This window comes from Podarcis pityusensis (genome assembly GCF_964106645.2).
Source record: "Podarcis pityusensis genome assembly, chromosome: 9".
In the NCBI taxonomy this organism is placed as follows: domain Eukaryota; kingdom Metazoa; phylum Chordata; class Lepidosauria; order Squamata; family Lacertidae; genus Podarcis; species Podarcis pityusensis.
Window position 1 is genome coordinate 55,824,857 of NC_138034.1, and position 248,337 is coordinate 56,073,193.

Consider the following 248,337-nt stretch of genomic DNA (forward strand, 5'->3'; position numbering starts at 1 on the left):
ATAAGCAGCATAAAAATAACTAAAATAAAATAAAAGCCTGGACAACTTCAGCCGCTAAAGGTATATTTGAAAAGCCCTGAAAGCACAGGAAAACAACCTGTTGTTCCTTGTGTCTTTTATGCCAGATTTGTCAGTACGGGGACCATTTTGGAATGTGAGGAAAAAGACTGGGATTTCACTATGAACGTCAACGTTCGCAGTATGTATCTGATGATCAAAACATTCCTGCCTAAGGTAAGGCCAGCATGTTGTTCTCTTATCCTTTAGAGGTGTAGTTCACTGTGTGCTCAGTAAAGGGCTGGTAAAAGTGGTGTAGGAGGAGGATGAGCCAGGCTGAGATAATATTTGCAACTTACAATTCTCATAGTGGTTTCACAATCCATCTCTCTTCCCAGGGAACTCTGGGAATTGTAGCACTTGGGAGGGGGATATGAGTCTCCTAACAACTCTCAGAGCCTTTAGCAAACAATACTTCCCAAGATTTATTGGGGAAAGCCATGACTGTTTAACCTGGTATGATTCTGCTTTAAATATATAGTGCAGATGGGGCCTTAGTCTAACCTCCTCCTAATAATTTAATAATTTTTTTTAGTTATTTACTGTACCATAAAAGGTAAAGGTAAAGGGACCCCTGACCATTAGGTCCAGTCATGACCGACTCTGGGGTTGTGGCACTCATCTTGCTTTATTGGCCGAGGGAGCCGGCGTACAGCTTCCGGGTCATGTGGCCAGCATGACTAAGCTGCTTCTGGCGAACCAGAGCCGCGCACAGAAACGCCATTTACCTTCCCGCCAGAGCGGTACCTATTTATCTACTTGCACTTTGATGTGCTTTCAAACTGCTAGGTACCCACTAACAATTTTTCTGAAGCATTTCTTCTGGGGGCCCTCCACACTAGTGTTTTATCGCAGGTGTGTTCTGCAACATGGTTTTGACCATTGTTCATTACTGGTGGATTAATTCTGCTTTGGTGTGTGTTGTGATCCTCCCCCAATGCTATCACATTATTGTTGTCCAGAGAGACTATAGTGCAACCAAGGTGGGAAATGCCCCCCCACGCCCCCCCAATCCCTCAGGACATTTGTGACATAAAAAGTGAGAGAATTTCAGCAGGAAGTTGCAGGATATGCACTGATGGGAAATGAAGCAATGTGGCCGTCCCAAAACTTTTGCGGGTGCAAAGAGCATTAAACAGAATCACATAGGACCATCGTGAGCAATGTATGTGCAAATGAAAGGATGTTGGGGGGAGGGCCTTAAAGAATTATCCTGTCATGGGACAGCTTATCATGCCATCAGTTTTAATGAAATAAGGTGAGAGCAGAGAACCTCACTACGTATTCCATCGCTGGCCACGAGACTCGTGGCATGAGACCAAGAGCATATAGATCTTTCGTTTGCCCATCAAATATGTGTTAATCCTTCTATGATCTTTGTGTGTGAAGTTTTAAAGCATCTGACAAAAACTTTCTTTTTCAGTTCAATTGCACCTTTTAAAAAAAGAAAAGATAAACTACTTTTGTGAACCCAAAGTTCAATTTAATTGTTTAAAATGACACAGTATTACATGAATGTCTTGCTTACGGGCTTCCCATAGGCTTCCTGTTGGCCACTGTGAGAACGGGATGCTGACCTAGACTGGCCTTTCTTTCCCCTGATCCAGCAAAGCTTTTCTCATCGTCATTTGCTTGGTGTTCTTGTGGCGTCAAAACATTTTGTGTTTGCATTTTTCAAATAGATGCTGGCGGAAAAATCTGGTAACATCATCAACATGTCTTCTGTGGTATCTAGTATCAAAGGTCAGTAGCTTCGCAGTTTAAGCACAGCAAGGTTCATGTCATCCTTACCTTATTTTACACATATTTTAAAATGGACTGGTGCCTGTGATATAGGATATTTGGGGGCTATGTCCTTCTGGTGTTCTGTTGGTCTAATACCAATCTAAGGGTCATTTCACATGAATATCTGTATTCATCTTGTCTGGTGGGGACTATGTATTCTTAGATGCAAGTGACGGGTACCCAGTGCAAAAAAAGCCCCACATTTTATGAAGGTTTATTACTGCAGGAACTACTTGCTGTCTTTTAGCATGTTAAAGATTTGTTTCAAAATGTTCCTATGTATTTTGATTATTGTGAGTTGCCATGGGCTTCCTTGGAATGGGGAAGCAGGTTATAAATTTGACATGACAAAACAAAGTTTTCAGTATGCAGGACATGGCATGCCGTTTCTTATTTTATTATATTATTGACCTATCATAAACGTATGTAGAAACTAAAATGTTAACCACACAAACAATAACAGAACCATACACAGAGCATATTCAGTATATAAAAAAAACACAAATTACAGAGATGTTGTTGCATATAGCCAAGTTTTTAAGATGAGTCTATATAGCCCAGCCACAATGAGGAGTGCCATTTCTGACCTTTTATAAAGGAAGCTGTTGTCAGCTTTAGGGCAGCTCCATGAATACTTGGTGTGCCACATCCATTACATTTTGATGGCTAGAGTGGCTTCTTAGAGCCAAGGCTGCACTCTGGAAACATCTGCCTCTGCTTAACACTTGTACCATGGCAAGCATCACTAGGTGTGTCCAAGATGGTGTTGATAATAATATATAATAATTATTATTTATTATTTATACCCCACCCATCTGGCTGGGTTTCCCCAGCCACTCTGGGCAGCTTCCAACAGAATATTAAAATACAATAGTCTAGTAAACATTAAAAGTTTCCCTAAACAGGGCTGCCTTCAGATGTCTTCTAAAAGTCTGGTAGTTGTTTTTCTCTTTGACATCTGGTGGGAGGGCATTCCACAGGGCGGGTGCCACTACCGAGAAGGCCCTCTGCCTGGTTCCCTGTAACTTCTCTTCTCGCAGCGAGGGAACCACCAGAAGGCCCTCAGCACTGGACCTCAGTGTCTGGGTAGAACGATGGGGGTGGAGATGCTCCTTCAGGTATACTGGACCGAGGCCGTTTAGGGCTTTAAAGGTCAGCACCAACACTTTGAATTGTGCTCGGAAACGTACTGGGAGCCAGTGTAGGTCTTTCAAGACCAGTGTTATGTGGTCTTGGCGGCCGCTCCCAGTCACCAGTCTAGCTGCCGCATTCTGGGTTAGTTGTAGTTTCCAGGTCACTCCAGCTTCCATTGTCTCTGCCCATCATCCAAGCTGGCTGGGGCTGATGGGGGTTGTGGTCCAACCACATGTGGAGGGCCACAGGTATCTTACAGCCTTGCTTTTATGGGTTGACCAGAGAGAGGCAAAACTGGGGTGACCTCCCAACATCTGCGAGTAATAGAAACCTTGGGTAGAAATGGAACAGCTGGAGAAATGGGGTCTAAATAGTGCATGGCAATATTCTCAGGGGCACAGAATGCAAACACACACACACACACACACACACACACACACACGCTTTCTTCTATAGAAATCGATCTTTGTGCAATATGTTTTTAGAAGAGAACAGGGAATAGAAGTTCAGCTCATCACAAGACTATTTAGAGACAGCCAATGAGAAGGCAGAATGAAGGCTATATAGAAATGCAAAATGAGCTTTTGCATTCTTTGGTATGATTTGATTTCCTGATTCCCACCCTGATCTCTTTCTTAGGAGCTGTTAAGAGGTGTGTCTATGGTACCTCAAAGGCAGCAGTTATTGGACTTACCAAATCCATAGCTTCTGACTTCATTGGGGAAGGAATCAGATGCAACTGTGTTTGTCCTGGTAAGAAGCATCCCACCATCTTTGTTCTGTTTGCAAGTTCGTGCAAAGGCATCTAAAGTTTACATTTCAAGGGTGAATCCCTCTGGGCTATTTATTAAAGTAACTAATATTTTCAGACAGAGGAGTTACCATTTAAATACATGATGCCATTTAATTAATACATGAGAGCCAGTGTGGTGTAGTGGTTAAGAGCAGTAGTCTCGTAATCTGGGGAACTGGGTTTGCGTCTCCGCTCCTCCACATGGAGCTGCTGGGTGACCTTGGGCCAGTCACACTTCTTTGAAGTCTCTCAGCCCCACTCACCTCACAGAGTGTTTGTTGTGGGGGAGGAAGGGAAAGGAGAATGTTAGCCGCTTTGAGACTTCTTAAAGGGAGTGAAAGGCGGGATATCAAATCCAAACTCTTCTTCTTCTTAATGTTTGGGTATTTTCTTAGGCACTATTGACACTCCTTCTCTGCAGGAGAGAATCCAGGGCAGCCCTGATCCAGAACAGGTGGGCAATACAATTTCATTTTTTGCATTATGACACACAATCCGGCAGTGATAAGCTATTTAAAGCACCTTTGTTCTCCACAGGCTGCTTCAAAACATTCATTTTTCACCATTTTGTACCCAGGATTTATAACAAGTCAATAGAGTAAAAAGTAGAGTAAACTGTAAAAAGTAAGCAGATCCTCCTCACCTCTGAATGTAGGTAACTTATTCACCGCAAGCCTTTTTTGCAGAATGTATTAATTGGCTTTGTTTAGCCATCATAGTAACCTATGGTTTATTCATAAACAGTACCGTAGTTGGTTGTAATGGGAATGAGCCTAGCCTACATGAAGGCTTACATTCCCCCCTCCTCTTGTTTCCAGGTTGCATTAACTATAGTTAAGCACTAATAAACCATAATGATTTTACTATGATTTGTTTGCAACAAGCCAACTTCAAACCATGGTTTGTGAAGATGGCTTGTTGCAAGCGAACCATCGTTAATATTAGCCTGTTTTGTCAGATAACACAACTGGCTGTGGTTATTCAAAAGCAGAAAAGAAAGCTTTTGTCTATAAGAGGATTATAAGGGAAGTTCGTGAGTCTGTGGCAGAGCTAGGCTTGCCTAAATGCAGCAACTGAGCTCACAACCCTATCGTTTAGAAGGGGCAGAATGCTCTTCTGCCTGTTGGCAGCTGTTGAAGTGCAGCCTCCTTTATAAATAATGATATCTCTTGACCCCATGTACAGGTTACCTTGGCAGTTAGATGTCTCAATTTGCCTTGGCTTTCCCCTCTATTTTCTTTGAACAGTATCTTGGGAACAACATTCGCGTGGAAGTTTGATACACTTCCAAACTATTCTAAACGATCTGGGTGTGGATTTGAAGTATCGCATGATGAAAAATAACGCCAGGGGAAAGTCCTGTGTTTGAGAACCACGTCTAGGCTTATTGATGCAGCGAATGCTTTTTATCTCTAGGCACTGAAAGACTTTATGGCCAGGCAAAGGATAGGTAGGTTTGGGACAGCTGAAGAAGTAGCCCACCTGTTTGTATACCTGGCTTCCGACGAAGTAAGTACAATGGTTGTCTGAAATAGTACTTCTTTAACAGCTAGTGCCAACAGGCTTCTGTTTGCTGACACCTGAGATAATGTGTTTCCAGGACCCACCTTATTCCCTTGACTGTAATCGGTTTTAGCTGTTTCTAATTCTGAAATTTAAATTATTGCAACCCACCCTGGGAATTGCTGGTGAAGGACAAGCAGTAGTAACAACAACAACAATATAGAACTGGGTGGGGGGCAGAACAAGCCACAGGCCCCATTGCTCACCAGTCCTTGTTTGAGTGCTTTTGACTGGCTGGAATGGTAGAGAGGGGTGTTTGTATAGCAAACTCATGGCACCAAGATAAAGTGTTCGTTTGTTGTTCCAGCCACTCAGAACCTTTAATTTGAAGCAAGTAATGTTAGCGAGGTGGGGTTTTGAATCCCAAACTGTGTCAGCGAGTCGGAGGGGTGGGCAGAGGAGGCTGGTGGGACAGTATGGTCCAGGCAAAGGGGTCAGCGATTTGTGGGGTTGTGCCACCCGTGAGGAAGGAGCCAGAGGAAAGAGCCTGGGCAGTCAGGGACCGGAGAAGAGGAGGTTGGGGGAGAGTTGCAGGAAGCCGAAGAGGGGGAAGAGGCAGCCCCAGAGAGAGATGGACCATTAGAAGTTCCTCCATCTCCTCCCTCAATGACTCCAAGGACAAGGAAGGGTTTGCTGTGACGGAAGCAGCTGGAGCTGCCACAGGAGCTGCCAGTTGCTTACGTGCACCATGTCAGATGTGGGTGTATGTGGTTGTGTTGTTGCATCCCTGGTGTGTCTCTTCCTTGCACCTTAGGAACAGATGTAATCAAAGTGCTTTGCCAGTAAAGAACTATGCTTTCCATTGTTTGTCCCCACCCGGGCTGGGTGTGCTCGGGACAAACTGTAGTTGCAATCCCTACTATTTAAGACCCTTGCACAATTGTCTCAAACTCTTCCTCCCTCTGCTGCCTTGCCCCATCCAGTGAGAGCCAAACTAAGCACAACAGAATCAATGCAATGAGCAATGCACTGATGTTAATGGAAGCTGGTGTCGTGACTGGGCCCAGTGCTATCAAGTGAAGGCAGTGGAGCCTGCTCATAATCTAGCGGATCCTGGGTCGTCTCAGTCCCATCTGCACAAGGCCCCATTTTGGGGATTTTCACAGGCTAAGGTAAAGGGACTCCTGACTATTAGGTCCAGTCGTGACCGACTCTGGGGTTGCAGCGCTCATCTCGCTCTATAGGCCGAGGGAGCCGGCGTACAGCTTCCGGGTCATGTGGCCAGCATGACTAAGCCGCTTCTGGCAAACCAGAGCAGCTCACGGAAATGCCATTTACCTTCCCGCCAGAGCGGTACCTATTTATCTACTTGCACTTTGACGTGCTTTCAAACTGCTAGGTTGGCTGGAGCAGGGACCAAGCAACGGGAGCTCACCCCGTCGCGGGGATTCGAACCGCTGACCTTCTGATCGGCAAGTCCTAGGCTCTGTGGTTTAACCCACAGCGCCACCCGCATCCCTACTGCTGGCAATCTACCTCCACTTCCAGCCCCGCCCAAACAGGATTCAGATTGCGGCCTTAATCCTTTTACAATTGTCATTTAGTCATATGGAGTTCAATCAGCTTCTGAAACATTTCATGTTGGTTGGGACCACTACATTTATAGTACTGTATTTATTGAGGACACAATGACTTGAATTATGCTATATGCTCAAACTTTGTCCTTGCTTTCTTCAGTCAGCATTCATGACTGGCCGGGAGTACATCATTGATGGAGGCTGGAGCATGTGACCTGGTACCTGGAGATTTCTGTTTGCAAATGCTGAACGCCAGAACTCGCAACGGTTTTAATGCCTAAAATGAACAATTTAATCAACCGTCTAATAGGTGCTAATCCAGTCTTTCTCTACGCAATGGATTTGTTTTACATTTTGTTTCTCGTTTATCATGACATCTTCACTCCAGCTTTTGTGTCCACTTCAGTCAGATGCATGTAATCCTAAATTGCTAGGTGTGTGCACTCATGCATGCACATAGTGGGATGGGGGAGGATCCAGAAGAGTGAGGTCAGAGGCAAATAAGGAGCATAAAGAACAAACGCTGCCAACTGCATAAAGCAAAAAGTGTTAGTGATGGCAACAGAAGCATCCTGGCATTAATAAAATGATTAATACAAGAGATGGAATCAAAAACTCTGATCTCACTTCTAAGTCATAGAATTTGATTTTCGAATCTATTGTAATTCAACATTTTTATGCTGCAGCGTCCTTTGATGAACTATGTGGCCCTTTCAGTTCCACAATTACGTGGTGTGCCTTTGTTCCAGAATAGCTACATGCTATTACAAGTGCCTAATAAAGTTAATTCCACTACCAGTTAAATGTAGTTCTTTTCAGTTCCATGCATGTGCGGGTACAACCCTGCTTCCTCTTGTAGAACACGGAGAGCCATCGGAATTAAGGAAGGCTGTGGAAAGTGATGGCTAAAAACAGGCTTTTAATAATTGCTGGTTGGAAATAAAAAGGAAGGCTTAAGCTGCTTGCAGTGCCTCTCTTTTCGCTTTTCCTCAAAAAATATAACAGCTTACCATGTACTCAAACTGTTTTTCCCGTCTCACTGTGCAGAGTTTGCTAAGCTTGTGCCAGACTTGTGTCTGGGATTGGTGCAGGGTAAAAGAACTGGGTGGTGCTGGAGGAGACTTGAGAGTCCCATGGACTGCAAGAAGATCAAACCTATCCATTCTTAAGGAAATCAGCCCTGAGTGCTCACTGGAAGGACAGATCCTGAAGCTGAGGCTCCAATACTTTGGCCACCTTATGAGAAGAGAAGACTCCCTGGAAAAGACCCTGATGTTGGGAAAGATTGAGGGCACAAGGAGAAGGGGATGACAGAGGACGAGATGCATGGATAGTGTTCTCGTAGCTACCAGCATGAGTTTGACCAAACTGCGGGAAGCAGTGGAAGACAGAAGTGCCTGGCGTGCTCTGGTCCATGGGGTCATGAAGAGTCAGACTAAACAACAACAAAAGAACTGGGTACATCTGAAAAACAGCCGCCTTGCTTTAGTAGCAGACCTTATAATTCAGAGAGGGGAGTGTCTTTTTACACAGGGCCACATGCCCGTATCTGGCAGAGGCAACAGTGGGCACAGCAGTGATTGTAAATTTCGCCTTTGTATAGAAAGGTAGTTTCCACAAGCACACAAACACACCTTTCCATCAAAGGAAGCAAGAGGCATCATCAGTGCTGCAGGACACATTCCACCCAGGCAAAAATGCATGAAGCAAGGCCAGTAGCAGGGGTGGCCTGGGGAGAATCTCACAGGCTAGAGAAGCTTGGAAAGGGGCTGCATTTGAACCCTGGGCCAGAGGCTTCCCACCCATGGAATAATGATTACACAAGAGCAGTCAGTAGGAGACAATATTTACCTAAGTGGACCAATGGCCCATGTTGGTGGAAGGCCACTTCAGGTATTGATTTGTTCAACATCTCATAACATGAAGCTGTGGGAAGAGGTCCATCCCATTGCTACTCTGTGAAGGAGCTTTCGTTTCCATACTAATCCTTTTCACAGAGCTTGCCAACATTTCTTAACTGGCTTTTTACAAGCCAATCTGTACCACGTGTTTGTCAAATCATTGCAGCAATACCTTTTCAGGCCTGCTTTGGGGGGGGGGGGGTGGAATGCCACTGCAGCATCAGTGTGGACAGACAAAGGATTTCAGAGCTCCTCTGAAGTAAATTAATGTGATACATTAAGGCTGCAGTGGAGGGGATGCTTGCTGTTTTATTAAAGGACCGGTATGTGTAAGAACAAATAAACATGAAAACAAATGCGTCTTCCCTAGCAAACAAAGCAAACCCTAATACTCTAGGGTGAAAGGTTCTAACTTAATTTGCCTAATGGTCATCTGGTCCAGCAACCTGTTCTCAGAGGCCAACCATATGCCACAAGCAAGACATAAATGCAATAGCACCACCCACATAATTCCCAGCCAGTTGCTTCCTGCAAACAGATGTCCGCTTCCCTTTTATCTGCCAGCACTTTCCAAGGTGCGGGGTATCTTCCGCCACGCTGCCGCTTTGCTATTACAGTACATCTGATCCCTGCAAGCGGAGCTTGGCAGCCCGCTCCCTCCAAATGGGTAAAAGGGAGGGCCCCTTATAAGGGCGGGCGCCATCAGCGTTGGGAGGGAGGCTTGGCAAAGGAACCCAGGCGAAATAGGCGTCTCCAAGCCGGCTCTGCCCGCGCGTCTTGTTGCAGCGTTTTGGACGGCTTGGCGAGCTCGCCTTCTCGGCCCCCACCGCTAGCAGCGGCAGAAAGCCGGCAGCCTGCGGGTCAGCAGCCACCCTCGTCGCCTTCCTGCAATCTCTAGAAGGCCTGAGGCTCTTCCTTTCCTAGGTAGGCACGATTATTCCGCGCGTCCTCCTCTTTCAACCCCCCAGGAGCTGAACTGGAAGCAGGTCTGTGCGCAAAAGCGCACGCACCGCGGAACCGGCCGACTTATTTCCCACGATTCTATTCTATTCTATTTACAGAACCGCTAAAACATAGAAAAAGCGATCATTTAAAAGCATTTAAACCTTGATCAATATAATACTGTCTGCACATATGTAACGAAATCGAGGCAAAGAAAGCTTTCCATCAGACGCATGGTATTAGCGGCAATCTAGGCGTGATGACGCCCTTCTTTCCGCTAAGAGGAAGGGGAAGGAGCACCCGACGACCAGATTTCCCTGCGCGGGGGAAGGGCGTGTGCGCTCAGATGCGCCTTACATTATCCTTTGGGTTGTTTTTTTAGGTAGGCAGGGGATTGGCTCCTCCAGGCGTGCCATCCTCCCTTGGCAACTCTAAGAATCAGTTGCTCTGACTTGTTGGGAAAAGCAATCCTTTCGTTTCTATCTGGTTGCAGAAAGCAGAACCCAGAGAGTTGGCAGTAACCAGCTTGGCATTCTGGAGAATGAGCACATGTTCTTGTGGCTTGGCAGGCGCTGGCTCCCATCAGTCTTATTTGACAAACACTCTCCAGTTAGCAAAGGAACAGAGTGACCCCCAGTCACTTACAGTTCATCAGGCAGTTAAGTACAGAATGTATGCATGTGGCTGGTCAACACTGCATTGGTGCACCCAGGGTAGTTTTCAACTAAGGTTTACTCAGACCCATTAGAATTAATCAACATTACTTAGTCATTCTCATTCATGTCAGTGAGTGTACCCTGAGTAACACATTATATAGCTGCATATCACCCCAATTTCAAATAATCCAGCAGCAGCAGCCCTGCAAGGTTGTGTAAACTGACAGTTTGGGCTATGGTGTGCGTTCAGATGCTCACCATCAAGGCATCTGAATGCTATAAGCAACATAGCAGGCCTGCTAGGGTCAACCTAGACTTTACTTGCATAGCTAGCAATGACACCAGGATTTTTTAAATTTAATACTAGGTGCAGGGAAGGGGGCAATTCTATTCAGGACTGCAGCACGCATTTAATCCTTTCCTCTCCAGGCATGATCCTGATTTTTAAAAATCCCCCTGCTTAGAGCAACAATTAACCTGGGTGGGGGAGCTGCCATTGAATTATGGGAATATGAAATATAATTTAGAGACCCCTCGGTCTTCATTACTTTATCGCATTTGGTGCTTAGAAAAGCTTGTTTTTGCCCACTGAAAGAGCATTAGTGTGCTGGGAGTGTGTAGTCCTTGCACAACTTTGAAAGGTCTTACTAATTTGGGTTTATTGCGGCTTGCTTTTGTATTTGTATGTCACTGTTTTTCCAATGAAGTGACTCAAAAATTTCCCGGATACAAAACTGGTGACATCCTTCCATGCCTCAGATGGAATAGTTTGGTGTATACCTTCCCTGTGATCAGGATTGGGGGGAACCTGTCCCCCCTCCAGATGATCTTGGACTCCAATTCCCTTTAGCCCCGGCCAGCCAGCATGACCAATGGTCAGGGATGGTGGAGATATAGTCTAGCAACATATGGAAGACCACAGGTTCACCAATCCTGGTTTAGTGCAGACAACCACTGATGAAGCTCAAGCATGAAAGGGCAATTTTCTTTCTTTCTTTCTTTCTTTCTTTCTTTCTTTCTTTCAAAAAGATGAATAGCAGAAAGTCATAATGCTGATAAAAAAAAATCTGGAACCTGTAGGATTTATTACACCTGAAAGTTCTATTTGTTGATTGATAGGTAACTCTACTTTTTGTTGTTGTTGCTGTTGTTTTATCTTAGGTTGGTCAAAATGCCAGAGGACCTGGTGGCAGAGAGTGAGGAAACACTACCTGCTGCAAATGCAAGCTCAAATGTTATTCCCATGCATCTAGTAACTCAGGTACTGCTGGTTCAGATCTTTTACAACTATGGATGACCTGAATAGAAGAACGTAAGAAGAAGAGCCTGCTGGATAGGGACAATGGCCCACCTGATCCATGATCCTGTTCTCACAGTGGCCAGCCAGATGTCTATGGGAACCTTGAAAGCAGGACCGGAGTACAGCAACACACTCCCCAGTGGAGTGGATGCAAAACGTAGATATTGTGGCTAGAAGCCATTGATAGACTTCTCTTCCATCGGTTTGTTTAATTCTCTTTTGAAGCCATCCAAGTTGGTGACAATCACTACACCCTGCAGTTGTGAATTCCATAGTTTAAGTAATGTACTGTGTGAATAAACACTTAATTTGGCTGTCCTGAATCTTCAAGCATTCTGCATCATTGGATGTCTGCAAGTTCTCAACCTGCTGTACCAGAGGCACAGCAAGATACCTGTCTTTTCAGTCCTGGGGTCTTCTTCTCAACCCAATTGTGTTCTCGCTAAGGGGCAGGCTCTAGGTTATGTTATTCATGCTTATTAAAAATCATACTTAAGCAAGCCACTTATATTTTTGAAGAAAAATCTGCCATGCCGGAACATGGCTGTTAGCTCAGTTGGTTACAGCGTGATGCTGATAACGCCAAGGTCGCTGGTTTGATCCCCATATGGGCCAGCTGCATATTCCTGCATTGCAGAGGGTTGTACTAGATCAGGCATCCCCAACCTGTGGCCTTCCAGATGTTTTGGCCTACAACTCCCATGATCCCTAGCTAACAGGGCCAGTGGTCAGGGATGATGTGGCTGGGGAAACCCAGCCAGATGGGTGGGATATAAATAAATAAATAAATTATTATTATTATTATTATTATTATTATTATTATCCAAAACATCTGGAGTTGGGGTGCCTGTACTAGATGACCCTTGGGTCCCTTCCAACTCACATCTGATCTAGATGGGTTCCTGCTGAAAATCCGACCGTTGACACTCAAGAACCTCTGACATTGAAAAAGGAGTTGGCCCAGATGACCTCCAATATCCCCTTCAGCTCTAAAATTCTGAGTCTTCTTCAGAGAAATGCACAGCCCACCCTAAATGCATTTACTCAGAAGTAAACCCCATCAATTTCAGCAGCACTTGTTTCCTTGTAAATATGCCAAGGACTCCAGCCTTGGCAGTTTGGTACTTTGGTGAAAGTCTACAAATTATGGTTGTTATCGTTGATAGCATTTCCTCGTTTTAATTCAGGAAGCCAGTATTTTGGACTCCAAAGCTGTTGATGGTCATACGCAAACTGAAGAGACTGCTCTGCTGAACAGCTGTGAGCATCAAACACAAGAGCCTGTGGTTGAGTCAAAGACATCAGGGAAACTGAGGCGAATATGTGCCTGTCCTCCACAAGGCATAATTGCCAGAATCGTGACAAATGGTATGTAAAAAGAAAGGGAAGAGGCAGGAATGTGTGAAGTTATTTTAGTAACATATCCACAAATGCTAAGAAATATATTCATGCCTCTCCAACTTTATTTCTTCTTCCAGTGGCAGCTATGGTGCTGGTCTGGGCTGTGGCCTGGTCCATTACAGGCCAAGAGTGCCTTCCTGGTGGGAACCTCTTCGGAATTTTGTTCCTCTTCTTTTCTGCTGTAATTGGTGGTAAATTTATGGGCATCATTAAACTTCCCGGCCTACCTCCATTCCCTCCACTTCTTGGTAAGTTGTCAATGAGCCTGCCATCAACTTGCTGTTACATAGGTTTGATCTGTGGACATGACAGGGCAGAGATTACAGGGAGGTTTATCTGCAGTCAGATTATATAACCTGTTGGTGTTAAGTTTAATTGTTAGATTAATCAACTGTAGCTTTAATTGATTAGAGAGGAACAGTTTTGTTTGGTGATGGCAAATTTTAATTGCTTGGGCATGGGTGGGCTTTTTTCTTGGGGGGGGGGTAGGCTAAATTATTCCTGGAGAACTTCTTTAATATGGAGTTAAAAAGAAAGGAAATGGTCTTCTGTAAAAATTAATAAGCAAAAATAATTGACAGAATCTCAAGAAGCCATTTGCACTGTTAAATTGAATTGATTAATCAGCTAAAGGACAAGTGATTACTCACTTAAAGATCAGCTTTAATCAGTTGACAACCTTGATGTGAATCCATTCTGTTAACAGTGCAGGTATCCTCTAGGCTACTTAAATCTTTCACAGAGATTTTTTTGGTGCTGAAGAAACTCTTGGAGTGAGGAGGTATTATTTTTAGTTAAATTGAAGCATGTTGTTTAATTTTTTAAAATCTCTGCAACATCTTGAGAAGGTAGGTAGATTCTATCAGGTCATGGTCCTATGAGTAAGTGACTTGGTAGTTCTACATATGATAACTTTCCCAATCTACAGAATATCAACTTTAAGTTCCATTGACAATGTGACTTTTACAGATCAGGTACACTGTCTTTTTGCTTAACCTGTCCCATAGGATTGTTGTGAAACTACAGTATTTTTCGTCCCATAGGACGCTCCGTCCCATAGGACACACCTAGTTTTTTGGGGGGGAAATAAAGGGAAAAATTTTTTCCTTTATTTCCCCCCCCAAACCAGGTCGGGGAACAGCGGTATGGCGGCGCTCCGCCTCCCCGCTGTCCCCCGAGCTTGTGGGGCTGGCCGATGTCTGCCCGGCGCGAGGGGCGCTCTGCTTCAGGGCGCCTCATGCGCCGGGCGGCAGGCTGCTGCAGGGCTCCCCACGCTGCGGATGTCTGCGTGGCGCGAGGGGCGCTCTGCTTCAGGGCACCCCGTGCGCCGGGCGGCAGGCTGCTATTCGCAGCCTGGGGAGCCCTGCAGCAGCCTGCCGCCCTTCATTTTTGGAGGGGAAAAAGTGCGTCCTATAGGGCGAAAAATACGGTAATACAGGGGAACCTGTTGTATGCCTAAACTGAGTTCCTAAGAGGAAGGGTGGAATACAAATATGAAAAATTATATGCTGGGAAGCATATTTGACTGAATGCCAGGAGTATGGAAATGGGATTTTCCATTAGATCTGCAAATTCAGGAATTTGCATTAATCTACCCCCCTGTGTTGTAACCACTGGCTCATATTCTTCCTCTCGAGCTTTTGGTACAGGCTGTATTTCTGTGAGGACAGAATGCTTAACCTGCGAAGGCATCTAATCTTATTCAGAATTTTTTCAGGCAGTGTGTTTTCCCGTTCTCTGTTCCTTTTAGGAATGCTGCTTGTTGGATTTCTCCTCAGAAATGTCCCACTGATCAGTGACATAGTCCGGATCAAAGTGAAATGGGCAGTTGCCCTGAAAAATATCGCCCTCTCCATTATCTTGGCTCGTGCTGGCCTTGGCCTTGACCCAAAGGTAGAGCATTAAATGGTACTGTTGAATATCTCTTACTGGTGTTTAGTTAGAATCTCCTTTCTTGTAACTTGAATCCATTGGTTCAGGTCTTAGCCTCGAGAGCAGGAGAAAACAAGCTTGCTGCATCTTCCATGTAACAGCCCTTTAGATATTTGAAGATGGCTATCATATCTCTTCTCAGTCTCCATTTTACCAGGCTAAACATATCCAATCCCCTAAACCGTTCCTCATGTAAGGCCTGGTTTAAGCTTAAGTTCTTGTAAATTTTGCATGAGGAAAACAGTTGTTCTGTGTGGGGAAGCCTGTTACCCCCATGCAGAACTGATTGTTCACTTTATGGCCTTTTTGAACCTATAACTAATTTCCATCTATTTCTAAGCCATGTTCAGATGGCAGAATTTAATAAGCTATGAGTTGTGTTTGGATGCAAGAATGAGACACTCTCACACGCATCCCTCACGTGTCCTCTTCTGGTGTGGTTGTGAGGCAGAAATTGGGAGATTCTGTTTTTTATTAACCACAGTTCAACCTATTGTTCAAATCTTGGATTATGGTTAGTCTTAACTATGGTTTGTCGCAACAAACCAGCTTCATGAACTGTGGCTTGAAGTTAGCTTGTTTCAGCCACAGTTTCTCCAGGTTTGGACGACACAGCAAGCAGTGGTTAATATAAAATGAAGGCTTCTCCACTTCTTGTGGCTGTGTCACATAAGCTCACTGTGGCTCCATGGTTTAGAATGGCTTCTGGACAAGGTCATTGTAAGCTCAGCTCACAGGGGGAAGTACTCTTCCCCATCACCAATTCCAACTCCACATGCTCGCTTGATAATATCTTGATCTCTTCTCTCCATCCCTGTTTGCTCTTGCAGTGAGAACCTCTGTTGATCCCAGAAAGAGATGAACTTCACACCCCTTACCTCCAAGCACCCTTCTTCTGTCCTATATTATGAAAGTTGAGCAGAGCAAAACTCAATGGGGTTTCTTCTGCACTGATGCTGCTGATGTGTTAATATGCTTGTCTTTCAGGCTCTGAAAAAACTGAAGGCTGTCTGCTTAAGATTAAGCGTGGGGCCCTGCATGGTGGAAGCATGTGCGGCAGCTGTCTTGTCTCACTTCCTCATGCACCTGCCTTGGCAGTGGGGATTTATGTTAGGGTGAGCCGCTTTTTACAGCTTTTTGGGGGGGGTGGGACCCCTGACCATTAGGTCCAGTCGTGACCGACTCTGGGGTTGCGGCGCTCATCTCGCTTTATTGGCCGAGGGAGCTGGCGTACAGCTTCCAGGTCATGTGGCCAGCATGACTAAGCCGCTTCTGGCGAACCAGAGCAGCACACGGAAACGCCGTTTACCTTCCTGCCGGAGTGGTACCTATTTATCTACTTGCACTTTGACGCGCTTTTGAACTGCTAGGTTGGCAGGAGCAGGGACTGAGCAATGGGAACTCACCCCGTCGCGGGGATTCAAACCGCCGACCTTCCAATCGGCAAGTCCTAGGCTCTGTGGTTTAACCCACAACGCCACCCGCATCCCATTTCCAGCTTAGAAATGATGTATTTCTTTTTCTTGAACTGAAACTACCTTACATGAAAAACATTGATTGAAAGTGCACCTGCCACTTATATTTTGGTTTTCTTTAATTTCTGCGTTGTAAAATAGTACAGTGGTACCTTGGGTTACAGACGCTTCAGGTTACAGACTCCGCTAACCCAGAAATAGTACCTCAGGTTAAGAACTTTGCTTCAGGATGAGAACAGAAATTGTGTGGCGGCGGCGGCAGCATGGCAGCAGCAGGAGGCCCCATTAGCTAAAGTGGTACCTCAGGTTAAGAACAGTTTCAGGTTAAGAATGGACCTCCAAAATGAATTAAGTTCTTAACCCGAGGTACCACTGTATCCGTGCTCTCTTCTAGCAGTTCTAGGAAGCATAGGAAGCTGCCTTAGACTGAGGCTTTGTACGCATTATTGGCTTGAAACGCAGCTAGGTCATTCTTCCTCTCTGTTTGGATGGAAGCCAGTTTGTGGGAAAACACATTGAAAATCAGTACAGTGGTACCTCGGGTTACATTACCTTCGGGCAAACGCGGCAAACCCAGAAGTGTATATTTTTTAGGGTAAGTATGAACCCCTGGGACGAATTAAGTTCGTATCCAGAAGGTCCACTTTTGTATTTCATAAGAGGAAGTGGAGGAAATGTGCCCACAAACAGGCATGAAGGGTTGATAGTGTGTTTTTGTTCAGATTTGTTTTAGGTGCTGTGTCCCCTGCTGTAGTTGTTCCCTCGATGCTGATTTTACAAGCGGGAGGCTATGGTGTTGACAAGGGCGTCCCCACCTTGCTCATGGCTGCTGGGAGCTTTGATGACATCCTGGCTATTACGGGCTTCAATACCTGCTTAGGGATGGCCTTCTCATCAGGTATCCATGCTACTTCATAGAATCGATGAGCGCTTGAATATGCCTTTCTTATTGATGCGATCATTTGCTACATACAGGTGATGAATTACATGGGTGCTTTGCATGGAATAAGAAAACCACAATGCACCCCACTTGCAATCTGAAGTGGCACTCGCCTTTGCTTGTGAAACCTGGTGCCTTAGGGTGGAAGCTGGTGGGAGGCTGATTCTGTTGCCATAAGGCCGGAGTCGGCAATCAATTTTGAGGCTGGCCTGGAGTAAAAAATGGATGCAACGAAGCCTTTCCTCTTTCTTCCACTCTCCTCCTTTCCTCTCCCTCCTCTCTCTCTCTTACTAACACCTCCTTTTCCACCTTGCCCTCCTTGCTACCTGCATGAAATGTGGCTGAGGGCAACAGATTGCCCACTCCTGCCATAAAGCGTTATATTAGAATGCCTGTGGCTTTCTTCCATAGTCCTACCTTTTGTATAAAGCTAATCACCACTTTGGATATTTCCTCTGGTAGTTCCTTAGCAACAGGGCTGTCTTAAGCATATGTGGTGCCGATGCAAAGATCCACCCGGTGCCCCCTCCCCCAGGTTGCCCAGTCCCAGACGCGCAGGAGGGCGGAGCTGGCAGGCTGCCTCAGCATCTCGCTGACTCGGTCGCCCCCAAACTCACAGCGCAGAGCCGCCTGCAGCAGAAGAGCCCGCCATGGTGCTCTGACTGACGGGTGGGCTCTTCCCCGGACTCGGGGTGTCCGGGTCTCGGGCCCTGGACACTCGGCCTGGCACCCCTGAAAGCCTGGCGCCCAGGTGCCCCACACCCCTAGCGCCTATGCGTAAGATGGCCCTGTTTAGCAAGGAGATTGTTCAAAAATCCATTTGAGCCACCTTCTTCCGCTTTGCCAAAACAGGCTCCATCCTTGAAAATATATTTCGTGGTGTGCTGGAAGTTGCTGTCGGTATAGTAGCTGGTGGCCTTTTGGGAGTTTTCGTTTGCTACTTCCCAAGCAAGGATCAGGTAAAGAGGAAAAACATTTTGGAGACTCTGTTTTGGAGCATGAGAAGCAGGGAATGGTTAAAAAGAACTCTCTATGCTTTAGCTGAAAATATTTAAAAGTGATTAATAATAATAATAATATAGATTTTTCACTCATGCAGATCTATTAATATTTTATTCTCTTCAAGCTTTCTTCTCATCTGTAGCATGACATTTTTCTCTGCTGTCTTCCATTTTTTATCTCCTGATCCTAGGCATCCCTTGTACGCAAGAGAGCATTCTTTGTGGTGGGTCTATCTGTGTTTGCTGTTTTTGGCAGCACGTATTTTGGCTTCCCTGGATCCGGTGGGCTCTGCACAATTGTCTTGGCATTTCTGGCTGGTATGGTGTGGTCTGATGAGAAGGTGAGCGTTCAGTTAACACACTGTCCAAAAATCATGCAGATTCCAAAATATGAGAGTTGTGAAATAGATCTAATGCCATTAAGATTTCCTTACAGTAGCTGGTTATTATTAACTTAGGCACTGAAAACAATTGTCCTGGCCAGCAAAGGAGATTAGTGCACAAAGATGGGCTTTCTCCTCTTGATGCAGATACAAATCCCATTGAACTGACTGGGTCTATCTTTCAATGGGAATGGGCATCTCTGTCCCACTATTTGTTGCAAATGTCTAGAGCAAGATCAGGGCCAGTGAATCCTAGAGACTGAAAGTCAGGAAAATAGACAATTAAAAGCAGGGGCTGCAGCAAAATGTTGCAATAGGAAATGCAGCAGCTCAGGGTGGTACTTTTGCAAACCTTGGCGTTGCCCTGAGGCTGCAGCTGGTGCAGTTTTCTGGCTACATAAAGCAGTGGCCTCTAAACTTTGGAAATAGAGGGAATGGTATGCTGGAACAAGCTGTTGAACAAATAGGCTTAAATACCGTCACACAAAAAATGTCAATTCAGCTAGGATTTATTCTAAAAGGTGTGTCTTGCATAATCTAAGTTGTCTTATCAAGTCAGCTCTGCGTTTAAAAACAAGCCTTGGCAACCAGGAATTCCACACAGGTGAGAGTACAAGCAAAGGAGGAACAGAACTTGCTGCCTGCAAAAGGTTTTCCAGCCTGTTTTTTGCCCATAAGACAAGCGCCTCTTATGAGTAAAAACCAGGAAATTATTTATTTATCTTTTTAATAAAATGTATGTACCACTCGATTGCAAAAAACCCCCAAAACCCTCAAAGTGGTTTACAAAAAAGTTAAAACAATAAAACGAAGAGAAACTTAGAACCATACTTTAAACCAGGGGTTGGCAACCTAAGGCCCAAGGGGCCACAATCGGCCCATGGGGGTTGTTTAACCTGCCCATGGACCCCCACCGCCTGCCTGGTCGGCTCCCATGCGCCGCGCTAAACCAGTGCGGAGCAGAGTGAGGATCACCTTCTGCGACGCTGGCTGGCTTCCCATTGGCTACAGGAAGCTCCTGCAGCCAATGGGAAGCTGTGCACGCCATAGCGTTTGCCCATGCGTGCGCACGCACTCCAGCCCACCGCATCGTCTGTGGGACTGTGAACCGGCCCAAGCCACAAAAACTTTGCCAACCCCTACTTTAAACCATACTAAAAAGAGTTTACGATTGCCTCAACTTTCTAAGCATCTGGGTTAAAGGTAAAGGTAAAGTTACCCCTGCCCATACGGGCCAGTCTTGACAGACTCTAGGGTTGTGCGCTCATCTCACTCTAGAGGCCGGGAGCCAGCACTGTCCGCAGACACTTCCGGGTCACGTGGCCAGCGTGACAAGCTGCATCTGGCGAGCCAGCGCAGCACACAGAACGCCGTTTACCTTCCTGCTGGTAAGCGGTCCCTATTTATCTACTTGCACCCGGGGGTGCTTTTGAACTGCTAGGTTGGCAGGCGCTGGGACCGAACGACGGGAGCGCACCTCGCCGCGGGGATTCGAACCGCCGACCTTTCGATCGGCAAGTCCTAGGCACTGAGGCTTTTACCCACAGCGCCACCCGGGTCCCTAAGCATCTGGGTTAGGCTTGCCTAAACAGGAATGTTTTAGCAGGTGCAAGTAAACATTTTTGCAGGCCACTTTAGGGGGCTGGGTAGCCTCGTTATCAGAATAGTTCCTCCAGGACATATTTGAAAGTCAATTAATACTGTTTTATAAATAAAAATAGAATCAAACTTGCACGGTTTGAACAGCTTTTAAAATTCACGCTTGATATGATTATTGAAGGGGTAATTTTACATGTGTCTCCAGCCCCCAGGCCAATACTGGTGTGGGAAGCAATGCTGTCTGTCTTTCAATGCTGCCTGTCTTTGCTCTCCCCCTGCAGAGGAAAGTTGAAAAGATCGTTGCGGTTGCCTGGCAAATCTTTGAACCCTTCCTGTTTGGTTTAATTGGAGCTGAAATATCTATTTCATCTCTCGGACTTGAAACAGTTGGTAGGTCTCCTAAAGAAAGCACTGACATTCTGTGAACTTACTAGCTCACCTTTTGAGGGGTATTATTATTATTATTATTATTATTATTTCTATACTGCCCTATACCGGGAGGTCTCAGGGCAGTTCAGAGTCCTTCTTCCAAAGCTAGGAAAACTTGGAAGCTTTTCATAAGAAAATGTGAAAAATCTTACATTATTATGTTCTTGTAACCTTTATATCTACCCTGCGTGGTAGGTTCGTTTATTTATCTGAAATCCAACCATTTGGTACAATGATGCCCAAGATGGTTTAGAATTGATTTCAATGCAGGCGTACACACACACACACAAACATAATCTCAAATGCACACAACCCAGCCTAGTTGATGGATTGGGATTCCAGGGTGTTTGTTGCAGTTTTGTTCTTTCTGGCAGGAAAAGGGGCGGTGAAGCGAGCTCCCTTCACCTGTTCCTTTTCTATCATATGGGTGGAGACCATGGAGTAATGATCTTCTTTCCTGAGTCCAGTTTGTCGGTGGCAGTTATTGCTATATTATAGTTGGGAAACTGAGGTTGGGAGAGACCAACTCCCTAACAGGTCATCCAAGGAGTTTATAGCAGGTGCAAGATTCAAACTGGGGACTTCCCAATTCATAGCTTAGAGACTAAGCCACTATTTGACACCAGCACTTGCCAGCCTTGAAGTTGAACTCACTTGTTCCTGACTTCCCAGCTACTAGCAACTAATAATGTCCTAATCAATTTAGTTAATTGCTCCAATGTTTCAATAATTATTTTAAGTAAAATATAAATTTGGGCCCAGAGTTCTCAGGATATTCAGTCTTGTTTTGCTCTGCATTGCAAAACTGCTTAATCTTATTTCCGTGTTTGTCTTGTCTGATCTGGAAGCGATCTACAGCCTTCAATCAATGCACATAGATTTCCATTTTCTGTTTTCTTACAAAGTTGAAATCTGGCAGAGGTGATGAAAATGCATCCATTTAACTCTTGGTGTTTTAGGTTATTAATTAGCTATTATGAACAAACGCATCTACCTTGAGTTCTTATTTTGAAGGTAGACAGGATGCCAACAGATTAGTAAAAATAGTGTTGCTGTTGACGGCTGTGTTTGCAAAAACAATTGCAAAGGTTTTCTAGCTGTTGCTGCTTCATCTGAATAATATCTGCCTGTCTCTGTTGACCCATGCCTTTGCTTGTTCTTACTAATAAGATGAAGGCCAGGCTAATGAGTCATATTTCTCTGTTGCAGGGCTTTGTGTGGCTACACTGGGAGTTGCACTGATAGTCCGAATTGTGACAACATTCCTGTTGATGTTTTGTGCTGGCTTTGACCTCAAGGAGAAAATATTTATTTCACTGGCATGGATCCCCAAAGCAACCATCCAGGTGCAGTATACAGTAACAGACCTGTACCTTCTACAAACAAGGGGGTTAGTGTATTACTTAAAGGTATTTTTGCTGTGGAACACTATGGTATACTACTACAAATAGGTATTTTCAGCCCATCTAATAAACTGTCAAGAGCGAGTCCTGGGCAGCAACTAATTGGTAATGGGTCATATTTTGAAGGAGTCAGCAATACAAACCCACAACACACCATGGCTACCAAAGGGAATCAGAGCTTTAGCATAGCCTTTCTGCTATGGGCTTGCTCCCATTTGGTTGTGTCTTGGCACCTGCTCAGGAGTCAGCAGCATGAAGAACATAAGATGAGCATTCTGCCCCAGTTCTTGGTGCTTTTTTCTTTGTCCCTCGATTAAAAGAAAGCAACCGAGTTGCATAATAAAGGTGGGCACATCGCTAGAGGTGGATTGGGCCCCTGCGCCACCAAATGTAGTCAAGATTAATCCATCTGAACTTTAGAAGCATAGATGGATCATTTGAATTGTCCTCCTAAGGCTCTTGAAAGCCAGCGATGATCCCGAACGATTGCTTTGATAATGAACTTCTCAGGAGGCAAGTTGGTGCATTCTGCATCAATCATAGCAATTGATCATGAGAGGGACCTTTGAAGACCGGTCTGTTACGTAATCAAGCTTTGAAAATACTGCAAGAAAGGACCTGTTGGATCCCCACATGAGACTCTTTTTCACACTTTTGTCCCTATAACTCCAAGATCGGGAGACACTGAACCGGAAGGTGGGTTTTTAAAAAACAGTTTCCTTGAATGCTTTAGCTGAGATTCCTGTATAGCTGAGGGTTCAACTAGATGGCTCTTGCGATCCCTTCCAACTCTACAATTCTATGAGTCTTCACAATGATGGTTTTGTTGTTCTGTCTCCTGCCAGGCTGCAATTGGTTCTGTTGCCTTAGATACAGCCCGAAGTCAAGGTGAAAAGGACACAGAGATGAAATACGGCATGGATGTCTTGACGGTGGCTTTCCTGGGAATCCTGATCACAGCTCCAATTGGAGCACTGATCATTGGCCTGGCAGGGCCCCGACTTCTACACAAGGCTACTGAAACGAACAGTGATGGTCATGGACATGAAGGAAGAGAAGAAATGGAAACATCTGGAGCAGTGTAAGGGTCAGGGAATGGCCCCAGAATCATATAAATCAGTACTCTGCACTGTCTAGATATCACAGTCTCCCGTAGTGGCTTGCAGAAGTCTGAAAGTCCATGGAATACATTGCAATCAGAGGTCTAATGGATAATATAGGATTGAATTTAATCAACCTCCTCAGCCTTGACTTGGAAGTTCTTGAGAGCTATCACAAGCAGTGTACATCCTTTGGACATGCCACTTTACTGCTGAAATATGATCAGTCTGATTTGGGAATATGAGTGCCAACAAAAGGAAACTTTTGAGGTGGTTCCTGAGAATTAGTAAAGTTCTGGAGCAGGAAGGTATACAGGATTGATAATGTAAACAAATAACCAAAAGTGAGATCTTGGATTTTTCAAACAGCTGAGAAAGGCACTCCATTGCTCATTGATTTTCAGTAGACAGTATGTTCCCAGTCTTTGGAATAAACTTTCACCACCTGATATTTAGTTTCCTTTTTTATATCCTAAAATATTAAAGTGTTTTAAATTGACGTTTCGCCCAAATAACAGAATATTGCAGTGCAATTGGACACACATGTACTCTGATGTAAGCTCCGCAGAGCTTTAATGGCAGGTAAGTCTATATATGATTCAAGCTTTAATTAATCTATTTGATTACTTGAAAAACTGCACAAATGTTCTCAAGAAAAGCCTATGTACTTTGTTTTTTAGGTGGTGCAGTGCGTGTGCTGCAGTAGGCATCAGAACAGGTATTCCCCATTCTCACACAAGACCGAATGCCACTTCTTGGTACACTTTCAATCTATAATAAATGTAAGCATTAGTACCAGCAAAAATATGTGGGGCAAAGTATGGAAGGTAATGCTCTAAGTCAGAGCTTTACAAACCCTGTGCCACAACACATTAGTGTGTCGGCTGCAGTGTGTAGGTGTATCATGTGAATGCTCTCCAGTCTCCTCCCAGGACTGGAAAGGGGTTAGTTTAACCTCTGATTTGCTAGTAAAACTGAATTATTGTGCCACAAAATGTCTAAAAAGTGTGTCGCCAAAATGAAAAGTTTGGAAACCTCTGTTCTAAGTATTAAAAAACTGATTGATAGGATTACAAGTCATGTAAGGGCAGTGTGGAAGAAAAATCAAGTCTTGATGAGGGCAAAGTCCGCTCAAGACCCTGTTTGTTAAGACAAGGCAGTTGCGATGGAGAAGACCTCATCACCAGCCCGACTCTCCTCTGAGCTGATCAGTGGGGTGTTCTGCTGACGTACAGAGCTTAACAGCTTTTATTGGGGTGGCAACGTTCTCACAACCTGATTAATGAGAGACCACAAGTTAGCTTTGAAAGGAACAGCATAGGAAAACTGCATTTGTGGGTCAAATCCCCTCAATCATTCCATCCTGCTCCCTGCCTTGCAGACCTTTTCCCACTTGGCCTGGGAGGGCAGCGCACTGACTCCATCTACAAAAGCTAATGCAGCTGAAGAGGCCAGAGACCATATTGATTGTCTCTTAGTGCAGACCCAGGTCACTGAACCTGAGCTTCCACAGCCACTGCCTGCTATGAACCACTGTTGGCTGCATCAGCAGCAGGTATATCTGTGCTTCTGAGAATATTTTATTCTCTTGCTAATAATTCTGTTCTAAATGGGGATTTTATATTTGGCTTCCTTTAGTGATGTTTTCTTTTGAAATGTTTAAGATGTATTTTTCTTAACTTTGCTACATTGAATGTGCATTCTGTAGTTGACCTCTTTAGCAATGTTTTATTTTGAAATCTTTAAGATAATAGTTTAGTTTCTTGTTTTTTTGTGTTGCTTTGAATTAATACTTTATATCTGACTTACTTCAGTAATGTTTTATTCTGGCTTGTTTTATTCAGTCTTTTAATGTAGGTTGTAAACCACTTTGAGATTCCGCCCCCCTAAAAATATAAAGCGGTATAGAAATGAAATGAGTAATAATAATAAACATAATAATAATAATAATGTTCCTTTCACATTTTAATATTTTAAGCCCCTCACCTTCCTTCATGCTGACACTTTTTTTACACTCTAGGGAGACATGGCCTTAAGATACAAACAGTCTCAAACCTTGCAGACCCCAGACCCATACATTCATCAAGGACTAATGAAATAAATGGTGTTCTGTGAGATAGATAGATAGATAGATAGATAGATAGATAGAGATAGATAGATAGAGATAGATATTTGTAAAGATTTGCAATTTGGAAAAGATTACTGTTCCAGAGGAAAAATAATTTGCAACAATATAATTTTTACCCTTATGTCTATGTGTATTTGGTATAATATTTTTATAACAACTTTTTATTTGAAGAAGATATGTTTCACATTTTACAAATTCTGTATTTTATAAACAAAACAAATACCCCACCCCCAAAAAAACCTATGCATTCAGTAATGTAAGAAAATTCAAAAATACAAAATTACCCAAAATTATCCCTTTTCTACACCTTGACAATTTTGTTCTCTGTTGTAGTAGTTGATGGGACCTGAAGTCCAACAACACCTGGAGTACCTACCCCACATTGACTACCTGTCCCAAATCACTGGGCAGCTCATCTGGAGCCCTCCAGCATTCCCAGGTGAAAATAAGGATGTTCTCTTCTACATCAGTATCACAGCTAGTGAGTTGTATTTATTGATTTAGGGTTTTCCCCCCCCCCAGGCTTCCCTGAATGCAGTACATAAATTCAAAGATTTCTGTGCTTAAATTACTGCCGTTTTGTATGTGTGCCCTCTAATAACTTTTGTACTTGACCTGGAAGAAATCTGCAAGCAATGATATTGATGTAGAACAGAATGTCCCTATTTTCACCTGAGGAATGTTGGAGGGTATGCACGGGGGGGGGGGAGGAACCCACCACTTCTTTCTACACATTTGTGCCCTCACATTGCTGGGCCGAATCCCTGAAGAGGTTTCTTGTGCATACCCTTAAGCTCCCACCTAGCACAGTTTTGAGAAGGAAGAGAAATATTGGCTGGTGCAAGAAACGAAAGCTGTAATTTCAGTTGTTGACTACTGGAATGCACGTTTTCAGGAACACACACACAGACAGTGCTTTTTTCTTAAATTTTTTTTTAGGGGTACTCTATTTTCCTACTCATATTGAAATACTGCCCCTCAATGAGGCCAAACTTATATTCACAAAATGTTTAGGAGTATGCTTACCCCTGCGTCCCCCCAGAAAAAAGCACTGTATACACACACACACACACACACACACACGCGTGTGTGTGTGTGTGTGTGTGTGTGTGTGTGTCCAATTATATTCTAAGTTTTCACGTTCTTGTTGCCGTTAAGCACTTCAATCGTTAATGACGGCTGGCCTATTTTAGATATGATGTGTAAAACATGCAAATAATTATAGAATATATAGCTTTAAAGCTGGAAAAAAGGGAAGCAGAAACTCAATGTATTGCTGCGTGAAAGTGGCTTCAGATAATCTTCAGTGCCCCTTTGTGGGTGCAGCAGTCCAAGCCACCTGCTTGTTGGTTGCCTGAGAAGTTTCCTTGGTAAACAACAAAAAAGCGAATTCCTGCCATGCTCTCCACACAAACAGCTGCCTTTCTCCAGGCTCTCCTTCCTTCCGGAAGGTCAGGAGCGACCGTTAATCAAGCGGAATGTTGGAGAGGATGGGATTTAATCCACGCCATCTTGGTTTCCATGGCTTGACAGAGGGTTGGGGAAGTCCCTGGAGAGAAATGGTCGCCCCAGAGCTGGCCTGGCGATTTGCCACTGAACCCTAGCTTGAGGGACGGAGGTTGACTCTTCAAGGCTGCCCTCCTGCCCTGGCCACTGGAAGGTGCAAATTGGCCTCAGCCGCCTCAGTGGTCAGCTATTCTGGGCCCTCTGTCTCCTCTTGCCCTCCATGGGTGAGCAGCGGCTTCTGTGTGACTTTCTGAAGACAGGTAGGGATTTATCTCTCAGAGGGCCGGCATGTGCGCTTACACTGATCCACCATTGAACCGGCCCACATTTGTTCAGCCGAGCTGCTTGAGATGGAAAACGTATTGCAGCTTGGCCCAGTTAATGGTTTCTTAAACCCTATTGGGTTCACTGGAAGTTACTCCCATGTAAGTCAGTGCAGAGGTGACTGAGCGCTACAGCCAGTGCTTTTTTCTGGGGGTATGCCAGGGGTACACATACCCCTAAACATTTTGTGAATCTAAGTTTGGCCTCATTGAGGGGCAGTATTTCAATATGAGTAGGAAAATGAGAATATCCCTAAACATTTTTTTAGAAAAAAAGCACTGGCTACAGCCCAATCCCAAGCATGTTTACTTGGAAGTAAGGCCCATTGATTTACACACCCTAATAAGTGTCTAAAGGGTTGTTGCAGCCTTAGTCTTGGTGAGCAAGTGTTTAGGAGGTGATCTTGATATGAAGCTTTTGAAAAGCTGTTTACAATTTTTATCCCCTCTTACCCAGGGTTCATGTTTCCTTTGGAAATGAGGCAGAGCGGAGACTGGTGTCTTTATGATATATGGTTCTCTCTCTCTCTCTCTCTCTCTCTCTCTCTCTCTTTCACACACACACACACACACACACAACCTGAGCCTACGATAGAGAGGTTCAAAACATTGCCCTCCAGGAGCATCCCTTCTCTCCCATTGCTGCAGCCTCTGATTCAAAACAGGCAACTCACATTGTACCCTGGGCCCCTTTTCCAGCTGGCTAAGTTTAACAGACTGACACCTTTTTCACATCGATCACAACACAGCCAACTGAAAGCCTAGAATGTCATCCTAACAAAAACTCTAGCACTGTCTTCTAATGCTTTCATAGCTCAGGGAGAGGCTCCTTGCATTTGGTGGCTGGCACAGAATCTTTGCTGATAACCCATGTCCCCTTGTTCTCTGCAATTGGCCCATCTTTTAGGCAATCTTTTGAACACGGGGAGCTGAGTCCAGTTATTAAGGGTCTGGCTTCCAGTTTAACTCTCCAAGAATTGATTAAATTCTAACACTTACTAAATACAGGAATTGTGGGTGTCTTGCATCCACAAACCCTGACACCCACAAACTCATAACAATATCAGGGTTGCCATATTTCAAAAAGTGAAAAGCTGGACAGAAAAGTTGTTGAGCTTGCAGCTTCAATATTCCAGATATGTCCAGGAAATTTCGGGTGTATGGCATCCCTAAACAATACACAAATGGGCTGCTAGAGATGTTCTCATTCTTGCCATAGTTCTAAACAAAGCAAAAACATTTGGCCCCTCCACCTTGCCAAACCACAACTATAACTTTTCATTGATTTTAGCACCCTAAGGTCATCATTGCTGCTCAAGCTTTAACAGCTAAATGGAACAGCGCCACTTTGCCAAACCATGGTGTTCCCATTTGAAGTCAGTTTCTTTTACATGTCGGCAGCCCCTACCAAGGATTTGTACACACTATAGGGATGCGGGTGGCGCTGTGGTCTAAATCACTGAACCTCTTGGGCTTGCCAATCAGAAGGTTGGTGGTTTGAATCCGCACAACGGGGTGAGCTCCTGTTGCTCTGTCCCAGCTCCTGCCAACCTAGGAGTTCGAAAGCATGCCAGTGCAAATAGATAAACAGGTACCACTGTGGTGGGAAGGTAAACAGTGTTTCCATGCGCTCTGGTTTCCATTGCACCAGAAGTGGTTTAGTCATGCTGGTCACATGACCCGGAAAGCTGTCTGTGGACAAACGCTGGCTCTCTTGGCCTGAAAGCAAGATCAGCACCACACCCCATAGTCACCTTTGACTGGACTTAACCATCCAGAGGTCCTTTACCTTTTACCTTTGTACACACTATAATTTTAAAACTCATTCAAAGCACATTCTTTCCCTCAAAGAATTATGGGCACTGCGGTTTACACCTCAGAGTGTTACAGCACCTCTTAAACTACAGTACCCAGAGTTCTTTGAGGGAAGGAATGTGGTTTAAAGGTATGGTGTACACAGCCTAGAAACTGTATTGGCATGCTGACTGTGGAGGCTTCCCTCCTCTGCAGCCAGCATGGCAGCACAGACTACTAATCTTTTACTAGGTCAGAAAAAAACAAATACTGTACACAGTTTAGTAAATGTTGTGAGTTGATCTGCAAGATTTTGCTAGAGCACTGCACTAGAAAAAAAGAAACCCAAATCCAAAGATGTTCTTTCACTCAGTACAAGAGTTCATGCAACTTCAAACACATACTTGATGCTCAGGCAGAAACTGGAGCATTGCTGTGTAACCTGCCTATTGTAGCACTGTATGAACTTGCACAGACATTTGCAAAAGAGCATTGACTGTTTTTCCTTCTACCCTTGGATCATTGGATCGAAATCCACTGTAATTTAGCAAGTAACCCTGTGGTTGGGAAGCTGAATGTTTAAATATTAATAGAAAGAAATCCCAATGCTGTTGGGAGTGGGAGGAAACCCATTTAAATCAGGTAGAATATATGGCACCTGAAATACATTTTGTTTAAATCATAGGTTGGTCAGCATGTCGGAGGATGTTGTGAAGAACAGCAAGGATGGGGGGATACTTTGCAAAGACCAATAAGGTTGATTCCGAGCCCGAAATAGCTCAGGTATTTGTCAATTACGTATTTTATAAATATATTGACGGTTTGGGTCAAAAATGACCCCCCCCCATGAAGTATTTACCTATTTTTTAGTCAAATCGCCAAAAAACAAACCCTGGACATTTTAGCCGCTATCTGACAATTCTGCCAGGATGCCATAGCGAATCTCGGCTATGTCCAGGAAATTCCAGACATACGGCAGCCCTAACTAGTGGAGGCTCTTAATGTGTTTTCGAGTTTCTTTTTGAATATACAGGCTGAGCATAGGTGGATATGCACAGCTTAAGTATGCCCAATAGGGCAGTTCATAAAAAACATTTTTTTGAAAATGCCTGCTCCAAAGGTTTTATCTTACTGCACTAGGGATTATATAACTATATCCGAAATTTCATGCCTATCAGTTAATATCTTGACCCTGCTCCACTGAATTGAAATTTCAGCCCTCACGGCATAGGAAAACGGCCAAGTAAACAGCTATTTTCATGGAGGAGGGTCAAGATATTAACTGATATGCAAGGAATTTCAGATATAGCTATATAATCCCTAGTGTAGTAAGATAAGACCTTTGGAGCAGGCATTTTCAAAAAAAAATTTTTTTATGAACCACCCTATTGCCCAAGAGAGACGGAAGTCTACTGCCCTACACCTCTCTAGCTCTCTCTTGCCCCTCTCCAGAAAACCTGTCTGCCTCATTTGGCTCATACACTGCACACCAAGATTATGTCAGCTGGAACGGGGAAAGGTCTTCCTTTGCCCCATTCAAAAGAACTTTAAGAAGACCCAGTTAGTGGGTGAAATCTCACTAACAAAAGATAGCTGTGCCTGGTAACTTTACAAAGGACAATTAAGGAGTGGTCCTTTTGACGTTATTCACCTTGTGATTTCGAAATCCCCAGTCTTGTCACTGTATATCCTCAGAAGTAAGTCCCATTGAGTTGAGTAGCACTTGCTTATTAAGAAAAATGTGTGGGACTCAGGTATTATTTGGTACGTCAATTGTTGATAATGTGTCATCCCCCGCTCTCCCCGTTTTAAATCAGGAGGAGATTCTTCCTGTAGAAAATGAAGAGGCAGCGTCACTGAAGGATTTTGAACCGCAAGTGGAGGAGGAGCCACCAGGAAAACTGCGGCAAATATGTATTTTCCCACCACAAGGCATATTTGCTGAAATAGTAACAAATGGTATGCAAAGGGAATACAAAAGGGGAAGAGAATACAGCCTCCCTTTTCTATTGGCTATAATTGTCTTGGTTTCTTTTTTTTAACCTAATCTTAAGGTCCAGGGTTTTATATTTAAAAAGGTATAATATCAGCTGATCAGTGGTAACTCCCTTTTGGCAAGGGTGGAGAACTCCAGCATGTAACTAATCCCAGTGGAGACTGAAGTCACCGACAATCAGCTGATCCCTTAATTACTGGCTTTTATTCAGACATCACTCTGCTGGCCTATGGAACTGTGAATTCTGCACAGTGTCACAGCTAACAGTACTGGGATTGTTTTCATGGTCTCTGATTTGTGCTGGGATGTTGACCTTCTACAAGGCAGAAGCAAACCAGAGGTTTAAGGAAGTTGCAAGGCTAATTATCCCAGGATAATTAATTGTGGGACGTCAAGCACCCTTCAGAGGTGAATTGGCAAGAAACATGTAACATATTCTAACATTTTCATGTGTAGTTCTTCAGCAGGTTTGGCTCAGTTAACCTGCCTGGATATGTTTAGTCATTCGGAGCTCTTTGGAGGAAAATCAGAGTGTGATAAATCAAGTGAAACCTTCAGGAGCCTTAACCAAAACCTTCAGAACTCCACTGAAATTCTTTTGTCTGCTAAACAGACAAGATAACTGATACCCCTTCCATTTTGATCCATCAGCTCTGCAGTTTATTCCTAACTGTTATTGTTTTAATCATTATTGTAAGCTTTTAAGCCTGGTCTTAATGTTCTCTCTTGTAAGTGAACTCCCAAAAGTCTATAATCCTCACTACATTTATGCAGATTTATCTTGAAAGTGGGTCATGACCAAGCACACAAAGAGACATTTTCTCCTGTAATGTGTACAGAATATGACCCAAATAATTTGATCTGCAGAAAACATTACGATTCATGCCTTGCCGCTGAGTGAAATCTCTAAAGATCCTAGATGAAATGGTCACTTAGGGGAAAGTTTTACTATTTATTAATCCGTTTATATTATTTGCAATGGTTATTTATTGCTTTTGATTTTTGTTGGAGATAGTATTCATTGCCCAGGAACAAAGAAAGAAGGATAAATATGGAAGCTCCTTTGTTCCATTGGCTCCCTGTAACTTCCGTTTTCATTTGCCAGAGCTGTGTAGGAAGTGGTTCTAAAATTGCATCTTCACTTTCCAGTGCTCCCATTCTGGTGCAGCGGGAAAGAACAGGAGGGGCTGCCAAGAAAAATCGTACAAATAACAGTAACTGGGAGGAGATCTGAAATATCTCTAAAATCTATTTAGATTGCAGAACAACAATAAAAAAGCAATCACGCTCATCTGTGGCCTGGGTTGCATGGTAGCACATTTAGCACCATAGCTGATTAGCAACAGCCCATCATTGTTGACTGCATGACAACAAGCATTTGACAGTAGCTTTAAATAAAGAATCAAATTAAAAGAACATTTTAAAAAACGGCACAGAAAAGTGCATTACTAGCGCAACTTTTGTTTCTTTCATTACTTTAACCAAAAATCAGTTTTCATGAAGCTCTGAAGAACGTAACATGATTTCTGAAGGATGCTAAAGCATTTCTTCCCCTGTTTTCCAGTAGCAGCAGCAGCGCTGATCTGGGCTGTTTTCTGGGCTGTTATAGGCAAGGAATGTCTTCCTGGTGGAAATGTCTTTGGACTTTTGTTCCTCTTCTTTTGTTCTTTACTTGGTGGTAAAGTTATGGAGTCCATTAGAATACCTGGCTTCCCTCCACTCCCTCGTCTTTTTGGTAAGTATTGCTTTATCAGGTACCGTGCATCATCTTATTTTTACATAGACCTGTTTTTTTCAATATGACAGCAGAGTTGTCCAAATGTCAATTTAGGCTCCCATTTTATTTATGCATCATTTCAAGGGGTTTCCATTGGAGATCAGTCATAGGCTTATTTTCTTCAGGTAACCGAAATGTTTCAAAGGGTATTTCTAGTTTTAAAGAGTTTCTTTAATAATAATAATAATAATAATAATAATAATAATAATAATAATTTTTTATTTATACCCCGCCCTCCCCAGCCAAGGCCGGGCTCAGAGCGGCTTACAAGCAATAATAAAAACAAGATGAATGATTACAACTTAAAAACAAAAATAAAATACAACATTAAAATAATGGAACATTAAAATACTAAAATGCAGCCTCATCACAAGAGGAGATAGGAAAAAGAAAAAAGAAAGAGAGGGAGGGAGGGAATCAAATTGGCTCCAAGCCAAAGGCCAGGTGGAACAACTCTGTCTTACAGGCCCTGTGGAAAGAAATCAGATCCTGCAGGGCCCTGATCTCATGAGGCAGAGCGTTCCACCAGGCTGGGGGCAGAGTTGAAAAGGCCCTGGCTCTGGTTGAAGCTAATCTAACTTCCTTAGGGCCCGGGACCACTAGGGTGTTGTTATTTATGGACCTTGAGGCTCTCCGTGGGGCATTTCCCCCCTCCAGCCAGTGAGTAATAGAGGACTCTCAAGTGTAAGCAAGATATACAGCATATTTGCATCACCCTACATATGATCCCATCCAGCCAAAAGAGGAAAAGGTGTCAGTCTTCTTAAATCCATGAGCTGGACTTGGGTCCCTTGTGTTTTGGGCAGGAGAGTGACAAAAGACAAGGAGCTGTTTGTTTAAGAAAAGCTGGTTTCTTAATATGCATATGTAAGTTGCTGTTAGGATCTTTCTTTGTATGTTGATGGTCATATACAGTACCTGTTTCATCAAGTATGTAAGTGTATTAGGGGAGTTTGAATTCCAACTGATGCACAGTAGCATCAGTCCCAGGGATCTCTGTGTCTTGTCAAATAGAAAAAGGAAGAATGGCATCTACCAGTCACTGTCAGTTTAAGATGAAAGGCTGTTTTCCTTCTCCATCTGAGACAGCACAGAGTGGTTGGGGCAGAGAGAATCGTATCTGCATGTCGGCGTCTTCTTCTTCTGCGATCACTCGTAGCTGAGTAAAATTGTCTTCTATAAACACAATTTTCACTGTGAGTCCGCAAGTGACTGTGGAGGCCAATTCTGGATCCCCACGTCCTTCCATAGTGGGGACATAGGTTTCCAGGCAGGAGTTAATCACAGTAGTGAGGGTTTGCCAAGCGTGCCTTCCTCCTAGCACAGTTCTCCCTTTCGTCCTGAGTTTGAGCGTCTTCAATTGGAGCACTCGCAGGCCAGTGTTTCCCAGTTGTGAGTGAGATCTCCATGTAAATTAGATAAGTAGATACTGGTTTTTCAGACTTATAAGCAGCCACAGAAAAGGGCTTGAACAGGATCTGGGCTGCAGTTCTGGAGAAGGGATCTTTTCACCTTTGCCCATAAAACTGTTTCCTTGACTTAAATTCGTGCCACAGTTGTTACTTGGTACAGATTGGAGAAAAGGCATTCACATGCTGCTCTCTTCCCCAGCTGCCTGCAACTGTTACTGGTTTCCAGCAGATTTAAATTGTGAAAGGGTGGAGGGGAAAGGATTCAACCCCTCTCCCCCAGTGATATAGCCCAATCCCAGCCCCATTCCATATTGTTATTCTGGCACACGATTTAACACTGCAGCCACTTCGTCCCATGCTTTCCAAATGTTGCTTGCCGCCTGTGATGTCAACAATGAGTGACATGCCTTTCTCTGTTCCATTTAGGGATGCTGCTCGCTGGGTTTCTCATCAGGAATGTCCCGTACACTAGTAAACTTGTCCAGATCAATGTGAAATGGGGAGCTACCATGCGAAACATTGCCCTCTCAATTATCTTGGCTCTTGCTGGTCTTGGCCTCGACCCACAGGTGAAGTATCAAATGGTCCTTAACACATGCAAAATCTTTATGGACACTGAGATGTGTGGCAAAGAGCTTTCCTGGCGACCACACAAAAGCAAAATAAAAGAATGTTGCCCGCAGAAAGATGGTTTATTCTTTAAACTCTTCCCAGCTCCAAATATTCACTAGATAATATGCTAGATATAATTTCTCTATCCCACCACTCTCTAAACATCAGAGACATTTGCAGAACCCAGAAAACAGAGTTGTTACCTAGATGCCAAACCCACAGCTCTTGGAGTCAAGCACCATTCTATTTAAATTTTCCATTCCTGAGGAAGAATGAAAACAGATACAGTATTTTTTATTGCACTTGTAGTGGTATGATTTCATACAAAAGTACCTTTTTTGCTTTGGAGCAAGCTCTGGAAAATATTTTGGAACAAGTTTCTCGCAATGCCAATGTACACTGGGGAAAATGCATCTGTGAAGGGCAACCAATTGGCTAGCACCAATCCAACACACTTCTACCCCTAATCTCTGTCACTGTTTTTACATAAGTTTCTGAATTTTTTAAGGTGAAGGCTGAGCATCTTACTGAATACAATGGTACCTCGGGTTAAGAACTTAATTCGTTCCGCTATAGTTAATGGGGCCTCCCGCTGCCGCTGCACGATTTCTGTTCTCATCCTGAAGCAAAGTTCTTAACCCGAGGTACTATTTCTGGGTTAGCAGAGTCTGTAACCTGAAGCATCTGTAACCCGAGGTACCACTGTATTTTGTTACAGCTCCTGATCCACAGACCCTTTTTTTAAAATTAATTACTGTTTTATGTTTTATGAATTACTTCCACTTACGCTCTGCTTGTATATTTGTAAATGAAGGGCATTGCAAGTCTCTAATTCTCTCTCACCCAAAGGGAATTAAAATTAGATAGTGTTGCTTGTGCATGCATTGCTTAAAAAAAGAGTGTGGGGGAAACTTACAAGCCCCCTAATTCTTGAAATTAAGGGTGAGACTTACTGCCAACCCAGTATGCAGTTTTCTGGAATGCATATCTGTAATGCACTTTGATGACCTGGGTTCACACTGCAGGAGACGAACTGAAAAGTGTACGTCTATCTTCATCCTAAACAGCTTGAATCCATTTCCAATCTCCTATTATAATGCATTGTATTGTCCCATACAATCAAAGCTGAGTACAGCAGAGCAAATCTCAACCGATTTTACGTAACAGTAAAAAAGAATTTGACAACAGTTGTTTTTTAAAAAAATGTGTTTTGTCTTTCAGGCTCTGAATAAGTTGAAAGCAATCTGTTTTAGACTAAGCTTTGGTCCTTGCCTCACGGAAGCCTGTGCAGCAGCTGTCCTGTCTCACTATATCATGAACCTGCCATGGGAATGGGGGTTTATGTTAGGGTAAGAGATAACTTTGCTTTCTCTTGCTTGCAAGTGGTACATATCTTCTAGCAATACCTATAACTGCAATCTTAAACACAGTGCGCAAAGTCCCGAGCCCTGAGGGGATGCATCGTTTGGGTTCTTTAGTGTTATTAATAAGAATATGCAAGCATGGAATCTCTCCCTTCTCCTGCAATCCATTACCAGTCTGGATAATGAAGGTGCTTGGAGCGTTTCATAGAGTGGCAACACTGAGAAACACAGAGAAGACACACTGTTTAGGTTTGATGAGGCCCTAAGCTACTGAAGGTAACAGGGCCCTTTATATGTCCAGCTGTCCTTTGTCAACAACAAATTGTCACTGTTTTTTTGTGTTGAATATATGCTATGTGGTAATTTATGGACCTAATAGCAGGCATCCCCAACCTTCGGCCCTCCAGATGTTTTGGACTACAATTCCCATCATCCCTGACCACTGGTCCTGTTAGTTAGGGATCATGGGAGTTGTAGGCCAAAACATCTGGAAGGCCACAGGTTGGGGAAGCCTGACTTAATAGTCAGTTGCATATTTTGCCATGCAACCAGTCCATGCAGCGTGTAGGCACCCTATACAGTGGTACCTTGGGTTAAGTACTTAATTCGTTCTGGGGGTCCGTTCTTAACCTGAAACTGTTCTTAACCTGAGGTACCACTTTAGCTAATGGGGCCTCCCACTGCTGCCACACCGCCGCCACACGATTTCTGTTCTTATCCTGAAGCAAAGTTCTTAACCCGAGGTACTATTTCTGGGTTAGTGGAGTCTGTAACCTGAAGCGTCTGTAACCCGAGGTACCACTATATATAGAAATGAGTAAACCACTGATATTTTAGGGAGCAGACTAGCAGGTGGGGCCCATTACTTACATCATAGGAGCCTACACAACACAAAACACTGTTGCTGTATGTAGGTTTTATTTTATTTGTTTTTTATCTTACATTTTGGAAATGTACATCCAGGTTTTTTTCCCCTTTAACTTTTTTTTGGGGACCCCCAAGAGAGTGGGGCCCTAAGCTATAGCTTGTTTAGCTTATACGTAAATCCGGCACTGCACACAGCTGTGTCTTGTTTTCCCTTTTTTACAACACGGAGTGCATTGTTGTGCTTATAGAGAGAAGGGCAGAGGAGAGAAATTTATTTCCAGAAATTTCTGATACATCCTCTTCTGTAAAGTTTTATCTGAAGGAAGCAATGTAATGTTCCCTTCTTTCGCCAAGAGCTAATTTTGTGCCCTTTCAGGTTTGTTCTAGGTGCTGTGTCTCCTGCTATCGTCGTCCTTTCATTGCTGATGTTGCAGTCCAGAGGATATGGTGTTGATAAAGGCATTCCTACCTTGGTAATAGCTGCTGCCAGCCTGGATGATATCGTGGCCATTACAGGATTCAACACCTTCTTGGGCATGGCCTTTTCCAAAGGTACTGGAGCTACTCCCTAGGAATGAAAAGCCACTGCATGGACCCATTAGAAAAAAAAACATAGGCAGAATTGGGAGGCTGAAAGCGGTGCTATTTCTCTTGAGGATGGGAGAAAGCTGACTTCCTTCAGGAAGGCTTCATTGTGATGTGACCTCTTCTCTAACAGAGAATATATGTTGTCAAACAGCTGGGATTGGGAGAAGGGGAATTCCATTCCATTCACGTTAAAGGGGAAATTACTTAATTTGCACTTTCTGAAATGACACACAGACAGCAACTCGGCCATCCTTCAAACTTCACACAGCTTGTGTGGCGGTTATATAGCGTCTGCTGTTTATTAAGCACTCATTTTTATCTCTTCCTGCAGAGGTTATACAATAGCCACTGCTGAGTGAGCACTCATCCTAATTTGTTTGCACAGAGATTATACGACTTCCCATCAACTGATTGTTATCCCAGACTTTTTAGTGTGCTTTCCCATCACTTTGCTTACTACAAAAAGTCTGCTTTAAAAAAAGAAAAAGTTGGTTTGTTATGTGAAAACCTAAATTTGCAGGTATGAAGTTGAATACATCCCACAGTATAGTGACAATCTGGAGGGAACCCAGCATTCTGGTTCTGAGCTGAGTTACACCAGCTTTGTCTTTCCTCCTATATTCATCTTTGCACTTTAGAAACTGTAGAACGATCACAGCAGGTGAGCGCCATTTCTTTTTTTCTTTTACTTCTGCTGTGGTACAATGGCTGCCACCTGCTGGACAAAGAACCAATTGCAACTCCTGTATAGAATCATCGAATCTTAGAGTTGGAAGGGACCCTAAGGGTCATCTAGTCCAGCCCCAGCAATGCAGGAACCCATCCATGACAGATGGCCAACCAACCTCTGTTTAAAAACCTCCAAGGAAAGAGAGTCCGCCACCTCTCGTGGGAGTCTGCACAAAGCCTCTCAATTCAGTAGTTGCGTTTTAAAACAAAAACAAAGATCCCTGGAAGACATACTCTTAACTCTGTCTGCTTTCTATCTTGAAAATACTCTTCAGGACATTTATTCTCTCTGCGCTCATTTCTCCTCTGGTAACTACTGTGAATGCATGACCTGCTGTCTGTCTGCAGACACTGCAGTCGTCTGCAAGGGATTCCACACGACAGGACTGATGTTGCCAGCCTTCATGTCTCATTTGCAGACATCTTTATAGTGCAGAGTTGGTCCACCAGCAGGCCTGGTGCCTGAAACCAGCTCCCCGAAAAGCACATCCTTGGGGATCCTGCCATCTTCCATGGCCACCTTCCAAGCAAGGTGTAGAGCCATGGGTAGGCAAACTAAGGCCTGGATCCGGCCCAATTGCCTTCTAAATCCAGCCCACAGACAGTCTGGGAGTCAGCATGATTTTACATGAGTAGAATGTGCCCTTTTATTTAAAGTGCATCTCTGGGTTATTTGTGGGGCATAGGAATTAGTTCATTTCCCCCCCACCTTCAAAATATAGTCCGGCCCCCCACAAGGTCTGAGGGACAGTGGACCGGCCCCCTGCTGAAAAAGTTTCCTGACCCCTGGTGTAGACACTGTTGTGACAGAAGCGTGAACATGCTGGGAATGTGGGCTTGAAGTGAATTAAAGCTCTGTTGCCGTAGCACAACAACTTCACTTTTTTGAAGGACTTTAGGAATGTGAGGGGGGCGGGAAAGGCACCAAAAAGTGTGGGATGAACTAATGATTAATGGGAATAATATAACCACTGCTCAAGCAAATAAGGATTAATGTTCATTGCCGTATAACCACAAACAAATTAGAACTCATGCTCAGTAAAGGCCAGACATAATCTATCCTCTGCATAAACTTTATGCAAGCAAAGCAGGAAAATGAAAATCTGTGTTTACACCCTTTTCTTCTGTTGTGTCCAAAAAGGCTCTGTCTTCAAGAGTATCCTCCGTGGTTTAATAGAAGTTGTAATTGGCGCAGGAGCTGGTGGCCTTCTGGGAATTTTCATTTGGTACTTTCCAAGCAAGGATCAGGTAAGAAAGGAAGCTGCTGGAAAGTTTCAGCCTTGCATCTCATCAAGGGGAAGTGGTAAGGGAATGATGCAAAAGACACTATCCATATCCTAGTTTATAACTGTTGAGAATGTGATCCAGAGATTGTCAGCGTTACAAAATCACTCTTTCCCAAGGATGTGAATCCAGTGTATTTTATTGGCATTCTTTTTCCTGGAGCCAGTAGTGTGTAACTTATGTAGATATCAGATTTTTCACTGTGGCATAGACTGCACAGTGCCTGCGTGGTTGCCAAGAGGCAGAGATGAGTCCAGCTGGTGAAGAGGCAAGGGTGTCCTGCCCCTCCTGCTGTGACAAGCTCTCCTCCCCTAGGGGAGGCATGAAGAGGGCAGAGGAGAACTTAGCTTCACTCAGGCATAGTCTCAGATTGCTTGGGGAAACTCTGGAGAGGAGGGGACCTAGGCAGGGATCTTCAGTCTCAGCAACTGCTTCATGGGGGCAAGACCCACCAGAGATGAGTTGCTGTGCTCATTAGGCCTGACTATTGTGAAGGTCCTGTTTTTGCTAATAAAGAGTTAATTCCAACTTGCTCAGTGTGATTTACTGCTGCCTCACTCCTGTCACCACGTTTTAATGGATGCCAGGATGGGATACCCTCTCTCCCTCCCTTCTGTTTTAAACAGAGCAGCAGTGAATGATGAAAGTGTATTTTCCCATCATTGATGGGGCAGTGTGCCCATGGCGTTTTGTGGTCTTATCTCTTTTCCTGTTCTTTTGGGTGTGGCAGCCATTTTGTGTTATGCCACGCCCCCATTCGAGCCTTTTGCGACTGGTGCCCCTGGTACTTTCTCAAAATCCCAAAGATGCCCACCGACTCTAAACGTTTGGTGGGCCCAGACTGGGGTCATTTGTTCCCCTTCAGATTTAAACCTGCTCTACATGCAGGAGAAGTTTTGACCTTCGTGGCTCTGTTAGGGGGATGAGGATATTTCTGCCATTGCTGATCTTGTCCTAAACAGAGGACTCATTTGTAGATTTTAAATATACTTTCTATTTTCTTCCCTGGTCTTAGGCATATGTTGTGTGGAAGAGAGCATTCTTTCTGTTGGGTCTCTCTGCGTTTACTCTTTTGAGCTGCAAGCATTTTGGCTTTCCTGGATCTGGAGGCCTCTGCACAATTGTCTTGTCATTTCTGGCTGGACTGAGATGGTCTGTGGAGAAAGTGAGCATTCTGCAAACATAATGTTGTTGTTTAGTTGTTTAGTTGTGCCCGACTCTTCGTGACCCCATGGACCAGAGCACACCAAGCACTCCTGTTTTCGCAAACATGATAATAATAATAATATGTTTTTATTTTTACCCCGCCCATCTGGCTGGGTTTCCCCAGCCACTCTGGGCGGTTTCCAACAAAGACCAAAAATACATTAAAATATCACACATTAAAAGCTTCCCTGAACAGGGCTGCCTTCAGATGTCTTCTGAATGTCAGGTAGTTGTTTATCTCTTTGACATCTGATGGGAGGACGTTCCATAGGGCAGGCACCACTACCGAGAAGGCCCTCTGCCTGGTTCCCTGTAGCTTTGCTTCTCACAATGAGGGAACCGCCAGAAGGCCCTTGGCGCTGGACCTCAGCGTCCGGGCAGAACGATGGGATGGAGACGCTCCTTCAGGTATACTGGACCGAGGTCGTTTAAAGCCGAGAACTCAGGAACAGATTTATGTGAAGGAGAGAACTCAAGTTGGACTGCTTTACAGTAGCACCCTGGGCTCCTTTAGCATCAAGGGCAAGAGAGAAATGTAATACTATGAATGACAACAACTACAACTACACAATAAGCTAGTTATTCATAGCTTCAACTGAATAGAAGTTTAAAAATTTTAGAAGTTTGGGGAAAATGGATACAAATTGAAAAGTGGTCTCTTAAACAAAATTAATGTTGGGCACATTGATCAATTACACGGCTAGTTTGTGGAGGAAAGAATTCCAGAGTCCACAGCTGGTCAGCACCTGCATTGATCAGGACCAGCCAACATGCTGCAGAATAATATATTATGCTATGTAATTGCTTGTTACATTAAAAATTGTTATATTTTAAAAATCTAATAAAAAAGAATAATACTAGTTCTTGTAACACTTTGTGTTCACTCTTCGTTTTGCAGAAAGCAGTGGAAGAGATTGTTAGAATTGCCTGGCAATTTTTCCAACCCTTTCTGTTTGGTTTAATCGGAGCTGAAATATCCGTTGTCTCTCTCGGACCAAAAATGGTTGGTAAGTCTGCTAACCTGTGGTGGCAGGGGTGCCAACTTGAATAAGACATTGCGGGAGGAGGGGCACGTAAGCCCCGTCCTGCATAATCGATCACATGATGCGACACACACACACACCATTTGAATGACAATGCCCATCAAGTTGTGGGGGGCCCGGCCCCCTCAAATATTTTATTAGGGCCTCAGCCTCTAGGAGTTGGCTCCTATGCACTGATGAGTGGGGCTATATTTCCTTAGAAAGGTAAAGGACCCCTGACACTTAAGTCCAGTCACAGACGACTCTGGGGTTGTGGCGCTCATCTCGCTTTACTGGCTGAGGGAGCTGGCTTTTGTCCGCAGACAGTTTTTCCGGGTCATGTGGCCAGCATGACTAAGCTGCTTCTGGCGAAACCAGAGCAGTGCACGGAAACACCATTTACCTTCCCGCCGGAGCGGTACCTATTTATCTACTTGCACTCTGACATGCTTTTGTACTGCTAGGTTGGCAGGAGCAGGGACAGAGCAACGAGAGCTCACCCCGTCGCGGGGATTTGAACCACCGACCCAATCGGCAAGCCCAAGAGGCTCAGTGGTTTAGACCACAGCGCCACCTGCGTCCCTTAGAGGACAGCTAATGGAGCATCTCCTCCAAAGCTGAACAAGCATGCATTTCCATAAGTGAATGGGCAGAGAAATGCCCTGGAGAGAACAGAGCAGAGGGTCAACTGCTGCATCCCAGCCCCTGCTGCTTGTGTGAGCCACAGCAGAAGGTGGCAGGCTGTAGAGGCTTCTTGCCCATTTTTCACTGTGGCAGCTTGAAATATACTTGGGAGTCCTGTAGTGATTTCATGCTCTTTATTGCAGCTTGTGAAACAGTGATTGAATTGCCTCCCAAACCTCAAGCTTTTATATACATTATTTATACAATGAGTCCCATCTGATTGGCTGATTCTGCTTCCCTCCTGGAGCCTGATTGGTCTTTTCCTGCAGGCCAATCAGTTGTTGCATTCTACCATCCTACTAGCCTAATAGGCCGATTAACTTCCTCCTGGAGCCTGATTGGTCTTTTCCTGCAAGCCAATCAGCTGTTGCATTCTAGGATACTACTTGCCTGTTGTTCTGGGATCCAAGCTTAGTACATAACACAGCTCCAGGCTGGTGCAACACAACTGCAGCGTTCTCCAATACGATGTGCAGAAGCTGAACCACACAAGCAGCTGAACCTTCTTTTAGCACTGGTGACAGGTCAGTGTCCCTCCAGGGTGTGAGAGCCCCTGGCTAGCTTAGGGGATACGCGCAAGTCCAAATGGCCCACACAGTTCTATTCCCTAACATCTTGCAACTGCTCCCCATCGTCTCAGTTGGCCACCTCACTCTCACTTAATGTTAGGGCTTCGTCCTGCTGACGCATCACGACTGCTTTTGCCTTTTGTTCCTAATAAGATGAGGATGGGGGCTGATTTCCCCCCGAGAGGAATAATGAAGTATATATCCCTCTGCCTACAGGGTTTTGTATGATCACAATGTGTTTGGCTCTCATGATACGGGTTACTGCTACGTTCCTGTTGGTGAGTTTCGCTGGCTTGAACTTCAAAGAGAAAACATTTATCGCGCTGGCATGGATCCCCAAAGCAACTGTCCAGGTAGAGTACGCCTATATAGGAGACCCTGTTTCTTCTGCAGAAAAGATGCTAAATCACCCGCCATGGTGCACTACTCCAGGTGGGAAAGATGTATTGCTTTTGACTCTTGCAAGCAACCTGATAATCAGCTTCCTTACTCCATAGGTTAATTTCTTCCTCTGTCTGAAGTGTTTTCTGTCACAGCTCTCTTAAGAGATCACTTTCCCCATGCATGCAGATTTGCCCTCAAAATTGATCTCACTAACAGAAGCCCCTTTTAACTGAAAAATGCATTCCCTTCTGTGGACCCCAAAATCATTGTTTTAGCTTGGGGAGATGCCATTTTGCTTCCTAATACACAAATTCAGCAACCCAGTGAATTATAATGGTGACAATACTGATAACTTGACCCATACAGCATCGACAGCCCAGGCCTCCCATTTTGCAAGTCAGAAGCTGGTTATCATTTCACCACAAGCTGGATTGAGCCCCAGGGTCTCCAAATTTAAGAAGGGCCACAGTGAACTGTGATTGTAAGGCTATTCAAATCAGGCTCCTGTAAGTCCTGAACTGGCCAAATGAAAGAATCCTGCTTGGACTCTAATATTAGTTGATGAAGTTCATGGAGCGAAAGGGGTTTCCTTTCCCTCGCAACTGCAGCAGCACTGTCTGTTCAGGAAGGCCCCCTCTAATTCTCCAGAAAGGCTTCTTTATGGGGTGCAGGTAGCTTCAGAGAGGGGGACACACGGACAGGAAACTTTCCTTCTGTGAATATAACATGTGATCCAATTCAATGTCCTTTCCACCCCTCCTTCCCTGCAGGCTGCAATTGGTTCTGTTGGTTTAGATACAGCCCGAGAGCTGAAGGACCCAGTCCTAGAACATTATGGCCTGACCATCTTGACAATAGCTTTCCTGGCAATCCTGTTCACAGCTCCAACTGGGGCTCTGATCATTGGCCTGGCAGGACCCAAACTCCTTCACAAGACTGACATGGGCGATGAAGAAGATGGTGGGAAAGCATCTTCGCCAATATAGGGAAGTGTCAGGGAATACCTAAATCCAGGCTTCCAAGAAATTACGGTGCCCTATAGTGGCATGCAGTTGTCTGAAATCCCATGTGGAATGCATTGTAGGTTCTTCTAAAACAGCAACCCAAGTAGAGGAGGACATTAAATCAGCATCCAGGTGTTCCTTCATCCTTCACATAGGAATTTTGGATGACTGCAGCCACAGGTGGAGTAGATCAGTGGCCTGGTTCAAAGAGACAAATGCCAGCAGGGCATGAGAAAGCATTTAGGGTGGCTCCATGAAGTGTCGCTGGGAGTTTATACGGTGGTTTCAGCAGAAAGACATGCCAGAAGCACCAATCCCAGCAGTAAATAATCAAGAGAACGTTCATAGACTTTACAACTGATGGTCATAGCTCCCAACGGCTTTTCCAGTAGCCAAAGGCAGTTATGTTCTGGCAATAGATATGCAGTCTTTGGGACCATCCAGGGAGAGTGATGTTTCTTTTCCTATCCTGAATGCTTGAAACAGTGAGGAAAGGGCCCAAAACACAAATATTGTAATGGTGCAGTGGACAGTTTTGCACATGGAACAAAGAAAGTTCATCAAAGTTTGTCCATGTATTAGATACTAATCTGACTGGTCTGGCATTGCAAAGATTCATATCGTCCGCCATCGATTCCCCATCAACACGTTATAATGTTAAAACAGCAACAACAACCCAGCGAAAGTAGTAGCTTCAGAGCTGCCTGCAGCAATACATCAGCCTCTTTGACCTAATGGGTTGAACTGCATCCAGGAAGAACTGTTGGAGTCTTTTTGGCTTCTTATGAATATACTTGCAGAGGAGAGGAGAATGAGGAGGGCAGCAGGAAATGACTGCTATTGGATGAAGGATGTGTGATCTTGCTGGGATGAATACAGAGTATTTTTTTACAGCTTTTACAGTTGCTGGCAATCACACATATATGTGTGTTCTGTAAAACGAACGGGTTGCTGAAGTTCCAGAGGATACATGGGTTTTAGGACTCAAAAAACTAGATACTAGCAAAACTTGAGTCAAGAGCTGCACGTGAACCTTAGAATGCTGTCTCCAATTTCACAAGTATGGGGAGTGTATTACTTTAAAGATTATGCAGATCCACACATATGTCATTTAGGAAAACTTTTTTTTCCATACTCTGTTTCTCCATACCCATGAATATTGCATGGGGTTTTTTTGTGTTTTTTTAAAGAGCAATGTTGGGCATGGGTTAGAAAGAAATTGGGGTTTTCCCCAACCCTTGAGACCCAGTGGTGATGAAGTCACTGCTTCATAAGATGCTGCAATTCCTTTGAAAACTATTGAGGGCATTGTACTACCTAAACAAAACTGCTCACAATTCCTCCAGTACACCCAGTTTGTTTGTTTGTTAAAAAAATGGGTGCTGGTTTGTAATGCTCGCAGTTTTTTTGCTGACTGCTTTGTAAAAACAAAACACCAGAGGATTTTTAATGCGGATCAGGTGAGTGTGGAAAGCTGTATTATCTGCATTTTTATCGCTTGTGGCAAAAGCAGTGCTTTTAAAACTGTTGTATGGAGGAGTGCAGGAGTGTCAAATAGCATAAGAGAGCCCCCTGCATCACATTGCTAATCGTATGATTTTAAAGGGAGAGTTTTAAAATGGAACTTTCCCTTATCCCTAGCTTTGATTTCCACTACAAAAACTCAAGGGTAATAATATTGGCATAGTGTACTTAGAGCTGCCATCTGTTGGGAAAGAGAAACAGAATGCTAAAAAATATGCACTTTATAGCTTTACTGCAATGTTTCACCAGAGGGAGCAAAAGGCTCAGACATGCATTGTTTTCCTCCATTTTGGTCTTGGAAGATTGAAGAGTCAGAGTCTGAGTCTTCCCTGCGCACTCAGATCTGATTTCTACAATAAGTCTTTTAATGTTCCTTGGGTAGACATAAGAGTTATTTTTTACAACAAAGACAAACGTCCAGTAGTCATTTTCTAAAACCAGAGCCGAAAGCCACCATCTGGCAACCTTTAACTCTGGAAAGGTGTGAAAAGTACTGTGGAATCAGATTGCTGCATCTGGCTGAGGTTCTGCTGTCAGTCATACAGAAGGCACCATGTCTCTACAGCAAGCTGAACTCAAGTCCCTTACTTGAAGTGCCTTCCAGGTGCAACTTCCTGAAATGGCAAATTTGCACCCTTTGCTCAACAGCAGCAGCAGTTACAACTGGATTTGCTTTCTTTCTAGTGCATGACCACTTTGATACTGGGAAATGTAAAAAAAGAAAAGAAATAAATGTCAATGACTTTATAGAGTAGTGTTCTTGTTTCTATTAAAGTCAAGGGTCTATTGCTTAGGTAACCCTTTTTACTAATTACATATATGCTTGCATCATGCATGATCACTTCCAGATCTCTTTATAGAGCATTCACCCTGCGTTGCTTGCAGAAAGTTTATGGGAAGGTGTGCTACTTATAGAGCATTCATTGTGATTTATTTGTGGGGAGGCAATATGATGTTGCATCGAACAATTGCACTTTCCAGGACATTTCCCCATCACCTTCTCTACTAAAAAAAAGTATCAAGGAGGGATATATTTGTGCAAGAGCGCAAAATCCACTTTAATTGCAGAACTTGAGTTTGCCAGTATGCAGTTAAAATCTCTCACCCAACACAAAATATTCCGGAAGTGGCCTGTGTATGTGTGCGCGCATGTAGATCTATATTTTGAGTTTGAGGGTACCAGTAAGTGTTAGAAGTTAATCAAGGCTTGGAGTGTTAAACTGGGTGCCAGACACTGAACCCCTGGGTTCAGTAAGTGTTAAAATATAAGCCAGGCTAGGGTCCTGATGGGGTAATTGCTTGGGGTGATGAGTCATTAAGAAAGCAAGGAGAGGGGGCTCTGTGCCAGAGAAGACAAAGTTTGAAGTTGAATTTTGGGGCTGTGATGTAACCTAGAGAGATGAGGTTGCAGGCTGGGAAAGGAGCACATACAGAGAGTCTGCCATGGTTGATTTCTGCTAGTATGCAAGGTTATGGGAGAAACAAGACCCCTTTGGGGTGTTAGTGCTGTGACCCCCTCCATCATAGGCTCAGGATGTATATATGTGTAAATAAGCCATATATCATACAGACACCCTGGTTTCCGCTGTGCCACATTCCCAAAAGGAAACACGAGCCCTGAGTAAGTGTCTGGAACCTTGCATTGCTTGGAGATTGGGGTGGCGTGCAAATATACGGTTCTGCTCTGCAAGTAAAAGCAAATAGCCAGATGTGTAGTAAGATAATACCCTGTGCAGCTGTTGCTTGGCAGAGAAAAGAAAAGGAGGGGGACACATTGGGGTGAGACCAGGAACAACTCATGTATAGTGCAGCTTAACAGAAATCCTGGAATTGGCTAGATCTGTATAACTGCACACCTAGTATTTGGCAGAAGCACCATTAGTCAGGCTAACTTTTGTCCTCAGTGTTACATGCAAACTTTCACAAGAGGATGTTTGAGGAGAGGGAAGATACTGTGGGCCATGTTTGTTTTGCAAAGGCTCCCTGCTGTCAGCTACTGCACATGATCCTAAAACAAAAGATTTAAGTAGATCCAAAGGCCCAGAAACAAAAGCTGTAATTAATATCCCAAGCATATGCAAGGAACCATTGCAGACCTTGAAGCTGAGCAGTGCATGGTTCAGGGAAGAGCAATGTAAGGCACAGGGTGAAAAGACTGGGGTTTTTTCTTGCTCTTTCAAGCTTTCTGTCCAGAGGCTTCAGAACCATTGGCTTGGATCCTAACTTATTGTGTGAGTGGAACAGAATTTATGTTCATGGCGTGGTGCAAGATATAGCATGGCCAGGGGGCTGGGTTGGGAGCTGGGGGTGGAAGAATTCACAGAAATAATCCTTCCCCTTAGCATAGGATATTATTGTAGGCGTAATGGTGCAACCCTATAACAGAAGTACAGTCTTCAATAATGAACTGGGATATTTTGAAATGTTCAAGATGGAATTGTCTAACCTGATCTTTGTTGCCTTTTAGCCTAGCATCCACAATGGGATCCACTAGCACCTAGGAACACGCCCCCCATTCTCTTTAAACATGTAACAAAACATTATTGCTATGACTTTCTTCGTTCAGGCTATGTCCTAATTGTGAGCCATGGTGTATCAAGCTGGAGACATGCAAAATTCACAAAGGTGTGATGTAGAATGAATATTTTATTGGTAGTAACAGAATTACATATGTAACTTCCTCCATGGTGTAACTTTCCAGGTCTGTCTCTTGCACACACACACACACACACAATGTTGGTTGTGCACCATAACATCCTTTGAATTGTCTGTAGCAATTACCGTGAAATTAAAACCCAACCCAACAAAAGTTTAGACACAATTCCAAATCGGCAAGCTGCCTGAAATATATATCAAAAGGATCAGGCAAGGTATGTAGGTGAGATGCTAGGCACTTCACAAGAAATCTTAAACTGAAATCGGAGCCTGCACCTCAGGCTAGCAGCGTTTCATCCACAGGAAAGGAGAGGCCTGTTCTAGTTTTCTCCAGTTCAGATTTCAAAAACAACACAAGTTAGCACTGAGCTGCTTCATTCTGGTGGTAGTGAGGAAAATTATCTCCAAGTGTGGTGGGAATCTATTTTATCTCCCTGTTTGCTTATGGAAGGTTCAGAGGATCACAGAATTGTAGAATTGGATAGGATCCTCAGCATCATCTCGTCCAACTCCCTGCAATGCAGGAATCTTCTGCCCAACATGGGGTTCAAACCCATGACCCTGAGGTCAGGAGTCCGGTGCTCTACTAACTGAGCTATCTCAACTAGATCATGGTTCAAATCCATGATTTATCACATCAAACAATAAATAACAGCAGATGAAAGTTAATCCAGAGCCCCATCTTAGGAGGATGCATGCAGAGATTCACTTAAAAGGGAGGGGGGGTCACGGTGCTTTTTGTTCCTATGTAGGGAGTCTGGCTTTCCTTGTTTTTGCAATTCTCTTGGCAGATATACAGTGGTACCTCAGGTTACAAACTCCACTAACCCACAAGTAGTACCTCGGGTTGAGAACTTTGCCCCAGGATGCGAATGGAAATCGCGCGGTGGCAGCGGGAGGCCCCATTAGCAAAAGCGCACCTCAGGTTAAGAACGGTTCGGGTTTAGAATGGACTTCTGGAACGAATTAAGTTCGTAACCAGAGGTACCACTGTATTTAAAAGAAAATTGCTTATTGTCTGTCTTTCTCCTCCCCACCACCCAAACACTTTGGGGAGGGGGAGTGGCAGTGTTGCTTACTTGTTTACCCCATTCAATCTATTTGGCACCTTATTTTTTTTGCTCACTTTTCTGTTTTTCATGGAACACACTCAGTTTTAGCGCACAGTAGAACTGCTCCGAGAGGAGTTCGTGACATCATATCGAGAGCCAGGGTGGCGTAGAGGTTAATGTGTTGGGATTGGGACCTGGGAGACAGGGGTTCAAATCACCACTGAGCCAGGAAGCTCATTGGGTAACCTCGGGCCGGTTATTGTCTCTCAGTCTAAACTACTTCACAGGCTTGCTGTGAGGGTAAAATGAGGAATTTGTGTATGCCACCTTGAATTCCTTAAGAGAAAATGGGGACGACACATGTAATCATAAAGTAATAGAAACCCAGCTAATTGGCACAGGGCACAGTTAGCTTCTCTCCCCAGACCTTCAGAGGCTGCGCCCAACCTGAGTTCAATCTTAGGAAGAAGACTTCACCATGGCATGTGTAGTTCTATGGGAGCTCCACCAGTCAGATATGTATATTGGGATGCATACATGAATTGGCATCCTACTTCCAGATCAGGCACAGGGGTCCAGTCCAAGCATAAGAGGACAAGTAATCCCCTAGTGCTAGATCTGAAGGTGCTGCAAGCTGCTATGGTCCCTGAGCCTCTCCCCACACCCATGCGTTGCCCAGCTCTGGCAGAGTTGTTTTCTGCTGAAAAAGGAAGAAAACAAACTGAAACCAGAAGTTGAGAAATGCAATAGCTTTTTCCTCGTCTGCATAATGTGAGCCTGACCTGTGTTATCTGGAGTGGGAAGTGTGGTAGGCAGGGACTCCCCCCTTCCCCCAATCCAACAAACATTAGCTGTAATTAAAGGCTCGTTTGCATAATCATCTGGCCAAAGTTTCTCCCCGCGGTGGAGAAAGTGTAGGTCTGTGTGCGCACCTTCCTCATATATGCATGCATGTACATCACTAGAAAGAACTTTGGCCTCCATGACTGAAAGTAATATGGAAAAATCCATAAATTACTTACCTAAAACCAGGTTGGTCACAATGAAGAATATACCACTGTGTTGTTGTTGTTGTTGTTTAAAAAAACTAGCAATTTGTTTGATTTCTTCCAAAAGTAAGCTGACAAACCATGCTACATTTCCAAGAGCAGTTGTCTTGTAATAATTCAGAGTAATGCAGAAGAAAATACGGGAGGACTTTTGGCACTAATGGGAGGACTAGGGCACAGTCAGTTTCACAAACCAACCTATTTACTAGATAAGTAACAAGCAAAACAGAGGGGTTCAATAGAAATCTACTTTCTGTCCACAGTGGGAATATCTGGGAGCAAGTTGGTGGCAGAGGTGAATTTACTTTGCCATTTATTTTCTCATAGGCAATATGTTAGCCAAGGATGCTTCTATCACAGCCTTATTGTCATAAACAGTTTGTATCTAACTAGGTCCAGAAAGCCACTACTAATTGCTAATACTGCTTTGGCATTGGGGCAGTAGATGTTTTCCACAGCATGAACAGAGCATAAAACCTAATATTGTTTGGAACTCAGATCATGACTGACTATATTATATGGTTGTGCATGGAATTAGGAATTAAGTGTGTGTTGAGATGTACAGGGAGATCAGAACAACATGAGTCTCTTTGGGAAAATGATTTTTGAGTGTAGGATAGATGGGACTATTCAAACTTAAATAAGCATATAAGGCACTCCTCTTGTTTCAGACAAATTGGGTTTTTGTTTGTTGTGAGCAGAAGCCTTAGTCGTTGTTGCTTATGTAGGAAAAAATGCCACCTTTCGTCCAATATCAGCCATAAAATGGACTGTGACAGCAATTACATTGTTCTTAGATTTAATTATTTTCAACTGGGCTTATTAACCATTGCCATACTCCTCAAATCAGGTATGCCATAGGCAAGGCTGTCTTCACTTGCGGAAGGACCACAGTAGTAAAAAAAACGACGCTGAAACAAATACAAAATGTCAACAGGATCAAGATAAAACTTCCGTTCCCAGAATTCTTTTGTGGAAGTCACAACAGTTAAGCTAGTTTCAGACACATTTAAATCTGTAGTGTAGATGTGCTTATTTTAAGCAGAGAAAGGGTACATATATGGCTCTTTAAGAATCACATTAACATTTTATTACTGGTTAAATTGAAACTCTGGGGGTGATCATTTTGTTACGGGAGTAAAAACACATGTACAAAGGGACCATTCTTCGTTAAGTTGGACATGGCTTTTGAGACCATACAAAAAATATCATCACATGTCTATCACAGTCTATAAAACTAAGGTAACCTAAAGAGATATCAAAGCTCAAGTCTACTGTAACTATTAGACTGAAAGCACTACCACGTGGGTATCAAGTGGACTTTCCGTCAGTCGTGGCTTAGTTGGGGAGGCTTGCTAGACTTCTTTCTTCTTGAGTATTAATGGGCCCACATTATCTCCTGTCGACTCATTGTGCTTCTTGTGGGAGCCATCACAGACAGGGAACTGAAAAAAAGGCGAGAGAGAAGCAGCTGAATATCTGCACTGATTGTAGGGTGGTAATTATGATTCAGAGAAGCTTTTTGCACAGGAGCCCGGGTCACTCCTAACTAGAACAGAGTCCATTCGGCATAGATAAAATGGGATGGCAACCCACAAGCTTAAGTACAGGGACAGAAAAAGATCCAGGCTGAGGGACAGTAGTCTAGGCCCAATACCCCAAAATGAAACAATGAATGCCTTAAAATGGTCTCTGTACTTGCTCCATCCTTGACACTGGTTATGAACAATCTAATATTGGTATAGCCAGCCAGTTGCTGCAGGCTACACCTCCCATCATCTCTGGCCAAACATCCTGATGCTGATGGGAGGGCACAACGCGGCCTACTCCAGCCACTTGTAGCTCAAGCTCATACAAACCTGGAACTCCTGGATCCTTCTGCACTTTACAGAGATTTGGTTCCCACAAAATCAGGGTGGGTTGGTTGAGGTTTAAAAGCTGCCAGTGTTGGTTGAGGTTTAAAAGCTGCCAGTGTTTATCTCTTTGACATCTGATAGGAGGGCGTTCCACAGGGCGGGCACCACCACCGAGAAGGCCCTCTGCCTGGTTCCCTGTAGCTTTGCTTTTTGCAGTGAGGGAACCGCCAGAAGGCCCTCGGTGCTGGACCTCAATGTCCGGGCAGAACGATGGGGCTGAAGACGCTCCTTCAGGTATATACCAGAAATCACAGTAACCTTGATGCCACATCTCAAAGCAATAAAATGACTCACCGTTTTTGAGCGCCAGCACCTGCAATACACTGCCTTCGTGAGACAAAGGTCCTCAATGTTGATTTCGTTCACTACTTTGGGGTTCTCCTTCTGGATCTTGAGATTGATCAAGCTATCCTTCTGCTGCTTCTTCTTGGGGAGGAATGGGCGAATAGCAAGGTATCCGAGCAGAGCAAGGACACCCAGGAAAGGCAATAACCGCAGCCATTCTGAAACTAAACACATACCACACACATGAATGTTATAGAAGGGTGCTCACCAGCATCAAGTTCCAGCATCAACTGCTATCAACACAGTGCTTTATTATAGAGTGCTTACATTCTAAGAACTTACACATATCATGCAGAAACTGCTGGAAGCAGCCTCTGCATTTTGACTTGACCCCATGGCAGCCACAACACATAGTGTAAGACATTGCTGCATTCTGGTTGCAAGGGCAACAGCAGTAGCATGAAAACTCTTAAGAATGTAAGAAGATCCTGCTGCATCAGATAAATAACCCATCTAATCTAGCATCCTGTTCTCACAGTGGTCAGCCAGATGCCTATGTAAAGCTATAATAGCAACTCTCCATGCGATGTGTTAGGACACTGGTATGTCATAAGGCCATGGTGAGGGTAGATAATTATTTGGAGGCACCTCTGTGTGACATTAGTCAACGTGTTCTCACTCCCTTCATTTCAATGCTGGCAACATTCTACGCCGCCAGCAGTGACAGTATGTGACTGTCCTTGCCTGACTTCCCAAAACTGATGGTTGATATGTTATACTTTCTGTCTTTATGTTTCTGAGTACAATTCAAAGTGTTGGTGCTGACCTTTAAAGCCCTAAACTGCCTCGACCCAGTATACCTGAAGGAGCATCTCCACCCCCATCGTTCAGTCCGGACACTGAGGTCCAGCGCCGAGGGCCTTCTGACGGTTCCCTCACTGCAAGAGGTGAGGTTACAGGGAACCAGGCAGAAGGCCTTTTTGGTAGTGGTGCCCGCCCTGTGGAACGCCCTCCCATCAGATGTCAAGGAAATAAACAACTACATGACTTTTAGAAAACATCTGAAAGCAGCCCTGTTTAGGGAAGTTTTTAATGTTTGATCGTGTTTTTAATATTCTATTGGGAGCCACCCAGAGTGGCTGGGGAAATCCAGCCAGATGGGCAGGGTAATAATAATAACAACAACAACAACAACAACAACAACAACAACAACTGCAATCCCACCAAATCATATTAGACAGTATTGCCTGTCCTCACAATGAGGAATATCCATAGCATCAACACAGGGAAGAGCAGATGAAATTATGAGGTAGTTAAAGTTTGCTTTGGATTAATTATCCATCTCATGGCCAGCTTTCCTTGCCCATTGACTTCTGACTACTATACAGCAGAATTAGTGAAATAATTCAAAGGCACTTAAAAAAAATTAAGCTCACAGGAGCACACTCTTGTCCCCATGCACAAAAAAGGGGATTAAATTGAGGCAGATATAAATGAGTCAGTGTACAATTAAAAACATAGGACACAATTCCCCAGCTTCACTGAAATAAATGGAAGAGGTTCAGCAGGATTTAGGCAAAAGATGCTGATAAAGTATTGGGGCTTATGCGTATTTTTACCTAGACAGCAATAATATTACTATTGTACTTCTTTATAAGAAGCTGCCTTACACAAAGTCAGACCTTTGGTCAGCCGAACTCAGTACTGTTGACACTGACTCCAAATTCTCCAGTGTTTCAAGACAGGAAATTATCCCAGGCATACCTGGAGGTGCTGGGAATTTAACCTGGGGCATTCTCCAATCCAAACATGTGCTCCGTCACTCAGCTATGGCCCACCGAATTATGTCCCTTAGGGTGGATATATTTGCAAAAGGTTGTGTGATCCTGCCGAATCGAGCTCCCCAAGGATTTTCAGCTCTGCAAATTTTCTTGCGTTATACATTTAAAGCGCTATCATGCTCCTTTAAACCAGACAGAGGGCCTTCTCAGTAGTGGCGCCCGCCCTGTGGAACGCCCTCCCTTCAGATGTGAAAGAAATAAGCAGCTATCTTATCTTTAAAAGACATCTGAAGGCAGCCCTCTTTAGGGAAGTTTTTAATATTTAATGCTGTATTGTTTTTAACACTCGATTGGGAGCCGCCCAGAGTGGCTGGGGAAACTCAGCCAGATGGGCGGGGTATAAATAATAAACTATTATAATCATGGCTTCCCCCAGAAGAATTGTGGGAAATGCAGTTTGCTAAGTATGCTGGGAGCTCATAGGAGACACTAGTCCCCTGCCAGTGCCACAATTTTCCAGAGTGGTTTAACAATAAATCCATTTTCACAGGGCACTCTGTGCTGCTTTAAATACATAGTGCAGATGGGAGCCTACTTGAGGGTATGAAATATTCACTTCCTGGGTGGGTGGAACGGGATTCCTTACCTAACTAAATCTTTAATAAGAAAGGCAAGACACAAATGCAAAGCTCTTAGCACTACGCAGGGTAACAACAGGCAGTCCAAATGGCAAGTCAAGCTGACCTGAACAAGGACAGAGACAACCTGCGGTTCCCATAGAAGCGTATTCAAATACAGGAAAATCAGAGTTACACTGAGCCACGAAGCACTGCCTATGAGTGGGGGCAAGCCCGCTTTGACCCAGGTAGGCCTCCGCCTACCCAATACCCAATTTCTTTAGGCCATTTATACAGCATTTAATCTCAGTTGTCCCTATGTCGGTAGATCCCAAGCTTTTTAAGGCCACAGCCCCCACCCCACCCCCGGTTCCGTGAACCCATCCCCGCTTCCCCCTCCCCGATAAAAAGCATTGTTCAGAATAGCAGATTGCATGGCCCACCATGGAATATAAAAAAGTCAGAACACTAATAATTAATGGCAAAACCCAATCAAAACAATTTAGTTCAATTAATTCAACCAAACTGGTGAACTGGATCTGGCCCCTTGCCTTTTTAACACACACAGACAGAGAGAGAGAGAGATTATCCAGCTGCTCCCAGGGAGCAGAACAGCCCAATTTGCAAACCCTACGTTGATCTGATTGTTCACATGCCTAGGAGAGAAAGGAAGACTCCCCTGCCAGCTCAAGGGGTTCCAAACAGCTGCTTTCCTGACTAAGCAATGCTTCTGACAAACTGGAGAGAAGCCATAGAAAACAACTGTCAAGTGCACCAGGGCCTCTGAATGTTACATTCTTTGAACAGGCTACCTGCACCAAGCATGCTTCCCAAGAGCTTATGAAGATGCTACACAGACCAGAAAACCACCAGGCTTTTCATACTGAACTTTGCACGCAGCAGCCGGCCCTAGCATTTTCCTCAGGTGGCAGATTACAGGGAGAGGGCAGCAGGGGTGAAGTGCAAGAAAACAGAGTAGTGTGTGCTACACAGCTTGCCCTGCAGTCCCTGAGCAACTCTAGTATGGTGGAGAACCTTGTCCTGTCACCAGTGGTGAAGTACAGTGGTACCTCTGGATGCGAACGGGATCCGTTCTGGAGCCCCGTTCGCATCCTGAAGCAAACGCAACCTGCGTCTGCGTGTGCACGGGTCGCGATTCGCCGCTTCCGCACATGCGCGGGACGTCATTTTGAGCATCTGTGCATGCACGAGCGGCGAAACCCGAAAATAACGCGTTCCATTACTTCTGGGTTACCGCGGAGCACAACCCAAAAGCGCTCAACCTGAAGCAACTTCAACCTGAGGTATGACTGTAAAATGGTAACTGGAAATTTGTAGACGGCGAGAGAGATTTGTCATTTGCTCCAGGCAGCAAAATGTATTGGGCTAGCCCTGCTCCATGCTTTCCTAATTTTTATTTCAGCCATGGGAAGGACTTGCAAAAGCACACACATTCGCTGACCCACAGCATCTCATATGTGCACAGAAATTAGAAGCACTTCTGATGTATTGAGCTTGAGAATGCAGAATAGTAAGCAGCTAAAGTTAATTCTGCATGGCTATTTATACTATGAAACTTTATCTTTCACACCCATGTTTCCTGTTTATACACCTTTTTTGAAAGATAGCATTTGCACCGATATACCCATATAAAAGAAAACACAGGTGACAATTTTTACATGAGCAAATTCGCTCAGGCAGCAACCCTGGACACACATACCTGAAAAGGTGCAATTGAACTAAATGAGGCTTACTTCAGAGTAAGCATGCATAGGACTGCACTGTAGGGTACATAAGATGACTACAAAGCTCAAACTTAGTATGTATTTGCCTGGTACAAAGATACATATTGACCCATTTCATCTTACTTTGCCTTTCAACAAAATCCCCCTTTAAACTGCCTTTAGACCAAAATGGGGGAGGAAAAAATAAAAGGATCTTGCTTTGTTTTATAGTGAAAGACAAAAACAGAAAGGGTAATGTGATATAGCAGAAAGGAAATGGTAGGGTTTGGTGTTGTATTTAAAAAAAATAAAAATAAAAATCCTGGATAGCTGAACAGCAGAGTCAAACATGGAGACAAACTTTTTTCAACTTCACTTTATAACATACAACTTGCTCTTGAAATGCGGCGCGAGAGCATAAATCATCACGAAAGTTTTGCCTAATGACAGATTTATTTGCTTGCTACTCTTTTATTGGCCTCTGTATTGAAAGACTTGCCTCAATGCATTCTGCCTTGTAATATAACAAAAATAATTTTTAAAAGAATACTAGGGCAAGTCCAGCTAAGTCCCCCTCCCCAAATAAAATGACGAGTGTGGGGGAATCTGATGGCCTCCAGATGTCATGGGAGATCCAACCAGTATTTCCAAGGGCCAAAGAAGATTGCAATTCTGCTCCAGCAACATGAGGGTAGATGGGGAGGAGACACAGCTTTCTCTTCTCTGCCTTAAATGTTTCCCTTCCAATACTCCTGTATCAAGGAGAAAACAAAAACCCTGAGTTTCCTCACAGGAAGATGTAGCAGTTTATGGTCAGCAACACTATGCCAGACATTTTGAAAGTCCATTGTGGACCCCACTTGTAATACATCCGTACCTTGGAAGTCGAACAGAATCCGAAGCATTCCAAAACGTTCGAAAACCAAATTGCAGCTTCTGATTGGCTGCAGGAAGCTCCTGCAGCCAATCAGAAGCCGTAGAACCCCATCAGACATTTGGGTTCCAAAAGAACGTCCACAAACTGGAACACTCACTTCTGGGTTTGCAGCATTCGGGAGCCAAAATGTCAAAGTTCCAAGGCGTTCGGGATCCAAGATACACCTGTACATTCTAAGAATGAGGTGTGCTTTGTTCTGGGCCGAGCTGCACTTCCTGGAACAGGTTTGTAGTCTTGGGATGTTCTGGATTCAAACCTGTCACTGGAGTCCCTAGACCAGGGTTTCTAAACAGTCTCTAGCTGTTTTTGGACTACAGTTTCCATCATTCCTGACCACTGGGCCTGCTAGCTTGGGGAGTTCCTATGGCATCTCCCAGCCAGGCACTGAGCAAGGCAATACCTGCATCAAATCACATGCCCTGTTCGACCCTAAAAACTGCAGAACAGGGAATAACTTAGTTGCCCTGAACATATCATGTCCTATGTAATTTTCTCCTCCTTGGTTAAATAGCCTAAGAGAGGCTAGATAAAGCAGGCAGCTGGACTGGGGAGACCCCCTTTGATCCTAGCCAGGCTGCATTGTTAGCTCAGGCTCTGGGTTAACAAGGGATTCAGATTTTTACCTTGGGCCACTGCAAACATTAACCATCCTGATTGCTTTGTGGTAATAAGCAGGCTCTTGGAACATGAACAAATCTGAGCGAAAAAGGTAAAGAAATAGGTATCTCTGAAAACTGCTTTTTTGCAGAAAAAAGTGAAATAAAAAATTGGCATCTAGAGCACAGCTATTAACCGGGCAGATGAGAGCATTCCATTTCCATCCCTGCACAGCATCATATACCCCCCCGCCCCCCCAAAAAACAAAACAGGACAATTGGAAACTAGTTAAGTGATCAGAATTTCATGTCGACAACACCTGCACAGAATGATAATGGATGCAATCAGACAAAGACGGACTCCAAGGAAAGATCAGAACTGAGCCACAAGGCATTTAAGTGGGAAGACTGTCGAACAATGGTTAGCGTGGAAACTTCCAAGTTAAGAGCACATTAATAAAATGGAGAGGATACAGCAAACAAAGGGCACCATTATCTAGCAACTGTATAGTTGCAGACTAGTACTTTCTGGCTAGGTTCACAGAAGCAAATGAGCATTATGTGCCTAGGACAGACTTAGAAAGCAATCCAATATGCACGTCCAGGTTTTATGCAGATTCAAAAGCTACTGCCTGAACTCTGAGGCTGGTGCCGAGTACTATCTTACAAAGCACTTCATTGCAACAATCCGATGGACCTGGTGACGTTGCTACAAAATGATATGCACTTTGCAACCTCCCAAAATAGGATGGCAGGGAATGATGAAACATTATATTTCATCTTGCTACAGGTAGGTAGCCGTGCTGATCTGCTGTAGTCGAAACAAAATAAAATAAATAAAACAAAATAAAATAATAATAAAATTCCTTCCAGTAGCACCTTAGAGACCAACTAGGTTAGTTATTTGTATGAGCTTTCATGTGCATGCCAAGAAAAAAATTAAGAGGATCTTACACATATACATCCCACATGCTTTTAATAGGCCTATGAAAACTGCAATGATGGTACCCTACCAAAGGTACCTGACTATGTTTTTGGGGATTACCAGTGGACCCCCATCACGTAATTTCGTTACCAAGTTTTGCTTGGCTGGCTAGCATGGGAGTCAGAGACCGAATATTGAATTAGCAGTGCAATCCTACATCTCTCTATTTGGTCAAAAGTAAGTCCCATATAGGCTATAGTAAGTGCAATATAGGATTATAGCCTCAGCCAGAGTGGTCCAACATGCATCCTGAGGGCCGCATATGGCCCTCAATGCCTTTTTTGGTGACCCTTGGCAACATTTGACACTTTGGCCCCTTCAGCCCTTACCCTGTTAAGCCTAGTTAGCAAGGTGCTGCGCTTTGGGAAGGAAGCGTGAAGGCTCTGACAGGGCCCTAGAGTCCTCTATCCTCTTTCCCAAAGCCTAGTTAGTGCTTTTCCAGCTATGGGAAGAAAGTAGGTCTCTAGGACCCTGGCCAGAGCCTCCCACCTCCTTCCCAAACCCCAGCAACTCACTTATCTGGCTCTCTCCCCCATGACAAGGCAGTGTGCAGCCCACAGGTTCCATGTCAAAGTACTCTTGCAGCCCACTTGGTATGAAAAGTTGGACCATGAACCTTTTGCCTGGCCTAGCAAGTCAATTAGCAACTTAAGGCAAATACAGACAAGAAAGTGGAAGGACTGTGGTTTTAATGCTCTGTCTGCAAAGTGTCAGAACTTTGCACAACATCTTCACAGGGAGTCAGATCTAAGTTTTCCTGACTCCAGTCGCAGACACACTGCAGAGAACAGATAAACTCTCTAGCTGTAATGCCACCAGTTTAATCAATTATACTGGCCTTAAAAAGCACAGTCATCATGAGGCTGAAGTGTATGTTACAGCAGAATTACTGGGGATAACAGGAACTGAAAGAAGGAAGACATCTCAACTGGAATGCAATGCAATGCTGAATTACTGGCAAATTCTTTACTTAGTGCTGCTTCACCAATTTTGTGAAATATTTAGGGGAAATTATTATCTCTTGGGGATGTCTGAAAGTTCCTTCTGTTGAAACCGAGCACCAATTTCCAAGGGTTAAAAAAGAAAAAAATGTACTATGGAACCGGATCATGATTAAAACTGAGATTCTCATGCAAAGAGAACCCAAGTTTGTGCCGCATAATTTCTCTGATACGTTGCTGTGTAAGCCTCATGAGACATGATGTGAGCCACGGGGAAAGCACTCACCTGTGAAAGGGCACCGTGTGCCTGCTGTCCTGTTTAAACATGCTTTTCCTATATGGAGGGCTACACTCGTGCAACGTTAGTATGCCAATGGCGTATCTAATGAAATGCAGAAACGAAATGCCGCTTGAATATGACCAGCACATATAATAGGCATATTTAAAAAGAGATGTAAGCCACACAGAACTCTTACATTTACCTGTAAGTGCATCCAGTTGGATCACAGGCCACAAAAGCTTATGCCATGATAAACGTGTTGTTCTTTAAAAGTGCCACAAGACTCTTTGATGGATTCTGCTGCAAGTGACTCATGTGGGTACCGCCTTGGAAATTGCTTTTCCTGCAGCTCACATCATCTCTAAATCAAGCTATGGTCATGGTAGGGCAGTCTTGTATTTTCAAACTACTGTACTTCTGCTCCAGTCAATCTCCGCATCACCATGTTCAACCCAACAATCCTTAAGGCAGGGACATCTCTGGACAAAGCATGGAGTTACTATTCACTGTCTTGCTCTACTGAGATGAGGATTGAGGGACAGCTATCGAGCTATTGCTCTTGGAAAAGAGAGTGAAACTGGAATAATTTGGAGCCAAAGCACATAGTTACGCTGACCACAGGGGCACTGGCAATAATGAGTTATGAGAAGTGTGATTAGAGGCACCTCAATATAGTTAACTGAGACTAGGCATTCTGATTGTATTACGCCATTAGCTGCAATGGCTGCCAGTCTGCATGTGGGCCCAATTTAAAGTGCTCATCTTGACCTTTAAATCCCTTAAAGCAGGCATGTCAAACAGGTAGATCGTGACCTACTGGTAGATCACTGGACGTCTGTGGTAGATCAGTGGTAAATCACTGGCTCCCCCCAAAGAAGTTCAGCAACTTTGGCTCCCCTAAAAAAAGTTCAACATTTTTGCCCTGCGCCCCCCAAAAATGTGGCTTTCCTCCTCCCTAAAAGAAGTTCAACAGCTTTGACCTCAACCCCCCAAAAGGGGGTAGATCATTGCCAGTTTTTAACTCTATGAGTAGATCACAATTTCTTGGGAGTTGGCCACCCCTGCCTTAAAGCTTTGCCTGAAAGATCACCTACTTTCAAGTTGACCTGCCCGAACCTTATGAGATTCTGTCCCATGCGTTCCTGCAAACTGAAGTGAAGAGAGTGTCCATTAGGAAGAGGGTCTTCTCTGTGGGAGATTTGCAGTCAAACCTAACAATGCTAGTTAGCATTTGAAGGGGTTAAGGACCACTGAGTTCTAAATTAGTAGAGTGGGCTCAGTGATGTCACATCCGCTCTTCTCCAAAGAGGAAGCAGGGCTTGTTTCCTGTTCCTTACTCTCTCACACACTGCATGGGATGGAGGCAGATGTGCCTTAACTTAGCTCTCTGTAGCTGCCTTGTTGTTGTTATCTAAGAGCATTTACTTGCAGTTTATCATTGCTACTGTCGCTGTCCCCATAGCCAACAGGGTCATCTCACTATGCTGGCACCCTAGCTGCAAGCACTCTAGCTGGGTTGGTTCTTCAGCAGGCCAGGCATCCCAGTCAGTGACAGGCCCTGTTGCTTGTAACTGAGCTTCAGCAGATATCCAAGGAGGCCAACCAAGAACTGAATGGTGCTCAGAAACAGCCAGACTGGTGTACAGTGGTACCTCTAGTTACAAACTTAATTCGTTCCTGAGGTCCGTTCTTAACCTGAAACTGTTCTTAACTAGAGGTGTGCTTTTGCTAATGGAGCCTCTTGCTGCCACTGTGCTCCTGGCACACAATTTCCGTTCTCATCCTGGGGCAAAGTTCTCAACTCGAGGTAACTCTTCCAGGTTAGTGGAGTTTGTAACCTGAGGCGTTTGTAACTCGAGGTACCACTGTAGTGGCTAGAGTGCTGGACTAGGACCTGGGAGACCAGGGTTCAAATCCTCATTTGGTCATGAAGCTCACTGGGTGACCTTTGGCCAGTCACAACCTCTCAAGCTAACCTACCTCACAGGGCTGTAATGAGAATAAAATGGAGAGGAGGAGGAAAATCATGTACACCACACCATGAAAGTTGGGGTAGAAATGTAGTAGAAACGTAGTAGTAGCAATAACAATACAGTGGACGCTTGGGTTGTGAATGTGATCCATGCGGGATGCGCATTCGCAACCCACAGCGGTGCGTCTGCACACGCGCAGGTTGCGACTCAGCGCTTCTGCGCATGTGCGACCGCCAAAACCCAGAAGTAACCCGTTCTGGTACTTCTGGGTTTCAGCAGGTGCGTAACCCAAAAAACGCAACCTGAAGTGGCTGTAACCCGAGGTATGACTGTAATTAGTAGCAGTTGTAGTAGATAGAGAGGAACAAATGGAGCAATACAGAAAAAATGATGGCTCTGACGATGCTCCACTGAATTTGCAAATTCATTCATATGATACCGGACAGCTTACAACAAAAAATTGAAAACGGAAGATCTAATAATGGTTTTAAAATGACAAAAGTAAAAAAAAGGGCAGTCAGAATCTCCACACACAACAAGTACATGGTGTTTTACGAAGAAGAGGCAATGTAAAAGTCCCTCAAGCGTTCCAAACTGACGAATGATACAGAGGAGTGACTCTGTAGCTCAAGTCAGGATGGGCATACAAAACAACATTCCCTGTTTACTCAAGGCCTTCCACCCACCCTGCAGCCTTTGAGTTGTGCCCAGCCCGATGAACTGGTTTTAACCCCATTAGCCATGTACAGCCTCTACAGCTGCTCTATTCATGCAACCTGAAGCCTATTTATTTTCCAGAACCTTTAGATTTATTAGCTAGTTCAACCTGCAAATTGTTCATAGCCGGAGGGGAGATGTAAAAACATCGGAGATAACAGGGAAACTGCTGTACGTCGACTTAGAAAAATTCCTCTGACTTACAAAGGCTCCAACTTTGTGGGGAGGTTTTAGTGAGCAAAATAAGAGGATTAAAAAATATATATCACGCAATTTTAGGTGGCCAAATTCACATTTCTGTGGTTGCATCTGTAAAATAGGTTTGGGGAGCCAGGTGTAGGGATTAGCTTCTCTGGTGACAAGGAGCAGATGTAGCAACAGAGAGAGGATAAGGCATTTGCTCTCCTCTCCAAAGGGAGAAATACAGTAACAACTTTCACTGGGGTGATTGTCTGAAATTGTTGCAAGCTCTAAGCACCTGCTGGATCAGGCCAATGGCCCATCTAGTCCAGTATCCTGTTCTCACAGTGGCCAAACAGATGTCTGTGGGAAGGTTGCAGGAAGGACCTGAGCGCAACAGCACTCTCCCCACTTCTGATTCCCAGAAACTGGCGTTCAGAGGCATACAACAAAACACCACCACCACAAACTGGCTTATAAGTATAAAACCAAATTTACTAGAATAATAGCTAGAATAGAGATAGACTTGTAACTATTTAAACAACAAACATACTAAGGTGCCATGTGCAAGACAAAGCCTGGAGATACTGTAAACATGGATAAATGTACACCTGTATCTTAACAAGTTACATGTGCAGTAAACATTATACAGACTGGATAAATGAACCGTTCAACAAGTAGCGTAAGTCCAATCACAGAACGGCAACCCCGTGCCACCACAATGGCAAAGGTAGCATATTTTCTTTATCCTGAGCAAACCGTTTTGTATGACTGGCTTTTCGGACTGATGAAGCATGTAGCGAAACCTGTAATATATCCAGAGAACAGGTCTCCTTTTGCCCACTTGCGTTATTCTCACCAGGGTGGTGGCTTTGATTTGCCTTCCCGTGATTGATCTATCCATACGGCTTTGTGTTTCCAACTCAAGACCCATTGAAGAACATCTCATCCAGTTCAATCTTTGAAAAACATTTTCATATTCTCCAGTGTGCTAGCCTTGCCATTGTGGCGGCACAGGGTTGCCATTCTGTGATTGGACTTACGCTACTTGTTGAACGGTTCATTTATCCAGTCTGTATAACGTTTACTGCACATGTAACTTGTTAAGATACAGTTGTAGATTTATCTCCTCCATGTTTACAGTATCTCCAGGCTTTGTCTTGCACATGGCACCTTAGTATGTTTGTTGTTTGAATGGTTACAAGTCTATCTCTATTCTAGCTATTATTCTAGTAAATTTGGTTTTATACTTATAAGCCAGTTTGTGGTGGTGTTGTTTTGTTGCATTATTATTATATTCACCACATTTGATACTTTGTGTATGTACTATACTGTTCAGAGGCATACTCTATCTCCTCTTCTCAAAGCACAGGCCTCTGAAGGTGAGAGACAAGAGAGAAAGCACTGTCACATGACATTGAAAGCTTGCCCTATACTGAACCATGTGCAGAGGAGGGTGACTAAGATGATTAAGGGTCTGGAAACCCAGACTTAGGAGGAACCGTTGAGGAAGCTGGGCATGTTTAGCCTGGAGAAGAGGAGACAGGGAGGAGATATAATAGCCATCTCCAAACATTTGAAGGAAGGGCTGTCACGCGGAAGACTTGTTTCTGCTGCTCCTGAGGGTAGGACCCGAACCAGTGGATTCAAACTAAAAGAAAGGCAATTCCGACTAAACATGAGGAATAACTTTCTGATGGCAAGAGCTCTTTAACAGTGGAACAGACTACCTCGGAAGGTGGTGAACTCTCTCTCATTGGAGGTACTTAAACAAAGTTGGGATGGCCATCTGTCAGACACTGTTTAGCTGTGAATCCTGCATTGCAGGGAGAGGGACTAGGTGACGCTCATGTGCCCATTCCAACTCCACAATTCTAAACAAACCATTGATCTCTTGGTTCCGCAACTGGATATTGCAGCTCCACAATCTGGCTGGTAGCAGTGCTCCAAAGCTGATGAGGCCTTCCGAAGTCTGCTTTCTGAAATCCTTCACTAGAGAAGTCACACACGAAGCTTACACTCTACTACTAAGTTATCTCTACCACTAAGTGATGACCCTTACAGATGGGCCGATTAAAACTATAATTTTATCCTCTTCCAGAGGAGCAGTCATGTTAAGCTTTTGTAGTGAGAACGACAGAGTCCTCTGGCACACCAGCAGATTTATTGTGGCATAAGTTTTCACGGACTATTGTGTTATTTATTTATCTAGACAATTTATAAACCGCTTGTTCAAAAATAAAGTTATCCAAGTGGTGTAGAAGTCCAATGATAAAACATGAGTAAAATACACAGACCATGTTAAAAACAAATATAATTTTTAAACATCCTTTTAAAAACACACAAAATATAAACTTAATAAAATGCTTTAAACAAATGTAACTAAATCATGTGTCTGGATTAGGCTTGCCAAAACAGAAGTTTTCAGTATGTGTTAAAAACAGTATAGTGAAGGTGCCTGCCTTCTAATATCACTAAGCAGGGAGTTCCAGAGTACAGGTGCTGCCACACTAATACTCCTTGCATACTATAGGCCACTTCATCCAATAAAGCTTATGCCACAATGAAGTTGTCAGGCATTAAGGTGTTGGCTCTGCTGTTACAAGCCAACTCCATTAGGCCTCCTCTGCCGTCAACTGTCATCTGGGGCACAGCCATTAGATTTCCTCAGTAGGAGAGATAGGAAGCAGAGCTCATTTCATCAGCTTTGCTGGAGCCCCAACTCCATCAGGCACCTATTGCCCCTGGACATTAAGAGGACAACTGTTTAGAAATTGGTGCCTGAGTTTTTCTATTTTCCTCTTCCCTCCCTGTCCCTTTTCCCTTGCGTGTTGTTGTTCTCAGATTATAAGTCTGCAGGTAGGGATTGTCTTGTTTTGGCTGAAGAACAGGGTACTAATACTCTAAATAATAATCATGTGAAGCAACTGTACTGCATATTAATTTAGAAATATTCCTACATGCATACATAACTGCTTTCATGTTTTCAGCTACTCAGATTTGTTGCGTTAAGACACACATGTTGGAAAAAGTTTTTAAAAAACACCCACTGATTTTTTTTACCACCATGACTAGGAACACAAAAGGATAATGTGTTTCAAGGAGTTACTGTTTTGAATTAAACAATATTGTATGTACACAATAAGGGCATTTTCATACAGAATATAATATGACACATATGTACTGCACAGTCCTAAACGGAGTTAAGTGAGCCTAGGCCCACCGAAAGAATTTGGCTTTGGTGCGCCTAACTTTGCACAGATTGCAGCCTTACTTCGGAGCAAGTTCCATTGGCCAGAACTTTTATGTAAACAGACCTCTCTCTCTCTCTCTCTCTCTCTCTCTCTCTCTCTCTCTGTGTGTGTATGTGCATACCCTGTATCACTATATTAAGTAAACTAACATGAATTAGAGACAGGTCTCCTCTTCTGGGGAGTTTTCTATTCCTCCTGACCACCATTCAAACATGCATACAAACAGCAGAGAGTGAAAGAACCCACCCCTTAAGTCAAAAAGCCTCTGAAGTCCTAAAGGAGAGCAAAAGGCGGGACAGGGACTATAGGACCAGCCCAAGACATTTTGCTGCCTGAGGGGAAGGCAAGATGGCCGTGCAATTTGATGCACAAAAGCCCACCAGAATGGAAGCGGAATCTTCAACATTCTCTGCATTGGAGAGCAGCCAGCAAACTCCTCTATCCTACAACACCTCACCACCACAACCACCAATTCCCTCAAAAGCACTTGCTGTCTGAGGCAAGTAACACCACTCTAGCTCAGGGCCAGACCATTTTGGCACCTGAGGTGAACCCCAAAATGGTGCAAGAGAAGGAAGAGCTACACCAGGAGCAAGCGGGGAAGGAAGATTAACATTGGAATCTGCTGTCCCTGTGGATCCTGTCATCTGAGGTGGTTGCCTTTCCTGGCCTCAGAACTACAGAATCGCAGAGCTGGAAGGGACCCCGAGGGTCATCTAGTCCAACCCCCTGCAATGCAAGAATCTCAACATGGCATGGGTGGGCAAGCCTTGCTCTTGCCTCAGGAAAGGGCCGGTCTTGGAAAGCATGATTTGAAAAAAGGGAACTGAAGAGCCTATAGGGGACTAGGGCGCATTTGAGGCAGGACGATCAGAGGGGAAGGATGAATGGGGGGAAAGGCGCACGTGCAGTTAACAGCGCAGTCCTACCGAACTTAACGCGGAAGTAAGCTCCATTATGCTCAGTGGGGCTTACTCCCAGGTAAGCCTGCAAGGGACTGCGCTTTAAAAGAAAGGCTTATTCTGAAGCATTGAGATCTGCAGTTGGGAGAAAGTTGAAACCAAAACACACGCCTGCGCGGGGAGCGGGGGATTACGAGTTTTGCAGCGCGATCCAGAACGCGTCTACTCAGAAGTAAGTCCCGGGGCGTTTGGCGGGGCTCAGTTCCTAGCCTTTCCCTTTCCACCTTCCAGGGGAAAATATTGAAGTCAACTCGAGTGTTTCGTTCCTACGCCTCCACCGCCCGCTTCCCAGGAAGATGAGCAAAGACTCGCACGGAAGTTCGACGAGCAGAAGGCGCAGATCCCGACCCTCCGGCTCTCCCCACCGCCGCCCCCCTATCCTACCCAAGATCCCTGCCCCCCGAACCTGTCAGCCTGAGGAAGCCGCCGACGCTCTCGGGCAGCGGGAGGCGCTTCAGGTAGGCGGGCAGCTGCACTTTAATGATGCGAGCCAAGCTGTCCAACACCATGGCGCTGCAGGGCTGGGGCGGCGCGCGGTGCGCCGTCGAGGGCGAGCGAGCGAAGGAGAGGCGGGCTGCGCTGGGGCCGCTGCTGGGCTACCTGCCGCTCCCGCGGTTAACTTTGCATGCCCGCCTCGACTTTGCCCTCCTGCTGCTCCTCCTCCTCCGGCTGCTGCCGTCGCAAGTGGCCCCCTTCTCGCCGACGGAGCATGCGCGCACGCGGCCGTGCCGGCGACGAACCCAGCGCGGACCGGAAAAAGAGGGAGCGGGGAGAAGGAGGAGGAGATGGAGGGGGCTGGCTTGAGCCGGGTCTCTCCGGCGGCCTCGCTGCCCTGGAGGGGGCGGTGCGCTGGGCAGGCGCGCGGAGCCAGGGCGGAGCAGACGGGGCTGCCTCTCCGGCACCGCCTTGCAATACGATGCAAGCCCTGAATCCCGGAGGCGGAGGGGGATTCAATATTTGTTATGCAAGGGGTTGGGGCGTTGAAGGAAAAAGCCCCGCCCGGATCTGAAGAGGTTAGGGACGCCCTTGTCCGACGTTGCTGGTGCGCGGGCGGACGCATGATTAGACTCTCCCACCGGGTGTCCAGAACTTCGAAACTGCAAATCGGTGACCTGGGAATACAAGCTGTAGCTTTTCAACACCAGGCGACCCTCCCCACGACACATGGGCGTAGCCAAAGGGGGGCAGGGAGGGGCAGCTGCCCCCCCAATCAATAAAAATACATAGCAAATTGAGGTTCGCTTCCCCCCGTAACAAAAGGCCTGCACCACCCCCCCCCCCACAACAAAAATCCTGGCTATGCCCGCGTTTCAAATAGTTTTAGCCCCCGTTTAAACAGAATCATAGCGCCGTGGAGTTGGAAGGGACAAAATAAATGGTGTTGCCAGTGTGACAATCCGTGGAAGCTGGTCCATTGGGGGCAAAGTGTTGGACTAGGACCTGGGAGGGCAGGGTTTGAAACCCCACTCAGCCAACTGCGAAGGTCACAGGTTGACCTTGGGTAAGTCAGAATCTCTCCGACTAGCCTACCTCACAGGGTTGTTGTATGGATGAAATGGGGAAGAGGCGAGCCATGTCCTTCAGCTTGAGATTCTTGGAAGGTAAAGGTGGTATGTGATGATGATGATGATGATCTATTGCTGTATTGTATTGCTGAAGGAGTGCCTCCACCCCCATCGTTCAGCCCCGTCACTGAGATCCAGCACCGAGGGCCTTCTGGCGGTTCCCTCATTGCGAGAAGTGAGGTTACAGGGAACCAGACAGAGGGCCTTCTCGGTAGTGGCGCCCGTCCTGTGGAACGCCCTCCCTTCAGATGTGAAGGAAATAAGCAGCTATCTTCTCTTTAAAAGACATCTGAAGGCAGCCCTGTTTAGGGAAGTTTTTAATATTTAATGCTGTGTTGTTTTTAACACTTGATTGGAAGCCACCCAGAGTGGCTGGGGAAACTCAGCCAGATGAGCGGGGTACAAATAATAAATTATTATTGTTATTGTTATTGTTATTGTTACTGTTATTAACACTCAATTGGAAGCCGTCCAGAGTGGCTCAGCCAGATGGGCAGGGTATAAATAAATTATTATTATTATTATTATTATTATTATTATTATATCAGCTATGCTCTACCTCCTACAGTTGGAGGCAGACATGCCGCTAGATACCAGTTGCTGGAAACCACAGGAGGGAAGAGTGCTCTTGTGTTCAAATCCTGCACTGTGTGCACAGGTTGCTGAACTACATGGACCGCTGGCCTGATCCAGCAGGCTCTTCTTGTGTTCTTAACCTCATTCTGCCTTCAGCTATCCAGCCCACACCAGCCTGCCTTTGTTCTTACAAGCAGTCTTGGTGGCGGCTGCACTGCCTGTCAGCTTCCTCCTCTTCTTTTTCAGTGTTGCCTTTGTAGAACTCAGCAGGGAAGAGGAGGAAGACAAAACTGGAATTTGTTGGCTGTGTGTGTCATTCTTGTGGGATATTGCAGCCAAAGATGCTAGTTAGTGCATGACCCAAGAACTCTGTTCCTAGAGTCAGTTAGGTCATGCCCCCTCACCTCCAGTGCGGGAGGAAGTGAAGCTTCTTCTCTTCCTTTCCTCACTCCCTCTTCACTCTATGTAACCAACCAGGTAGGATGTTTGAAACTATATTTCTGTATTTTGTACCCAAGGGTATTCTACCTGTGTTCTCCTTGCTGCTGCATGGAATAACGCATGAATGAGACCTTGGATTTTATAAGTAAAGCATTTTAAATTTGGTTAATGGTGTGTGGTATGTTCATTGCCGTAGGGGTAGAAAGAGGGGTAAGAGCTGTAAGCATACTAAATGGGATACGGAAAGGGGTCTAACAACCTATATTCCCACGCTATACCTCTGCTTAACTCAGTGACTATTTAGAACTTTGTTGGGCGCTCCCCAAGTATGCAACCAATTATTTTCTTAATTACCCACATATGGGTCATGGATCTGATTTTCCTCCCACAGTTCTGTTAGTGGCTCTGGCTCCACATTAGACGACCTTCACCAGTTCCAATGCAGGTTGCATAGCAAACTATTAAAAAAAGTTTTATAAGTTGTGTGTCTTTGTTTCTCAATTTGATCCCTTCACATAGTTTTGTATGTATTGTGATATTTTATGCATTGTGACTTGCAGTTATTTTTATTGATCATAGTTTTTTTAATATTTATTGTAATTGTTAAGAGTGAATTTCTGTTTAATTATTATTTGCTGATGTTCTGAGAGTTAATTTTATTGTGTACTATTATATTCTAATAGATTATTGAATATGACTTTATTTGATATAAGTTGTTCCATTTTAAAGTTATGTTTTATTATGTCTTTCTGTGTTGGATCAGATTATTATTAGGTGCGTGTTCTTTGCTGTATATTTTGTTGCTGTAACCACCTTTTGTGTAGCAATATAGAAAGGTGGTAAACAAATCAAAAGTGAAATGAAAAAAAATGAAATGAAACACACACAAAAAGCTTCCCCCACTTGCTGTCCTTCAATATTTGCCACCTGAGGCACCTGCCTCACTATCTAACTCATGGTAGGGTCGGCCCTGATTGCTGCTTAACGTGTTTTGAGTTTCAACCTGGAATGCTATCCTCCAGCAGTTCAAGCAGATCCATTGTTACATGATAACACATTCCATTCATCATTGACTGTTACAGTACAAAACATATTGGGCAGAATACCTTTCAGAAAGCTCAGCAGCTCCAAACACATCGGATACATTTCGAAAGATAAATCTATTTTTTTCACAGTGTCTCTGGATTTTTGCCTCCAGTTTCTTCAGGCAAGGACAGTGTATTGCAGAGTAAATGAATGATACACAGAGCAAGCAGAAAAGAGCTTCCAGGTTTGTGTAACAGATATGAATGGTGCAGTTTAGGAACAGAAAGTGAGGCTCCCATTCACATCAATGCTATCCTGTGTCCATGCTTTCCATTTTCCCTTGTTTCTTGCCTCTTCTTAATTCTGCCCATGACTGAAAGCACTGGAAATGAATCTCTGAAGCTTCCGAATCTTGCTAAGCCGCCTTTGATCTGGGCTGCTTTTCTGCACAGCGACAGATGCACAGAACCTGCTGAGCAGAGCAGAAGACTTTTTATTGCTTTCCCATTCGCTACATAAACATCATTAGATGCCAGTGATGAAATCCTGGCCTTTATTGAACGAAAGGGATTGCTGAAGAAAGGAAACGGAAGAAAGTGAATGGATGGTTAGAGCAGAATTTTTAAAAATGAAACCCAAAGTGCAGGGGGCTGAGATATTGAGGAGAGATGCTATATTCCTGTTGGGTCACCATGACCCTTCTGAGACTTCTGAGTTACTTTAAGCCAATCCTTACTGCTGTCCTTATGTATTACAAACTTGGTATCATGCCAAGCCAGCAAGCCCTGACCCAAAGTCCTTGGAGGATGAACCAGACACCCCACAGCTGGAGGAGCTCAGAAGAGGAGGCCGAGTCCCCTAGAATGAGTCCTGAAGATCCCATTGAGGAACCCTCTGGATGAAGAGCCCTTGGATATGTCAGAGGAGAATGGGGCAGAGAGGCCACCACCCCAGCCCTTGAGAACACTGGTGTCAAATAGTCCAGGTCCAAGCCGAAGACAGACAACAGCATGTGTCTATGTGTGCATCCTCTTGAGGGGACTTGATGTGCCATTGACCTGATTCCTCAGGCTCTTCTCATGTCATTGATCTCTAGCAGCAAAATATCTTGGGCTGGTCCATCCAGCCAAGTATCCTGTCTCTGATGACTACCAGGAACTCTGCAACAGTTCCTGAACTAACTCCCATTACTCAAGGCCTTTTTCACTCAGCTAGGAAAGTGTTTTTACCTGTTGTTTGGATGCTCATGCCAAATTTGTTAACAACGTGTTAGTAAAGAACTGCCAGCAGGTGGTGCGATTAGAGATATAACTTGCTACCCACCAGTTGTAATGATGCATGTCACGGCTTCCTTTTAAAACCACCACCATGAAAAGTAACTTTCAATCAACTGTAATGCTAAATTAAGGATATAATTTGAAAACATGAAGACATGTTTGGAGAACTTTCAAAGAATATAGATTTAAATCACAAACAAATACAAACAACAACCACCAGGTTTTGCCCTTTTCAGCATTTTCATCCAACTCTTATATCCTTTTTCGCCTCGTTCCTAAACAACACTTACCTGGAAATGTGTCTCATTGGTTTTATTTCCTGCTAAGGGGCTGCAACCTTAAGCTTGGAAATCAAGGGCCCAATCCAACGGGTTGTTATGAATTGCTTCCCATGAGGCATCTCAAATTTACAGAGTAATAAAAACAGTTTTAAATTTGTTTTATATGTATAAAATCAATGTTCTTCTGTGGAATGTGGTGCATTATGCCCCAAATGTTTTAGAGGAGGGGTGGCTGATCTGTAGCCCACATCTGCTTCCTCCAAGAGGGTTTTTGTGGCTCTTAAGAACTGAGCATTTGATTTAAAAAATAGTAATAAGTTATATATATATATGTACTGCTCCTATTGATACCCTGCCATGATGCCATAAAGCCATTTCCCTTTTTTCCATTCATTTTCCTTTTACTCACTGTTCCCATACATGCCTATACAGATTGCTGTAGCTGTCAAGGCCCCTAAATGTGTCCCTTGAAAATATTATCATGTATCTATCTGACCACCTTATGTGTCCCTTGGTATGATTTCAAAGGATTTTTGTGACACCCCCACCGTCTTTTAATTAAAACAAAACAAAACTAGCTATGTCCACTTTCACACTTTGGTCACACCTTCTTTAATATGTGCCCCCCCCCGGAGGGTTGTCCAAGAGACAACCCAACCTTCAGCCCTAAAAAAGTTAGTCATTCGTGTATAGATTTTACAAAAACACCCGTACAGTTGTCTTTTTTAAAAAAAGATATTCAAGGAAATATTACTTGTGATTTAGTTTAAAAGGTAATTAACACTGGCAAGTCATCTTTATTATGTTTGTTCCCTATTATATCAAAGATGAATTGTTCACCTGTTTAAGTTGTTTTATTGTTTCTAGAGTTTGTAGGAATGGTTTTTATTATTTTTAGAACTTGTATTTTTTATCTTGTTTTACAGCAACTTCGATGGCTTCAGTATGTGAGGCAATTAATAATAATAATACCCCACCCATCTGGCTGGGTTTTCCCAGCCACTCTGGGCAGCTTCCAGCAGAATATAAAAACATAATAAAAATTGTGCCCTGAATTCTCAACCCCAGATAAATCTTGAAGTCCTGAACTCGGTATCAGGAAACCAAAGATAGTTCTTATTTTTTATTATTTAGAGATTTATACAGTAGTACCTCAGGTTACAGACGCTTCGGGTTACAGACACTTCAGGTTACAGACTCCGCTAACCCAGAAATAGTACCTCAGGTTAAGAACTTTGCTTCAGGATGAGAACAGAAATTGTGCGGCGGTGGCAGCGGGAGGCCCCATTAGCTAAAGTGGTGCTTCAGGTTAAGAGCAGTTTCAGGTTAAGAACAGACCTCCAGAACGAATTAAGTTCTTAACCTGAGGTACCACTGTATATAAAAAAAGAACCCCAGCTGTAGAGACTAATCCTATGGTCAAGGTGTAAGAGCTGATGTTGGGCCAGGATTTAACCATGATCTTACGTTCTGCAAGGAGCAAAGTCAAAGCTCAGTAGCAGTAAGGGAGAAAACAAAGAAGACCAAACATAGCAACAACACCCACAGAGTCCCTGGCAACTATACTACCAGTCACCAATCACAATGTCACTCTCCCACATATCAGCCATGCCTGGAAGGCGCCAATCATTATGTGACAAAGGTGGAAAGATTGTGATGTGACACATCATGCAAACCTGCCCAAATCCTCCCCCAGATGCAATTCACAAGCGGGCTGTCAGGAGCATCCCACAGCATATTTACTATTACAGACTTCCGCAGCTCATTGGCTTGAATGTAGAGCCTACTGGTAACAGGCTTCCCCAGGATGTGAGTTTGATCATCAAACTGCACTGCTTGTATTGGAGCTTGTGAGACCCGAGAATTCATGGACAGGGAACCAGGGATGCTGCAAAAGTAAAGGCGCAACGGACAATCCTATTATGTGGCTGGTAGCTCAGTGGGAAACAAGAAGTGTTGGTTTCATACCTGCTCATTTGTGGGAAGTGCAGCCTTCTACAGAACAGGCAAATTTCTCAGTTTCTGGGCCTGGGAAATGTCAGAGCAAGTAACAAATGAGGTATAAAAAGGAGCCTTCCTGGATGCCAAGGTCCAAGTTTGGGGCAAGTACTCTATGGTTAGATTTAAAATCACAAAATATGCAGCAAAGTGAAGCATGTAAACATACGCTATTAAGCCTTTAAAATATGACCTTGTGAGTTCCAAATCTTCCCTCTTCCCCCAGCATAGGAAAAGGCTGCACATTTCGCAAATTAAAAAATGGTTTACTGACATGCTTTTCAAAGGTCTGATTCATGTGCTTTTGCATACAGCATTGAGGGAAAAGTTGCATAGGCAGTAAAAGCTGGCTTAGTTACAGTGGTGAGAGTTCCTAAATTATTGGTATAGGAACTAAAGAGTGGCTTGTGAGAGCCATGCAGCTAAGCTGGAACAACCAGCTTAGCCTCTTCACATGCTCAGCTTCTGGGGTATACTGAAGGGGAACAAATGCTTGATTACCTAGTCCAGTGGTGGCCAAACTCGGCCCTCCAGCTTTTTTTGGGACTACATTTCCCATCATCCCTGACGACTGGTCCTGTTAGCTAGGGATGATGGGAGTTGTAGTCCCAAAACAGGTGGAGGGCTGAGTTTGGCCACCACCGACCTAGTCCCTATCAATGTGAGCTAAGCCTGTCAGGCAGGTTACTCTGTGGTTTTAACCCTTCATGCATCAATTAGACTTAAGCACAATGGTTATATAAGGCTGGTTATCCCACAGGAACTGCCCACACATAGGACTTATGTCTTGGCAGGATTTGGCTTCAGCATATTGGCCCTCATCTATCCTATCACTGCATGGCGACAGTGTATTAGGGTTTGCGCAGCCACACTTGATTCCTGATGTAACAGAAATAAAACTCTGTATCATCAGCATAGTGATGACACAGTGCTCTAAATCCCCTAATTCCTGCTTCAAGTGGTTTCGTATAGCGGCAGCTTAGACCACAACTCTCAGGGAACCAACATATAGCCATGTAGTCACAATCTCTGAAACTGGGCCTGTAGATAGGAGCAGAACCACTGGCTCTGACTCGCAGGGCTGGTTGATGGTATCAAACGCCGCTAAGCGGAAGTCAAGTGGCAGGGCCACAATCCTTCTCTCAATAAGGTCCACTCATCAGAATAACCAAGGCTGAGTCAGCCCCCAACCAATGCCTGAACCCAGTGTGGAAGGGGCCAAATAATTTGTTTGCTCCAAGTGTGCTTGCAGTTGAGCCACTCTCAACCCTCTCAAACACTAGGTGATATATATATATATCTGGGCCCAAGACGATCCCCCCCACACCTCTTTTGAGATGAAAAGTTCCACGTCCTCATGCAGTGATGCATTCATCACACCCTGGACCCGCCTGATTGCAGCTAGCCTGAATTGACCTCAGCTAGCAAAGATTAGGAGGAGGGCATGCGGTCAGCACAACTGCTACAAGCGCCTTGTCTGCACCCTCGGGGCTCGTAAGCTGAAACAGATCCCAGAAAGCAAGACTAGACAGTTCATCAGATGCATCATCAGGACTTTTCACAACTATGGCATCTCAGTTGTTGCAGAGGTGGCGGGAGTTTATCCTCCAACTGCCTAGCAAATCTGTCAGCTTCCAAGGGCTATAATAATCCCGTTCATTGGGCTAGATGTTAATAAACCTCACATCACTTGGAATAACTCTGCTGTACACTAGTATTAGAGTGGATTGCATAAATAGATCATAAGTAAAATGCCTGACACAGCTGGAGAAAGTAAGACACATTCTCCTTTGAGGAGCTGCAGGTTGCTCATTTTGGAATACTGGCTGTTCTTTTAGAATTGTCATCTTCCCAGGCTTTTGACCCTCCCTTTCTTCTCAGATAGCAGGTACATTCTGTTCTCTACTGCTGTAGCTGGGCATAGAACTAAAACAGGCACAATTGATGAAAAATAGAAGTGTTGAAGAATGATAGTTTTATCAGAAGAACAGAGTAAAGGTGGCATCATGGGGATTCTGCTGCCGAAAGAACACTAAACAGCAAGGATACTGTCTGAGCAGCCTGAACGATCTAGTTTCATCAGTTAATGATATAACAAATTTTGGTGATGATGTAGGGAAATAGACAAGAAAAAGAAATTCTGGTGCATCAAAGATGCACCACATCACTATATATTGATATGTATCTTTACTAAATTTAGGACATTTTTCTCAAAAAAATAAAATAAATCTCTACTGCCACCAAGTTTAACAAAGATGTACTGTATGTACACCATTGACTTCAAATTCAATCAACAAAAGTTAAAATTCAAGTGTACGAAAACGTTCAGAGTTGGAAAAAAAGTCAGATTATGAAACAGTGACTAATTGGTGCAGATTCCTAAACCTAACACATAGGGTAATTACATTAAGACGTGAGATAACCAAAATACGGCAAAGTGGCGAATTTGTTGCCAGGAGATTCATTAGACCCATTTTACCAAAAATGTATCAGAGGTTTGTTTTGTATCTTCAGAGTATCCCTTGTGATTACAGTATTAACCAAACTTCTATGCAATGTTGGTAGGTGGTAGTCAAGCACTAAAGAAAATGAACCACATTCCTGGAAGGTGACATGTGAAAAAATGAGGCTCTACATCATCACAAATCACAAGAGAAGAAGAGCTCCCTCAAGTACTTCATGAATGAATGTGACTACTTGATTCATATGGTGGGCATGTCCAGGGCATGTCCAGGCCTTGTGCATCATGTGGTGATAGCTGATGTGCATTAATCATGCCAGATGCAGAGCGATCTTAGACTGCCAACACAACTGTCTCTATTGACTTGCAATCATCTGCTATGACACTGCTGAATTATGATTAAAATTATAGTCTTTGGGTGTATCCTGTCATCTGCAGTCACTCATTCTATGCAGCACAACATAGCACAGTTTTGAATAGTTAGCATCTAACATTTAGATTGTTACCTTCAGTGGATGTTCTTGGCTGCTAGCAGTGAGATTCTTGATTACAGGATGGTAAAGTATTTATTAAACACTCATATTAGCCACTGGGTGGAGATTACTCAGTATAGGAAGATTGTTTTATTGTGGCATCGCAATATTAAGTGCGGTATTTCCCCCCAACCTATTTTCATGTGGGCTAGAAAATTCCAATGCTTCAAAAAATACTATGGCCAAGTGGTCTCGGATATTTACTCTGAGATGTTTATTTAACTCATGTTGCCATTGTGAACATGCCGTTTCACTTTTCAAACAGATATGCTCCTATTTCCTGCAAATAAATGCTAACAAGTGTCCCTAGTACCTGATCCCTCTTCCACTCCACACAACTCTGATCTGAATTTGTATAATTTGCAGTAGAACCAAAACACATTTCGACTGGACATAGCACATGTTGGTTTGCGATGTTATAAGACAGTCACAGAGGGATCTTATACTCAGGTTATGGTGGCAGAGAGGAAATAGCTCTGCTACATCAATGGGATGCCATATATGACACTACAAAGACATTCTGGGACAACGTTTTGCCAATGCAACCATTCCACCATGAAGATAAGGCAGTAGGATGGTGGGACAATACTGAGAGGAGGGTGGTGGAAGCACACCCAGGGCAGGTCCAAGACATTTTGGCACCTGAGGTGAATTACAAAATGGCATCCCCCTCTCCACCAGGGAAGAAGGGGAGAGTGAAAATCTACATCAGGAATAGGGGTGGGGTGACGGACTAAGATCTACATCGTGATCTGCTGCCTCTGTGGATCCTGCTGCCCCGCCTCACCTTGCCTCATGGGTGGGCCGGTCCTGCTTATGCGATATATTCCATACAACATGATACCATATCCATACCACAACCACATTCTCAGCAATGGTGCAAGTTCACAGCAGCCCTGGACCCCGTGTAAGGAATTTCCTCCCTTGATTTCAAGGGGGGGGTATATTAAAAATAGACACATCAACAGGACAACTCATAGGATGTAATGCAGCTCAGCACACAATCACAGCAAGCCACCACCTGTTTACAACCCCACAGGGAAATCATAACTTAAGTGATAAAGGCATGTGACATGGGGCTATGTTTATCTGGCCTCGGGTGGTACCCACTCGGTGAAATTCAAGACCTGTTTCCTGGGGGAGTTGAACCAGGTGAAAATGGTTCAGATATGCACCTGCCTGCAGAGTGACTGCACTGCTGTGGACTTGCCTCTTCTGCCCACCAGGCTACTCCAGGGCTGGGGAGCTAGCCCAAGGGTGGATCCTGAGATGCCCTGATGCTGTCACTCAATCCAGGCTGACACAGGTATCTCCCTGCCCACGTCCCTCTCCCAAGCTGGTGTGCACAACAGGACTGTGCATGCAACAGTGCCCCCACCACTCTTGTTATGCCCTGCTGGACAGTTACCAGGGTTACAACTGCACCCTTAGAGCTTGTGAGGGATCTTCTGCACAAACAGCAGTGAGATCCTGTAACATTGCTGACACTTCTCTGCCTATAACCCTAACAGGTACATCACCTCCTTCACTGGTGCTGTGCAATGCCAGGTCTATAGGCAACAAAACCGCTACCCTGCGAGATTTCTTCACCTCGCAGGGGGTCGACCTGGCTTGTGTGACGGAGACCTGGGTGCGCGAAGGGGTAACTGTTACCTTACGAGAGATGGCGCCCCCGGGTTTCTCCGTCCTCCACCAGTCACGGACTGTGGGCCGGGGGGGAGGGGTGGCAGTATTAATCCGGGAAGATTGTTCTTTCAGGGCTCTACCTTCGCCATCGATCCCCGGCATTGAATGTGTTGGCCTAGTGTGGGGCTCCGAGGAGAGCTTGGCTGTCTGGCTGGTGTACCGGCCACCTAGCGCACCATCAGCCACCCTGTCAGGCCTGCTGGAGGCAGTGGCCGGCTGGGCCTTGGAGTTCCCTAACCTATTGGTATTGGGAGACTTCAACTTCCACGCTGATGCCACTCCCTCCTCACAGGCTCTGGACCTGGTGTCTTCCATGGCGACACTAGGGCTCTCCCAGTTTGTTTCGGGCCCCACACCTCAAGCAGGCCACACGCTGGATTTGATCTTTGGTGCCGGTATAGATGTGATCATGTCTCCTTCGATGAAGGTGCCATGGTCTGATCACTACGCTCTGAAAGCCAGGATTGACTTTCCACCCCCACCCTGCTTAGGTGGCGAGCCGATTTGGGCTCGCCCGCAGAGGCTGATGGACCCTGATAGATTCCGTCAAGCCTTGCGGGACCTTGCTCCCCCTGGCGACTCATTGACTGAGCTTGTTGAGGGCTGGAATACCCAGCTCCTGGCAGCCATCGATGAGATCGCACCTAAGCGCCCTCTGCGACCCCGCAGAAACCGGGCTCCCTGGTTTACCGAGGAGCTTCGGAAAATGAAGCGGGACCTCAGACGGCTAGAGCGAGTATGGCGGGGTGCCCGTGACGGAGCCTCAAGAACATCTTATAGGGTTTTTATGAAAACCTATGAGATGGCAGTGAAGGCCGCTAAGAAGTCTTACTTCTCGGCCTCCATTGCATCCGCTAGCTCTCGCCCGGCGCAATTATTTAGTATAATTCGGTCTTTAACGTCCCTTGAAGGACAGCCAAATTTAAATAACAATCTGACACACAGCTGTGAGGCATTTGCGAGCTTTTTTGCGGAAAAGGTCCTGTTGCTCCGCCATGACCTCCCTGCCAATTTGGACACAATAAAGGAACTGGAGGCCCCTCGACTGTCCTCGGGTCCAGTATTGGACCACTTTGACCGGATATCTCCAGCCGATGTGGACAGATTCCTCCAAGCTGGAAAGCCCACCACCTGTCCTCTTGACCCGTGCCCGTCATGGCTGATTAGAGCGTGTCCAGACGAGGTGCGGGCCCCCCTGGGGGATATTATCAATTTGTCCCTTGGCACCGGGACATTCCCAGGGGAACTGAAGGAGGCAGTGGTGCGTCCGCTCTTAAAGAAAACATCATTAGATCCCTCAGATCTATCCAATTACCGCCCGGTCTCGAATCTTCCATTCCTGGGTAAGGTGATTGAGAGAGCGGTTGCTGAACAGCTTGGTAGGTTTCTGGATGAAACATCTGCTTTGGATCCATTCCAGTCCGGCTTCCGCGCTGGTCATGGGACCGAGACGGCTCTGGTCACCCTAACAGATGATCTCCGCAGGCAGCTGGATCGAGGTGGGTCGGGGCTGCTGATTCTTCTAGATCTGTCAGCAGCCTTTGACATGGTCGATCACGAACTCCTGGACCACCGCCTTGCCGACGTGGGGATCCAGGGCACAGTCCTTCAATGGCTGCGCTCGTTTCTCTCTGGTCGGGGACAGAGGGTGGCGCTTGGGGGGGAATTGTCATCGCGCCACTCCTTGCTGTGTGGAGTGCCTCAGGGTGCGATTCTCTCTCCGATGCTTTTTAACATCTTTATGCGCCCCCTCGCCCAGCTTGTCCGGAGTTTTGGGCTGGGTTGCCATCAGTATGCTGATGACACCCAACTCTATCTGTTGATGGATGGCCATCCTGACTCGGCCCCAGACACACTGACCAGATGTCTGGAAGCTGTGGCTGGATGGTTACGTGGGAGCCGGTTGAAGTTAAATCCTTCGAAGACAGAGGTCCTCTGGCTGGGTCGGGACGATATGGGATTGAGGGGGCAACTCCCATCTCTTGCGGGGGTGCAATTAGTGCCAGCACCGTCCGTTAAGAGTTTGGGTGTAATCTTCGATACCTCCCTTTCTATGGAGGCGCAGATTACAGCTATAACAAAGGCGGCATTTTTTCATCTCCGCCAAGCTAAGCAGTTGGCCCCTTATCTCTCTCGCCCTGACCTAGCCACTGTGATCCATGCGACGGTCACCTCCAGACTGGATTATTGTAACTCGCTCTACGTGGGGCTGCCCTTGAGACTGACCCAGAAACTCCAGCGGGTGCAGAATGCCGCGGCGAGACTCCTTATGGGGTCTTCGCTGCGAGATCACATTCATCCGGTACTATACCAGCTGCACTGGCTCCCGGTGGAGTACAGGATCAGGTTTAAGGTGCTGGTTTTAACCTTTAAAGCCCTATACGGCCTAGGACCCTCGTACCTACGGGACCGCCTCTCCTGGTATGCCCCACAGAGAAACCTACGGTCTGCAAATAATAACATCCTCAAGGTCCCAGGCCTCAGAGAGGTTAGGCTGGCCTCAACTAGAGCCAGGGCCTTCTCGGCTGCGGCTCCAATCTGGTGGAATGCTCTGTCACAAGAGACTAGGGCCCTGCGGGACTTGACATCTTTCCGCAGGGCCTGCAAGACAGAGTTGTTCCGCCAGGCCTTTGATCAGGGCGCAGCCTGACTCCCTCCTCTGGCAACCTGCACAGAACTTTGCTTAATTGGTTGCCATCAATTTGATTTAATTAATTTTTATAATGAAATATTTTTAGACTGTGTGATTATTTGATTTTTTGATTTTTTGATTGTTGTTAGCCGCCCTGAGCCCGGCTTCGGCTGGGGAGGGCGGGATATAAATAAAAATTTATTATTATTATTATTATCATACAGGGACGCCAGACACAAACAGCCAACAGCAACCACCACACTACTTCCACAGCTAGGAGTGCCAGGACAAAGCACACCACACGGGTAAGTTAAGTACTACTAACAATAATGTCTGTCTCCCATGCCTTCCTTCATCCTACCCCTTTCCCCACATGTGAATACTGTAACTTTTCTGAACTGTACTGTATTGTTATAATGCTTTTTGTCACTGACAGGTAGGGGGAGTACAGAGTGATGGAGCTGCCGTGGAAACAGATTTCCCACCTTTTGTTCAAACATGCACATTTATCCACAGCACTGAGCTCAGATGAAAACAGTTTTGCATGTTTGCAACAGATGCTAAAAATGCAGTGCTGGTTGGCGGCATTTGTCCTTTTCACCAAATTATGTGTTCTACAAAACACATTTCTACTGAGTAAGCCATACTGTTAAATGTGACCTGAAATTAACAGTAAAGTGTATCATCTGAACATGAGTCTTAGAAATGAGACAGAAGTGTTAATCTAGTCTCATGATTAGCCTCTTTAAATGAGACATGCAAACCACTTAAGCCTGAATATTTGCTTTGGAATCTGTTACATCTCACTAATTCTAATCTGGGCAAGTGTTGTTTTTTCCCTCTTATGTGTTTCAGTCCTTCCCACTGACACTGTCCAAAGTGGGAAACAATGGCTTAAAAATAATAATCTTAAAATAAGATAATGGAAATGATATTAGTACATCAATGTGGATCCTGATGCTTTCCATTGTCCTTTATTGTCCAGTATTGTTCCCAGAAAACAGGTATGCTGGCTGTTATGGATGTGTGAAGAAAGGAAATGACTCATACTTGTATCTTCCCACACGTACTAGACAATAACCAAAGCAAAATGTGTGTTTCTCTACACATGGAAATTGCACATCTCAGCATGGTGGGAAATTCATTTAGTTCCTCTGCAGGCATTACAAAAGACATGCATGGAACAGAAATCACAGGTCGCTTCCTCTTCTTGTAACTGAACATCAAAAACAATAGAATCCTAGAGTTCGAAATGGCCTTTTTGTTTGATGGAGGAAATCCAGGGCCAGCACTACCATTAGACAGAGTGAAGCAGCAGCCTTAGGTGGAAGATGCTGGGATGAGGTGCGGCCAGTTGTTGCACAACTTACTGCTGTCAGGTGTGATAGATGCTGTTCTGTCACCAGTGATTAAGGAAGATCAATTAATAATAATAATAATAATTTTATTATTTACACCCTGACCATCTGGCTGGGTTTCCCCAGCCACTCTGGGCAGTTTACAGTATATATACTAAAAGATACATTAAAGCATTAAAAACTTCCCGATACAGGGCTGCCTTCAGATGTCTTCTAAGTTTGTAGTTCTTTAGCTCCTTGACATCTCAAGGGAGGGTGTTCCACCAGACCAATCGGTTTCAATACATTAAATGGTGGTTGTGAAGAAGCATATTGTGCCATCACCTAAGGCAGCTAAATGTCTTGGGCAGGCCCTGAGGAAATGCAAATGTGGTCAAGTCAGGGTCAGGTTTAAAACCTTTTAAGAAAAACAACTGAACTTAGTTTTTGGATCCTGCACTTGTCCTTCATTTTGGACAAATGAAGTTATGTCCCAGAAACTAGGCGACTGACTTGCGAGTAACAAAAAGGGCAGAACTGGGCTGTAAATGTGCTTAAAAGGTTACCATCCTGAGCTTGTGAGTTCTTTGCTTTTTTTCTCCAAACGAGGAAAATGAAACTGGCTAAGTATAGTGGGACTCAGGCCCAAGTTCATGTGCTTAGGTCAGGGCTACAGAAACCATTTCCTGTTTTTAGAAGGCCGCCTTGATCCTGGCCAGGCTTCCTATCCTGAACACACAAGGAAGAAACGCGTCCCGGGGGGTTTTCTCCCAAGGAAACATGCTTGACGGTTCATCACCATCAACCATTTATTATTACCCGCCCTTCGCTTTAAGGCTCTCGTTGAAGCGCTGCCCCTCATATTGCCCATACAGGATAACTGTTGTGGGTTTATTTATGTTTGGGGGGGGGGGGAGCAAGAAAGAGAAGGCGAGATACCAACAACCTCCTTCTCCTTCCCTCCCTGCCAGCTGTGCGGAGGGATACGTGGGGGCCTCGCTCTCTTGATAAAAAAAAAAGATCCGGTCGCGACGGCCATTTGGCGAATGCGCGATCCCTAAAGTGGATATAAATAAATAAAGAGATAGCTAAATAAATAAATAAATAAATATTTATGGCTCGCGCTATATCCGGGATTCGAACTGCGGCACAGTCAAGCGCTGTACTGTAAGGGCCTATCGTGCTATCGACCCTTCTTGTTGAGCCGCGGGAGGGTATTTCACAAAAATATTTTTTAAAAAATTAAAAAAGAGACTAGGATTCCAGCGCGCGCGCTTTTCATCGCCTCCTGACAGGAGCCGAACGCGAATTTTTTATATTATTATTGAGGGCCTCGGACACGCGCTTCTCATCTCGCGAGACGTCGACTCGCGACATTTCGTTTTTGCCCTTCTCGCTTAACTGTGGAGGAGGGGACGGAGAAACAAACACCCGGCAGCACGCATGCGCCGAGCCTCACGGCTTTCGCTCTCCCTTTCCTCTTCTCCTCCCCCCCCCCCGCACTGCCTGCCATTTTCCTCCCCGAATGCGCGCGCTGCCACCCTCCCTACGGCGGCAGTTAAGCGTTGCCGGCGTCATCCAATCGGGATCGCCCTAGGGGGCGTGGCCTCACGCGGCTTTTCGCCGTGAGCCCGCCTTCGCCCCCAGGAGGGAGGGCGGCGGCGGCGAAAGAGGGGGAGGAGGCGGGGCCTATATCTAGTCCCGCCCCTTTCCTTGGCCTCGCCATCGGCGGCGGTGGCGCCTGAGCTCCACTGTCGCTCTCCTCCCCACTCTCTTCCCGGCCAGGTCGCTCGCAGCACCTTCGGTTTCCTTCTGGCCTGACGAGGAATCCGCCGCAGCGAGAGGAGGAGGCGGCTCGGCCGGTGACGTCGCGGCTGGTGTTCGGTGCGGGCGGGCGCCCCCGGCTGTTTCCGGAGGAAGGAGAAGCGCAGGCAGCGAGTGAGCGAGAGGCTCCATCCCCCACCCGCAGGGAGGGAGTGCGGCAGCGGCGGCGGCGGCGCAGACAGGGCCCGGCGACGACGACGACGACGAGGCGGCGGCGGCGTAGGAGGAGGAGGAGCAGCTAGAGCAACCCCCGGCCGCGGCGGCCACCACCACCACCACCACAGCGACACTCGCCCCCACAGCGCAGGAGAAAGGATGGCGCTGAAACGCATCAACAAGGTGAGCGGGGGGCGCCCAGGCGGGGTCTGCCGCGGCCGGCCTCCAGAAAGCCCTCAGCGGCGGGGACGGGTGGGACAGGCTGCGGGTGGTGGGAAACGGGTCTCGCGTCCCCGCCGCTCCCCTTCCCCGCCGGGCTCTGGCTCTTCCCCGAGGCCTCCGGGGGTCCGCGAGGGGCTCGACCCCGCTCGCTCCGTGTCAGCTTCGGCCCCTCGCTGCCTGGAAGCTCCGGACCGGGGAGGCATTGTCATGACAAAGCCCAATTTGCCCATCCGGCTTCGGGCGGAGAAAAGAAAAGGGGGCAGAAACGATTCCCTTTCAGTACCACCACCACCGTGTGTGTGTATTTGTGTGTGTGTGTGTGTGTGTCTACATCTGTGTGAAATCCGCCTCCCCGTCAGCCAGCTCCTCTGTTCTGGCCGGGAACTTCTTTCCCGCATTGTAAGATGGCGGCGGCGGCGGGTTTGCCTAGTTCAGGCGCTTCCCTGGGATCTCTTTCTCTCTCTCTCGCCAGCTTTCGGCAATAACATGACTGACACACGCACATCCACATTCTCGGCCGCTGCAGCTGCCGACCGAGCGTGTCCTCTTCGGAGTCCCCGTCTGCCCGCCCCCTCCCATTTTTCTTCGAATTTTTCCCTTTCTCTCTTCTATGGGGGGTGTTAAATGCGGAATACACGGCTTTTGCCTGCGCTCTTGACAAGGGGCGGAAGTATGTGGCGGCGGCTGTGTGATGCATCGAGAATTTCGTTCTTGCACAATCTAGAAGGAGGGTGGAGTAACGAGCTAATTTGAAACGAGTGTCGCGGTGGAGGAAGTCAGCCCGTATTCCGAGGGGAAGAAGGTTCGCTGGTGGTGGCAGCAGCAGCAGAGGGTGCGGCTTAGGTAACGTCGTCACCCGCCTGGTTTCACTGATGACGTTTTTGGGTTTCTTTTCTCTCTCTTTGCAAACCGACGGGGGGTCCGCTGTGAAGGAAGTCCTACAAACTCCTTGGGTCTTGGGATCGCGTTGGGAGAGGTTTTCGATCCCCCCCCCCCGTTGGTTATGAATTAAGAAGCTGAGCCATTTATATTAACAGTGTGAGGCTCCTTTTTTGCCAGCAGTGTATTTGCTGACGTCGTCGCTGCTACACAAAAGCACAGCCCCACATCTTGCCCTCTGCGCTCACTGTGTTTGGACAGAATTAGTATTAAATAAAATCTTAATAACAGCTTCTGGTAAGCTTGCTCTCGAACTTGTTTCCCCTGCAGTAGAGAATAACAACTCTTAAGGGAGTCGCCCAGCTTTAATTAGTTTTGTCAACAACATATAGAGGCAAAACGTTTAGCAGCCCGACTCTCAAGTGCTTATTAGTAATGTGTGTGTAAATGCCTTAGAATCCAAAGAATTAGACAGGAAGTGGACTCGCTAGAAAGTCCATGGCAAAATGGATATTGAATTTATGGTATTCTCTTACCTGTTTTTCTGAAGGCATGTTAAAGTATCACATTGAGTGGCAGGTTAGCTTTTGAAATTCAGGTTCTCTGGATAAGAATGCTCTCAGGAGCCAAAGTCTATACTCTAGAGTTGGGACACTGAGCACTTCAATAGAAATAACACTGATAATTTAACCTTGCCCAATGTTGGCTGAAATCAATGCACATGTACTGTTCTAGAACTCCTTATGAATCACTCATGAAAATTGATGTCCCTTTTTCACCTAGTCCTCCTAGGGTGTGATTGAATAAATATGCATTTTGATTATTTGACATAACATCATGTTTATCATGTCATGTAACTACACAAAATTACCTAGACAAAACACATGCTCGAGATAAGTATTGTAGACCAAGCAAAAAATGTTAATGATCTTAAAGGAGACCTTAAATTAGACAGTGGCCACTGAATTTACAGGTCTGTTGTAGCTTCAAGTAGTAACTTTGCATAACATTTTCAATTTTAGTCTACCTAAAGGCCCCTTACGAGTCCTACAATTTGAAGTACACATTTTCTGCTGTTTTCCTTAACTGTTCTGGTGCAGCCATAATATGCAATGAAAGTATTGTAGGACAGCTTTCATATTTGCCTAAAGAGCCATGAATTCATGTAGACTTACATTTAATTGGCATATCTTCATCTTGAACTACAATATCTTTTGCCAAGATGCTTGTTTACTCATTGCTAGCTTTATATGTTTATTAAATGGATTCAATTCTAGAGGCAAGCTACACATTGGTAGGCTAAGGCTTTATAAAATTTACTAAATGTAAATCTACATCTTTAAGAGAATCCTTAAAATAACTCATTCTGTTTCAATTAATGCAACTATAAATATTGAAGCTTCAGTGTGGAAAGAGATTCGATTTTTTAAAAGCACTGTTCATGAAGTACATTTGGGAATTTGCTCATGTTCTTCTTAACCCAGTTTAAGGACTTGAGTTTGGCACGATTATGGGAGCTTTTTTATGCACTAGATTTCCCCCCCTCGTGTTGTTTGACCTCTCAAAAAGTTGTGTTGTGGAGGAAAATATTGTTTAAATAATCAGCCCTGTGGAATGAAAACCATTGAGGCCTTTTGTGTAATTTGAGTAAAACAGAACTAGCCAGTATCTTAAACCTAGTGGTGGTGGTGCACAGGATGCAGGGAGGATCCAGTGGCCTTCTAACATTTGATGGATTTCAACTTGCATAATCCCTCACCATTGGTGATACTGGTTGGGGTTGATGGTATTTGGATTCTAACATGGTGGGCCATAGCTTCCGCACATTCATGATAAATGTCTATCGTTAACTGGTTCTTAAATTACCAGCTGACTACCGTGCCTCCAATTCCCGCTTCCTTTAACATTGCTAAAAGTTCCTTGACAATTCCATTTTGTGTAACCCTCCTTCAGAGGAGCTCAAGGTAGTGTAGGTGGTTCTTTCTCTTCTGTTCCCCATCCTCCCAGCAGCCCCTTTTTTGTAGTTTAGGTTACCAAAATTAGTCAAGGAAATAAACACATATCTGACTTTTAGGAGACATCTGAAGGCAGCCCTGTACAGGTAGGTTTTTAATGTTTGAGGGGTTTTTTTGTCTTTTAATATTTTGTTGGAAGCCGCCCAGAGTGGCTGGGGCAATCCAGTCAGATGGGCGGCATATAAATAATAAAAATTAAATTATTATTATTGAGAGGGAGTGACTGCCCAAGGTCATTCAGTGAACTTTTATGTATGAGTGGAGATTTGTACCTCTATGGATGGAGCACAGTATACAAATTTAATTGATTAATAATAACCTGGTTTCCCCAGTTATACACCAGTGGTCTAGTGGCTACACCATGCAATGTTTAGCCAGTTCTGTCTGTTCTTGATAATTAAACATTTCTTACTATTTATTTTTCCCATTGCCACCTTTTATTTGCTTCCATTCTCTTGAATTTTAATTCTGTAATTTATCAGTTGCAGGACTTTTACATATGTAGATCATTCACATTTTCATTCCCTTAATGACTGATGCAGAAATGCTTTTTCGTGCTTTTGTAGTTGGAGACACTTAAAATATATATCCCAGTGAGATTTTTGTTTTTGTTCCTGTGGGATATCTGTTTTTAAAATATCCCAAGGTCTGGAACTTTAGTAGCCATGGATATTCAGCTTGGGTGAGCAAGATGGTATGGACTGACATTATTAATATTTTGTTCAGATAAATGTCGTTTCTGAATAGCATATGCAGGTTACGGGGGAGGGGGTTAGTCCACATTTAAGTGTGTGTTATAAGTGGTGGGATGAAGTCTAGATCTTGTTCTGACTATTCTTCCTGTAAATTGGTTAAATCATGGAGGGAGAAAGCAAAATTTGAAGCTTAATAGCATTCATATATTTATCATACTCATGGTTTTTTTTTTTTACAATGGATTTGAACAGCAAAAGGTGGCAATTATTTGGTAGAATGTTGTTTCGTTAAGGCCCCTATTAGTCATTTGAGACGATCTGAATTTTTACTCTCTAATAAATAAGTGTTAAGATCAGTGTGTGCTTAACTGGCAATTGTTACGCTGCATTCAGTTGCCTTCATTCTTTGTCTTACTTTACCATCTGCTTTTCTGTCAACATTGCATGATGCTAGGTTTACTTTTCCCCCCTTTGTCTTCAGGTACAGCCACCCAAAAATGTCACAAAAACATACTCGGCCATTTTGGCAATTGTTTAACTGCCTTATTTCTTCTATCTTGCATGATACTAATTTCCAGTGATGTTAAGACTTAGGGGTTGCCTACACAAATGGTACAAAATGCCTGGCAGTTGATCAAATTAGTCTTCAGTTGGTTATTGCATGTTTGAATGCATGCCTTACATCAAAGCACTCTGCTGATGGTATTGGGAAGAGTCTTTTAGCCTACATTTCTTGGAGTATTTTCTTGTTTGGTGACGCCCCTGTGAATACTGCCTAATCAGACATGCAGTCCTTCACCTGCAGTGTGAGATGGCACAAGTTAATTTGTATGCGTTTATACCTTTAACAAAAGGGACGCGGGTGGTGCTGTGGGTTAAACCACAGAGCCTAGGACTTGCCGATCAGAAGGTCGGTGGTTCGAACCCCCGCGACGGGGTGAGCTCCCATTGCTTGGTCCCTGCTCCTGCCAACCTAGCAGTTTGAAAGCACGTCAAAGTGCAAGTAGATCAATAGGTACCGCTGCAGCGGGAAGGTAAACGGCGTTTCTGTGTGCTGCTGTTGTTCGCCAGAAGCGGCTTAGTCATGCTGGCCACATGACCCGGAAGCTGTACGCCGGCTCCCTCAGCCAATAAAGCAAGATGAGCGCCGCAACCCCAGAGTCGGTCACGACTGGACCTAATGGTCAGGGGTACCTTTACCCTTTATACCTTTAACAGGTATCTCTTCTTAATTCTTAAATTTCATGTCTGCTTAGTTTTGCTTCGATGTCTGGATGCCCGCAAACCTTAGCAAGGTCTTACTGCAGCTTATTGCTGCCTTAGTCATATCCTGTGGCGGGGTGGGGGGATAACATGCCCTTGAGGTGGGAGCACATAAACATTGATAATAATTGCTGCCAATTTTTATGGAGCAATTGAGCTCCATAAATATGAGAAAAGCCCCAAACAAACTCTACTGTAGGGTTGTAATGACCTTTTGGCATGAGTTAACTAAATTAATCACTCATTAGAAACCCATTTAGTAGGAGACTCTGCAATTATTTATTGCTTTAGAAGTGGAATAGGTTATCTCACATATTTGGGTGAGTTTGCACAACACACTAAACCATAGTTAAAGATAAAGTATAATTTAATCTGAACACACAAAATTGTTGGTTTAATCCTGCTGCACCACTGGGAAACAAGCCATATTCTGTGCTTGTGGTTTGTTTCTCCAAATATACTATATACTGCTCATTATTTAGAGAGAAATTGTCATGAGCCTAGGTTCAGATGGCATTACAAGCTGCACTTTGGCTTATTTCCGGTTGTTGTTGGTGCAGCAGGAGGAATGAATTTAACTCTGGTTTAATGCAACATGTGAATGAGTCTACTATTGATGATGATAGCAGTTGTTCCCCTGTTCAGTTTTTTTTTGTCTTTGCTGAGAGAAGTCAAATGCTTAGGCCTGATTGGAGAAAGATTATTCCAAATCAACTCTGGCGTCAATTCCTTCTGACACTGATTCTGCTTGGGTTCTTCTTGGCCAGCAGCAGCTGCTTCTTCAGACCTGAATGTCTGAAGACAAACAACTGAGCTGCCCTACTTCTTTGTTGGCACCCAGATTAGGATATAGAAGAGTAATGGCAAAGGGAGTTTGATTATCTTCCTGAATAGGCCTTATAGTGCTTCAGTTATTTTTACATTGACCCTGCCTTGTTTTTTAGACATTACACTTTAGATACTATCATTGGCAGGTACCAAAGTGAGTCCACAGTGTATTTACAGCACTCTGAAAGTGTGGCTGCCAAAAGAAAGCCAAGACTTCAAGAAGAAGCAGTGAAGAAACATACACTATTTTTCGCTCAATAAGACGCACTTTTTCTTCCTAAAAAGTAAGGGGAAATGTCTGTGCGTCTAATGGAACAAATGTGTGGTCCCTGGAGCCAAATTGCCCAGGGGCAAAAAGCAGATTGTGCTCTTTTTTTCTTTTTTTTTGAAAGAGGGAAGTGGGTGTTGAAACAGCAGCTGATCAGCAAGTGATTGGGAACGAGATAAGGGACGCTAGCAATAAAGGAGGCTGCCTGGGAGGGGGGAGGTAAAGACAGCAAACTTGCAAGGAGAGGAGACAGGGAGACTAAAGCAATGAGGAGAGAAATTAGAAGAAAAGGAGGAGCAAAACACTGCTCCAGCTAAGGAAAAGACACTAAGGTAAACGAGGGAAGGTAGTGTTGAAAGGAAGCAGCTGATCGGGGAGGGAGATAATGGATGCTAGTGATAAAGGAGGCTGCCTGGGAGGGGGGAGGTAAAAGCCCATGGATCCTCTGGATTTTTGCATTGGGTCATCCCAAATTCACCATCAGATCACATAGCATGTCCATGGCTACAGCCTGCACCAAAGAAAACACATACCCACTGTTGCCTGGGGCCGCAATGGCGCAAAAACGTGGTTACAAAGCACAGATCCACATGGATTCTCAGGATTTTTGCATTGGGCTACCCCAAACTCACCGTCAAATCACATGTCTGTGGCCACAGCATGAACCACAAAAATCATACATCCAGTTTCGTTCAGAATATTTTTTTTTCTTGTTTTCCTCTAAAAACTAGGTGCATCATATAGAGCGAAAAATACGGTATTTACCAGTTCCTCTTGTCTCAAAAAGCACACTCATAGGCTTTGTATCTCCTCAGGTCATTCCATAGACTGAAGGAATGCCATGCATAGAAAGTGAATCACACACACACAGAGGGAGAGAGAATCTTAACATAATAATAATAATAATAATAATAATAATAATTAATAATAATAATATAATATAATTAATTTTATTTATATCCCACCCTCCCCAGCCATAACTGGGCTCAGGGAGGAGGCTAACATCAAAATATAAACACATTAATACATAAAATTCAACATTTGACTGAAATATAGTTTAAAATCGGATTAAAATCAAATAAGATCATGCACCTCTGGTATCATATATGGATGGTTTTGGAAAGGATTACATGTTTATTCAGTTCTTTCAGCAAGCATTCTTATGGAGGGGACCACACAAAAACTGTTCAGTCTCTGGGCCCCTCAAGAGTCTAAAAAAGGACCTGGTCTTGGCTGTGTGATACATTATAGTTTAAACCTGTGCACAATACTGATAGGTGTGCTTTATAGCCCTTTTAATTCTCTCAATATGCTTCATAGGTCCATAGTTTAGAACTAAGCGTTGCAAAATGTTCTCGGGGTGGCGCAGTGGGGATACGGACCACTATATGAACGTAGGAAAACTTCCTTGGGTTAAGTCAGACCATTGATCCATCTAGCTCGGTAAAGACTTGCAATTTGATGGTGGCTCTCTAGAGTAGCCCTTCCCAACAAAATGCCCTCTAGGTGAGATCCATCAGCTCTAGCCAGCATCACAAATGGTGAGGGCTGGTGGCAGTCACAGCCTGAAACTTGAGGAGGGCACTATATCAGGGAAGGCTGCTTTAGGATTTTGCTATCTGCTTGCCTACACTCGTTTCTAAAAGCTTCCCAAGGCTTCTGCTTCTTCCTCAGTACTGTTAAAAAAATAGGTTTGTATTTTTTTTCCCCACTGGAATTTAAACCTGATAAGGGGCTGATGAATTTAGTTTGACCTTGGGTGCCACAAATTTGAGTTACCTGCCAGGAATCTGTGCCTTTTATGAATGGTTTGGTCATGTTTAGCACTAGGGTTGCTCAGGGAGTGGGGCGGGGAGAGCTGAAGATCATCAGTGTCATGCTGTACCTCTGAGTACTTGCGCCCTAAAGTAGAGAATGACATAAATTAGCCCCCAGTTCCTCCCAGTTGGGAGGATGGCTGTGATAATCATAGTCCCTAAAGGAATTTTGAATATAGCACAGAAATGTGTGACTCTTGTCAGGAGATCATGGAACAGGTTTAGTGCTAATAGTTAAATTTTCCATTTGCTATGAAATGATACAGAACCTAAAATGTTGGTGTTAATCTACTATACCAGCTTCAAACTATAGCTAAACTCGTACAAGGTTAATTTTGCGCAGTGTTTGGGTTGGAGGGCCTTGTATGCATAAGTAACAAATCTGTAACATTGAGTAAAATCTCTTTACTCAAAGAGATCAGCATATGTAGAATAAAGTGTGTTCCTGATCTAGACTGCTGAACAAGGAAATGTGGTTGGAACACTTCAAGCTGCTTTTGACTGTGGGTTCTAATTTCAGATAATCATGTAGACATACATGCCTAAGCCTTAAATGCTTTGCTTTCTCAAGTAACTTTTGCAAGGCTTCAAAAGAACATTCAGTAGTATGACTTCAACACACTCCATTAAATCTTCTTTTATAAATGAGTGAATTTTTCTCCATTAACTGGCAAAACTTCCTACTTTACATTTGGTATTGTTTCCTATAAGTTCCTTTCAACTAAGCTGCCTAGAAGAAACTAATTCCTTATTTCCTTTAAGTGGGTAAAATCCTATTGTGAAAGTTCTCAGTTTGAGGCCAGAAACATTTCCAAAACGTTCAACTTGATATCGCCTCCTCTAGTCTGTAAGCGTGTAGAGATCCTTTTGTACAGATCACACACAGTACACCACCTGCTGCAAGGAAAGATGTTGGACCGGTGCCCCAACATACCCTTTACAAAAGAGGACAGAATCGCTCTGATCATATGCAGGAAACAAGCAGCGACTCTCCTCCACCAATACAGTGTGACTCCTCTACAGCAGGACATTCATGCAACCTAGGTCATAGCCAGCTTCAAGATTTTATACCTCCAGGTGTGGTGTGCCCCACCATGAAGACCTGTCCTACAATTTGAGAACCACAGAATTACGGGATGGAATAAACTAATGCAGAGTCATCTAAAGAGGCAACAATCCTAGTGGCTCTTAAGGATAATTGAATGAGTAAATCTTTTGAGAGAGCAGTCATGTGGCCTCCAGTGAAACTAGTAAATAGTAACTAATGGAGTTATTTATACTGTTGTCAGTATTCACCAGTTACCTAACCTAATAGTAAAAGTTCTAAAAACACACTAGTCTGGCTTGGAACAAAGCTGTAACGATAAAATAGATTTTGATGATCAGTAATACGTGACCAATACCTCCTAGTGTGTTTCCAAACAAGTCACCTGGAGTATCTAAAAGAGTACTTACAGTTGCTTGGATTGATGGCAGAATATACATAACTTCTAAACCAAATTTGTATTAACCAATATCCATAAAACCAAATTGAGAGCCAGCAGTCCTAAATAGTGCAACTTTCTTTCAACAAACAAAACCACCTTTTCTCTCCTCAGGCGCAATCTTACAAAGCAAATTTAGAAACTCTGGCCAGTGTATTATATAGCAGCTCAGTACCATGTCTTTGCAAGAAGTTCCATGTTTTTCACATTTTCTTAAAAACCTATGTATGTGCTTTGGAAGTGATCCTGGTATTTGGTATGTGTGGGTGAAATACAGTGCTCTAGTTTTGCTGTTCACTACTCAAAAAAACGCTGAGGCAGAGTGCACACAGGTACTAGGTTCAGTATTTCCATTAAAAGGATCACTGATAGCAGGACTATGAATTCCACTACCAGGCCTAGATGGCTGGATTTCATATAAGACAGTTTTATATATATTCTGGACTTCCCTGTTGCTAATTGCTACTTGGAGGTTTAGTTAATGCAGACTCATCCAAGTCTAGTTTTTCCTGCTCCTAAGTTGTTTTGTAATGCAAGCAGCAGTAGATTTAGTTACCACTTGTTTCTTTCAATCTAGGCATAGCAAGAGACCATTTCTCCTTTCTTCCTCTGTCACTTGAGCAAAATCATCATGGGAAATGAACTAAACATAAGCAATCGGAAGCTCAGTTCATGTGCAAGCCATGCACCAAAGTTGTGAGTTCACTTAGTGAAATAGTGTCATCTAGAGGTAATTACAGTTGATATTATCTTAGATTGTAATTATTCAAGGTAGGGAAAACTGCTGATCGCCAACGTTCTGCTATCATTATTGCTGTTGCAACTTCTGTAGCCTATGATCCAGTCTTTACAACTGTAAAGCGTAAGTACAAGGTGGTTGTACCATTTTTGTATTATAGAAAACAAGGTAGGAGGACTGAATTACCTGCAGCACTGGTTCTCAAACTGCGTGTGCCAGTCTCTTAAGCCAGGAATGCATCACATAGTTTCTGGAAGGAATAAGATATTTATGGAGGTGGTCAGTGTCTCCTGTACTGGCTAAGGTTTGGATGGATTTAAGGCCCCCTGGCAGAGGAACTTCACTGGACCCCATTGGATTCTGTGGAGTGACTGAACCCTCATTGCTCCACTCTTCAAAGGAAAGCCAATGAATTGTTCTGTTTTGCCTGCACATAGTTTCTAGAGCAGAGATGGTGGGCTGGGGTCAGTTGTTTTTTTCTAATGCTAGCGTTAGGCTTAGTATCTCAGTCCAAAGATCTTGCAGGTAGCAGTGGTTTATATGGACACAGGTTATTTGTCTATCTGCCCACCCGTGGAACAAACAATTTGGGTCTGGAGGAGTGGGTCAGAAGATGGAGTAAGTATAGAAGGAGACCTCAAATTTTGAGAAACAGCGTCTGCAGGGTTTCAGAATGGCAAATCCTAAGTGAAGGGTTTTTTTTCATTGATGGGAGGGAGGATCTTTCGGAAGCGATCGTACTGCTGACAGACGCATTCAAAATGTGTCTTGGAAAGCATCTTCTAGCCCAGGGGTCAGCAAACCTTTTTAGCAGGGGGCCGGTCCATTGTCCCTCAGACCTTGTGGGGGGCTGGACTATATATATATATATTAAAAATGAACAAATTTCTATGCCCCACAAATAACTCAGACATACAAGCACACATTCTACTCTGATCCCCGGACCGTCCACGGGCCGGATTTAGAAGGCGATTGGGCCTTAGTTTGCCTACCCGTATTCTAGCCCTCCATAATGCAAGCACATGCTTTCTGGCATGATATTTTCATAAGGGAACGTGATTCACAGAGGCTTGAATAGGATTTAATGGAAGGAGCATGTTGACATACATAGTTCAAATGTCTTTGCCAGGGCTGACATTCTGGTTCGAAACATTATTAGAAATCTCAGTACTATGATGCTAGTGGTGTTCTCATGGAGGAGCCTGTGTCTAGGGCAGAAGTTGTAGCAGTAGGACACCTGCCTTACGTTCTCCATGTTACTGAAGGCAGAATTGACTCAGTTGTTCACAAGCAAGACTGGAAGCAGGGGTTCTTAACTCCTGCCAATCAAAGTAGTGTGTTTCTTTTTCTACGGACAGTTTTTGGTGTTAACCACTGCTACTGCCTAATAGCAAAGTGAGCCTCTTCAAAATGCCAAACAGTGATGTGAAATAGTAAAGCTAGGAATGGGGGGGGGGCATCTTAAAAAGCCATGCTATTAATGCAGCACAGTAATTGCTAATAACAGGTCGCTTATTCTCTAATTTGCTTGCCTACAGCACTTCATCGCCACCTGGTTGCTTTTTTAGCTCCTGTGTACATGTGCCCTTGGAAGTGGGTGCTTATCTAGGGGTGGAACATGGGGTTTAAGGCTGTGCCATGGAGGATATACACACATGTGTCTTTACTTGAATGTATTGCTGTTACACGTTAGGCAAGTGCTAAATTAAAGGCTGGTTTTTGTTATCAACATTGTGTTCCCTTTATGCTTTGAATTTTCACTTAATGGGGTATTTGTCATTAAATGATTTGTTGTTGGGGCATCCAGAAATGGGTTAACTCAGCCTTTTTCAACCTGTGAGTCCCCAGATGTTGTTGAACTACAACTCCCATTACCCCTAGCTAGCAAGACCAGAGCTCAGGGATGATGGGAGTTGTAGTCCAACAACATTGGGGACCCACAGGGTTAACTAGTCTAGATTAGGAGCATGTTTCTTTCCTGGTTAGATTAGCTTTCCTCAACTCTGTCAACAAGTACATTGGTAATAATATAAAGCGATAATAGAGCTTTCTTCAGAGCATATTTTGGTGCAGAATTCAGTAGCCAGATTGCTCACTGGAGCAAGACAGTTTGAGCATTATTCACTGATCCTTGCCCTACTGCACTGGCTACAGATTAGTTTCCAAGCCCACTTCAAAGTGCTGGCTTTGACCTATAAACCCATAAACGGCACAGGACCTCAATACCTCAAGGACTGCCTCTATATGAACCTATCTGGACCCTGCGATCATCAAATGAGGCCTTTCTTTTGTGTGCCTCCCCCCAAAAGGTCAGGAGGGTGCCAACACAAGAATGGGCCATTTCTGCAGTGGCTACCTGTTTGTGGAATGCTCTCCCCAGGGAGGTTTGGCTGCTGCATTCATTATACTGTGCATCTTTATGCACCATTAACATCATATACACTTTTAAATGGGGGGAGGGGGTTATTTGTTTGGGTTTTTTTTGTTTCTTCCTGTTTTTCTAATGTATATTGTGTTTTTATCTTATGTTGTGAACCGCCCTGAGATCTACAGTTGAAGGGTGGTATAGAAATATTATTATTAATAATTATTGAGACATTATGCCAATTGGGATTTTCCTCTGGTGTATGAAACCAGTGGACATTAAAGTAGTGCAAACCATTTTGACTTTCATTGGTAAAGAGTTCTGGAGAGTAAGATTGGTAGAACTAGTTTTAAAGGATATGTATCAGTCTATGGACTGGGCAGATGTTATAAGTTTTTCCTGCGTAAAACAAACTGTCCAGTAAATGGCAATCTGCAGGAAACCAATACCATGACTCAGATCCAATTTTGTGTGCCTTTCGGTGCTTCTTCTGTCCTTTAAAATTGGAAAAACTGCTTGCCTAAGAACTGCAAAGGCAGTTTGATATGTGAAGGCATGTCGCTCAACGTCATAAGAGTGTTTTGCTTGCTCTTGGGTTGGGTTGTACTGGTTTTTTTTGTAAGCTGCATTATATACGTATCAGGTGAGTGTAAATCTCATCTACGATTGGGAAATTGTTTCTCTCGGAAACTTTACAAAAGTTGTATTTCATCAGATGCATGTGATTAGCATATTGCAAATATCCTTTTCTTGAGCAAGGTCCTCAAGCTGGCGGTGACTCTTCTGAATGAGAATGATCTTTCCCTTTCAGTCTGGTTCTGACACACTTAGTTGCCCTGATGGATAACTGTGTTGGGATAATGAGAGTTGGAGTGAAACCCTGATAATTTTCCTGAACTGCATGTTGGCCTCTGATGCCATCGCCATCAGCCTTTCCAAAACAATACCTGTTACCTGGCTTCAGAGACGGCATGTTGTTGTAGTTCCTCTCCTAATTGCATGGCTAATTCCTGAAGGGTGTAATTTAATTCCTGAAGGTGTACTTTGATGTGAGGTGGTGGAAGTATTGAATCCACTGTCTGGTGATGGATGAGGGTCATCCACCCAGAGCTCAATCCTAACAAGTTGGTGGTGCTGTTGATAGGTGGCTTTTCTGCCTAGGCACAAACAACTTGGACACAGTTGCATTTTCTCCGAAGGACCAAATTTACAATTCAGGGGTGTTAACTATTCCAGCTTTGTCACTGGGGGATTGCCTCTGTGGTTTGTGGCACCTATCTTCATTGTGGGCTGGTGCACCAGCTAAATCCTGGACAGATTTGGCCTTTCCTTGGTAATTCATGCTCTGACAGCCTATTGCTTTGCACTATACATGAGATTTCTTTTGAAATCTGGAGATTTCAGTTGGCTCACAGTGTAGCTGCTTGACGTCTAACTAGGTCTTATCCTAGGGAGCATGCCATGTGCAACCCAAAATAGCTATGTTGGCTTGTAACCCATTTACAGTCTCAATTCAAAGTGCTGTTGCCTACCTTTTTGAAAAGCAGTTTATGGCCTGGAGTTTGGGTACTTAGAATCATAGAATCTTTGAGTTGGAAGGGAACCAAGGGTCATCTAGTCCAACCCCCTTCAATACAGGAATCTCAGGTAAAGCATCCAGACATAGTCTCAATGAGGTTTATGAACGTGACTAACTTAGGTCTATCTTTGCTTGCTCCCAAATGTAACTGGATGTGAATTGAGTTCTGTGACATAAGGTCCTTGTGAAGTGAGGCAGGTGGTGACTGGGGTGAGGGCCTTTTGGTTGTGGGTGTCCCCTTTGAAGCTATTCTTTCCAGAGAGGCTTGCCTAGTGATCACTCTGTCATTTTGTTAACAGGCAGAAAATGTAATTTTTAAAAAGGTGCCTCTGTTTTATTACAAGCAGCCCCAAGGGCATTGCTGAAGGGCACAATTAAGCATCCTGGTTTCCTGTATGTATGTATGTATGTATGTATGTATTTGCTTGCACACTAGGTCATGGGTTGGCTTAGCATGGCATGCAGATGGGAGCCAATATGTAAGCGAAAGACAGCTCCACACAATGGATATTCCCTATCCCTATATCCTCCCATCCCAAAACAAGCTCTCCAGAAGGTTGGCAGAGAACTAATGAACATGTTGTGCCCTGTTGTGTAGACCTGCGATAGGAGAGGGAAGTTGTGCAAAATGGGCAGAACAAATCAACTTTTATTTGAGAGCACTATTTGGGAGCATAGGGGACTGTAGGGAGGAGTAGGTGAAGGGATAGGTTGGTTGCATGAACTGCCTTCTGCTTGTGCAGTGTTGGAGATGACTCATAAAGGTGTAGGTAGGTTAATTTGTAACACATCCCTCAAAGTGTGCTAGTTCTTACTTTATTTCATGCACTTTTAATATACCTCTTGACTGTAAGAAAAAATGCACCCTCAAAGCGGTCTGGGGAAAAAAGAATAAAATGGGAAAAACAGCTATTTAAAGCATTCAAACAATAATAAAAAACAGTGGTAAGGTAAAAGCCAATTAAAACACATGTAAACATTCTACATCTCTGGGTAGGCTTGTCTAAACATGTTTTTAGCAGGTGCCAAAAAGACTACTGTGAAGGCTCTTGACTGATGTCATTAGGCAGGGAGTTCCACTTCTGCCACACTAAAAGATTGATTTCTCACAAATGTGGAATGAGTATTACGTGGCAACGATAACTTTACCAGTTCTACAGATCGAAGCTGTTAAGTGAGCACAAATGAGGTAAGGTGATCTTGCAGAAAAACTGGTCCCAAGGTGTTAAGGCCTTTATATAATAATGTCACACCATGAACTTGGCCTGGTAGCAGATCTGCAACCAGTGCATGTCTCTGGCAGCGTCTAACTCCTGTCAGCAGTTGTGCTGCAGCATTATGCACTAATTGCAGCTTCTGGATCAAGTGCAAGGGAAGCGCCACATAGAGTGCATTGTGATAATCCAGTCTTGAAGAAACCAATGCATGAACTACTGTGGCCAGGCTTTCCCAGTCCAGGAATGGCCATAGTTGTCATAGTAGTTTCAATGGCTGGAAGTGCCTTCAGTTACAAAGCTGGATCCAGAAGCAGCCCCAGATTGGGAACCTGCATATTCAAGTGGACTTAATTGCAATCTGCAACAAAGATACAGTAGTACCTTGGTTTACAACCATAATCCGTTCCAGAGGTCCATTTGTAAACCAAAACAGGTTGCAATCCAAGGCGTGCTTTCGCCAATGGGGCCTCAAAAAAAAATAATTTTTTTTTTGTCCGTGATAAAAAAAAAAGGTTGCAAACCCAGGACACACACTTCCGGGTTTGACGTGTTTGTAATCCAAAACATATGCAAACCAAGGTACCACTGCAGTGTGTTGTGAAGTCGTTATCTGTGGTCAGACTTTAATTCTGCTGTATGCCGTTTCTTTGAGTGGTTATGCTATGTTTCCTTCTGAGAAGGAAGCTAAATTATATTGCATGTCATGGGATGCTTCTGCACAGTAAATGCTTGCTTTACTCTGAAAACGTACAAACCTCTGAAAATGTAGCAAAATGGAGAATATTAAGGCAGTGACTTATTTCCTTCATTTCAAATACAGTTGTACCTCGGGTTAAGTACTTAATTCGTTCCGGAGGTCCGTTCTTAACCTGAAACTGTTTTTAACCTGAAGCACCACTTTAGCTAATGGGGCCTCCCGCTGCCGCCGTGCCACCGGAGCACAATTTCTGTTCTCATCCTGACGCAAAGTTCTTAACCCGGGGTACTATTTCTGGGTTAGTGGAGTCTGTAACCTGAAGCGTATGTAACTTGAGGTACCACTGTAGAGGTTGAAGTGCCCGTGTATGATAGAAGTTGATTGTGTGTTTCTACAACAAAGTGTTAGTGACTTGCTCCATTAATATAACATATTACTTTCTGTGGCAACAATTATAGTGCACAAATACAGTGAACACTCAAGGATTGTAGGTATATACATAAAAATGAATGTAAATACTTGAAAGTGCCATGCTAACTTTTGCTAGTGTGTGTTGGAAAAACTTAAGCTAGGAGAGCCAGTGTGGTGTAGTGGTTAAGAGCAGTAGTCTTGTAATCTGGGGAACCGGATTCATGTCTCCGCTCCTCCACATGCAGCTGCTGGGTGACCTTGGGCTAGTCACACTTCTTTGAAGTCTCTCAGCCTCACTCACTTCACAGAGTGTTTGTTGTGGGGGAGGAAGGGAAAGGAGATTGTTAGCCGCTTTGAGACTCTTTAGGATAGTGATAAAGTGGGATATCAAATCCAAACTCCTCTTCTTCTTCTTCCTCCTCCTCCTCCTCCTTCTAAGCTAGGAGTAACTTCTGAAAGTTCATGTTGCAGTTAGTGAACCACGCTGTATTCTTGAAGTACAGTCATGAACTAAGATTGCTTAAAAGGCTTCCAAATAAAGGCTCAACTCCTTCTGAAGTTTAGTATAGATTGGATGAATACATGGGTAAAAGGGAAACTTGGCTAGGTGTCAGGAGGTTGTAACAACATCGCTAAAAATCTTGACTTTGTTCATCACATTCTTAACTGATGAAGGTTGGTAGCAATGCCTACCTGCAGCGTATTAATACTACCTTTGCTTTACACTGTGTATGTATCGAGTGCAGCTACATGTCAAGGGATGCTTCCGCATCCCATTCTTTATGGCTTGCTTGCATGAAAGTACACTAACAAGCTATTCTTAGTAAGGAATGAGCTTTTTTGTCTTGCTTCCCTTGACTCATGAGTACCAAACAAGTTAGCTGTAAATGTTCACAACCTCTGAACCCTGCCTCCATTAATTCTTTAAGAGAACATGGTACCTGTTTTGTGTCACTCTGTAACAGTAATTTGGTATGGAATTAAATTTGAAATGGACAGAATATAAGATCCTCTTTCTGTTACCTTTCGGGAGGGGCAGAAATGACCTCTATATAGGATGTTCTCTAAAGGTAATATTTCTTTTTATAGGAACTTAGTGACTTGGCTCGTGACCCACCAGCTCAGTGTTCTGCAGGCCCTGTTGGAGATGACAGTAAGTAACTGACAAACTAAGTTTAAACCTAATAAACCAATGTGACTTGCTCTATGTCTGTCTAGATGCTCTTATCCCTAAAGAAATACTGAATTTTTCTTTTTCCCCTCCTTCTTCTTAGTGTTTCATTGGCAAGCCACAATTATGGGCCCTGTAAGTATTTCAACTTTCTGAACGATGATTTAAAATAGAAATGTTTGAAACTCTAAGGCCACTCTCATATCTGTTTTGAAGGTGTATTAGTAGGGAGGTTATAGTACATTTTATTGGACCAACTAATTTTTCTCGGTACAGATATTTTTCTGCTTCTCTTGGGAGGCTAAGGAGGCTACCAGTATTTGTCCTGAAAGTAGAGAATCTTTGTAGACCTCTTCCTCAAATTGCACACAATAGAGATTTGTTTTATTAAAATATTTCTATACTACTGCTACCAGATCAGTCTTTGAGTAGTTTACACTGTATCTTCAACCTTTTCAGACCCAGAGCCCATTTCTAATATAAACATGCATTTGTTTTCTTAAACTGTTACTTGCGTGGTGTCAGTGCATCTGTTCCAACCCACCTCAGATCAGTTAAAGACCAGTGCTTTATACAACTCAAAATACCAATAACAATATTTTAACGTCAAAACTGCATAGTAAGCAAGCAGATAAAACAGGACTGTCAGCAAGATTTAAATTGCCTAAACGTAAAGTTTAAGAATCAAAAAAGGTTTCATTTAGTGACTGAAAGGAGTGTTGTAATGCAAAAGACTGTTTCTCTAGTTACTTGTCAATAGACATGGAAGAATCTTCATGGGGATTTCCATATCTTATCTTTTTATAAGACTGTATTGCCATATGCAGTGCTTGGTTAAACTGAGCTCTGGTAGAAATCTGGTAAGCATCTTGTTGCAGATGGTTTTGCTTATAGTTAAGCTAATATTTAATCTTTGAGCACAGCTTAATGGTACTGTGCTTTGCTATTCTGAACTCTCTATGGGTCCTGCTAAAAATTATAACTCTGCTCTGAATTTCCTTCTGACAGAATGACAGTCCATATCAAGGTGGTGTTTTCTTCCTGACAATTCACTTTCCTACAGACTACCCTTTCAAACCACCCAAGGTAAGCATAAATTTGGAAGAGTCTTTTGCTTCTAAAATATTGAACCTCTCTGGGCTTGTGAATTATATGCCACTGTGTAAGAAACAAGTATTTTTGTGGCTATATTTGCTTACAGTGCTTGTGTGATCTCTAATAGAAAAGCCTTGGCAGCTAGTTTTCCATTAAATAACTGGTTTGCATGCTAATCTTGCTCAGGTTTGGATTGAATTGCAGCTAATAGATGAATTGTGTTCAAAAGATTCCATAAATCATATAATTTCTGATTTAGTTCTAAAACTGTCTTTCATGCTTTTTTCTGGGGGGATGCAGGGGTACGCATACCCCTAAACATTTTGTGAATCTAAGTTTGACCTCATTGAGGGGGCAGTATTTCAATATGAGTAGGAAAGTGAGAGTACCCCTAAACATTTTTTAAAGAAAAAAAGCACCGGATATATGTATGAATCTAAGTTGGATTCAAGTGATTATATGAAGTGTTTTGTTCAGAAATTATTGAAAGTGCCTTCAGTCTAGTTCCATAATGTTGACTGGTGATAATTTTAGTAAAACCAAATCATGAACCATACAACTAAATTTGTCTCCAAGGTAATTCAATTCTTTGTTCAGAACAGCAGTTCCATGTGTTGCACAGCAGACGTCTTACTAATGTTTCTGTAATTCTCTTGAATCTGTCAAGTACAGTATTACTGTTACCCCCAGACAGTGCTAGGCAATGATGTGAGTGGGATACTGCTGGCAAAAAAAGCTTGTCCTGTGAGTTTATGGAGAAAATTTATATAATTAACAAGAGTGCCCTGGCTTTCTGGGTGACCTGGAGCATATTTGGGGAGTGTGCAGAGGGCTGAGGTGGGGAGGAGTGGAAGGTGAAGTTCCATTATACAAGCAGAAACTCATTTTACTTTGCTTTAATTCACAAAAAATGCTCCAGATTAAAAATTGGGAACTGTCCTAATCTTTTTATCATAGTGGGCATACATTCACCGTATTTCCTAAGAAGTTGGCAAGATAAAATATGGAAGTAGCTGACTAGAATACTTTAGATGTGAATATATAAAATGGCATTTATTTCACTAATATCTTGCTGTAAATGTGCCCCCTCACATGCATAAACTCTGAATATTTACAATAATGCACACATAAACACCACATAATTTGAACTTTGGTGTTTTTAGGTCAAGTACCACAGGTCACATCACATTTAGTGCTTATGTAGGTTTTAAAAAAATATTGATTGATCTTGTATAAATAAGTGAAAACAGTAAAATACTTGAGTGGGGAAAGAGTACCTAACATGTGAGCAATTCCCTCAATGGCATGTTTAAATAAATAGTGTGTACTCTAAATATTCTGACAACCAGCACCTTTAACCAGAACAAAAGGACATGTGTGCTAACTGCAAATTGATATACATTTCTTCTAGGTTGCATTTACAACAAGAATTTATCATCCAAATATTAACAGTAATGGCAGCATTTGTCTCGACATTCTAAGGTCACAGTGGTCTCCTGCTTTAACTATTTCTAAAGGTAAGGGAAGTATTTCACAAAAATGTTGTCATTGGGTTAATGAAGCAGCTTGTATTTTTTTACTCCCATTGTGGGAAAGAGGCATATCTGAATGTATGGCTTCTACCTCTCTCAGTGTATCTTTGATTGATATTTGAGTGCTATTTTGACTTCATTGTTCTGACCATGACTATTAAAATTTGCAGTATATGTAAAACTTAGGTGCTATTTAAAATACTGATTTAGAACTGGCAAGAGAAAAAATCTAGCCTAAATAATATGCCAACTTTGTAGCATATTAAAATGTAAGATTTTGATGTAGTGATACTGGAGTTGAAGGACACTTTCATGTATTTACAGTCAAAATATTCAGGCACTTACCATCACATAGGTGATTGTTTTCTTCTTTGATATGTCTCCTTGTACTGATAAGCGAGACTTCCTAGAAAGTCATCAGAGTGATTTGGTTATAGGAGCACTTCTGTAGAGAATTGTGATTTTGGCTAAGGAGCAGTAAGCATTACACCTGAACTTGGATTAATACATGCCATATCTATGTGTTTATACAGTGTTGTCCATAGGCAGAAAGGAATGTAGACAATATGGCTCAAGCTATTAAAATCTAGGATGAAGTTTGTGTTCTGCAATTTGCAGCATTCATGTGTATAAAGCTTTTAAAAGAGCATTCAGTTGTCATTGCAACCAGGGGTGCCAGCAGGATTTTATTGGGCCCTCCGCCCCACTTGTAAAGGAGGGCACAAATTTGCTTAAGTTTTGCAGATGCTTAGTGCCACATGGCAATTTGTATTGCCTCTTTGGGGTGAGATGGAGGGCTTAAATTCCCAAATGAACCTCCATTTTCTGTATCTAGAGAAAAATTGAGTGAACCACACTGGGGAAGACTCCGCCAAAAGGTTTTAAAATGTCTGGAGAAGGGACTTCGTGGGTCATTTTAAAACAATGTTAGGTTATTCTTGAGCATGTACAATCATGGGTCTGGCTTGACACTTTGACTGTAAAACACTGAAAGGGGTTATCCGAATTTTATCTTTGAGATTGCTTCGCATGTTACCTGAATGTTTTGTTTAACATTCATTCTACATGGGATGAAGATTTCTAAGGAAAGAAAAGAAAACTGGGTCTAGGCCTTGTACAGTAGTACCCCATCTCAGCATCCCTGATTGTAATGAATGTGGTCACACCCTTTAGGCAACCTTTTTAATAAAGTATATGAGTCTGATCATACATGCAAATTGCAGTGGGAGATAATTAGCTTGTCTTTCAATGAAGTATTTCATAGTCCTTTTTGGATTTTCACCATAAATGCTACTCTTTTGTTGCAGTACTGTTATCCATTTGTTCACTGCTATGTGACCCAAATCCAGATGATCCCCTAGTGCCAGAGATTGCACGTATCTATAAAACAGACAGAGACAAGTAAGTATAGCTCCCTTGGAAAGATTGCCTTAGTGAAGAGATGTGGCTAGAAAATTATTGAGTTTCTTTTGCTCTTTTCAAATTGGAGACTGACTTGGGTTAAAATGCTCCGGTTTTTTTAAAATACAGAAGGCTCCAGGACAGTGCTAAAACTGAAGTTAGACTCTAATCCTGGCCAAAATACTTATTTCTGTTGTTTGATTGTTATGGAACAGTTTAAAAACAGCACACAAGGTTTTGAGTTTGAGGGAGGGCGGAGGGAGTGCAAACTTATCTGATACTTCCATGGCTCTTAACTATTGCCTTCTGTTCTGGATTTAATTGTGGTTGCATCAAATTCCCCATTAGTTCTAGAACTGCTTCCAGGTAGACTTAAAGGATCTATTCGCTCATCTTTCTTACTAAATATACTTATCCAATTAGGTACAATAGGTTAGCAAGAGAGTGGACAGAGAAATACGCTATGCTGTAGGGTAAGACTATCTGCACTTCATGGTGCGTTAATGATGTTGGGACTTCAGCACTTGAGTGCAGCATGCTTAAGGCACTGGATTTAACTAACAAATAAAAGATTGTACCAGTTACTGAAATACAAAGCTTAACAGCTCGATCGGTATTCAGTGTGAGAGACCTATTTCTGCATGGCTAAACAAGTAGAGCCAAACATAAAAGGTGGTTTTCTAGTTGTTTTTCTTGGTTCTGCAACTGCTGCTTTATCTGGTAGGTATTTTTGGCACTACTTCAAAGAAGATGGTTTGGTCATCTAATATAAACTGTTAAGTAAGTGAAATTCAGAGCTCATGAAGTAGAAAAAGTTACTAGGCATGTATAAGTAGGCACTAACATAATAACTGAGCATGTAAACATAGAACTGGTTCAATCACAGTAGAGCTCCTGCACAGTTCTCTCAACATCCCTGCTTTTTGAGAGGGAGGCTGGCTAAAGGACTTCATGACTTGATTGTGCTGTTTGTCAGAGTTTGGAATTTTGCATTACTTGTCATAACACAACCGAACGTCCACCTGTACTTGCACATTAAAGATGTGATTTTCTAACATGCAGTAATATGTTTTACACATGAGATTAAAAAAAAATGGCATGTGTGCTTTGCCCAGTGTCTCTTACAAATTTAGGTTAGTGATCAAGAACAACACCAAAAGTAGTACTGCGTCTTGATGGAGATATTTTAAGGCAGTCTGTCTGGCGTTAATGCTAGTTTTACTTCTTGTTTTTGTTATTTGGAGTGGTTTGTTTGGGACAGTTAAGGAAAATGGAAGCATAGGTAGGGATTTTGTATGTTTAGAATTCTAATTTCTCCTATTTTCATTTCTGGATAAAGTTGGTTGCTTTGTTTAGAGATAAAAGATCAAGAATTTCTACACAAGTTAAACTAGGCGGAGCTGCTGTGTTGTATCAGTAATGTCAAGTAGTTTCTTCATATTAAGTTAGCAACTACTTCGCTATATTTTGAGTCTTCTGCCTGTTGGATCGAAAGCTTGACTTTATAGGTTTCATAGGACAACATAGTTGTTGGGTTTTTGTTTTTTTGAGAAAAGTAGTATAAATTATCATGTTCCTGGGAAGCTGAAGGAGACGTTAATGTGTGGAATATTTTATTGCTGATTGTAGTTTGGCTGATTTTGCTTAACATGTTTTCCTCTTACAGGTACAACAGAATATCTCGGGAATGGACTCAGAAGTATGCCATGTGATGCTACCTTAAATCAGAATAACCTGCATTATAGCTGGAATAAACTTTAAATTACTGTTCCTTTTTGATTTTCTTATCCGGCTGCTCCCCTATCAGACCTCATCTTTTTTTTTTTTATTTACCTCTATCCATTCATGCACATGCTCATCTGAGAAGACTTTAGCTCTTCCAGCTTTGGACAATAACTGCTTTTTAGAATCTGTAAAGTAGTTATACAAGAACAATTGCCCAAGATTCAGAATTCTTTAAATGGAGCATGTGTGTTGTGGCCAATGTCTTCACTCTAACTTGGTTATGAGATTGAAATCATTCCTCACTGCTCTAACAGTTCTACTGAAGATATCGCCCAAAGGGAGGGAGATGGATGTTCAGTTTGCTCACATCACAGGAAATAACATTGCTGTAGCATCATCCATCTTGTTTTAAATCCTTCCAGTGTTAGAGACTGAGGTTTCATGACATACTTGTGCTCATAACTGGTATGGCTGGAGAATTGGTACAGAACCTGTAGCATCAGCAGAACAGAACACGTGATGTATCTTATGCATGTCAATAAAGGAATGACCAGTTCTTGTTCTACAGAGAATGGAAATTGGAAGTCCAACATCTCTTGTATTCCAAAATAGGGTCTCAGAACATTTTTGTAACTCTCATTTAAATTTTGTTAGGATGCTTGGAGCTATTAGTTAATCTATCTTCCACAACAGTTTAATATAGCACTGAATAAATGATGCAAGTTGTCAATGGATGAATGATCAACTAATAGCTCTCCTAGTAATTGATTTTATTTTCTTCAATAAAGTTACATAAACCAATGAGTTAGCTGCCTGGATTAATCAATATGGGAAACAAAAATCTTTTGTAAAAGCAAAGGTGGTTTTTGTATATACTTTTTGGGATTTGCCTCATTGTTTGACATCAAATAATGATGTGAAGTTAGAGTGAACCTTTTTGCCATGTTCAGTTATAATACTTGGTCTGTTTTCAGGTTGACACATTGATCAGCCCTGGAGTAAGCAGAACTAATAAGCTAATCTAGTAGTGTAGACTTTAGTGTGCTACACAAGGTACTGGGAGCCAAGAGTTCAAATATGGACTTGGGGCCCAGCTGATAATATGTACTGGTGTATCAGAGACACGTCCAGATGCACCCTGCTTGTTGACTGAGAAGCATTTCTTCACCGTGTACACTTGACAGCTGAAAGATCTTTATGTGGGAGTAATGAGGCAAAAATTGCAAAATAAAGTACTGTTTTGATGTGGGAATTGTCATGAGGTTGTGTTGAAGTGACTTTTCTATGTGGGATGTTTGCTATCTATCAAAGGACTACCATGCTGCCACATAACATTAATGAACATTTTTGTTGCAGTGGTCACTTTTCATTTCTGGTGGCTAAAATGAGTGAATAAAGTCATTGCTACTGGGTTTTTTGTTTTGTTTTGAGAAGCACTGTCTTGTGCCACTCATTCTTGATCTTGTTGGTAATAAGGTTTCTTTCCCCCTTTCTCTTCCTACACTCATGATTTTGTCTCCATCCCTGTCTATAGCTCAGCATTTTCTAGCCTTGTATGATCAGTTTGTGCTTCTGTGACTTCTAGATCCACTTCTGGCACTGCTTATAGTTCTGTGCATCCTAATTCCTTGTCTCCACATAACAGTGGAAACATAGATGTAAAATAAATGTTAAACTAACTTTTATAAAAGTGGAATATGTAGTTTGGCCACTGTTTGTTTCAACTTTTAAACATGATGAAAACCTACACATTCGGTTGCATATTCAAGACAAGCTCTTCATTGCTGTGCCTTCAAGCAGCTTCCATTGCTAGTAATAAAAGTCACCTTGGAGGGCAAATGAGTGTTCACTTGCCAGTCAGGACTAGGTACTTGGAGGACGCTTCTCTGATAATTTTACATTAAACAGTTTCTGTAACCCAGACTGCTAGCCAAAATACTTTTTTTTAAAAAACAGAATGATCCGGCTAAAGCTAAACATACAGTTTCCCTGGTATCCACTAAGAAGTTTTTGGTTAATTCTATTGATATAAACAGGAGTTATGAAGAGGTGCATAAATGTAGTTGGATTGTGCATGGGCGCATTGTGCGCGACTGAGGTTCTAAACACATCTGGAGGTGAAGTCCATAGCAAGTAGCTTTCATATGAAATTTAGGTTTGAGGTGTAAAGTTGAGAGGACACCATGTTCTGGATTATATAGTTGTGTATAAAGCTATGTGTGACTAACTTCTTATTCAATACACATTTTCCATGGCTATTTTTTTACTGCTATTAAAATTCTGCATTGCTAATATACAAGAGACTGGTTTCTAAACTGTACTTGAAATTTGTATAATTGTACAATCTGCATAAATCTGAGGCAAAGTTAGTCATGTAGCCAAATGTCATCGCTTGGTGGTGTCCATTTCTAGTCTAGATTTCTTACTATATAGTTTGTTACGGAGTTCTAGTTTTTCTTCCATGGTGGTAGGTTGTGGTATTTACTGCTTCATTGAGCAGGCAAAATTCAAACTTGTATCTTGAACGTAGCTAAATTAGGGAACTTTACAGAAACCTGTTTGCATAATTGAGTGTTCTTAGAATTGAGGAACTTGGGAGAACTATAGTCATACAGCGCCCATCACCTGAGGGATAGCTCATTTGGTAGAGCATGATACTCTTACATCTCAGGGTCATGGGGTTTGAGCCCCATGTTGAGTGAAAGATTCCTGCGTTGTAGAGAGTAAATTATCCTTGTGATCCCTTCCAACTCTACAACTCTGATTCTATGAATTCATATTGTTCAGAAATTCCTACCTAGAGCCTTTTAAATTCTATTTCTTTGCCTTTTGCTGCTCCAAAAGCTTGAAATGTGCGTTAATTGAAGCTGAGAGCTTTTCTTATGATACAGGCAGTGTGTATATGCACGTGCACACACAGTTCACATAGCAAAGCAGTGCATTTTAATGTCTATTTCGAAAGTGTGGTTTTCCCTTTTGAAGCTTGTGGTATGCACACGTTGGCGAGGATAAGAATAGAAAGATGGGACCAAGTTGAGCACGGGTGTTTTTCTCCACAATATCACTGAGCTAACTAAGCTAAGAAATGTCTACAATATGCAGACTTGAATTTACTGATGAACATTAGGTGTTTCCTGACTGTTTCAGCTTCATATGATCATATTGCACTTACTGGTTCAACTTTCAAGTAGTTGACTGCACTCCTGCCACTCTGTTGTTGGCACCCATCTGTCTCAAGAGACAATGGAGTGCACCTCTGGGGATGAAGTCTACCTGTGTAGTGAACTCTGGGCAGTGTATATGTCTCAGCTGCCCAAAGACAGGACCCCCTTTTATCCTTGTAGATGTGGTCCAAAGGAAATCGGAGCAATACGTTCAGCACCAGCTTGGCTGCAGGAGTTGCCAGAAGGAGGCGTACAAGACGCCGTCCAACCGCCTTAGGGACTCAACTCCCAGATTTGTATAGAGTTTACTCCTTAGCCTTTTCGTCTCCTAAAGATGCCCTGAAGTCTTTCACGAATGAATATAGCTGCAAGGCATTGGAGGTTTAGGATCAGAGTTTTCCTTCCCAAGTTGACGAGCCCCATCTGCTCCACGTTTCCTTCCACAGCAAGGGCAGAAGCCGCCCTCTTAACCATTGGACCCCCTATTGGTCTTATCCGCTGATCGCCAGACCCTGTCTTCACATGTAGGGGACGTTTCTAACTCACCGAGGGTTTGAGACCCAATGGGGTGGGGTAGTACCTATGGTCAGAGGCACATTGTGCTCCTTATGGGGTAGTTTGTCCACCTTTGGTCCGCACCCTGGACTCAGCTCTCACCTGTGGCTTCTACAAGCTGTCAGCATGCGACAGCGGCCACACCCTGGGAAACAGCCACTTGCCACTCAGGAGGAAACTTGCTCATTAATGTGCCTAATTGATACTTCCTATCGCCATGTCTTTCTGCCAACCAACTAATGTCTTCAGAGAATTTATCTATGTGGAGTTCTTAACTTGCATTCCAAGAACGCTATTGCTACTTGGAACTTACTCCAAGGCAAATATAGCGTTTAGCACTGTAATATGACATTCTTGAAGTGGAAATACTACCTGTCAATTTGAAACACAGGCTGACTGTTGATTAGCAGGTATACCACAGCAGTGGATTTCTTGCTTTGGCAAAGGGTTGAACTAGATGAACTTTTGATGTTCCAAGTCTGATTTGCATGTTTGGCAACTAGCAACTGCTTCTGTCACGTGTTTTGCACTTGACAACTGCCTTAATTGTAGCAGAACACAGAATCTATACCAAGATCATTCCTCAGCTTCCATTAGCAGTACTAAGTAGCTGTTCTGCTGCAGCTCCTATGGCAAAAGGAATGGTGGTTCAGATTTCTGTTAGTATTATGGGCTTACGTTGTGTAGGCACCATTTTCTCCTGGTCTGCATTGAAGACACTAAGGTAGGATGGACAACTGCTTCACACTGCAGGTGGTCATAGCATTTTTTTATTGCTCCCCTAATAATTATTTTTTCAGCCACCTCCAGAAATGGAAAGTTGGCATGAAGGGAGCTAGCTGGTTTAGGACCCAAGTTCTAGCCTTATTTGCAGGCAAGCCTTTACATAGGGACAGTATATTAAAAATGGTATTCTGTGCCTGTTGCATCTTTACTATTACCTGAATGTGTAAGACTAGGCCTCTGATCAATGAACAAAAATACTAAAAGCAATAGGTAAGCAGTGGTTGTGAAGCTCTTTGTGGCAATCTCAGTCTTCTTTACTCTAACGATTTCAGGGTCATGTATATGGGAAGTTGCATAGTGTCACTGGCTTTCCAAAGGTCATCTGAGCAATCCCATAGGGATAGGGTAGGGATGAATTTAGAAGGCTTCACTGCAACATACTGACTATTTGCACTTAGGCAGGTCACATCAGTTTGGATGCCCTTACATATCACATCTTAGGGTTACCATCTTGGCAGCAGGAATTTCTCTTGCCTACAATGGCAGTCTCATATTTAAAATTGACCAAATAGTTTGTTAGATATTTCCATAGGTCTTGGTTCATCCTGTGAATTGATTTGTCTCCTAGAAGTAGCTTAGCGGAGTCCAACAGACTTTTTCTAGATATGCCTAAATTACCAAAACCATTCAACTTACACGAGTGAGCTATCCTTATATCCTTTTACCTGCAAAGAAAAGAAAAGGCACGCCACAATCCTCTAGCTACTAATTAATTTGATTAATCTTAGCCTTAAAATCTAACTACTGCCTGGCTTTTAAGCATTTCATATTGGCATGAGTTTGCTTAGAGTACTGATAATTATTAAGGGTGTGTGATATCTAGTGTGGTGCCCTGAAATTAGCTCTGTAGTCTTTATTTCTACTGATCAGGGATTAGTGCTGATATTTATGGCAGTGTGTCTGATTTTTCTTTTACTACTACTATAGCATTGACTGTTTTTAGGAGAGGGCAATGAAGGGATTATTTAACATGTCAGTATTTTCTATATTCTACTTGAATTATGAAGTGACTACTTTTGCGTGAATTAAACACCAAAATGCAAACCCACCTCTACCCACCTTTTTATTCAAGCACAATCCAATTTCTGTCTTTGATCTTCATAATTTAATCGGATCCTGCACTTCCTCTTTGTGTGTTGGGGGGGAGATGGACCTGAAAACCTGCAACGTTTAAAATGTCCACCGGAAAGAAAATTGGACGCCAGAACTGATTTAAGGGGAAATGGCCTTCTGAGATCTTGGGGGACACATCCCACAGCAAGGAAGAATCTCCTTCATATGCAAATCTGAAGTTGCATTGCAATCTTGAATTAGTGGCATAAACAAATTCTGTTTAGAAAGTCAGTTTAAAAACAACCATCTGTACACATTAGTTTATTGCTTCCTCCTACAAGATGGCATTTGAATTCTGAAGAGAGACTGCATGGCTGGGGAGCCCTGGTCCTTCATTCTAAAGTGTTGTGAACTCAGATACCCACTGAGTGGGATTATAAAGAAGTTTTGCACATCTTCAGAGGCATTCCTACTTAACATTTTCTGTTACTGAGGCTAGCCGTTAAAATCCAGTTCAGGTTTTCCAGCAGAAACCTGGTAACCTTCGATCCAAATTTAACCACTGAATACTGAGTGTATTTGGTGTGTGAACTACTTCCAGCTCACCTCTGTGTCTTTATGCACATTGCTTGGAAATGGCAAATGGTTAAAGGAAATGTTTGGCGGGTGCTATGGAATACCACTGTTTAAGGACAACGTGTTTTATCGGGGAACAAAAGCACTGGTGCAATGAGCAGCGCAGGAACTATTGGCTCTGTTCGTTTTTTACTTGTAGAATGCGGAGTGAACACTAATGACTTACTCTGAAAATAGCTTGTATCTGTGATTTGCATTTGACTTTTTTAAAAAACCACACCACCTGCTACTTTAGAAGACTTGAACCTCTGGCTTCATAAAATGGAGAGCGAGAAATGGAAATGATTGCGCTCCGTAAAGCGGAGAGAAGGAAGCTATTTAGGTGACTAGGGGCAAGATCCAGCCAAACTTAAGTCCAATTAAATCCCAGTAATATCAACTATTTCAAAATCAGTAAGAATTAAATTTCCTTTTCTGGGGTTAAATTGTGGCCTGTGAGTAAAGGAACAATTGAGTGAAATGATTCTATAGATCTCAGATTTGTAGCTTTCTGAAGTTGCACCATAATAATAATAATAATAATTTATACCCTGCCCATCTGGCTGGCTATAATTAAGCAGCTTATTGCTTGTTCTATAATAGATGGAATTTGATTATTATTTTTTAGTATGCCACCAGCGCCGCCCCCCATTAACATAGCTGTTTTGAATTTCCTCCCAAAATAGTTCAGCTTGGGTAAATTTGGTTCTGCCATAGTGTTATAAAGTTTTATTGCCTTCGCTTGAGAAGAGTGGTTTTGAACATTACACAGCAATGGAAATGATGATTCAGTGGATGATGAATGTTTTGGGTGCCATTGTATCTGAAGTGGGGAAAGCCTGGTGAAATTTGTAAGTTCTAGAGGAATGTATAACTCACACATCCCATTGTAGATAGACTTTAGTTTCCGTTTTGGAAGTTCTATGGAAATACATACAAGAGCAAGGATACATCAGTCTCCCGCTGTTAGAATCTCTATAACAACTGAAGCAGCTCTGAAAGTTCGCCTTATCCTTTCTTCAGTACACCATAAAAAGCTTGTGAGTAAATTGAGTTCAGACTGAGGCCTATCTGAAGTTTAATAAGCAGCCTGTGAATGGATCTTTATTCATATTTAGGGACTGGAAGGAGTTTTCCCTTCAGTCACTGTGAGTGACTCATTCTTAGGGTGGTTCCTTTGCTAGCTAGCTTTTTCCTATGGTATGCTGTTTAGCTCACTTGCATAAAGTACCTGGATTATGTTATTCAACTGTTCTGGCATGGGATGCCTTATTTAGTCATCCTGGTCACTGTCCCACTGTAGTCAAGGAGATCAAGGTAATCTGTAGCGGGTTCAGTGTGCAGAGTAGGAGGAGGAGCTCCTGGCAGAGTATGAGAAGAGAGAGAGATAAAAGAAATCTAGAGTGATATCCAAATCACTTGTTCTGTTAGCACAGGGATTTGCCATGAAACTCCTCCTTTCCCTGTGTGCATCCTGCAACCTCCCCAAATCTTGATCCAGAGGGTTGTGCAGATTGTTGTGCAAACAGATGCTTTGGATACAACCCATTGTTCCTCTGCCAGAAAAGCAAAGTTTTACTGACTGACTGTAGCCATATCCCAGTATTCAGAATGTGGCTTAAACAAACACACAAGGAGAGGAGCATGTGCTTGAATGTGCTGGGTCCCCCTCCATCCTCATTGGCCTCCACGTTTTCAAGGGTATCTGTTTCCACAGGAGAACCCGCTTGTAGATGTGAAGGCTCCCTGTCCGATTTACAGGATTCCAAAATGTGTGACAGCTTGAATGAACAGAGGAGGCTTCCCCGTTGCAGAAAGTTGCCCTCGAATATGCGGGGGGGGGGGGGGTTTGAGGCAATGGGAGGAGTTTGTGTGCTGGTGCACACCCTCCCCTTCTTGTGTGTCATATTTGGGAGGCCTGAATAGGACTTCTCTGAGTCTGCTATAAAGCCCTACATTCAAATGTATGGCTTGGGGCCCCTTTACACATTGCATTTTCTTTTTTCTTTTTTAAGAAATGAAATATTTAAGTTGAAACTTAAAGGGTTGTAGCCAATGCTAGCCCTACTCAGAGTAAACCCATTGAAGTTAACAGACGCAACTAACTTGGGTTCATTACTTTCAGTAGCGCATCCTTGGGTACAACCAAAAATCTATGAAATGTGAATATGATGCCAGGAGTTTGGCAACATAGGTATTACACGGGTTGCATGTGGTTTCCAATTGTATGTACACTTGGTAGCCAACTCTGTTGTGTAATGTGTGAAAAGACCTTGACAGGGAGAGAATCCTGTCATGATACTGAATTGGGTGATAAGTTTCCACTGCATCAGCTTGCAGCTCTTAACTCTCTCCCTCGGCTACCTTTTGATTGTTGTGAAATGCTCTTTTGGGAAACTGAGCAAACCACTTCCTGTGTGAGATTCTTTGGTTTCAAAATCAAACAAGGCAAACCTTTTTAAGTAAGCAGTTACATTCCATTAGTTTCATTTTGCGTTGAACAGCACAAGGATGGGACTGTGAACTGGATATCATGCTCTTTAATTCTGTTTGCTCCTGGATTGTGGTCATTAAAACAGGAAAGAAGCAAAGACATGCTCATTTATTACTGACTGAGCAGTAGGGAAGGGGCAGTACTTTAGTCTAGTGTAAGCACTGAGGGACGCGGGTGGCACTGTGGTCTAAACCACAGAGCCTAGGGCTTGCTGATCAGAAGGTCGGCGGTTCAAATCCCCGCCAAAGGATGAGCTCCTGTTGCTCAGTCCCATCTCCTGCCAACCTAGCAGTTCAAAAGCACGTTAAAGTGCAAGTAGATAAATAGGTACCGCTCTGGCGGGAAGGTAAACGGTGTTTCCATGCGCTGCTCTGGTTCGTCAGAAGCGTCTTATTCGTGCTGGCCACATGACCCGGAAAAACTGTCTGCGGACAAACGCCAGCTCCCTTGGCCAGTAAAGCGAGATGAGCGCTGCAACCCCAGAGTCCTTCGCGGCTGGACTTAACAGTCAGGGCTCCCTTTACCTTTTAAGCACTGAAGTAGCTGTGACTTAGAAATGGATTCTGGGTCATAGCATGCAAATGAACATCAAAGGCCATTCTGCTTTCTCATGGTATCTTTCTGGAACATCTCAGGGAGGTGGGGGTTGTGTTTTAGTGGTTCTGCTTCTACCTCCGGGGCATTTTCCAGAAAATAGCTATGAGAGGCTACTGTTGGGCCATGGGAGTTGTCCTGTGGTGTCTTGCAGAGTTTGAACTTGTCTCCCAAACTATTTCAAATCAGTTGGGAAGCCACTGAGGCCTGTTGTCTAGGTATTTGGAGTGAGGTGTCACTAATATGTGGAAGACACCCAGCACTGTCTCTCTGTACCATTTGAATTGGGAGAGGCGATTGGGGTGTTAGGTGGGTACTTAGATGTGGTGATGGGCTGGCTGTGAGCCAATAAACTGAAGCTGAATCCTGAAAAGATGGAGGTGTTATCTTTTCCAAGTTCTCAAGTCCTGGAGGTGAGGAGGCTGTCTGTCCTGGATGGGATTGAACTCTCCTGGAAGGAGCAGGTTTGTAGCTTTGGGTGGGTGGGGGGTGGTGGCTTCCAGATCAGGTGGCCTCTGAGGCTAGAAATTCCCTTTTATAGCTATGCCTGGTTTTTCCATCTACAATTTATTTTGGACAGAAGACTTCACTATAGTACTCCATGCTGTGGTAGCTTTCCGATTGGATTATTGCAATGCGCTCATTGTGGGGCTGCCCTTGAATATGACTCAGGAACTTCAATTGGTCCAAAATGCAATGGGCATACTGGCTGGGCTTCCATTTAAAACTCACATAACCCCTGTTTTGAAACATCTGCAGTGGTTGCCAGTTCATTTCTGGACTCAATTCAAGAAACCCACACTGTTATTAGAATTATTAGTAGTATACTGCCTTTCACCCGCAGATTTCAGGGCAGTTCACAACATGAACATAAACACAAACACTAGTGTTTAAAGCACTAAATGACTTTGGTCCCAAATACCTGAAAGACCACCTTCCTTACAGGTGTTAAGATCAGCAGAGGGAGCCCTCTTGGTCATGAGGGTCAGAAGCTCAAAGGGTGGTTGTGGTCATGGAGAGAGTATTCTTTATGGCAACCCCGAAATTGTGGTATTCCCACCCCTCAGAGCTGTGTCTGGCACCTTCATTATGCAGCTTTTTTTATTTGCTGAAGGTGCACCTGAACTTTGACATTTTTGAGAATACATTTTTAGGGCCTACTCTAGAGTAATTTGTTTTGAACTATTTCCATGTTGTCTTCCGCGTTGCTGTGACTGGTTCTGGGACCTCGTGGTGAAGAGTGGGTAGTAATAATACTTCCAGCTTAACAGAAGATTGCATCAAAGCAGACTCTTAGAACTGCAGATATAACTGCCAAGAGGAACTCCCATTTGAGAACCCTGATCTGAAGGCACATGAGGCCACCACTTTGCTGAAGCTAAGTGGGTCTGGGTCTGGTCTGCTCTGTGCTTCTTGGTTGGACAGTTGCCTGGGAACCACAAGTCTGCCGCTTTGGATTACATGACAGAAGGAAAGCAGGATTTAAACGGAAGGAAGTAGATATTTCTGTTGGTACAATTTCATGCAAGTATGGGCTCTGTCCCTACAGATCTAGCAGGATGTGTTGCAAGGATCAAACATGCTTATAATACCAGTGTTGCAGTGCTGGATATAGGGGGGGGGGAATTGTTTGCTAGAATTCCCACACCTTCATAATGCCTTTTTCAAGAGCTCCAAAACCATGCAAAGAACTATTAGTGCCTACCTGTTCCACATTATTGCTTGTGAGAAACATTTCAGCGAAAGAATATGACTTCACATGAATAAAGTGTAAAGAAGGTACCTTATATACCAAGTCAAGTGATTTTTTTTATCTGGCCTGGCACTTGCTCTCCAAGGCTTCAGGTGCAGGGTTTTCCATCCCCTACTACCTGATCCTTTTCTTTCATAGTGGAGATGTTGGGGGTTGAACTCTGATTCTGCCACAGAATCTCCCCAAGCTGCTGTTGTCTCCAGCCCCAGCCCAAACATAAGCCTATGACCAATTTTTTGGGGGCAGGAGATACTGTTTATGCATTGCACTGACAGCCTCTTGCCACCATGGCTCCTATGTAAATTAAAATGGGTGGGTGGCAGAGAATGTTCCCCACAAGATAGGTATGACAGTGTTTATTAACTTCAACGTGTTTGTGTTTTTTCCCCACATTGCTGTGGGAATACTCACTGTACATTTTGCACAATGCTTAAGGTTCATGTACTGTCAGTGGGGTTTGTTTGCAGTTGCCTTCTGAATTTGTTTTGCCCTCCCTGTTGCTCCACCAAACACCCATATTACCTGCCAACTTTGAAAAATCTGAGTGGACTCTAGTTCACAAAAGCTTATGCCACAACAAATCTGCTCATCTTTCACAAGACCTTTTTGTTTTTCCTGCAACAGTAGCCCCTCTTGCAATTAACACAGTGCTAGAAAATCTGATATATAAGCTAATCGCCAAATGGTGCCTTAAACCTAGGTTGCAGTCGCCACAACAGAATGTCTAGGTGCCTTTTTTTTGCAGTGAGGTTTATTATTAATTTCATCTCTTTTCTGCTTTATATTTTAAAGAAAAAAACCTCAAAGCAGTTTACCACACATTAAAACATAAATTAAAACAACCCAGAATAAAACAAATTCAAGCTTCAAGGGAAATACTTCAGACATTTTGCTTTCCTTGTATTTATTTATCTACTTAATATAGCTGCCCCATAGCAGAATTACTCTAGGAAGCCAGTGTGGTGTAGTGGTTAGAGTGTCGGACTAGGACCTGAAAGATTAGGGTTCAAATCCCCACTCAGTCATGAAGCTCACTGGGTGACCTTAGAGTCAGTCATTGTAGAAATTAATTGAGGAAGGGGCTGCATAATTTTGAACACTGAATTAACAGTTTATATCTAATGGCAGTACTGTCTACCTGCCCATTCCCACAAATTTACACAGTTAAATTTAGGCAAGCTAAATTATTTTATCTAGTGCTTTATGGGAAAACACACGAAGAAAACTTGATCATACTTGCAGCTGCCTGTTGTGAACAGGTGATAAGCAATGCCAGTTTTTCTTTCTCTGTTCTCTTCTCTCCAGAAGTTCCCCTAGGCCAACTTGGTGTCATTGGAAGGTAACCAAGAACTCCACAACATGTAAACAGATGACTGTGATGTCAAGATTTTTCAGGCATGTGCTTTTCAATAACATAATGGAACTCTATTAACCAAACCTTCTGTTCCTTCAAGGCAGTGGTACTTTGAAGTGGTCCATTAGGGTGAATGGGGTGCTGTCCCACTAACCTCAGTCTGCTCCCAGCTGGCCCTCACTTGTCTGCCTTCTTACAGCTGTCAGCTTCCTCCTCCTTAGTTTCCATATTTCCCTTGTAGAACTCAGCAGGAAAGCTGTAGTGGCTATTGGCTCCATCTCCTTGCTGTTGGCCCTCCTGCCTTCTGCTGTACTAGTCCTGGTTGAACACCAGCCAGCGCTGCTTCAAGCTGTTCAGGATAGATTGCATCCCTCCCTCCCAATGCTTGGCTCCAGTTGGCTGTTTTGTGCAGATTCCAGATTGTACTAAAAGGCAGCCCCACACAAAACATTTTACTCGGTGAAATTGATGATCCACAACAACATGGCATGGCTGTGGCTCCAGAAGAGATTGCAGTTTGTGCATTGGCTGAAGTTGGAGAAAGCCGCTCTGAGCCATAGAGGCCAATCAAGTGAGAAAGTTCAAACCAGGAGTACTACACAATTGTAAATCTGATCGTAATGGCATCTCTCAACTTGTTAGGATACAGTTTATTGGCTTTCAGCCAGTCTTACTGAACTCTTAAACCAGTTCAACACTTGAATTGGATGAAAGAGAGGAATGCCTCTATATTGATGATGCTTCACTCCAAATCTACACGGTTTTGTGTAGATGTTAAAAACCATAGGCTACATGAAGGAATCCTGTGACAGCTCCTTAGCGTAAATGCTGAAGAACTGAGCCATAGCCCCCAGATACCACTTTCTAAATTGGCTGTCCAAGTAGGAACAGAGCCATGGTAAGTGTCGGCATCTTTCGGGGGTCGGGAACCAAGTTGGCTAGCCCCCAGCTGGATCATGCACTTTCAGCCGTGATGATCCCCTGATCACTGGTGCAACGTAAATCAGCGACTCAAAGCCTGAGCACACTGTACCAGCAGAGCATACTGCGCAAACAGAAGTGGCGTGAGGCTTGTGGAAGCATACTAACAAGCTACAGATTTATTAAGCATAAATCAGGACAAAGAAAACATGTCTCTCTTTCGTCTCCTCAAAGAGAGAGTCAGAAACAACAGCTATACATAACGGAAGTTCCCAGCAAACTGTGCTGGTATGTAAACAGACATGTGACATGTAACAATCCCAACAGTAAGATCATGCGCCTAGCTTCCAACCCAGACAATTTATTTTGAAGTTTACTGTTGTCAATGGCAAGAGTAGCCAATGTTGGACTACAACTTCCATCATCCTTGACCATCTCAAGTTGATGGGAATTGTAGTCTATCTAACAAAATTGTAAGGGCACCACCTTAACCACCTCTGGTCAATGGCATCAAAATCACTGAAAAGTCCCCAAGAATGAGCAGGGCTGCAGTTCCAATGTTCTCCTATAATCGTTGGATATCCACTGGACAGCCCAAGGCAATAAATAATCAAATGGAGTCTAATGCCCAACTGAAACGGATCTGGATAATCAGCCCTACAAAGTGGAATAGCACTGTGCCCAGACATGGATTATTGGGGAAATAAAAATCCTCCAGCAAGAAAGTGAATACCATGATACACATAATAATCTAAGCAGGAAATTACAAAGAGCAATGCAGGTGGAAAGCCCGTTCTCTCTGGCTAATGAAAATCTTATCAATCTTCTTTCTGTGACTTCATCAAACATTTTCTTCATCTATTGAAGCTTAGTATTGTAACTACAGTGGCTAGAAAGCTATGATGAAGACAGAAGTTACTGTTTTAAATAACTTCAGCCAATCTCCAGGGTTAAGCTGCACAAAATCCAGATCTTTTTTGCTGTGTATCATGCTGATCAGCCACACTGTTGAGACCACCAATATACCTTTTCCTAATTTCCTGGATTTTTTCTTATTACTCTAAATCCCCCTTTTAGATAGGTTTATGACTGAAGGGATACATGTGTGGCTTAAAAGCTTTATAATTTTACAGCATTTGTGAACTACCAAGTATGTGAACGGTCTCTGGGTGGCGAACTGTACAATTTGTATGCATAATTACAAACTAGCAAATATACGATCACAATTTTAAAAGGTAAAACCATCGCCACCAAACAGTGTAACAAAGGAATTGAAAATATCTGGGAAGCTAAAAAGGTCTTTGTCAAAAGGACACCAGGTGAACTTTTCTGGGGATGACATTCCATAACTGCTGCCACCGTAGGAAAGTCCCTTTCTTCCATCGGACCTCAGAGAAGCTGGGGTGGGGGGCAGAGTTTGAATCACTGATAGTCACATCTATCTTTCTGGTTGCAAAACTGAACTCTCCCTGTGGCTGAGAAACTGGCCGTAAGCTCTTTCCTTCCACTGTCTCGATCACCTTTATTTGTAAAGCTGAGAGTCTTGGGAACCTAAATTCTCACCAACCCAAACCAGTTGTGTGTAGTGTGGTGTAGTGGTTAAGAGCAGTTTGATTCCCCACTCCTCCACATGCATCTGCTGGGTGACCTTGGGCTAGTCACACTTCTCTGAAGTCTCTCAGCCTCACTCACTTCACAGAGTGTTTGTTGTGGGGGAGGAAGGGAAAGGAGATTGTTAGCCACTTTGAGACTCCTTAGGGTAGTTATAAAACGGGATACCAAATCCAAACTCCTCTTCTTGCTGTACTTTGGCGTGGTAGTAATGAAATTGTGAAATCAGGCACAGCCCTACAGATGTGACGTTCACCACCAGATCTCTCCCTACATGTGGCGCTGTGGGTTAAACCACAGAGCCTAGGGCTTGCTGATCAGAAAGTTGGCAGTTCGAATCCCCGTGACAGGGTGAGCTCCCGTTGCTCGGTCCCTGCTCCTGCCAACCTAGCAGTTCAGAAGCACGTCAAAGTGCAAGTAGATAAATAGGTACCGCTCTGGCGGGAAGGTAAACGACGTTTCCGTGCGCTGCTCTGGTTCACCAGAAGTGGCTTAGTCCTGCTGGCCACATGACCTGGAAGCTGTACGCTGGCTCCCTTGGCCAACAAAGCGAGATGAGCACCGCAACCCGAGTTGGCCACGACTGGACCTAATGGTCAGGGGTCCCTTTACCTTTACCTTTAATAAAATTGTGAAATCAGGCACAGCCCTACGGATGTGACGTTCACCACCAGATCTCTCCCTACATGTGTAAAAATGCACATTAGTTCAGGAGCAGAGCTATCATTCTGTCCACAAAATATATGTCAGTGGGCATTAAATTGGTGCTGTTGGCTTTTTTATGTGTGTCTTCCATACTGAGGGAGAAATGATAGTAATAGATTTGTTTCTACTGAGTAAAAGGTTGATGCGGTACCCATTTATTTCTGTCCAGCAGGGCAGTAGCAGTTGTCTCAAACCACTTGCACCATCCCTTTCAAGCTTCGCCGGGGAAAGTTGTGCTGGCTTTTCTGGTAGTAATCTAATACCAAATTGCTGCTGATCAACTGAAAAATTCTGCAGCAATCACATGCTGGTAGGAAGCCATGGGTAAAAAGTTTCTACTTTGTTTTCTGTGAGCATCCTAACATTCTCTTGGCCAATTCACACAACAGGAAGTTGGGACTTTTTAAATTTTCACCCATGCTGTGTTTTTGTGTTTGACTTGTCTGAATGAACTGTGCTTACACTGGCAAATTCCCACAGAAGCAGAGCAGCAATGTGGTGCATATCTAACACCCATCCAAAGTTAGCCAAAAAAATAGGTACAGTTTTTGGCTGTATTGATGCTTTTTATTTTATTCTGAGCAGCCCCTCTAAATGAAGCCTTCTCAGTAAATACGATGTACTGTAAAAATGGAAATTCAGCCCATTTGGGGGTTTGCTCACAGCCGAGCAGAAATGCTAGATGATTCTTTTCTCCTGGAAATGGTTCATTTTTTAAAAAATTCAAAGGCTACAGGAATCTGGGCTGATGATGGATGAAAGTGCTGGCAATGGAAAATGTCAGCTTTGAAGCTTTTCCCACTGTATTTGTTCACTTTGAAATGGGTTGGGTTGATTTTAATACTATTTAACATTTATAAAGTTGCTTGGATGTAAGCTGTCAAAAAGCACTTGCTATATACTGTCGGAATTTACAGTAGATGGGATTTTCTGATAAGGTTGTGCTGGGATAATTTTTTTTTAAAGCAATGGCACATTCCTCCTCCTTTACAGCTTAGCAAATAGAATTGGGGAAGTGTAACTGTACAGGCGACCCTATCCCTGTAGAGGGAAATTGAAATTTATATGAAACAGTATGGTGTTGACCTTTCTTATATTTACCCAGTCACTTCATTCTTTCACAATGGGCCTTTTATGTCTGTAGTTCCATTCTAGATACCTTACAGCTCTAGGAAGCTTTAAAGTTGGGAGATTCCCCTTCCTAATCACTTAGAAAGCAGCACATTTTCTGCTTGACACATTTTGACTATTATACTGCTGTGACCTGTATCGATTATTAAATACTTCCCTATTTATATTGCTTTGCACCAGTTTGTGTATTTATCAGCATTTTAGCTCTAATCCATCCTAGGACATGGGCATGGCAGGGTGGAGAACCACTTTCAACCACCAAGCTGGATCAAAAACTTGCGAAGCTTCCATCTGAGTGGAGACAGCCACCTGTCAATCACTTTGCATCATATGACTTCAGATGCATCCAGTTCTTGCTGAAAGCAGTGGGGTTTGTGTTCGGTGCCAGATTTAAACAGCAAGCCCACCAGCAAAGGAACAATTGGGCATGTACACACTAAGCTGTATGTTCTGTGACAACTGTGGTTGCCATGTCTGATGTCATGTGGCTACTCAAAACTGCCTAGCAGGCTAAACTGGGTGGCTTAGCACCCCCCATAAGGGGCAGCCCAGTAAGGCTGGAGGTTCCTCACTACTGCCATATACAGCAAGTGTTGTACCACTGGACCACAGATGGGGGTTTGTTGGCATCTTTCTGTCTCGAGAGGCAATGGAGTGTTCCTCCAGGGGTGACATCAAACCGCTGCATTAGCAGCACCGAACTGACCTCCCCAGAGTGCAAGCATGGGCAGTGTGTATGGAGGTCCTGGGCCACCTAGACGGCAAGATTCCTCTCTTGGTCTCGCTGATGTGGTCCAAAGGAAAGCAGAGCAATACGTTTGGCACCGGCTTGGCTGCAGGAGTTGCCGGAAAGAGGTGTACAAGGCGGCATTCAACCATCGTAGGGACTCCACTCTGGATTTGGGTAGGGCTTACTCCAGGGGCAGGCAACCTAAGGCTCATGGGCTGGAAGTGGCCCACTGAGGCCGTTGGAGCCGCCCACGAACTGAGCTGCCCGCTCGGCAAGTCCCCGTGCACTGCGCTAAACCAGCACAGCACGGGAGCTCTTTCACCGCTCCGGAAATAGCTTCAGTGCATGTCCAGATGCCAGAAATCGCACCTGCGCACATCCGCAGTGCTGAAAATCGCTTTTGCACATGCGCGATTTTCAGCATCTGCACATGCGTGGAAGTGATTTCTGGCATTGTGCTGTGCTGGCCCAGCCCACGGAGGATCTCCGCGGGAGTGATCCGGCCCATGCCCAGTAAGCCTTGTTGACCTCTGACTTACTCCATAGCCTTTTCTCCCAAAGATGTCGCACAAGGCAGTGGGTATGGATTATTTATCAGGGTTTACTCCCAAAGTCTTTCTCATGAATGAGGATAGCTGCAAGGCAATGGAGGTTAGGTTCAGAGTTTTCCTTCTCTTGGACGGGGATTTACACTTCTGGAAATTGCCCCACAAACAATATACAAGGCCTGAACACAAACTTTTGTTATATGTACCTTCCAAAAGTGTTTTTTAGGAAACAGGTCGAGTCCAAAGCCCATGAAATGCAAGAGACGCAGCCCATGCGCATAACAAATCTGCAATGCAGTGTATTTAAAGATAAGCAGCACAGTAACCATTGATGACAGCTTTTGCTTTACTACATTAACACCTGTAATGGGAGAGAATATCCTTTTCTCACTTAAGTTCTAAATGAATAGAATCAAATTTGTTTGAAAAGGATTGGGGACCTATTCTCGCTTTTAAAACTTCCCTCAGTTAGCTGTCTAATTTCCAGCTATTCTCATATTTAAAGAGCCGGTAAAAGAACAGAGCTAGCATTGAGAACATCTCTGTGGAACTTTTACTGAACTCTCACTAACTCATGATCTTATAGAAATGTATTTGCTGGTTAATAACAGAAAATATTTGCAGGAGTGTCTATGGGGTGCAAAACCTCAGGGAGCTGTGAAGGACAAAAAGAATTTGAAGGAGAGGTCAAACCTGAAACCACGTTTCATTTATTTTTGCAATTTAACTACTATCTATAGTCAAAATTACAGGGGTTAAAAAACAAACAAAATTACTGTATAAGGCAATAACGAACTAAGGCACTACATTATCATTGAATCACAAATCACTTTAAGGCAGCGAACAGGAGAAAAGCTAACTTGCGCAGCAACCAATAAATTGGAAACTGAAGGCAGAGGATTAAAATCTCCTTTAATAAATACTAGTCCCATGTGTCATAAAATGGAGGTCCATAGCGGGAGATTGCAAGCCAGTTCTTAGATGGCACTCACGAAACGGAATACATTATCGCAGCTGCGTGATTACCTACTCCTCGTAAACACCATTTCGCGCAAACCGCATCACAGTTGACCCAAGCTCTGCAAGAGATGAATGTGAATCCAGGAACTGACCAATTGCAGTAAGCAATGGAAGAGGTGGAGTAGAGGGCAGCCGTGCGCACCGGAGGGGCGAGGGCCTGAGTCATGGGGCGGGGGCGAAAAACCATGCAGGAAACCGATTTGGGCCAGGAAAGGGGACTGGGCAAAGTGGGGAGCAGTCAGAAGAAACTCGGATTGGGAAGGAACGCCTTGGAGCGCACGGAAACGGTTGCTGTGTTACTCGATTCGGGAACATGCCCAGATCAATCCTCTTGCTTTAGTTAGGGGAACGAATGGATGGGATTACACAACCACCTTTTCTTGATCGACTGCGGTCACGCGCTGCGACGGAAGATCACTTCCGCAATCTTATGTACACATCGAGAGAAAGGCAGCACGCAGGCGCGCTTCTCCCTCTGCGCAAAGGCTGCAGGGCGCACGAGAGTCTCCACCTCCGAGAAACTCTCAGCTGATCAAGGCTAACTACTTGCAGCCGCGCTTCGCAGGAGGGGGGAAAGTCCGGCAAGTCGTGCGTAGCTCCCTGGACCGAATCATCCAACTGCTTGCAGGGCTTTTGTGTTTCTCCGGCTTCGCACCGGTGGGCTTTGATCCCACGTGGCTCCCGCCTGCTTTTCGCCCAAGATGCACGCTTTCGGTCCTGCTCCTGCTTGCGCGCTTTGGGTCCTGCTCCTCCTGGTTGCTTCGTGGCGGGCCGGGTCGACGGAGGTGCACAGCCTGCAGGGGAGCTGGCGGTTGAGCAACGGGAACGGCTCGCTGGTGCTGGGAGGAGATGTGCCCGGGTGCGTGCACACCGCGTTGCTCCGACACGGTCTCATCCAGGTACGATCTCGCTGGCGCTATCAGCCAGCCAATCAACTTCGGCTGCGCTGGTTCGAAAGTGAGAGTGGCGGCTGCTGGACGCTCCAGCGAAAGGCCATTAGCTACGGGGGGGGGGGGGTGGTGGTTGGTTACCACGTTTATTTGGCTATCGTTGTTGTTCATTTCATTTCTAGACCGCTTTATATTTTTAAGAAAAGAAATATCACGGCGGTTTGCAACACTGTTTTCAAGGGGAAGGGCATGTGTCTATGATCCGCAACAACCCTTTTAGACTGGTTCACACGTGCATACGCCCTTCACTTGATTCCTCAAAGCTCTCGGTCGACTGCCGTGGAAAGCATTGTGTTTTAAACGTGATGTGAAGCGAGCGACAGGAATGAGATGGCTCATTCAGACATGCATTCGCTACTTAATACAGGTACAAGTAATGGGCCTCTGGGTGCGTGCAAACTACACCTATTGGAGGTCGAGTGGAACCTGAAGCAAAAAGTTGCAGTGTGCAGTGCTCTTCTTCATTGCAGCATAGGAAGAGCCCTGCGGTTACGTAGACTAGGCATAGGCAAACTCTGCCCTCCTGATGTTTTGGGACTACAACTCCCATCATCTCTAGCTAACAGACCAGCGGTCAGGGATGATGTGAATTGTAGTCCCAAAACATCAGGAGGGCAGAGTTTGCCTATGCCTGACATCTGTCCCACTTGATCTGTTTCCAAAGTCTGTATCCACAATATCTGTATCCAAAAAGTATCCAAAAGTATCTGTATCCAAAGCCTGTCTTAGCCTCATTGAAAAGAGCAGGAGCAGCTCAGCAGAGCAAAATCACTACCATGCTTTTGCACACTTCCCATTAGTTTCAGTGGGTCTTGCCCAGGAGAATAGAGGTGTGTGTGTGTTGCAACCAGAGGTCAGCAGGGAGCAACAACTAAGACAATATATTTAAGAATGGCGAAAACTGGCTCAAAAACAATTGGATATGTAGGTCCGTAGCATGGTGATTCACTAGACCTGAGTGTGAAGCAAAATGGGTTGGTCAAATCATTATGTTCTCAGTTTCCCACTTCAGCCTTTTTCATTCATTCCATTGTAGCCATTTATGAGGATAATATTTTCAGATAGCTAAGTGCAGAGCTGAGCAAACCCTGGGGCTGCATGTGATCCTTGCACCAATTTCTTGCAGCCCATAGCTTTATTTTATCTGGGCAACTAGGAGGGGAAATTGGGAGGAAAGGGGTTGGTATTGCCTCCAAGCCTGTCCACTTTTGTCTCTGGCCCTACCCATGGTTGTGGCTCTGGATAGATTACCCCAAAAGGAATCTCACCCTTGAAAGAAAAAAAGATGGCTTAACCCTGTTTGATTATTTTTGAATCATTTGCTATTACCACATTTTATTTATCCCTTTTTGGTGCAAATACTTTCTCTCTCTGCATGTACATTAAATGGCAAAGGGGAAAACAGGTGTCCCTGAAGTAGGCCTACAATGCATGTCGTTTCTTATAGAGGTGATCAACCTGTGACTGGACTCTGCCAGTTCAGACTTTAGGTGATGGCCCACAATTATTGAATGCTATTCCGTATATCTACATATAAATTTCCATCACATAGAAAAGTAGTTGTTTTCTGTAAAAACCTTCATTCTAGTTATCACTCTTTGTGTTAAGTGCTAATCAAATTAATTAATGCACAGTAGCAGGAAATAGGATCAAAATGCATATATAGTATTAAACATGAAATATAATCATATGTATAGAGGAATAAGGTTGTTTTTTAAAAAAATGAAGTATTTATACATCATATAAAAATACAAATCAAGCATTAATACTTCATTTTGAAGAAACACTTTAAGAACAATTAAAGGAAACATTTTACAACTTAGAAATAGCACAAAGGCTTAGTTTGCCTAAATTTCCCAGTAGGTCATTTTTACAAATGTAAAGTGCATGCAAGTGTATTTTTGCAGGTGTTGTTCAAGGTTAATGGAAGGCAATGTGGAGATCACACAGTGTCCCCGGAAGTTTTACCTTCTATTGATCCCTGTGCCACCACTTTATTTCTCGCTGCCACCACCCAGGCCCTACCTGGTACAATACTGAGTCCAGTCAGGGTTAAATTGGAACACAAACTTCTGTTTATTTATTGCAGTTTAACAAGCGTGTGGTTTCATAAACGGTATTGGTCAATTACAATCATAGGATGTCTATCCAGACCTATAACTTCCGCTACCTGCCCTCACTGACTAAACCTCCTCTCAGATATTTACTTGTCTTCCTAGCTCCTAACTGTTCCTGACTCAGCTTATTTCGCTACATTAACTCAACCTCCCCACAGACTCTATCCCGATTCACTCCCACTCCAACCAACTCCCAATGAACTCCCCTCTTCTGCCCCTCCAAGGGCTGGTTTTATAGACCCTCTGACTCCACCCCCCTGGGTTCTGATTGGGTAACCTATTTAACTATTTCACCTCCAGTGCTCTCATGCATGACTCACAATTCAGCACTTATCTTGCAAACGAATACATGTGCGTTAAATGTGTGTTGGATATGCTTTAAAAGCATGGTGTGTGCATCTGCCCACAGAAACAAACCTCTCCATCCAGCAAGCTGGAGACCATGTCACAGTTCAAGGACACATTGCAGCCAGGCAGAAGTACTCAAGGAGGGCTTGGGGTGGAGCAAGTGAGGAGTGTGGCCTGGGAAGGAGGACTTGGCCTGGGCTGGATACTGAGGCCCAGAGGACCAAATTCAGGCCCCCTTGCCACCTCAGGCCTGGTAGAGAGTACTGTAACTCTAAACACATTAGACTCTGTGCCAGGAAAAACAACAGCAACAACATAGTTGACCTACATCATAATAACAACAATAATTTTATTGTTGCCCCAGCCATTCTGGGCAGCTTCCAGCAAAGTATAAAAACACAACAAAACATTAAAAAAAACTTCCCTATGCCGAGCTGCCTATATATACTGTGGGGGAAAAAAACAAGTTACAGGTAGGTAGCCGTGTTGGTCTGCCATAGTTGAAACAAAATAAAAAAATTCCTTCCAGTAGCACTTTAGAGACCAACTAAGTTTGTTATCAGTATGAACTTTTGTGTGCATGCACACTTCTTCAGATACACTGAAACAGAAGTCACCAGAAAAACAAATTTTAAATGACCCTGCTGCTATTTATGATAGGAAAATGCCAACATTGTTGTCTTTGATGTTTCAGGTTGCCAGTTCCAGCTGCACCTAACAACCATTCTGTCCCTCCCTGCTGTTTGGTTCTGTCTCTGCCCACCACAGCCACTTCCAGAACCTCATGGCAGTCTCTCTTCCTCGGGTGCATTTCAGAAATTTGTATCAAGCCTTTCTGCTCTCCCTGTCCTTCCGATTCCCTTCCTGGAACTGTCAAAACTGCCCATCTGGTTGCACTTGTTTTCCCCATGCAAGCAGCCTTATGAAATACCAAGTAGTGGTACCTTGGTTTTCAAACTTCATCTGTTCCAGGAGTCCGTTCGACTCCTGAAATGGTTTGAAAACTAAGGCACAGCCACCGATTGGCTGCGGGAGCTTCCTGCTCTCAATCGGAAGCCGCGTCGGGCGTTCGGCTTCTGAAAAACGTTTGCAAACTGGAACACTCACTTCTGGGTTGGTGGCATTTGGGAGCCTATTTGTTTGGGAGCCAAGCCGTTCGAGCACCAAGGTACCACTGTATTTACTCGAATGTAATGAGCACTTTTTGGGGGCCAAATTACATTGCAGAAATGAGGGTGCACATTAGATTTGATGGCACATTTACATTCACCAGCAAATCCTTTTTTGGTTTCAGGGTTTTGAAAATGGAGGTGCACATTTGATGGCGTATTACATTCGAGTAAATAGGGTATATCAAAAGTAACAAAAGCATTAAACAAACATCTTGCCATGGAACATGAATATACATACTTTCTCTAGAGCACAGGAAACCTGTATTACCACGGGAAATTCTTCTGCACTTCCTTTTGGCTTCCGAGACTTAATTTAAAAGCTGTGAGTACAAGTCACAAATTTCTTCTGAGCTCGGTGTGCACTTGGCAGCAATGGTTTTGGGGCGCATGGTGCCAGGAGCTGGTGTTGCTAAAACTGCTGTCCGATATGGTGAGACACCAAGATTACAACTTGAAACATCTTTTTAGGCAGCAAGACCTTTGGCACTCCGCAGAGGGATGGTGAAGCTGTGGCCTTCTAGATGTTGAACTCCCAACACACATCATCCCCCAACAGCATGGTCAATGGCCAGGGATGTTGGCAATTGTATTATAATGACCACTTGTCTTAAGACTATAAAGTCTTCTTGTATAGACCATATAGACTCAGGCTTTTCCCAGTGAAGGATAGTTTGTCCGGGCCCTGAGGCAGGTTGACTCTTGGATAGAGTTTCTGAGCCCCACATTGGGTGACAGATTGTAGGGGGTTGGAATAGATGATCCTCAGGGTCCCTGTCAACTCTAAAATTCTATTATTCTATGAATCCCTTGTTCCTGACACCCTGGCTCCCCACTTAAGAGCTACCCATTGCTCAGTCCTGATACATATCAGTGTGGGGAAACTGTCAGTTTTGAGTTAACAAAAACAGTGGCTCAAAAAGTGATCTAAACAAAACATCAGTTCCTCCTTTACATTAACAGAACAAATACATATTTGGGAAAAAGATATGTTTTATAATGAAAAACAAACTGTTTCAACTTAGATCTGACACTTGGCAAATTTCCCTTGACTTTCTTATAGTGCAATCAATTCCCTGTGTTCTCCCAGCTCCTCACCATCTTATCATGCTATAGGTGGGGAACCTGTGGTCCTCCGGACGTTGCTCGTTTGCAGCTCCAACCAGCCCTTGACCATTGGTCATGTTGGCTGGGAATGGTGGAAACTGGAGCGCAACAACATCTGGAGGGCCAGAGATTTCCCAGCCCTGCTGTAGGTTGTACTAAGAAGCAACACAATAACAGGAAGCAGCACAAGTCACAGATCTTGTGCTAATTACTCTGCAATCATCTCCACAAAAAAAAAAAAATTAATGAGAGCAATATTCCTCAAATTTTCTGCACGTGTAAAATTTTCCAGACTAGTGACTGAACTGGAATGCCCCCCCCCCGAATTGAATCTCCCCCCCCCCCCATTTCTCACATGCTATGATATATGAAAACCATTTTCCAGGTACCTCTGTTGGTTAATTTTTTTCTCACTCTGTATACACTTGGATATAAAGGCAGCCAAGTTTGTTCTCTTGAGCTGGAAGCTGACAGTTCAGAAAGCAGAAGGATTCATTCGTACAAAACCTTAAGGATAATAGAGCATTAAAATGCCTTTTTGAACTGTGTTGTTTTCTAGCTTTCTTTCAGGATGTGGTAACTTGAAATCTTACTACACAACTGTTACCTCACTGGTCAGGGAGGGGGTAGTAGCTCAGTGGCAGAACATCTGCTTTGTATGCAGGAGGTTCCAGGTTCGATTCCTGCCATCTCCAGGTAGGGCTGGGAGAGATCCTGTCCAAAATCTTTGAGAGTCATGGCCAAGTCACCATACAGAATACTGAGCTCTATGGACTCTTTGTCTGATTCAATATAAGGCAGGCTTCCTGTGTTGGTACTTAACAATAAACCAGGCTTTGATTTTGAATTGATTTTGCTCTACTGTTTTTCTGTGCCGCTTTTCGTTTAAATGAATCTCAAAGCAGCTTACAAACAATAAAGAACAATAACATGATAGAACAGAACATTGCAGATACAGCATGGATCATATAAAGTAATTTAAAAATCATCAGTAAAACTTTTGCAATCTATGAAACACTATTAACAAAACAGCAACTAAAACCAAACAAACAAAAAACCCAGCAACTAAAAAAATAAGCTAAACACCACAATTACAGCTAAAATATCTAACTTATGAAGGTTTGTTGTGAAGGAGCAGTGTGCTACTGCAACTGCTTTGTCACTTCTGGTATGTTGTGGTTTGTTAGGGAGAAAGCAAAGATGATGCTTTGCGTTCTTCCGGTGAGTGATGGCTCTCATGAAATACCGTAGTCGAAACACTAAACTTCCTCTGCAGGAAACTGCCTGATCCTGAGTCAGACAATTAGTCCTGCTAGCTCAGTACAGTGGTACCTTGGGTTAAGTACTTAATTTGTTCCGGAGGTCCGTACTTAACCTGAAACGGTTCTTAACCTGAAGCACTACTTTAGCTAATGGGGCCTCCTGCTGTTGCCACGCCGCCGGAGCACGATTTCTGTTCTCAGTTTCAGGTTAAGAACAGACCTCTGGAATGAATTAAGTACTTAACCCACTGTAATTGAAAGCATTTATAGGCTGCTTAATATTTGAAAATCTCTTTAAGTGTCCTATAGCATAAATCAGTAAACAATATTAAGTAAAACAACAATGCAACAGAAAAAGAGGAATATAAAGGAATATTAAAAATAAATAAAAGCAGAAATGCTGAGAATTCAATATAAACACCTAAAATAAAACTATATGAAAGGCACCCTTTTCAGGCATGAGAAAATCCAAAGTCCTCTCTGGAACACATAACATGGACTGGATTACCTTAACACTAAAGTTTCATTATCAGGAAAATAATTTAACAAAAATTATTTCTTACAAAAACCATGGCCGGCACCTGTCATTCAAAGAGGCATTCCATCCTCTGTATTGTAAGATGGTACTTTCTGAAAGAAACGTTTGCATCATCTGAAAGCAATGACAATGTGCTTTTTGCTTCAGAACCTATGGGTAGCATTAAACACTAGTCCTGCTCAGAGTATACCCATGGGAATTAATTGACACGATGACTAACTTATATTCATTCATTCCAGTGGTAGTAGACTTCATTGAGTACAACCCATTGTGGTTTTTCAGTTCATTTGCAAATTTATGTCCTTCTAATTGATTAATCAACTAACATTCATTTGCTGTGTAACAGCCCTAACCCCAGCACTGTTTTTCCTGTTACATTTTGACAGTATAGATATGTTAAAGGTAAACATTTGATATTGGTCCCAGAGGCTCTGGGAAATATACCTATGTCCTAAAAGATCTCAGTCCTCTGCTGGAACAAGTTGGTCACTTGGATCTATCCATGAGGCTCCAGCCTTAGCTCTTTCTCTGGGGGAACTGGCATCAAACCAGAGCACAACAAATTTTACCTCACAGCAACTGACGGTATGTGGTAACATGAGAATTGCTCTGGGCTCAGTGGTATCTCTGTTGGCACTGATCTCAAGACAGACACTCGGTTCTTTTACTTGATGCGGCACAGTAATGTGCTGGCGAGACAAAGAGATAGGTACTTATCCCGATTTATGAATGTGGTAGTAAGCAGTCTTAATGTGGTTCCTTAACCCATCAGTGAGCAGCCTTTGGCTCACAGGCCTAACTAGGCCCAGCAAGAGTCCTAATTTGGCCCATGAGGCCATTTCCCCCAGTCCATGTCCACCTTCCCCATCCCTGACGTCAATATGGGATGCTGGGTAGAGACATGGCTTCAAAGGAGTGCACTCTTGATTATTCCTTGGCAAATGGAGCTCCACCTCAGTGCCATTCAGCTGATCAGAGCAGACAGGGAGCCCCATTGGGATCGGTTGCCCCATCAGGAACTCCCTAGTGCACCTAAGGGGTGCTGAGAGCCATTACTCTGAGGGCTGGTTGCAAGCAAACAACAACAACAACAACAACAACAACAACAACAACAACAACTTATTTATACCCTGCCCATCTGGCTGGGTTTCCCCAGCCACTCTGGGTGGCTTCCAACAAAATATAAAAATGCAATAGTCCTTCAGATACAGTCATACCTCGGGTTAAATGTGCTTCAGGTTGAGCGTTTTCAGGTTACGCTCCGCGGCGACCCAGAAGTAATGGAGCGAGTTACTTCCGGGATTCAACACTCGCGCATGCGCAGACGCTCAAAATGACGTCACACGCATGCGCGGAAGCGGTGAATCACGACCTGCAGACGCGGGTTGCGTTTGCTTCAGGATACGAACGGGGCTCCGGAATGGATCCTGTTTGCATCCAGAGGTACCACTGTATTAAAAGAGGGGGATAGCTCTCAAGCTGCCTTTTCAAAGGACCGCATGTGATGACATCAGGCAGCCGACAGGTGAGCAGCCTGGCCTACCCATCAAAGTTGGCCCATTGGGGTTGGGGGTGGGGAGGAAGGATCCAGCCCACATTATTATTAGTGTGGTATACCTGATCTCTGCTTGCACCATCCACACTGATCTGGGACTGGCTGGGTTTTTGCTCTGCTTTGTGATTTGAGCTTTAGACTATTGAGCCCATTCTGTTCCTACCAGCTTCTCAGCTCTGTGATTTTAAAATGGCATTGTGCATATGTGAGGTACTGCTTTTCTGAATTAAATATGAGGGAAATAGTAGGAAGATGCATACCCAGAGCAGCCAGTTGCTCTTGCAGAGATGAAGGCAGGATGACACAATCACTCCTGATACAGACAGAAGGATTTATCTGCCTTACTACAGGCTGTTTTGAAAGAGGCAGGCCCCAAATTTCATAAGAGCCTTTCATATATTTTCCCCTTTGGCAAAACTACAGCCTGCGTTTCAGCGGTTGTCTTCAAAGTGGGTATTTTAATTTGCTTCTTATAGCACACTAGTGATCCTCTCTGGTTGGCAAAAGGTTTGGGGAATGAACACTCTAAAAGCTTTCTCTGCCTTTTAGCCTTCAAAAAAACAAAGTCAAAGATTAGTATATATAATCCTCATTCCTCTGTGAATTGTCTGGGAGGAATTAAGTAGCTATAGATACAATTAAATATTAACCTGCTATGCAGACGACAGTGGAGTCATTCTGAAAATATCCCTAATACACACCGTAGACAAACACACATACTGAAGAGAATGATTTCTGCCTCCTTAGTTCCTACAGTAGTGCTAAATATTCCGGTAAAGAGGTTATATTTAGCACAGGCTCACTAAAATATGCATCACTCTCTCACATACGTGGGTTGGCTAAAGGTTTTCTTCCCCTCCCCCTTTTTTCAAAACTCAGGCTATCTTATTAATTGTTTTCAGGCAAAAAATGTACTTGTTTGCCTTCAAAAGGCTCCAGAGTTCTAATGCTGGCATAATGAGGATTAAAATGTTGGGATTCACCGAGTGTGTATTTCCCAACTCTTTCCTTATTAATGCCCCGCCTTTCAGCTTTGATAAAGGAGATGAACTCTTATTTATTTAATACTTGCTTTTGTGAGTTGGCTTAGATGGAGAGAATACTGTGGTGAGGTTGCAGTGGAAAAATGAAAAGAGAGAGGAGGGGAAAAAATATGAATGAATGGTAGACATTCTGCAAATGTCCAGGACCATTTCATGGGAATGAATCAACATGCTATGTAGAAGCCTGATAAAGTTTATAGGTAATAATCTGCCTCCATTATAGATGTTAGTTTCATTGCAAAGTTTGGTATAGCTGAACAGCAGAGGATTCCCTGTTGGAAAAGCAGGAAAAGAGCATTCTGGCTTGAGCATCTAGTTGCTTCACGTAGATGCTCAGCAAAGAGGTTCAGAGTCCCCTCCCTGCATGTTTCAAACCCTAATAACCTTAATAGTAGTGTGTCCATATATATATTGCAATGGTGCCTTTTAACAATCAGCTTTTTAAAAATTATTTTGTGTGGTCCATCAATAGGATCCTTATTACAGATTTAATGACCTGGCCTACGCATGGATATCCTTGGATAACTGGACGTACAGCAGAGATTTCAAAACTCCCTTTGATATCAGGTATGAGAATGGCATGTTATGATACAAAGATTTAGGCTGTACTCCTAAGCACACTTACCTGGGAGTTAGTCCCTGGAGCAGACTAGAAATGGATGTTGCTCAAATCATTTCTCAATGTGGGTTTTGTAGGTCTAGGTCTGTCTGCATGTTAGGCTGGTCCCTTCTCAGTTTCTCTCCTTTTTCTAGTGTGATCCTTTTCCTTGACACATCCAGGGTTTAGCTGTAGGTTTGCCACATTTTATACTAACCACAGGGTTCTCGTCATTTGCAAACTCACTTCAAATCTAGGTTTCCAACTCGTGATCTAGCTGGAAATTTTGTTGAGCACAGTGGTACCTCGGGTTAAGAACTTAACTCATTCCGGACGTCCATTCTTAACCTGAAACTGTTCTTAACCTGAGGTACCACTTTAGCTAATGGGGCCTCCTGCTGCCGCTGTGCCACTGGCGCGCGATTTCTGTTCTCATCCTGAGGTAAAGTTCTTAACCCGAGGTACTATTTCTGGGTTAGCAGAGTCTGTAACCTGAAGCGTCTGTAACCTGAAACGCCTGTAACCCAAGGTACCACTGTATCAATCATGGTTAACAAGTCAGCGCTGAAGGAAAGACAAGGGAAGGCTAGACGGAATTTGTAGGAGTGAGGCAGGACATGCATGTTCCTAATGATGACTTTGGATTTTTCAGCCGTGTTTCATCTGCACCAGATCATTAAGGCAGTGGGTTCCCTCATATGTACTCTGTTCTCTTTTTGTAGGACGTGGCAAAAAGTGAGTTTGGTTTTTGATGGGGTGGATACAGTAGCACAGATTGTGGTCAATAATGTCACTGTTGGGAGGACCAACAACATGTTCAACAGATACGTGAGTATTCTCCAATTTATATATTACGTGTTTGGGAAAAGTGATTTGATTTCTCCCAGTTTCAACTGTCTTTAAGCCTTGGCAGCATCTAGGCAATCCTGCATAGTCACCTGAAATCTGGTAGTACCTTTTTTCTTTTGTAAAAAGTATGGGCTGTATCTGGTGCTGCTGTTTCGTTTGTGCAATGGGATTTCCCTTTCCTCCTCTTCTCTCCCTTATCCCAAGCCTTCTGTACATCCTGAACATCTGCCCCAGAGGGTTTGGGTGCCCTCCAAAGGAGATTTTGGGGTTTCATGGGAGGAAGGAGAAATCCCATTGTGCAAGTAAAATTCCACTCACACAGCGTTCGGCTACGCTTGTTTCCCACTGTTGAAATACCAAACTTTGCAGTGAAGCTGACATTGCCTGTTACACTAATAATTTATTATTTGTACTCCACCCATCTGACTGGGTTGCCCCAGCCACTCTGGGTGCCTTCCAGCATATATATATATATATATATATATATATATATATATGTAGCAGAGTGTTCTTTTCTAAGCTAAACAATCATTCCTCATTCACATTGTTCACGACTGATCATACTACCGTATTTTTTGCTCTATAACACGCACCCGACCATAACACGCACATAGTTTTTAGAGGAGGAAAACAAGGAAAAAAAATATTCTAAATGAAACAGTGGATATATGATTTTTGTGGTTCATGCTGTGGCCACAGACATGTGATCTGATGGTGAGTTTGGGGTAGCCCAAAAAATACGGTACTTTGAGGACATTCAGGACTATATTGTAGAAGTGCAAAGGCAGCATATGAAGAAAAGGAATAGAGTTTATACTTGGAAGCATTTAAGGCTTTTGATGAAGGCAGAACATACATGAGTACCATATTTTTTGCTCCATAACACTCACTTTTTTCCTTCTAGAAAGTAAGGGGAAATGTCTGTGCGTGTTATGGAGCGAATGCCTACGGATGGCAGGGGGATCTGCTGCAGTCGTGAGCAGAGGATCCATGGTTCCCCTTCCTTCCCTCCTCCGTGGCTTGCTTTGAAACAGCAAAGCGGAAGAAGAGCCGCTTAGTGGGGAGAAGAGAGGGACAGAGAGCCTGGTTACAAAGCACGGATCCACATGGATCCTCAGGATTTTTGGACTGGGTCACCCCAAATTCACCATCAGATCACATAGCATGTCCATGGCTACAGCTTGCACCAAAAAAATCATGCACCCACTGTTGCCTGGGGCCGCAGTGGTGCAAAAACGTGGTTACAAAGCATGGATCCACATGGATCCTCAGGATTTTTGCATTGGGCTACCCCAAACTCACCGTCAGATCACATGTCTGTGGCCACAGCATGAACCACAAAAATCATACATCCACTGTTTCGTTTAGAATTTTTTTTTCTTGTTTTCCTCCTCTAAAAACTATGTGCGTGTTATGGTCGGGTGCGTGTTATAGAGCGAAAAATACGGTACTTGACACAGAAAGAGCATAGATGAGTACATACGTCATTAAAAATGTACATAAGTAATCAAAATGCATAGCAAGACCTCCCTGCTCTCTTGAGTGCTGTCTGATGAGGATAACCAGGTCTCACAGTGGCCAAACTTTGCTTGGAGAGGAGCTCATACCCGTTTTGCTCCTTCCTTGTCCTTTTAACATAGTGCAACAGCTAAGCCAGAGTAGCAGATTGTGGTTAAGGAGGAGTCGGATGACATGCTGAGCCAAACTTTGGCTTGGCTTAGCTTAGCTTCTGTGCCACATTGTTCTAAAACGACCAGGAAAGAGCAAATTGGGTGCAAGGTCTTCTCTTGGATACAGCATGTTCGTGCAAGTCATGGTAAGTTATAGTTTGGCTTACAAGGTCATAGTGTACAAAGCCATTGCGTGTCATTGCACAATGCGCTGCTAAGTAAAACCAGGTCAACACAACTTGAGACCCAACAGCTTAATGCAACACATCAGCCTTGTGTTGTAGCTTCCAGGCAACTGGTCTGTTATTGCAGTTTCAGGTGGTATATCAGTTTCCGAGCAAGCCTCCATGCATGGTTGGTGGGGCTGAGGTTGGCTTGGTGGTTGGCTGCAAGTTGTAAATGTATGGTTTAAGTAGGGTAAGGTTGGCTCTGAATTATCACTTCACTTGCTTTCTTTGTTCAGAGGACTACTCTAGTTGTGTGAGCAACTCCCCCTGACCTGCAGTCTCAGGGATCTCCGCAGCTGTTGGAACTTCCACAGTCTCTGAAGTACAATTTAGAGCTTTAAAGTTTTGCAGAAATGACCATAGCGGTGAATCCTGAGGACTCACTTCATAAATTTATTACATTGCTCACTCAGGTAGACTGTTCCTGTAAGTGAAGAAAGCAGTGTTTGAGCCAGAGCCCAGGGTGACTGAATCAATGCTTCAAGGATGCTGCGTTTCAGATTCTTAAATATACAGAGTCTATAATGCATCTTTCCCCCATCTTTCCCTGCTTCAGAGCTTTGATATTACCGATGTGATCAAGGAGGTCAATGCAATTCATGTTAATTTTGTCTCGGCTGTTTGGTATGCTGCAGAGCAGAGTAAAAATCACCAAGCATACAGGGTGCCTCCGGAATGCCCTCCACCTGTACAGAAAGGACAATGTCACGTTAACTTCATCAGAAAGGTAAATAGCTATGTGCATGAAATGTCAAGAGTCCAGTTAGAAATTATGGTGATATAATCAAGGGGATCTTGAAACATGGGCCTTGTTAGGTAATTGGACCACCCCCTTTAAAAATATATATTTCTCACTTACGGGGTGTGTGTATGTATATTTCTGTGTGTATACAATCACATTGCTGAGTAGAGGAATCTTGTAATATTTTAAAATGCAATGTAATGTATTGATACCAATATAAAACAGGAAGCAGCCTGATTAATTTTATTGAGAAATATATATACAGTCGTACCTTGGAAGTTGAATGGAATCCATTCCGGAAGTCTGTTTGACTTCCAAGACATTTGGAAACTAAAGCGCTGCTTCTGATTGGCTGCAGGAAGCTCCTGCAGCCAATCGGAATCTGCGGAAGCCCTGTCAGACGCTCGGGTTCCAAAGAACGTTTGCAAACCTGAACACTCACTTCTGGGTTTGCTGCATTCGGGAGCCAAAAAGTCTGAGTACCAAGGTGTTCGGGATCCAAGGTATGACTGTATGTGTAAACTTTTAAAAGCTGTTTTTATGCAAGAGTGGTAGCAAACAGATTAATAGCTAGAGAACAAGTAAATTGTTATAAATAGGTGAGACCCCACCCTTTGGAAACTTGTCCCAGGCAATGCTCCTTGGAATAGATGTTTCTGAGCAAGAAGAATCTAGGTGCAGGAGCAGCCAGCATGGTTGCTGGATGACAGATGTCGCTGGTTGACAGGTTCCCTCATCCCTGACCATTGGCCATGATGATTGGGCTGAAGGGAGCAGGAATCTAGTAACCCCTGGACCATGCTGGACCCGGCACCATGTTGGCAGCTTCACAGGAGAAGTTCCGGCTACAATTGTTCCCTGTGGCTGCATCCATCCAGGGAATTTAGCAAAGCGGGAGAGACCAGAGTTAGCTCTGAGAAGCGCCAGAATATGCTGGCAGGGTTATGAGGCATCTTAGCCAAGCAGCTTTCTGCGCGTTTGCTGTTTCTCATGTGCTGAGCTACTTACATTGTGTAGCTCTGACAGCTCTGGAAGCATTAGCTAATAAGAAGCCGCGTCTCATTAAGCTGTTGTGAAGGGGAGCTGGGTCTGTTTGGACACATCAGCAGAAAGCTTTTAAGCACCGCAATAATGGGAGCCAGGAATTTAATACAAATTACTGTTGTGTTTTCCGCTCTGAGGTGATTGGACAGAGCAATCCTATGCATGTTTAAGTCCAGCCTTGTTCAGTAGCAAATGTGTTTTAGGACCACAGCTTTTGCATTAAAAAGGAACATCTGCTATTTTGACTGTGATGTTATTTAAGCTGTTACAGTTAAGATATAACATCCCTTATATGGTATCTTCTCTCTTGGCAATGATGAACCCTGTTAGGCAGGGGAAGGGAACATTGTAATTACAAATAAGACAGAAAGAAACTTGGTTGTGAATGTAACCTTACTATATAAAACAGGTGTGGGGAACCTGTGGTCTTCCAGTTGTTGCTGAACTACAACTCCCATCAGCCCCAGCAAACATGGCCCATGGGAGTTGTAGTTCAGCAACATCAGCAGGGGCAAAGGTTCCCCCACAGTATAAATACTGCTATTAAATTAGATCAGAGGTGGGCAACTGGCAGCCCTCGGCCTCATCTCATGAGGGTGGCGAAGGGGGGAAAACAGGAGAAGGGATGTGGCAGAATGATTCAGCCCTCAACAACCACAAGAAAAGGTTGCCCACGCCCGAATTGGATCTTTAAGTAGGCTGCGAAAAAGGAGCTGTTTCTGTAACAACAGTTAGTTAAAACATGGTGGGGGGTCATCGTTCTGCTCTAATCTAGAATGTTGTATCTCTCTTGGGTTGGTTAGAAATTGGTGCGGGGCTGAAAAACAACTTGCAACAGCTGTAGTCCTATTTTTAGAGCAGAAGATGCTGTGAGAGTGGCTTTGGCATAGTGCTGGGCTGTGTACATGTTTATGATAAGAACTTTTTTTAAAAAAGAGCGTTGGATCCTTGAAGGAAATTCGCCGTCATGCTGGAATATGGATCGAGATGTTTCCTCTGGGAGGTTTCTTTGTGGTCCCCTCCCCATATCACACTTTTATCATAAGAACGTAAGAAGAGTCTGCTGAAGCAGGCCAGTGGCCCATCTAGCCTCACAGTGGCCACCAGGGAAGCCCACAAACGACACAGGAGGACAACAGCAACTACACGTCCCTTTTGCAAGGAACGTGGGTCAACGCACATGCAAGAGTGGCCATAGCTCAGTGGTAGCATCAGGACCAGTTTTGCCATTAGGTAGATTGAGATGACTACCTCAGACAGCAGATACCAGGGGGTGAGCAGCAGTGGTGGCAAGATGTGGGAGAACATATGTGCCATGTGGTCTCCTCTAGCACCCCTAGGATAGCCTGTGGTCTTCGGATGCAGTGCAGAATGCTGCCATGCTGCCAATATTAAAATAATATTCCAGCGCTATTCTGGTCAGCTTCTGTACATAGAATTGAAAGGGGGCAAAGCAACATAGAAAGCTGCCTCATCCCGAGTGAGTCCATGGGTCCATATAGATCAGTATTGTCTGCATGAACTGGCAGCGTCTCTCCAAGGTTTCAGACGGGGCATATCTAGCCCCATCTGGAGATGTTGGGGATTGAACCTTTGCTGCTATGCAAAGGAGATGCTCTATCACTTGGCTATGGTTGTACCCCGGAGTAGGGGAGCAAAGTTGAAAAAGAAAGGAGGCGTGTTGTGGCTGCACTGTGTCAGTATTTCAGCTGAGTGCTTTTGGGGAGGCAGTGTCCAATAGCATCCTGCTATGACATCATTGGACCAAGTTGGGTGAGCCTTGCCCATGATACTGGCGCATGATGCAGTCCTGGCCTGTTCACTTGTGGGGTTGAGCTGTGAGCCTCGTAGAACCTTTTATTGGCATCACATACAACATCCAAAACAAATCAATACAGAATTACCACTTCCCCAGTGGCACAAAACATCTGCTGAAAGGAAGGAGGCAGAGCAGTCTATCGTCACATCTCTTGGTCTCCAGGGAGATCAGACGTCTTCAGAGTATTTCAATGACAAAAAAGAACTGTGAGCCGTGTTATCTCCCTCCCATTCACAAATTACCACCTCTATTTATTTTACTTTTATTTAAAAGATATTTTTAACTGCTCTTCACCAAAAAGATTCCAGGGTGGTTACTGCCCTATCAATGAGATTTCTGGGGGAGTCTGTGTTAGTGGTCCCCCAAATGTATGGCTTATATCCATCAGAAGCTGGTGAGTGTCAGAGTAAAACTGGAGGACTTGCCCTTCATGGGAATCTGATGGATATAGATATATATTATTCTGGCAACTTTTTCTTAATGGCACTTGAAAGCTCGCTTCACACTTTTTATTTCTGAAATTGTAAAGTCTGCACACGATGACTTTATCATCTAATTTCCCCATGGAGAACATGCCAGAATCACCATGTGCAGACTTAACAGTTAGTCTTTAAGGTGTATTAAGTCTCTGGGTTGTATTCAGCTACGTTTTACTCAGAGCAGAGCCATTTAAATTCATGAACTTAAGTTACCCTGAAACCTGTAAATTAGGTCTGAGATTGCCCTTGTCTCATCTTTAACAATAGCCTGTTTGGACCTGAAGAATGGCCGCCCATCAGTGTTAGTGGTGAAGTAAACAGATCTTTCCATTTTGAGAGGGCTGTTTTCTAAGAAATGAATGTCGCTAGTGTTAATAACCTAGAAATAGGTGCATTGCCTGGTTTACACTCCTTGTAACTTGATACGTTGGCAGGCAAGCCGATTCCCTGGGATACGGAGAAGGAGCTAGGCGAGTGCAGTGTGGGTTGCCAAAATTAGTAAGGCTCAGCTGCCAGTTATTAGGATTACAAATTTAGATCTGTAGGTCACTATGCAAAACTTTAACAAGATCTATTGTATGTACATCTCCAGGGTGGGGAGTTCTGAGGTCAAGTCAAGACATGTCTTCAAGCTGTGGTCAACAACTTGTTTTGCCCTAGACCACCACCCTGGAAATCTTAACATGAACCAAAACTAACTTTCATAGCTCAGTTGTATGCTATCCACATAGCTTGCATATCATTTTACTCAAAGCTGCTGGTGTATGTGGGACTGACTCTGTGATAACCTGATGCATTACCCAGCCATACAGAAACTGCTTTCCATGGCTTCAGCTCATTCTGCCACAGTCATCGTCAATTTATTTATATACTGCATCTATTTATTTTAATTTGTTGTTATTATTGCTATTATTCATATTCATATTATTTTTATGTGCTTACCACTTTTCCTCCAAGGAGCTCAAGATAGCATACATGGTTCTTGTCCCCCTGCCCATTTTGTCCTCACAACGACCCTGTAAAGTAGGCCAGGCTGAGAGACAGTGACTGGCCAAAGGACACACAGTGAGCTTTGTGACAGTGAGGATTTGAACCCAGCTCTCAAAAAAATCTAAACACAGTAACGATGCATATACAATACCGGTACATAAATTAAAATATAATATTGCTGCAACGTAATGCTAAAATCCCCACAAGTGTTCATTTAACCAACAGATCAAGGAAAAGTACCCAGTAACGTCAAGTCAAAAAATAGCCCCAAAGCAGATAGCATCAGTATTGAACATTCTCCCCCTCCTAGTCTTTTACATGCCAACCTAAAAGGCTGGAAAGTCTCCTTACAGTTCTTCCTCTGGGAGTAGCTCACCTGTGGAGTCTTCTAGGGTTGGAGGGTAGGGCAAGGCAAGTGGAAACAGCAATTCCCCTGGTGGCAAACACAGCCTCTTTTCTCTTCTCGAAGTTGAGGAACTGCAGCCACATGGGCGTGGGTCAAAGATGTGGGCCTTTTCTACCTGGCCGTTCTCCTAGCTTCCAGCATGGTGTTGATCCAGTGGTATGAAACAGACCGTTTGCTGTTCTTATGCAGTTTTGACATCCGAGCATTACTGCAATGATATGGGATGAGGCCAGGGAATAGCATCTAGGAGGAATGAGTAGAACCTGCAACTGAACGTTGGAGCTCTCTGCTCAGGATTGCAGCTACACCATTTTACAAACACATACATTTTAGGAATATCTAGGCAGGGTCAGGTTGGGGGAAGCTGCTTTAGAATCTTGTTTCCTCTGTATAGGAAAGCAACCTTTCCGTGAAGCAACCTGCCTTTGTGTTTAATTCCAGGAGCAGTGCTCATTTAGCTGGGACTGGGGCCCCTCTTTCCCTACTCAGGGCATTTGGAAGGATGTCAGGATTGAAGCATATAATCTTTGCCGCCTGCTTTATTTCTCGGTGACTCCTCAGTATGGTAAGTCTTGTCGTCTTTTAACTGTAGAATGAATCAGAAAAAATTTGATCCTGGAGGCGAGAATCCTTCCATGTAATTAACAATGGCTGAAAGGTTTGCACTGGGTTCTCCCCCCAAAAAAACATACAAAAGCACAGATCAATAACACACTGGAGTAATTTCAGCATATGACACAGGGGCATCATCTGTTCTTTCCTAGTCCAGAAATCCTCTGCAAGACACATTATTCTTTCTCACTGCATCACTCTCTTTCTTACATCCCTACAATTGCATCTCTGTGCCATGAAGGACATGAATTTCCAGTCTCTAATTATTTATTTTGAAGCTCTGTACCACTCTCTTCCTGAACACACCTGTCCTCCCAATTTATTTATTTTTAATTTAAATACATTCTATCCTGCTGTTAACACGGGTCCCTTCCTATCCAGGTGATTGTTTGTGTCCACATCCACTTAGGTTGAGAAATACTGCTCTTTCAGGGCTCTTGGGCTGAGATTTTTCCTGCTCATTTCCAATTAACACTTCTCCCTCCCACCTCTGTTACATAGAAACGTGGCCACCATCTCTGCACTTTGTCTCCATCTTCTATTCTTTGTGCACCTTCTCTCATCTGGCTCCTCATGTCTGGAACAGATTCTTTTTCTCTTGTTTCTCAGATCCTCTCCCCTATCTTGAAGGGTCCCTTTTCCCAGGGGTCCAGTAGTTTGGTGAAGGCTTTTCTGATCTGTGCTTGTAGCAAACTACAGATAAGATTGGCTATCCTATGGCAGTCTTTTGAAGCCGTATCAGAAACATAGGCCCCTATAAATGCAAGGGCTGCATAGAACCAGGAAGTAGTAGTCTTTAGCTGTAGTAATTGGTCTGAAGCATTCTCTTGGACCCATTGGATTCCAGGAATCAAAACTGGGCTTCCCTTGCTAAAGCTGCCAAAGGGCCAAACCTTGGGGATAGAGCACACGTTTTTGCATGCAAAACACCTGGCATCTCCAGATAGGGCTGTTCGAAACCCTAGAGAGCTGTTGCCAGTCAGTGTGGACACTAACAATCTGGATGAGGAACCTGTCACCCTCTGGATTTTCTGAAGAACAGCTCCCTTTGTTCCGCTTGGAGTCAGTTGTAACTAAGCAGCATATAAAGTAAAAAATTCTGATCATTGGTCTTGCCAACTAAGGCTGATAGTTGTTGTAGTCAACAGCATTTGGAGGGCCATCGTTCCTCCATTCTGCAGCTAGATGGACCTAACTCTGCGTAAGACTGCTTCTTAAGGTGAGTGGTGGTAGAGTCTTTGCTGTGGTGTGTCCTGAGTAGGTATGAATGATTTCAGTTTCTTTGCTTCTTGTTTTCCCAATCCCAAATTCACTTCCCCACATTCATCAGGTTGCAATTTTTTAAAAAAAAAAGTCCTCCTGAAAATGTATCAGTATTTTAGTTCAAGTTAATCCAAATATACTTATTTTTGTATGTCATTCACACGAACATAGGCATTTTTTCAAAGCATATTTCTTGCAATGTTTATATTTTCCCTAACATAAGGCATTTGGGTATGTTATTTTCATTAATATAGGCATTTTACATTGGTGTATGCTGGAGAATTACACTGCAAAATTCAGAGAAGTGTGAATTTTGAAGGATGGCTTTGTTTTGGTTCTCATGTTGTTTCGGAATGCACAAATCAAGGTTCACCTTTAAATGTATGCAGCCCTGAACAGGATGTGGTCTAAGCACCCTCTTTTCTTATTTCTTTCCTGCTGAAGGAAGGGCAAATCAGAGACTTTTTGCTGCCTGCCCTTCTGCCCCCTTGTCCTTGACATCTGTGACATTCTGTCTGTCACTTTGTTTCTGAAATGGATGTTGCTAGGGCTGAAAGGGCTCTCCCTATCATTGGATTTCTTCCAGTGTTGCGATTTAAGGGTTTGGGGCAAAAGCAGCTGCATGACGATGGCTGTAACTTGAGAGGAGTTCCTATCGTGTGCTTGTCCTGAACTGAAGCCACCTAACCGGTTCCTGTTGCTGGTAATCACTTGTTTGTCGTCCAGCTTGCGCTGGGGTTAACTGGCTCAAAGGGACAAGTCGCTTTTCATAATGGGCATTGTCCCAAAACGTCACACACAATCAATTCAGAAAGTTGATGGGATGTTCCGTAGCTTTAAGAGAGCTAGGTACGAACTTGGAAGTTCCTCATTCAAAGTTAATCTCAGTCCAAACTCACTGTGTGGACTTTCAGAAGCTAATGTATCTGAATAGGAACATGGGAAGCTGTCTTACTGTTGTATTATTGTCTATACCTTAAATTTGGGGGGCAAATGTGGCCCTCTAGATCTCTCTCTCGGGCCCTCAGGCCACCTTCCTCTCTAGTCCCACCCCACCCCCCATCATCCCAGCTCCATACACTTCTTGAGTTCCTTTGCCTGACAGGAATGTCTCCTTGAACTAAGGTTTCTTGTTTCCTGGATGGAGTGTCATTTAGGGTTTTTTTTTGGGGGGGGTAGGTGGGCATTGTTGCAGTTTTGCTGCTAAATCATACAATCCAAAATAAAGATATAAAAAAACAAGACAAAACTAGTCACAAACAATAAACAAAACATCACAAAGTACACAACCAGATTGAAAAACCGTCACCATTTTTTTATACAATGAAAGTTTTTCAATCTGGTTGTGTGCTCTGTGACGTTTTCTTTATTGTTTCTGACTAGTTTTGCCTTGTTTGTCGTTATGCAATTTTTCATATGTTGTAAGCTGCCTTGCACACGGTTTGAACTTTTGGAAAGGTGGTGTACACATAAATGATTGGTTGATACATATATGGCAACTTTTGCATGCCAAGAAACAAACGTTTACGACCAAATTACAGCCCCTTGCTGGCCCCCCATTTTTTATGTGGAGTTTTAATAATGAAAACATTACAGAGCGGATGTGCTGGAAGTTCCAAAGCACTCATAGGGAATCATAGAATCATAGAGTTGGAAGAGACCACAAGGGCCATCGAGTCCAACCCCCTGCCAAGCAGGAAACACCATCAGAGCGCTCCTGACATATGGTTGTCAAGCCTCTGCTTAAAGACCTCCAAAGAAGGAGACTCCACCACACTCCTTGGCAGCAAATTCCACTGCCGAACAGCTCTTACTGTCAGGAAGTTCTTCCTAATGTTTAGGTGGAATCTTCTTTCTTGTAGTTTGGATCCATTGCTCCGTGTCCGCTTCTCTGGAGCAGCAGAAAACAACCTTTCTCCCTCCTCTATGTGACATCCTTTTATATATTTGAATATGGCTATCATATCACCCCTTAAACTCCTCTTCTCCAGGCTAAACATTCCCAGCTCCCTTAGCCATTCCTCATAAGGCATCGTTTCCAGGCCTTTGACCATTTTGGTTGCCCTCCTCTGGACACGTTCCAGTTTGTCAGTGTCTTTCTTGAACTGTGGTGCCCAGAACTGGACACAGTACTCCAGGTGAGGTCTGACCAGAGCAGAATACAGTGGCACTATTACTTCCCTTGATCTAGATGCTATACTCCTATTGATGCAGCCCAGAATTGCATTGGCTTTTTTAGCTGCCGCGTCACACTGTTGGCTCATGTCAAGTTTGTGGTCAACCAAGACTCCTAGATCCTTTTCACATGTACTGCTCTCAAGCCAGGTGTCACCAGGAAATGCCAGGAAATGTAACAGTGTATTGCAGCCTCCGTAAGTGCTCCTAAGTCCCAGTAACTTTAATTGGGAAAGTAAAGCTCTTGCTCTCCCATTGAAGTCAACTGGACCTAAATGTTCTAAACTTGGTGTGGAGTGTGCCCTTGTTATTACTAAACCAGCCACTTTGCCTCTGGATGATACTGGGAAGAAGGGAGTCTTTGAAGCTTCTGGAAATGGCTCCAGCCCTTTGCAGAAATCAACACAGCTGGAATTTCCATGGAATGCCAAGACAGCATCAGGAGTTGCTTAGTATGTAGCCTTCCAGCTCCACCTGTTGAGAACCAGGTATGCAGCCAGATACAGTTTCCCTTCAGTTAGCCGGGGGTGTTTTTTTGGATCTCAGCCTCGAGGCTGTGCTTATCCAGAAGGAAAAAAAACCAAACTTGGAATAATGAACCTATTAATCTTTAACTCTGTCATGTGAATGCCATTTAAAGTGGTTCAGAGTTTTTATTTATTTACCCAGGTGGTCTAATACGTCTTTTAGTCGTGTCCGACTCTTTGTGACCCCATGGACCAGAGCACACCAGGCACTCCTGTCTTTCACTGCTTCCCGCAGTTTGGTCAAACTCATGCTGGTAGCTTCGAGAACACTGTCCAACCATCTCGTCCTCTGTTGTCCCCTTCTCCTTGTGCCCTCAATCTTTCCCATCATCAGGGTCTTTTCCAGGGAGTCTTCTCTTCTCATGAGGTGGCCAAAGTATTGGAGCCTCAGCTTCATGATCTGTCCTTCCAGTGAGTACTCAGGGCTAATTTCCTTAAGAATGGATACGTTTGATCTTCTTGCAGTCCATGGGACTCTCAAGAGTCTCCTCCAGCACCATAATTCAAAAGCATCCATTCTTTGGCGATCAGCCTTCTTTATGGTCCAGCTCTCACTTCCATACATCACTACTGTCCATACATCACATTTTGCATAATTAGTACCTAATGGAATGATTCCTACAGCTTGTTGATATTTCTTTTAAGAAGAAAATATGATCAAGCTGTATGTGAAGCCTCCTTCAGGTATTCTCCTTCATGTGATTTAACAATCGCGGGTGGAGGGAAAGCAGGACCATGAGGACTAATCTCATTCCCACAACTCCCTCCCCATTTGCTCTCCATCCATTGGAGAAATGCTGCAGTGGGGAAGCTTACTGAATACGCATACATTTCCCCTGCCATTTGGAACTGGAACACGGATTATTCTGGGTCACAGAAATAACAGATATGTGTTTGGCAGGTTCCTTCTTTGCAGACTTGCCTCTTGACATGTGTGAAGGTCAGTAGGCACAGCCCTACCCCACAATTGCTAATTGCATTAAGGGGAATGCTTGAAGGGGTCTTTGCACTTCCCTGACCATTATTTCCCAGCTCTCTCAATTTAAAGCATAGCAGAGTCTTTCCCAACCTGGTTCCCTCCAGATGGGGTTGGACTACCAACTCCCACCATCCCTGACCATTTGTCATTGGATTCTGACTCCCATCAGCCCCGGCCAGTTTGGCCAATGGTCAGGAGTGATGAGTGTTGCAGCCCTGTAGCACAACACAAAGGCCCTAATGTATGGGGAGTTGCGAGGAGGGCTAAGAAGCTGGAGCAGCAACCTTGGCTTGGTAAGCAGTGAGAAAAGTTAACGGTGACCTTCCCTGGGAGCCTATACATTCCCCACTAGGATTCCCTTAGGAAACTCAGGTCTCAGTGGTAGAATGAATTTCAGCCTATAGGAGGGGAAGGATTCCTATTTTGAATACTACTCCTGATAACGAAAAGCAGAACCCTGCACACAGAAAACTAGCAGATCAGGGAGAAGCCCAGCTGTTCTGATTTTATCTTTGCAAGATTTTTAACATAAAGGTAAAGGAACCCCTGACCGTTAGGTCCTGTCACGGACAACTCTGGAGTTGCAGTGCTCATCTTGCTTTACTGGCCGAGGGACCCGGCATACAGTTTCCGGGTCATGTGGCCAACGTGACTAAGCCGCTTCTGGCGAACCAGAGCAGCGCACGGAAACGCCGTTTACCTTCCCGCCGGAGTGGTACTTATTTATCTACTTGCACTTTGATGTGCTTTTGAACTGCTAGGTTGGCAGGAACAGGGACCGAGCAACGGGAGCTCACCCAAATAGGTGTTTCTGTACCTGCAGCATGAAGTGGTCCACCATCCCATCTATTGCCTCAATCTACTGCATGTTAAGACAAGGCATCTAAATTTTACTCAAGAGTAGACCTGCTGAAATTAATTTATGTAACTTAGCCGTATTCCTTAATTTCCTTGGGTGAGTTGAATGTGGGAACCATTTCTGGGACATGATCTGTGGCTTCGAATGTAAGACAAACTCAAGGAGACATAGATGTCTTTGTTGCATTTGCTGTGGGGAAAGAGGGACTGTATTTCTGCTGCTGTATTTCTTATACCAGTTCAGCCATTCAGGCAACAAAAAGGGCATCTAGCTTCCTGCATTTACTCCAGAAGCAGCTTAGTCATGCTGGCCTCATGACCCGGAAGCTGTACGCCAGCTCCCTCGGCCAATAAAGCAAGATGAGCGCCGCAACCCCAGAGTCGGTCACGACTGGACCTAATGGTCAGGGGTCCCTTTCTCTTTACCTTTTAGGAAGGTTGAAGGAGCACTTTCTAGGAATACTCTTTGAGTGAGTCATGATTCTTTGAGCTGGCAAATGCTCTGTGATCCTGCAGGAGACCTCCTCTTACCAGGCAGGCTGATGTGGCGAGCACACTTGAGTGGCCAAAGAGAAACAACTGTAGACCCCACCAAATCCAGACACAATGGGTTCAATTCATTCCCCAGGTCTCAATTCCACTCGCTTTGTAGGCCTACAGCAGAGAAGAATTCCATGCATTTTCTTTGAATGAAGCATTTGTTCAACATGCAGAAATGGTTATTCTATCCAGAAATTGTGATCTTTCCCCAAAACAGCTGTGTTCGAATGTAGATCGAATAAAAGCAAAATGTAACAGATGGGGAAAGCCCTTGGTAAACGACCGTGACACTCTTGTTTCTCCAGAGTCCTTGTTGTTACGAAATGGCTATCTTACTTTCTTGCAGCTGGTGGGAAAATAAGTATCCCCAACCTGTTTTACCAGGGTTAACTTTGTGTCTGTGGTGCTATATAAGCGGAACTTCAAAAAACAGACAAACCTTATTCTCTATATACATTAAACTACCACCACTGTAGAATTTTGTGTTTGAACATCTTGATGTGTGTTTACAGACATTCTAGACTTGAGGCCACCTGTGAAAGTATGGCTAGTTTTGTGCAGCAGTTTTTGAAGAGTGAGGCAGGCCTCTTTATTGAGTTAAAGCCAGTTGCTAGAGGAGCTGGAGTACCTGCCTGACCACTCCCTCTGTGTAAATGTTGGCTAGCAGGTAGGAAGGCTACCACACCTCATCATCACGTTTTCTGTTCAGTTGCTTCATTAAGAGAGGTCCTGTGCCCAGCCTGGTGACATTTTCAAGCCCTGAAACAAAAAGTCCAAATTATGCCATTCCCCAATGTGTGTGTGTATAATCTCCTAAAAAAGATTTAGGAGAGTTGTGAAACTGGTGCCTTCATTAACTTATGAATTTGCAGCCTACCTAGTATTGCTCCAGCAACACTGGCCTAGTCACTTCACATTGTCTGTGATGGATGGGTGGGCGGGTGCGTGGGTGTTGGACCAATTCAACTTTGTGTTCGTATAGAAAACAGGGTCAGAAAAGTAGCACCCCTACAGATGTTCCTGGGCTCTTGAGTCCAATCAGCCCCAGTTGACATGGTCAGGGATGATGGGATTTGTGGTCCAGCAACCTCTGGTGGGTGATAGCATCCACATCCTTTACCTAGAACAGGCTTCCTCAACCTTGGCCCTCCAGATGATTTTGGCCTACAACTCCCATGATCCCTAGCTAGCAGGACCAGTGGTCAGGGATGATGGGATTTGTAGTCTCAAAACATCTGGAGGGCCGGGATTGAGGAAGCCTGACCTAGCGTGACCTCTCCATAGATTGATTTGATCTTGTGCAATGTGGTTTGGGACTGGAGGTGATTCCAGATATTTTACTTGTGCCTGAGGTGGGGTGGGGTTCCTTTTTCTTCTTTGTTCAGTGGTGGCTGATTAGGGATCCCTCCTGGAGATATGAGGGCTCAGCATCTGGCCACGAACACCGGTTTCTGATGTTGGCCCAGCTCAGACCCTTCCTTAGTTTTGTTGTCCGCATCTTCAAGCAACATTCACAATGACGATAATACTTTTTATGTTCAAGCTGTCGAGAACAATTCCTGGTTTTCACAGGTCCAAACCAGACAAGGGTGACTGCATTTAACATGTCTAGTGTGCGATTGGGACTGAAACCATGACATGCAAGACCCAATGAAAATAGCCTCCTCCTCCAAGCTCCTGTCCACTCTCTTCTTGGTCTTAGCAGCAGCTTGGAGAAAGATCTTGCCGAGATCATGGTATTCACTCTCTTCTCTGTGCATCAAGGACCTAATCCCTCTTCTGGCTGTTACTTAGAAGAAGAAAAAAGCTAGACATTGAATATCATGCCTAGTTTGTTCTATAATCACCATCCCTTTGAGAAATCTGAACCATCTTCAAAATACAGCTGGCATAGGAAAATGTTAGTATGAGCCGGCTACCACATGGGTTCATCTGTAGGAGCTTCTGTGGTAGTAGCAGTTGAGTAAATTTCCGTGACTAGCTTCTGGTTGCATATAACATCCAAATGGCAGGTGTCCTTCAGATGCTGGAATCCAACACCCATCAGCTCCAGCTAGCTTGACCAATGGTCAGAGATGATGCAGGTTGTAATCCAGATGCATCTAGACCTGTGTTTCCCAAAACTGGGTCTCCAGCTGTTTTTGGACTACAACTCCCATCATTCCTGATCACTGGTGCTGCAAGTTAGGGATGATGGGAGTTGTAGTCCAAAAATAGCTGGAGGCCCAAGTTTGGGGAACACTGATCTAGAGAGACACAGGTTCACCACCCCTGATCTACTAAATTTATGTCTTGACCTTCCTTCAGGGAGCTCTGGGTGGGATGCATATCACCCTCTTTATATCCTCATGAAAACAACCCCGTGTGATGTGGATAGCAAGATGTGTCTTCCCTTTGGCTCCCTGTTGGTGTCACACTGTTGTCTGGGGATTTGAACCCAGATCTCCCTAAGTGTGAAGACAGACATAACCTCCTAGATCACAGGTGACTAACGGTATGCGTCCAATCTGTCTGCTCTCAACAACCTTCTTTGTTTTTGTTTCGTTCAGTGCAAAACACTCAGCAGTGGAGTCTCAAAATAGAGCTGGATTTTGATGTCATCAGCTCAAAGCCAGTTGCTGCTCTCGCGACTGTGAGCATTCCTGAGCTGCAGACGCAGCAGACATTCACAGTGGAGCTTCGTCCTGGTGAAGGCAGCACCGTGCTGCTCGTAAACATAAGTAAGGTGAGGGCCAGTCCTGCTGAATGCAAAACTTTTTCCTCCGGTGTGAAAATCAATGCTGTGTATGGGTCTGCACCAATAAGGCCATAGATGTTACTCAACCACAAAAAAAGTCCTGCTGTTTTGCACACCCATATATGGGAAGTCTGTGGGCACAATTCACGCAAGGGAATATACTGTGGTTTTCAGTGGGAGAATTAAGCCAGTGCAACCTTTTATTAAGCACTGGACTTGCTCTGAATTGAAAGGAGGACTTCAAACGTCGTTCTTTCTGCAGCTGCCTCTACACATGGCTTCAGAGCTGGCCACAGGTGATGAGTAAAAAAAACCCCAACCGAAACAAAAGCTTGTGATTATTGCTAATTTCTAAATAATAATTTTGAAGGCACAAATGCAAGGGTAAGAGGAGAAGCCGGTTAACTCAATAAGCTGGGAGAACCTATGCCCCTGCTCCCGATATTTTATCCTTGCCCATTGGCTGATGGGAGTTGGAGTCCAATGAGGGCCACAGGTTCCTTACACCTTCACAAAGCCATGAGCCTTGAACCCTGATCTCCCACCCAAGAACTCAGAACCGCTTGCCCATGGTTATTGGATGGGCTGTAGCGTCCTAGTAACACCGTGTGTATTTTTCAGCTTGCCTGCCCCACGGCAGATTATCTTTCCTGACCCCATGATCTTGCATTCTGATTAGAAAGCAATCAAGAGTTGTGTGTGTGTTTGTGGACTGAAGGCAGCCTCGAGTCCCTAATTTATGTTGCTGGATTGCGTTCTGTGTATTAAAACAATAGGAAATGTACCATTGAAGCTGCAAAAGTCATCTCTGGGCAGTGTTTCAAAGCTGGAGCTGTGAGAGCTGACTGCAGCCTTCTTAAAAATGTGTAATTCCCACCCCACCCCCCACCAAAATTGAGTGCACATAGTGTTTTCCAGCTAAGAAATAGCAAATGGGTGAGTGGGGATATGACATCACTACTAGCCAATGAATACCCTCCCGCAGTGCCTTTGCTTCTAAAGCTATTCTGCATTTCACAGACCACGGTGGAAGATGCATATTAATAATGCTTCGTTCCCTGCGCTAGGAATTCATGGGCATTTTGCATGCTGCCGTTGGAAGTAATTCCAGAGAATGAAAGGTGGAACATTAGGGGCTCAGCTATGTAATCATGCCTTGGTAACAGGCATGACAAATCATATTGTTAAATTGTTTCCTCTGTACTTGCTTTCTCTTTGTGAAATGCTCACTTGATGCATTAACGTGTCCAATACTGATCCATCTGTTTTGATGTTTGCGCACCCTTATTACCTTTTAGACATTTTGCTGTACCCAGTAATTGACAAAAATTGTGCACCAGCATTTGTTTTACACGAACAGTGAGATATCGCTGCTGTCTACAAATAAGCAACTTATTTTATGTAGAAATGGAGCATCATAAAGACAACCAAATTGTGAAAACTCAACAGCCATTTTTATAGAGTCGTGTAGTATGCTAATAAAACAGGGTGGGGCTGATTCCCTTGTGAAAGGTTCAGATACAGTATATTGCTTCTGGATGCACTGAGGAGGATCTACTGGGAACATCTGTTCAAGCCCCATTGAAAATGACCCACTGGAATGTATGGGAGCTTTGCAAGTAAATACCTTTTGCGCAGCATGCCTGGAACAGTGACCTACAAAACAAAGTGCAATTTTCATGCTAAAAATGCTCTGTAAATGATTGCTGACAGAAGTGGGAACCAACAATAATGTGTTGCAGTGTATCTTCAGCCTCACATAGAAATGCTCCTGTTCCATGCTCCATGCTCCCTACATTGTTTGGGGCTTGAAGAGCACACATCTCCCCCCAGCCTAGAACTCTTTCTCTAACATGCTAAAGGGTTCAAGGTCAGAGCTAGCTGCTTGCCTTGAATCTGAGCATTGAATTGCTTTACATGGCTTGGGTGGGTGCTGGGAAGAATAATGTAAGGAGAACATCTTTTATAACTCCATTGTGCAGACTACTATGCATTGGACAGAGCCCCCTCTCTGGACACTGGTATCATTGCAGCTTACCTGGAGAAGGCTGGGGTGGTGTAGGTTGGCAGCAAGGGCAGGGCTGTGGGTGCGAATTTCTGTCTGCTCCAGATAAGCTCTTGCCTCCCATTGATTGCTCTTGGCTTGCTATTTGAAGAAAACTTACTTAAGCGCTTTGTGCTATCAACATAATCTTTTCTGGACTCTTTAAATTTTAATTTCATTTGCTTCTTTTCTTTTCTTTTCTTTTCTTTTCTTTTCTTTTCTTTTCTTTTCTTTTAAAAAGGCTGCAGCACTGGAGACTTGGTGGCCAAGAGGACATGGGAACCAGACTGGGTACAACATGACAACTACATTCATTGCAGAGGGAGGCTGCAAGATTGAGAAGCATTCTAAGGTATGTCAAGTCTGGAACACAGGAAGCTCGCTTATGCTGAGTCTGACCATTGGTCTGTGTAGCACACTAGACACGACTGGCAGCAGCTCTACGGACGCTCCAAGTGGCCACCAAGGCACATTCCTAGCACCCACTGGGGTGGAAACTCTCTAGGTCAGGGGTAGGCAACCTAAGGTCCGTGGAACGGATGCGGCCCAGTCGCCTTCTAAATCTGACCTGAGGATGGTCTGGGAATCAGTGTGTTTTTACATGAGTAGAATGTGTGCTTTTATTTAAAATTCACCTCTGGGTTATTTGTGGGGCATAGGAATTCGTTCATTCCTCCCCCCCCCCCCGCAAAAAAATATATAGTCCAGCCCACCACATGGTCTGAGGGATGGTGGACCAGCTCATGGCTGAGAAAGGTTGCTGACCCCTGCTCTGGGTGATCAGGCCAGTTAATGTGATAAGCAAACACTACAGTCCTCACATGGAGCTCCTCCACCTGGAAGTGGTTTTCAGCAGTCTTGAAGGCTGTAATGCTTGTATTAGGTCCGAAACAGGCCCTTCCAGATGTCCAGAGGATCCCAGGTTAAAAGAAGAGGGAGTAAAAGAACTATGAGGGTAATCTGACATGGCAATAATTTTGTTTGTTTTGCTGTGTTACCATGCATCCATAAAATATTTTTTTAAAAGAAGAGAGCAGGAGAATCCAGGGCTGCTTCCAGCTTTTGAGCCCACTAGCCATAATAATAATAAAAAAATGATGACACATGGAAACAAAACAAGACATTAAAAAAAGCGTGGGACTTAATGTTAGTATTTTTTTCTTTTCTAGCATTTTTTCCCCTGTGCAAATGCTCTGGTTATTAAGGAAAAGAATCTATCTTTTGTGCAATATTGCGGACTGTTTAAGATGATGCAATCTGTTACTAAATATCACCTCTCATTTGCTTAAATTTGCAGCTCTAAGCTGCTAGCCATGATGGCTGTGCTCTGACCTCTCAGTTGGAGGCAGTAGTGCTTCTGAATAGCAGTTGCTGGAAATCACAAGAGGGTTCCTGCTTGTGGGTTTCCTGCAGGCATCTTGTTGGGCCACTGTGTGTGTCAGCATCGCCCTAGAGCCAGTGCACCAACTGGACTCTTGCACCTCAACCCCGACTGGGCTAGGCGAGCTGGGTAGCACCGCCAGAGACCTCCTTCTCACAGGAAACGGTCACAGTGCTGTGGACTCACAGCTCAGAGCTGAGAGCACCGGATTCACTGTCTCAATAATACAGTCGTTGCGCAGCAGAGTTTTGCAGAGTCTTGCAGAGTATAAACCACTCGGAGAGCAGCTCTGTAGAATATCTTCCTTTTATTCTATAACTACAACTATGATACAAAACTATATACAGAGCTGAATATTCTAAGCATAAATCAATGCTACACTGAGATTCTGCAGCTGCTCTAACAGCAATCTTATCTCTAGGATCTCCAACACTCTCACTCTCTCCGATACACTGACTGACTGACTCTCTCTCACACACACACACAGATATGTTGCTGGGCAGAATAAGTAGATAGGCAGGACACGCCTCCTTCTCTCTGGAGAGTCAGCAGAGACCATCAGGAGATGATCAGGAGATTCTTGTGTATGGGAGGGGTGAAATCTCCTCAGTGAGAACAGGACACCTGATTAGTTGGGCTATTGGCGTGATTGAGCAGTCTCTTTGTATGTTCTTAAGAGTGTGTCACATAAAAGCAGGTTGTGCATAAAAGCAGGTTGCAAAACGTATGAAATGCCAAAAAAACGCACCCATAAGTGTCTAAATCTGAGGCCCCCTTTGAGCTTGAGGCTCAGGTCAAACAACCCTCCTGCCCTCCCCACTCTGATTAGCCCTGATCTTAAATTATCAGAAGATGGCAGAAACTATTCTACTGGTTAGCTGTTCTCTCTGTGTAGCACCTGCGCTGCCAGTCAGACTTGAAGACAAATTAACAACAACTTCAAAATTCAAGAGGAAAACCTTTACGGCTGGGTTTTCCAAATTCTCAAGCTCTTGTCATTTCTGGACTCTTAGCAGCTGGTATCTGCAATACGGATCTGCAAACAGAAATGCAGTGATTTTGATATGAAATTGTGCAGTGGAAATTCTCATCAGGGTTTAGCTGTGATGCACTGAAACTTTAGATTTAGGAAATTTGAGACTCCTCTTGTCAACTTTAGTATTCTTTAACAATAATAGTTTTCTGATTTAAAGCACCCTAGTTAGTAATTTTGCAGAACACAGGAGTCCTTTTGGTGCATGGGAATGGCAAGTGACAGGATAACTTAAATCTCTATTCATGAGCGTAGTTCATCTCTGGTAGTGGAGAGAATTAATAAGTATATTATTTCATTTAGGGAGGAAAGTGGAACAGTCTGTTGTATTTGACTCTTGTTTTTTGCTTTAGTTCCAGGAAATGCTGTGCTCTCCTTACTGTAGGCATAGTTGATAAGATACACATTTTTTTTTCACTATACAACGAAGCTGGTGGTTAATGATTTCCTGAACAATGCACTTTCTTTGTCCTGGAGTTAAAAGGAAAAAAAAACAGTTCCCATCTGCTGTTAAAAATAGCAACTTTGTGTATTAGTTGTATCTCCCTTCCAAGTGCCAAAGACCTCTGAATGCAGTTGTTGTTTAAAAAACAGAAAGGACTATAAAATGTGTTTTTTTCTATTTGGGGAATAATATATGTCCAAATAAAATAAAAGTATTTTCATCGATTGGAAACCTATCTGAACAGATCAGTATTTAACTATATGGAAAGCACTACTTATTGTTTCCTTTTAAAAAAGTACGGATCATTTTATGAATCCTTTTCTTTTTGAAATAAAACACATTTCAATTGAACAAAAAGTTTTTACCTTGGGATTCTAGGAAATTTTTAGCAACTACTGAAAGAGACTGCTTGGCTTCATGCCCAAAGACCTTGTGCTGATAAGAAAAGCGAATGACTTAAAAAGAGGGGAAGTTGTAAGTTTGAAAGGAAACTCAGCAGGAAAACTGGAGTATTCCCGTTTAGGATCATAATCTGTGTGCTGCTGGACCAGACCAAAGGCCTATCTAGTTCCACCATCCTTTTTCCCATATTGGCCAACAAGATGCCCATGGGAAGCCCACAGGACATGATGAGAATAGCCCTCTCTGGTCATCGTTCCCCAGTGACTGGTATTCAGATAGACTGCCTTTGAAACTGGAGTTGCTATTATACTCATCTTGACTAGTAGCCATTCATTTATCTAATTTATCTAATCACCTTTTAAAGTGATCCATGTTGGTGACTATCTTATGGTAGCAAATTCTGTAGAAGAAGAGGAGTTTGGATTTGACATCCCGCTTTATCACTACCTGAAGGAGTCTCAAAGCGGCTAACATTCTCCTTTCCCTTCCTCCTCCACAACAAATACTCTGTGAGGTGAGTGAGGCTGAGAGACTTCAAAGAAGTGTGACTGGCCCAAGGTCACCCAGCAGCTGCATGTGGAGGAGCAGAGACGCGAACCCCGTTCACCAGATAACGAGTCCATCGCTCTTAACCACTACACCACACTGGCTCTCCAGCACATTATGTCCAGTCCTAACTTTTGTCTGTCCTAAATTCTCCCAATGTTCAGCTTCGCTGGTTGACACTGGCCCAGAGAGAGGGAGAAAAATGTTCCTCTATCCAATTTCTTCACACCTTGCACAATTTTGCACACCTTTGTCTTGCTTCCTATTTTTATTTTTTCTTCCTTAAGTAGCCCCCAAGGCAAGATGAACCAGGGAAGAACTTCTGAAAATAAATAAATAATGGATTTGATATCCGCTTTATCACTACCTGAAGGAGTCTCAAAGCGGCTAACAATCTCCTTTTCCTTCAACAAACACTCTGTGAGGTGAGTGGGGCTGAGAGACTTCAAAGAAGTGTGACTGGCCCAAGGTCACCCAGCAGCTGCATGTGGAGGAACGGGGAAGTGAACCCGGTTCACCAGATTCCGAGTCCACCACTCTTAACCACTACACTACACTGGCTCTCCGAAGTGCATAACAAACATAGCACTTGCCAGTATTGTACCACTGTTTCCCAGATGCCTGACAGTCCGTCTCCTTTTTGCAGTTCTAGACAGGCAGCAAAAACTGAAAGTTACTGAGTTATTGGTAGGCTGCCTTTCGCTCGATGGATTGTAGACGGTGTAAACTGGAGATAAGCCCTACATTACTGCATATCTTTCTGGACTCCACAGCCCCCTTGTCAGAAACCAAAGCTTTTGAGGTTGCAGCGTGGCTTTTAGCTCAAGCTCTGCACACGAGCCGGCTTTAGCTGCATGCCTAGTTATCGAGAGTTGCCTCCCGACAGCCTATTTCCACGGCAGGCAAAGAAAACACTTTGAAAAGGGCACATCGCAGCAAGCTGGTCAGCGTTGCCCTTTAAAAGAGACCCACAACAGTTCATTGGGGCACCTTGCCCCCAATTTAATACCGCGTTGCTTTCACAGAGATCAAGTGTGAAAGGAATTAATTTGAGCAGACTGCGCCTATTTAGCCTTAACAAGATACGGTCTTGAGTGCTGCATCCCTGAGACCTGTTTTTTATGGCTCACAAAAACTGTGAGCATTTTCTGGAATGCTTGAGGAATGATTTTGCTCTTCCTTTACCTAGAGGAGGGATGGGGAACCTGTGGTCTTCCAGATACCGTTGGACTTCAGCTCCCATCAGCTCCAGGCCAACATGAATGGCCCAGAATAATGAGAGTTGGAGTGCAAGAGCAAACATCTGGAGAGCCACAGGCTGCTCATCCTTGGTGTAGCTGTTTCTGGAGGAAGAACTGTGAGGGGAGAGACTCCATCAGGCAAGGCCTCCTTCCACCTGCCTTGCCCCACCCCCTGGCCCTGGGTCTCCTCATTAGGAAGCTGTGCCTGGATGAAGAACTGTGAGGGGAGAGACTCCATCAGGCAAGGCCACCTTCCACCTGCCTTGCTCTACCCTCTAGTCTCTGCTTCTCGGTGTGTATTGTATTATTTTATGTACTGTGGCTTGCCGTTGTTTTATTGATTATAATTTAGATATTATTGTAACTGTTGAGTGGATTTCTGTTTAACTTTTATATGTTGATATTATTATTTTATACTATTCTAATTTATTGTTGAATGTTACTTTTTTGATGTAGGCTGCCTATTTTAAAGTTATGTTTTATCACATTTTTGTGTTGCATTAGATTGTTATAAGATGTGCATTTTTTGTTTCTTCAGCTTGTAAACCGCCTTGAGTATTGTAAGATAGAAAGACGGTGTCCAAATTAAAAATGATGATGATGATGATGATGGTGTAGAACAGGGCTTCCCAAACTTGGGTCTCCAGCTGTTGTTGGACTACAACTTCCATCATCCCTAGCTAGCAGGACCAGTGGCCAGGGATGATGGGAATTGTAGTCCAAGCTTGTAAGGCACCCCTTGTCCTAATACAAGCTCCCTTACTGAAATGAAAGCATGTCTTACTGATTCATCTGCTCCTTGGAAGTTCCCAAATTAAAGGGTTCCGTTCTGCTGTGAGTTAGCTTGCTTTAACTGCTTTGTTATAAGAATTTAAGAAGAGCCCTGCTTGATCAGATGAAAGGCCTGTCTTCTCCTGCATCCTCTTTTTACAGGGGGAAGCCAGATGTTTAAGGGATGCTCACAAGCAGGACATGGGCACAATAGTTATAGCTGTTTTTCTGTCTGCTCCTCTGTAAGCAGCAGCAGAATTAGTGAAGCAGATCTCTATCAGAAGCAGAATTAGTGAAGAGACTTGGGCCCCTTTTTAATCTGGCTTTGGGTGCGTGTAGCCTCTTTCTGTAAATGGAGTTTGATTACAATCAGCGTTTAGCCTCGTCGTTTCATTAAATTTCTCTCTCAGTAATCAAAAGCAAACTGTGTGGGTGTTTGCAGCACTAATACATGCTGTCTGTTGGAGGGGAGGGGGAGTTTGGAGAAGAGGCACTAAAATCTTCCAGCAATCTCTTCCTCAAATTAAAATAAATTCGCTCTATACACAAGAAACACTTTCATAAATCTTGCAAACAGGTTACATTTCCCACCCCATATTTTATATACGAAAAAAGGCAAAAATATGCAGGGAAATATGGGTTTCCTGACTGATCCTGATGGAAAAGGTTTATTTAATGACTGCTGTAAAACTATTCACGTTTTAATTTCTCCTCAGGTTTATTTCCGAACAGTAGAACTTGTAGAAGAGCCCATTCCTGGCTCACCTGGTTTGAGTTTTTATTTCAGAATCAATGGACTCCCTATTTTTATGAAGGGTTCCAACTGGATTCCAGCTGATTCTTTTCAAGACAGAGTGACCTCTAAAAGGTGAGTTTGGGTGGCTGGGTTTCAAACATTCACATGGGTGCAAAGGATTTATTTTTGCCTACCAATACTGAGTAGGGCTTACCAGAACTGATTTTGGCCATGAGAGTACAGCTCTTTTACATGACTATATCATTTGAGAATTGATGTGGAGATTGCTTCTTTAGAAGAGATCCCATGTCAGAAGCTCCTTGCAGATGAACAGTTAGCATGCCAGGAAGAAGGCCCTTAGCTTATCCATCTGCCTCAAATATTAGTTTTCCACATGCAGGCAAATCTAAACATGGACCTACTTTCAAAGAAGGGATTCTCCCCAACCCTCTGTGGCATGTGGAATAGGCTTGTTAGAGGACTATATCACATGCCTTCCTGTGAGTTTCAGTAAACTTTTATGGCCATTTTATACAGTCAGCAGAATCAAATGGTAAAGTTTATGGCGCAACCTTCTGGGGACTATATAAGCTGCAGGTAAAGAGGTTGCATGTTGAATACTCTACCATTCATTAAGAAAAATCCTTTCACATAGAAAAGAAGCAAAAATGTTCACCTTAGCCTTCTCCAGGATGCTTTTTAAAAAAGAAAGTATAGGGGATTTTTTTTTTAATGGGGAAACATTCAAAAGGCAGCCCCAAAACTGCTGTTGGGAATGCTAAAGTCCTGGAAAAGCTTTAATGTTTGATATTGTTGTTATGTCTAAACAGGCTCTAAAAGTTGAAGGTTTTTTGTCACATTAAGGTGGGGTAGGGCTGGCTGGCTGAAAACCTCTAATGCCGTTGTGTGGTGTAGTGGTTAAGAGCAGTGGACTCGTAATCTGGTGAACCGGGTTCGATTCCTCGCTCCTCCACATGCAGCTGCTGGATGACCTTAGGCTAGTCACACTTCTCTGAAGTCTCTCAGCCTCACTCACCTCACAGAGTGTTTGTTGTGGGGGAGGAAGGGAAAAGGAGATTGTTAGCCGCTTTGAGGCTCCTTAGGGTAGTGATAAAGCAGGATATCAAATCCAAAAAACTCTCTTCCTTCCTGCAACCTACCCTTGACACCCATTTCCCCATCCAGCTGTGGTGACATGGATGCTCTGATACACTTATGGAGCTTCCCTGCTTGAGAGTGTGGAGCTCCACATTCGCTTAACCCATGAGGAGAAGGTTAGAGTCGATAAGTCAGGAGCACTGAGAATGAATAGGAAAGTCGAGACCCACAGACGCTCCCAAATATGGCCCTCCAAGTCTCTCTGTCTTGCCCTTGTGACGGTTTACCCCTCAGTGGGGTAGCTCTGTTGGTAGAGCATGATTCACTTAATCATGAGTTTGAGCCCCACATTGAGCAAAAGATTCCTTCATTGCAGGGGGCTGGAATACATGACCCTCCTGGTCCCTTCCAGCTCTACAATTCTGTGATTCTTTCTAGGTCACATCACAATTAAAATATAGCTATGTTCACACTCCGCTTCTGCTGAACGGCTCCCTTTATTTTGCTTTGGCTAATCCTGAGCACACCGTTTAAGCTACAGTATTGCACTCTTTCAAGTGAAGTCCGGCTAGGGTTCCTTAAGCCCTCTCTGCAACTAATTCAGTTTCTCTCCTACTGCAGATCTGCTTAACTTTTAGTTCCACTTGTGTTTTGACAGGTTAAGGATCCTCTTGCAGTCGGCGGCTGATGCCAACATGAATATGCTCCGCGTTTGGGGAGGAGGCATATATGAGCAAGATGAGTTCTACGAAATGTGCAATGAACTCGGAATCATGGTAAAGAAAAAAAGAAAAGAAAAGAAAAAGCAATACTCTGCAACTCCTAATATTTAAAGCTGACATACGAAATAAATCTGAAAATAGCTTTTTATTTCCCCTTCCCCATTAACCTGTAACCTTGAAAACATGTGCTGGATCAGACTTAAGGCCCATCTATTTGGGCATCCTGCCAGACTGTAAAATTAGGTTCCCAGGCTTTAGGTTGTAGCAACATTCTGTTTTTAGAAAGGTGAGGATAATGGAAGTGCTCAATATATAGCAAATGGAGGGTTAGATACTGCAGTCGTTTGACAACTGTAGAACGGGGTTGAAAACTTGATTAGGACCAAGGCCTGCTTTCCTTTTGTTCCAGTCTAGGCAGAACTAGCAACTCCTAGCAGTAAACAGGAAATAAAGTGAAATGAAATCAACTCAACTGCTTTGCCCAAAACGGGCCTTGTCAAAAGGTTATGGAACCTTCCCAGATGCTGAGAGCAGGTATCCCTCCGTACAGATACAATTTCCAGTCTTGATTTCTTCCTCTAGGTAAGCCTAGGGGAAAGGGAGGACTCATGATTCTTTCTTCCACGTGTGTCCAGTGACACCTTGTTAACTTCCAGCACGCCTTCCAACATTTCTCCGATGAAAATAGGGATGTTCTATTCCGTGATAATATTAATTTTATTATTTATATCCTGCCCAGCTGACTGAGCTGCCCCAACTACTCTGGGTGCTTTCCAACATAGATCAAAACATAATAAAAAATGGAGCATGGGAAAACCTCCCTGTTCAGGGCTGCCTTCAGATGTTACCTCCTTGGTTCGGGGGTTGCATAACATTTCTTTTGTAATGAAAATAGGGGCATCCTGAGGAAAAAGAGGGCATTCCAGGATCAAATCAGAAACCAGGAAGGAAGGCTTCTTTAAATCTGGGACTCTCCCTGGAAAACAGGGACAATGGGAGAGTATCTTAGAGCGGCTTTGGATGTTGTAACAAGGCAAAGGAAGTGGGAAGTACAAGTGTGCTTCTTCTGCTGTAGATACTCATGCAAGAAAGACTGCACACCTCCACACTGTAGTAGTAGTAGTAGCAGTAGTAGTAGTAGTAGTAGTAGTAATGTATTTATACCCCACCCATTTGGGCTGGGTTTCCCCAGCCACTCTGGGTGGCTCCCAACAGAAAATAATAATATTTAAGTGATAAAACATCAAACATTAAAAACTTTCTTAAACAGGGCTGCCTTCAGATGTCTTCTGAAGTCAGATAGTTGTTTATTTCCTTGACATCTGATGTGAGGGCGTTCCACAGGGTGGGCGCCACTGCCTGGTTCCCTGTAACCTATCTTCTCACAGTGAGGGATCCGCCAGAAGGCCCTCAGTGTCCAGGCTGAACGATGGGTGTAGAGACGCTCCTTCAGGTATACTAGGCTGAGGCCATTTAGGGTTTTAAAGGTCAGCACCAACACTTTGAATTGTGCCCGGAAACACACTGGTCTTTCAGGACCAGTGTTATATAGGCTTGGCAGCCACTCCCAGTCACCAGTCTAGCTGCCTCATTTTGGATTAGTTGTAGTTTCCTGGTCACCTTCAAAGGTAACCCCACGTAGAGCGCATTTCAGTAGTCCAAGCGGGAGATAACTAGAGCATGCACCACTCTGGCGAGACAGTCTGCGGGCAGGTAGGGTCTCAGGCAGCGTACCAGATGGAGCTGGTAGACAGCTGCCCTGGACACAGAATTGTGCAACATAGAGAACTGCCTCACATAGCAGCTTGTACATCCTCCTGTAATGGGAGATGTAGAATCATAGAATCATAGAATCATAGAGTTGGAAGAGACCACAAGGGCCATCGAGTCCAACCCCCTGCCAAGCAGGAAACACCATCAGAGCACTCCTGACATATGGTTGTCAAGCCTTTGCTTAAAGACCTCCAAAGAAGAAGACTCCACCACACTCCTTGGCAGCAAATTCCACTGTCGAACAGCTCTTACTGTCAAGAAGTTCTTCCTAATGTTTAGGTGGAATTTTCTTTCTTGTAGTTTGGATCCATTGCTCCGTGTCCGCTTCTCTGGAGCAGCAGAAAACAACCTTTCTCCCTCCTCTATGTGACATCCTTTTATATATTTGAACATGGCTATCATATCACCCCTTAACCTCCTCTTCTCCAGGCTAAACATGCCCAGCTCCCTTAGCCGTTCCTTATAAGGCATCGTTTCCAGGCCTTTGACCATTTTGGTTGCCCTCCTCTGGACACGTTCCAGTTTGTCAGTGTCCTTCTTGAACTGTGGTGCCCAGAACTGGACACAGTACTCCAAGTGAGGTCTGACCAGAGAAGAATACAGTGGCACAATGTAATCCCTGCCCCACTAATTTTGCCCAAAGAGGAAAGGAAAGGAAAGTGGAGGAACAAAAAGCGTGAGGCATTTTTGCTTCCTGTTTGTCCCTTGTCACTCAGAAGCAACTCCCTGGGTAGGGTGACAGCAGTGACCCCTCTCCCTCCCTACTGGGAAACTAGCTCAGCCCCACCCAGCGACTCACCTCTCATGCCATATTTGTGTCCGAAGCCCCCTTCATCAACCAGGTGCTCTCCAAACGTTTTGGGCTACAACTATCGTCCCGGTCAGCACTGCCTTGGTAGCTGGGGGCTGTTGGGAGTTTTGGCTTCTGGATATTTTGGAATGCCACAATGATGAAGGCTGGTCTAAAGAACATTGTTGTTGTTTAATCGTTTTGTCGTGTCCGACTCTTCGTGACCCCATGGACCAGAGCATGCCAGGCACTCCTGTCTTCCACTGCCTCCCGCAGTTTGGTCAAACTCATGCTGGTAGCTTCGAGAACACTGTCCAACACTGCCATCTCGTCCTCTGTTGTCCCCTTCTCCTTGTGCCCTCCATCTTTCCCAACATCAGGGTCTTTTCCAGGGAGTCTTTTCTTCTCATGAGGTGGCCAAAGTATTGGAGCCTCAGCTTCAGGATCTGTCCTTCCAGTGAGCACTCAGGGCTGATTTCCTTCACAATGGATAGGTTTGATCTTCTCGCAGTCCATGGGACTCTCAAGAGTCTCCTCCAGCACCATAATTCAAAAGCATCAATTCTTCGGTGATCAGCCTTCTTTATGGTCCAGCTCTCACTTCCATACATCACTACTGGGAAAACCATAGCTTTTACTATATGGACCTTTGTTGGCAAGGTGATGTCTTTGCTTTTTACATATTTTATTAGAACCAATGTAGTTCACAAATGGTAAATGCAGTTGTTCCTTCCTACCCTTTAGCTGTTACAGCTTCAGACACTTTAAAAAAGGAGTCCAGGTGCCAGAGGCCAATGATACTTTAATATAATTCTAAAACCATTCTTGCTTTAGGAAGGCAGGTAACACTTAAAAATCAGTTTTGGCTTGAGACCAACCACAGAAAGTTTCAGGCCCAGAGGAACATTTTTAGGAGGTTGTGTACATGGCTAGAAGGGGGACACCTGCTTTAAACTGCAGAGAAATAATTCCTACATAACCTTGAGATATATAAAGCCTATAAGCTCATCTTCCTAAATTCTGATTAAAGATGTAAACAAGTAAAGCTTGATTTTTTTGCTGTTGGATCTCATCCAAGTCCAATGATTTGGCTTGTTCTTTCAAAGACATATCCACCCTTCCATATAGCAAAACCCCTCTGGAAACAGAACTTTGCTGGAGTAAAAAAAATAATGATCCTTTTCTGATACCTTTCTAGGGAGAGACAAGTCTGCTGTGCCTTTAGCAACTGCAGGGCGGGTGGAAATTTAGAAGGGGAAGCTTCTCTCCCTACTTCCTGAATCTCCATGCTGGGAGGAGCTGATTTTCTGCCTGCCATTTAACTGTCAAAAGGCACAGGTGTCCTGTGAGTGGTTGGTAGGAAGATGTAATGTGTGAAAACCCCTTTCCTCAATGCTGTTTGAGGCTAAAAGCTTCCCATGTTTGAAATAGTTAGATGAGGTCATTTGCAGCGCTTTAACAAACCTGGACAGCGACTATTAATTTGAGATAGCAACTATATTAACAACATTTTTTGGTGCCACTGCTTGTGTAAATAAGTCCTAATTTCTATGAATTATGAGTGTTGCTTTTTTAAAAATAATAATCTGGTTAGGTGTGGTGCAATCCTGCAGTTGTTCACTCAGCTCACATGTGTTCAGTGGAGTTTACTCCCAGGTAAATGTGCATAGGTTTGTGGTATTAATGAGTACTCCACAATCTTTTAAGTGATGCAAGCTAGAAAATATGCACTCTGTTTACATGACTGTTTGTCAACTGGCTACTTGTTGAGTTCTTTCATTTTTCTCTTAATTCTCTAGATTTGGCAGGACTTTATGTTTGCTGTTGCTCTTTACCCAACTGACCACAGCTTCCTAGATTCAGTAAGAGCCGAAATTACTCATCAGGTATGGTATTCAGTCCAGTAGGGCCAAGCTCCTAAACTGTATACAAGCCTAGTCATGACTAATAATTGCACCGTTTTTCTGCTGGCTTTCTGTTGTGTCACGCTTGTGTGAGCGGTGACCTTCTCCTAAGTGCATCCAATCAAACAGAAGTAGCAGGGTGCTGGTGGGATGCAAACAGGATGCACCAAACTGTGCCACCCTCACAGGCATGCTTAAGTAAGGAAGCGAGAGAGGGCCTTTTTGGTGGCTGCTCCTTGATTTTGGAATTACTTCCCTAGAGAGGCTAGACTGGCTCCCTCCCTGTTGCCCTTCCACTGGCAGGTGAAGACTTTCTTCTTCCAACAGGCTGTTGGGAACTGACTGCTTTTAATAAAAAGGCTGGTGCAGTACTATTTTCGTTGTAATTATTGGCATGGTTTTAATGGATTATATCAATGTTGAATTGTTTTTAAATGATTTTTTCCTATGTTTCTAGCTGTTATTGAGTTATTGAGTCCCTGTCAGGGAAAAAGGCAAGGTATAAATAAAATAATAATAATAATAATAATAATAATAATAATAATAATACAGGTGCTTTAAATGATTTTTTTCTATGTTTCTAGCTGTTTTTATTTTTATCTATAAGTCGTCTTGAGTCCCTGTCAGGGGAAAAGGCAAGGTATAAATAAAAATAAAGTAGTAATAATAATAATAATAATAATAATACAGGTCACATGCACAATAGAAGAATGCTTGCTGATTAATTTGTATGATTGAACATTGAACAGTTTGGCTGTCAAAAGTATGCCAGTATAATTCAGAACCATCCCTGGAATAGGGCCAGTGCCATTGCTGTTCACTTCCTTCCTTTTTTCAACTCTCTCCATCTTCCCTTCTGGTTTGCACAGCTTGACAAGCGATGAGTATGCAACCCAATGGGACGACTGGCTGCCAGGGCACTTTAAATGCGTTGTGGAGAGGAAAGTTCCCACCCCATCCTTCCTCTGCTGTTGTGCTGGGTCCAAGTGCAACATGGATGGAAATCCCATCCAGCAAAGGCAGGCTCTGGGACAGGAACACACTTAGGTTAGAATCATAGAATCGGACCATAAAATACCCTCACGCTCAAGTGTTGCGTCCTGAAGGAATTCCTTCAGAACAAGAAGGAGCTCATATTTGTGTCTGATAAGCCTAACTTGAAAGTAATTCAAGAATTTCAAGTTAGGCTTATCAGAAGGAGGTTTGAAGTCCCCCTTTGCCTCTTCCTTGCGTAAACACTAATTTTTGACTGGTGCAGTGAGAGCGCCCTCTTCTGTTTTCCCCTTCCAAATATAGAGCTAGGAAAGCCATTTTTAACCAGCTCTGGAGCCACGTCATGTAAATCTAACCTTGAATCCTTTGGAAAGTTTAAACCACACCTGAAGCTGACATTATTTTAAGTTGTGTCTGATTTGCAGATTCATTAAGACGTTTGGTGAAACCATGTCCCTTTTATACCCCGGACTTTAATCATTAACACTTCTGACTTTACTCATTTTTTTTTTTTTTAGCACTTACATGTTAAAAGCTCTGCTTTTCGTTTCAGGTAAAGCGGTTAAAATCTCACCCGTCTATCATTTTATGGAGCGGGAACAATGAAAATGAAGCAGCAATTGCATACAACTGGTTCTCTATTCCAAGCGCAAAGAAGAGCGTTTATGCCGACGATTATGTCACGCTTTATGTAAAGAATATCCGAGAGATTGTTCTTGCTGTAAGTACTGTTTTGCAGAAGGCTATGAAGGGTTGAGCTTTGATAGCAGGCTTTGAAAGTTCTGCTGAATTGCTGATTTTACTCTTCTTGTTTGCAACTGTGTCTGTAGTCTGCATACATTGCAGGCAAATCTTTATCATTAAAGATGCATCAGGCACAATCTGGAAACATCTGGAAACATCTGTTTTCTCTGTATATCCATTGATGGGCTCAAATCAGCCCTAACAACCATTTTGTCTTCTGTATTTCACCTGCGTTTGTGATACCCCTGCAATGTGTATTAACATACTCTTTTTTTTTTTTAAGTGCCTGGTTATTTATTTACAGATAAAAAGTACTTGCTTTGGGGAAAATGAGAGTGATAAGTAAGGACCAAGCTTGTCGTGTGTCCACTGGTGTTTGCTGTGCTAAACACTGCAGTTAATAAAGGGCAGGGATAATGTGCCAGGAAGCCTCAAGTGGCCTGTAACTCTGGCCTGTATCTTTGACTGCTGAAGATGCAGGTCTCCCCCATCACACTTTGCAGCGTTTAGCTCTGTGCATACCAGTTTTGTAAGTTGCAAGCATTCCTGCAAGGTAAATATTAACTACTCTTAATGGACAGCCTGAAATGTAGAGAACTGAGAAGTCAAATCTCTCTCTCTCTCTCTCTCTCTCTCTCTCTCTCTCTCTCTCATATTCTGTTTATGCAGCATTTATAGTCAGCAGATAGTGTATCCACTTAAGTACTGCTCTCTGGCTGAAGCCTGATGCTCCCACTATCAAATAAGAAGTGCATATTCACATACCCTCTTTCCTTACAAACTTCTTTTTTGGGAAAAGGCTGTAGAGCATCTCCTTTGCATTCAAAAGGTCCCAGATTCAATCCCAGGCATCTCTAGATAGGCCTGTCTAAAACCCAGGAGAGTCTCTGCAGACCAGTTCAGCATAACTGCTCCAGCACAGAACCGTGTAGGCCCTAGGCAGAAGACTGGCTTTCCAAAGTGAGCACAAGGTATCTGCAGTGGGGAAGCGATCAACATTCAAGTGGAACATTTCAGGGGCTCCGTGTTAAGACTGGAAATTGCCACATATGGTATGGGAAGCCTGTGGCCTCCAGATGTTGGAGATCCAGATGTTGGTGCTCCCCTCACCCCTGACCATTGGCCATTCTGTTGAGGGCTGATGAGTGTGGGTGAATGTGCACATGTGGAAGTGCATTGAGCCATGGGTCTCTCAGTAGGTGGGCAATCTGTTTGTAATCCTATTTTATGGATTTTGATTTTTAAAAATGTTTTGTATCAGTTGAAGAACTTTTTATTTTCCCAGTTCCTTTAATTCTAAAATATTTTCAGCCTTAAAAATCTTCTAGTTCTTTGTACTATTTGTGCTTTGGTTTTGTTCTCTATATTTATTTATTTATTTATTTATTTATTTATAAAAAGTCATTCAGAGAACATACACGTAACCTGGAGGAAGGGCCTCTAGACTCTCCCTAACAGATGGGAAACAGTTGTGTGCCCATTGCCTGTAAAGACCTTGAACATTTGTCCAAAGAATCAGTTTTGCTTTCAGATGGAAGCTGACTATACAATTTTCCCCCTAAAATGCGCACGTTTTTCCTCATACGAAAATAAATGGACCGCGCACAATGCTTTCCTTAGTATTTGTCTCGCAGTCTGAAGGCAATATTTTTCAGAGCAGATTGCTTTCCTTTGAATGCTGAATTTGTTTCTTTGCAGCCGAGCATCTGACTCCAGGAAGCAGATATTCATTTGTGTGATAAGCAGAGCAGAACTCATCCAGCCTAGTGAGAAATGAAGCCATGACTCATTCACCAATTCAGAATCTGGCTTTATTTTTTTGCTTTTGAAATCGTAGATGTTTAGCTAGTTTGAAGAAGAAAGAAATGCTTTATTAGCCCTTAGCTCCATTTATTGTCTTGCGTTGTGTTTTGTTAAACCCAGGAAGACGAGACTCGTCCTTTCATTACCTCCAGCCCTACCAACGGTCTGGAGTCGGCCAAGGAAGGCTGGATAGCCCATGCTCCTTACGACACTCATTTCGGAGATAATCATTACTACAACTATGTGAGTGACTGCTGGGATTGGACCACCTTCCCCAGAACACGATTTGCCTCGGAGTATGGCTTTCAGTCCTGGCCTTCCTTCATTTCCATGGCACAGGTAAGTATTTCGAGCCTTTCCCTCTCTTGCAAACTCTGCGAGCAGAAGAAAAGCCAGTTGATGATTTCCTCCCAATGCAAATGTTAGCTCTTGGGACCAGCTTACTTAAAGAAATAATCTTGCTCCCTATGTGCCTATTTAATTGCACTTTTACAAGAGCCACAGCATGTCTGTTCTGAATTGTGAGGAGTTGACTTTAGTGTGGCAACACCTGTGCTTTGGAACTTTACCTATCAGCAGGTTGCCTATTGGCAGCAAATTGTTTTAAATGCTTGCTGAAAACTTCACTTGTTTTGGTGAGTTTTCCCATACATATAATTTAGTTACCTATATTTGTTTTAAAAGTCGTATTGGTTTTATCCTTGTGTACAGTGATGGCGGTTTTATGTATCTTTATTTTTAATTTGTTTGTGGATTTTATTTATAATTTTGTTAGTACACTGTTTAGGGAGCTCCTTGCTTAGGTGGTTTATAAATTTTCTAAATAAATAAAAAGAGGACATGTTTTCCTTGGGACCACTGTAGGGGATAAGAGGATTACATTCTCTCTCTCTGTCTGCTCTGACCCTTCATTTACCACCGTCTCCCTCCCAGTAACTTTGCATTATTATTATTATTTTTAAAAAATACTATTTGCATTTTAAAGCAACCGCTAAACATCAAGGACCCCTCCAAACTGGTATTTTATTGTGGGTATATTTTGTAACATGTCCTTGGCACAAAAATAGTGATCAATTTATTTTGCTTTGTTTGTTGTTCTGTGATGATTCCTCAGTGCTACATTATTGCTGTCCGGAAGGGTTATAGTGCAACAAAAGTGGGACAACACCCCCCAAACAACAACAACATAGGACATTTGTGGTATGAAAAGCCAGTGGAAGTTACAAGACGTGCACTAGACCTGTTTAGGGAAGTTTTTAATGTTTGATGTTTTATTCTGATTAATATTCTGTTGGGAGCCGCCCAGAGTGGCTGGGGAAACCCAGCCAGATGGGCGGGGTACAAATTATTGTTGTTGTTGTTGTTGTTACTAGGAGTACTGCTACTACTACTAGCTGTAAGTGAAGCAGTATGACCTTTTGCATTCACAAATGGTACTGAAAGTAGGATTGTGTAGGATTGCCCCGATAGCATCATGAGCACAAATAATCACGAATGTGCAATAAAAAGGATGTTTGGAGTGGGCCTGTGTGCAAAGATTTCCCTAAATGTTGATTCCAGTGGGAGAACGATGCACGTGCTCAGCACTCCTGGCAAGGCCACAGAAGATACCGCCCTGCAAAAAAGTGTGTAGTCATCTGTTTGCTTGCCCAGGCATAACTGTGTGTGCCGTGTGTGGCCTGAAAGGCAAAAAGATCAATGTCATAAATGAATTCTGCAAAGCTTTCCTCTCTGGTTGCCTGGAGGTAGTTCTTAGCGAGCACATGGCTGTTGACAAGCCTGAACAAGGCGCAACTTTCTCCTGTCGACATCAACGAGACTTAGAAGAGTCCCAGTTTGAAATGAGGTGTGTGGGTTTGTAATTGTGTACAGTTCTTTTTACAAGCCTGCCTGCGTATCACGTTCCCCATGTGTATTAAGGCATTTAAAGCCAGGGTCAATTTGGGGAATTTCCCTTCCTGGAAGGAAAAGTATCATTTAAGTGTGCTAAACAATGGGAGCTCAATTAGTTGACGAAAGAACATGTTTGATCAGACGACAAGAATTCCCATTCTTGGCTCTGGGCACAATGCAGAGAACAATGGGAACATTTTTATTTCACTGAAAGAAACAAGACACAAACCTGTAGCAAAGCACTTAAGAAGTTAAGCACCGCTTTTGGGGGGATTGTGTCTCTCGTCACCAGTTACTTCTGCCTTTCACTTATTTTTATGGTTTTGCCTGGGATAGATGCATAAAGGCCTGCCCAAAATTCTTTTCTACAGGCCTTGGGAAGTTGCACCACCAGCAACTTCCTGTATTTGTTACGTTGCTGTTGTTTTATCCTGATATTCTGCCAAGGAGCTTAAGGCAGTGTACATGAGTCTCCCCTCCCATTTTATCCTCATGAGGATAAAAGGTTTTACCTTATCAGGGTTCAAGGACAATGAAGCCAGGCAAAAGCATTTGGGGCACAATGTAGCCTGGGGAGATTTCTGGGGTGCAGGCAGAGAGGTATTTGGCCCCTAGTCCTATGATCCCCCGCCCATTGTGTAAACACTGCTATTTCCCATGTTCTTTTCTGATCTGTACATGTATACATTTTCTGTATGGAGGTAGTTACAGCTTTAAGATTACAGTCGTACCTTGGAAGCTGAACAACTTAGCTCCCAAACAGATCAGCTCCCAAACGATCGAAACCCAGAGTGAGTGTTTGGTTTTTGAACGATTTTCGGAAGTCAAACGTCCGGCATGGCTTCTGATTGGCTGCAGGATGCTCCTGCAGCCAACTGGAAGCCACGCTTTGGTTTTCGAATGGTTCTGGGAGTCAAACGGACTCTCAGAACGCATTCTGTTCGAAAACCAAGGTACCACTGTACAAACTTTGCACAGAGCATACTTAGATGAAATATATGCTAGAATATGTGTAAATCATGCATGTATTTGTAGCCAGAGAGTGGTGGAGAACATTGCTCTCTGCATACTGTATTGCAATCTGCATAATTCTCTGAGGGACATATTTCTCAAAAGGATTCTTCAGACAATTTCCTCCTTGAATATTAGGGAGAAAAATTGTTATTTGCTCAGGGATTGGGGAATAAACGCATCACACATAAGGTTCCTCTTTTTGCTTTAGCAGCCCAACGGATTAGACAGAATGCCATTGTACAGCATGGGGGCCCAGTTTGCTGGGGGACACCTTATGCTATGTTTGAATTTTTGAGATGACTATTTTTTATAAAAAAGTAAATATATGCGAGTGAGTGACTGCGAATGTGTATAAATCTTATTTTGTTTTTCAACCACAGGTGTCATCTGAGGAGGACTGGTCTTACGCGAGCAATTTCTCCTTGCATCGGCAACACCACGCTAATGGCAATGACCAAATGCTTCATCAGGCAGGCCTCCATTTTAAGCTGCCGCAGGAAGGAGACCCCCTCAAGAACTTTAAGCAATCCATCTACCTCACTCAGGTGAGTATTTGTCAAAATCTTAAGAGGTTTCTTGTTTGTTAAAGAAGCCATAATCGTGGTTGCATAATGCAACATGTATTGCAGAGAACCTGGTACAAAATTATGATAATTGTGTCAAGTGTTTGAATTACACAGTGGGCGAAATCTTGGGTCCAGTGACATCTTTTTAAATTATTGATGGGCTTCTCCCCACACACCGTACAGAGAAATACACATGTACCGTTGTGTATAAAGTGTCGCACGGCTGTTTGCTTTGTGATTACAGGCTGTGTATATACTGGTTGTCAGGTCTGTGTCTCTCTGTATGGTGAAACATTAACTCAGCCCTGTAGGCACAATGTTAGATTTGTCTTTTCCTATCCAGGGATTATGACGGTGCACTGAAAACATGGGGTATGAAGTTGTTCTTTGAAAACAGGTCTAGAAACCACTTGTGCTTATCTGCAACAACTGACGACCTCGTAAGAGTCCTGGAAAGACTCTGATGGGCAGTTTTCAATATCTGCAAGGGTAGCCACATTAGTCTACTGCAGCAAAAACAACCAAAAGCCTTTTGGCACATAAAAGGCCAGCATTGTTTATGTTATGGCATAAACTTCTCTGGGCTAGAGCCCACTATGTCAGATGCAAGGGGTATGAGTCTCAGTTGTCAGATATAAAGGGAGCAAGGGAAGGGGGGAAATGGGATGCAAAAGGATTGTGGATGAAAAATGACGTTTTACAGCAACATTGGCTGGCGATTACACAGTCACTATAGCGTTGCTGAGTAAGGTGATAATAGAATTAGAGACTAAAATGTATTCATACATTTTGCTGTGAAAGGTAATTTTGCATACGTTCGAGCTATTGTTGATTTGTCACAGGCTGTAATTTTGCATGCCGCCGCCTTTCGGCTGCAACATTTACATTCCCTGCTCCCTTTTATGTGCTTATACACCGTTGAAAAACATGGCTGGTAGACTGAGGGTCACACTCCACGAATCTCATGAAGTAGGCTCTAATGCGCGAAAGTTTGTGCCAGGAGAGCATTTGTTAAGCCTTTAAGGTGCCACAACACTCTTTTTTTTTTTTTTTAAAGATATTTATTAAAATTTTCAAGATATTACAAAATGAAAAAATAAAAAATAAAAATACAAAATAAAAATAGTTAAAAACAACTCAATCTTTCCATTACTTATTTTTCATTAGCTTGTTTCCCGGACCTCCTCGCGCCTCCCTTTTTTGTATTCCAGTTCAGTTTGTTAGTTCAGCAAATCCTTCCCCTCTTTGTTTATCCTAGTCTTTAATCTTAAAATATTGTGACATTAAATTTTTACCTATTCGTAATCCATTTTTCATATTCCCTTATAGTATTACAGCTAAAAACCACTTAATTTCTATCCAACATCATTCTAACATTCATTAATCATTCTAACATTCATTAAACACTCTTTTGAGGTTTGTTTTTTAAATGCTCTGTATTAATTTTGCATATAGTTTAGAAAATGATAAAACACAACAGGGGGACTCTTGTGAGGTTTGAATGTATATTTTAGGAATTTTTTAGAGCATTGTTTGAAATACACAACCTACCTGCGGGTATAGGACAGTATATAAATTCAGTAAATAAATAAATACTGCTTACAAATCAAAGTGGTACCGTCCAGAAAGGGTTTTACTATGTGATCTGCTGTTCTCTGTGGTCCAGTCGCAGGGATCTACATTCTTGTCAGTATCTTTCGCAGTTCTATCATTACACAAGCACTTAGTAATTATATTTTTTCCTTTTGTTTTGGCTTTCGTTGACTTAGATTATGCAGGCCCAGTGCATAAAGTCCCAAACGGAGTTCTATCGTCGCAGCCAAAGCGAGATAATCAATGGGGAGGGGCGCACCATGGGGGCACTATATTGGCAACTCAATGATATCTGGCAGGCTCCTTCCTGGGCTTCTCTGGGTAAGTCTTCTCCAGCCAAAGCAAAATTAGGAATTGGGCCGCTTTAATGTGCATGCTTTCTTACTGTCTTTGCACGCCTATTTTATTTATTTGTATTTCACCTTTGCTGCGAGGAGCTTAAGGTGGTGAATGTGATTCTCCCCCTCAATTGCATCTTCACACCATCCCTGAGAGGTTGTATAGGCTGGGAGAAAGTCCCTGGCCCAAGGTCACCTAGTGAGCTTCATGGCCGAGTGGGAATTTGGACAAAATAGTTCTGATCGTGCAAGGATTTCCATTTCTGCGATTGAACTTCCCCACCCTCTCCTTGGGCTGCACCATCTCCAGATCTGTCCTGGAGGGGGAAACCCAGAACAGATTTAGGAGGGACACAGGAAGGGGAGAGGGAGGGTAAGTTCTGTTGCACAGCCAGATGTTCTTGTGCTGGCAAGAACTACTTTGTTGGGTACTGTCCAGGGTACCACAAATTAAATGGCAGCATTTTGTCAAATGCCTTAAAGCACCAAGCTTTTTAGCCATTTCAGGCATGCAGTGATAACCAACGTGGTTCCCTCCAGGTGTTGTGGACCACAACTCCCCTCGTCACTGGCTGAGAGGAGTCGGAGTGCAAAACATCGGAGGAGCATAGCACTGGCTACCTTTGGGATAAGGCTTGACATTAAAGTCTGGTTCCTACAATGTCAGCAGTTCCCGAGGGTGTGTGTGCATGTGTTCCCAGCCCCAGTTTTACCTGGGGTGTGTCCCAGGAAGAGCGAATATAATCTGCATGTCGTTCTGGTAGATAACTTTGATTTGCAGAGGAAAGAAGTTAGGAGATATTAAAGCTAGAGCCTTTAATTATGTCGTAGGATTAGCCTTTGCTGCTATACAGGATGTCATGATTTGGTCTGAACAGTCTCTTCCTCTCTGGGCATGTTTCAATCGTTGTTGAAAAATTAAAGAGACATCTGTTTAAATTAGCACTTGACTCTCTCAGGGACTATTAACAGACTGTCAGGGTTTTGTAGTATGAATAGCAAGACGTATATTTCTGAGCTCTTGGCTCCCCCAATTCCATCGTAGTGGATTCGGGTGGTAACGGTGGTCAGTTCCCACAACCATGTCTTGGCTTAGGAAGCTGAAATATGCATCAGTGGTCAGATATATGGGTATAAAGGGGGCAGGAGCAAATTTTCATTGAATAGGGTTCAAACTACAAGGGAGAAAAAGAAAGATTTAGGTTAATGATGATTTAAAGTGGTACGATGCTGTTTTAAATGTATAGTGCAGTTAGGGCCTTAGTCATCCACATGGGACAGCTGTAGCCACGGTGTGAAGTTTCATCTTTAGGGGAGAAAAGCAAATTGCAACCACTGTTTGCTGAGCCTCAGGTCTTGTGTAATGTCACCTTGACATACCTGATTCAAATCACACATTTTACTTGGAAGGGATGACTCAGTTTTAGTCTCATCAAATCTAGCACTTACATCATCCAGTGAGCTGAAACCAGCAGCTATTAGACAGAATAATAGCTTTTGGATGCATGATTATGGTACAGACCAAGGAAATGATGCCTTTGGGGTTTGCAGTTGATTAATTTAGCACTGATCCCAGAGAGGAGCAGGCTGCCTACTCTGACTGTTGGTGAGAAGAACGTCAGGGGAAACTTAAAAACCAGGAACCTACTGCTGAAACCCTCCTTTATTCTGTGTCTCTATCTCATGTCACCCTTATTATTTGTTGATTTGTTAAAGCATTTCTACTATATACCCTTCAGAATAAAAAGGCTGCCAGAGCAGTGTACAAAAATGACAAGACAGTCCCTGCCTTCAGGCTGATAAATCTTAAAGGACACAACACAAAAGGAAAAGGAACTGGGAGGGAGAAGGAAAATCAAGGCCGCATTTCTAGTTACAAAGTTTAGCTGGTAGCAATTAATGAAGCTGGATGTAAGCACAACAGACGGTCTGCTATTTCCTCTGCATCTGGTGGTTTCAGCCACCTCTTTCTCTGCAGTGCAGTTGCTTGAAATACAGCACATTAATTGCTTGAATTCCAGTGGCCCCATCACCTGCTTTTCAGATAAGATGTCACATTTGTTGAGTGCATATACATATCTGTATATGCCCTATGTAGCATGCGTCATCACATTCACTGTGGTCGTCCTGCAACAACCCCACTGCATGCCTGATATGGCTTCCATTTTGAACAGCAGCAATAGAGACAGTAGAAGGTTTTTAACATGTGAACAGGAATTAGTGTATGGGCTGCTTTGATACAAGCACATATATTAATAAGGGGAAAGAGTTAGCTCCAGGGGTGAAGCGATAAATAAATATATGTAAGTGATACCCACTCATTCCCCGCAAGTCATTTATGAACCAGCCTTCCTCCGACTCGAGAAAATAAAAAAAAAGGCCTCTTAATCTGAATGCTTGCATAGTAAGGTAAGCTGCAGGTCATTTCAGGGTATGGTTAATATATTTTCTCCTTTGGAACCTTCTCAGAATATGGTGGCAAGTGGAAGATGCTCCATTATTTTGCACGGCGCTTTTTCGCTCCTTTATTGCCTGTGGCATATGAAGATAAAGATGTTCTCTACATATATGGAATCTCAGATCTTCACACAGATTATGAGCTGACACTCAGAGTAAGTTCCACTTTGCCCAGTCTCTGAAGCTGGGTCTGGAAAGAATTTTGGGGTTGGGCGGTGAGGGCTTTCCCCCAACCCTTCTATTCAACCCAAAGCAAAACCTTAAGGAGACTAGCTCTAAAGAAATACTCCCAGCTACGAAATAATGCTGCGTTTTGAGTTTTTAAGTGAGGTGTAAATATTTGAATTGCAAGCTAATGTTGTAGGATTATTGCCTGAATAAAGGCATCCTCCTGTCAAAGTTAAGATCTTTTGAAGGCTATTAATTTTAATAAGAGAAATGTAAACGTGTGCTCAATCTAGGTTGAGTTATTTGTGTTTTATTAATGGCAAGGAAGCATTCATAATGTGCCTTTATTGTCTTGAACTCTAACTCCTAACCTGCCTTGCAGGTCAGTCTGCATGATTGGGGTTTGACGGAGCCAGTGTGTACCTTGGCAAAAGAGGGTGTGCTCATCAAGGGAGGAGCAGCTGTTCCCATCTACAAGGAGCCCATCAGTGACCTTCTGAAACAATGTGGAAATTGTACCAGGCAAAGCTGTGTTGTCACCTTTTCCCTTGAGGGTGAAGAGGAGCTCTCCAGCCCAAGCAATTACCACTTCCTGTCCTCATTGAAGGATGCAGTGGGATTAAAGAATCCACAACTTCTTGTAAGCAACAAAATTATTTTGTTCAAGTAATAACATTCGTTCCTTGGCACACAAGTAGCAGTTCATAGAACCACAGAGGGTATAGAATAACTGTGGTGAGATGTCTTGGTCCTGGGTAATACTCAGAAGCTGTGTGTGAAGTCAGGATACTGAACTCTGTGCATAGTACCAAAGGACCTGTGATTTCACTCTTATGGAAGCATTATGTGCTGATCCTTACAAAAGGTAAGGACGGAGCCTCAGATGCCATATGCAAAGCTGTCTAATTCCCATCATTTATAGATGTCATGGAATTGAACTTTTATTGCCGTTTCTTGGTGTTTTTGCCTTAAAATGGAGCAGTTACTTTGGAACACAGAAAGTGCTTCATGTCTAAATAAAATGGCATTCCTGCTTAATGCTGACTGCAGGTCCTGCCAAGGCTCCATGTCTTCAGCATGTCTGCAAAATCAGGCTGAGCCAGCGCAAATAGGAACTGTGAACAAGAAGAGCAGTCAGTCCTTCTGCAGTATGGATTTATGAGGCAGTATTTCCTGAGACCTTCTGTGGGTTCCATAAGAAGTAATGGTGGGCACACTGGTGTGTCATCTTGGCAAACCAAGACTTAACTGGCGCAGTTCTGGGGAAGAGTAATTTCCTCCATCTCCTGGAATTGCTGAAGAGGAAACCATAGTACAGTGGTAACCAATGTAGGGTCCCTCCAGGTGTTTGGAGACTACAACTCCCATTAACCCTGACCATTGTTCATACCGGCTGGGACTGATGGGAGTTGTACATCTGGAGTTACACTAGCGATCCTTGCCGTAGTATTAAACCGGTATAAAAATAATGTTTATAATTCAGGTTTCAAGTAACAAGCGGCTCCATATGCCATTATTTCCTTTTCTGCAGACAAGCTTGTTGTGAGGAGGAATAAATTATTAAAGCACATTGTTTATAATAGGGAATTTCTACTAGGCAAACTGCACAGATAATAATCCTTTGCCCCCTCCCCTTCAGGCTTCTGTTTCCCAAGAAGGAGATCAGTTTCAGATTATCCTGGAAGCCACAGCCATCGCTCCTTATGTTTGGTTGGATGCTGGAAACATCTCAGGAAGATTCAGTGACAATGGTTTCCTTCTCACTGAGAAACGAAGAGTCATACTGTTCTACCCTTGGGAAACCACTAGCGCCAAAGAACTGGAGAAGTCGCTCAGCTTAACATCATTGACAGACATTTCCTGAGGAAAGGCCTGAAGGAGGGAGAGGAAGCTGAATGGAAATGGGAATGAAACGCCGCAGCAAGAGAGGCACAAAGTAGGACCATTAAACATCACTCTTGTGCCAGCATCTTCCACACTTGGGACCCTTTTGTTCAGCGGACTGGAGCCCAGAGCAAATCAGCACAGCTACAGAACAAGGTGACCACGTATGCTAAGAGAGCTTAATGAAAACAGTGAAATGAAGTGCATAGAATGATTCTTTAGTGCCCTCATTTACTTTCCTCTGTATTCTGGCATCAGGGCTTTTTATTTAAGATGGAAGGATGTGGTGCACCAGTATTAGACTAAGGAGCCAAACTGATGCACGTCTCAGATAATAGGGAAAATGGGTGGTAATGGAAGTCTTAGTTATTGGGGCTAGTCAATGTGGGACTTCCCAAAGGGTCTCACTACCCAGATAGTTAGAGCCGTGCCCGAAGGCATGCTTAAAGTTGCAAGGTGGAGAGGCTGCACACAGATCTCACTTATAGGTGCTAGGTGCAAAAGTCCAGGAACCACTTGCAAAGTAGGCCTGATATGCTGCTAAAGATGGGAGGAAAAAAGATAATAGGAGTGGCTGCAGGCATAAGCAGAGTATTTTTTCCTTTACCACTGCATATTCTCAGTCAGCAGCTACTCATTGGAAGGAGGTCTTTAAAATCACTGGCTGTTATTTTTTTGGTTGGCTTGAACTGTGGCACTTCTCAGCTAAGGATTCCTTCTTTCACTGGTCCACACTGTGTTCAGAGGGCTGCTGGTGGTTTTTGCTGCAACAGAGTGACAGCTAAGTATTGTGTCATCTTAAAAAGACCTAACAGTTGGTTCTCTTTATCATCTGTGGCTGTGAAGGGTGGTCATTTTTATACATGTAAGCTCTGAATCTTGTCACAGGCTGTACCATTGCCAATCAACTTCTACAGTCGTATCTTGGTTGACGAACGGAATCCGTTCCGGAAGTCCATCTGATGGAAACCGCATTGGATGTTCGGGTTCCAAAGAACGTTCGCAAACCAGAACACTCACTTCTGGGTTTGCAGTGCTCGGGAGCCAAAACGTTTGAGTCACATGGCGTTCGTCAACTAAGGTACGACTGTACATCCCCCTTCAAACCCACATAATGGTTGACCGAGGATCACACTCTATTCTTTCGATGAAGTGGGCCCTAGTCCATGAATGCTTATGTCATAATGTCAATGTTAAAGTTGCCACAAGGGCCTGTTGATCTTGGTTCACCTGTCTTTCCCACTTCCAGTATGTTTTTTCAGCACCCTTGCCTGTTTAGTGTCCAGCTCACAGCTATCTGACACACAAGTGGAAAAAGGTGCAAATAGTTTCTTCCTATAGTTCAAGAGAGTTTAAGGGGGGGTTTCTATGGACACATACAGTGGCCTTCTGTGTTCTCACCTTCTTTACCTCTTAAGGAGTTAAGCCGCCCTTGAGAGAAGTTACTGAATTTCTTTAGCAGGACCTTAGGCCTTACTCAGGTGATCTCATAATGGAAAAGTGCCTCACCCTATTGATTCACCTTCTGATTTAAGTTATGAGTGCTTTGTCATCAAGCTAATGGGAGCAGTTTGCCTCCAGGACCTTAGCTGCTTTCCATGTGTGCTTCAGCACAAAAATATAGAAAATGTGAATTTTGTCTTTTATTATAAAAGTAAAATAAAAAAAACCAAGCATTTAAAAAGCACATTATTTTCCTTGAGTAATTTCATCTAAACAAGAATATTTACAGCAGAAAGCTGGTAAAACAGTATGGGGAAAACAGTCTGAAGCTTGGATGATTTTTATAGACACCAGATGAAAATTTAAATATACTTACTGAAATATACATTATATTCTTTTGACTTAAGTATCTATCCTGATCACTGCTTACGACCCTGTTCCGCGCTCCATAGCCAATGTCTCTCTTGTAACTTTTACCATACATCATGTTGGTAGTCCATTTCTTCTATAGGTGAAGATCTTAGGAAGAAAGAAGGCCACTGCATCTTCATGCTGCTGGTCCTGAGCTTCCCACTTTACCGGGACCAGATTCCCGTTTCTTGAACAGTCCTGTCGATGTACATTTTAAAGAGCTTTTTCTTCCAGTGCACTTTGAATTGTTAGCAACTTCCTCCCTCTGCAGGAAACTTTACAAAACCATTCCACACCTCTAAGTGGCTTCAATTTTGCCTTGTGGCAAGTTGTCCTGGCCATAGCCTGTGGTTAGTTTCTTAAGTGTTACTGGTGACTTGCTGGTGAAAGACTCTGAATATGTGAAGCTGAGTTTGCGGAGGGAAATCTCTACACCGCTGTCACAAATACTTTCAGCATCCTGGAATTTGAGATCACCTGGCAGAGGGGAAAAGGAACATGTTGCGTAATTCATAGGGTTTTAAGAAAATGCTAATACAATGCAATATATATGCAGTTCAGCAAATAAATCAAAAGAGCAATGGAAAGGCCTCTTTGTTCCCCAGACAATGGTGAAAATAAAACAAAATTTACTAGCAGCTGCAGAAGGAGTCCAGGGCAGGAGCTTTACGAATATTAGTGTTTCCAGGCAACATGTTTTGCACACTCAAGGTATCTGGCTGAATCCTTGGTACTTCTAATTAAAAGAGCTTTGTTGGCAAAGCTAGGAAGGATTTCTGCCTAAGAACATGGACAATCCAGAAAATGCTGGGATAGATGGCCAAGCGGTATTATATGATAAGGCAGCTTCACATGTCCTGAAGCCTTGGGTTGTCCTTTTGCTAAGCCCTTGTGCTAAGCTTGTTTTTCCTACCATGTTACTAAATGCCAAGACTGCACCAGCTGCTAGAACATTGGGAAGGTGACCTGTGTTTTCTAAGGTTCCAGCACTATTTTAAATTCAGTCTTAATTCATGGCACTTCCCTTCCAAAAGCTTTAAATGCGGAGGACTGAAATAAAGATAGATCAATCCATTCCTCATCCATGTCAGTCCTGCATGTTTTCATTCCTAATTCTCTTCTACATCCCATTAATATTTAAATACATACGTTATTACAAAATATCTATTCAAATATGTATTTGATCTCCATGTATACAATTCAAAATGTGTTTTATTCCAAACCAACAGTTTTTAAAACACATTTTGGTAGGTTTCTTTAAATTTTGCAATACAGTTGTGGGCTCAGAGTAGTGTGAAACATAAAGGGATAAATATATGTTCTGATCGACAACGTTAGTCTGGAAGTGTGCATCAAGTAACTTTGCACTGAAATTTATGGGAATTTGTCAAGGACACCTAGTCTGAATACTCTTTGAGACGCATCAACTCAGGAGCTGACTAGTTCTGCAGTTGAATGGATATGTGTGTCTTGCCCTTTTCTCCAGGAACTTCACAGCAATGTTTTAGGCTAAGAAGAACCCTACCAAGAGTTAGGGAATTCCTAACCTCACCCAGTGGGTTCTGCAGCTGCGAAAGGATATGAATCTAGGTTTGTCACATTTAAATCAAACAATCTAGACACCTCATTGTTCTGTCCTTATTACCATCTCTGCCACGGGGGTGGGGTGGAGCTGCAAAATGTTTGTTTTATTGCAGGAACATTGATTGGCATAGAGCAGTTTACCTGTTTGTGCTATCATGGGAGGGGAAGGCGATTCGCATAATGGAGGTCTTGCATCCTTTGCCTGCTCTTTGCTGGACTGGCTCGATGAGATGGATAATGAGTTGTGAATTATTTCTGCAGCCTCTGTACAATCCATTTCTATCAAGGCATCAACCAGCTCCCTTACAGTGCCACCAGAAACCTGCATAGATATTAAAATAAAGGTAAACAAACTGAGGCAGGCTTTCCACCTAATTAAAAGAGGATCATTAGCTTTCTCTGCAAGTGCAGATCTACAAAAAACTTCACGGTAGGTAACTTGACAATTGGCTTTGGTTTTCCTTCAAAGAACAGAAATATCAACACTTATTGACTGAAGGCGAGTATATTATTATTATTATTATTATTATTATTATTATTATTATTAGGCAGGTGGTAATAATAAGGTCATGGGGTAGGTTACAACAATGTAAAAAGATATTAAAATCAGTTAAAACAATTCACCATCAAAAGAATAGGGTGGGTCCTAAAACAGATACATTTCAGGTGTCAAAGTCAAGGTGAATCATTAGCATGTGACAAAACTACAATGATGGTGCCAGTAACATTCCACAGCCTAGCTTTAGGGGCTGCCACCCCGCAGCTTCTGAGGGTGCTGGAACTAACATGGGGCTTTTTTCTGCCAGTCTGACCCAAGGGAGCCTGTAGTAAACTCTTTAACGTGAACCTCTTCAATTGGGCCCAGAAACAAACATGAGCTATCCCTAGAATTCTTATAAACATGCAGCCACATGGCAGAATAAAATATGTAATAGTTGGAGAGCATTGTTTAATTTACAAATGAAAGACCTATATGATTGCGTCTTGCCATGTGCATGGCATGACTACACAAACTTTTTCTGAGATTAACACTGAGGGAATCTCTCACCTTACAGTGAGTTTCTAAATATTGCAGCAGCCTAAAAAGGGGTTGGATGCTTCATACATCCTTCCGTAAAGGGGTATTCTTAACATCATATGGTTGGAAATGATCAACAGGGCCTAAAGGTCCTAAATTCCCCAGTCCAAGCCCAATATGCACACTGATAAGTGCACAGAACTGGAGTGACTAACTCGCCATGTGCAAATGATAGGCTGTCTCCTGTTCTATAATCAATAGAAACATTGTCATAGGCACAGGCACCCTCAGGGTCGTTGTGAAAAGGAATTATTGAGGGATCTTACTAGGCAGGTGCTTATAGACATTAAAGACAGGATGCAAGGCTAAATGGGCCATTGGGCTGGCCCATTAGGCACGTTATTCGAGTTACCTCATAATTATCAAGCAGGGTTTTTGATGGAGAGGGGCTCAACCGGAAGGCATTGTTAAGTATCCCTAGGCCAAGCTTCTGCGCCAGCATGGACCAGTTTTTGTTCAGATCAGGCACTTCAAGTAACTTGTAAAGCTGTAACTTGACATCCTCCTTCAGCTCTTTCATGTTTCCTGGAAGAAGGTAAAAAATAAAACCGAATGTGAATTTACTCGCCACTAGCTATACTTTAACCCTTGCTTCTCAAGCGGAAGCAAATGCTCGCTTTAAATACAGCAGTGTGTAAAAACACACTGTTGACTACAGCCAGAACTGAGCATGAACTTGACCATCCCAAAGTCTCCAGTGCAAATTTCAGTGCTGGATGTGAGCCTCCTTATTCCTTCCAGGCATGCTGGTCTGTTTCAACTAAACCAGGGGTCAGCAAACCTTTTCAGGAGGGGGCCGGTACACTGTCCCTCAGACCTTGTGGGGGGCTGGACTATATTTTGAAGGAAAAAAATGAATTCCTATGCCCCACAAATAACCCAGAGATGCATTTTAAACAAAAGGACACATTCTACTCATGTAAAAACATGGTGATTCCCAGACTGTCCGCAGGCCGGATTTAGAAGGTGATCGGACCGGACTCAGCCCCCCTGGGCCTTAGTTTGCCTACCCATGAACTAAATGCTGATCATAGCCCATCATTTTTAAGAGACAGCACAAGTATAACACATCAATAGGACAATGCTTTTTTAAAGTTTCAAGGTGTGTTAAAATTCATCATTTGTTCACAGTGATCCTAGTGCCCTTTGTCCACTACCTGGCCTAGATATGGGGAGTAAATTAATTTGCCCAGGTTGCTGCCAAGCAGCTCTTTCTCTTGCCAGGGACTGGATGGGACAAAAGCTAAGGAGCTGAGTTTGGATGTGCAAAATCTCTTAGCTGCTGAAATGAAACCATTTTTTCACCAGGAAAGGAGCTATAAAAAGATGCTTTCATCAATATAACTAGGACTATCACATGACAAAAGAAATGTTAGGTTGCAATCCTAAACCCACTTGGCATGAGTTACTTCTAAAGTAAACATGCATAGAATTGCAATGACTTGAGCAACTGTAGATTATAAAAGTTTTCAAGTGGGTCAAAATTAGTCCTGAAACAGAAACAATGCTTTGTTTTTAGATGACATGCACTTCTTAAATATGTATTTGTATTATTAATAAATGTTTTTGAAAACACTGCCTAATTAATTGAATCACCTTTTTTAGTCTATTAAAATGGATTACTCTGATTATCGGTTAAGCATTGCACATCCACTATCAAATATGGAACTTTACAGAGTGATAGCAAAAGAGAAACATCTCTGACCTGAAGAGCTTACTGACTAAAATTCTGACAAGGAGTTGGGGAGGGGGAACCAAGCTTCATGGGTAATAGAGTGTGTGTATGTGTATCAGGCTTCCTTCAAAACAGAGTATGGATTAGGGGTAATTTAAGTCAGGATGCTTGGGTAAGTCTTTGTTTCAGCTGGGAAATAAAATCTAGGAGGTGAAGTGTGAAATACTGTACATGTCCTGAAGAGGTCAACAAAGCTTACTCCCAGGTAAGTGCGTTTAGAATTGCAGCCTAAGAGAAAGGCTGCACAGGAAAGGGTTTTTATAAGGATTTGATGGATGAGAGAAAGGTGGCATCACATGGCTGTTCTGAGAGAGGTTTCCAGGGAGAATAGATAGTGTTTTTTAAGAAACCTTGAGATTGCTGAAGGCAAGAAGTGCTGCCTCCTAGGTCAGACTGTACAATTCAGATCTCAAGTGTGCTTTTAGCAAAGAACAATAAGTGTCCTACAGCAAACCTGCTGCAAAATAATACTGAGCAATCAAGCTAAGCTGGAGAAGAAAGAAATCTCAGCCAGTCCCGTCCCCCTGCCCTGCTTATACACACACTTACCTTGTGTCAATAGATCTTCGGAAGCTACTTTTGATGTGGAGGGTTTACCATTCAAGATATCATACACCTGTTAGGAAGAACAGTTAGCTAATTAGTGCAAACGCAAAGCGAAAGCATCCAGCTGCATCCTGTACATTTAAGTTTCAAGTCTGGCATTTATAGTCTTCAGTGGTCAGCTGATAGCATATCTGTATTTTAGTGCTGGAGGAAGGTGAGCCTTGGACCCCCACACGTTCCCCGCCTCCTCCAGCATAACTGCAAAGAAAAAAATGGAAGTGACTGCTTCCATTTTTAAAGTAAAGAGGTGCCAGTACTCTGTACAGGTGAGTACTGTCACAAAAAAGCCCTTCTGCTTCTGCGCAGCCATACGTTAAAGAAAAGAGAATTATTTTTTAAATGTAAATAAGTTGCAGCTGCAACTAAGTCAACCTCTGCATCTTTGTCACCCCAAACTGCAATATATATATATGGGTATTCTCGTAGTTTTTAATACTAAAGACTAGTTCTTCCCACTCCCCACATTCCCGTACACAGATTGGAAAAAAGGGCCTGGTCCATATTCTCAAACAGGCCTTAAATGAAAGATGTACTGGCTGTTGAGAGGCCTTCATCCTAACCACTTGCCTCCCAGCTAGTTGCCATGTCCAGAGGTGTTGTTCCAGGTATGACCCCTTCATCTTCACCATCTTTGTCTTTCACATCATCTTGTTCAAACAATGGTTCAAAGTTCTCAATGTGGGGATCTGCGCCTGCGAGATGAAGCAAAGCACCACGGTGAAAGAGCGTAACACCTTCGCATCAGTAAACCCTTCTGCTCTAATATTCAGTCAAGTAAATACGCAAAAGGAATTCCGGTGTGTAGGGCCAGCCCTAACATTATAAGGCAACCGCCTTGGGCGGCTTGATGTGGGATGGTGGGTGGCATTAGCAACCTCTGGTTGTTCATCCTGATCCTCTCTGCCCCCACACTGCCTGCCCTAGGCCCCCTAATCTGACCTGCCTAAGCATCACCAATGTTGAAGTAAGACTCTACTCCCACTCTGTTTGGCTTCTATATGCAGAATGGGAAAGATCTGTAGCTTACCAAAGGTTGCCATATATAAAGCCTACTTTACTTTTATCCAGGAACGATAGATTTAAAATGCTAGACTGGGTAAAAAATGAATATTTTTGTTCGTTTTGCATGGTTCACGCCTATCAAAAAGATGCATGCTTTTGGACAGAAGTCTTTGCTTTGTTTAGGATTCTTATTTTTCTTCTTCACCGTTTCCCTCTCTTATTTAAAAACTTCTCATTCTTTAAGAATTTAGTGTTACACGATTAGAACAATGTCTTAGGGCCTTTTCCTGCAACTTATTCAATGCTGCTACAAATGTTTTTTCCAGAAGGGGGAGCTCAAGTGCTTCATGACAGTTTCTAAATCCATTCAAATGCACCAGTTATTAATATTGTATTATGCTTGTGGTGATGAGATGCCTCTTTGCTACAGTGCAATGGCTTGGAGTTGCTCAGAGAACAAAACGGTTTGCAGTCCAACTTCTGGGAGGGAAGGGAAAATTACTGATTTGGTTGGGGTCATTTTGCTACCTGAGGCAACTCCCACCACATTCCACATGCAAAAGCTAGTCATTAAATCTTACTTTCAACACTGGTGATGGAAAAGCAGCATAGGGGACAGGAGTCTTCCTCACACATTATACGAGAAGTCCAGAGGGTGGCAACACGAGAATGGGCTTTTTCTGCGGTGGCTCCCCACCTGTGGACAGCTCTCCCCAGTGACACTCACCTGGCACCTTTGTCACATATATTTAGGCACCAGGCAAAAACATGCCTCTTCTCCCAGGCCTTTGGCTAATTAATCTATGGTCTTATAAATTGTGTTGGGGGGAGTATTGCTTTTGTCTGTTGTTATTGTATGCATTGTGCATACAGTATTGTAAACTGCCCTGTAATCTTTGGATGAAGGCAGTATAGAAGTTATTATTATTATTATTATTATTATTATTATTATTATTAAAGGTAAAGGACCTCTGGATGGTTAAGTGCAGTCAAAGGCAACTGGGGTTGCGGTGCCCATCTCGATTTCAGGCTGAGGGAGCTGGCGTTTGTCCACAGACAGCTTTCCGGGTCATGTGGCCAGCATGACTAAACTGGTTCTGGCACAACGGGACACCATGACAAGTGCCAGAGTGCACGGAAATGCCGTTTACCTTCCCTATTTATCTACTTGCACTGGCGTGCTTTCAAACTGCTAGGTTGGCGGGAGCTGGGACAGAGCAACAGGAGCTCATCCCATCGCGGGGAATCGAACCTCCGACCTTCTGACTGGCAAGCCCAAGAGGCTCGGTGGTTTAGACCACAGTACCTAATAGTACACTGAACACAAGAACATGTTGTCTGCGCAAGTTTGTGTGAAACAGTGTGACTCGGTCATTTGTATAGTTCAACCACTGTGCACACAGGCACACAAACTCTACACTGCATGTCAGCAACTGTATAGCTTTACTATTTGTTTACAAAGACAGTACACTCACTGAATGTAACTTGCGAATACTGCTGGGAAATTAAGAAAAAAAGGCAATAATCAAGGAGAGTGTGGGGAAAAATTATTTCACAGCACTAAAGCATCAGGAAGAGTTTATTTTCTTACCTGCTGCTTTGAGAAGAGCTGTCATTTTTGTAGACCCCCTTCCAGCTGCTATGTGAAGTGGAGTCGTTCCATCATATGTAGTGCTGTCGACAAATGCATCACCCTTTAAAAAAAGAGAAATAAATAAATGCTGGTTTAGCTACTTACATGCACACTGGGACCATACTTTGATGCCTCTACACAATTTTGGGCCAGCTTCAAAGAAAGAGCTTCCAAGGCCTCATGACCTGGGATGAACATTTACTTTTGTATCTGGACTTGTGTGAGAATGATACGTAAGAGTGCTGAATTTAGAGTCGAAATGAAGCCATTTGTAAACGAATAAGTGAACAAAAAGAGCATTGGATGAACTCTGATAATTAAATACTGAGTTAAGTGTTTACTCACATTTATTTAAACAAATGTACATTGAGCAGGAAAGATAAATAATGTGGAGAAAAATATTTAACAGAATGGTAAAAAAAAAATACCTTGGATGGTAAGCTGCAAAAATGAATGCTTTGCAAAATAAATAAATAAAAAAAAATACATATGCACACACCCATTCCAGATCTAATGCAACACTAAATTATTGGTGAAATATGACCACACATTTATGCAGGTTTTACTGTTTTTAACTGGTAAAAGGCCAGTATAAATATAAATTGATATTCATTTGCAAAATACCCAGGCCCATCAGAATATACATTGCTCTCCATGTGTTACTAGATGAAAGTGAATGTCAGTAACTGCTAACAAAATAAGTAAACAAATGAAAGGTCACCACAGAATCTAAAACTCAATTTTTAGATTGTAGAACTTTATTGTATTCTAAAGGTTCGGCTTCTTAGCCCTGCCACAGGCTCTTAATAATAGCTTTAGAATGCATCAGTCAAATCCATTTAAAGCTGCAATCCTATTCCCAGTTACCAGGGAGTAAGTACCGATGAACTCAATGGGACTTCTGAGTAGCTATATGTAGGATTTCACTGCAAGTATCCAAGATCAGAGGAAGGAAAACTTTCAGTGGGTTGTGTCTACAAACCTTGAGCTTAAAGACAAGTCAGAGAGACTTTTTGTTGAATTAAAAATAATTATGCATTTATACTACATTCATCTCATTCGAAAAAGCAGAGTTATCTCATTGGTTTTTTTTATTGCTCAATGTGCAGGGGTGGGAGAGCAGTCATCAGTGAACATTTGGGATGACAGAAAATGCTTCTGTGACATTATTCCCATGCATGACCTGTGGGCTGCACGTTGCCAACATTGACCTAGGAAGCAAGGAAAATTGGCTAGGAAAACAAAGTGGTTCTGGCCCCCACGAAGCTCACCTCAAGCAGAAGGCAACCTGCCAAGGATATATTTCCTTGTTCGACAGCCAGGTGCAAGGCAGTTCTGCCAGATTTCTGTTCTTGGGCGTTGACATCAGCACCAGCAGCTATGAGCAGCCGGAGACAAGACACGCTATTTGCCATCACGGCTAGGTGAATAACAGCCAGCCCTGCAATAAAGAAGCACAGTACAGCAACTGAATAGTGCGACGAGATCTCAAGCTCCGAAAAGTAGCTGCAGAAAAGCTAAACGTGGGCAATAAAGGGAGGCTGGGTTTCAGCTTCTCATGATTTGGGAGCGGTAATTCATGAAAGGAGAAGGCCTACAGTTTTGGGATGCATGTCAGAAAAGTAGGGGGAAGAGAGATTACCATAGCAGCTGGTTTCATTTTCTTTTAAAACTTGTTTTGTACAGTGACAGCAAAAATAAGTGAATATTAAGAACCTAAGAAGAGCCTACTGGTGATCCATGGTCAATGGTCCATCTAGTCTAGCCTCCTATTTTCACAGTGGCCAGACAGATGCCTGTAAGAAACCCAAGAGCAGGATTTGAACTCTTGCATTCTCCCCTCCTGTGATTTCCAGCAACTGGTGTTGCTGTGGAGGCTGAGCATAGCCATCATGGCTAGTAGCACCTCGATAGCCCCCTCCTCCATGTTTAAGTTTATTAGCATGTAGGTAGGTAAGGTAAAGGTAAAGGGACCCCTGACCATTAGGTCCAGTCATGGCCGACTCTGGAGTTGCAGCGCTCATCTCGCTTTACTGGTCGAGGGAGCCGGTGTACAGCTTCCGGGTCAGGTGGCCAGCATGATGAAGCCGCTTCTGGCAAAGCAGCGCAGCGCATGGAAACTCCGTTTACCTTCCCAGTGGAGCGGTACCTATTTATCTACTTGCACTTTGACGTGCTTTCGAACTGCTAGGTTGGCAGGAGCAGGGACCGAGCAATGGGAGCTCACCCCGTCATGGGGATTTGAACCACCGACCTTCTGATCGGCAAGTCCTAGGCTCTGTGGTTTAACCCACAGCGCCACCCGCATCCCTCATGTAGGTAGGTATTAAGTTTTAATAACTACATGTGTCATTGGGGGAAGTGGCTGGAGCTAAGCTCCGTTTGCAAGTGCTTCCATGTCCCCAAACACCCATTAAAAGAACATTCTTAGTGAGAAACTGAAAAACACTGAAGTTTCAGCTGAAACGCCATGACACCTGTAAATAGGATTGGTAGGTAACAGTGACTCAAATAGCACCCTCCCAATATCAGGCAGCATGGTACTTGGTGGGGTGGAGAGGCAAACCTTTTTGAACCATATTTCTCTGGTGCTCTGTGTTGCAATCTGCACATTTAATATAAATTATGTTTCAAACTGCCTTGTATTTTTACTTTTTATGGATCTTAGTTAATTTTTATATGGTTCTGTTGCTTATTTTGTGCTTTCTATTGCAGATTTAACTGCGTTGGGCATGTTTTATGGACTAGGGGGGAGCGGAGGTTTTGTTTATTTGCTAAATTAGTGGGTCAGAGTATTGCTTTCTTTATCATTTGAGTATTGTTAATGTTGTTCGCTATTATTTATACAGCTTGGTTTGCCCCCCATGGATGTTATATGAAACATTAACATATTATAGAATTCCACCCCCTCCGCTTTCCCCCTACGGTATTAAATACTGCATATTTTTCTCCCAGTCGCTTGGAGACCTTTGAGTGACAAGCGACTAGGGCAACCAATGATCAAGGGTCTGGAAACCAAGCCTTATGAGGAACAGTTGAGGGAGTTGGGTATGTTCAGCCTGGAAAAGAGGAGACTGAGAGGAGATATGATAGCCATCTTCAAATATCTCAAGAGTTGTCACATGGAAGAAAGAACAAGCTTCTTCTCTCTTTCTCTGGTGGGTAGGACTCGAATCAATGACTTCAAGTTACAAGAAAGGAGGTTCCATCTAAACATCAGGAAAAACTTTCTGACAGCTGTTCGACAGTGGAGCAGACTCCCTCGGGATGTTGTGGTCTCTCCTTCCTTGGAGGTTTTAACGCAGAGGTTGGATGGCCATCTGTCATTGATGCTTTAGCTGAGATTCCTGCATTGCTGGGGGCTGGACTAGTCCCTTGGGGTCCCTTCCAACTATACAATTCTAAGTTTAATAAATAAACATTTTTTTTGGAAACAAGGACTATGAATGCAACATTTTTAAAATGAAAAAACCCTTATGCTTTCTCTTTCAAAAAGTAATAGGGGCAGGGGAGATAAGTTGAGAGGCAGTGTTACGTGGCTTTCTGCAGCTTCTGCCTGGTTATTTGTGTGGGAGATTGACACAAAGATTCTGCCACTCCCTTCCTGCAGTTACTCTTCTCCACTGTTGACTTTAGGTTGCAAGCTGCTTTAGGGCAGAAGCCTGACTTCCTGTTATAGTTTTGGTTTGCTGCTGCTGTTTATGTACAAAACTCAGAAAATCACCATGTACGCTGATGACACAGTATATAAAACATGCATCTGGAAGAAATCTGCATGTGTTTTGATGCAACAGCCCATCTGTCGATTGACAACACTGGGATTGAATCAGACATCTGTCTTGAAGAAGTGACTGATAAAATGCTATGTTCTGCATGATCCTACAGAGTTTGAGAGACGTATAGCCAAAATTGCTCTGTGTCATTTGCCTACCTTCCCCATTAGGAAGATCTCTCATCAGAGAGGTCTCTTTGTGGCTAAGCAGCATACTCAACACCTTCTCGTCTCCTTGCTTCGCTGCTAGATGCAAGACCGAATTGCCATAGCGGTCCAAGAGGCTCACATCTGCCCCAGCTCTAAGCAAGTCCTTCACCACTCCTGCCTGCTTTGTGATAACAGCCAAGTGCAAGGGAGTCTGCAAAAAGAAAAGAAAATAGGAATCACCCAAATGCAGTGATAATCATAAACACCATTTGTGCAACTGAATCTGTTAAAAAAGAAAAAGAAAAATCCCAGTACCAAACAAAACGTCCACAAAACAATGTGCTGTGCATTCTAATCTGCATTTTTTACTTTCATTGGCTGGTATTCAGGGAAGTTTTACTCAGCAGATCTATTGCAATTAATGAACCTAACGTACTCATGAACATTAATTTCAGTGGGTATACTCTGAGTAGAACTTAGCTGAGTGCCACCCAACTAGTTGATAATTTTAATTACATTTTTTTTTGCTCTAACTCGATTCTTACACACTTTCCTTTTGCTATTTATTGTAGTGTTATTTGTTGGACTTTGTAAGCCACCCTGGGCATCTTTTTATAGAAAGGCTGAGTTTAAATGTAACAAACAAATGCAATACAAATAGGAAAAAAGAGGATTTCCCTAGATTAACCTGATCAATGTTCAATATGCCCTTGTCTTCCTTAAAACAAGGATAATCCCCGATCATCACCCACGTTGGGTGGGGCAAAAATACACATTTCCTCATCCCTGTTTTACAATGAGTACAAAAGGTAACTTGGGTTGGTTCACATGAGTTGAGCAGTCAGAGAGATTAAATAGTGAGGCATCTTTCATTAGACTTTTTGGCACCCATGTCATTTGACATGGCATTGCCTCCCTGCAGTGTCTGTCAAAGCATTCTACAGGTAGGGATGGAGGAGAAACTGAATTCAGCATGTGTTTAAAGGCGAATCGACCTAATTCGCTCTTTCCAAAACAAGGTTCATGTGCATCCATTGAAATTTGCCGTTCTCTGAATTTTGCAATACATTGCGTGGTTCTTGAAGAGTCATAAGTAAGAGCAAAAGATGCTAAAGCAGAGGATCGTCCTCCCCATGGGTTCCATACCTGATAAAGGTCATTTCTCACATTGAGGACATCATCAGCATTCAAATCCGCTACCACTTCTAAGAGGTTCCTCACCAGCTCCTTATGAAGATGAATAATTGCTAAGTGAAGTACGCTGATATTGAACAAAGGGGGATGGGGAAAGAAATACACATATTAAGCTACACAATGTAAAACAGATAGGGAAAGAGGTATTTATGGCATGCATGGGGAACGGTATTGGTGCTGCTTCACTCCATTTTCCATCAGCCTCAGCCAGCAAGGCCAATGGATCAGGGATGATGGGAACTGGAGTCCACCAACAAGCTGGAGGGCTATATGCTCTCACCAATTCTGTTTCAAATCTATTTCATTACTGGACATGTGGCTAACATTTGTGCATGTTATCGAAACTCTGTGAAATGAATGTGTATGTGTGTACAGTTGTACCTTCGGTTAAGAACTTAATTCGTTCTGGAAGTCCGTACTTAACCTTTAGCTGTTCTTAATCTGAAGCACCACTTTAGCTAATGGGGTCTCCCGCTGCTGCAGTGGCGCCACTGCGCGATTTCTGTTCTCATCCTGAAGCAAAGTACTTAACCTGAGCTACTATTTCTGGGTTAGCGGAGTCTATAACCTGAAGTGTCTGTAACCTGAAGTGTCTGTAACCCGAGGTACCACTGTATATCAAAAACCACTGTAAGCCTTGTAAACTGAGAGTTTTAATAATAATAAAACAGAGTTTTAATAATAAACAATTTTGGTTTGCAAAGTGTTCAATGCATCATGGTTTTAGAGTGAAACATGTTTAATAAGTCTCATGGCTGTTCCTAAACAGTACCAGAGGAATTGTTTTTTCCCCAAGGAATTCACTAATTTTGGGCTTAACATGAAGCTTTCTCCATTTTTATACCGAATGTGATTCAAAACCACAAGATTCAGTGGGAAAATGTGATATGTAAAAGGGGGCACCCCCCACTCTGTGCACACTTGGTATGTAAATTGAATCATTACAAAATCCAGCTTCTCTGGTTTTCAGTATTGTGACCACAATCTGACTGCACAATATATCCATTATTTCAGGATGCAAAAAAGTGGTTAAAAAAACCTATGGAAACACCCAACAATTTGACCCCTTGATGTTTCTGATTTTAAGATTTAGTTTGAAGCTGACCACCTCCTTTGTGAAACCTATCGCAGACCACCCTTGATGCTAAATACTTTTAAAACTTCTTTTTCTTTAGGCAGTCAGCATCAAGAGGTAAAATCTGTCCCCATGAAGCAGGAATCAAATCAAAACCATGAGTTTTCAAGAGGAAACAACTGTAAATGGTTTGTTTCCCTTTCCCATATTTATGGAGGGCAGGATTGGTGCCTTTCCATTTTACAATGACTCACCTGCCAGCGAACCCTGGCAGGCGGCTACAGGAGAAGCCTTTTGGTGTGATAGTTGTGAGATGCCTTCCTCAGACACACTCACCTGGCACCTCCTTTGCATTCATTCTTATCAGTTTCGGGCAAAGTCTTTTTGACCCATTCTTTGTGGCTTTTTAGGGGCCCCATAAGGGCTTTTTAATTGGACTGCCGAGTTTTGGCTTTTTAAAAGGATTTAAACTTGTATTTTGTTTAATTTTATCACTTAATCTGTGCTGTGTGCGTGCACGCTTCTGTGTGTGTGTATTTACACACAGAATGTTAGCAATTTGAAGCACGCCACCCGGAGAACTCGAATGCAAATGCCGCAATTAAATAAATAATTGAATTGTAAAAAGCTGTCTTGTTGGATCAGAGTCAGATATGACTGCACTAGCATTCTGTCCCCAATAGCAGCCGGGCAGATACCTGGCAGTTTTCAAGCAGGGGATGAAGATGGTAACAATTCCATGTTGTTTGCCGTTTGGCAATCTCATACACAGCTAAGCTTCCTTTGAACATGAAAGTTCCATTTGTTCACAACGGGCAATAGCCATGGAGGCTGGATGGCCCAACTCACACAATCTCTTCTATTAGAAAGGTACCCAAGTAGCGCTGAAATTAGTTGAACTGTAACAGCTCAACTGGCATTTATGGATAATGTATGCCTGCGTGGACACTATTAATTTGGAGCTTTTGCATTTCGTTCTGCATTGCATGAGCAGAATGAACAGCAATAAGAGAAATCTACCTTGAAAGAACTTCCTATTTCACCCCCACAATGTGACTAGGACTCATGCTGCTAAAATTATTGGGGTGGGTCAGCTTATATTACAGCTGGCAGAGCTGAACCCGTCTTCTATTGGCACTGCAATTGCTCAGAAACGGCTAGAAATGATCTGGCACCTTAAAGCAATTCACTTATTTTTTTAGGTGGAAGTCATTCAGCTAATATAAGTTGCATTATAAATTGCAAAAACCCTTTTCCTGTAACAGGTTATTTTACAGCCAATTGGGACACCAGTGAGTATCATAAAGACAGGCCAGCAGAATGCTGCCTTAATTTGGTCAGCAATTACGTTAGGAGCTTAGAAATCAAGGCCCCCACTATGAAATACAGCAGCATTTATTTTACATTGCTTTTCATTGTAAGCCCATGTCTACATCTGTATCCTGCATGCTTTCTTTATTTCCAAATCAGTACTGAATAGCATAGAGTTCGATACCATTTGTAAGTTTTAGTTATTTGATATTTTTAGATCACCGCTGTGATAAATTCAATTTTGTCAGCAACAGTATTGTATGACTTGTCAATTGATTTAAATACTTGTAATAACTTAAGCACACACACACACACACACACACACAAAACACAAGACAACTTTTAAAAATGTCCTGCACTGCCTCTGGAAAATGCTTAGGTAGGTTTATACTTTGTTGAGTCTTCAGGGTGAAAGGAAATTTCAGCAATGTAACACAACTTCCCTGAAAATTTAATACAACCTTGGAACATAGAGGTTGAGCTTGGACAATGTGCTAGATTTTAATTTGGAGAATAGATATGCTGAAACCTATTACCAAATGCTTTCCTCCTTGCTCTACAGAGCCACAGTTGTATTGCAACATATCCCTCTAGGCGGAGATGTGCTGACTAATACTAATACTTCCTCAGAGAAGGGAATTTCCCATCCCGTCCTTGTCCCAGAGTGTGTTCAGGGAAGAAACCCACGCTGTAAGTGGTGAGATTCACTGGCAGTTTGTTGGATGGATATTACAGGGATGGACCCAGGGAAGTCAGTGGGATAAGGCTTGAGCAGAAACCCAGGGTAGCAGCCAACACAGGATTGTGCAAGATTCTGAATCAAAGCTTGAAGTGGGCTGGTCAGAGACGTCTTGCTTGCCTTCTCTACTGTCTACTCTAAGTAGCAGTAGCTGTCTCTCAGAAAAAGGATCTCCTCTATCTGGGCATTCCAGGAGCTGGACTTTTACATGCACATCATGAGCTATGGGCCCCACTGGAGAGTTATTGTGAAGTTCTAGTTTAGACCACCGATTTTCCAAAACTATGTACTGGGGAGCCCATAGGTTCCTTGGAAGTGTATCAAGGGTTTCCTCAACGAACACAGTTATGGCAGACAGCATGAAAGGCAGCAAGCTTGCCACGGTCCCCTTGCCACACAGAAGTGGTCAGCATATTCTCGAGTGCACTCTCAGTTCAAATGGGGTAAAACAGTGAGGCCCAACCTACACGAACTAAGTGTGCATCCTAGCACACTCATCAGTCTGCAGCATCCTCTACCTACACACAGGGGTCCCTCAGCAGATGAATCAGTGTGGAAAGCAATCCATGAAAAAAGGGAGTTTGAAAACCTCTGCAACAGATAATTAAACCCTGCACCTAAGCACTTTGGCTTCCTCTGGAATACATCTCATTGGATCTTAGGGGAGGGAACTGCCTCCCCAGAGCATTGCAATCAGGTGGACCAAAGCATGGAGTAAACAACAGGGACATGCAATTTTGGGCTGCCCTTTGCTATCCAAGCAAAAAACTGTGACAGCCAGTTTCTTCTTGGTGGGTGCAAGTGCTTCCCACAAACAGCAAAGGAAGTCCTTGCAAAGCCAAGTGGAGGAATTCAGATGCTGCTCAGGAAAGGGGCTCAGAGTTCATAAAATTGTAGAGATGGAAGCAACTCATCTAGTCATCTAGTCCAACCGCGTGCAATGCAGGAATATGCAGCTGTCTGGAGACTGAACCTGCAACCTTGGCATTATCAGCACCACGCTCTAACCAACTGAGCTATCCAGTTTGTCTTCTGAAGAAGTCTGCCCCCTTCTCCTTCCCAGAAAAGAGGTGGGGAATGTGCAGGCATCAGCCATTGCACAGTCATGGAACTACTGGTCCCTCTGTGGAGCAGCAGCTAAAGGAGAATCTGCCCCGCTTCTCTTTCCCACAGGAAATAGATCAGCAGGGACTGTGCAGGCTTTAGCAGATACATGGCAGCAGTTCTTAAGAGAATGGCCATTGAGCAGAAGTCAAGAAGCTTGGCCAAGGGTCAGGCCAACCTTGAAGCTAAGAATGGGGTGGGGAATGGTAGGAAGCTGATGTGAAGATCCTGCAGCTTCAAAAAATTGCAAGGAAGGTTTGCTGCCCATCACACTCACTGGATGGTGTTGTCATGCTTGCCATGGCAAGCATAATTGTAGAAGGCTGGTACAAGGAATAAATTATGACAGGGAAGGGTGGGGTAGTGGGGATACATTAGAAGGGGTGAGGGACCTGTTTAACTCTAGGGAGGCAAATGTCATTGGAGGCCAGGGCCAGAGGTCAAAGTTTGCAGCGCAATAAATGTGGATTTTATCTTTGTACAGTAGGCTACTTCCTGTACACATGCACCCCTTTCTAGCCTACATGAAGTCAAGTAAGAGCATCCAACTCATTCCAGAGGTCGGTGTGAAGCAGGGCTTCTACAGGGTGTAAGCTCAGGAAGAGTGTGGCCTGGAGGCCAGGTAAAGAGGCCTGGAAGACTACATTTGGCCCACAAATTTGGCCCCCATTCCTGCTCTAGAGGTTCAGACAAGGATCCCTGTGGCAAGTCATCCTACTTCTGAGACCACATCCTGATATGACTTTAATGGAGTAGCCTGGGAAGTTGGAGCTATTCATCACAGGACTTGGCAGGCCTCCTGAAGAGTGAACCTACTGAATTTTCAAAGGATGGTGATAGTAAAAGCAAGTCTCAACACTCCCCTTGCACAGCTGTTTTTGTGAGAGTCCCACCTTCTCTTTGTATTCCTCGCCCCTTCTCCAAACAGATATTCTGCAAGAGAAGTCGGCTGGAATCAATCATAAGGGAAGGAACTCCAAGAGCCTGAATTCTTGAGGAATGCTGGAAAAGGGCCAGGATGGATTTTATCTGCTCCAGAAGTCAAAAGGGAGTCAAATCATTTTGCTTCTGTTTCTAAATGAGAAACACCTACAATGATTCACTGGAATGCATCCTCATTTTGGAACTTCTACTTTCCATTCTTGCATCATCTCATGAGTAGAATATGACATCTATCACACAGGAAGAATGGTTAAAAACAACAGTGCACATGTTTAATTGGAAATCTCACTGAATTCAGTAGGATTTACTCTAAGCTAAGCATGCACAGAACTGTAGACTAAAGAGAGGATTTTCCCTCCCCCTAGAAAACTTTCAGGAACTTGAAGGGAATTTCTTATCAGATGCAAAATTGTCCTCCATCATGTTAAAGAGGGCTTTGGCGTCCCAGACTTACTTGTCACCATTTTCATCCTGGGCAGCTGTAAGGTGGCGCTGAACAGCCAGTAGCATCTTCACATCTCCAGTTACTGCATAGTCAAAAAGGGCATTTGCATGACGCTTAGCTAACTCCATGGCCTTCTCCAAAAACAAACCATCTATTGGGGGGTGAAAACACACAAAATGTATCAGGGCACCAATCAGGCGCAGTTCAGTCACAACCACTGATCAGAACTTTGCTGCTAGAGAACACAAAAGTTTCAATTCCAAGCAATTCAATTCCAAGAGAGCCTTACAGCTATCGCATGAACTACATGATTCCAGGATTCCCTCCCTGCTAGGAATCCTCCTTCAGCTCAGATTTTAATCTGAGCAAGAGAAGAATGATGGGGAGCTTCAGAAGTAGCTCTACTCTCCCTCTAGTTCCAAAACAGATCAAACATGGCCACTTTCAAAGTACATAAGAGTTCAAGCCTGACCCAAATTTCTCCTTCCTAGCTTAGTACAAAATCAAGCCAGTTACCTTGTAAACAAATGTCTGCATCATAACATGGTAAGGCATCTTCTTCAACTTCTTTGGGAGTTGTGCTAGTTCTGGTTTTGCTTTTCTCATCACCCTCTACTTTCTCCTTGAATTTCACACTGCGTTTTTTGTTGCAGCAGATTTCACCATCATTTTTTGGCATGCCATTTGACAGTCCTTAAAAGAGAAGTAATCAGTATTAGCTTACCCCTCCCATACCAATTAAGTAAAGCAAAACAAAATTAAAACAAAAAAAACTTATTATTATTAACAATAAAACAACAGAATTCAGTATCAGAGTATGTATTTGCAAACAGCTTCAACCTGTCCAGGCTTAAAATTGGGAGAAAACTCTAAAGACCAAGCTGGCTTTCTCCCGGGTAGACACTTGTCTGACAACACGAGGAATATAATTAACATTTTGGAGAAGTTGCAAGTGAACATTAACACTAAAGCAGTCTTAATCTTTGTAGATGCGGAGAAAGCCTTTGATAATATTTCTTGGAGTTTCATGAAGAAAAATCTTCAGGGGATGGGGGTTGGTCAAGAGTTTGAAAATGGTATAGGTGCAATTTACTCAGAACAAAAGGCTAAACTAATAGTTAATAATGTGGTGACAGAGGAATTTAAGATAGAGAAAGGGACACGACAAGGCTGCCCAATTTCCCCATTGCTCTTTATTTCGGTTCTGGAGGTTTTGCTAAATATGATTAGAAGGGACCATCTGATTAAAGGTATACAGGTCGGGGCCAAACAGTACAAAATGAAAGCTTTTGCAGATGACCTAGTATTGACACTACAGGAGCCAGAATCTAGTACTAAAAGAGTATTGGATCTGATTCAAGAATTTGGTCAAGTGGCAGGATTTAAGTTGAATAAGTTAAAAACTAAGGTTCTTGAGAAAAATTTAACACCGACTGAGAAAGAGAGGTTTCAGAAGGAGACAGGGTTAATATTGGTCAAGAAAGTTAAATACCTGGGGGTGAACATGACCGCAAAGAACTTAAATTTATTTAAAGACAACTATGAGAAATGTTGGTCAGAATTGAAAAAGGATCTAGAAATATGGTCAAACCTGAAGCTTTCCTTGCTTGGTCGAATTGCTGTTATAAAGATGAATGTATTGCCAAGAATGTTATTTTTGTTCCAATCGTTGCAAATTTTGGACAAAATGGATTGTTTCAAGAAGTGGCAGAGAGATATTTCTAGATTTATCTGGCAGGGCAAGAAGCCCAGAATAAAATTTAAAATATTAACTGATGTAAAGAAAAGAGGTGGATTTGCCCTGCCAGATCTTAAACTCTATTATGAATCAGCAGCATTTTGCTGGCTAAAAGAATGGCTGCTTCTTGAGAACACAGACATTTTGGATTTGGAAGGTTTTAACAATGTTTTTGGGTGGCATGCATATTTGTGGTATGACAAGGTCAAAGCACATAAAGCATTTAAAAACCATATTGTCAGGAAAGCATTGTTTAATGTCTGGATAAGATACAAAGATTTATTTGAAAATAAAACCCCAAGGTGGTTATCACCGATGGAAGCGAAGGCTCAGAAAAAACTCAATATGGAGGCCAAATGGCCGAAATATTGGGAGATTTTGGAACAAGAAGGTGACAAATTGAAATTGCAGAGTTTTGAGAAATTAAAAGATAAAGTGCGAGACTGGCTTCATTATTATCAAATAAGGGAGGCTTACAATATGGATAAAAAAATTGGCTTCCAGGTGGAAAAATCAAAATTGGAAACAGAACTGTTAGACCCCAAAACTAAGATACTGTCAAGAATGTATAACTTGCTGTTGAAATGGAATACGCAGGATGAAACAGTTAAATCTGCTATGATTAAATGGGCACAAGATGTTGGACATGACATAATGTTTGCTGACTGGGAACAGTTGTGGACCACAGGTATGAAATTCACGGCATGTAATGCCTTAAGAGAGAATATTATGAAAACGATATACAGGTGGTACATGACACCAGTCAAGCTGGCAAAAATTTATCATTTGTCTGATAATAAATGTTGGAAATGTAAAGAGAATGAAGGTACATTCTTTCACCTTTGGTGGACGTGCCCAAGGATTAAGGCTTTCTGGGAGATGATCTATAATGAAATGAAAAAGGTATTTAAATATACCTTCCTGAAGAAACCAGAGGCCTTTCTCCTGGGCATGGTCGGCCAATTGGTGCCAAAGAAGGATAGAACTTTCTTTATGTACGCTACAACAGCAGCAAGAATACTCATCGCAAAGTATTGGAAGACACAAGATTTACCCACCCTGGAAGAATGGCAGATGAAAGTGATAGACTATATGGAACTGGCGGAAATGACTGGCAGAATCCGAGACCAGGGAGAAGAGTCGGTGGAAGAAGATTGGAAGAAATTTAAAGACTATTTGCAGAAACATTGTAAAATTAATGAATGTTAAAATGATGTCGGATTGAAATCAAGCGGCCTTAGCAACAAGGTTAATAAGAATATGTAAAAATGGATTGATAACGGATGAAAATACAAAGTTATAATATGTTGAGATATAGAATTAAGATAAAAATAAAGAGGGTAAGGATTTGCTGAATTAACCATGTGAACGGGAATACAAAAAAGGGAGGTGTGAGGAGGTCGGGGAAATAAGTAAATGAAATCTAAGATATGAAAAGATTGATTTGTTTTTAACTATTTTCTATTTATTTTTTCTGTATTTTCCATATTTTTTTTTCTATGTATTTTTGTACTCTTTGTATTTTCCTTTTTCCTCTTTTTTACTCTGTAACTTTTTTTCTTTTTGTAAAACTTAAATAAATATTAAAAAAAAAAATTGGGAGAAAACTCATGTACAAGCAAAAGGCATCTGATAATATTTCCCAACTCTTGGAAATTCACACAATGGGAATTTATTAATCTGTGAAACACTTTGTGTCCACCCACCCTAATACTCTCAGGTAATGAAGTCTAACACATGTAGTTACAATCTTTGCACACTCTTCCCGTCTCTTCTGTCTCCATTCCACCCCTTCTTGGTTTCCCTTGTCTATATTTTTAGATTTGAAGCCACTTGTGGTAGAGACCTATCAAACCAGTTATTTCTAAAGGACAATGTAGATGGATGCAACTAAATAGTAGTAGTAGTAGTAATAAAATATATAAAACCAATCATCATATGAGAAATCCAGTTCATGTTGCTTAAATACTACATAGCAGTGATACTTATTTTGTTGATATTAAAGCATGCATTAAATTAAATTAATTAAATTCAACATATTTTTAAAATAAAAAACCCCCACACTATTTGATGCTTACCATGCTTCATTCCTGCACCAGTCTTGTTTGTGCTGGAATGGAAGTGCATTGAATGCCCGTAACCAGAAAACCCATAGGATGGGTATCCATACCCTAAAAACAGTAAGAAAACACACACACACACACACACACACACACACACACACACAGATCAGACATTAATTGAAGCTTCCCAGATAAATACACAAAAAGTATTCACTAGCCAACAACCAATAAAATGCCCAGTTTTAAATAGGCAGCTTGGAAAGTCTTCTTACATGCTTCTCTTTCCATTCCATGGATGAAACAGTAGGATATAAATAACAGTCTTTTTTTAAAATAACAAACAAACTGAGCAGCTCCATTAAATTTTTCTCAACTCTTTTCTCAAGGCAGCTAACACATGTTATGCAATTTTAAGAATGGGAGTCAATCTTAGGAAATGGTCATACGTCAGGAATATACTTCCATCAAAAGATATTAAAGAATCCACCCCACTGTATCTGGGAGCAGCAGACAATACAGGAACCCCCAGTATCAAGCATGGATTTATCCTGTGGATCACAGCCAATTTAGGGCTTAGCCATCCTCTACAAGGAGAAAGCTTGGCACTTGGGGAAACTGGTGATGAGAGCAGGAGCTTTTTTCTTCTTCCCCTAATCCCAATATTGGCCTGGATTAGAAAAGGATCATACAGGGATCAAGGAACATAAGGGAGAGAGAGTTTTCTGTATGCAGAAACACAGGAGATACATAGCACCCACCAAGAATCCTTGCAGCATATAAAGTCACCTGCCTTATACAACTCGTAAAGGTAAAAGGACCCCTGACCATTAGGTCCAGTCGCGGACGATTCTGGGGTTGCGGTGCTCATCTCACTTTACTGCCTGAGGGAGCCGGTGTACAGCTTCCAGGTCATGTGGCCAGCATGACTAAGCCGCTTCTGGCGAACCAGAGCAGCGCACAGAAACGCCATTTACTTTCCCACTGGAGCGGTACCTATTTATCTACTTGCACTGAATGCTTTCGAACAGCTAGGTTGGCAGGAGAAGGGACTGAGCAACGGGAGCTCACCCTGTTGCGGGGATTCAAGCCACCGCCCTTCTGATCAGCAAGCCCAAGGCTCTGTGGTTTAACCCACAGCACCACCCGTGTCCCTATAAAACTCATAATGATGGGCATTTCACTAGTCAAGGAGAACCTCTCAAAAATGTGCATCTCATTGGTCACTTCAGTTGTCATTTGTTTTTACCTGATCCGGCACCGCCTCCAACACCTCCTCCTCCTCCTCCTCCATACATTCCACCACCTCCTGCACCTGCACCACTTCCGCCATAACCATCTGAGAAGTTAGGCATGAGCTTCTGTCGTTTTCTTTGGACTTCTTCTTTATCTGCATTTTTTTTAAGCAAGAGAGATTTAACCAAACAAATTAAGGTGTGTCCGCTTTTGTTTTCAAGGCAATAGGCTCCTAACAGGTTAACAAATGAGGAACAAAATCTCCTACTGCAAACTACTGAGTGGAGTTCCAGGATTCGGGGAAGTGTGAATTTCAAAAGATGGTTGTCTTTCAGTTTGCGTCTTGTTTCAGAAAAGTGTGAATCGGGTATCTTTAAATGCAGACTGAATCCAAGTTCTCCCCTATCCCTAACTCAGACACAGCCTATAATACAGGTGTGGAGGACCTGCAGCTTTCCAGATAATGTTGGACTACAAGTCCCATCAGCTCCAGTGAGTATGGCCATTGGTTGGGGAAAATGGGATTTATAGTCCGGCATCATCTGAAAGGCCACAGATTCCTCATCCTTGCTGTAATACAGATGGAACAGTGGCTTGATACCAAGTGAACAATAACCATTTGAGGAAAATAATTTGGTTTGAAATGGCACCTCTTCCTTTGCCTGTGACTGGCGCCTTCTTACAGCCACCAATAAAGGATTGAATGCGTAAGTCAGGGGAAAGAACCATGGCAGAGAAGCTCTACTGTGAAAATGTATGCATGCACATGCACACACACAAGCTTTGAGAAGACTACAGCCCAAACCAGAAACCCTAATGCATTAATAATAATAATAATAATAATAATAATAATAATAATAATAATTTATTTGTATCCCGCCCTCCCCGGCCGAGGCCAGGCTCAGAGCGGCTAACATCATAAAAACAACACAATATGCATAAAAACAGACATCAATTAATTAAACTACATCTTAAAATTAATTCAGACAAGTTAAATCTGGGCAGGTGGCAATTATCAGGTTGGAATTGAGAGTGGTTAATACTTGCCAGGACCAACTGTTTCCACTGATCATACAAGGACCTGTGAGCAGTTTGGGAGCTTGTTTCATACAAAGGAAAGTAAGTCAAACTGCATCCTGCCCAAAGGCCTGGTGGAACAGCTCCATCTTGCAGGCCCTGCAGAAAGATGTCAAATCCCACAGGGCCCTGGTCTCTTACGGGAGAGCGTTCCAGCCGGCTGGGGCCACGGCCGAAAAGGCCCTGGCTCTAGTCAAGGCCAGTCTAATTTCCCTGGGGCCCGGGATCTTCAAGGTGGTGTTGTTAGCAGACCATAAGGTCCTTCATGGGGCACACCAGAAGAGGTGGACCTTTAGGTACGAGGGTCCTAGGCCATATAGGGCTTTAAAGATTAAAACCAGCACCTTTAACTTGATCCTGTACTTCACCGGGAGCCAGTGCAGCTGGTATAGCACCGGGTGAATGTGATCCCGCGGTGGGGACCCAGTAATATGCAAGTGAAGTTAAGTTTTCTTGAAATCTACAAAATTCATTTTCATTTACTGCATTTGGCATTGGGTGCCCACAGTTTAAAACGTTCAGTTTCTTAAAGAAAAACAGAGGGGATTATTTGCTAGATGAAAGTGTGTGAAAAACCTAATTATAAAATGAAGGCTGCACAGGGGACCAGTACCAGCTGGCTGTTCTGTGCACCTCTGCTCCCTTGGCTTCCCAATGATGCTTCCTATTGCCGGTTACTGAGAGGAATATGGGCATTGCAGTGGAGAGCTCAGCAAGGTGTAGGTGCAGCAGTGGAGTCAATTGTCTGCTCTGCTTGCCTCTGTGCCAAGCTCTCTGCTGCCTTGCCCTGCTCAATGACAAGCAGCAATGCATGGGGATGGAAAGAAAGCCAGGTAAGAAATACCTGCACAGCGATACTGACAGGGACATAGTCGGAAGGATAACACTGAATGCACTGGAAGGTATTGGTTAGGTGGGAGACAGCAAACCTTCCATGAGTCAGGGATGAGGAACCTGCAACCCTACAGCAAGTTGTACTGCAGCTCTCCTCTGCCCTGACCACTGACCATGTTGACTGGGGCTGATGAGAAGGTACCACGTTCTACTGTGCATGCACAAGTCCCGCCCCCCCAAGGGGCCTTTCACCTGCTTGCAGAACCTCCAGTTAACCTAACTGGGAGCATACCAGGATGCAATCAAGTCAGGGAACTACACTGGCAGCCAAGGCAAACCTCAGACAAATCCAAAAGCTAATCCTGTATGCATATAGTTGCTCAGCTAATTAAAAGGCATTAGGTAATCCACGTTAGGTCTGTGGTTTTTTTTAGCTAGAAGCAAGTAAAATGCTGAAACAGAATGTGATATATAATCCAATTTATTGTACCATTCCTCCTGCAGCTTTTACCAATTATGACTAGGTGGTATTCAGCTAAATAAATGTGTGAGCAAAACTACTTTAATTTGCTCCACCTCCCCAAATCTGCTCCAGAGGGTTGCGGAAGGGAGGGGGGAAACCCCACAGCACAAGGTGCTGCTACTTACCATTATGTTGCATACAACTCATTAATCTTAACCTAAGGGCCAAACTACATGTGTTCTCAACTGCATAGTTCTGCCAAGGAATGCAGTTTTCCTGCTTACAAATTGCTAGCGAGGGATCCAGATCAGGACACTACCACTGAAGATGGGAAGGCACTTTCACTCTTTGAACCACATTGCAGACACAGTCTGCTCTACCTCCTCCGCCAAATGCCTACAATTTGCATTGCAAAAAATACACACAGAGAAAAACTTTCACTCATTTCAATGGGATTTCTCTCATTTTGCAATGTAAATTGCATATACAATTATTTATTTCTTATCCTACCCTTAGGAAGGGGCAATATGTTCATGGGAAAGCACATGCTTTTGTCCGCAGAATGTCCCAGATCCAATTCCTGGCATCCTTAATCAAGGATCAGGTAGCAGTGGGAAGCGTCACTGCCAGTCAGAGCAAACAGTATGGGGCCAGATACACAAACAGTATGCAGCAAATTCCTAGCCTTCTGTACTAAAAGTATGAGAGCAGAAGTGATAACTATTTGCTTGCCGCTACTTTTCCTCAAAGTGCTACTTCCTTAAAGGAATCTCCATGCATTTTCAGTGACTTGCACACAAAACCACAACTACTGAGTTTACACAAAGTATTTGTATATACTCCAAATACACAAAGCGCTGAAGTATATATTCACATACTAAGAAGCAAGAATCCCACAAAATGAATACTTATTTCTGCCCTTGGACAACATCCAACTAGCATAGTATGGAACCGTTAAATTAAATGAATACCGCATGGATATTTATAGTGGGATGAAGGAAAGACATGCCCTGCCTTAGAGTAGATCATTATCATCTGGGCATTTCCCCTGAAAAGAATCAGCTAGTCCCAGGATAGATCTGGAGGTGTCAAGGGAGTTTTTGAAAGTTTCTTTAAAGTTCAAGCATGCACCACAAACTCCAAAAAAAGAAGTGCACAGAGTTCATCAATTAAACCTGGAAATTACCTGATAACACATCACTTCCTGCCAGTTATGATAACGTCATCAACTACGAACTTTGTTCTTCCCTCATCTGTCTGCCTCATCTACATGGAAATGCTTCTCATGTGCCAAAGTTTTCAAGGCTTTTAAAGCTTATAGCATGTTTGACAATTTTCAAACACAGGTGTTGTCCTCAGATCAACCTGGCATGTCAGTGTTAGAAAGAAGAGGATCTAATTGAACTTTTAGGCATGGAAATACTTTTACTTTCTTTCACACATTTAAAAGTAAGCCAGATGGAAGTTTTCTGCTTTTGGCATCACATATAGGTGGAAATGCAATTCTAATGCCAATCTAATGGTACATTTGACTAATATAGTCATTTACGCACTAGGAGCACATAAGTACAACTTGAAGGATCCACTAGCATGATATGAGAAACACATTAAAATGTATAATTTAAAACTATGTATTTAATCAATTTATAGATGCTGTTCTACCATAAGCTACTCGAGGTAGCTTATATTAACCACTAAAAACAACTTACATAAATTAAAATCTGAGATTATATGGAGCAAATAACCAGTCTCCTTTTAGACATTTTAAAAAAACCTTTCACCACAGCCAATTGAAACAATTAAACAAAAAGAAGCAAAGCATCAACTTTGCAATACATGAATGAAGCCTGAATAAAACCTTTTAATTTATGGTAGAAAGACCATCAATGAGGACCCTAAATGTATCTTTTGGGGGAGTGCTGCCCATAAAAGGTTGGTTGCAGCCCCTAAAAAGGCGCTTTCAGCCATCCTATGTGTCAGAGCTCATAGGAATGAGAAAAGCAGCTCCAGCAGATCAGAACATCCATGGAGCTTCATACGGGAGAAGGTGGTTCTTCAGATGTTCTCATCCTAAGCATTTAGCATTTAGGGCACTCTACAGGTCATAACCAGCTCTTTGAATTGTGAATTGTGCCTGTTAACTGACTGGTAGCCAGTGAATGGAAGGATACCCAGAATGGAATACAACCCTAAGACTCAAAATGGTTCCCCATTCCTGCTGTAGGCTGATCTGGCCTACCCAGGGTAAGCATTGTTTCATCTTGGACGGGAAATACTATGAGACAGCTTCCTGTTGCAATTAAGCTTTGACTGAGTAACAAGACCCTTCCTTCCTGGTTTGTCTTTGGCCAGTTATACTTTGTCCCTGGCTACTAAGCTTCATCCATTGGCACCTGGTTCCATCTCACCACAGACTGCTGCCCACAACCCACCCCGACACATTATAAAAATTGTGCTTTCCAGAATCCACTGGTCACAATGCAGGAATATTCCTTTCATTACAGAGGGTCACTGGGCTTGAAAGTATTAATGTCAGACCATACTAACTGATGAATGGATTGATTATGTGCAGTGTTATCCGAATTCAGCCATTATTTCTGGACAACATTGTCATCTAGAATCCACAACACTACAGGTAATTACCTAAGGATGATCACTACACCATGTTTTGAAATATACAGTGGTACCTCGGGTTAAGTACTTAATTCATTCTGGAGGTCTGTTCTTAACCTGAAACTGTTCTTAACCTGAAGCACCACTTTAGCTAATGGGGCCTCCTGCTGCTGACGCGCCACTGGAGCACGATTTCTGTTCTCATCCTGAAGCAAAGTTCTTAACCTGAGGTACTATTTCTGGGTTAGCGGAGTCTGTAACCTGAAGCGTATGTAACCTGAAGTGTATGTAACCCGAGGTACCACTGTACAATAATTTCAATAACGGCAAGCTTTCTAAGAAGCTGGATGCTTTCTGACATCAACAATCCATATAAGCTTAATCATTTACCTTTGATTTCAGGATAGTATAAAAAGGGCTTTGGTTCACTCGTCTCTAGATCCGATTTTCGCCGTAACTGGACAAAAACAGATGCAGGTTTCGTGATATTGACATCTCGGTACTTCGGGGTTTTGAATACTATGGCAAACTGTAAGTGAACATTGAATAGGTGGTCAGGGGCAGTTTATACAATTTGTCATTCTGGCCTTTTTTCCAAGAGCAACGTCTGTGTACACAGCATCTATTATTTCTGTGGAGCAATTGGAGGCTTCCTCCTTACTCCTATTGTGGCCATAGCTCTGTTTGGTAGCTCCCAAATTGTTCACAGACATAAGGGCATGGGTAGGCAAACTAAGGCCCGGGGGCCGGATCTGGCCCAATCACCTTCTGAATCTGGCTTGCGGATGGTCCAGGAATCAGCGTGTTTTTACATGAGTAGAATGTGTCCTTTTATTTAAAATGCATCTCTGGGTTATTTGTGGGGCATAGGAATTCCTTCACTTTTTTTTCAAAATCTAGTCCGGCCCCCGACAAGGTCTGAGGGATAGTGGACTGGCTCTCTGCTGAAAAAGTTTGCTGACCCCTGCATAAGGGAGAGGGAGGGGAAAAAAACTTCTTGCCTAAGGATAGCCATTTTGCCAAGTCCACCTCAAGTCACAAAATGGTGAAATTGATCATATCTGATCACAAAACAGGTTCACAAAAGTTACTACTAATGCATCTTGACAATGTTGGCATACCTGTCTGTGCACATCAGTAGGCGAAAAATCTCCAAACCCTTCCCAGACACCGCCATTTTCATCCTCTTCATAAAAACGGATCTGAATATCATCTGTATTGCAGACACAAGTTAATAACTGGTCAAGATATAGCACTGGTCCAGAATTGGGACAGTAAGGATTTTCTTAGGCAGGCTTCATGGCATGGAGCATATTACAGTGGTACCTCGGTTTATGAACTTAATCCGTTCCGGAAGTCCGTTCTTAAACCAAGGTGCACTTTACCTAATGAGGTCTCCCACCACTGGTGCCCTTCCACCCTTTGGCTTCCATTCTTAGACTGAGGTAACGTTTGCAAACTGGGACACTACTTCCGGTTTTGCAGAGTTCATAAACAGGGCTGTTCTTAAACCGAGGTACCACTGTACTACAATCTAATACACTTTCACTAGCCCTTTCTTGGTTTCTACACCCTGTTCAAAATGCTAGTTTTTATCTTTAAATCCTAAAATGGTCTAGAGCCATTTAAGGATCATCTCATCTCATGCAGACCTGCCTTTGTGGCTCAGGTCATCTCCTGAGGCCTTGCTCTACAACGCCATCCCAAATCCAGCCGACTGATATGTGGTGGGTTTGGTGGCAACATGAGACAGGACTTTCTCAGCAGAGGTGCTTTACTAACTTGCCTGATCCCTTCATTCATGTGGCAGGTTAAAACTCTGCTCCTCCAGAGGGCTTTGAAGATAACAAAAAAATAGTTCCTACTATGCTGTATGAAACTGGACCATTTGGATTAACCGGAACACCATTTTATTAAAATTCACTTCCAAGTACAGCTAAACCAGAGTGGCATGCAAGACAAAATGAAACCCCTTCAGGTCAATTCATCCTAGGCTGCAGATTGGGATTGTCCTCTCTACCTGGGGTGGGGTGGGTAGGGGGTAAAATGGGACATAGGCAGAAAAGTTCTTCCTTGGCTGTTGTCAGCCTTCAGCACCCTCCAATTGCACAACATTTGGAATCTATTATCTCTAAGTTGTAGGTGATGCACATCATAGAAGACATACAGCAGGTCGTTGGTACCTGTGGCTCTCCAAATGTTGTCTGGACTCCAGCTCCCATCAGCCTCAGCTAATAGTCAGTGATGGTGGGAGTTGTAATCCAATCACAACCAGATAGCCACAGGTTCCCAAGCCCTGGAATACAGACTTGTGGAGGAGCTCCAGGAGTCCTGGAATACAGGACTTGTGTGAGTACACTGGAATCCCTACAGGACTGGAGGTACCATTTCCAGACTGCAATTTTACCCCCAAAAGCCTGTATTTTCCATCTTTTGGTGTTGGCCAAAGAGGTTTGTTCCTTTCTAAATCAAGGGGGCAGTAGATGGGTGTTTATCTCCCATTCTTTAATCTGGAAGCCTTTACTGTGAAAAACCCTACTAACTTTCTCCTTATACATTTCAATTCTCAAGGACTGAGAGATTTCAACAAATGATGTCATAAGGGAAAACTATGTTCATGCTAAGGGAAAACCCCATTTTGGGGTTTCCATTTAGTCAGACTTTTTTTTTTCTTTTTCAAAAGCAGCTTTTAACACACACATTTTTCACTTCCCTTCCTTAGATTAGAAATGACTTTCTGAGACTTCAGAAAAGTTACTCATAAAATGTCAAAACAAGGGAGAAAACTGTCCCTACTGTGGACATTTATTGTGATTTGGAATAGCAGGAAATAGGCTGGAATTTTTTTTAAATTGGAATTTTTAGGCTATCTTTCTGCCAAATTAAACTCAAGGCAAATTTACACTTTATTATTATGTATAAAACAAGCATAACATAATTACGTTTTGCAATTTGATAAAACTCCGTAATAATAATAAAAAACACTGAAGACATTTTAAAAACTGAACAAAATCCCACACCAACACACCAGTCAAAATTTAAAAATATTTCAGTTTCAGGGCATCCATTTTAAACTGACATAGAAACATCAAGTAAAAGTCCAACAACCATGTGAAGTTTGGACATTTCTGTTACACAGGCACCAGTCTACTTCTCTGACTATGAATAGTGCCACAGAACCATGGTATAAAGCACTGAGCTCTAAGGATTTTTCCATTTTCTTTATCTCAGAAACAATGATTGTTTAAATATTGTCAGTGGGTCAACCTTGCATATGCCCAGTATATGGGGCATTGCTTTATTACTGCAATTTAATAGTATGAAAAAAACCCCAACCCAGCCTGGCACTTTCTTACAAAATAAAACATTATGGTCTTGGAAAAGGCTGTTTGACTTATTTATTCCTTTTTTAATCCCACCCACCCTCCAAGGAGCTCAGGGTGCAAGGAGTAGTCCTTCCACCCCCATTTTATCCACATTATAAACCCCCAAGTCAGGTCAGGCTGACAAAAAGGAACTGACCTAGAGGCACTCAATAAATTTCATGGCTGAAATGAGGTCTGAGTCTCCACAGTTACATGTCACATTGACACCATGAATTTCAAGTATGCTTTTAAAAAACCAATCCTTCTTTTCAGAAAATTATGGGAATTGTAACCCTGCAAGGGGAATAAAGGCCTCTTAACAACTCTCAAAAACCTAGAATTCTTTGGGGGAAGCTGTGACTGTATAAAGTGGTATCATAGTGTTTTAATATATTATTATTTAATTTATTTAATCAGTATACCAGTATATCAGTATGAAGATCACAACATACACACATGAAATGACAACACAAAATACAGAATAAAACAGGAAAAAAAAATAACCCCCCTGGCATAAACACATTTTTTTTTTAAAAAAAATGTATAGTGTGATTATGGCCATAGTTTGACACATTTAGAACAGTGGTTGTTATGAAGTCGTAGTGATTATCATAGAATCATGCTCAAATACGATAAAGCATCCTGAGTTCTCACCTTTCTGAACCTTGTCACAAAGAAGGTAAATCTCTTCTCCTCCTGTCACACAGCCTGCTGTCCGATCCATTCGTACAATTTTTAAGTTAGATGCATTGGGGGCTTCTGTTTGGTAAAAACGGGGAGTCTATGAAGTTTACTCCTGCAAGAGCCTCCTCTAGCCATGTTTTATTTTCAAAGTTAAAATGAAATACATCCACACAATATTCATAACTGTACTGAATCGACACTAAAGGTAGTAAGTGGAGGAACATCTGATCCATCTTTTAATATTATAATACGGCCATAATAAGAGTTACAATACACTGAAGAATTGGCAAGATAGTTTTAAGGCAGGTTACAGTTTACCGAACTGAGTTGAAGAAAGGATAGGGGGGAAATGAAATGCAACCACAAAACAGAGATCATCATTATTGTGATTCATACCATTTCCAAAGGAGAAAGTTGCTGCAGGTTCCACACAGAAGGCTTTCTTTAGCAGGCCTTACTCCCCACCCCCACAAAAAGTATTGCCAACAACTTTTTTTTCCTTGATAATTAAACAGATATAAGAACAATTCCTTACACACGAGGACTGGAAATTCAGATGTACAGCAGGATGCCAGGCCCCCAGTCTCAGACCACAGGGAATAAGCCATTTTATAATGAGAGGTGGGGGCTGAAGGTCTCAAGGACAAAGTGGATTCACTAGACTGTGGCTCATAGCAGGTTTGGAAAGTCTGGGATGGAGGTGGAGGAGAATTCAGTTTCCTGTTTATACCCAAGATGTCTTCAAATTCTCCAATATATTACCTGCTTTGTCCACAATGCATTCAGGACTATCAGAGCTGAGATGCGCCCCGCACTGCTTGCCACCGCCAATCTACCACCCAGCTATAAGGTTTGCTAAGTTGCACCCAGGTCCTAGCTGAACCATATTCTCAAGCCTTTGCAACATGCCACCCAGAAACCCTTGGGAGTTGTTTGGATTATGCCCTGTATGCTTTACTCTTCAAGCATTTTAACTGTGTGGCAAAGAAAACACCGAATATCAAAGCTCTTCGAAACGACAGACATTTTACAGGCAGTTTAGTTGACAGCATGTCATTAATTTGTAGATCTAAGTCATAACCTTAGAACTTGACTGACATCTTTGGGTGCATCAAGGGAGACACTAAAAGGAACACTAGTTATGCATCACAAGCAAACATGTCCTAGGTTCTCCTTTGTCTTACTGCATCACATGCACAGTGTATACTGTCGTAGTGTGTAGGGAATTATGTTTCTTAGACATTACATGGTATTTTTCAATTTTTTAAAAGATCTCAAACTTTCAGTGAATGTTAAAAGTGATGGGGGTCAGCCTCTCTAACCCTACAAGAATAAACAATCATAAATCAAAATAAACACTGGACTGGGATTTGGCCATAGCAGTATGAATGAAAATAGGCAAGACACTCACTGCTATCATATATAGGATCGGACAAGACAGGTTGGAGTCTTCTTGTAAAGCTGCCAGTGCTGTCAGGAAGAAACGCTGTAAACATGAGCCGTACTACGCTGAGGTCCATTTCTTTTGTCTGTTGAAGAGCTGACTGATGAATGATTTCTCTTTCTCTCTCTGCAATCAAGGAAGAAAGGAACTGAATTATTGTAGCCTTATGTCTGTAATGGTGGTACCGGCAAAGGATGGCAGTGAGGGTGGGAGAAGAGAAGATTCAGGAGGCAAAGTAAAGGCTTCATCCTATGCCGCCAAATAGTCAACCCAATCATGAAACTGCCATATGCAAAAAATGATGAAGCAAAAGTGCTCCTTAACTGCACTTATCTTGGCATTATAACTACTAGCAAGAAGGCTTAAAGTGGAGCCAACCAATTTATGGAATCACCATTAAGGGAAACAATATTCTTGATGTATGCAGACGATATGGTGATCACTACATCTAGGCCTATTTTAACATTCTACTGAAGCTTCAATCAGCATTATGTGATATTATTTTAATTTCTACACATTATCATAACTGTCACTATTTAGGCATCCCAATAACTAGAAATTTAAATAAACCATACAAGGCAAATTTTGGCAAACCGAAGAAAAGGTGTTCTCTGGTGGAAAAAGTTGAAACTTTCCATTACAGATAGATTGCTGGCATTCAACATAAAGTTGACTCAGAGCCCAGCAACTTTTGCAAATAAAACTAACTTTATTTATGTTGGGCATTCCCCAATAAATGCACTTGGAATACATTTCTATGCTTAAGGAAGCACATGAGGACTTGCTTCAAACATTATTGCCAGACATCAGAAGAACTTCAGTGCTGCTACACTGGAATTTTGGTATCAAACGGTCAAGAAAGCAAAATGAAACTATCAAGATGCCAAGGTAAACCATATACTTTTATTAGAACCTAGTGAAACTTTATTGACTATACCAGTAGAAGAGACACAGGAACATTTATGGACTTTGTAGATACTGTTTTTCCTTGTGCAGTCAAATATGAATGTAGCAGGCACATTACTGAGAAATGTATTTGTATAGGTTTGTTTTCTGTTTGTGTATGTATCTTGCCTGAGAACAAGGTCTTTTTAACATGACTGCAACACAGCAAAGGGCCAATTGGTATTATCAAGTAAATAAGGAATTATGTTAAAAGTTCATTTCCAAAATTCACTCACCCACCACTCCACCCCCACTGCAGGTCAGCAGCAAAAGCATCTCCTTTGCACAGAGAAGTTACTAGGTTCAATCTCTGGCATTTCTACAGAGGGCTGGGAGAGACCTTTGCTTGAAACTCTGGAGAGCTACCATTAGTTAGTGCAACCAGTACTGAGCTAGATGGACTGATGCATTACTTTCCTATGTTCCCTTAGCTGTAGGTGGCTTTAAGGTGAGAAGATGACTGGTGGCGGGGTGAAAAAGGGTTGCCAAGTCTTTTGCATGTGCAATACTGCATGCACAAACCTCCCACTGCCTTTCTCCTTAAGTGATATGGGAAGTTCTGCTGCTCTTCTGCTCAACTTGAAGTCACCCACAGCTGCTTTACTTGATGAGAGAGCTCCCTTTGGGAGGGAGGGTAAGGACTATGGGACTAAGCAGAACATATAGCTAAGCCCTACCTCTAAGTTTTCCCATGTGATGATGGAAATTAGGCTAAAATTAGTTAACCTTCTAGTAATTAATTATGGATGGATGACCTTCAAGACTGTGGGACTTATTAATGCAGAAATGAACTTTGAAAATGTTTTTGTTAACACACATCGCAGCACAAAGCAGCTTTTGCTTTCCTTTCCCATTGTATTTTATTTCTTCTAAAAACATCACAAGTGGTATCATTCTTCTCCTTTAAGAAATTCAAGTGAGCAGGACTAACTATATTTAACTTGGGGGATACTTATTTTAAGGAATAGAAAATAAAGAGTTGACAGGCACAGCAAGAAATCATTTCCTGTGTTAAGAGAGATCCCGAACCACAGTCAGTTATCACCCACCTGTTAGCTGTCTCTCCCCTCCGCCTTCCACTTGTATATAGCTGAGATCAGGATGTACTAGGAGTCCTGGGTTATACCCTTTTTTACAGGAATCAATCATACGTGCTTCCAGTGTGTCTAAGACTCTTTTCTTTGTAACGTGCAGTATCCCCAGGTTTGGAAATCTACACAGAAGTACAAGATAATTATCTGAAATAGGTCTTTGAATTTGTTCACGTAAAAGGGAGTACAGTACAATTTTTCATTGCTACTTATGTTTTCTGGTCCCTTGGCCCCAGTCAACGCAACTTAGGCAATGTTTCTACTGCCTGTGCTCTCTTTGTTTTTGAGAATACCCATGACTCGGCATGTTAAAGTGGTTTGAGTGTCTAAGACCACAGAGACCTGTATTCAAATCCCCAACTGGTCCTGAAGCCCACTTCATGACTGATCTAAGGTGATGTTGGGCTCACTCTGTCTCTCTCTCTCTCTCTCTTTGCTTAACCGATGTCAATGGGCTACTGTGTGAATAAAATGCAATAAGGAATAACCAAATATGCCGTCGGGACGCGGGTGGCACTGTGGGTTAAAGCCTCAGCGCCTAGGACTTGCCGATCGAAAGGTCGGCGGTTCGAATCCCCGCGGCGGGGTGCGCTCCCGTTGCTCGGTCCCAGCGCCTGCCAACCTAGCAGTTCGAAAGCACCCCCGGGTGCAAGTAGATAAATAGGGACCGCTTACTAGCGGAAAGGTAAACGGCGTTCCGTGTGCTGCGCTGGCTCGCCAGATGCAGCTTGTCACGCTGGCCACGTGACCTGGAAGTGTCTGCGGACAGCGCTGGCTCCCGGCCTATAGAGTGAGATGAGCGCACAACCCTAGAGTCTGTCAAGACTGGCCCGTACGGGCAGGGGTACTTTTACCTTTACCTAAATATGCCGTCTTATGCTTTTTGGAGAAAATCTAACTGCAAATAAATGGTAAACACAGCTCTGATTAACTCACGCAATACTTTTTTTGTAATACTGTATGGGAAAGGTTATGAAGGTTTTAGTTTTAACAGCAATAGGACATTAAACAATATGCATTGTTGAACAAATAGCTGAGAATTATATACCCTGAATTTAAGGGGAAGTTCCAGATCTTTTTATTTTTATTTTTAAAAAACACATTCTCACAAATGTAAGCAAGCAATATGCCTACATTCCAAATAAAAGTTTTGAGTCCTTGGGGCAAATGTATTGTTTCAGCATTTGGATTACAAAAAAAACATAACAGGTAGCGTGACAAATCTTTCAAGATTCCCAGCAAAATCTCAACAGAGCAAATCTGAAGTTTTGAATTCAAGTTGCTGGCAAGTTGGGTCTCAGCATCAAAAGCCAAAAACCTTCAGGAGTTAAAAGCAGCCTGTCTTGGAATTCTTTCAAGACTGGTATATATGTTCCAGAAAGTAGATTAAGGACATCAAACCAGCAGTTTTTTGAAACTGGATCTAACTCTGCAAACAATATAATGTGTACTTTACTTGAACAATCTCTTTAAAATAGGAAGTAGATTAACTAGGATTTAGCATTCTCATTGCTAACTCACACCCACATCAAAACACTGAAAGCACTTTTGTACCACTTTAAATAGTCATTGCTTCTCCCAAAGGATCCCGGGGACAGTAGTTGGTTGAGGGTGCTCCTCACAGAGCTATAATTCCTTAGCATCTTGTTTTGGGAAGGGCACATTCCCAAAATATGAACCGAACTTCTTCCCCTATCCCCAGTTCAGAGTTAACATTCAAGAACGCTTCAACACTATGTGGATGAGCCCTCTGTTTGCACTCTTCCCACTCCTCTGAAATGGTCTAAATTTTCTTCTCTTGAAAGAAGACATAGGTTGCCACTACACCCAATTTCGAGAAACTACATCAGGACAGGATGGTTTGTCCCTAGTCACAGTGTGAAAAGGTAGCACAGGGGGAATCTCAGTTGCAATTACAAATACACAGATGCACTTACCCTACAACCATGTCTTTTGGTCCTGCGTTAACAGTGCACACTCCATTTTCACAGTGCTTCCCCACCAAGCTGTGAGCATGCAGGTGAGCATGCTTTCCATTTGTGACTAACTGCACAATGACTTTTGCAGGCCCAGCATAATTGCAAATCTGTAATAAGCAAAACAAATACTCTCACTACTGAGCCATGATGCATTTGTTGTGACTCCGACATAGGTTGTTTGCAATGCATTCCGTAGTGTGGCTGTAGGAGCTATTTTAGGTCTCCAAAAGTGCAAATACATAATAAGATACAGTATTAATTTGAAATTTGAAAATAATGAAAGAGCATAACTATGGCAGGCATCACACTAAAAACACAAAAAGAACCAGTGGCTTGTTCAGCTCTCCTCAGCCCTAGAGCAGGTTTTGGATTATCCAATTGAAAACTGTTCCCAAGTAGCACAAAAGCGGGTTAAGAAGTCTTGGTCTGTGCAAGTGACTAAACTTCTAACTTGTCCACAAACTGTTCATTAGACCAGACAACCAGCTGCAGGTGTCAGGCCCCTGGGCATAGCAGGCTAACTTCTCCTCTCCATCCTGAACAGAAAATAGTGGAAGCTGGTAATGCCCCACCTCTTGGGTACCACCTACCCTAGGCTATGGATTAAGTAATGACATTTGAAGAGCAAACATGGAGGACAGCGGTGCTGTCCAGATGTTACTGCATCTTCAATGGGGCCAAGGACAGGAACTCTCTGGGTTTACTCAGATTTGTTTGCTAATGCAAAGAGTCCCTTTTGGGTTCATGTGACATTTGAGCAGAGGTGGGTGTCAGGTTTGTAGTTCTGCACTGCACAGGTGCTTCTAACTCAGCCAGTGTTGTGATCCATGAACACAGAAGTTTGTTGGTTAGGTTCATTTTCCAAAGTTGAGGCCTAGTTGCATGTCCACATCCTTTGTTCTAATCTGCTGGGTTGTGGCCTGTGTATTTTCTTGAACACAGATGTACGTCTATACTATTTCCCAATGTGGGAGATGGGGGCGCTGGAATGATTGGGGGGGTAGCCTCAGGTGCAATTGGGGGACATTGAATAAAAATAAGGGGGCAGTGGAAACATAAGGAAAGAAAAAAAACGAAAAATTTGAAAAACCATTCGTACATGTTTCATCTGTTCGGTAATGCAGTGTCGTCTTTAGCTGGGGGTGCAAGGGGTGCGGGGCACCCAGGTGCTGAATTCTGGGGGGCACCAGGCGCTCACCGCTGAAGCCGCCTAAGATTATATTATGTTTTGTATTGAGCTGCTATGCAGCAGCAGGGTCAGCGGCACCTTTGACACGACTGATCTCGCAACAGCCGCAGGCAGGTGGTGTGAGATCAGTTGTGTCAAAGGTGCTGCGAGTGAAACATTGCAAATTGCGTTTTAATTTCATCACTCGCAGTTCAAATTCGTTTAGAGAAATTGTTAAAGGAATAATGTTTATTTTGCTAATTGTCGGCATTTTCTTTGACTAACTACTTAGTACTTAGGGCTCTACTACACGTTTTTCAGCATGCGATTTTAGTTTTCCATTTTCGCAAAAATGCGCCTAGAGCACACACTATGAATTTCACGAGCTGCATTTTTCTTCATTTTACAACGAATGCTAAGCATATAAATGAGCAAATGGAAAAGTTTGTTTCTTTTTCCTTCTTTCGTAAACAAGAGAGAAGGCGTAAGCGTGATGTCTGACATAAGCATAATAAAAGTTAATTTGGGGGCTAAACTAAATTGGGGAGGCAGCACTGGGAGGATCTTTGCACCCTGGCGGCGCATATGCTAAAGATGGCCCAGCTGTAATGACACTTATCGCCAGGCCAGGCACTGTTGCAGCATGGTGACAACACCTCCCCCTGGATCCAGCAGTCATGCTGGAGGTGAGAGATTTTCCCAAGCTTGGGTGGACCCTTCTTGGCTTCACCCAGGGCCGGGAAATGGGTCTCAGCTTGCCTGCTTATTTGGCCAGTGGCATACAGGCTGTGGCGCTGGACCTCCCCCTTCGCTTAAAGAAGGTAGATTTCCAGGGGAGCACTGAGTAATTCCCCCCCCCCCTGAAAAGGTGGCGGCAGGCCAAATATGTTTGGGAACATAATCATCCCAAGGAAATAATACAAGGAATAATGAAATAAGCAGCCTTTGAAGAGATGGTGGGAAGGATCATATTGTGACATTTTTTTACAACACAGCCAAGAAGCTAAAGTAGTATTCAGAGCCCCTACTCCAACCTTGCTTTAACATTTAGCTGACCTATTTACTCCATCCCAGTTGAGAGAAAGTTTGGTAATACTAATTAGAGAGGTAACTTAAGTTTGAATCATACTGAGATTTAAAAAAATATGAAATGAAACAAACAAACAAAAACCCCCATCAATTTTGGGCAGCCTGCAATACATGCAATCAACTTCATTTCAAATCCACCATTGTTTCTCCATTTATGCATACAGATAGTAAAATCGAAACCTAGAGAAGAAAAAGGAAATAAGTGGCCAATAGATGACAAAATAAACTGACCGCACACAGTATGAGCACAATCCACTCTGACATTAAATTAAAGCCCCATTTCCCTTGTTCTGCCACTCATGAGCAGGTATGGGCATGCATTCAGGCAGCAAAACACTATTGTTAAGAGGAATAGGAAGCCCATGCATGCTTTCCACAAACTCAGCCAGCCTTTCACCCAATGTTTTGCATTCACCTCGTATGCATTGCTCCTTTACAGGCTGAGCCCAGGCATGCTTACTTGGAAGTCACCAAGACTTGGATTTTCCAGCTAGGAAATAAGAGACGGAAGGATTGTGATGTCTGCCTCAAATATTATGATCCAAAACTTCTTCTCCAGCTTAGATTTTAATTTGAACTTTCCCCACTCACACCTTTCTCACTCCCCATTCTTTCGTTTCATAGGATTGGTTCTGCAGCTTTTAGGTAGTCATTCCCTATCAAAACTTTTGCCTAATTACTCTATGCACCCTTTCTCTCCTACTTGCCTGACTGCTTGCTTCCAGTATACCTGAAGGAGCGTCTCCATCCCCATCGTTCAGCCTGGACACTGAGGTCCAGCTCTGAGGGCTTTCTGGCGGTTCCTTCACTGCGAGAAGTGAAGCTAGAGGGAACCAGGCCGAGGGGCTTCTCGGTGGTGGCACCTGCCCTGTGGAATGCCCTCCCATCAGATGTCAAGGAAATAAACAACTACCTAGCTTTTAGAAGACATCTGAAGGCAGCCCTCTTTAGGGAAGTTTTTAATGTTTGATGTTTTATTTGGTTTAATATTTTGTTGGGAGCCGCCCAGAGCGGCTGGGGAAACCCAGCCAGATGGGCGGGCTATAAATAATAAATTATTATTATTATTATTATTACTATTATTGTTCCTGATATCATGTCCATATAATATAGACCCTCCTGTCCTTAACATGGTGGGTAGTTTTGGTCCAATGCTGCTTTCATCTTGGCACTTGCTTCCTTCAACTTCTTGGGTCTGCTACCTAGTGCTTAGGCCACTGACTACTTTGTTTGCCATCTTCAGCCCACCGGTGCTCCTTTGCCCTATAGTAAGTCCCCTCTTGAGCTTAAGTGCTGTGAAGTTCCTTCAGAGTCACCCTTTTATTTGGTCTTACTTCTCTTGGACTATTCCCTCAGTTTCATGATCCACCTACCCTTCTTTCAGATTCCACTTTATTGGTCAACTGCTGACCCTACACTTTTTCTGCATGGTCCTTGCCCCTAGGCTTCCTGTTCTTTAAGATTCCTGAGTCTCTGGGGCTTCTTACCAGTCCTCAGACATTTCCTGTGTGAGGCTCTAATCGTAACCAAGCTGCCAAGTTCCCCTTGCATTACAGAACCCTGAGAGAAAACTGCTTTGTTCATTGAAGAACTAGATATTCTAAGCCATTGGCCAGCTCAGCCATTCCATATCACAAAGTAAAAGTTGTTTACCAAAACCCAAAAGCCTTATAATTTGACCAACATGGGTCCTATGGCGGTGAATGGATACTAAATTCACATTCTGCTTAAATCAAAGGCCGAATTCCCATTTCCTACCTAACTGAGTTTTTCTGGGCTTCTTGTACCCATCAGACAGTGACTTTTCTTATAATTGCCTTGTGAGTGCACTCAAGCATAGACACAAAGCAGTCCTAAAGCAGAAATTATAAATAAGGCTATTCAGATGCCTCAGGGAATTGATAACCATCAATTAAGTTCCATAACATGATCAAGGAGTGCTAGGCTGGCCAAGGCTCAAGGCCCTGCCAGATGCAGATGGTGTGGCCAGTTCAAGTGAGATCATCAGGCAGATCTAGATAATCACACAGAACACCAAAATCTGAAGTTGGCCTATGAGTGTCACACAACACATGATCCATTGGAAAATATTAGACAATCAACTGTGTGTTTGGACTATGTAGATTAGATATTGCATGGGTAGCTACACATCAAACATGCCCCGTAGAGACAGGTGGGCTTAGGCTTCACTCCACAAGTTCTTATGGTTGTATGGCTTAGACATGCTTGGATGAAGCTGATTATCTGGACCAATTCCAAATCAGCACCAGTACCAGCTTTGGTCACTCTGCTTGATGACTTGCTTTGGGAGGAGAACAGGCACATGGCTCTCCTTTATCTCATTTCATACCATCAACCATGGTATCCTTCTGAAGTGACCACAGTGGTTCTGTTCTGTGCCATTCCCAAAAAACAGCATTGGTGGCATTTGCTTAGCATGACACTTGTGCTGTCAAGTCCTGCAGAGTTCTATTCCATCCCCATTGCTATTTAACATGTGATATAAGCCACTGGTTATGTTCACCAGGGGCTTTGGAGTCTGGAGTCATCCCTCCATACTATCTGAACAAGGTGGAGTTGTGTTGGTGCTGAAACAGTGCCTGAGACCGTAATGGGCTGGACAAGGGCCAATAAACTGAATCCTAACAAGATGAAGGAGCTGGCGGCAAGTTGCCTCTCCCCCTCAACTCCGTTATGAAAATATATCTGCTCTGAGCTACTAGCTGAAGTGATGTCACCTAAATCTGTTCTGGGAGCCTGGTGGATAAATAGGACTGCTATTCAGAAATATAACAATAAATGGGGTGGGGGGTGTAGGAAATCTCCAATTACCCATGGAGTGAAATATATTTTGCCACAAGGTCCATTCTGACAAATCATTTGTTAGAACAATCTGTTAAAACATACTGAAAATTTTGCCATTCATGAAAAGGAGGCACCTGGAGCTAGGGTAGGCTGACAGAAGGGTAATTGAATGCAAAATATTTCTCTTTCCTTTTGGCTAAACTTGAAATCATGAACAGGCACTAACAAGCCAGTAAGTAGCCTTGAGGAAGTTCCCTATATTTATCTGCCAGCCTCTCCTAACAGGTGTTGCCATAGGAAGATTTATACAAAGCAAAACACTAAGACAATAAAAAACACACTTAAAGAAAGGCTGGCAGTGGAATTCTACACCTGTCCACTCAGAAGCAAATCCCACCAAGTTCAATGGGACTCTCAGGTGAGCAAATATAGGATTGCAGTTTAAGGAATGAAACTATGACAAAATATGAAATAAATGAAATGTTAATAAAGGGGGAAAAACGCCACACCTTACCATTTCCACAAACATCATGGGAACATTTTTGATGTCATATTTTCAAAATTCATTTAAATAAATATTGTTTTTTTGCCGGTGAGCTCTAGAGGTCAAACTAGATGTGACAGGGACAATCACATTCGTTTGCTGTGCATCAGCTCTGTTCAGATATAAAGTTGGGACCTGCTCCCTTCCCTCCATTTGAGGCACTTGCCTCTCTAGCCTGGTTCACTTCCCACACTGGAGCCAGACTGGAGAGAAATGTTTCTGCAGCAACAGAGTGCAATGATAAGTAAATGGATGGGGGCAGGTCCCAGATTCCTCTGTCCTTCAGGGGAGAATGTCCTCTACAAGATGGAAATGAATTGCATCTGGCCCAGTTCTTCATTTTGACACATGACACTATGAAACATGGCACTCCCATGCCAATAACAGCCAAAATATGTAGAAACAAGAAAACTGGGTGTGCACTCCAAATCAACCTTTGACCTACCACAGAATACACGCTTCAAATCTAGACTCGTCACATGCCCAGTTCTCAGTGGAGATGTTAAACCCTTGTCTAGCCTCTAACACTTCAGAATGCAAGCAGGGACTGAGATAACTAAATGTTCCTCCACACCAAAAATTAATAAATAATCCCTGCACATAAAAGACCACTAGTTTTAAGGGAGAAGGGTTCTGGCCTCGTTTCTGCATGGATAAAAGATTTTAGGAACAATATAAAATAATGTAGTCGGAGGGGGTGAAACTCAGACATAGGTTTGCCACCTCAGTGAAAATGAGGCCATAGTCTCAACAGTCAGCCTAGGGCTTTGGTCTTTGCAGAATCAAAATGCAACGGGAACAATGCATTTTAGAAAGAAGTTGACAATAAAGATTGTAGAGTACTGTTGCAGATGTACTTTATTCATGCAAAGTGGGACATGAGCTTTAAAGCTGCCTTTTGTCTAAAAAGCCTGCTTGGAATATTATGTCTATTGGCAGGATGGGGAAGGGATGAAAAAGTCCAGACTGGTCTTTGCTGTTGGGAAAAAAGGATGTGTGCCAGGAGTTTCCTAAGGAGGCATTTTTTAATTCATGCAGAAAGAAAGCAGTCTTAAGTTTTCAGAGCTGGCTTTCGAACAGGCTACCACTATTACTTTGGAAACGGCATTGCCTACTTGTGCAAGTTTGCTCAGCACTTGTTCAAACTATAGATTTTAAAATGAGCAGGTACTGCAAACACCATAAGCCTTCATAGTTCTCTCCTTCAAATGAAACTTGCTTTGTAGTTCTACCCTGGAGCTTAACATTGCTTGGGGAGTATGAGGCGACCACAAATCTCTACTTGGCAAAATACAAGCTTGATGCTAAATAATAATTAGCAATTCACTATCTAATGCTTTGTGCATTCCATCTCCATTGACCAGCACATATAAATAAAAAAATGGCAACCTTGCATGTACAATAGTGTCTTTTTTTAAAAACAAACTAACTGAATTAGCCCTTTAGACCTTTCACATAAGCAAGTACGTACAACCATAGTACACTTTTCATTTTTCTAATCAAAATCCTTAGGGAACCCCACCCAAGGGTTTGGTTATTTATTTATTTGCTGCATTTCTACCCCACATTTCCCTCAAGGAGCTCAATGTGGTCTCCTCCCCATTTTATCATCAGAAGGTAGGTAAGGCTGAGAGTGAGCGAAGAGGAGCTGCTGCTGCTACTACAATTCTTTTCAAAAAGTAAAATTTGTGAACCAATGTGGAATGAAACAAAACTGCTTGTATAACTGTACAATTGACACTTTATAAATATCCCTTTGCCCAAACCTTCCAGTAACGGATTATACTGTTTCAGTCATTCTCACACTGCTTTGGTTGGGAAGTGTCTAGGCAAGACTTTCCTCTTTCTATTGCAACCTCCATTCCTGTTACAGTGGTACCTCTGGATACGCACACCTCTGGTTGCGTATCCTTCAGGATGCAAACGTGGCAAACCCGGAAGTATTTTTCTGGGTTTTGCTGCTCATGCATGCGCAGAAGCACTCTACCCACCATGTGCATGCACAGAAACGCTCTACCGCACCATGCGCATGCGCAGAACAGGCACCTCCAGGTGCAAATTCCTCGGAATTCGACTGGAGCTCTGGAACAGATCCTGTGTGCAACCGGAGGTACCACTGTATATCCAAAGCAAGCAGCAGCAGTACATACAATTAAAAAAAAAGTGAGTACCATCCTAGCTCTGGTGCCCTCTAGATATTTTGACCACAGGTCACACCATTCCTGACCATTGGCCATGGTGACAGGGGCTGATGAGAGTTTCAGTCCAACAATACCTGGAGAGTATCAGGCTGGGGAAGGCTGCTGTAAAGTGCCAAGCAAATCGATGGTTTAATAATCATAACCAAAATAATAAATGGCAAGTAAATTATGAACTTACTTTAACTTGTGGATATGATTTTTTGTTCTTCTCGCTAGAAGCTCCAGGAAGTCCACCATGCGATGGTCCTTCACAAACGTATCGGAAGCGAAAACCCCTCTGAGGAGATCAGTTTTTAAAAGGTTAATGAATTAACTTCTCTCACAACGCCAGCTTCTTTACTGCACTGGTGAGTGAAGAGAATGCATTAATTTTTACTTCTTCACTTTTCTCTGCCCCTATACTAATTTTATGTTGCTTATTGAATTTCTGTGCCACACTTCATCACATAGTGACCCCAGAGCAAGTAACACAATAAGAGAAAGTCATACCTTGGTTCCCAAAAGCCTTGCAACTTGAACGTTTTGGTTCCCGAATGCTGCAAACCCAGAAATGAATGTTCTGGTTTGCAAATGTTTTTTGGAAGCCAAACGTCGGACGTGGCTTGTGCAGCTTCTGATTGGGTGTAGGAAGCTCCTGCAGCCAATCGGAAACAGCACCTTGGTTTTCGAACATTTTCGGAAGTCGAACCGACTTCCTGAACGGATTCCGTTCAAGAACCAAGGTACAAATGTACAATAAATCTTCCTTAAAATGCAATAAATTGTGGATAACATAAAACTGAGAGAGAACGAGGAGATATTTCTTAAGTAGGCCTAAAAGGAAATGGAATTACATGATGAGTTAGGGAGGAGCTGTTAGAATGAGTGGCATTTTAAATATAGCTATTATGAACATTGGGTGGTTTCCAGCAAAGTAGATCCGCTAGTGCAAAGACTGTTGGCTACGCAATGGAACTTTCCTCTCCTCTCCTCTCCTTGCACCCTGCAAATCTGTTCTGGGTCTTCCCCCAAATATCTGGCGGAGGGCATTGGGGAGGGCATTGTGCAGATGGAAAGCTTTATGCTAGTGAATCTAATTCAGAGTTTCCCAAACTTCCAGTTGTTCTTGGACTACAATTCCCATAATCCCTGACCACTTTCCTGCTAGCTAAGAGTGATGGGAGTTGTAGCTCAAAACAGTTGGAGACCCAGGTTTGGGAAACCCATATCTAATTCATTGTATAATGCCTGTTGTATTTTAAGAGTAATTGATGTGTCATGAATCTGTGTTCTCTTTTGATAGTTGTAGATCTTGATATAAAAAATAAAGTTTTAAAACTACAACGGAACAGGTCTAAAGTTATAATGATGTATTCACTTGGTTTGTTCCTCCCTAAAACCTTAAGATACAACTACAGCTGACCTTACACTGTAATATGACATCTCATATATCACATTAACAAAACTAATATTTAAAAATTATACTGTTATCTAACAGTATACATGGCAAGGAAAAGTACATTTTGTTACTGTGTTACTCTTTATTTCTTTACTATCCATAAAAATCATGAACCAAACTTAAAGATAAGTTTGGGATATTGGGGAGATAAACTCACAGACTGCCATGATAACCAAAGCCTGAACACTCCACAAAAACTGCATGTCCAATCCATGGAAACATGCTCCCAAAATAATAGGAGCATATTTCAAACATCACTTTCATGCAGATGGCAACCCTGCCTGAAAGGCATTCCCTTCCAGTGTGAGAAATCTTGAACAGAGTCACAGCCCTGTTAAACTCAGAAAATGAGATACTTGGAGCCAGTCCTTTTACTGGTCCGTCTCTCTCTCTCTCTCTCTCTCTCTTTCTCTCTCTCTCTCTCTCTCTCTCTCTCTCTCTCTATATATATGGAATTTTGTTTATTTGTTTATTTATTTATTTCACATACTGCCTGATTATAGTGACACCTCTAAGCAGTTTACACTGGTAAATACACTCAAGGCTGTAAGTTAAATAGGAACCGGTTGTTACATAAACCAGCAGGATATTTTGCCCGTTATAAAGAATTGGGCAACAAAGGGCTTGTCCACAGCTCTGTTTGCCCTGCCGCTTTCCCCCAGAAAAACTCATGGTTTAGTGCTGAATCCAGAAAAACGGCAATTGGGTTTTCTACGGATTGCTGTTTGTTCTGATTTACCACTAAAGAGCAGGTTTTCCTGGGAAAAGAGGTGAGGCAAAGTCGAAATGGCTCAGACCTGTGCCTGGAAAGAATGGGACACATAGAAAGTGTTTTTTGCACCAGTGCTTTCTTGGCACGGAAGTGTAGACAAGCCCAAATTGTGGAAGCACCGTGATTTTTGCTGCAACACACTAATATGGCCACTGCAAAGTCGGCCTTCAGTAAGACACTTGCTTTCAGTGTAACATACCTCCCCAAACTGAAGCAAGATATCTAAAACAAACAAGTAAGCAGGCCACATGTTTCCAACATTTGGAGGCTGTCTCAAATTCTAATCATCTTCAGCCCACAGCTAGCCATCCTACTCAAAACAATAGCTCTCAAAATGAGTAAGCAACCGCAAAGCTATTCTGTCCAGATCTTTTTCCATTTTAACACTACAACGGATGTTCGACTTTCACTCCAAATTTGCTGCAAATGCTTCAACATTCTCAGGAGAGGAAACCATACTTTGCTCACGCAAGAAGCAGCACTGGGGCAATTCTTAACATACAGCTTCATATTGGAGGCATTGAGGCTATGACGCAGGGCTTACATGGTGCATAGCTTAATTCATTGCTGCGGTGCTGGATTTGCTCAAAGAGTGCTTGCCTTACTTATAGCTGGTTCATGCACCACTGATGATTGTATTAAGTCACATTAAAAGCTCATCCCCCCCCCCCACGATCCTGGGAACTGTAGACTGCTGGGAATTGTATCTGTGAGCAGTAAACTATAGTCCCCAGGATTCTTTGGAGGAACCCATGTGCTTTAAATGTCCATGTTCAACCTACATCAGTATAGTGGTTCAGACATTATTATGAGGAGGGACCAGAGCTTAGTAGCAAAGAAGCATACTTTGAATACAGAAGGTTCCAGGCATCTCCAGTTAAAAGCAGCGGATGGCAGGTGATAGGAAAAAGCTTTTTCTGAGACTGCAGAGAGCAGTCATTGAATATTTCATGGGGCTAGATCAGGCTTCCTCAACCTTTGGCCTACAACTCCCATGATCTCTAGCTAGCAGGACCAGTGGTCAGGGATGATGGGAATTGTAGTCTCAAAACATCTGAAGGGCCGAGGTTGAGGAAGCCTGGGCTAGATGGACAAGAAGCCTGAGACAGCTTCCTAAAGTGTTACAAAAACGTCAAGCTCTGTTTTGACCATAGAAAAGCAAGTGGCCAGATGTCTTTAGCACCTGTCTTCCTCATCCGTGATCATTTTCTGCCACTACTCCTGTTTTCAGGCAAAGTATGGTTCATACCTGTCCTGTAGACCAGGATTGAATAACAAGATTTGATCCTGGTTTGCAGGAGAAGCCATCCATAAGTTGCTTTGATGGTAAGCTGGTTTGTCTAAAAGGAAAATCAAAAGTAGGGAGCCAGGCTGTGTGAGCTGTGCTGAGAACCTTGCTATAGGGTAGGGGGCACCAGAAAAAAGCAGGGCATGGAAATTTGGAACCACTATTGTTCTTAAGATCAACTAACCACCCGTTCAAAAAGAAAGAAAAAGAGAACCATAACAACGTACTTTCCAAAGTTGCCACAATGGGGGGGGGGGGGGAATTTTGCCTAACAAGACAAGGTATGAATGATAAAGATCTAGGTGGCTAATCAATGCTGAAATAAAGTCAAAAAACAAAGACTTGAGCACTAGAATATTCAGGGGTTCTTGAATTGCTCCTATTTAAGGATATTTTGTTCCAGTTTTCCTTTGTATGCTATTTTACACTCCTTCGGGGAAAACATGTATTCTGCCTTGTGGTGATGGTCAATATGGAATGATCAATATGGAAATTTCAGGTGTTGTTGTACATTAGCCCAAGCTAGCATGGCCAATTGACAGAGATTCTGGGAGTCACAGACCAACATGTGGAGAGCACCACATGGACTACTCCTCACTGTAGAAGTACCACACAGATGTGGGCTCCCTTATGCCTTATATTTACTTATAGCTACCCTGCCAAAGGGACGCGGGTGGCGCTGTGGGTTAAACCACACAGCCTAGGACTTGCTGATCGAAAGGTCGGCTGTTCGAATCCCTGCGACGGGGTGAGCTCCCGTTGCTCGGTCCCAGCTCCTGCCCACCTAGCAGTTCGAAAGCACCTTAAAGTGTGAGTAGATAAATAGGGACCGCTCTCCAGCGGGAAGGTAAATGGCATTTCCGTGTGCTGTGCTGGTGCTGGCTCGCCAGCTGCGGCTTAGTCACGCTGGCCACGTGATCCGGAAGCTGTCTTCGGACAAGCGCCGGCTCCCGGCCTCTTGAGCGAGATGAGCGCGCAACACAAGAGTCGGTCATGACTGGACCTGTTGGTCAGGGGTACCTTTACTTTACCTTTACCCTGCCAAAACAAGGCATCCTCACTGGGAATCTTCTTGTTTAAAGGAATATATTTTTATTCCTGTCATTTAGATGCCCAACAGGTTCAAACAAACCAAAAGCAACAATATTAAGTCACCCATAACAAGACAGACTAGATATGGAACCAGAGGACAAAATGTTGTTCGACATTTCTAAATCTAGCATTACAGCAGTTAACTGAGAGATTGTTGTGGTAATTTCAGAACATCAATAGTCTTCTCTTACCTGCTTAGGTTGTTCAACAATTTGAAGGTATGGCCCATCACCTTGTTACAAAAAATGAAAGGAAGATAGGTTTTTTAAAAAAATATATTCTAAGATTTTCCTATTTTGCTTTTTTTAGGATAACAGTTCACTTTACAATTTCTCCCCTTTGTCACTCCCTCCCTCCAGCAGAATTTACCCTTCCCCTTTCAAGTATAATCAGATGGGCACATTCTGGTCAGAGAAAAAGTTTAAGTTAGGATTGAATAATCTATATATCCAAAAATAGCACAAGGAGTTAGTAAAAGTAGAGGAGTTACTGCCTCTATATTTATATTTATAAAAATAAAATGTTATATTTGCAAAGCCACAATTTTGCATATGACGCCTTAAGAAAATGAGGGCTGATGTACGACTTTGATCTGAAAACCTTTTTGGTTATACTTATATTGTATTACTTTAATCCTGCTCAACTATCAAAGAAGAATCTTAACAGATCCAAGGAGCATCAAGATCAGCTGAGAATAGCCTTGAGTTCCCCGACTATAAAAAGAACAATTTTCTACAAACAAGTTATTTAAAACAATTCTGCAATGATTATCAAAGTATATAATAAGGCTGTCCCTTGTCAAATAATGAGAGACAATTTTGTTCGTGTGTGTCTTTTGGTTAAGAGTCGGGCAAGCTTGCTCAGTTTTAAGATTCACTGTGTTTTATTAACTTTTTGTAGTAGTAGTAGTGATTTCAAACTGCTTTCTGATAATTTACTTCCTCAACTTTAAGGAAAAATAGGTTTAAAATAAGGGTGGGGGATCTAAAAGTCCTCAGACAGTTTTCCACATGTACACTTCAGTTTTTCAGCCACCTCTCCCTACCTTAGCTCCCTGTGCATGATGAAATGTGGCCAAAAAATGTTGGCAGACCCTCCAGTGCGATTGTCACCAGAAGAGAAAATAAGGAACCCTCCCATGAGTCCCTGGGAATGATGGTCACATTCACACCATGAATTTATAGCACATGACTTCCCCCAAAGAATCTTGGGAACCATCATTTGTTAAGGGTGCTGCCAACTGTAGCTCTGAGAGGGATAAACTACAGTTCCCAAGATACTTTGGGGAGGAAGCCATGTGCTTTAAATGTAAGTTAAATGTGCTCTGGGGATGTGAGTGATGTGTGCACCCACTTGTGCTTCCTTGGACCAAGGTAAATATACACATTAACTAACAGCCAACTTTCAACAGCAGCTTCAAACATAACAGTGAGGGGGAATGTATGTCAATTAAAGTGGGAGTTGTGATGCGTGCCAAGTTCACACACATCATAGCAGAGAAAGAGAGATCTCCTTTGCACATAGCTTAGGAAGCACAGTAAAAGGGAGAGCAAGTCATTTGTACTTCCCCTTTTCCTACTAATTTATGATGTCAAACTTTGTAATGAATCATCCATGATGTGTAAGAAGGAAAAGGCACAAGGCAGCTTAAGTCCTTTACAAGACTGTATCAACAAAACTCTTTTCATATTTGAACAGTTGCAAGAAACAAGCGGCATTTATTGACAGAAAGTCCCCAGACTTTCCAAACATTTCATATCCATATAATGAAAAGAAGAATCAACTGTACTGCACTAATCCTTTTTATGCTAGCATGTTCCGTAAAAACACAACATCTGATTGTCAAAACTCTGAAGCTGGCAATTCCCAGTTCAATATGGGTCTTGCGCTCTTCAAAGCTATTTAGAATGGAAAATTTGGGCACAAACACATCTCACATTACTACAATACCATAATGGGAGAAGCTGTCAGAGAAGGGTTTTTACTTTTTTTGGTAACAATAATCTATAACTGTTTTAGATAAATATAAGTTTCTGAATATGAAGCAATTTTACAAACCATGTCAGTCAAGCATAAATGATTTTTACCTGTGTGCAGGTGAAGATCAGATGTAATCATGCTTGTACTATTGAGCAGCTGATTCATCCCCATCATGTGGTCCATTCCATACACCTGCATTGAGAATATCTGTGCTTCTTAATAGATTTCAGGCTCTAGTAACAAAAATACTAATTTTACAGCTCTTGCTTCCTCACCCAATTTTGTTCTGCGGAGTTACCATAAATATGCAAACTCTTTTCAATAGCTGGGTTGAATCAGTATGCTATTTGATGAACTACCAGCAAATGTGTATCCCACTTTCTCCATATTGCATCCAATGTCTGTGACGCTAACAAGGTACATGAGAACCCAACGCGATTCCTGCTAGATTAGGCCAAAGGCTCATCTAGGCCAGCATCCTAGTCTGACAGTGGCCACCAGATACCTACGTGAAGTGCAATGGTATTCACTTGTGATTCCCAATAACTAGTATTCAGAGGCATACTGCCTCCACACAGTGGAGTAAAAAGATAGCTTTGTCCTCCATGAATTTGCCAAAAGCTCTTAATTACCTCTGAGGTGTTTCACTTGCTTGCTTTCTAATTTGTATTGCCTTACAGCTTCTTTGGGAGGAAGGGTGGGATGTAAATTCAATAAGTACGTAAATAAATGAAGCCATCCAAGTTGGTGGCTGTCATGTACATCTAGCGGGAACAAATTCCATGGTTTTCTATGTGCTGTGTGAATAAGTGCTTTCGTCTGTTCTCATTCTTCCAATATACAGTTTTATTGGAGAGAGGGAGGAAACCATTCTACTCACTTTCTCTACACCATACGTACAATTTTATACACATATATAATATTCCCTCTTACTCACTTTTTTCCTAAACAAAAAAAAAGGCCCAAATGTTAGGCTAACGTTTCTTCATATGAAGGTAGCCTTGTTCAGCAACAGAGATTCCTCTCTGCTTCTCATGCAAGGAAAAGAAGAGCTCCATCTATATAATGATGAGAGCCACAAATATACTGGAAGGCTCAGGACTGCAATCAGTAGCTGAAGTTCTGTATCCTGTTACATATAGACTTCAAGGGTGCTAAGCACGTGGTAGAGGATTGCAGTCCATAGGCGAAGCACAAGCATGGATATATGGAATTGCAATAATACATAATATTGCACACATTCATTGCAAGAAGTCTGCCAGATCACGTGTGTGATCTCTTCCTTCAAAACCACTTTTGAAAAGATGACATTAGGGCAAACTTCTAGTTCCTATACCATATCTCAGGCACATTCAATGTGGCACCCTCCAGATAGCAAACTCTTATCATACCCAACCAAGCATGGCCAATAGTCAGGGATGATGGGAGTTGTAGTTCCCAACATCTGAACTATTTCAACCGTATAGGGTTTTCACAGAAGACCCAGGTAATACCTAATAAGTGACTAATGAACACACAGTGCTAACATCTGTAGAATTGCCAGTCCAACCAGACCAGTATATTTCTTTTAAAAAATAAAAATGTAAAGTTGTTCATGTTTCACCATTCGCAGTGGGTGGATGATCATATTTGGAAATTTTACTTTTTGCTAATTTGAACATGGGCGTAATACAAAGACCTTTGTGAATGTCAAAAAGTTGCAACACCCACTCATTAAAAGCAAATGAAGCAACAACTAAACCATAGTTATGACTCATACAGGATACACTAACCTAAAAATGCAATAGCAAGTAAACTTTTTTAATGGGTCTCTCATTCGCAGAGCTTACTTTGCATTTTCTTAGCAATATGGACAGAAAATAGATTATTATTTGTGTCCAAAATCTAGTTTCCTTTCACTATTTCTAGCACTTTCTTACACAGATCTGCAATTATTTTGAAACAGAAACTGGAGAACAGGATCATATGCGTATATCTCATATAAAGGAATACGTCCAAGGGAAAGTTATCTTAAAGTAACACAGCAATATCAGAAGTACTCTGCCCTCAAATAACATATTCAATCAACAGAGAGAATGAAGAGCAGCTGAATAGCAACCGCTAATACCATTTTGCAGTCCCACCATGAATTCACTCAAGGTTGATGACTTCCAGCTGAATCAAATCTATATTTATTTATTTGCAATCTTTATATGCTGCAACAACAGTACTCTTGGCAACTTAACACATGACGACAACAACAAAGAGCCTAATAATACATTCAAAACAGTCAATTCAAAACAGAGAGAAGAGAAATAAAACCGCAGAACCAGACTACTTTAAAGCAGAGCAGAGGAATAAAAACACATAAAGAGCAAAACAATCTTAAATCCACAACGGTTTAAAATGCTTGGGAAAATAAACTAAGGTGCCAAAAAAGAAATTACAGGAAGCACCAAGAGAGCCTGTCTCGGTGTGGTAACCATACCACTACTGGAGACGCCTTTTTTCTTGTAGCTACTCTACCTCACCTTACAAAGTAGCGGGTGCAGAGATTATGATCTCAAGGTTTAGGTCAGTACCTGTGTGAAGTGGCAATCTTTGAAACAATGGTAGCGCACTGTGAAGGGCTCTTAAAAGATCAGAATCACCACTTTGAATTGAATTCAGAAACTGTCAGGGATGAAGTCCTCAATATGAGGTGGGGTTCTCCCCCCACTCCTATTTGTTTTATAGGCTCAAACATCCCTTAGTTTTTAAAGTAGGAAACACAACTTCGCATAATGCTTTACACACATTTCAGCAGCATGTTACAATCACAGGGTACAGAAAATGCTCACCTGAGGGTCCGTAACTCCCAAGAGATACGCATTGTCATCTGCCATTCCGAGAACTGAAACAATTAACCATATATTGCAAGTCAATGCATAGTTACAAAAGCTACTGAGTCCATAAAGTCATCCAATAAAGTCAAACCGAAATCTCTAAGGAAAATAATCTGACTATGTGAGATACAAAATGTTTCAGATGCTATTTTATACTGCACTATTTTTAAAGTTTTAGAAAGGATGACATCTCTAGATCAAGTTCAGTCCTTTATTGTTATAATAATCAGGGACGAAGTTGATTGAATTTTTTTTTTAATGTTTCTAAATAAACCAGCTCAGAAGTGATTCACACAACCAATCTGGCAAACTGGAAACTGGGGTGCCATTCTCATAATGCCTGCAGAACTCATGCTGCTCAACTGTTTTATAATTTTATTTTTTATAATGTCCATTTATTTATATAAATAAAATACGTTTATTTATATAATGGGGTTTTTTTGCTTAAAAAAAGGTCTGAAGGCATTGTACGATCAACTTTAAAAAAACCAAAAACAGTGGGCTGCTATACTTTTGCTTGTCTTCAGAAAAGGCAACGTGAGGGTAAGCAGAGCTTTGTCTTTTGTATGATCACCAATACCAGTAATTTAGTAGGCATATGTGAAGCATCATTCACCAGTTAGTTCAGACATCTTGTAAAGACAAATCGTTTTGCATGTTTCCCCCCCTGTCCCATAAGAGTGGACCCTGTTATTACTAGATTTCTGGGGTTGCTTTTTTTAAACTGTTCTTTTACTAGTTTTAAGTTTCTATTTTTGTACAGAGATTTAAAATATCCAGGGGTTTAGAAATGCTTTTAAATAAACAAATAATCAACCACCATATTTTGAAGCTTTATTCTTCCTCCTATTCCCGCCCTACGCCTCCCCCGCCCAAACATTCATTACTGTAGTTGGAATACTGGAGAGGTAGAAGTTTCATACATCCCTAGCAATATCCTTTAATTGCTAGATATCAGCAACATTCCCTTTTTAGCACAATATCAGCTGACCAGGAATGCATGATGCAAGCTTGTTAGCTGAGGTATAACAAAAGCATCGCTAAATTTCTTCGTCTTTCCCGTATGACTTATGAGCTAAGGGGACCCTCCTCTTAACTATATTGTCAATTGTCTAGAGAAACCTGTCAAGCAAGGTTCACAGCTCCTTTGCAAAACACATTTACCAATAAGCTCTCTCTCTCCCCCCCCCCCCCCCGCTCGCCTTCCCTTTACTCAGGGCTTTCTTTTGTGTGTTATAGTACTACTTTTTTTAAATGGCCATGTCAGGCATTCTCTGCTGGAACCCATGGTGCTTTTATCAATATATCAGTACAGGTACTGGAACCTCATTTTTGATGATGAAGATGATGATGAAGAACAACAACATTATTCATTTTTTCTGGAGGAACTCACAGCCCTTTTAGTTTCTATTAAGCATGTATGATATGAGGAAACTATATTTTGAATGTATCAAATGTGACTTAGAAAAAGGAAGGTTTGGCTGTTACTGGATTTTCCAATGACAGCTACTTAGAAACAGACTTTTGCTTGCTATGGTAAATGTGATCTGAAATACATAACTGAACTTTGCATCATACATATCTGACCTGATGCAAAAGGTCACATCTACACCATGCTTTTAAAGGAAGTGTAGTTTACCCCTCACAGAGCTACAATTCCCAGCAACCTTAGCAAATTACAATGTCAAACATTCTGGGGAACCCATGCACTTTAAATGTGCTTTAAAAGTATAGTGTGTGGTTGACCTCAAATATTAGTAAAAGTTTAAGGTGAACTTATATTACCAAAAGTTACCACTTCTTGTTAGAAGGGAAGGGTTCTTTTAAAATATTTTATTTTCAATTATTTAGAATCAACACAGCATTAAAAAACAAATAAATATGCCCTCACAGATTCGGATTTCCTGTCACCAATCCACCAGAGCTGATAATACTGATTAAACCTTGCAGAACTGTATGACAACCTTTGTCTATCAAATAAAGCCAGACCACAATCCAGCATATCACTAACTGTGCAAACCCACTCACTTTTATTTCATCTCTGGGCTGTACTCAGGACACAGTGAATTAACAGTGAGCAGTACTCTTAAGTACAGACAGTGATCAAACTTCTTCCTCCTCTGGCATTCAATAAAACTCTGAGGTAGGCATGTTTTTAGAGCCCTGCCAGGTAGAGGGGTGTGTCTGTGTGTGTGTGTGTGTGTGTAATATAACCCAATTACATTACAAACACCTGTGTGAAGCCTGAATCAATAGTTAAGATAAAACAGAGGCCACTACCTCAACCAGACCACCAATTGCTTTGCAAACCTAAGGCTACCACAATCAGTTTAGGTGGCTAATGCTGAGGGGGAATTTTAATATTCCACAGGGCATATGCAAACTTCCTTCATATCCAGGAGGAAAGCAACAGGACTCCCACAGTGTTATCACATGCAAAGAACCCCCCCCCAGCTAAGAACAAAGGCATGCAAGCTGCAGTTTCATGCATTTGTCGATGATTCACAGCACCAGATTAAATGACTAAAATAACCTTATATTTTCAAATAAGGATATTTCACAGTGCAAGCAAGCAAACCTATCAAAAGGTTGTTGAGTATGTATTTCTTTACATTTCAGATTCAAGTTTTCATCATTTCAGAAGTGCTAAACTCGGACTGCGATGCAATCCACCCTCCAGCTACTTGTGGGAAAACCATTAATCTATGAAAGAAGCTTCCATGGTTCTCCCCAAATTCTCAAGGCAATTGAGAATTTATTTAGAATTTTGGTCAGTGAAGGGTTTTGAGTTATCCTTGCATGGATTAATGTAGATTTCCTGGCTGCTCATGCTTCCTGGCTGAAAAAGCCCAATGGGGGGGGGGGTTACCAAATGATGCCTTGCCCTGGATTTTTTAAATTTGAAGTGCTAGCACCCAGGAAGACTGCAGACAGCAGATCACTGGCAAAATGATATGCTGAATGAAAAATGGGACACTCACAGAAACCCCCATGGCCACCTCAAAAGTAAGGTGAGCGCATCTATGACCCTACACCTGACCCATGATTACAGTGGTGCCTCGCAAGATGAAATTAATTCGTTCTGCGTGTTTTTTCGTCTTGCGAGTTTTTTCGTCTTGCGAAGCACGGTTTTCCAAAGTCTTCAAAATCACCAAAGTCTTCAAAAACCTCAAAAAAGGCTACCACACCGCGTGCTATGAGTTGCTCCTCGAAGTCACCCTGGGTATTAACGGTTTTAAGAAAAAGGAAACAAACTTGCAAGACGTTTTCATTTTTTCCGTTTTTCGTCTTGCGAAGCACGCCCATAGGGAAATTCGTCTTGCGAAGCAACTCAAAAAAATGAAAAACTCTTTCGTCTTGCGAGTTTTTCGTCTTCCGAGGCATTCGTCTTGCGAGGTACCACTGTATTTTAGTTGTATTTTTCTCTTGCTTTTGATAATTCTTAAAAATATTTTATTTTCTCCATTTCTCACCGGGGGGGGGGGGGGAAGCAGGAGAAAGTTTTGGTGCAACACTATTCTAGAAACTGACTGAAGCAGAAGAAGTCAAATGTAGAATGAAGTACCTTGCCTCTTTATTATCCAGTGCTTATAGGTATCGTCATGCAAACCTCTTGCCCTCTGTGGAACAGCTGTGGCCTAGACTTTATGGATAATCTATGAGAGGCTAGTGGCTGCACGGTCCTAACTTTTGTCCCCCACCCCACCCCTTATTCTATTCTTCTCTCAGAACTTTGTTAATATACTGAAATCCCGAGTGCTCTTCATTCCTCCAGCCCTGAATAGCAAGACATTGAATATAGCTGATTACCTTTAGGCAGTCTCCTAAACTTCTGGCCTGCAAGTTTCTGTGCAATACTGAGGTCCCCTATCCAGTGGATATGATCTCCAATGATCCAAGGCTATTCTAACATATTTCCCAATGCTAATTCACATACAGCCCCATAAACCTCAAGAATAAAGCAATCTGAAGTCTAGTAATTTGGCTCCTTTACAAACATTCAGTTCCTAGGTCATTAAAGGAGTTGATAAACAACGGAAGTCCAGCAAAAGATAGTCTATCATGCTCAGACTTTTATCGTGACCATATTGGATCTATAAAACAAGATTTGGCATATTAGACCTAGCCCCTTTTCTTGTTCAATTACAGCAAATAAAAATATGAGACAAAGCTCAGAAAGCCTAACAGATTACAAAAGTGCACAAATGTTCACTAAGCGCTATGTGGATTATTCATTCCCAATGTGACATTCACTGTAACCTCTAGCCCAGAGAGGGCTAGATTTGAAACAAAGATGGGTGGTTCACCCCTGAGATTCAATATTATATTTTAATGCTAAAAACAAGTAACACTGGTTTTATTTCTTGTTGAGCAATCTTTTTATTTATTACAGACCTGTGCTGAACCAAAGGAACTGTTCTGGAAACTTTGCTAATGCCATCTTGCTAGTCAAGATAACCCCACAATTAACTGGTAGTGGTTGTAGTAATAAGTTCATATACGCTTATACTCACTTGCTTTGATGTTACCCTTATCTGTGGGGCTTGGGGTGCTGGGTTCTGAGCCCAGAAAGGGTAACTGTCTGTAAGGTTTGGGTATTTGTCATCTATGCCCTCATCTAGTCAGATAAATGACATGTGCTGCTTTGCTGTATAAAGAACGCATAAACATTTGCTTGGGCATGGGCAAGCCATCTCCTTGCTGCAGAGTCCGTCCTGCATCTGCAAAGGTTAGGAGAATTGGCAGGCTGATTTGCTGTAAGTCTACACCTTCTTTAATAAAGCACTGCAACTGATCGCTTTGGCATGTTTGGCATCCTTTGGTATATCTGCACCCAACTATTCCAAGCCCTCCTTTGGGCCACCGGATCAGGACAAGATCTGTAAAAAAACACCTGTATAAGAGTTTGTGCATATTTTTCACCCCAAGCTATAAAATAGCCTGGTTCACCTGCAACAAAGTGCTGAGTCCAGCAAAGACTTGCACCAACTTTGCTTTTCATCAGGATCCAGCACAGTCACACTAACCCAGGCATAGGCAAACTCAGCCCTCCAGATGTTTTGGGACTACAGCTCCCATCATCCCTAGCTAACAGGACCAGTGGTCAGGGATGATGGGAATTGTAGTCTCAAAACATCTGGAGGGCTGAGTTTGCCTGTGCCTGCACTAACCTATGGTTTATCTTAGTATGAACTCTGTCTGGGCACTTAAACCTCTGTCAATTGCTAAGTTTTGTGTTGTAGTTGTTTTGAAAAAAGAAACACTCTGGCACATTTCACTAGCTGGGACAAAACAGCACCCCACATATAAAATTCAACTGGCTTTCTTGGGATATTTGGGTGTTTGTTCTGCAAAGAAAGAAAACTGTAAATGGCTGAAATTGGGGACATGATTTAAAAGAAATGTTTCATGAGAATTGCACTATAGGTCTACATCTGTGTAAATCCTACAATGAAAAGTGCACCTGGAGTAGGTTTGCCATACATCAGGAATTTTCCAGACATACCTGGAATACTGCAGTCAGAAAACAGTTTCCGGAAGGAAATTGGCAGAATGTCCAGGAAAATCTGGACGTATGACAACCCACGTTGGCAATGTCATTTTTGCCAATTTCCCTTAAAAATAGCTTAATCCACATCTTATGTGTCTGTATTGTTACTTTTTGAAATTTAGCAACCCTAACCCGGAGGGGAATTTTACACCTGAATGCCTGGCTTAGAGAATGAGAGAGGAATGAAATAAAACTTATGAATGGAGGTAACTCTAATTCTGTTCCGGAAAAAGCAAATTCTGGAGCAGGCTTCCTCAACCTCGGCCCTCCAGATGTTTTGAGACTACAATTCCCATCATTCCTGACCACTGGTCCTGCTAGCTAGGAATCATGGGAGTTGTAGGCCAAAAACATCTGGAGGGCCGAGGTTGAGGAAGCCTGTTCTGGAGCATTGCAGAATTGTCTCAGCCTGTGTATCAGACAGTGCCAGTTACAGGAAGGGCAAACTTCCCATATAGTATTCATTTTAAAAAACCCATGCAGATGATGCAAATAAAAGCATTTTGTGCAAATATTTGCTTATTTACATAATTTATTCTCCTCCTGCTCTGTTAGTCATTTGGGAAGAGAATTAGGCAGGAGCACTAAAGACTTGTTCTGGGGAAATCCTGCACACTGAAATCCAGCCACC

General features: G+C 43.1%; 7 protein-coding genes and 3 long non-coding RNA genes across 20 annotated transcripts in view; 5 read left to right on the forward strand and 5 right to left on the reverse strand.

The window, feature by feature from the left end:
• The window catches only part of LOC308485094, an 840,425-nt gene extending 838,692 nt beyond the window's left edge, over positions 1–1,733 (reverse strand). Inside the window, exon 1 of the long non-coding RNA XR_013990342.1 lies at positions 851–1,733. This is a non-coding gene — a long non-coding RNA (uncharacterized lncRNA). The remainder of the gene's footprint in view (positions 1–850) is intronic.
• The window catches only part of BDH2 (3-hydroxybutyrate dehydrogenase 2), a 12,968-nt gene extending 5,315 nt beyond the window's left edge, over positions 1–7,653 (forward strand). For both annotated transcript variants that reach the window (XM_081020413.1, XM_081020414.1), the window contains exons 5-10: positions 126–234; positions 1,740–1,800; positions 3,616–3,729; positions 4,165–4,223; positions 5,186–5,278; positions 7,010–7,653. In XM_081020413.1, the coding sequence (XP_080876539.1) occupies positions 126–234; positions 1,740–1,800; positions 3,616–3,729; positions 4,165–4,223; positions 5,186–5,278; positions 7,010–7,063 (490 nt within the window). In that variant the 3' untranslated portion in view covers positions 7,064–7,653. The remainder of the gene's footprint in view (positions 1–125; positions 235–1,739; positions 1,801–3,615; positions 3,730–4,164; positions 4,224–5,185; positions 5,279–7,009) is intronic.
• Positions 7,654–9,405: 1,752 nt separating this feature from the next.
• On the forward strand, positions 9,406–23,760 carry SLC9B2 (solute carrier family 9 member B2). Its single transcript, XM_081020322.1, has 12 exons — positions 9,406–9,674; positions 11,510–11,609; positions 12,836–13,016; positions 13,127–13,297; positions 14,800–14,942; positions 15,969–16,096; positions 17,179–17,354; positions 18,249–18,355; positions 18,589–18,738; positions 20,661–20,769; positions 22,018–22,154; positions 23,057–23,760. The coding sequence occupies exons 2-12, from the start codon at positions 11,520–11,522 to the stop codon at positions 23,294–23,296; spliced, it is 1,632 nt and encodes a 543-aa protein (XP_080876448.1). The 5' UTR covers positions 9,406–9,674; positions 11,510–11,519; the 3' UTR covers positions 23,297–23,760.
• Positions 23,761–24,005: 245 nt separating this feature from the next.
• LOC308485045 (sodium/hydrogen exchanger 9B2-like) lies at positions 24,006–46,831 on the forward strand. 4 transcript variants are annotated; one of them, XM_081020329.1, is made up of 12 exons: positions 24,006–24,029; positions 29,748–29,845; positions 30,880–31,021; positions 32,623–32,793; positions 34,674–34,816; positions 36,081–36,208; positions 37,467–37,642; positions 39,549–39,655; positions 40,707–40,856; positions 41,796–41,904; positions 43,389–43,525; positions 44,327–46,831. In XM_081020329.1, exons 2-12 carry the CDS (start codon positions 29,789–29,791, stop codon positions 44,540–44,542), a joined length of 1,536 nt encoding a protein of 511 aa, XP_080876455.1. In that variant the 5' UTR covers positions 24,006–24,029; positions 29,748–29,788; the 3' UTR covers positions 44,543–46,831. The 4 variants fall into 4 exon arrangements, with proteins under 4 accessions (XP_080876455.1, XP_080876453.1, XP_080876456.1 ...); XM_081020327.1 differs by lacking the exon at positions 24,006–24,029 and adding an exon at positions 26,916–27,205; XM_081020330.1 differs by lacking the exon at positions 24,006–24,029 and adding an exon at positions 26,916–27,205 and having other exon boundaries at positions 32,668–32,793.
• A 1,881-nt stretch (positions 46,832–48,712) lies between these two features.
• CISD2 (CDGSH iron sulfur domain 2) lies at positions 48,713–68,697 on the reverse strand. Its single transcript, XM_081020436.1, has 3 exons — positions 68,395–68,697; positions 53,051–53,265; positions 48,713–52,285 (listed from the first exon to the last, which is right to left on the reverse strand). Exons 1-3 carry the CDS (start codon positions 68,495–68,497, stop codon positions 52,196–52,198), a joined length of 408 nt encoding a protein of 135 aa, XP_080876562.1. The 5' UTR covers positions 68,498–68,697; the 3' UTR covers positions 48,713–52,195.
• Positions 68,698–83,416: 14,719 nt separating this feature from the next.
• Positions 83,417–85,305, reverse strand: LOC308485082. Of its 2 annotated transcripts, XR_013990328.1 has the most exons (3): positions 84,748–85,305; positions 83,988–84,175; positions 83,417–83,860 (listed from the first exon to the last, which is right to left on the reverse strand). It is a non-coding gene; the product is annotated as an uncharacterized lncRNA (long non-coding RNA). The 2 variants fall into 2 exon arrangements; XR_013990329.1 differs by lacking the exon at positions 84,748–85,305 and having other exon boundaries at positions 83,988–84,736.
• A 229-nt stretch (positions 85,306–85,534) lies between these two features.
• On the forward strand, positions 85,535–110,442 carry UBE2D3 (ubiquitin conjugating enzyme E2 D3). Of its 3 annotated transcripts, none has more exons than XM_081020434.1 (8): positions 85,535–85,964; positions 103,350–103,413; positions 103,535–103,566; positions 104,440–104,517; positions 105,938–106,043; positions 107,366–107,459; positions 107,883–107,954; positions 109,126–110,442. In XM_081020434.1, exons 1-7 carry the CDS (start codon positions 85,941–85,943, stop codon positions 107,929–107,931), a joined length of 447 nt encoding a protein of 148 aa, XP_080876560.1. In that variant the 5' UTR covers positions 85,535–85,940; the 3' UTR covers positions 107,932–107,954; positions 109,126–110,442. The 3 variants fall into 3 exon arrangements, with proteins under 3 accessions (XP_080876560.1, XP_080876559.1, XP_080876561.1); XM_081020433.1 differs by having other exon boundaries at positions 85,538–85,964; positions 107,883–107,932; XM_081020435.1 differs by lacking the exon at positions 107,883–107,954 and having other exon boundaries at positions 85,548–85,964.
• Positions 110,443–121,021: 10,579 nt separating this feature from the next.
• On the forward strand, positions 121,022–186,120 carry MANBA (mannosidase beta). Of its 4 annotated transcripts, none has more exons than XM_081020289.1 (17): positions 121,022–121,593; positions 138,780–138,874; positions 139,628–139,733; positions 142,208–142,378; positions 147,573–147,696; positions 156,635–156,810; positions 159,108–159,218; positions 165,402–165,553; positions 167,178–167,295; positions 171,604–171,690; positions 173,255–173,422; positions 175,369–175,587; positions 178,536–178,700; positions 180,491–180,635; positions 183,122–183,264; positions 183,660–183,917; positions 184,917–186,120. In XM_081020289.1, the coding sequence occupies exons 3-17, from the start codon at positions 139,719–139,721 to the stop codon at positions 185,139–185,141; spliced, it is 2,277 nt and encodes a 758-aa protein (XP_080876415.1). In that variant the 5' UTR covers positions 121,022–121,593; positions 138,780–138,874; positions 139,628–139,718; the 3' UTR covers positions 185,142–186,120. The 4 variants fall into 4 exon arrangements, with proteins under 4 accessions (XP_080876415.1, XP_080876412.1, XP_080876414.1 ...); XM_081020286.1 differs by lacking the exon at positions 121,022–121,593 and adding an exon at positions 127,987–129,117; XM_081020287.1 differs by lacking the exon at positions 121,022–121,593 and adding an exon at positions 129,322–129,535.
• Positions 145,282–147,548, reverse strand: LOC308485086. The gene is made up of 2 exons (XR_013990333.1): positions 147,102–147,548; positions 145,282–146,782 (listed from the first exon to the last, which is right to left on the reverse strand). It is a non-coding gene; the product is annotated as an uncharacterized lncRNA (long non-coding RNA).
• Positions 186,121–186,789: 669 nt separating the features above from the next.
• Positions 186,790–242,220, reverse strand: NFKB1 (nuclear factor kappa B subunit 1). The gene is made up of 23 exons (XM_081020284.1): positions 242,111–242,220; positions 239,399–239,483; positions 237,503–237,543; positions 232,900–232,998; positions 224,873–225,021; positions 222,894–223,057; positions 220,867–221,025; positions 219,426–219,530; positions 216,528–216,619; positions 215,797–215,935; positions 210,433–210,573; positions 209,202–209,294; positions 205,902–206,078; positions 205,395–205,536; positions 199,722–199,836; positions 198,585–198,786; positions 195,925–196,094; positions 194,612–194,714; positions 192,586–192,710; positions 191,962–192,028; positions 190,030–190,202; positions 188,741–188,921; positions 186,790–187,492 (listed from the first exon to the last, which is right to left on the reverse strand). Exons 1-23 carry the CDS (start codon positions 242,153–242,155, stop codon positions 187,314–187,316), a joined length of 2,946 nt encoding a protein of 981 aa, XP_080876410.1. The 5' UTR covers positions 242,156–242,220; the 3' UTR covers positions 186,790–187,313.
• Positions 242,221–248,337: the final 6,117 nt, after the last annotated feature.

Excerpts from the sequence above, each read along its gene's own strand:
- SLC9B2 (XM_081020322.1), top strand. The coding sequence starts at position 11,520 with ATGCCAGAGGACCTGGTGGCAGAGAGTGAGGAAACACTACCTGCTGCA. Across the intron at positions 11,610-12,835 it reads CCATGCATCTAGTAACTCAG|GAAGCCAGTATTTTGGACTC; the intron begins GTACTGCTGGTT and ends GTTTTAATTCAG. Across the intron at positions 13,017-13,126 it reads TGCCAGAATCGTGACAAATG|TGGCAGCTATGGTGCTGGTC; the intron begins GTATGTAAAAAG and ends TTCTTCTTCCAG.
- LOC308485045 (XM_081020329.1), top strand. The coding sequence starts at position 29,789 with ATGGGGGGATACTTTGCAAAGACCAATAAGGTTGATTCCGAGCCCGAA. Across the intron at positions 39,656-40,706 it reads ACTTTCCAAGCAAGGATCAG|GCATATGTTGTGTGGAAGAG; the intron begins GTAAGAAAGGAA and ends CCCTGGTCTTAG. Across the intron at positions 40,857-41,795 it reads TGAGATGGTCTGTGGAGAAA|AAAGCAGTGGAAGAGATTGT; the intron begins GTGAGCATTCTG and ends TTCGTTTTGCAG.
- CISD2 (XM_081020436.1), bottom strand. The coding sequence starts at position 68,497 with ATGGTGTTGGACAGCTTGGCTCGCATCATTAAAGTGCAGCTGCCCGCC. Across the intron at positions 53,266-68,394 it reads CGGCTTCCTCAGGCTGACAG|TTTCAGAATGGCTGCGGTTA; the intron begins GTTCGGGGGGCA and ends GTATGTGTTTAG. Across the intron at positions 52,286-53,050 it reads GGTGCTGGCGCTCAAAAACG|TTCCCTGTCTGTGATGGCTC; the intron begins GTGAGTCATTTT and ends CCTTTTTTTCAG.
- UBE2D3 (XM_081020434.1), top strand. The coding sequence starts at position 85,941 with ATGGCGCTGAAACGCATCAACAAG. Across the intron at positions 103,414-103,534 it reads AGGCCCTGTTGGAGATGACA|TGTTTCATTGGCAAGCCACA; the intron begins GTAAGTAACTGA and ends CCTTCTTCTTAG. Across the intron at positions 104,518-105,937 it reads ACCCTTTCAAACCACCCAAG|GTTGCATTTACAACAAGAAT; the intron begins GTAAGCATAAAT and ends CATTTCTTCTAG.
- MANBA (XM_081020286.1), top strand. The coding sequence starts at position 128,920 with ATGCACGCTTTCGGTCCTGCTCCTGCTTGCGCGCTTTGGGTCCTGCTC. Across the intron at positions 183,265-183,659 it reads ATTATGAGCTGACACTCAGA|GTCAGTCTGCATGATTGGGG; the intron begins GTAAGTTCCACT and ends CCTGCCTTGCAG. Across the intron at positions 183,918-184,916 it reads TAAAGAATCCACAACTTCTT|GCTTCTGTTTCCCAAGAAGG; the intron begins GTAAGCAACAAA and ends CCTCCCCTTCAG.
- NFKB1 (XM_081020284.1), bottom strand. The coding sequence starts at position 242,155 with ATGGCAGATGACAATGCGTATCTCTTGGGAGTTACGGACCCTCAG. Across the intron at positions 239,484-242,110 it reads TGGGAGTTACGGACCCTCAG|GTGTATGGAATGGACCACAT; the intron begins GTGAGCATTTTC and ends TTCTCAATGCAG. Across the intron at positions 194,715-195,924 it reads CAGGTTGCCTTCTGCTTGAG|GGTGATGCATTTGTCGACAG; the intron begins GTGAGCTTCGTG and ends CTTTTTTTAAAG.